General features: G+C 34.5%; 10 protein-coding genes and 1 non-coding gene across 17 annotated transcripts in view; 9 read left to right on the plus strand and 2 right to left on the minus strand.

Moving 5' to 3' along the window:
* The first annotated feature begins 4,659 nt into the window (after positions 1–4,659).
* On the plus strand, positions 4,660–28,320 carry LOC131926955 (zinc finger protein 436-like). Its single transcript, XM_059282567.1, has 7 exons — positions 4,660–4,770; positions 4,930–5,285; positions 5,895–6,015; positions 26,866–27,000; positions 27,160–27,438; positions 27,805–28,032; positions 28,252–28,320. The coding sequence occupies exons 1-7, from the start codon at positions 4,660–4,662 to the stop codon at positions 28,318–28,320; spliced, it is 1,299 nt and encodes a 432-aa protein (XP_059138550.1).
* Positions 28,321–39,100: 10,780 nt separating this feature from the next.
* LOC131927072 (zinc finger protein OZF-like) lies at positions 39,101–44,337 on the plus strand. Its single transcript, XM_059282733.1, has 3 exons — positions 39,101–39,175; positions 41,589–41,617; positions 42,667–44,337. Exon 3 carries the CDS (start codon positions 42,691–42,693, stop codon positions 44,335–44,337), a length of 1,647 nt encoding a protein of 548 aa, XP_059138716.1. The 5' UTR covers positions 39,101–39,175; positions 41,589–41,617; positions 42,667–42,690.
* A 7,090-nt stretch (positions 44,338–51,427) lies between these two features.
* Positions 51,428–65,850, plus strand: LOC131927264 (zinc finger protein 883). 3 transcript variants are annotated; one of them, XR_009383614.1, is made up of 3 exons: positions 51,428–51,702; positions 57,039–63,174; positions 65,689–65,850. XR_009383614.1 is itself a non-coding variant. In XM_059283036.1 (2 exons), exon 2 carries the CDS (start codon positions 57,063–57,065, stop codon positions 59,076–59,078), a length of 2,016 nt encoding a protein of 671 aa, XP_059139019.1. In that variant the 5' UTR covers positions 51,428–51,702; positions 57,039–57,062; the 3' UTR covers positions 59,079–63,336. The 3 variants fall into 3 exon arrangements, 1 of the variants encoding a protein (XP_059139019.1); XR_009383615.1 differs by lacking the exon at positions 51,428–51,702 and adding an exon at positions 51,990–52,054; XM_059283036.1 differs by lacking the exon at positions 65,689–65,850 and having other exon boundaries at positions 57,039–63,336.
* Positions 65,851–71,869: 6,019 nt separating this feature from the next.
* Positions 71,870–71,970, plus strand: LOC131927500 (U6 spliceosomal RNA). Its single transcript, XR_009383653.1, has one exon. It is a non-coding gene; the product is annotated as a U6 spliceosomal RNA (small nuclear RNA).
* Positions 71,971–76,641: 4,671 nt separating this feature from the next.
* Positions 76,642–91,198, plus strand: LOC131927083 (zinc finger protein 892). Its single transcript, XM_059282745.1, has 3 exons — positions 76,642–76,670; positions 89,904–91,082; positions 91,193–91,198. Exons 2-3 carry the CDS (start codon positions 89,928–89,930, stop codon positions 91,196–91,198), a joined length of 1,161 nt encoding a protein of 386 aa, XP_059138728.1. The 5' UTR covers positions 76,642–76,670; positions 89,904–89,927.
* A 6,898-nt stretch (positions 91,199–98,096) lies between these two features.
* Positions 98,097–102,773, plus strand: LOC131927094 (zinc finger protein 883). The gene is made up of 2 exons (XM_059282756.1): positions 98,097–98,163; positions 100,439–102,773. Exon 2 carries the CDS (start codon positions 100,466–100,468, stop codon positions 102,371–102,373), a length of 1,908 nt encoding a protein of 635 aa, XP_059138739.1. The 5' UTR covers positions 98,097–98,163; positions 100,439–100,465; the 3' UTR covers positions 102,374–102,773.
* A 3,143-nt stretch (positions 102,774–105,916) lies between these two features.
* On the plus strand, positions 105,917–213,822 carry LOC131927282 (zinc finger protein 62-like). 5 transcript variants are annotated; one of them, XM_059283078.1, is made up of 2 exons: positions 105,917–105,990; positions 195,471–197,497. In XM_059283078.1, the coding sequence occupies exon 2, from the start codon at positions 195,495–195,497 to the stop codon at positions 197,136–197,138; it is 1,644 nt and encodes a 547-aa protein (XP_059139061.1). In that variant the 5' UTR covers positions 105,917–105,990; positions 195,471–195,494; the 3' UTR covers positions 197,139–197,497. The 5 variants fall into 5 exon arrangements, with proteins under 5 accessions (XP_059139061.1, XP_059139033.1, XP_059139043.1 ...); XM_059283050.1 differs by lacking the exon at positions 105,917–105,990 and adding an exon at positions 187,223–187,249; XM_059283060.1 differs by lacking the exon at positions 105,917–105,990 and adding an exon at positions 187,241–187,356.
* On the plus strand, positions 114,102–136,869 carry LOC131927103 (uncharacterized). Its single transcript, XM_059282769.1, has 34 exons — positions 114,102–114,122; positions 114,320–114,428; positions 114,589–114,761; positions 114,847–115,283; positions 115,427–115,590; positions 115,812–115,954; positions 116,099–116,420; positions 116,810–116,950; positions 117,200–117,306; positions 117,670–117,836; positions 118,105–118,206; positions 118,357–118,500; positions 118,617–118,749; positions 118,888–119,115; positions 119,291–119,461; positions 119,557–119,817; positions 120,030–120,174; positions 120,302–120,415; positions 120,615–120,768; positions 121,096–121,177; positions 121,351–121,507; positions 121,628–121,791; positions 121,883–123,128; positions 123,850–123,975; positions 124,351–124,468; positions 124,672–124,865; positions 125,096–125,229; positions 125,460–125,564; positions 125,741–125,917; positions 126,208–126,393; positions 134,631–134,851; positions 135,079–135,162; positions 135,456–135,620; positions 136,652–136,869. The coding sequence occupies exons 1-34, from the start codon at positions 114,102–114,104 to the stop codon at positions 136,854–136,856; spliced, it is 6,600 nt and encodes a 2,199-aa protein (XP_059138752.1). The 3' UTR covers positions 136,857–136,869.
* On the minus strand, positions 154,956–159,339 carry LOC131927111 (ankyrin-3-like). The gene is made up of 5 exons (XM_059282779.1): positions 159,104–159,339; positions 158,705–158,986; positions 157,288–158,634; positions 155,593–155,974; positions 154,956–155,183 (listed from the first exon to the last, which is right to left on the minus strand). The coding sequence occupies exons 1-5, from the start codon at positions 159,337–159,339 to the stop codon at positions 154,956–154,958; spliced, it is 2,475 nt and encodes an 824-aa protein (XP_059138762.1).
* Positions 160,889–162,436, minus strand: LOC131927121 (partitioning defective 6 homolog beta-like; the record flags this gene model as incomplete). The annotated part of the gene is made up of 2 exons (XM_059282791.1): positions 160,889–161,181; positions 162,313–162,436. Coding segments are annotated over 2 exons (417 nt in total), but the record flags the coding sequence as incomplete, so codon positions are not given.
* A 9,422-nt stretch (positions 213,823–223,244) lies between the features above and the next one.
* The window catches only part of LOC131927131 (zinc finger protein 62 homolog), an 11,889-nt gene continuing 7,633 nt past the window's right edge, over positions 223,245–227,500 (plus strand). The window contains exons 1-2 of the mRNA XM_059282802.1: positions 223,245–223,380; positions 225,790–227,500. The exon at positions 225,790–227,500 is cut by the window's right edge and continues 845 nt beyond it. Of these exons, the coding sequence (XP_059138785.1) occupies positions 225,814–227,500 (1,687 nt within the window). The 5' untranslated portion in view covers positions 223,245–223,380; positions 225,790–225,813. The remainder of the gene's footprint in view (positions 223,381–225,789) is intronic.

The following is a 227,500-nucleotide window of genomic DNA, read 5'->3' on the forward strand; positions in this document are numbered from 1 at the left end:
TCTTTAAAAAAGGGGTGTTAGGTTACTGGTAGTTAACTAAATACACACATGGCTGGCTAATGTCAAATGCTAACTAACCCTATCCCTAACCCAAACCCTGGTCCAACCATACGCCTAACCCTAATTTCTAACCCTAGTTTCTTCCAGGCATCTCTACGGGGGGGCTAAGCCCCCCCGAAAATTTGTTACCGCCCCCCGAACGAAATTTATATAATTTATATAGAAAATATATACTTTTAACAGTGTCCGCCCCCCTGAAGAAAGTTTTACCGCGCCCCCCCCCCCCCACCCCCCCGAAGATTTCAAGTGCCCCCCCCCCCCCCCCCCCCCCCCCCGGAGAAAAAAGTCTGGAAGAAACACTGGCTATATCATGATTTTACCAGGCCTACTACTAGATTTAGATGTAGAAAAGAAAGATTTCTATTTCTAGGCCTACTAATTAGTATTACTCACTAACTTGGAGGACCGGTTGCTAACAACAATATGGCATCTTTATCGGACGCATGACTTTCTACCATGTTTTAGTCCAAATTCCAGTGACCCTCTATAAATTACTTGCAAAAATGTTTACCACGAGCAAAATGGCGGGGTTTTCATGTTTTAACAACAAACTATACATAGGTGGCAGGGCTATATATTAGTTTGAATTAATGAAATTTTAAAATCAAATATTATTTCACTTAAACCATGATAAGCCATGCCCTTTAGTAGCTAGTCTAATAAAAAAATTAATTCTTTAGATTAACTCAAGAGTAGCATACCAGTACAGATCTAGTAGTATTAGTAGTCCTATTCGTTACTAAACCGGAAGTCACTACCTGACTCTGAAACGTTACGCTCCGTTGTTTTTTTTTTAAATTTTTTTGTGGTCTTATCTACGACAAATTAAAAAAAAAACTTCTAATCTCGCAAAATCTCATTATTATTTAAATGCGAGATGCTAAGATGTGACTTGACTTAGTCCTCTTTGCTCCTTATGGAACGTAGGGCCGCAACCATTTCCTTCCATTTCATCCGATCTCCGGCTATTAATTTTGCTGTCTCCCAAGACATCCATGTTGGCTTCCGTTCTTCAAGAAGACTCCCCTTCCAGGAAAAAGTGAACTGTAACGAAAAAAAGAACTGACCACTGGGCAAAAGTGGTAGACAGTTCCAAGATTAATATATATTTCAGATATTTAGCCTATCATGATTAATTACATTAAATCTGTTTACTTTTTCCAAAATCCAATTCCCGCATGAGGTACCATGTGACAATTTTCTCTGCTATTTTTAGTAACATTACACAAATGTTACACTAGTTGTCAGATAGAAACAACTCCATTCCAGAAATTTTAAGATTGTGGAGGATGTCATATTTATACCATGATTCTGTGTGTGCCAAGGGGGATATTATCCAACCTTCCGCCAGTGAATCTCTCACATCTTTTGTATTGTTAAAAATGCGTTGCTTTGATCCGCACGGCTCCAACAGGTGGATGACCTATATCTAAGTTGTTGTCGGTGCCCGTTCTTTGATCAAATACAACCGTGGTCACTCCTTGACTTTCTAATAGCATGCTTATATGTAGAAACACATTTGTTAGTCGTTTAAAAATTACATTAATTTAATTAAATTTAGTTGTTATTGTTTCAGAACATCGTTATTATTTCCTTATATAAACCTCAATTAAGCGTTTTTGTCCAGGGAGTTCATGTTGCGGGGGGGGGGGGGGGTTCAGGGAGACGTGCATCTTGCGTTTGAAAGTCTAAATTTTATACCAACATATAATAATTAATGAATTAACAGTTAATTATTCTGTTATGTGAACTGTGCAAAAGATCACTGCTCAATAATGCCATTTTGTTATTACCTTTATTAATTTTATTATTTTATTACATACTTTATGAAAACAAAATGTTTGCAAAGCCCAAAATTCAATAATATATTACTTTTTAATGTTATCTCCTTACACCTCCAAACTGAATGTATTAGACCTAAGTTTTCCTCATCAGTTATCATTTTTTATATTTTTAAACTGAATGCATTAATTATAAATTAGATAGAAGTAACTAGGTTTAATTATCTTATAAAAAATAAAGCCTACGTTAAATTGTAATTTTTTGTAACAAAGCTTACAGCTTCTTATTAGCCTATTTATTTGAATCAGTAACAAGGTGCCCTAAATGCAGATACAATATTTAGGGTAAAGCAGGGTACTAAAAGCAGTGTGTTAATAAACCCAGTTAGCATCGCACCCCCACAAAACCCCAAAACTATTAATCTACTTCTGAGGTAACAGCCACCACTGTTCTTTGATAACAGAGAAGGTGGGGATTTTTCTTGTGTCATTTATAACCTGCTTGGTCCAGTAGGGAGAAGATAAAATATGATTTAATCCCTCTGCTTTTTCTGTAAAATTTTCACCTCCATTAAACAATTTTGTGAACTTTTTTTCCAAGTAGACATAACAGGAAACTTCACTTTGAAGAAAAAAATGTCAGACAATTGTCTTGTTTTACCATGCTGTAAAGTTTTGATCATTCTCAGAGTAAAACTTGACTATCTTATTAATAGTTTTATTTGTTAGAAAATAACTAAATCTACATGAGTACATTAATTTTGTCCACTAGCTTGCAATTTTTTTAGGCCAACTTCTATAGGCATAACGAAGGTATCTTAACTATATTAATAATATTCTACAAATAACCCAATATTATGCGAAAAGTCTCGAGTTCGAACCCTCTGGCAGATGAGGCTCGTTAGCTGGGGACAGCCACTCTTCTTCAAAAGACAACTCCAAAATCAAACAACTGCTGCCTTGTAGATTGTTCTTGGTTGGACAAAAGGCTATGGAAGCAAATCCAAAAAGAAAAGCAGGCTGAAATCGGAGTCAACGGCCTCAACGGCGCATAACCAGTTGACACGTATCCTTAATTGTGATGGAGGTGTGGGCGAGTTGGCTTAAGCTAATGGTTGATAAATTCGAAAAACTCTCGAGTTCAAACCCTCTGGCAGTTAAGGCTCGATCCCTTCCAACACTAAAAATTAAGAACGAAGAAGAAGATGTGACCATACAAGTATAAAAGTCTAGATTTAAATAGAGCCTTTTATCAATTTATTATTAAATTATTATTAACAATAACAGTAATTGTTCAATAAAACACTAATAAAATAATTTATAAAATAGTTATTGGTCAACACGTTATGTGCATTACCACTAGTTGAATGATATTAGTGACAAAGCAAAGGAATGGCCAAATAGCTAAAAATCGGACACATTTAAAATAACATAGGCCACTAATACCTATTAGGAAAATTAAAACCAAATTATATACTTTTTTAGTCAACACAACACCATATTAAATGCACACACTAATTAAGAGACTTAAATGATTCTTTAAAAACCTGGCTTTTCAATGGTCATTTTGTTATTTTTTAAATGTGATTTGTATTAATTTGACAGAGAAAATTGTACACATATCAGAGTGTACATCTTGATAAGTCTAATTGTAAACAAATAATAAATCCATATACTTACGCCATAAAACCTTTATGCATGCACATATATTTGTTCACAGCCATACGAGTAAAATAGCGTTGGAACTTTTTACAATTGTTGCATTATGGGTACTTTAGATGATTTTAAAATCTTGCAAATTTTTTTTTTGTTATCAATAATAATCCCGTTCACATTAATTGATTTAGTTCGGATTTTTTTTCTCTCTCCCTGGCTAATTAGACTTGAATTTAAGTGAGAGAGAACAAGAACTCACAAGTCCTCTAGTGTTTAAATATTGTCACTAAACTAAAAAACATTAAGTGCAAATTAGTGCCAAGCTACCTGAAGAGAACAAGTGTTTATTCAGCTCTTTGTCACAGTTTTTAATTATAAACTAACAACAGCAAATCAAGTTTTCATTTTTGTTATTATTGATATCTTTTTACTTTCTCGTATACACGTAGTATAGAGAAAGTATTGTAATCGTGCAAAAAAAAAATCGAGATTTTACACCTCACTGATACGGAAAAACATAATTTTGCAATCTTGTCCATATGTCTGTGTGTGTGTGTGTGCGTGTGTAAACACGATAACTTGAGTACCGTTACAGCTAGGTTGATGAAATTTCATATATAAGTATTTTATCAAAATCGTAGATCCGTATCAACTTTTGAGCAATTTCCGATAACCGGAAGTGGTACTTTTTCTACTTTGAATTTTTCAAAAGCCTATAACTTGAGTACTATTTCAGATAGATAAATGAAATTTCACATGTAAGTAAAAGATCTTACTCTCTACCTTCTGTTAAATTTTGAGTAATTTCCGTTGACGGGAAGTACTAATTTACGCTATTTCCAATTTCTCAAAAAACAAATGTAAATTTTTAAAGTACTAATATTATTGCGCACCATTATACACTTTTTTATTTGGCGTTCACTTGATGTGCAATTAATTTGTCTACGAGATTTTATTCTATTTTAAAGACTTTAAGAATTTAAAATGGATTAAAAATCATAACTATATCCCGAGTTCCCATCCCTTGTTGTTTTATATAAGAATATTCAATGTGTTGCAAATATTGCCATGTTATTAGTTATATGTTGTTTTGGCTATATAATCACCAGTTTAACTTTTACTTTTTTTAAATCATCAGTTCATTTTGAGAAAGCTGTACAGAATGGAGTTGGAAACAGATGTGTTAGCTGCAGTTTCATCTACTGTAGATATACAGTCAAATGAACTAACAGAATTTTCATCTTCTGAAGATTTGAAACCAGATATATCAACTGTATTATTATCATCTCCTGAATTATCAACATTTTTAAATTTCCAGGATATAAAACCTGACATGACATTTAAAACGCCTCAAGATGTTAAACCTGATTTTACAACAGAATTTTCTTATTCTGATGACATAAAACCAGAATTATCATTTTTTGATTTCCAGGATATAAAACCAAACAAGTCATTTAATACTTCTCAAAATTTTAAACCTGATGTTACAACAGAATGTTCTTCTTCTGAAGACATAAAAGCAGAATTCTCAACATTGTTTTTTTCCCAAGATATTAAACCTGACATTACAGACAAAACTTCTCAAGTTGTTAAACCTGATATTACAATTGAAAAAAGTAATAAGAAACCTGCTGCAACAGCAGTATTTTCAACATCAGAAAATTTAAAACCAGAATTTTCAACTCCTGAAAATTTAAGACAAGATTTCACAACAGGATTTTTATTTTTTGAGGATAAGCAACTTGGACTTGAACAAAATCTACAACTGTCTAGGGACGAACCCAACAAGTTAGTTTATTATCATCAAGCATTTTCTAAAAGTTCTAATATTAAGATGCATAAAAAAGTTCATTCAGGAGATAAACCACATGAATGTGATGTTTGTCATAAAAGGTTTTCTCGAAGTTATATATTAAGAAAACATAAAAAGGTTCATTCAGGAGAAAAGCCATATGAATGTGATGTTTGTCATAAAAGGTTTTCTCAAAATTATAATTTAATAACACATAAAAAGATTCATTCAGGAGATAAACCACATGAATGTGGTGTTTGTCATAAAAGGTTTTCTCGAAGTTCTAGCTTAACAAAACATATAAAGGTTCATTCAGGAGAAGGGCCATATGAGTGTGATGTTTGTCATAAAAGGTTTTCTCACAGTTCTATATTAACACAACATAAAGAGGTTCATTCAGGAGAAAGGCCACATCAATGTGATGTTTGTCATAAAAGGTTTTCTCAAAGTTCTATGTTAACACAACATAAAGAGGTTCATTCAGGAGAAAGGCCACATGAATGTGATGTTTGTCATAAAAGGTTTTCTCAAAGTTCTAACTTAACACAACATAAAAATGTTCATTCAGGAGAAAGGCCATATGAATGTGATATTTGTCATAAAAGGTTTTCTCGCATTTCTGGTTTAGCACAACATAAAAAGGTTCATTCCGGAGAAAGGTCACATGAATGTGATGTTTGTCATACAAGGTTTTCTCGCAGTTCTGGTTTAGCACAACATAAAAAGGTTCATTCAGGAGAAAGGCCACATGAATGTGATGTTTGTCATAAAAGGTTTTCTCAAAGTTCTAAGTTAACACAACATAAAAAGGTTCATTCAGGAGAAAGGCCACATGAATGTGATGTTTGTCATAAAAGGTTTTCTCACAGTTCTAGTTTAACACAACATAAAAAGGCTCATTCAGGAGAAAGGCCACATGAATGTGATGTTTGTCATACAAGGTTTTCTTACAGTTCTAAGTTAATACGACATAAAAAGGTTCATTCAGGAGAAAGGCCACATGAATGTGATGTTTGTCATAAAAGGTTTTCTCAAAGTTCTAATTTAACACAACATAAAAAGGTTCATTCAGGAGAAAGGCCACATGAATGTGATGTTTGTCATAAAAGGTTTTCTCAAAGTACTTATTTAAGAAAACATAAAAAGCTTCATTCCGGAGAAAGGCCATATGAACCTGACGTTCGTCATAAAAACTTGATGGAGAAGAAAGATTTATAACGAAGTAAAGTTATTCATTCTGGAGATAAGCCATTTGAATCTGATGTCTGCCTTAAAAGATTCCCATATAGTTCTTATGTTCTTATCTAGAAGAACATAAAAAATTTTATTCAGGAGAATACCCATATGAATGTGATGCTCGTCATAAAAGGTTTTCACAAAGTTCTAATTTAAGAAAAAAAAAATATTCATTCAGGAGAAAGGCCACAATATTGTGGCTTTTGTCATAAAACCTTTGTGGTAAAGAAAGATCTATAACTACATAAAATTACTCATTCTGGCAAGATTCCCACACAGCCGGGAAAAAACTGGGAATTTTAAAATTTAATTTACTTGCCGGAAATTTTAATGAATAGCCAGGAAATATCTAAAAAACAAAAACAGGAAATATTGCTTCCCGGCCTTTTTTTCCCGGTCTATCCAATTGCTAGTCTCGCTGCGTCTCGTGATCTAGCTCTGGCGCCTAAAATTACTCTTACCAATTCTCATGGTGCCTTTTACCATTAATAAAAAAATTGTAACAACTGGAGTAAATAGGGCTTTCATAAACTCACTGTGACCCCAAGTAGGCCCATGCGATCATACAGGCATTTTGTTTTTTTTTTTTGGGGGGGGGGGGGGGGATGATACACTGCCTTCATCAGCTGTCTTAAATAGCTATTTATGTTAGAACCTATTCTATATTGTTGTTTGTTTTTTTTTTCAAGTTTTTATTTTGTTTTAAAATATGATTTATTTGAAATTTTTAAAAATAGGCCCTAGGATCTAATTTCAGTTGTTCTGGTTGATCTCATTGTATATCAAACTAAAATGCTAAACTTAATGTAAGGTATTAATTAGTACAAAAATAGCATGAGGGATATTTTTCAAAGGTCTTGTCTTTAAGCAAATTACTTGCTGTTTTCAGTTTGTTGTTTGTATGAATAACTGCACACTTTTGGCTGACTACACACATTATTGAACTTGACCTCAATATATGAAATGCTAAAATTAAAGCAAATTATTTGCTGTTTTCATTTTTGGTTTGTTCTTTGCGTGAATAACTACACACTTTTGGTTTACTACACACATTATTGAACTCAATATATGAAATGCTAAAATTAAATACTTAGATATGTTACAAACTGCAGTGTACATATCTACACCTTTTTATATTTGGTTTCAAAGTGTTTCTACTAACAGCTTAACTCACGATATTCATATTAATTGTATTAACAAACAGTTGTTTTGTATTGGGGGATGTTCTAGAAATGGAATATTACATTATTGGATCTAGATGGGTTTATTATTTTAAACTATTTTTGTTAAATGCTTAAAAAATGTCGGATGCGACATCAAGTTTCAGGGTTTAAAAATTTCAGTTTTGGGATTGAATTTTAGGATATGATTCACTTAAAAAATAAGTGGCACCCCTAAAAATGTCTGCTATTCGTGCTTTAATTAAATTTAATTCAGCCGGTTTATGTTCAATAAAAATGCGCTAGCTGGGAATTTCTTTAAATAGCATTAAATTTATACTTGAAAAATTTGTGAATTTCTTGGAATAGCAGTGTATTTTCTGGTCAAAAAATTGTGGGAATACTTTTCTGGATAAAAACAGTCAATCAGGAGAAAAGGCACATAAATGTGATGGTTGTTGCAAAAACTTTGTGAAGAAGAAGGGTCTATTATAAGAAAAAAATGTTCATTCTGGAGGTAAGCCATATGAATGTGATGTTTTTCATAAAAGGTTTGCTGGGAAGTGTGATTTATAAAGACATAATTTTGTTCATTTAGGAAATAATCCACATGAATGTAATGTTTGTCCTAAATAATTTACTCAGAATAGTAGTTTAACTTCACATAATAAACTTCATACAAGATCTAAACTACATGAACGTGATGTTTGCCAAGAAAGGTTTACTCACAGTTTTTATTTAACTATACATAAAGAAGCTCATACAGGAGACAATCTACATAATCATTTGAATGTGATATTTGTCACAAAGTTTTCTCAATATAAATGAATAATTTATTACGACCTATAAGTGTTCATACAGGTTATAAGCCATATGTATGTGTTGTTGGACTTGGACATAAAAGATTATCTTAAAAATCTTATTTAAGTACACATGAAAAAGTTAATTTAGGAGAGAAGCTACATGAATCTGGTATATGTCACAAAAGATTTTCTCAAAGTCTTAGTCTAAATGTACATTAGAAAATTCAGTCAGGAGAGAAGTAACATGAATGTTATATTTATCACAAAAGATCTTCTCAAATATCTAATTTTAATACTCATAAATAATTCATTCTTGAGGTAATCCAGGAAATTCATCATGACTTAAAATCAAGTTAATGTAATTTTTAACAAAATTAATATAATTCTAGAGCAAATTATTATTATTGAATATTTTGTTACAATTTTTTTTTCTCTTCAGAAAACGTTAACTAGTGGCCATCCAATAGTGGTCCATAGTTTATTAATTTTAATATTTGTATTATGAAAAGGTTGCTTTGTCAAAGAGCATACCACATCAATTATTATACATACTCTATAAAGAAATTGTATTCTGACTGTAAAAGGAAATAGCATTCTATTATGTCAGCTGCATGTGTACAATTTTTTCTTTATGTAGCCTACTTCTTTTTGTGTTATTTGTAAATATGTATGATAGAAGAAGTAAGCTATAACTTTAGAAACCCAGGGTTTTCTTTTTATACCTGCATGGTTTTGTTCAGGTCACACAGTTAATTTGCCTGCTCTTTTCAAATTATATAAAACGAGAAAAAAGGATACAACGGGCGCTAGGTTGATAGTGCTGTCTATTTTCTCTAAACTAAAACCAAAACCAAAATCACCACCTTAATTCAATTTAACCGAAAACAATAAAAATGATATTGAAAACGGATTTTTAATCAGAATCGGTACTTTAATTTATACAAAATATAGTCATAGGCATATCCCTAAACCATGCACCTAATCTCATTCATGACAAAAGTCGTATTTAGAGTTTCTTTCAGGCAACTCTACTTGGGAGGAGGGGGCTCCACGCACCCCCCCCCCCCCAAACATGTCTACCATCCCATTCAACGAAATATAATTATATACTTATTGACAATTCACATTCATTGGGGCAAGGGAGTTTACCAATTCTGGTAAAACCAATTACACATTAACAATAACAGAAGCTAACTAAAATAAAACACAAAGTTCGAGTTCAATGCATTTATTTGCATTTACAATATAAGTACTGTAACACAATTCACATTTATAACTTTACACATTTACACTACTCACAAACAGCTCAGTCAGACATACAGAAACATGACAGATTATCAGGTTGACAGTTAATACTACCTCCATTAGACAAGTACAATGACATCAGGCCGGCAGTACAGTGACATCAAAACTTCTGAGCAGACATTTTTTTTTGTAAAAACGTTTTCATCATTTGTGAATTGACCTTAATCATTATATTGAAGTATAAAATCTTAAATCATATGATCAGATTATACTGGCTGCAATGTAAAACTCAAACTGTGAAAACTGGCTGCCATGAAAAAATTAAAAAAATTTTCTAATATTTGTCCTTGAGATGTATTTATTGTCTTCACTAATGCAGATATAATTGTAAATTAAATTTAGATTGAATTTAAAATGGTAATTTAGTACCTGGATAAGTTTAAATTCTACTAGGAACCAAGTTCTTTATGGTGTGCAGATCCTGTTAAAATTTTACAATCAATAGCATAAAGGCTATAAACAAGGTGCCCATTATTGTTCCATGTACTTGATTGACTAAATTTAACTTGTATCTGTTGTGATCAGTAAAATGATGCAATTTACTTTCTATGTAAACTTATGCTGTGAAAATTAAACTTCTACTTTCATTGTTTGACATTCTTTTATTCATCCTATTTCGGAACCCTTCCTCCCCCTCCCCCTATTTACATGTCTTATGGAATTAGCCTCAAGTTTCAAGTTAGTCCCAATCATTGTTAAGGCTTATGGTTACTTCCTAACTTTTGCTAGATGAATGTTTTTTATTTTATAAAATTAAATGCATGTGTTACATGTTATATGTAGATTTTATCTTTCTACACTTCTTCTCAAATACCTGCTAAATCTCAGACCTCTCTTTATGCAATGTGTTAAAAAATAATTTTCTTCAGATATTCATATAGGTATAGAATTTAGAGATTAACACATTTAGAGATTAAACATTTATTTTAAAAAAACAACATAAAAATTATAAATTTGAATAAAAGAATGACTAAGGCTGCAACTGTTACATTTCTGGATGTTAGTTTAAACGTAATGTTATTTTTGGTTAGTTGTTATTTAATTTTGTATTCTTTACTATTAAAAAAAAACCCATTGAAATGTAAATTATATTGTAGTGAATCATTAGAAATTGTATCATTAAAATGTTATAAAATAAAATGGCTAACGTGTATGTCAATTTTTTATTGTTATTGTTTTTATAACTAAACTTTCTGTATGTTTAGGGTTGCCAGTTGTCCAGTTTTGAACTGGACAGTCCAGTATTTGAGCAGACTGTGCAGGATAAAATAAATATAAATACTGGACAAGTATATGAATAATACTCTGTTACCCCCCCCCCCCCCTCCCCCCTTCTTCGGCTTTGCGGCATACCTGAGAATGGAAGGATGGAAAGGTGTCCAGTATTTTCGGAAAAGGTATCTGGCAAGCCTAGTATGTTAACAAAATTTCCAACGAGGTCTTCTTTCTTCTTCTTCGTTCTTAATTGTAGTGTTGAAAGGGATCCCCCCCCCAACACAATTTAGTATATGGTTCAACTGCTTATGCGCATGACATTGACTCTGATTGGATTTGCTTCCATAGCCTTTGTCCAACCAAGAGTTGTTTGATTTTGGAGTTGTCTCTCATAGAAGAGTGGCTGTCCCCAGCTAACGAGCCTCATCTGCCCTTCAGCGTTTAACTTAGTGTTACTTAGGAAAAGTAGTTGAGACCAGAGGCGTAGCGGGGGGACGGGGACATATGTCCCCGGGCGCCGACCTCAGGGGGCGCCAAAATGGGTTGGAGATACAAATTGAAAGTTTGAGGGGGGGGGGGGGGTGCAAATCAAAAGTTCGAGGTGGGGTGCAAATTGAAAGTTTGTCCCCGGGCGCCGGGAAGGGTCGCTACGCCTCTGGTTGAGACCATCCCAATTTCGGATAGAAGAGCACATCGGCTTTTTTTTCCCTTTAAGTTCCTTTCTCAGATCAATTAATAAATCACGTCATGTAGGGGTGAGGGTCTGACCTTTTGTGAGTCGTCAAAAAAGCATGACGTCATTTATGGATGTCCCTTAAATCAGAAGGGTTTCCTCAGCGTGAGCTGGGCACATACAGCTGTACATGTGATTATGTGTCTGTCTTTTATGCATTACTACACCCTTCATGCTATCGCAATGAAAATGTGGGAAACTTTTAAATACACTCCCGCAAGGGTTTCTGTCATAGGCAGTAGCGTAGCGAAGGGGGGGGGGGGACATATGTCCCCGGGCGCCGACCTCAGAGGGCGCCAAAATGGTTTGGAAAAATAAATTGAAAGGTTGAGGGGGGTGCAAATCGAAAGTTTGAGGGGGGATGCAAATGGAAATCTCGAAGGGGGAAGGGTGCAAATCGAAAGTTTGAGGGGGGGGTGCAAATTGAAATCTCGAGGGGTGGGGGTGCAAATCGAAAGTTTGAGGGAGGGGTGCAAATCAAAATCTTGAGGGGGGGGGGGGGTGCATAGGTTATAGGTCTAACATTTGTTTGAAAATATTGAATATTGCAAATATTTTGTTTTGATTAGTTAGAATTCTGGTAGTGTAGGTAATCAGCCTTTGGGTTAAGCTATCGAAAATTCAATTTTCAAACTGGAAAAATGCAACAGACAAGTTTAATGAGCACCAGCAATGTAAGTATCATAAAAGAGCAATATTACTTTGCCAAAATCGTTAAGGGGTGATGGAGAAAAAAATTGAACCTATTGACATCCTTCTTGAACTCATCATTAAGTCAACAAACTCTAGAAAATCGTTTAAGATTAGCGCCCATAATAGAAACTATAATTTTTTGCTAAAATTTTGAAAATTTAAGTTGGAGGATCCTGATGAAAATGATGGAAATTTTCGAACTCTTTTGGGATACAGAGCCATGGGAGGGGACAAAACACTTATAACATCATCTAGAACAATATGAAACAAACCGGGAGTGATCTCCCCTAAACTTTCTCGAATATTCTTATATAAAACAACAGGGGATGGTAACTGGGGATATAGTTATGATTTTTAATCCATTTTAAATACTTAAACTTTTAAAAAATAGAATAGAATCTCATAAAAAAGGATTGCGCACCAAGCGAACGCCGAATAAAGATGTGTATAATAGTGCGCAATATTATTAGTACTTTATAAATTTACATGCGTTTTTTGAAAATCAGAAATAGCGTAAATTAGTACTTCCGTTCAACGGAAATTACTCAAAATTTGATAAAAGGTAGAGAATTAGATCTTTTACTTACATGTGAAATTTCTTTTATCTATCTGAAATAGTACTCAAGTTATAGGCTTTTGAAAAATTCAAAGTAGAAAAAGTACCACTTCCAGTTATCGGAAATCGCTCAAAAGTTGATACGGATCTACGATTTTGATAAAATACTTATATATGAAATTTCATCAACTTAGCTGTAACGGTACTCAAGTTATCGTGTTTACATACAGACAGACAGACAGACACACACACAGACATACGGACAAGATTGCAAAATTATGTTTTTCCGTATCAGTGAGGTGTAAAACGTCGAGATTTGCAAAAATCTCGATTTTTTTTTTGCACGATTACAAGACTTTCTCTATACTTCGTATATACGAGAAAGTAAAAATTGCAAGATACGTAATTCCGATAGTTCAGAACGAAGTGATAAGTGTGTGCAATAAATTAATTGTTCAAAAGATTGTCACGAAAATTACCCCTGTCAAATTGTTTTCTGTCATAGCCGCTGAAAACTAGTGATGTAGTTGGTATGGAGCAATTTTCGTTATGGGTTCGCTACTGTGATAAAGACATACAGAAAATAAGGGCGGATTTCCTACAATTTTTAGGTGTAACTGATCTAACAAGCATAAGACATGCACATGTTTAATGGACACTCTAGCAAATTTACACAGACGCTGATTTTATGATTGGTCAAGGATATGATGGAGCTGCTGCAGTGAGTGGTCGACAACATGGGGCGCAACAATATGTTGCTGAGAAATTTCATTTGGCGATTTACGTTCATTGCGCTTCTCAGTCTAAATCTGGGTGTGGGGAAATTGCGAGACGCGAAAAGCGAAATGGCGAGGCGGGAAAATGCGAGAAGGTAATGCGAGACATACCTGCGGAATTAAGGGTAAATAGCGAGACACTTTTTGCGAAAAAAGTTTATTTCTTTTTTTTCCATCTTTATTTATTTAAATTATTTTTTTTTGTTTTAAAATAAACAAGCATTTAGCCATACCCTTTAACACGAGTTGTTGTATGTTGTTATTTTTACAAGCTTTTATTTAACTCACTTCCTCGTCAGTCTGTCGTCAGTCTGTCGTCAGTCTGTCTAGACGGAAACGCAGGAGTGAAAATTCGGACAGTTCTACTTGACCGACACGATTCACAGTTGGCACGTGGGTCAAGACATGAAGACAATGCAATCTGAAACTAAATTTGACTTAATTGGATGCCTAATTGATTTTTTATGAATTAATTAAAATTTGGACCGAATTAGTAGGCATGTCTAGCCAACCACACCACACGCGTCATCAATAGCTGCGCCATCACGACCACTGAACGTGATATTCAGTAGGCGCGCAATGGTTTTTAGTCATGTAACTCTATTGTAGATAAAACATGTAAAGTACTGAAAAAAAAATTCATAAAAAACGTTTTAATAACAAGCTTTTATGTAATGATGCACTAAAAAGTAGAAAATAAATTATAGACTACTATTTAAATAACTATAAAGAAAAGCGTGGGTGTCTTCCTTAACATTAGTAAAGGTATCCAATAGATACTAAAGTGACCCACGCTTTTCTTTATAGTTATTTAAATAGTAGTCTATAATTTATTTTCTACTTTTTAGTGCATCATTACATAAAAGCTTGTTATTAAAACGTTTTTTATGAATTTTTTTATCTAGATACTAAGCAGATAGATCTAGATCTATATCTATATCTATATCTATCGCTCTTGTTAGCGAGAGGAAAATCCCGTCTCAGTCGGCATCAATTTAAAAATCTCATGTTTATACAAACGTGAGCTGTGTCATTGTGAATTGGTATAATCTTGTCAGCAGGAGAGATATTTTGCAACATATATTTATGGATTTTTGTACTTGCAAAAAGTGTAAAAGTATAAACAATTCTAAAAAGTGCAATTTACTCTTTTATTAAGCAATTTTAATTACAAACAAAATTTACAAACAAAATCTTCTGAAACAGTCCTCAAACACACTTCGTGACACCATCTTTCACACATAGTACACCCAACCCAGTTCATTAGACTCCCATTTATACATTTTTCTTTTGCTACTTCTTCCAATCCACATTCACAACATTTCACATTCTCAACACAGTTGACCTCCTCGTTCATCCCACAAACAACACTGGCACCCATGTTCTCATCATCATCATCCGCACGCTCAACATCTGTTTTCCGTTTTTTATAATTTGTATTTTTTTATCATTTCTGTAATCTTGGCACAATGTCTTGCTCATTGTTGTCACCAGCAGTTGAGTTTTTTTTAAAACATCGATATTTTCCCAAAATCTTGTCTAATTTCGGTCAAAATAGAGTATTTTAATCAATTCCTATTACAATGTATTAAAACAGTTTTCTAAAACGCGAAAAAACGTCTAAAATTCTTTTTCTAAAATTGCTTTATTATAGTGTGACTTCACATCTACCCCCCCCCCCCTCTTCCCCTCAACACACATCGTCATAAAATTACAGACCCCCCCCCCCCCCCCCCCCCCCCCCGCCGCTACGAGTGTGACGTCATTTATGGAAGACCCCAAATAACACCACCACCAAAACCAAAAAATTCAGATAAGTTCAACTTGGTTTTAAAAATATTTGAAGTAGGCCCATAGCTTACGATATAGCACGAGCAACTGATAATATCGGTGACGTCACTTTATTTTGTTGTATCCAAATGATGTAGGCATTTCCTTGTGCTTAGATTTATATGGTAAAAAAAGCTAGAAAAAAAATCGTAGGCGGCGGCTATAATACAAAATTTCTAAGCAACAATAGAAAATAAGTTTGCGGCGGCAGCGGATCCGGGCACGGCGATCTTCAAAGACGGTAAATCAGGCGGCCTCGGCGTTCCACACAAAAGACAGAAGTTGATCTATCGTCGGCGGTATTTCCGTCGGTTTCGAACAAGGTGGTATTCTAAGTCGACACAAAAGATGGGGGGAGTTGACAAATCATCAGTATGTCTAGCGACGGAAAAATCGTAAGTTTTAACAATGTAAACGAAACGTCTTTGAAGTCTGGACCAAATACCACTGAAAATCGGGTGCGGTAAATTTTTCGCAGAAATCTTCGCATTTCAACACCACCCAGCGTAAGTATCGGCTTGTGGTAAAATGCGAGACAAAAAAGTCACGTGACCGACCGTTTTCGCGCCCTTCTCGCATTTTCCCGCCTCGCCATTTCGCTTTTCGCGTCTCGCAATTTCCCCACACCCTCTAAATCTAGCACTTTATTATGCCTACGAACTATAAGCTGTGAGAAACTGTATGGGAATCCTTAATAGCACATAGAACTACAACTTTTTTAAAACACCAAAACGACAATTCTTGCTTGCAAATTCAATAGAGAAAGTAACACCTAAAGCATCAGCATCTCGACTAATACGGTTGTGCACAACAAGATGGATTGAACGTCAAGAGTCCGTCTACGTTTGTGTACAACTTCAAAAAGCAACTGTTGATACATTGGAAATTATGTCATCATGGCACAATCAGAGGCGTAGCGATGGGGGCGGGGGGGGGGGGGGGTACATCTGTCCCCGGGCGCCGACCTTAGGGGGCGCCGAAATGGGTCTGAAAAACAAATTAAAATGTAATTTTAGCTGCATTTTTGCAGAATACTCCAAACAGAAGCTTCAAGTAGCTTCTAGTGAATATGCGGAAGGATGCTGAATCAGAATTTACTACCGTATTAAATGAAGTCAAAGACATTTGTGAGGAGTTTGACATAGATATTCTTATTCCACGTCGAGCTGGAAAACAAATTCAACGCTGCAATCTGATGACAAATACCCCTGAAAAGTATTACAGAATAGCTGTATTAATGCCTTTCCTTGATTCCGTCAAAAAGGAGACACATTGCTGAAACATAAATCTATGCGTCTTTTGTCCAATCACTCGGGTTTCAACAAAGAACAAGAAAAGAATGCCATAACGACTTATGCAAAAATATGAACGTTTGATTAACAGCAGTGTCATCGGTGGAAGAATTGGGGAACTGAAACTGTGGTGGCGCCACATTATTACAAGTGGAAATGTACCGCAGAATGCTCATCAAACTTTTTAATGTGCGAGGTAAAAATATGTCCAACAATGCACAAACTACTACAAATATTTGTACCATTGCCTGTAACAACTGCTGTTCTGACCCTTTTGGTTCATCCATAAGGTCGGTGCACGGGCCGCCCCCCTCCCCACTAGCTACGTCTCTGGACTTACGGACAGCTTGGAAAAGTTTAACTCCAAATTCTTTATTATGCCTAGTAATAAATGTTATCGAAAATATCAAAGCCCTATATTACATTATCAGTTAACGTGCACATGGTATGTAAATGAATTAGTATCTTTATAGCATGTTTTGAGAGGTCTACTAAGTTTTTATTGACGTCCACAATGGGGGGGGGGGGGGTCGTCGAAAGTGGACGAGGGAGGGGAGTGGGAGGAGGGGGGTTAAAATTCCACAATTTTGTGGACGCCATAAATGGATGACCCCGAGTCTAGTCAAGTCTAGTATACATGTCATAAGTACTGTAAACTCTTCTAGGCTAACACTACCCCTGTCCCTAATCCTAACGCACCTATTAAGGTCACTGCGCATGCTCAGAACTTTTGAATTTAGTTTTTAAAAAAACAACAACAAAGGGCAAAGGGACAAAGTGACGCTGATCGCCGATTGTTCCAGGCAATTTTAATTCATTTAGGACGCTATCTAAAAACAGGTATCAAGAAAATTGTTCAGTACCCTATTCATATATATAAGGGGACTAATAATCTATTATAAATCAATTCGGATCCAGTAGAGCCCTAGGCTAGATCTAGGTTTACATCCTTCTAAATCTAGTCTAGATCTACATGCTGTAAATTGTAAACACTACTAACTTACTAGATCTAGATTCTAGGATCTAGATCTAATCTAATCTAGATCTCTAGATCTATACAAAGAATGTGGGGCATCATGAATCATGATCATACCCTGCCCTAGCGGTAGCGGTAGAGCACTAGTGCACTTATCCTTCCTAGATCTAGATCTAGATCTACCTCCACTTCTCCAGTCTTCTTAAGCACAGTTCGACCTCAGATAACAGAATAGGGCCTAGAATTCTATATATAATATATATATATAGATCTATGTGCATCTTGTCTTTAAAAAAACTCTTAATTTTATACCAACATATCAAATGAATTAACAGTTAGACCTAATTATTCTTTTATTTTATGTGACCTGTGCAAAAGATCACCGCTCAATAATAATAAGTGTCTATTCACAGTCGACTGTGAATAGCTGTATTGGGGCTATTCACAGTCGTGACCGTTTTTGATAGATTTATTGTTAAAAATACCCAATGAAGATGGGTGGTCGAGCGGTCATGGGGAGAGGCTGTCATGCCAGAAGGTGTGGGTTCAAATCCATCAGAAGCCAATTGGTCTGTGTAATAGATTGAGATAATTGTGAGGTCAAGGGAACTCACTCTTCTGTATTAGTATTATATTTATATTGTTATCTTGAGTGATGTCCCTTGTGGATTGTACTTCCTTCCTCTCTCTCTTTGCATCATGGCTGTCTGTAAATAAAAGGCTGTTAACACCAATGTGGCTCCTCGTCAATCTATCACATTTTGGCGACGAAGGATAAACATCTACTAGAAAGAGCACCTACTTACGCAAAAAAGAGGTTTGCTAGAGCTTATTAGCTAATTATTTCTAGAATAATGGCGCTGTATGGCCAAATAAAGCAATTTGATTCGAATGATGAAATCATTCAGGATTACCTAGAGAGGTTAAGCTTTTACCTTGAAGCTAACGACGTGACGATAGAAGCCAAAAAGAGAGCTGTTTTGTTAACAGTCATAGGGCCTCAACAATTTAGGCTACTAAAAGACTTATGCGCACCAGCTAGTCTAACTACCAAGAGCTTTAACGAGCTGAGCAAATTGCTAACAGACCACCATGCGCCTACCCCATCAAAGTTTCTATGTCGAGCTAGATTTGACAGTAGGACTCGTCAACCAAACGAGTCAATATCAGAATATGTTGCTGCTTTACGTCATTTAAGTAGATTTTGTGAATTTGGAGACACGCTGTCTGACAGATTATGTGAAAAGTTTGTGACAGGTGTAAACAGCCCTGATATTCAAAGAAAGTTGCTGCTCGAGTCAGATCTAAAATTGGAAAAAGCAATACAACTTGCAATGTCATTCCAGCAGTCATCAGATGCGGCGAGATCTTTAGCACCTTCAGAGATCCATGCAGTAAACAGCAGGTTAGTCAATAAACATCAACCCCATCAGAGCATTCCAACTTATGCTAAACAGCCTGCTCGTTCAAAGCCTACATCTAAATCTAGTAATAATTATCAAAAATGTCATCGATGCAAGGGTCCCCATGCATCTCATCGGTGCAAGTTCAAGTTAGCAACTTGTTATAAGTGCGGTAAGCAAGGTCACATTGCTAAGGCCTGCTTCGCAAAGTCTTCGTCTGTTGCTAAATCTAGCCAGTCAAGACAGTACCGCAACCAAAGGCAGCACTATGTTAACTCTCACCAAGACTACCTAACTCAACCAATGAACCACTCTACCTGTGAAAATGCTCAAACTGATTCGCAGCCGGATTTCAACCTGTTCTCTGTGAAATCAATAAGTCATGCTCCCATCAATGTACTAGTTAATATCAACGGTAAGAGCATCAGCTTCCAACTTGACACTGGAGCATCTCTAACAGTCATAACAAAGAAAGATTTTGACGCTGTCACAGGAGGATCAGTGCCTCTACAGCCATGTCACAAGTGTCTAACAACATACACTGGTGACAATGTTCCGGTAATAGGAGAGTGTATAGTTCATGTAAGTTATAATGGTCAAAGTGTTAAACTTCCTCTTCTTGTGGTTGAAGGAAATGGACCGCCATTACTAGGTAGGAACTGGTTAAGTGATCTTAAGTTAAATTGGGAGAGTATTTGTTCATTGAAGAATGTAAAAGAATCTAGTCTTACTTCACTAGATAAAGTTATATCTGAAAATAAATGTGTTTTTGGTAATCCAGGATTACTAAATGATAGAACAGTGAAGATAAGCATTAAAGACACAAATCCAAGATACTGCAAAGCTAGAGTTCCACCTTATGCAATGAGGAATAAAATTGAAAATGAGCTAAGTAGATTGGAATCTAATGGCATCATAAAGAAGGTAGACTATTCCGATTGGGCGTCGCCCATTGTGCCAGTGTTAAAGAAGGATGGTTCTATAAGAATTTGTGGAGATTATAAAACTACACTGAATAAGCAAATAGAGCTAAATAGGTACCCTATACCTAACATTGAGGAAATCTCTTTGAATTTGGCAGGAGGAGACAAATTCACTGATTTAGACTTTAGTCATGCTTACACTCAACTAGAACTGCATCCAGATTCAAAAGTCTATACGACAATAAACACACATAAAGGACTCTACCAATATGAAAGACTATGTTTTAGCATATCATCTAGCCCTGGAATTTTCCAAGCTGTCATGGACAGTATTTTTAAGGACATTCCAAATGTTTGTGTGTACTTTGACAATGTGTACATAACTGGTAAGAATGACACTGAACATCTTAAAACACTTGATAAAGTATTGAAAATTGTTGGTGAAAAAGGTTTAAAGATAAACAAAGATAAATGTCAATTCATGCTGACAGAAATTAGTTTTCTTGGTTATATATTGAGCAAACAAGGCATCAGACCTCAACCTGAGAAAACAAAAGCCATTAAAGAAGCACCCAAACCTGAAAATACCCAACAACTAAGAGCTTTTTTGGGCTTGATAAATTACTATGCAAAGTTCATAGGGAATCTGTCTGGTAAACTATCACCACTGTACAAGCTGCTACAGAAAAATGCAACTTGGCACTGGGGTAAACAACAAGATACTACTTTTAATACAGCAAAAGAGGCTTTGTTTTCTGACACCTTACTAACTCACTATGACCCAGGGAAAAGACTTGTATTGACATGTGATGCTTCACCAGATGGTGTAGGAGCAGTCTTGTCCCACATGGATGAGAAGGGTGACAGACCCATTGCTTTTGCCAATAGATCTTTGAACCAGGCTGAGAAAAATTATTCTCAGTTAGATAGGGAAGGCTTAGGCATCATTTTTGGTGTTAAGAAATTTCATAAGTTTCTGTTTGGTAGGAAGTTCACCATCTTTACAGATCATAAACCATTGCTAGGTTTATTTGGAGAAAACAAAACCCTACCTGAGCATGCCTCACCAAGAATTCAAAGATGGGCTATCACACTAACTGCATACAATTATGAATTGAAATACAAACCTGGATCTGAGAATAGTGCAGATAGTCTTAGTAGATTACCTTTAAAAAACCAAAGCCTGAGCTATGTACCAGAAGATGTATTTGTTCTATTCACTATCATGGATAACTCCAATATAAATGTGAATGATATTAAGAGAGAAACACAAAAAGATGAGTGCTTAATAAAAGTATATGAGTACTGTAAGAATGGTTGGCCTGAAGAGTCTGTGAATGATGACTTAAGGCCATATAAAATAAGAAATTAAAACCCTTTGTGAAGATAATATAAAAGATGGAGAAGATGCAGTCCATTATCAGTCAGAGTTGCCTAAACAAAGTATTTGTAACTTAATAAATGATTATGGTGATATGGCAATTTCAAATGTTTTAAAGAAAATACATTAGTAAGAAGGAATGTGATCATCAAACAACTTTGCTAACATCATTAGCACTTACAGAAACTAAAAGAAACTAAAAGGGTAACATCAAAAGTAAATACCAAACAGAAGAAGCTAAAGGTGACAATGAAAGAGTAAACAGGTTATTAGCCAAATACCGCACAACTCCTCATATAACAACAGATGTTGCAACATGTGAATTGTTATGTGGTAGGAAAATTAAAACTCATCTTGACCTACTACATCCAACTGTTCAAAGGTCTGTTTCCCAACATCAACATACACAAAAAGTAAATCATGGCAAATCATCCATTGAAAGAGAATTTGCAGTTAATGATAATGTGTATCTAAGGAATTATGGGAGAAAGGAAAAATGGATACCAGGTCAAATTGTTCAATGTACAGGACCTGTGCCTTATAAAGTTAAAAATAACTTGTGCAGATAATAAGTGCTAATCTGTCAATCCCACCAAGTCTGAACAGTTCACACCAACTCAGTTTGTTCCACAACCAAGTTCTGTTGATATGAGTGAATCAAGTTGTCTGGAGTCAGAAAATGTAAATTCTGGAGTTAATGATTTAAATCCTAGACCTCCTGAGATAGAGAATCCAAATGGTCAGAATATTGAGTCACCAAATCAAAAGCCACCGAGAAGGTCAAGCAGGACAATCAAAGTCCCAAATAAGTTAGACCTATGATTTTAAAGGTCAAAAGGACTTTGACATCATTGTTTTGTATCTTGATTATGTTGTAGCATATTGTGCATTGTTTGTAAGGATGTAATCTACCATAGTGTTCATGTTACAATATAATTGGTGATTTTTAGGATACTATCAATTGTTCTATTGAGAGATGTGTTATTGTGTTCTAAGGGTAAAGGGATGTAATAGATTGAGATAATTGTGAGGTCAAGGGAACTCACTCTTCTGTATTAGTATTATATTTATATTGTTATCTTGAGTGATGTCCCTTGTGGATTGTACTTCCTTCCTCTCTCTCTTTGCATCATGGCTGTCTGTAAATAAAAGGCTGTTAACACCAATGTGGCTCCTCGTCAATCTATCACAGTCTGACCCTTAATGTATGCCTCATAATTTTATTAACAAAGTATTTTTTCACAATTAGATCTAGATCTAGATTCTACTTGAGTTACGCGTGGAAGGGTTATTTTTGTTATTTTTTTTTTTCGTTTGTGACGTAATTGTTGGCATATCAGCACAAAAAAAAAAAAAGACCTGTCCCGTAGATTTTTGCTAAGAAAAAAACAAAAGTGTGATGGAAAATGTGAATCAATAATAGCTGATGAAAAAGGACATCCTATTTCACCTGATATTTATTCTAGATCTATGTGATAATGTGAATTTTTAATGGTAATTGATAGTTGAGTAGCAATGTGAACAACCAACTAAACTGATGCTTAATTAGTATTATTAATTTAAAAAATACTAGATCTATTATTCTAGTGTATAGATTTAGAGTGCATAATTGATCATCTATGACCTAAGTAGACGTAGCCTGTAGCAGATATGTCTGATGTGAGCCTAAAAGTTAAACTAAACTTTAACGGTATTAACTTTTTTATAAAAATTTAACAAAATAAAAATAACACTGCTCTCTTATTAATCTATACCTCACTCCCCAGTCACAATAAATGCTTTTATTGTTTTAAGATATTATTCACAGTCGAATTTAGCATGAAATGACAGCCGACTGTGAATAGCCGAATTGGGGCTATTTACAGTCGGCTGGGAATAGCCCCAATACGGCTATTCCCAACCGGCTGGGAATAGCCTTGGCCATAATATATAGAATAGATCTAGAGGCCTACGTGATGAAAACAAAATGTATGCCACACCCAAAATCCAATAATTTATGACTTTTTTAATGTATGTCATTTCATGGCATGTACATCGCAACTGAATGTATTAGACTATTAGACTGAAGTTTTCCTCATCGATTATCATTTTTTATATTTCTAAACTGAATATATTAGACCCTACCTAATTAATAATTAGTAGGCCTAATTATAAGTTAGGTAGAAGTAACTAGGTTTGATTATGTTATGTCAGTTAAAAAAACATTAAATTGTAATTAGGAAAGGCTTTCATTGTTATTTTGGAGTAATAGAAACCTCTTTTATTTAAGATATTAGCTATATTAAACTATGAATTGTTACAATAATGGTGTAAGACTGCTTTAATTGCAGAAAAAAGAACAGATTAACTTAAGTGCTTAATCAACTTAATGTAATTGTGGCCATACAATAAAGATTTCTTAATTTTTTAAAAATGTTCTGGAATTTATTTAAAACTGGAAAACTCATGGAATTTATTTTTAGTCTTGGAGCATGAACCCTGAATAGACCTACTTGTATTGTGTAATGAGCCACTGAAACTTACCAACTTATAGATAACTTATACTTTCACTTTCAAAGTATTTTTAACTTAGCGCTACAAGCAAATTTAAAGCAGCACTTTGGCTATATATTATATATATATACATATATATATATATATATATATATATATATATATATATATATATATATTTATATGACTATTATCATTATGTAAAGTAAAGTAAAGTTTCCCTATCTAACCTGACGGTCTTTGGGGCAAGTGAAGTAGAGTTCACTTGTTTCTGTCAGCACTATGCCCAGCCACCTTTACTTTCCCTAACGTGAGTTAGGTACCTATCAGAGTTGGGTGGACTCAGGGACGGTCTACTGACTTGAACCCGGATTCGAACTCGAGACTTACGGGTTAGCAGTCCAGCTCTCTACCGCTAGACCACTCCGTCCCATATTATCATTATAGAATACAGGATATTATGAACAGGAATATAGGTATATATTCATTCATATATATGATTATAATATGTCAGCTACCTTTTTCCCACGTTTTCTTTAACTTGCTTTCTCTGTGTGTTTATTTATTTATTTATTTGTTTGTCTTTCCAATCCAATCTTGCGATCGAAATTTCTGGCACTTCCCAGTTAGCTAGCGCGCTGAAATTTTCAGGGAAGCTTTCTTTTGGATGACCATTGAATATTCAATTGTTATTATTACTAAATTGATCAATGGAAACATTTTATTGAGCATTTTAGACCGCTATATAATCTATATATATAATTCTCCTCTGCTAGCCTTTAGAAAAAAAACCAGCGACGCGTACCTCGCGCGCAGTGAAGCGAACGATCACATGTCGCCACAGGCTTAGGGGCAGAGAATTTAGCTTGAACCGAGTTTAAACTTACAGGAGGTAGGACAGTTTGGGGGAGACGATATGGTCGAGTGGTTGGGCACACGATTGCTATCCCACTCGACACGGGTTCAAATCTATGTGTACTAGTCAGTAACGTATTCAAACAACGTGTTTTTTACGAGTTGTCTTTTTACGAGTTGTCTTTTTACGAGTTGTCTTTTTACGAGTTGTCTTCGTTTACCCAAAAAAAGTGAAAAGATAAAATCGATAGCAAGATTTTAATGCAAACAAACAGACAAAGACTAAAAAGTAGAAAATAATAATCATTAAAAAAGTTTTAAAAAACCCACGTTTTCTGATTGAACTAAAAAGTAGAAAATAAATGCTATAGGCCCTACATCACAATAATGCAAGCGATCACTCTACTATAAGCGAGCAAAAACGTGGGGCGCCGTGATTTTCTTACAGTTTCTAATACTGTTGACTCTCTACAAGCTCCCTAATAAAAGTCAATAGTATTATCTAATCAATAGTAATATAACTTTTACTTCGGCGCCCCACGTTTTTCATCGCTTATAGTAGAGTGATCGCTTGCATTATTGTGATGTAGGGCCTATAGCATTTATTTTCTACTTTTTAGTTCAATCAGAAAACGTGGGTTTTTTTAAAACTTTTTTAATGATTATTATTGTATGTTGCAGCCTGAATGATCTCTCTGTAACCTTTCTACCATTTCTTGTTTGGGAGTTAAGGGGTTAAGAGATACTGGTTACAAATCGTAAAAGAAGTCTACTACTACTATTAGGCTAAAAGCATACATATCGATGTGGCTTGGTTATTATCAACGTGGTATTTATTTGGCTTCACTGTTTTTTTTCAAGTAATTCCAAAACACTGTTTAAAATATTTTGTAGACCCCTTCTAACTTATAAGCTTATCAGGTCTAGGTCTATAACATTTTCCATCACATGAACTTGTATTTTCAGGCTTAGTATAAAAAAATAATTGATACTATAGGCCTATATATTTTTAACATTTTACACTACAATTACGTCTTGATAAGTAGATATATAGGTCTAAATCAAATTTGAATGAAATAGTTCATTTCTTCATTTTGTAAAATTAGAAGATGAGACCCTTAGTGTTGTGTTCTTTCCGTAGTTTAAAACTGTTAAATCCAGTTCAGTAAAGTAACGGTAATGTCCCCTAGCCTACCTTGTATTAATTATAAACAAACTAATAAATCCATATGCTTACAGCCACAAAACTTATATGCATACTCATATTTTTGTTTCCAGCCATACAAATAAAATAGCATTGAAAGTTTTTACAATTGTTGCATTATGGGAGCTGTTGATGATTTTTAAATCTTGAGGCTGCCATGTTTTTTGTTATCAATATAAATCCTGTTCACAACAATTGATTTAGTTCAATTTTTTTTATCTCTCCCTGGCTAACAGGACTTGAATTTAAGTGGGAGAGAACAAGAACTTACAAGTTCTATTATTTACAAAATATTGTCACAAAACTAAAAAACTTTAAATGCAAATTAGTGCCAAACTACCTGAAGAAAACAAGTGTTTATTAAGTTGTATATTACAATTTACAACTAATTATTTAATTTAAATTAATTTTCAAACTTTTATTACATATTTGGATATGATTATGCACTTATTATTTACAGTTATAAACTAACAACAGCAATTCAAGTTTTGATTTTTTGTTATTGTTAATATCATAGTATTTCTATTTTTAAAAATATTTTTAAAAAACTGGTATTAATCTGCAGTCCTGATGAATTTGTATTACTGGTTATCTATTTTCATATCAAATGTCAGTAAGTAATCATTAGTAATCAGATTGAAAAAAGTCTGGCACGTGTTAAAAATATTACCATGTTATTAGTTATAAGTTGCTTTGGCTAACATTTACATTGATTTAACATTTACATTTTTTTAATCATCAGTTCATTTCTGAGAAGCTGTCCAGCATGGAGGTGGAAACAGATGTGTTAGCTGCAGTTTCATCTACTGTAGATATACAGTCAAATGAACTAACAGAATTTTCATCTTCTGAAGATTTGAAACCAGATATATCAACTGTATTATTATCATCTCCTGAATTATCAACATTTTTAAATTTCCAGGATATAAAACCTGACATGACATTTAAAACGCCTCAAGATGTTAAACCTGATTTTACAACAGAATTTTCTTATTCTGATGACATAAAACCAGAATTATCATTTTTTGATTTCCAGGATATAAAACCAAACAAGTCATTTAATACTTCTCAAAATTTTAAACCTGATGTTGCAACAGAATGTTCTTCTTCTGAAGACATAAAAGCAGAATTATCATTTTTTAATTTCCAGGATATAAAACCTGACTTGACATTTAAAACTCTTCAAGATGTTAAACCTGATGTTACACCAGAATTTTCTACTTCTGAAGACATAAAACCAGAATTATCAGTTTTTAATTTCCAGGATATAAAACCCAACCAGTCATATAAAACTTCTCAAGATGTTAAACCTGATGTTACATTTTCAATTGAAAAAATTAATAAGAAACCTTCTGCATCGGCAGTATGTTCAACATCTGAAAACTTAAAACAAGATTTATCAACAGAATTTTTATTTTTTGAGGACAAACAAGAAAATGGACTTGAAGAAAATCTACATTTGTCTAGGGACAACGAAAATAAGATTGTTTGTTATAACCAAACGTTTTCTCAAAGTTCTAATATTATTATGTATAAAAAGGTTGATATAGGAGATAATCCATATAAATGTGATGTTTGTTTTAAAAGGTTTCCTTTTAGTTATAATTTAAATGTACATAAAAAAGTTCATTTAGGGGATAAACCACTTGAATGTGATGTTTGCCATGAAACATTTACCCAGATGATTAATTTATTAAAACATAAAAGTTTTCATCCTAGAGAAAAGCCACATGAATGTGCTGTTTGCCATAAAAGGTTTTCTCGAAGTTCTAATTTAAGACAACATGAAAAGGTTCATTCAGGAGAAAGACCACATGTATGTGATGTTTGTCATAAAAGGTTTTCTCGAAGTTCATATTTAAGAACACATAAAAAGGTTCATTTAGGAGAAAGTCCACATGAATGTGATGTTTGTCATAAAAGGTTTTCTCAAAGTTATAGTTTAAGTAAACATAAAATAGTTCATTCAGGAGAAAGACCACATGAATGTGATGTTTGTCATAAAAAGTTTTCTCGAAGTTCTAATTTAAGACAACATGAAAAGGTTCATTCAGGAGAAAGACCACATGAATGTGATGTTTGTCATAAAAGGTTTTCTCAAATTTCAAATTTAATAAAACATAAAAAGCTTCATTCCAGAGAAAGGCCATATGAATGTGATGTTAGTCATAAAAACTTGGAGAAGAAAGATCTATAATGAAGTAAAGTTATTCATTCTGTAGATCAGCCATTTTGAATCTGATGTTTGTCTTAAAAGATTCCCATATAGTTCTTATTATCTAGGACAGGGGTCTCCAAACTTTTCAGTCCGAGGGCCGTATTAACTATTAATTTTCAGTTCGGGGGCCAGTTTCTTCTAGGCATGTCGTGATTTTTCTGAGCAAAGTTCCTCAGCCATCACAAATAAACGTTTTTTCCGTGGACAAAGATCTCCGCGGGCCGGATGAGAGGACCTCGCGGGCCGCATCCGGCCCGCGGGCCGTAGTTTGGAGACCCCTGATCTAGGAGAACATAAAAAGTTTATTCAGGAGATTACCCATATGAATGTGATGCTTGTCATAAAAGGTTTTCACAAAGTTCTAATTTAAGAAAAAAAAAGATTCATTCAGGAGAAAGGCCACAATATTGTGGCTTTTGTCATAAAAACTTTTTGGTAAAGAAAGATCTATTACTACATAAAATTACTCATTCTGGCAGGGTTCTCAAACAGCCGGGAAAAAACTGGGAATTTTAAAATTTAATTTACTTGCCGGAAATTTTAATGAATAGCCGGGAAATATCTAAAAAAAAAAACAGGAAATATTGCTTCCCGGTCTATCCAATTGCTAGTCTCGCTGCGTCTTGTGATCTAGCTCTGGCGCCCAAAATTACTCTTACCAATTCTCATGATGCCTTTTACCATTAATCAAAAAATTGTAACAACTGGAGTAAATAGGGCATTCTTAAAATCACTGTGACCTCAAGTAGGCCCATGCGATCATACAGGCATTCTTTTTTTTTGGGGGGGGGGGGGGATGATACACTGCCTTCATCAGCTGTCTTAAATAGCTATTTATGTTATAACCTATGCTATATTGTTGTTTTTTTTTCAAGTTTTTATTTTGTTTTAAAATATGATTTATTTGAAATTTAAAAAAATAGGCCCTAGGATCTAATTTCAGTTGTTCTGGTTGATCTCATTGTCTATCAAACTAAAATGCTAAACTTAATGTAAGGTATTAATTAGTACAAAAATAGCATGAGGGATATTTTTCAAAGGTCTTGTCTTTAAGCAAATTACTTGTTGTTTTCAGTTTGTTGTTTGTATGAATAACTGCACACTTTTGGCTGACTACACACATTATTGAACTTGAACTCAATATATGAAATGCTAAAATTAAATACTTTGATATGTTACAAACTGCAGTGTACATTTCTACATGTTTTTTTATATTTGGTTTTAAAGTGTTACTGCTATCAGCTAAACTCACGATATTCATATTAATTGTATTAACAAACAGTTGTTTTGTATTGGGGGAGGTTCTAGAAATGGAATATTACATTATTGGATCAAGATGGGTTTATTATTTTAAACTATTTTTGTTAAATGCCTAAAAAATTTCGGATGCGACATCAAGTTTCATGGTTTAAAAATTTCAGTTTTGGGATTGAATTTTAGGATATGATTCACTTAAAAAATAAGTGGCACCCCTAAAAATGTCTGCTTTTTGTGCTTTAATTAAATTTAATTCAGCCGGTTTATGTTCAATAAAAATGCGCTAGCTGGGAATTTCTTTGAATATCAGGGAATTTATACTTGAAATAGTTGGGAATTTCTTGGAATAGCAGTATATTTTCTGGTCAAAAAATTGTGGGAACACTTTTCTGGATAAAAACAGTCATTCAGGAGAAAAGGCACATAAATGTGATGGTTGTCGCAAAAACTTTGCGAAGAAAAAGGGTCTATTATGACAAAAAAAAATGTTCATTCTGGAGGTAAGCCTTGTAAATGTGATGTTTTTCATAAAAGGTTTGCTGGGAAGTGTGATTTATAAAAACATAATTTTGTTCATTTGGGAAAAAATCCACATGAATGTAATGTTTGTCCTAAATAATTTACTCAGAATAGTAGTTTAACTTCATATAATAAACTTCATACAAGATCTAAACTACATGAACATGATGTTTGCCAAGAAAGGTTTACTCACAGTTTTTATTTAACTATACATAAAGAAGCTCATACAGGAGACAATCCACATAATCATTTGAATGTGATATTTGTCACAAAAAGTTTTCTTAATATAGATGAATTATTTATTATGTCCTATAAGTGTTCATACAGGTTATAAGCCATATGTTTGTGTTGTTGGACTTAGACGTAAAAGATTTTCTTAAATATCTTATTTAAGAACACATGTAAAAGTTAATTTAGGAGAGAAGCTTCATGAATCTGGTATATGTCACAAAAGATTTTCTCAAAGTCTTAGTCTAAATGCACATTAGAAAATTCAGTCAGGAGAGAAGTCACATGAATGTTATATTTAACACAAAAGTTTTTCTCAAATATCTAATTTTAATACTCATAAACAATTCATTCTTGAGGTAAGCCAGGCAATTCATCATGACTTAAAATAAAGTTAATGTAATTTTTTAACAAAAATAACATAATTCTAGAGCAAATTATTATTATTGAATATCTTGTTATAATTTTTTCCTTCACGTAACTTTAACTAGAGGTCATCCAATAGTGGGCCATAGTTTATTAATTTTAATATTTGTATTATGAAAAGGTTCTTTTGTCAAAGAGTATACTATGTCAATTATTATACATACTCTTAAAAGAAATTATATTCTGACTGTAAAAGGAAATAGCATTCTATTATGTCAGCTGCATGTGTACAATTTTTTTCTTTATGTAGCCTACTTTTTATGGGTGTTATCTGTAAATGTGTATGATAGAAGAAGTAAGCTATAACTTTAGGGACCCAGGGTTTTCTTTTTATACCAGCATGGTTTTGTTCAGGTCACACAGTTAATTTGCCTGTTCTTTTCAAATTATATAAAATTGACAATTCACATTCATTGGGACATGGGAGTTTACCAATTCTGATGAAACCAATTACACATTAACAATAACAGAAGCTAACTAAAATAAAACACAAAGTTCGAGTACAGTGCATTTATTTGCATTTACTAGATGTTTACAATATAAGCACTGTAACACAATTCACATTTATAACTTTACACATTTACACTACTCACAAACAGCTCAGTCAGACATACAGCAACATGACAGAATATCAGGTTGACAGTTAATACTACCTCCATTAGACCAGTACATAGACATCAAAACTTCTGAGCAGACATTTTTTTTTTGTAAAAACGTTTTCATCATTTGCGAAATGACCTTAATCATTATATTGAGAAGTATAAAATCTTAAATCATATGATCAGATTATACTGGCCGCAATGTATAACTCAAACTAAAAACTGGCTGCCATGAAAAAATTCAATTTTTTTCTAATATTTGTCCTTGAGATGTATTTATTGTCATCACTAATGCAGATATAATTGTAAATTAAATTGAGATTGAATTTAAAATGGTAATTTAGTACCTGGATAAGTTAAATTTCTACTAGGAACCAAGTTCTTTATAGTGTGCAGATCCTGTTAAAATTTTACAATCAATAGCATAAAGGTGTATAAACAAGGTGCCCATTATTGTTCCATTTACTTGATTGACTAAATTTAACTTGTATCTGTTGTGATCAGTAAAATGATGCAATTTACTTTCTATGTAAACTTATGCTGTGAAAATTAAACTTTTACTTTCATTGTTTGACATTATTTTATTCATCCCATTTAGGAACCCTTCCTCCCCCTCCCCCTATTTACATGTCTTATGGAATTAGCCTCAAGTTTCAAGTTAGTCCCAATCATTGTTAAGACGTATGGTTATTTCCTAACTTTTGCTAGATGAATGTTTTTTATTTTATAAAATTAAATGCATTTGTTACATGTTATATGTAGATTTTATCTTTCTACACTTCTTCTCAAATATCTGCTAAATCTCAGACCTCTCTTTATGCAATGTGTTAAAAATAATTTTCTTCAGATATTCATATAGGTATAGAATTTAGAGATTAACACATTTAGAGATTAAACATTTATTTTAAAAAAACAACATAAAAATTATAAATTTGAATAAAAGAATGACTAAGGCTGCAACTGTTACATTTCTGGATGTTAGTTTAAACATAATGTTATTTTTGGTTAGTTGTTATTTAATTTTGTATTCTTTACTATTAAAAAAACCCATTGAAATGTAAATTATATTGTAGTGAATCATTAGAAATTGTATCATTAAAATGTTATAAAATAAAATGGCTAACGTGTATGTCAATTTTTTATTGTTATTGTTTTTATAACTAAACTTTCTGTATGTTTAGGGTTGCCAGTTGTCCAGTTTTGAACTGGACAGTCCAGTATTTGAGCAGACTGTCCAGGATAAAATAAATATAAATACTGGACAAGTATATGAATAATACTCTGTTACCCCCCCCCCCCCCCCTTCTTCGGCTTTGCGGCATACCTGAGAATGGAAGGATGGAAAGGTGTCCAGTATTTTCGGAAAAGGTATCTGGCAAGCCTAGTATGTTAACAAAATTTCCAACGAGGTCTTCTTTCTTCTTCTTCGTTCTTAATTGTAGTGTTGAAAGGGATCCCCCCCCCCCCCCCCCCCAACACAATTTAGTATATGGTTCAACTGCTTATGCGCATGACATTGACTCTGATTTCAGCATGCTTTTCTTTTTGGATTTGCTTCCATAGCCTTTGTCCAACCAAGAGTTGTTTGATTTTGGAGTTGTCTCTCATAGAAGAGTGGCTGTCCCCAGCTAACGAGCCTCATCTGCCCTTCAGCGTTTAACTTAGTGTTACTTAGGAAAAGTAGTTGAGACCAGAGGCGTAGCGGGGGGGGGGGGGGGACATATGTCCCCGGGCGCCGACCTTAGGGGGCGCCAAAATGGGTTGGAGATACAAATTGAAAGTTTGAGGGGGGGGGGGGTGTGCAAATCAAAAGTTCGAGGTGGGCTGGAAATCAAAAGTTCGAGGTGGGGTGCAAATTGAAAGTTTGTCCCCGGGCGCCGGGAAGGGTCGCTACGCCTCTGGTTGAGACCATCCCAATTTCGGATAGAAGAGCACATCGGCTTTATTTTCCCTTTAAGTTCCTTTCTCAGATCAATTAATAAATGACATCATGTAAGGGTGAGGGTCTGGCCTTTTGTAAGTCGTCAAAAAAACATGACGTCATTTATGGATGTCCCTTATTAAATCAGAAGGGTTTTCTCAGCGTGTGCTGGGCACATACAGCTGTACATGTGATTATGTGTCTGTCTTTTATGCATTACTACACCCTTCGTGCTATCGCAATGAAAATGTGGGAAACTTTAAAATACACTCCCGCAAGGGTTTCTGTCATCATAGGCAGTAGCGTAGCGAGGGGGGGGGGGGACATATGTCCCCGGGCGCCGACCTCAGGGGGCGCCAAAATGGTTTGGAAAAATAAATTGAAAGGTTGAGGGGGGTGCAAATCGAAAGTTTAAGGGGGGATGCAAATGGAAATCTCGAACGGGGGGTGCAAATCGAAAGTTTGAGGGGGGGTGCAAATTGAAATCTCGAGGGGTGGGGGTGCAAATCGAAAGTTTGAGGGAGGGGTGCAAATCAAAATCTTGAGGGGGGGGGGGGGTGCATAGGTTATAGGTCTAACATTTGTTTGAAAATATTGAATATTGCAAATATTTTGTTTTGATTAGTTAGAATTCTGGTAGTGTGGGTAATCAGCCTTTGGGTTAAGCTATCGAAAATTCAATTTTCAAACTGGAAAAATGCAACAGACAAGTTTAATGAGCACCAGCAATGTAAGTATGATAAAAGAGCAATAATACTTTGCCAAAATCGTTAATCGGTGATGGAGAAAAAAATTGAACCTATTGACATCCTTCTTGAACTTATCATCAAGTCAACAAACTCTACAAAATCGTTTAAGATTAGCGCCCATAATAGAAACTAGATCTATAATTTTTTGCGAAAATTTTGAAAATTTCAGTTGGAGGATCCTGATAAAAATGATGGAAATTTTCGAGCTCTTTTGAGATACAGAGCCATGGGAGGGGACAAAACACTTAAACATCATCTAGAACAATATTAAATAAACCGGGAGTGATCTCCCCTAAACTTTCTCGAATATTCTTATATAAAACAACAGGGGATGGTAACTTGGGATATAGTTATGATTTTTAATCCATTTTAAATACTTAAACTTTTAAAAATGGAATAGAAACTCATAAAAAAAGAATTGCGCACCAAGCGAACGCCGAATAAAGATGTGTATAATAGTGCGCAATATTATTAGTACTTTATAAATTTACATGCATTTTTGAAAAATCGGAAATAGCGTAAATTAGTACTTCCGGTCAACGGAAATTACTCAAAATTTGATAGAAGGTAGAGAATTAGATCTTTTACTTACATGTGAAATTTCTTTTATCTATCTGAAATAGTACTCAAGTTATAGGCTTTTGAAAAATTCAAAGTAGAAAAAGTACCACTTCCGGTTATCGGAAATCGCTCAAAAGTTGATACGGATCTGCGATTTTGATAAAATACTTATATATGAAATTTCATCAACCTAGCTGTAACGATACTCAAGTTATCGTGTTTACATACAGACAGACAGACAGGCAGAAAGACACACACACACACAGACATACGGACAAGATTGCAAAATTATGTTTTTCCGTATCAGTGAGGTGTAAAACGTCGAGATTCCGATAGTTCAGAACGAAGTGATAAATGTGTGCAATAAATTAATTGTTCAAAAGATTGTCACGAAAATTACCCCTGTCAAATTGTTTTCTGTCATAGCCGCTGAAAACTAGTGATGTAGTTGGTATGGAGCAATTTTCGTTGTGTTCGTTACTATGATAAAGACATACAGAAAATAAGGGAGGATTTCCTACAATTTTTTAGGTGTAACTGATCTAACAAGCATAGGACATGCACATGTTTAATGGACACTCTAGCAAATTTACACAGACGCTGATTTTATGATTGGTCAAGGATATGATGCAGTGAGTGGTCGACAACATGGGGCGCAACAATATGTTACTGAGAAATTTCATTTGGCGATTTACGTGCATTGCGCATCTCAGTCTAAATCTAGCAATTTTTTTTGCCTACGAACTACCAGCTGTGAGAAACTGTATGGGAATCCTTAATAGCACATAGAACTACAACTTTTTTAAAACACCAAAAACGACAATTCTTGCTTGCAAATTCAATAGAGAAAGTAACACCTAAAGCATCAGCATCTCGACTAATACGGTTGTGCACAACAAGATGGATTGAACGTCAAGAGTCCGTCTACGTTTGTGTACAACTTCAAAAAGCAACTGTTGATACATTGGAAATTATATCATCATGGCACGATCAGAGGCGTAACGATGGGGGGTACATATGTCCCCGGGCGCCGACCTTAGGGGGCGCCAAAATGGGTTGGAAAAACAAATTAAAATGTCATTTTAGCTGCATTTCAGCCTTATAAACAGTTTGAGGGGGGGGGTGTGCAAATCAAAAGTTTGGGGGGGGGGGTGCAAATCGAAAGTTTGAGGGGGGTGTGAATTAAAAATTTGCTCCTCAGGGGGGGGGGGGGCGGCGCCAAATTGAAAGTTTGTCCCCGGGCGCCGGGAAGGGTCGCAACGCCTCTGGGCACAATACAACTTCTTCAACAGTGGTTCAACTTTTAAGAGCAATTAGGAGTCTTGAGGTTTAAGTTTCTCTTATAGCTATCTAACAAATCTTTGCAATAACACTTCTGGTAAGCAGAATAAACAGAAGCTTCAAGTAGCTTCTAGTGAATATGCGGAAGGACGCTGAATCAGAATTTACTACCGTATTAACCCTTTCCCCGGCAACATATTTGGTACCCTGTCCCCGGCAACTGGGTGGATCATACCCGGACACTTTTTATAGTGGGAAATACTATTTCTTCTGATTCCCGGCAACTGGGTGGATTGTACCCAAAGACTTTCTTATAGTAATTTTTTTTTCTTTCTTCATTGTGGGGTGGGTAACAATACTGACACAGTTAAGGTATTCAGGGCATTGTGGCCATGGGGAACACAAGACATGTTGTTGTCAATGGGAGAGCTGTAATATGATAATACAGGTTGATGGGATTCTCAAGCAAGAGTTAACCTGTGGGTGGACACATGTAATGATTTATACTCTTTGCCGGAGCTCTGACTTGCAGTTACTGACAGAACTGTAGTTTAGAGTTACAATAGGTTAATGAAATGCAGGGGTAAGATTTCCTGTGGGAGGACATATATAGTGATTTGTACTCTTTTAGGGAGCTCTGGAACGTAGATAAAGACAGTCCAGCAGTTTAAAGTAACTTGACATTAACCTCATTAGGAGTACGAATTGGGACAAAAAAGCAAAACAACTTTGTAATGCTGCTTGAAAGCTGATACTGGGCAATGAATTGATCAAACTGCGAGTGAGGTGGGTGTTCTAAAGGTTGTGACCCTGAGAGTAAGGTTTATAAATAGTTATAAACGTTATTGAGAACACAACAGAAACAAGTCTTTACTCTAAACTCAAGGGCTAATGATAAAGGAATATATTTGCCAGTTTTAGTATAGCAGGTGAAAATGACCAACAAGTTTTGAGTCTGAACTATCAGTAAGAGGTAGAAGATGAAGAATGGCAGCCATCAGTATCAGAGGTAGAAGATAAAGAATGGCAGCCATCAGTATCAGAGGTAGAAGATGAAGAATGGCAGCCATCAGTATCAGAGCTAGAAGATAATCCTGGTTCAGTTTCAAGCAGCTCTGATGAAGAGGTCTACCCAATATACTGCATTTCAACTATCAATAATGTGTCAACAGTTGGCACTCAGTATGAAATGAAACTGATGGTGCAAAGTGAAGAAAAAGAAATATTTTCAGGAAAGACAAAGTAACAATACACTAGACCACTGCCAGAAGTGCTAATCCCAGGAAAAATATAAACAGCCTGACTCAAAATATTTCTTCTGTACATGAATACAAAAAATAATACAACAAATATTTGACTGCATTAGCAGGGATGGAGAGAAAGCAAGAGGAGACACTATCACTCTGCAGAATAATAATTTAGTTGTATGTCAATTCAGTTCTGCTTATGGAAGTTTTTGAAGGCAGAATTTTCTATGAAGAGAATCAGCAACCTTCTGGGTCATATTCACTTTCACAACAATAACACTAACAGTCCATCAGGCTCATGGTATATTTGCTTCCATTGTGGTAGATATTCCATACAAATTTAGCAGGGTGTTATGTTTCTGGAGAGATCATTACTAATTGGGCAACTGGTTGATTTTAGAGGTGGGAGTAGATTTATCCAATACATACCAAGCAATTCCGATAAGTATGGAATTAAAATATTTTGGGCATGTGACTCATGTAACACCACTAAAGGGTGCTCATATTTTGTCAAAGAAAACTAAAGTTCCCTGCCAGCAAAAGGAAATGCCCAGTTACTTTAATTTTATCTAACAACTGTGCTCTCTGAGGTGCAAATTATTAGAACGTGTTAATGTTCTATTATTTTATTACTAAAGGTGATTACTTCAATCCTGTTTGATATTTTTGTTACTCAAATACCTTCAGATTGTTAATTTTTAGTTAAACTTTGAAAATGTAACACAATGGCTTAACCCACAATGAGTAAAAACAAATATTTAGAAGCCAGTTTATAAGTTATAAATATTTTTTCCATTCAAAATTGTGTACGGGTTGCCATGGACCGTATAAAAAAACTTTCAAACCCTCATAAAAATTTTTTTTACACAGATTTTTAAAATGTACAACCTCCAATGTGTTCATCCCAACCACCTTATAGATGGGAATGAGGCCCAGAAAAAACTTTAAAACGAGACTCGAGATATGAGCAAAAATACAGCGACTTCGGGTCGATTACACCCAGTCGCCGGGGAAAGGGTTGTTAAATGAAGTCAAAGACATTTGTGAGGAGTTTGACAAAGATATACTTATTCCACGTCGAGCTGGAAAACAAATTCAACGCTGCAATCTGATGACAAATACCCCTGAAAAGTATTACAGAATAGCTGTATTAATGCCTTTCCTTGATTCCGTTATATGTCAAAAAAGGAGACACGTTGCTGAAACATAAATCTGTTTTGGGAGTTTTTATGCGTCTTTTGTCCAATCACTCGGGTTCCAACAAAGAACACGAAAAGAATGCCATAACACGTATGCAAAAATATCAACGTTTAATTAACAGCAGTGTCATCGATGAAAGAATTGGGGAACTGAAACTGAGGTGGCGCCACATTATTACAAGTGGAAATGTAACGCAAAATGCTCATCAAACTTTTTAATGTGCGAGGTAAAAATATATCCAACAATCCACAAACTACTACAAATATTTGTAACATTGCCGGTAACAACTGCCGTTCTGACCCTTTTGGTGCATCCTTAAGGTCGGTGCACGCGGCGCCCCAACCCCCCCCCCCCCTCTAGCTCCGCCTCTGGACTTACGGACATCTTGGAAAAGTTTAACTCCAAATTCTTATTTAGGCCTAGTAATAGATGTTATCGAAAATATCAAATCCCTATATTACATTATCAGTTAACGTACACATGGTGTGTAAATGAATTAGTAAATTAATTAGTATCTTTATATTTATAGCATGTTTTGAGAGGTCTACTAATTTTTTTTTGACGTCCACATTGGGGGGGGGGGGGGGGTAGTCGGAAGTGGACGAGGGAGGGAAGTGGGAGGAGGGGGGTTAAAATTCCACATTTTTGTGGACGTCATAAATGGATGACCCCGAGTCTAGTCAAGTCTAGTATACATGTCATAAGTACTGTAAACACTTACGCAGCTATTAAGGTCACTGCGCATGCGCAGAACTTTTGAATTTACTAAAAACAAAAAACAACAAAGTGACTAAGTGAAGCTGGTCCAGGAAGTTTTAATTCATTTAGGACGCTATCTAAAAACAGGTATCAGGAAAATTATTCGGTAAAACCTTAGTTTAGCGTCGGTTATTATTCCGGAATCGTATAGCAGTAAAAAACAGTAAAACAATGCTAAAGTCTGTCACACACTTCCGGAATTCACCGGAAGTACTGTAAACCATACATTATTTGGCGTCATCTTTTATTTTTAATACAGAACGCTTAAAATTTGGATAGATTTATTTTAATTGCGTGTTAAATATTGCTTTATTACTCATTTTGTATAACTAGTTATTTTTAAGTGTTTCAGCTAGATTTCTAAATATTTCTGCTACTAAACATTGTTTAACAGGGTTCGTACACAGTCTGGAAAAAGTCGACTTTAAAAAGTCTGGACGGGTCTACAGACTGTGGTATGACATTTTTCGCTGGGTATCGCAGATGAAACCTGATTTCTCAGTTACTACGTCGTTGGGGGAGGGGGGGGGAAGAGTGTAAGACCTGTCTTTTTTGTTGTTGTTGCTTGACTGACCGTGAAAAAGTTTGAACTCACGGTGACCCCAAGTACGTAGACGGTGGTGTTTGGCTAGGTGAGGGAGGAGGGGGGAATAGAAGTTACTGTACAGTTCATGATATAACCTATTAGACAGGGCTACTGTGACCTCACAGTGAGCCCTCCACCGTCTCTTCTTGTTGGGGGGGGGGGGGCGTTCTGACCGGGATTCAAAGGGACGACTCGAAATATCATCCAAGTTTCTCAGCTATAACTATAAGCACAAATAATGGTGTGGTTACAAAGGTCTTGTTTCATTTTCAAAATAGTGTACGAACCCTGTTTCCAGTCACTCTTACTCTTTTTGTAATCATTTTTACATCTTTGTAATAATTTTTACTAGTTTCGTAATCTAGATTTTTTTACTTGGCCTAGCAGCTAGCTAGATCTAATTAATTAATGGTCGCAAATCCGCTGCAAGCCAAAAACATTAAATTATTACATTTGACTTCATTATTTATATTAATATATGTTTTTTAATTTATAGATGTACTAAATAAAATCTAATATTATATTTATTCTTGTTTCCATTTGTCGATTAAACTTAAAAAATTAAAACATTAATTAACTACAATCAACTTTCAATTTATTTATATTTCAATGGTCAAATAAACCATGGTTTACCGTAACTCTAGTTACCGAAACTCAACAAACATTACCCGATAATTTCCGACGCTAAACTAAGGTTTTACCAATTATTCAGTACCCTATTCATATATAAGGGGACTAATAATCTTTTATAAATCAATTCGGATCCAGTAGAGCCCTAGGTTAACATAGGATAGTAGTGCTCTACCGCTAGTACTCTAGTACTACTAGTAGAGTATGATCATGATGCCCCACAATCCACAATCACATTGAACGACATTCTTTGTGTTTACAATGAATTTACAATTTACATGTTTTTTTGTTCGTTTTTTTTTGTAGATCTAGAGTCTAGCTAGATCTACCTCTAGTCTTAAGCACAGTTGACCTCAGATAACAGCACAGGGCCTAGACCTCTCTAATGATACTCTAATCTCTATATAATAAATAATATATATGAGAATGTGCATCTTGTCTTTAAAAGTCTTAATTTGATAGTTTTTACCAACATATCACTATCACTATTATTATTTTAATGAATTAATTATTAACAGTTAGGCCTTTATTTTATTTGACCTGTGCAAAAGATCACCACTCAATAAATGAATAATAATATATAGATCTAGACTAGTAGATCTCAAGATCTAGATTTTCTAGAGGCCTACTTGATGAAAACAAAATGTATGCCACACCCAAAATCCAATAATTTATGACTTTTTAAATGTCATTTCATGGCATGTACCTCACAACTGAATGTATTAGACTGAAGTTTTCCTCATTGATAATCATTTTTTATATTTCTAAACTGAATATATTACCAAATTAATAATTATAAGTTAGATAGAAGTAACTAGGTTTGATTATATTTTGTCAGTTAAAATTTTTTTAATTGTAATTAGAAAAGGCTTTCATTGTTATTTTGGAGTAACAGAATCTTCTTTTATTTAAGATATTAGCTATATTAAAGTATAATATAAATTGTTACAATAATGGTGTAAGACCGCTTAATTGCAGAAAAAAGAACAGATTAACTTGAGCGCTTAATCAACTTAATGTAATTGTGGCCATACAATAGAGATTTCTTAATTTTTTTTAAATGAAAAATTTATTTAAAACTGGAAAACTCATGGAATTTATTTTTAGTCTTGGAGCATGAACCCTGGATAGTAGACCTACTTGTATTGTGTAATGAGCCACTGAAACTTACCAACTTATAGATAACTTATACTTTCACTTTCAAAGAATTTTTAACTTAGCCCTACAAGCAAATTTAAAGCAGCACTTTGGCAATATATATATGTATGACTCTTATCATTATAGAATACAGGATATTATGAACAAGAATATAGGTATATATTTATTCATATATATCATTATAATATGTCTGCTACCTTTTTGTTTGCTGCAGCCTGTTGATTCTACAACTCTAACTACTAAATGAACTCACTGTAACCTTTCTACCATTTATTGTTTGGGAGTTAGGGGGTTGAGAGATACTGGCGACAAATCGTAAAAGCAGTCTACTACTACTATTAGGCTAAAAGCATGCATATGGATATGGCTTGGTTATTATCAAGGTGGTGATTTTTGGCTCCAATGTTTTTTTAAATTAATTCCCAAACACAGTTTATAACATTTAGTAGACCCCTTCTAATTTATAAGCTTATCGGTCTAGGTCTATAACATTTTCCATCACATTAACTAAAATTTTCAGGTATAGTGTGCAAATTAGTGCCAAGTTACCTGAAGATCGCAAGTGTTTATTTAGCTGTTTATCACAATTTACAGCTGTAATTAAAATTAATTTACAAACTTTTATTACATATTTGGATAAGATTAAGCACTGATTATTTACAATTAAAAACTAACAACATCCAATCAAGTTTTGAATTTTGTTATTGTTAATATCTTAGTATTTCTATTTTTAAAAATAATTTAAAAAAACTGGTAGCTCAAGATATTAATCTGCAGTCCTGATGGATTTGTGTTACTGGTTATATATTTTTTCATATCAAGTCTTAGTAAGTAAACATCTGTAATCAGATTAACAAAAGTCTGGTATGTGTTGCAAATATTGCCATGTTATTAGTAATATGTTGTTTTGGCTAACATAAACTAACAACAGCAAATCAAGTTTTTATTTTTGTTATTATTGATATCTTAGTATTTCAATTTTTTAAAATAAATTTAAGAAACGGGTAGCTCAAAATATAAATCTGCCTTCCTGATAGCTTTGCATTACTGGTTTTCTATTTTTATATCACATCTGACCAAGTAATCATTAGTAATCAGATTGACAAAAGTCTGGCATGTGTTGCAAATATTGCCATGTTATTAGTTATATGTTGTTTTGGCTATATAATCATCAGTTTAACATTTACATTTTTTAAATCATCAGTTCATATCTAAGAAGCTATCCAGCATGGAGGTGGAAACAGATGTGTTAGCTGCAGTTTCATCTACTGTAGATATACAGTCAAATGAATTAACAGAATTTTCATCTTCTGAAGATTTGAAACCAGATCTATCATCCATAGTATTATCATCTTCTGAAGACATAAAAACAGAATTAACAACATTTTTTGATTTCCAGGATATTAAACCTGACATGACATTTAAAACCCCTCAAGATGTTAAACCTGATGTTACACCAGAATTTTCTTCTTCTGATGACATAAAACCAGAATTATCATTTTTTAATTCCCAGGATATAAAACCTATCAAGTCATTTAATACTTCTCAAAATTTTAAACCTGATGTTACAACAGAATGTTCTTCTTCTGAAGACATAAAAGCAGAATTCTCAACATTGTTTCTTTCCCAGGATATTAAACCTGACATTACAGACAAAACTTCTCAAGTTGTTAAACCTGATATTACAATTTCAATTGAAAAAAGTAATAAGAAACCTGTTGCAACAGCAGTATTTTCAACATCAGAAAATTTAAAACCAGAATTTTCAACTCCTGAAAATTTAAGACAAGATTTCACAACAGGATTTTTATTTTTTGAGGATAAGCAACTTGGACTTGAAGAAAATCTACAATTGTCTAGGGACGAAGGCAACAAGTTAGTTTATTATCATCAAGAATTTTCTAAAAGTTCTAATATTAATATGCATAAAAAAGCTCAATCAGGAGATGAACAACATGAATGTGATGTTTGCCATAAAAGGTTTTCTCAACGTTTTAATTTAAGAAGACATAAAAAGATTCATTCAGGAGTAAAAGCATATGAATGTGATGTTTGTCATAAAAACTTTGTGGAAAAGAGTAATCTATTACGACATAAAAACGCTCATTCAGGAGATCAACCACATGAATGTGATGTTTGTCATAAAAGGTTTTCTCAAAGATATAATTTAATAACACATAAAACGGTTCATTCAGGAGAAAGGCCACATGAATGTGATGTTTGTCATAAAAAATTCACAGAAAAGAAAAGTCTGATACGACATAAAAAAGTTCATTCAGGAGATAAACCACATGAATGTGATGTTTGTCATATAAGGTTTTCTCAAAGTTATAATTTAAGTGCACATGAAAAAATTCATTCAGGAGACAAGCCACATGAATGTGGTATTTGTCATAAAAGATTTTCTCGAAGTCGTAGTCTAAGTGCGCATGAAAAAATTCATTCAGGAGACAAGCCACATGAATGTGATATTTGTCACAAAAAGTTTACTCAGAAGAATAATTTATTACGACATATAAGTGTTCACACAGGTTATAAGCCATATGTATGTGCTGTTTGCCCTAAAAGGTTTTCTCAAAGTTCTTATTTAAGTAAACATGAAAAAATTCATTCAGGAGACAAGCCACATGAATGTGGTATTTGTCATAAAAGATTTTCTCGAAGTCTTAGTCTAAGTGCACATGAAAAAATTCATTCAGGAGACAAGCCATATGAATGTGATGTTTGTCATAAAAGATTTTGTCAAATAGCTAATTTAAATACTCATAAAAAAATCCATTCTAGAAATAAGCCAGATGTAGGTAAAGAAATGAGTTCTTCTAAGATTACTCCATCTAGTTATAATGAAATCCATCCTGACATAAAACCATTTTGATGTGATTTTTTCAACATAAATCATTAATTATAGAGCAAAACACAACACTTGAATTTCTTTTTTTTTCTCATAACTTTAACTAGTGGTCATAGAGTAGTTGGCCATAGTTTAGTAATTTTTATATTTGTACATCACATCCATACCTTTACACATGTACTACTTTACACATTTACACTACTCACACGCAGCTCAGTCAGACATACAGGAACATGACAGAATATCATGTTGAAAGGTAAAACAACCTCAATTAGACAAGTACAATGACATCAGACCGGCAGTCACAGTGGCATCTGGCCAACAGGTACAGTGACATCAAAACTTATGAGCAGACAATCTTTTTTTAATAAACACTTTTTCATCTTTTACTAAATGTCCTTAATGATTATGTTGAGAGATATAGAATCTCAAATCATATGATCAAACTCTACTGGCTGCAATGTATAACTCACACAGACCATATGTGAAAACTGGCTGCCCCAAAAAAAAATTTTTTTTCCTGTTTGTCCTTCAAATGTATTTATTGTCACCATCACTAATGCAGATATAAAATATTTGGAAATTGAATTCAAATTGAATTTTAAATGGTAATTTAGTACCTGGATAAAGTAAATTTCAACTAGGAACTAAGTTCTGTTATGTGGCTTCTGTTAAAATTGTACAATCAATAGCATTAAGATGCATAAACAAGTTGCCAATTATTGTTCCATTGACTAATGCTTAATTTGTATGTAAGTAAAACAATGCAATTAACTTTCTATACAAATTCATGTGGTGAAAATTAAACTTCTACTTTCATTGTTTGACATTATTTTATTCATCCCATTTAGGAACCTCCCTCCCCCTGTTTACATGTCTTATTGAACTAACCAAGATTCATGTTGCTCCAACCATTGCTAAGGCTTATGGTCACTTCCTAACTGTTGCTAAATGTATGTTTTCTATTTTATTTAATTAAATGCAATTCTACCATGTTATATATATATATATATATATATATATATATATATATATATATATATATATATATATATATATATATATATATATATATATATATATATATATATATATTAGATAGATAGATAGCTAGATAGATAGATAGATAGATAGATAGATAGATAGATAGATAGATAGATAGATAGATAGATAGATAGATAGATAGATAGATAGATAGATAGATAGATAGATAGATAGATAGATAGATAGATAGATAGATAGATAGATAGATAGATAGATAGATAGATAGATAGATAGATAGATAGATAGATAGATAGATAGATAGAAAGATAGATAGATAGATAGATAGATAGATAGATAGATAGATAGATAGATAGATAGATAGATAGATAGATAGATAGATAGATAGATAGATAGATAGATAGATACATACATACATACATACATACATAGATACATAGATACATAGATACATAGATAGATACATAGATAGATACATAGATAGATAGATACATAGATACATAGATAGATAGATACATAGATACATAGATAGATTTTTATCTTTCTGCACTCCTACTCAATATGAACTTTATACCAAATCTCAGACACCTCTCTACCTGCTATGTGTTTAAAAATAACACACAGTAATTTTCTTCACATATTCATATAGGATTTAGAGATTAACCACATATAACAAATACATAAATAAATCTTTTTTTTTTTTTAAACAGCACAAACAAATAGAATTATCAATTTGAAGAAAAGAAAGACTAAAGCTGCTATTGTTACATTTTGGTATCTTAGTTTCAACATAATGTAATGTTTTGTTTTTTGACAATATTTACCTCCCTTCTGTCACACCTCATCACAAAAAGCCTGATACCCCACCTAAAATGATGTCACTACTCAGCCTACAAGCCACCATCAATAAAAATGTAGTTTTTTTTTTCTTAAAATATCGACAATTTTCCAAAATCTTGTCTTTTATGGACGACCCCAAATTAAAAAAACAACATTGCAATGAAAATTTAATAATGTGAATCATTGATAATTGTAACAAGAAAATTGTATGAAATAAAATGGCTAACGTGTATATCCATTGTTATTGTTTTTCTAACAACACTTTCTGTATGTTAACATAAATTCCAATGTGTTTTGAATGCTGGGGTGTATTTTACTCTCTTGTGACGCTCCAAAGCCTGTACCTGCCAGGTAGGTGAAGGTCAGTGTCTGACTACTTATGTTTGTTTTAAAATTATTAACTTAAGGATGTTCATTTGGCAAAAAAATGTGATGGTTTGATCATACATTTCTATAGCGAGACTGCACAATACGTGCTCAATCCAAGCTATTACTTTTATAAAAGCTTATAGAGTAAGTTTTAAGGGAGCTAAATGTGTATGGAATTAGTTTTTTAGAATCATAAGGTGACCGATAGTATCAAGGGCTTTTTGAAACCTATGAACAAAGTGTCACAATGTAGGCTTGAGTTGAGTATTTCTGAGCCAGTTTTTATTATTTCTATTAAAACTGAGTGATAAAAATGAAACTTTCTAAACCTTAGTATGGAAAAGATAATGCTGTTCTATGCAGCTTACCATATATTTGTTTGTATGCATTTCTAATGGTTTGGAAAATTGGCCTGTAGCTATATGGATGCCGGATGTTACTTTTTTCTATGATGGTATGTGCTAAAAAAACAGTGGCGTGTATAGGGTGGGGAAGCATTTTAGGACACTTGCGCCCTTTTCGGGAAATAAAAAAATAATTATATTAAGCAACTATACATCAAGTCGGTGATGAATGACTAAACTAATGAAAATAAAATAGATACTAAACTAATGAAAATAAAATAGACGAGCCGGCCCGCGGCATAACATACGCCGCTATTTAGTTGTTTCTAATTTTCAATACTTCATAATTTGTGAATTCGACAGTACCAACGCTGACACTGAAAATATTTCTTTAAAACACTATAAGTAGCTCGTTAAGGACCATAACGCCCCCCCCTTCCTTCCCCCCCCCCCTCCTCCTCCCCCCCCCCCCCCACGTTTAAAATCGTTGGCTCTGCTTGTAAACATTTAGAGTGAACACAGCTCACTAAAACCATGTAGGGGTGGGGAGGTAGGGAGAGCGTTTGCAGCTTGTTTTCTAACGGCTCGAAGAAGAGAATTATATATATAGATACGCCTATCTTGTGTTCAGCGTTTGTCAGAATAAAGAGGAAGTATTATGATCGTACTGAATAATTAACAGATATTTTGACCGTCTTCACCTTTTTTTCACCTCTCTAATTTATCCTGAGGCGGGGAGAGGGGTGCGGACTGCACCGAGTGACACTCTTTGGGGGGTGAGGGTTGACACTAAGGCAAAAAATTGTTAATTGTACAGAATATAGATAAACTCGTTACTATGAAGTCTGCAGTGATTAAAGCTTATACACATACATGTACACGTATGTGGCATATATTTAAATTATAGGCTTATGCAGGACAACACACACACATATATATACTTTGTTTCTTGAAGGGGAGGGTGCCGCCCCGGGTGACACACGACCTAGGGACGCTACTAAATTTATCATATACGGAACATAAAGGATAACTGTAATCATGCAAAAAAAAGTCGAATTAGAAATTTTGACTAACATCAAAGTATATTTCGCGAGAGTCCGCTAGATATTAAGATGACTTTTGCTTCTTTAGTGGCCCACAATTCATTGTGATTTTAAAATGTAAAATATATGTTTGTTGTATTGGTAAAACTTATTCTGTACTAGTCTGTATTCTACAAATAGTTAAAAAGAATATAATAACAATAATTTTGGATTTATGTAGGCCTACGTTTACTTCTTTTTGTTTTATAAAAATGTGATATTACACGTGTATAATTTTAATTCTCTCACTTCAGTGTTTTACAATAGGCTTTAGGAAAATTAGAGACCATCCCAAATTTGGTACTGATTGATAGAAGCATATCGGCGCTTTTTGGTCCCTTTTAATTTTAAGGTTCTTTCTCAGATTAATTAATAAATGACGTCATTTAGGGATGAGGGTATGGCCTTTTGTGAGTCGTCAAAAAAGCATGACGTCATTTGTGGATGTCACTTAAATCAGAAAGCTTTCCACCGCGTGAGCTGGGTACACACAGCTGTACATGTGAACATTGTGTGATGTCTTTTATGCATTACTACACCCTTCATGCTATCGCAATGAAAATAGGGAAGTTTTTGAGTACACTCCTGCAAAAGTTTTAACATTAATTGGTTAAAAAATACTGAAGTAACGACTTCCTACAAAAATCTGCTGTGGAGCGCCCCGAGATCCCCAGTGGCTATATTAGAATTAGGTGGCCGCTAATTGAGTGTCCTGTACTACTTGAATCATCAGTCTCATTGCATTAAGGGTCTCCGCCGCGGGACGTGTCACAAGAGAGCCACGACCCCAGAGGTTCGGTGAGTGAGTCTCAGGGATTCGTCGGAGGTAAACACTCACATGAGTTACGATCGGATTTTGTCAGTGTGGACAATGGAGCTATTAAGAAAGGTTTCAGTGAACTGCTTTAGTAGCAGAGTTTCTTCCAGGCATCGCTTCCGCCCCCCCCCCCCCCCGAACGAAATGGAATTTATATAGAAAATATATACTTTTGACAGTGTCCGCCCCCCCCTCCGGAAATTGGTGTCCCCCCCCTAAATTTCAAGTGCACCCTCGGAGAAAAAAGTCTGGAAGAAACACTGTTTAGTAGAGTGTGGTTTGTAAAAGGTGAAAGCTTATTTGGTCTATTTTTGGTCGTGTGTTTAGAACAATTTCGATACTAGTATAACACTGTTTCAAATTATCACTTAGGTTGAACAAAGTAACAAAGCAGTAACAATCTTCGTATTATACCAATTTGCCTTAGTAAAATTGCAGTATTAGAAATTGTTATGAAACAAGAAATTTTAAAAAAAACTGATCTATTCGGTACACTATGCACATTTTCTAGTAAACGTATGCTATTTTACTGATTATATAACGACACGAGAATCCTTGGTATTTATTTCTCTTTAAAACGGTGGATCCAGGCAAGATGTAATACAATCCAGTAAAAGTATCCGATCTCTCACGTTGAAGTTGAGAGAATCCTAAGAATCGTACAAAGAACTTATAGTCGCGTCATTTAACAAAACAGGCTAATCAAATCGTACGTTACATTTCAATACAAATCGTTTCTATTTTAACTGTTAAACGATTTATCTACTCACCTTTCCGTTGTAAATTCGTCCTATTTACCTTGACAAAAAAGGTTTAGATTTTCTTAACCTTGATAAAAAAAAGTGCCTCCCCCCCCCCCCCATATTTTTCTTCTTATTTTATTGTTACGCAATACGCTTTGATACAAATGATTTGCTATCTAAGTCTTAAAAGGGTGATCTACTCACCAATCAAGTACAAATCCTTGAGAATTTTGTTGGGGAAAAAGCCCCCCCCCCCCCCCCATCATCTTGGACAATGTTGGTAAAGTGGGTTTCAGCGGCGGTACTAGAAAAAAATGGTCACCCCGCAAAATTTTTTTAGCCCCCCCCCCATATATATACATATATATATACATATATATATATATATATATATATATATATATATATATATATATATATATATATATATATATATATATATATATATATATATATATACACAAAATACGAACAGAGCATATGATACTCATTGCAGGCCTGTTCGGGTTTTGAAAAAAAATGTTTTTTTTTTTCAATTAAAACAAATTACTACTTCATATCATGTGTGTAAGTGCATTAGTGTGATTTGAGAAAATCAATTTCATTTTATCTGCTATGGGTTCTCTTAACATCTAGGCCTATCTGGCCAAAAGAATATAAAACATGAAATCTTTGGAGAAGTAATGGTGTCTCGTGTTATGATGATTATTATTATTTTTTTGTATTATTAAAATTAAATTATTAATTTTAAATACATTTCCTTTTTATACAAGGTCAATCTTTAGTAAGTACTTTATGAAAAAATATTTAGTAAGAGAAGTAATTGCTTTTTAATTTGTTTAGTACAAATCTATTAAAATTAAAAGGAGCTTATGAGCACCCCAATTTGACTATTTAAAAAATGGAAATAAGTCATGGAAGTGGTTTGAACGTTTGCTTATCTTTGTTATGTTTAATTGTAGAAGAGAGAGGACCTGGCTTTCACAGTGGTTTTAATAAAAAAGGGGGGGGGGAATATACAACAGCGTGGGGAGGGTGTCTATAGAATAAAGATAATCAAACCGCAGCTATGGTAATCGTTTTATAAAACAAACATTAAGTCAAAAATTGCAAGAAAATTAGATTTTTTAAACTATAATAAAAACTATTAGGTTCGACCGTGGGCTACTAAATGCCCCCCCCCCCCGCATTGCGGGGTCTGGCGGCACTGTAGTTCCGCCCCTGGTGGGTTTTATTTTCAGTAACATTTTTTGTTACGTTTACACAATGTACAATACGCTTTTATACTATTGGTTTATTTTATAAGTGATAAAGGTTATCTACTCACCAATCTAGTGTAAATTCTTCCGATTCTATTCAGCAAACAAGCGTCCGCCCCCCTCCCCCGGTCGAGAAAAAAAATCGAAAGCGGTTTTTGCCGATCGTTGTTTTTTTAAGGGTATTTGTTTTACTCAATCAAGGTAGAAAACAGTTAAACCAGTATGTAAAGGCTTGTAGCCATTAAATTTCTTAACTTTAACTTTTTATAATTAAAAACTACAATTGAAAATGAGCTTTAAAAAAAATTCTACCCCTTTTGGCGCCCCCCCCCCCCTATGGTCGGCAGCCGGGGCGGCTGCCCCCCCCCCCCCCCGCTACGCCTCTGGGAGGGGGGGGGGTTAAATTCCAAAGTTTTGTGGACGTCATTAATGGATGATCCCCAATTACAAAAAAATAATATAAATTTAAATTTCTGAAAGATCTTCGTTATTTTCTTCTTAAATACTTTGAATTAATTTCATTTTTTCAAAGCTGACTTTCCCCATTGTTTTCTTTTTGTATTGTTGACAACAGGCCCGTTTCTTTGTTTATGACCTACTTCTATAGGACGCCATCTACCGGCGCTTACTGATAAATACGGCCCATTATTACGTGGCATGTCATTGCAACTTGTAGAGTGTAGTGTAGAGGGGACGGAAGCAGGCGTTGTTACTGAAATAGCAATATTATTGGCGTTGAAATATCACTTTCTGTTAATATTGCTATGACGTGACATGTCGGATGCTGTTGAAATTATGAATGAAATACTTCTTCGCTACACTCAGTTTAGACCTTGATGTGATCTAGATCTAGAATTTAGGGCATTCTAGGCCAATCTAGAATCTAATCATCTAGGGCTATACTTTTGTGATCTGCCGCTTGCTCAGTTGCTGGTAATTTTTAATATTTATGAATTTATTAGATATACGGTAAAATCCCATAGCGTCCTTTATTATTCCGGAATTGTACAGCGGTAAAAAAAACAGTAAAACCATGGCGTAGTTTGCTGAGCCGTTCCGGCATTTATTTGCCGCCATATTAGCTAGCTAGGCCAACAGTTCTGCGGTTTTAAACACACGCATGCGCAGTACCATCGAAAACAACGCCGCTATGGCGTCGTAGTTTCTCTCCATTGCGCATGCGCATCTTATTCCGGCTGGCATTGGCCTTTTATTAAAAGTTTTAAATAAATAGGCCTACTGTTTTGCTAGGCCTACTTATTTTGTATTTCTAATTATTTTAAGTGTATGTGCTAATTATTGCTGCTACTAAACATTGTTCGGGAGAATGTTTACACCTGTGTCTGATAATGGAATCTTCTTTAAAAAAAGGGGTGTTAGGTTACTGGTAGTTAACTAAATACACACATGGCTGGCTAATGTCAAATGCTAACCCTGTCCCTAACCCAAACCCTGGTCCAACCATACGCCTAACCCTAATTTCTAACCATAAAATGAGTCGAGATTACAATACTACTAACAACCCAACACCCCTATTTTAAAGATGATTCCATTATCGGACACTGGTATCTATAATCATCCCATTGTTATTCTTAGTACTCTAACTTTAGTTAGGCCTAAATCTAATCGTCTTACCAAATTTAACTAGAATCTAGATCTAGTTGTCGCAAATCTTCTGCAAGTTTTTTTTTCTGGGTTTCTTAAAAAAAACATTAATTAGGCTACTACACTCAACTTTATTAATAATATTTAGATTTACTAGGCCTAATTGTAATTGCTGCTAATTTTCTGTCAATTAAACTTAAAATTTAGTTAAAACATTACATTAAGCCTAGGCCTAATGCACTTGACTTTATTTTTAATTCAACTGCCAAATAAAATATGTTTTATGGTAACGAATGTTAACGAAACTCAACAAACATCACCGGATAATTTATGACGCTATATCCAGAGTTTCTTCCAGGGAGCCCCCCCGAAAATTTGTTACCGCCCCCCCCCCCCCCCCAAGAAAAAAGTCTGGAAGAAACACTGGCTATATCATGATTTTACCAGGCCTACTTCTAGATTTAGATGTAGAAAAGAAAGATTTCTATTTCTAGGCCTACTAATTAGTATTACTCACTAACTTGGAGGACCGGTTGCTAACAACAATATGGCATCCTTATCGGACGCATTACTTTCTACCATGTTTTAGTCCGAATTCCAGTGACCCTCTATAAATTACTTGCAAAAATGTTTACCACGAGCAAAATGGCGGGGTTTTCATGTTTTAACAACAAACTATACATAGGTGGCAGGGCTATATATTAGTTTCAATTAATGAAATTTTAAAATCAAATATTATTTCACTTAAACCATGATAAGCCATGCCCTTTAGTAGCTAGTCTAATAAAAAAATTAATTCTTTAGATTAACTCAAGAGTAGCATACCAGTACAAATCTAGTAGTATTAGTAGTCCTATTCGTTACTAAACCGGAAGTCACTACCTGACTCTGAAACGTTACGCTCCGTTGTTTTTTTTTTTAATTTTTTTGTGGTCTTATCTACGACAAATTAAAAAAAAACTTCTAATCTCGCAAAATCTCATTATTATTTAAATGCGAGATGCTAAGATGTGACTTGACTTAGTCCTCTTTGTTCCTTATGGAACGTAGGGCCGCAACCATTTCCTTCCATTTCATCCGATCTCCGGCTATTAATTTTGCTGTCTCCCAAGACATCCATGTTGGCTTCCGTTCTTCAAGAAGACTCCGCCTCCAGAAAAAAGTGTACTGTAACGAAAAAAGAACTGACCACTGGGCAAAAGTGGTAGACAGTTCCAAGATTAATATATATTTAAGATATTTAGCCTATCATGATTAATTACATTAAATCTGTTTACTTTTTCCAAAATCCAATTGCCGCATGAGGTACCATGGGACAATTTTCTCTGCTATTTTTAGTAACATTACATAAATGTTACACTAGTTGTCAGATAGAAACAACTCCATTCCAGAAATTTTTAGATTTGTGGAGGAAAAAATTTGATGTCATATTTATACCATGATTCTGTGTGTGCCAAGGGGGATATGAACCAACCTTCCGCCAGTGAATCTCTCACATCTTTTGTATTGTTAGAAATGCGTTGCTTTGATCTGCACGGCTCCAACAGGTGGATGACCTATATCTAAGTTGTTGTCGGTGCCCGTTCTTTGATCAAATACAACCGTGGTCACTCCTTGACTTTCTAATAGCATGCTTATATGTAGAAACACTTTTGTTAGTCGTTTAAAAATTACATTAATTTAATTAAATTTAGTTTTTCTTGTTTCAGAACATCATTATTATTTCCTTATATAAACCTCAATTAAGCGTTTTTGTCCAGGGAGTTCATGTTGCGGGGGGGGGGGGGGGGTTCAGGGAGACGTGCATCTTGCGTTTGAAAGTCTAAATTTTATACCAACATATAATAATTAATGAATTAACAGTTAATTATTCTGTTATGTGAACTGTGCAAAAGATCACTGCTCAATAATGCCATTTTGTTATTACCTTTATTAATTTTATTATTTTATTACATACTTTATGAAAACAAAATGTATGCAAAGCCCAAAATTCAATAATATATTACTTTTTAATGTTATCTCCTTACACCTCCAAACTGAATGTATTAGACCTAAGTTTTCCTCATCAGTTATCATTTTTTATATTTTTAAACTGAATGCATTAATTATAAATTAGATAGAAGTAACTAGGTTTAATTATCTTATAAAAAATAAAGCCTACGTTAAATTGTAATTTTTTGTAACAAAGCTTCCAGCTTCTTATTAGCCTATTTATTTGAATCAGTAACAAGGTGCCCTAAATGCAGATACAATATTTAGGGTAAAGCAGGGTACTAAAAGCAGTGTGTTAATAAACCCAGTTAGCATCGCACCCCCACAAAACCCCAAAACTATTAATCTACTTCTGAGGTAACAGCCACCACTGTTCTTTGATAACAGAGAAGGTGGGGATTTTTCTTGTGTCATTTATAACCTGCTTGGTCCGGTAGGGAGAAGATAAAATATGATTTAATCCCTCTGCTTTTTCTGTAAAATTTTCTGTAAAAAATGTCAGACAATTGTCTTGTTTTACCATGCTGTAAAGTTTTGATCATTCTCAGAGTAAAACTTGACTATCTTATTAATGGTTTTATTTGTTAGAAAATAACTAAAACTTCATGAGTACATTAATTTTGTCCACTAGCTTGCAGTTTTTTTAGGCCAACTTCTATAGGCATAACAAAGGTATCTTAACTATATTAATAATATTCTACAAATAACCCAATATTATGTGAAAAATCTCGAGTTCGAACCCTCTGGCAGATGAGGCTCGTTAGCTGGGGACAGCCACTCTTCTTTGAAAGACAACTCCAAAATCAAACAACTGCTGCCTTGTAGATTGTTCTTGGTTGGACAAAGGCTATGGAAGCAAATCCAAAAAAGAAAAGCAGGCTGAAATCGGAGTCAACAGCCTCAACGGCGCATAACCAGTTGACACGTATCCTTAATTGTGATGGAGGTGTGGGCGAGTTGGCTTAAGCTAATGGTTGATAAATTCGAAAAATTCTCGAGTTCAAACCCTCTGGCAGTAAAGGCTCGATCCCTTCCAACGCTAAAAATTAAGAACGAAGAAGAAGATGTGACCATACAAGTATAAAAGTGTAGATTTAAATAGAGCCTTTTATCAATTTATTATTAAATTATTATTAACAATAACAGTAATTGTTCAATAAAACTCTAATAAAATAATTTATAAAATAGTTATTGGTCAAAACGGTATGTGCATTACCACTACTTGAATGATATTAGTGACAAAGCAAAGAAATGGCCAAATAGCTAAAAGTTGGACACATTTAAAATAACATAGGCCACTAATACCTATTAGAAAAATTAAAACCAAATTATATACTTTTTTAGTCAACACAACACCATATTAAATGCACACACTAATTAAGAGACTTAAATGATTCTTTAAAAACCTGGCTTTTCAATGGTCATTTTGTTATTTTTTAAATGTGATTTGTATTAATTTGACAGAGAAAATTGTACACATATCAGAGTGTACATCTTGATAAGTCTAATTCAATTGTAAACAAATAATAAATCCATATACTTACGCCATAAAACCTTTATGCATGCACATATATTTGTTCACAGCCATACGAGTAAAATAGCGTTGGAACTTTTTACAATTGTTGCATTATGGGTACTTTAGATGATTTTAAAATCTTGCAAATTTTTTTTTTGTTATCAATAATAATCCCGTTCACATTAATTGATGTAGTTCGGATTTTTTTTCTCTCTCCCTGGCTAACTAGACTTGAATTTAAGTGAGAGAGAACAAGAACTCACAAGTCCTCTAGTGTTTAAATATTGTCACTAAACTAAAAAACATTAAGTGCAAATTAGTGCCAAGCTACCTGAAGAGAACAAGTGTTTATTCAGCTCTTTGTCACAGTTTTTAATTATAAACTAACAACAGCAAATCAAGTTTTCATTTTTGTTATTATTGATATCTTTTTACTTTCTCGTATATACGTAGTATAGAGAAAGTATTGTAATCGTGCAAAAAAAATCGAGATTTTACACCTCACTGATACGGAAAAACATAATTTTGCAATCTTGTCCATATGTCTGTGTGTGTGTGTCTGTGTGTGTGTGTGTGTGCGTGTGTAAACACGATAACTTGAGTACCGTTACAGCTAGGTTGATGAAATTTCATATATAAGTATTTTATCAAAATCGTAGATCCGTATCAACTTTTGAGCAATTTCCGATAACCGGAAGTGGTACTTTTTCTACTTTGAATTTTTCAAAAGCCTATAACTTGAGTACTATTTCAGATAGATAAATGAAATTTCACATGTAAGTAAAAGATCTTACTCTCTACCTTCTGTTAAATTTTGAGTAATTTCCGTTGACTGGAAGTACTAATTTACGCTATTTCCAATTTCTCAAAAAACAAATGTAAATTTTTAAAGTACTAATAATATTGCGCACCATTATACACTTTTTTATTTGGCGTTCACTTGATGTGCAATTAATTTGTCTACGAGATTTTATTCTATTTTAAAGACTTTAAGTATTTAAAATGGATTAAAAATCATAACTATATCCCGAGTTCCCATCCCTTGTTGTTTTATATAAGAATATTCAATGTGTTGCAAATATTGCCATGTTATTAGTTATATGTTGTTTTGGCTATATAATCACCAGTTTAACTTTTACTTTTTTTAAATCATCAGTTCATTTTGAGAAAGCTGTACAGAATGGAGTTGGAAACAGATGTGTTAGCTGCAGTTTCATCTACTGTAGATATACAGTCAAATGAACTAACAGAATTTTCATCTTCTGAAGATTTGAAACCAGATATATCAACTGTATTATTATCATCTCCTGAATTATCAACATTTTTAAATTTCCAGGATATAAAACCTGACATGACATTTAAAACGCCTCAAGATGTTAAACCTGATTTTACAACAGAATTTTCTTATTCTGATGACATAAAACCAGAATTATCATTTTTTGATTTCCAGGATATAAAACCAAACAAGTCATTTAATACTTCTCAAAATGTTAAACCTGATGTTGCAACAGAATGTTCTTCTTCTGAAGACATAAAAGCAGAATTCTCAACATTGTTTTTTTCCCAAGATATTAAACCTGACATTACAGACAAAACTTCTCAAGTTGTTAAACCTGATATTACAATTGAAAAAAGTAATAAGAAACCTGCTGCAACAGCAGTATTTTCAACATCAGAAAATTTAAAACCAGAATTTTCAACTCCTGAAAATTTAAGACAAGATTTCACAACAGGATTTTTATTTTTTGAGGATAAGCAACTTGGACTTGAACAAAATCTACAACTGTCTAGGGACGAACCCAACAAGCTAGTTTATTATCATCAAGCATTTTCTAGAAGTTCTAATATTAAGATGCATAAAAAAGTTCATTCAGGAGATAAACCACATGAATGTGATGTTTGTCATAAAAGGTTTTCTCGAAGTTATATATTAAGAAAACATAAAAAGGTTCATTCAGGAGAAAAGCCATATGAATGTGATGTTTGTCATAAAAGGTTTTCTCAAAGATATGTTTTAGGAAGACATAAAACTGTTCATTCAGGAGGAAGGCCATATGAGTGTGATGTTTGTTATAAAAGGTTTTCTCAAAATTATAATTTAATAACACATAAAAAGATTCATTCAGGAGATAAACCACATGAATGTGGTGTTTGTCATAAAAGGTTTTCTCAAAAATCTAACTTAACAAAACATAAAAAGGTTCATTCAGGAGAAAGGCCATATGAGTTTGATGTTTGTCATAAAAGGTTTTCTCACAGTTCTATGTTAACACAACATAAAGAGGTTCATTCAGGAGAAAGGCCACATCAATGTGATGTTTGTCATAAAAGGTTTTCTCAAAGTTCTATGTTAACACAACATAAAAAGGTTCATTCAGGAGAAAGGCCACATGAATGTGATGTTTGTCATAAAAGGTTTTCTCAAAGTTCTAACTTAACACAACATAAAAATGTTCATTCAGGAGAAAGGCCATATGAATGTGATATTTGTCATAAAAGGTTTTCTCGCAGTTCTACTTTAGCACAACATAAAAAGGTTCATTCAGGAGAAAGGTCACATGAATGTGATGTTTGTCATACAAGGTTTTCTCGCAGTTCTGGTTTAGCACAACATAAAAAGGTTCATTCAGGAGAAGGGTCACATGAATGTGATGTTTGTCATACAAGGTTTTCTCGCAGTTCTTGTTTAGCACAACATAAAAAGGTTCATTCAGGAGAAGGGCCACATGAATGTGATGTTTGTCATAAAAGGTTTTCTCAAAGTTCTAACTTAACACAACATAAAAATGTTCATTCAGGAGAAAGGCCATATGAATGTGATGTTTGTCATAAAAGGTTTTCTCAAAGTTCTACTTTAGCACAACATAAAAAGGTTCATTCAGGAGAAAGGTCACATGAATGTGATGTTTGTCATACAAGGTTTTCTCGCAGTTCTGGTTTAGCACAACATAAAAAGGTTCATTCAGGAGAAGGGTCACATGAATGTGATGTTTGTCATAAAAGGTTTTCTCCCAGTTCTAGTTTAACACGACATAAAAAGGTTCATTCAGGAGAAAGGCCACATGAATGTGATGTTTGTCATAAAAGGTTTTCTCAAAGTTCTAATTTAAGAAAACATAAAAAGCTTCATTCCGGAGAAAGGCCATATGAACCTGACGATCGTCATAAAAACTTGATGGAGAAGAAAGATTTATAACGAAGTAAAGTTATTCATTCTGGAGATAAGCCATTTGAATCTGATGTCTGCCTTAAAAGATTCCCATATAGTTCTTATGTTCTTATCTAGAAGAACATAAAAAATTTTATTCAGGAGAATACCCATATGAATGTGATGCTTGTCATAAAAGGTTTTCACAAAGTTCTAATTTAAGAAAAAAAAAATATTCATTCAGGAGAAAGGCCACAATATTGTGGCTTTTGTCATAAAACCTTTGTGGTAAAGAAAGATCTATAACTACATAAAATTACTCATTCTGGCAAGGTTCCCACACAGCCGGGGAAAAACTGGGAATTTTAAAATTTAATTTACTTGCCGGAAATTTTAATGAATAGCCAGGAAATATCTAAAAAAAAAAAAACAGGAAATATTGCTTCCCGGCCTTTTTTTCCCGGTCTATCCAATTGCTAGTCTCGCTGCGTCTCGTGATCTAGCTCTGGGGCCTAAAATTACTCTTACCAATTCTCATGTTGCCTTTTACCATTAATCAAAAAATTGTAACAACTGGAGTAAATAGGGCTTTCATAAACTCACTGTGACCCCAAGTAGGCCCATGCGATCATACAGGCATTTTGTTTTTTTTTGGGGGGGGGGGGGGATGATACACTGCCTTCATCAGCTGTCTTAAATAGCTATTTATGTTAGAACCTATTCTATATTGTTGTTTTTTGTTTTTTTTTTCAAGTTTTTATTTTGTTTTAAAATATGATTTATTTGAAATTTTTAAAAATAGGCCCTAGGATCTAATTTCAGTTGTTCTGGTTGATCTCATTGTATATCAAACTAAAATGCTAAACTTAATGTAAGGTATTAATTAGTACAAAAATAGCATGAGGGATATTTTTCAAAGGTCTTGTCTTTAAGCAAATTACTTGCTGTTTTCAGTTTGTTGTTTGTATGAATAACTGCACACTTTTGGCTGACTACACACATTATTGAACTTGACCTCAATATATGAAATGCTAAAATTAAGCAAATTATTTGCTGTTTTCATTTTTGGGTTGTTCTTTGCGTGAATAACTACACACTTTTGGTTTACTACACACATTATTGAACTCAATATATGAAATGCTAAAATTAAATACTTAGATATGTTACAAACTGCAGTGTACATATCTACACCTTTTTATATTTGGTTTCAAAGTGTTTATACTAACAGCTTAACTCACGATATTCATATTAATTGTATTAACAAACAGTTGTTTTGTATTGGGGGATGTTCTAGAAATGGAATATTACATTATTGGATCTAGATGGGTTTATTATTTTAAACTATTTTTGTTAAATGCTTAAAAAATTTCGGATGCGACATCAAGTTTCAGGGTTTAAAAATTTCAGTTTTGGGATTGAATTTTAGGATATGATTCACTTAAAAAATAAGTGGCACCCCTAAAAATGTCTGCTATTTGTGCTTTAATTAAATTTAATTCAGCCGGTTTATGTTCAATAAAAATGCGCTAGTTGGGAATTTCTTTAAATAGCATTGAATTTATACTTGAAAAATTTGTGAATTTCTTGGAATAGCAGTGTATTTTCTGGTCAAAAAATTGTGGGAATACTTTTCTGGATAAAAACAGTCAATCAGGAGAAAAGGCACATAAATGTGATGGTTGTTGCAAAAACTTTGCGAAGAAGAAGGGTCTATTATGAGAAAAAAATGTTCATTCTGGAAGTAAGCCATATGAATGTGATGTTTTTCATAAAAGGTTTGCTGGGAAGTGTGATTTATGAAGACATAATTTTGTTCATTTGGGAAATAATCCACATGAATGTAATGTTTGTCCTAAATGATTCACTCAGAATAGTAGTATTAGTAGTTTAACTACACATAATAAACTTCATACAAGATCTAAACTACATGAACATGATGTTTGCCAAGAAAGGTTTACTCACAGTTTTTATTTAACTATACATAAAGAAGCTCATACAGGAGACAAGCTACATAATCATTTGAATGTGATATTTGGCACAAAGTTTTCTCAATATAAATGAATAATTTATTACGACCTATAAGTGTTCATACAGGTTATAAGCCATATGTATGTGTTGTTGGACTTGGACATAAAAGATTATCTTAAAAATCTTATTTAAGTACACATGAAAAAGTTAATTTAGGAGAGAAGCTACATGAATCTGGTATATATCACAAAAGATTTTCTCAAAGTCTTAGTCTAAATGTACATTAGAAAATTCAGTCAGGAGAGAAGTAACATGAATGTTATATTTATCACAAAAGATCTTCTCAAATATCTAATTTTAATACTCATAAATAATTCATTCTTGAGGTAATCCAGGAAATTCATCATGACTTAAAATCAAGTTAATGTAATTTTTTAACAAAATTAATATAATTCTAGAGCAAATTATTATTATTGAATATCTTGTTACAATTTTTTTTCTCTTCAGAAAACTTTAACTAGTGGCCATCCAATAGTGGTCCATAGTTTATTAATTTTAATATTTGTATTATGAAAAGGTTGCTTTGTCAAAGAGCATACCACATCAATTATTATACATACTCTATAAAGAAATTGTATTCTGACTGTAAAAGGAAATAGCATTCTATTATGTCAGCTGCATGTGTACAATTTTTTCTTTATGTGGCCTACTTCTTTTTGTGTTTTTTGTAAATATGTATGATAGAAGAAGTAAGCTATAACTTTAGAAACCCAGGGTTTTCTTTTTATACCTGCATGGTTTTGTTCAGGTCACACAGTTAATTTGCCTGCTCTTTTCAAATTATATAAAACGAGAAAAAAGGATACAACGGGCGCTAGGTTGATAGTGCCTTCTATTTTCTCTAAACTAAAACCAAAACCAAAATCACCACCTTAATTTAATTTAACCGAAAACGAAAAACGATATTGAAAACGGATTTTTAATCAGAATCGGTACTTTAATTTATACAAAATATAGTCATAGGCATATCCCTAAATCATGCACCTAATCTCATTCATGACAAAAGTCGCATTTAGAGTTTCTTTCAGGCAACTCTACTTGGGAGGAGGAGGCTCCACCCACCCCCCCCCCACCCCCCCCCCCCCAAACATGTCTACCATCCCATTCAACGAAATATAATTATATACTTATTATTGACAATTCACATTCATTGGGGCAAGGGAGTTTACCAATTCTGTACTGTAACACAATTCACATTTATAACTTTACACATTTACACTACTCACAAACAGCTCAGTCAGACATACAGAAACATGACAGAATATCAGGTTGACAGTTAATACTACCTCCATTAGACAAGTACAATGACATCAGGCCGGCAGTACAGTGACATCAAAACTTCTGAGCAGACATTTTTTTTTGTAAAAACGTTTTCATCATTTGCGAATTGACCTTAATCATTATATTGAGAAGTATAAAATCTTAAATCATATGATCAGATTATACTGGCTGCAATGTAAAACTCAAACTGTGAAAACTGGCTGCCATGAAAAAATTAAAAAATTTTTCTAATATTTGTCCTTGAGATGTATTTATTGTCTTCACTAATGCAGATATAATTGTAAATTAAATTTAGATTGAATTTAAAATGGTAATTTAGTACCTGGATAAGTTTAAATTCTACTAGGAACCAAGTTCTTTATGGTGTGCAGATCCTGTTAAAATTTTACAATCAATAGCATAAAGGTGTATAAACAAGGTGCCCATTATTGTTCCATTTACTTGATTGACTAAATTTAACTTGTATCTGTTGTGATCAGTAAAATGATGCAATTTACTTTCTATGTAAACTTATGCTGTGAAAATTAAACTTCTACTTTCATTGTTTGACATTATTTTATTCATCCCATTTAGGAACCCTTCCTCCCCCTCCCCCTATTTACATGTCTTATGGAATTAGCCTCAAGTTTCAAGTTAGTCCCAATCATTGTTAAGGCTTATGGTTACTTCCTAACTTTTGCTAGATGAATGTTTTTTATTTTATAAAATTAAATGCATTTGTTACATGTTATATGTAGATTTTATCTTTCTACACTTCTTGTCAAATATCTGCTAAATCTCAGACCTCTCTTTATGCAATGTGTTAAAAAATAATTTTCTTCAGATATTCATATAGGTAGGTAGTCCAAACTGGCGAAAAAGTGCGTTTTATGGTCAGTTTTTGCGGTTTAAAAAAAAAAAATTTCACTACTTCTAGTTGTCCTATAAGAATAAAAATTATATGTCAATAAAGTTTAAGTCTTTATCTGTCGTAATCTGGTATCGTTATATCTGTAACACATGTTTGAATGTGTTTTATATTTGTTTGAAAAGTATCAGTTACGTCAACAAATTTCACCGTTTTGCGCGTACCGATCGACCCCACACTGTTTCATTTGGTTGCGGCTTCGCGACGAAGCATCGTAGAAGCATAATCTTAATGTCCCTTTAAAGAGCGAATTCTAGTCTATCGTTTAATGTATAAATTGAAAAAAATAACTTGCTTATTTCATTTTAAAAAATCAGTTTTTAAAACTTAAATGCTATTATATACACGAAAACAAACTAATTCTGTTTCAATTTTTACACCGATGTAAAGCTCACTTTTATAACTACTTTGTGTTGTAAATTCAAGTATTTCTGATTTACGGTCGCGAAGCCGCGTCTCAATAAGCATGTAACCCTCGAGTCAACTTTTAGCCTCGGGTGAGTTGCTCGCCGAAAGGTTTTAAAGCTTGACGACCGATGATGCTAAACGGATTTTACCCTTGCTAGAGCCTTCAAACAAGTTGCAAGTATCATTTTTAAAGTTTTATTTTCATTTTAATAAATGAATTTTAAGTTTGAATGTCAGTTTGGTTTAATTAGTACACGTTATTAATGTAAATTTGAACGCTACTAGTCCACGGTTTTGGCGTGTGAACTACGCTTGTACACAGGGTGTGTTTAGACGTGAAGCTATTTAATTCAGGACATTCGAGGGACTTGAAATATGGATGCACTTAACTATTAGATGCTAGTGTTTACTAATTCTGTAAAATCTATCGACTGGGATCAATGATAGGGTCGTATTACTACAGTTTATCTGGACTATCACGTCAAAATTATGAATCGACAAATTCAAAATGGCCACCAGACAATCCTGGTTTCTATGTGGACGAACTCAATTATTTACGGGGAACGAAGGTTAAATACTTATAAAATATTAATGCAACACAAAAGAAATTTATAATTATAATAACCATACATTTTTATCAATTTATTTAAAACAAAAGACACTAAATTTTAAGGACTAATGTGATTAATTTTTTTTATTTTCTGTTGTGCACTCTGATTCTGATTCCATTGCTGAATAATGTGAAATGGTCTGCGCCAGTCTCCTTAATAAAATGTACCAGATCAATTTTTAGATGGTGGTGCAATTTATTAAGATTGTACATGTTGTGACTTAGTTTTAAATGTTATATTAGTTGTAAGTGTAAGCAGTACTAGTAGTATTTCTCATTATTTATTTATTTTATATGCATATAGTAACAATGAAGGACAGTTAAGTTGTCCTATAGGATGTTGAGAACCACAGTATGGCACCTTCATCATTGGATATCTCAACCATTGTGGCACAAGCAACGAATATTTCATTCAATAGAATTAATATTAAAAATATACTATCAAGTATAAATTACTTTTAACAAAAAGGTGTTTTCAGGCTTTTTCATATGTTTCCAGCTACAGTCATAGGACAAATAGTAGGCCTACACAATAGGCTAGTAGTAAGTTTAATTATATTTTATTAATCACTAAATAAATTATTTATTCCATAGCTGGAGACACTTATGGTGGCTTATCCAGAACTTTCCTTACAAGGGAAGGGAAGAAGGCCAAGCCCCTCCCCCCTCCCCTACAGTTCCCAAAACATATCACTTACTCTTGATGCTCCACAAGATCAAGGTTGAGGGAAACAAGACATACAAAGATGTGGAGTTGTCGTTTTAAAAACTGTTCCCCCAAAGCAGTTATCAACCCGATAGGTTTGAATGTAGCATCAACTGCTGCATCACTTGTAGGCATCACGTCTTTATTAGATTACATTACATTACTCCACTAAATTTTGATTCTGTTTCTCCTGCACTATATAACTGTGGCATTTTTTTAAAATAATATTTTAACTAATGTGATTTTTGAAAATAATGAACACATTCTTCCTGTTAATGTTACCAACACAATAGTTTTAGAGTTATTCTATGTCCAAAGCAAAAAAAAAAAAAAATTAGAATTTTTTTTTTTTGTATGAAAATAAAAGTGACCAAAACGCATTTTTGTCATTTTCAATTATTTTTTTACCTTAGAAAGACTCATTTTAGATGACTGAAAAAAATTGGGCATATATATTACAAACTTTGCAGTAACTTTACCAATTTCTACACTTCTATGTTATCTAGTTTAGATAATATGGGTTCTCAAAAATGGCTCTTTTTGAAAATCAGTTTTTTACCAAATTTAACTTTTTTAAAAATCGCATAACTTTTTTATTTATTGGGATATTTTTATAAAATTTGTGGCATAGAGCTTACAATTAAAAGTTCTTTCATGACATACTCACTCCAGAAGTCTACAATCAATAGTTAATTTCAGTTTGGACTACCTAATATAGGTATAGAATTTAGAGATTAACACATTTAGAGATTAAACATTTATTTAAAAAAAACAAACATAAAAATTATAAATTTGAATAAAAGAATGACTAAGGCTGCAACTGTTACATTTCTGGATGTTAGTTTAAACGTAATGTTATTTTTGGTTAGTTGTTATTTAATTTTGTATTCTTAAAACCCATTGAAATGTAAATTATATTGTAGTGAATCATTAGAAATTGTATCATTAAAATGTTATACAATAAAATGGCTAACGTGTATGTCAATTTTTTATTGTTATTGTTTTTATAACTAAACTTTATGTATGTTTAGGGTTGCCAGTTGAACTGGACAGTCCAGTATTTGAGCAGACTGTCCAGGATAAAATAAATATAAATACTGGACAAGTATATGAATAATACTGTTACCCCCCCCCCCCCCCTTCTTCGGCTTTGCGGCATACCTGAGAAGGGAAGGATGGAAAGGTGTCCAGTATTTTCGGAAAAGGTATCTGGCAACCCTAGTATGTTAACAAAATTTCCAACGAGGTCTTCTTTCTTCTTCTTCGTTCTTAATTGTAGTGTCGAAAGGGATCCCCCCCCCCCAACACAATTTAGTATATGGTTCAACTGCTTATGCGCATGACATTGACTCTGATTTCAGCATGCTTTTCTTTTTGGATTTGCTTCCATAGCCTTTGTCCAACCAAGAGTTGTTTGATTTTGGAGTTGTCTCTCATAGAAGAGTGGTTGTCCCCAGCTAACGAGCCTCATCTGCCCTTCAGCGTTTAACTTAGTGTTACTTAGGAAAAGTAGTTGAGACCAGAGGCGTACCGGGGGGGGGGGGGCCTTATGTCCCCGGGCGCCGACCTTAGGGGTCGCCAAAATGGGTTGGAGATACAAATTGAAAGTTTGAGGGGGGGGGGGTGCAAATCAAAAGTTCGAGGTGGGCTGGAAATCAAAAGTTCGAGGTGGGGTGCAAATTGAAAGTTTGTCCCCGGGAGCCGTGAAGGGTCGCTACGCCTCTGGTTGAGACCATCCCAATTTCGGATAGAAGAGCACATCGGCTTTTTTTTTTCTTTCTCAGATCAATTAATAAATGACGTCATGTAGGGGTGAGGGTTTGGCCTTTTATAAGTCGTCAAAAAAGCATGACGTCATTTATGGATGTCCCTTAAATCAGAAGGGTTTCCCCCGCGTGAGCTGGGCACATACAGCTATACATGTGATTATGTGTCTTGTCTTTTATGCATTACTACACCCTTCGTGCTATCGCAATGAAAATGAGGGAAACTTTTAAATACACTCCCGTAAGGGTTTCTGTCATAGGCAGTAGCGTAGCGAGGGGGGGGGGGACATATGTCCCCGGGCGCCGACCTCAGAGGGCGCCAACATGGTTTGGAAAAATAAATTGAAAGGTTGAGGGGGGTGCAAATCGAAAGTTTGAGGGGGGATGCAAATGGAAATCTCAAAGGGGGGGGGGGGGGGTGCAAATCGAAAGTTTGAGGGGATGGGTGCAAATTGAAATCTCGAGGGATGGGGGTGCAAACAGGGGCGGAACTACAGTGCCGCCAGACCCCGCATTGCGGGGGGGCCCACGTCATTTAGGGGCCCACTGCCGACCATAATAAATTTTTATAGTTAACTTTTTTAATTTTATTTTCTTGCATTTTTGACTTGATGGTTGTTTTGTAAAAAGATTACCGTAGCTGCGGTTGGATTATCTTTATTTTATAGACACCACCCCACAACATTGTATATTCTTTTTCCCTTTGTTCTTAAACCATTGTGAAAATCGAGTCCTCTTTCTCCTACAATCAAACTTATGAAAGATAAACAAACGTTCAAACCAATTCCATGACTTATTTCCCTTCTTTAAATTGTCAAATAGAGGTGCTCATAAGCACCTTTTAATATATTTATACTAAACAAAATAAAAAGCAATTACCTCTCTTAATTATTATTTTTTATAAAATACTTACAAAAGAATGACATTGTATAAAAAGGAAAAATATTTAAAATTAATAATATAAATACAAAAAAACATAAAAATAAACATAGCACGAGACACCATTACTAATACAAAGTTTTCTGTTTTATATTCTTTTGACCGACTCAAAACTAAAACATCTTCCGGCAGGGATAAAATAAAACTGATTTTCTAAATAGAATAATACACACAAATGACATGTTGTAATTTGTTTTAATTTAAAACAAAACATTATTTTTTCAAAACCTGATCGGGCCAGCATTGAGTATCATATATATATATATATATATATATATATATATATATATATATATATATATATATATATAAGGGGGCCATAAAAAAAAAATTTGCGGGGTGGCCCTTTTTTACTAGTTCCGCCACTGGGTGCAAATCGAAAGTTTGAGGGAGGGGTGCAAATCAAAATCTTGAGGGGGGGGGGTGGGGTGCATAGGTCATAGGTCTAACATTTGTTTGAAAATATTGAGTATTGCAAATATTTTGTTTTGATTAGTTAGAATTCTGGTAGTGTAGGTAATCAGCCTTTGGGTTAAGCTTTCGAAAATTAAATTTTCAAACTGGAAAAATGCAACAGACAAGTTTAATGAGCACCAGCAATGTAAGTATCATAAAAGAGCAATATTACTTTGCCAAAATCGTTAATCGGTGATGGAGAAAAAAAATTGAACCTATTGACATCCTTCTTGAACTCATCATCAAGTCAACAAACTCTAGAAAATCGTTTAAGATTAGCGCCCATAATAGAAACTATAATTTTTTGCGAAAATTTTGAAAATTTCAATTGGAGGATCCTGATAAAAATGATGGAAATTTTCGAGCTCTTTTGAGATACAGAGCCATGGGAGGGGACAAAACAATTATAACATCATCTAGAACTATATTAAATAAACCGGGAGTGATCTCCCCTAAACTTTCTCGAATATTCTTATATAAAACAACAGGGGATGGTAACTGGGGATATAGTTATGATTTTTACAAGCTTTTATTTAACTCGCTTCCTCTGTCGTCAGTCGTCAGTCTGTCTAGATCGAAATGCTGGAGTGAAAATTCGGACACTTCTACTTGACCGACACGATTCACATTTGGCACGTAAGTCAAGACATAAAGACAATGCAATCTGAAATTAAATTTTACTTAATTGGATGCCTAATTAATTTTTTATGAATTAATTAAAATTTGGACCGAATCAATAGGCTTTCAACAAAGAACAAGAAAAGAATGCCATAACACTTATGCAAAAATATGAACGTTTGATTAACAGCAGTGTCATCGATGGAAGAATTGGGGAACTGAAACTGTGGTGGCGCTACATTATTACAAGTGGAAATGTGCCGCAAAATGCTCATCAAACTTTTTAATGTGCGAGGTAAAAATATGTCCAACAATACACAAACTACTACAAATATTTGTAACATTGCCTGTAACAACTGCTGTTCTGACCCTTTTGGTGCATCCATAAGGACGGAGAACAGGGTGCCCCCCTCCCCACTAGCTACGCCTCTGGACTTACGGACAGCTTGGAAAAGTTTAACTCCAAATTCTTTATTATGCCTAGTAATAAATGTTATCGAAAATATCAAAGCCCTATATTACACTATCAGTTAACGTGCACATGGTATGTAAATGAATTAGTATCTTTATAGCATGTTTTGAGGGGTCTACTAAGTTTTTATTGACGTCCACTATGGGGGGGGGGGGGGTCGTCGAAGGTGGACGAGGGAGGGAAGTGGGAGGAGGGGGGTTAAAATTCCACATTTTTGTGGACGTCATAAATGGATGACCCCGAGTCTAGTCAAGTCTATTATACATGTCATAAGTACTGTAAACTCTAGGCTAACACTACCCCTGTCCCTAATCCTAACGCACCTATTAGGGTCACTGCGAATGTATAACTTTTTTTAGTTTTATCATAATAATGAGGATAGTGTTACCTGACATCGGAACACTTACATGATATGAAGGGTGACTGCTTTATAATATTGAACAAAATTAGTATTCTACTTAAATTGATCCTTTAAAAAGAAGGCTATAAAAGCAAGTCGCCTCTTGAAATATCAATTATCAGTTATTATTATAGAATTTTAAATGGGTAAATTTCCTTACTTACTTGAAAATTGTGTAGAATAAATTTTAAAGGATTTTTTCTATTATCTACATGTTATTATCGTAATATTTGTTTGTAATCGAATAGCTGGGGGAAAATGCCCTTGATGTAGGTACAACTGAGAGGTAAAACTTGTAAATTATAATAATTGTTTAATGTTTAAATTCCTGAGACTGTTACGTCCCTTTAATAATTAAAATTGAGGAGTAAAAGCGTTTAATTAATTACCCCTTAACACCAGACCAATAACTATTAACAACTTTAAAATAGTAAAAACTAAAATTATCCATTTTATACTTCACATTGCATAAAATTTAAGTTGACCTTAACTTCTCTATTTGAAATGCTAATGATGTTAGTTCTTTGCATGTTTTCCCAATGTGACACAGGCATCAATTAGAGCTGAGTAGGCACAACAGTGTCAACTGAACTCTGAAATATCAAAAGAAATTGCTAAAACCTGTAATCTCAATGAATTTGTTTTTGTTCTAACAAAACTTTTAGTATTCAATTAATTCAGTGAGACCAACTGTATCGAATGCTGAAGTAATGGGTAGGCGTGGTTGAATCGGTAAAGCTCATGGTTGCTAAACCGAAAAGTCTCGAGTTTGAACCCTCTGGCAGATGAGGCTCGTTAGCTGGGGACAGCAACTCTGCTGTCTTGTAGTTTGTTCTTGGTTAGACAAAGGCTATGTAAGCAAATCCAAAAAGAAAAGCAGGCTGAAATCGGAGCCTCAATGGCACATAACCTGTTGACACGTAACCTTAATTGTGATGGAGGCGTGGTCGAGTCAGCTAAAGCTGAAGGTTGATAAATTCAAAATAGATGAGTTCAAACCCTCTGGCAGATAAGGCTTGATCCCTTCCAACACTAAAAATTAAGAACAAAGAAGAAGAATGCTGGAGTGTATTTTAATCCGATCCCTTTGTGATATACTAATTATTTAACATAACAGGTAGTTTAAGGTCAACATCAGACAACATGGGCATGTTGTCTTGAAATGCTGGGTGTCTTGAAAACACAAGTCTCGACAGAAATCCAAACTCAAAAACTTGCGATCCAAAATTTAGAACTTGGAGTTTATGGTGAAGCACTTGACCATGTACGTCATCTGTAATTAATACCGTACACTATTTGTAATAACTTGAATGAGCATATTCAATAGAAAATTTAGCCTTCCTTGGTTACACCCTAAAAATACCATAACTCAATCAACTTATACTAAGTTTTTAAAATTCTTACTAATATTACATCATAACATGCAGATATATAACAGAACAACAAACAATTAGGACATTTTTACCTTTCTTCCCCCTATATAACAAATTTCAAAGTATTATCAAACATAAGATTGTTCCAATGGAAGCATTCTCAAAGGAGGTGGGAGGAGGGTAGGGTTGCCAGGTGTCCAGTTTTGAACTGGACAGTCCAGTATTTGAGCAGACTGTCCAGGATAAAATAAATATAAATACTGGACAAGTATATGTCCAGGGGCGGAACTACAGTGCCGCCAGACCCCGCAATGCGGTGGGGCCCACGCCGTTTAGGGGCCCTAGGCCGACCATAATCTATTTTATTTTACTTAAAAAACTTAATTTTCTTTCATTTTTGACTTGATGGTTGTTTTGTTAAAAGAAAACTGTAGCTGCGGTTGGATTATCTTTATTCTATAGACACCATCCCACGCTCTAATATATTTTTTTCTATTTGTTTTTAAACCATTGGGAAAGAAAGGCAAACGTTTAAATCACCTTCATGACTTATTTCCCTTTATTAAATAGTCAAATAGGGGTGCTCATAAGCACCTTTTCCTAGATTTGTACTAAACGATTAAAAAGAGCAATTACTTCTCTTAAATATTTAAAAAAATATACATACTAAAGAATGACATAGCAAAAAAAAGGAAATTTATTTCAAATTAATAATATAAATACAAAAATACCTAAAAATAAACATAACAAGAGAAACCATTACATTAAAAAAGCCTTGATATTTCATATTCTTTTGACCGACTAAATGTTAAATAATATTACGTCCAACTTTTAAAAAAACAGATTTTCAAAACACACTTATATACACTCACACTGTTCACGCAGTACATATAATAAAATTGGAACGATACAGAGAAGATTAGCATGGCCCTCGCGCAGAGGTGACACGCAGAATCGTGAAGCGTTTCCAAATATACACTCACACCCATGAGACGTTTAATTTATATTATGTGAAAAAAAAAGAATTTTTTTTTTCAAAACCCTATCAGGCCAGAAATGAGTATCCTATGTTCATATTTTTTGGTATATATATATATATATATATATATATATATATATATATATATATATATATATATATATATATATATATATATATATATATATATATATATATATATATATATATATATATATAACGTAAGGGGGGCCAAAAAAATTTTTTGCGGGGTGGCCCTTTTTTTCTAGTTCCGCCACTGTATATGTCCAGTTAATCTGTTACCCCCCTTCTTCTGCTTTGCGGCATACCTGAGAAGGGAAGGATGGAAAGGTGTCCAGTATTTTCGGAAAAGGTATCTGGCAACTCTAGAGGAGGGGGCAAGAGGAAGATGCTGTACTGTACAATCAACTGTACATATATTTGTGTATAACCAATTGTGTGATTATTTCTTGTGTTGTGTTGTGTTTCTGCCCTGCCCACACTGCCAATTGTGACGGACGTGTAATGTTCTGTTTTGAGTTATGTTCAATTTCTTCTCACAGCACCAAAATGTGACAGAGCTTACCATTACCACTGAGCTGCTCGGCTGGGCACACCACATTTTGGACTGGGTTACCCAGTTCATAAAAGATCCATGTTTTGACTGCAGGTTCATGATAACAACACTTTATTTCTTGATATATAATGACTGTTCTAAGAATATCACAAGCATAAGAAGCATAAGAAAATTTATATAAATGTTCATAGATATATGAAATAAGTGTTATGTGTAAACCATAACAACTAGGCCTACACACACAAAAAAAATATTAATCATAAAGAAGTAAATTTAAAATTAGAAAGGCTTAACTCACATAGATCTACATAAGATGTGGAACTACTTCCAAATTCTTTAGAAGCTGGAAACTGAATTTAAGTAAATTAAGTAGTTTAAGCCTTTGCTTCACGGTTGGTGAACAGATATTTTAATTTTTAAAAAATCTTTTTAGCTAGATCTAGATCTAGGCCTATTCAACGATGACCGAAACAACTAGAGCCCTTAAAAGAAAATTAAGATTTTTAAGTTTTCTTTTAGCTCGTCCTTACTTACTCTCAATGTCTCAAATTGTCAACAAAAAAAAGTACCCCCTCCCACCGAAAAAAGACGTTTCACACGTCAACCTTGATTTATCACTTGCCTAGGCATACTTACTTAGGCCTAGGTTTTCAAAAAAACTGTTGAGAATTTGAATGATTTATTTATTGGTGATTGGCTGTTATGTGGAATGCTAAGGGCCTAAGTTTAAACAGTTAAAGTAATTTCATGTCTTACAAGCATTGGTGTATTCGCCTACTTATTACTCGCAAGTTTTGAAGAACTGCAAAAAATATTATATAATATTCACTTTTGCAATTAATAGTCACAATTTTAGTACAATGCATAACTTAAATTATAACGAAATATGTATTTAAACGAATGCTATAGGCCTACTTTGTGAATTTTGTTTTTTCTTTTAAAATATATAAAAATATTTAACAATTATTATTTAAAAAGCTACCCCCCCCCCCCCCTGTACATAGACCAAAAGACGTAGTCTTTGTTTACTTTTTCACAAAAAATTGTTTATATAAGAAAATACGGCATCTGACAAATCTAACGACCCTAAAGGGTTTTCCCGGCGGGAATAAAGTTTCTTTGTTACCCTGCAGGGTTGGTGTACGACCTCACAAAATATTAGGGGGATCGTTCGTCAATGTATATATACATACATACACATATATATATATATATATATATATATATATATATATATATATATATATATATATATATATATATATATATATATATATATATATAATCTCATGTAATGAGAATTTCACTCGCGGTCACTTTTTTAGAACTCGTCGAAGGCTTTGAGTCTGACCAATTGATTTTCCATAAAGTCTAATCATCTATAGAGGTGCATGCAAAAAATTAGCCAGATATACAGAGGTTAAGTACCCTATACTTTGTGTTGAAATTACCCTATTTTCCCCATAAGATACAAAGATTATATAGGGAAATGCATCTGGTCAGTTTTTTACCCATTTCCAGATTTTTTTTCCAGATATGGCGAGTCTTTTCTGACACCCCTAGGCATTCTTCTACCACCTGGCAAAATATCATGGGGGGTCGTCGGCCAATATTTTTTTCGTAATATAGCTCATATAAAGAGAATTTCACTCGCTGTCACTTTTTAGCCCTCTTTGATGGCTTTGTGTCAAACTGACACTTTCCCATACTAAACGACCATGTATCTATGAGCATGCAAAAAATTAGCCTAATGTACAGAGGGTACGCAATATAGCCCATAGAAGGCGCCGGTCAGTTTTGACCCCTCTCCGTGGACTTTTCGGCCGACCGGCACCGGCCTTCGTGTTCTGACGCCCCAAGGCAGACTCATTCCAAATTTGAAGCGCCTGCGGCGCCAGAAGTGCCATATCGGGCACCTGACCACTTTGCTTTATGTATATGTTACGGTCAAAGCCCAAAGTCGGCCAATGCTAGGATTGGCCGGCCAATCCTAGCATTGGCCAATATCGCCTCCCATAGGTCGGTCAAAGTCCGAAACTTTGCTTGATTTCGGCCTTTGGCCATGGTGGACCGGCCAAAGTCTGAAATAGCTCTTGATTTCGGCCTTTGGTGGACCGGCCAAAGTCTTAAGGGGGAAGGCTCCGGTAAAAAAAAAAAAACTTTTTTAATACTCGTTAGAAAACAGTTATTTCTTTACTGCTTTATTAAGATACATCCGCATATGCTTTTCCACTATAAAAATTTTTTGAAAAAATCTTGGAAACTATGACAACACTAGTTTTAATGCCCCAAAATTCCCAAAAGTTAAATGTTTTGAACGGACACAAATTTATAAAATTCATAAAAAATTAGTTTGAAGATATGCACTTAAAGTTTTTAGCTGATTGCCCCAAAATATGGAAGAAGATTATGAATTGATTGTTTATTGGGCTTAAAATGTAATATTTTATGAATGGTGGAAAACCTACGAAGGGGTTAATTTTTCAAGATGGCCGCCATTGTCATAGTTACCAAGATTTTTCCACCAATTTTTTTTAGTGGAAATGCATATGCGGATGTATCTTAATAAAGCAGTAAAGAAATAACTGTTTTCTAACGAGTATTAAAAAAGTTTTTTTTTTACCGGAGCCTTCCCCCTTAATTAGAAGATCATCTGGCTAGGGACGACCGGCCAAAGTCCGAATTAGAAAATCATGAGCAGATTTTGGGTTTTTTTAATGCCGTAAGGATCATGAAATTGAGTCTTTATTTATTATTAATTAAAGTAAATGACAGAAACATTCAAATTTTTTATTGTACTATAGTCTCAATCAATCAATATTATCATTTGTTACAACAAGTTGAACTTTTATGGCATTTAGAATTACATAGCAGCTTGTTATTTTTACACTTGCAGCGATTTGTTGTGTACTTGGTTGTGCAATTGTAGCGAGTGTAGCCTTGGCCCCCAGTCAATGATTGTGAAGATGCGATGGTTCGTAGTGATTTTTCCTCAGTGCCAACTGACGACAATAAGAGCAGTTTTTTCGTGAAGAATTGAAAACTCACTTCTAGCATACAGTTGTTTTAGAACACCATGTTCCGTTCCTAATTTGTAGAAAACGCCCTCGACGCTCATGACAACTGCAATCACGCTTCGGGGATCACCGCGACCTCTGTCAACATCTGGAACACGGATGCGTACATTGTCACCCATTTTACCATCTTTAAATTTTGTATTTGATGTTTTAAGCATCTTAGCACCTTGATTTTGCAAGCCAGTATGAGCTGCTGACCTGTGTTCCATGATGTCTTGTTTGTTGTGACACAATCTGCAGGTAATGTTCCCTCCGTACCCTTCGTCTGCTTCATTTGGGTATTCCACAAATAGCATGGACATCGTTGCCACAGGATCCACAAGAATGAGCTGCACTACAATGTTTTTCACAAACTATATAGAATCTGTTGGCCACATTATTGTCACGCAACTGGTCTGGGCGTTCCGCCATGGCAGCAGATGTGTTAGCTGAGGATGTCGTTGCATTTATGGCAACCTCCATTTCTTGTTCAATGTTCTTAAGATCTTCCTCAGTAACTATTTTATCGAGAGCCCATATATGAAAACTAACATGGATTTACATTTTTTTCTTTTGATAGCCATCTGCTATGTCTGTCTCATGGTCTGACGGCCCTTTTGATCCATGTTGCCTTGCATATAGAATGCTATACAAACAAGAGCTAAACAATACGTTACTCTCAATGAAAACGCACCCAGAATAAGGAAAATGCGATCACAACTTAGTCTAGATAGAACATTGGCCAGGACATACCGGTCCGTGCGCGCATTGGCCGGCCAATGTACAAAATACGCTGTCAAGTTTAAGCACTTCGGACTTTGGCCAGTACGTCCCGGCCAGTGCGCGCATTGGCCGGCCAATGTACGAAAGACGATCATAGATCTAAGTTCTTCGGGCTTTGGCCAAGAGAGCCGGCCAATCCGCGGGTTTGGCCGCACTTCGGGCTTTGACCGTAACATATATAGATTTAAAACTAAGGGAAGCAATTCAGTTTGAATCTAGATTTCTAGATTCTAATTTTAAAATAAAGATGGCAGCTGATCTTCAGATGATGTTGAGATTGTGTAATTCAGAAATACTTCTCCACTAAGTTTGTTTATAATCTTTTAGATCTACTATCTGTCGCTTGCATGGTAATAATATTCATTCAATTGGAACTGAATTTACTATAATCTAGATCTAGATATTATAATAATTAATATAATTTAATGGACTTGTACTTCCACATCACATGGCACATACATGATCATGGCACATGGTTCAACTTATGCCTCAGCAGCGGAGTCAGTGTTTGTGTAGATCTAACTCTAACATGTAACATTAAACATAGGGACAAGGATAAAAAATTTATTTTAAAAAATTGAAAAATGTAATAGCACCATCTTATAGTCTTATAGAGCTCATTTAGTCAGGAAGAAAGATATTTTAATTTTAGCTCAAACAGTTTCAAAGTTCAAAGTTATGAATTTTTAACGTATTTAATTTTTTTTTGGATGTTAACTTTTATTTAATTTTTATTTAAATTTTATTTTTTAATAAAAATTCACTAGGATCAAGCTCATCATATCAGTAAAAAGTAAAAAGGGTAAGATACAAATAATTTCAGTGGATGTGAAAAATGGTTAAAAGCAATGTAAATATAGATGCTCACTAAATTGTAGGCCTAAAACTTATTATATTTCCATTTAAACATTACCAATGAAAAATATAGATCAATAGGCCTATCTAATATATTAAACACTTTATTTGATGGTACTAGCTCATTTGGAGCTTAATTAATTAATTAAATTTATTTGCCACCCACGGCAGTTCAGGAAAAAATTTTCTGTTTCAACCTCAGATCAGTCTGAAGATGCGAACTGTACAACTCGACAAGGCAGCCTATTTGATTTTAAACATAATGTGCAGCACATTTGATTTCGTTACCCCATTTCTATTATTTGGCCTACCCCAAATTAATATTTATTTAACGGAGTAGGCCTATAACATATTTTGTTGATTTGATAGATTTTTATTTTTAAAAATGTCATTGCATTAAAGTTAATCACCCCAGAGCGTGAAAAATGCATTCTAGACGTCGTCACGGGCCACTCGCAGCAGACGGCTTGCTCACTCGCGCTGTTTTGTCAGCAAGCGTAGCATCCCCCGCCACAGCACTTGCATGTACTATTGATCTATTCCATGTACTTATTTACTAATTAGTAATGTAAGCCTAGGCCAAAGGCTAAAAACATAGTGAAATTAACAAAAATTAATTAGGCTATGTGAAATTTAAAAGCACGATACATAATTAAATAAGAAAATATAGTAGCCTAATTAATAAGCCTGCTAAGTCTAGTTTAGTACGCCAACTTTCACTGATTTCCAAAATTGTGGTATGGGGGCTTTTATTGTCAAAACAAATATCTATTATCCCATTGCCTAGTTAAAAGACCGATAATTAAGATTAATTAGCCTAATTGCGTGAAAAAATAGACAAATAAGAAGTACCCATTAAAATTAAAAAAAACAATAGCCTAGCAAGAAGCGTACCAGCCTCTTTCTCAAAGGCGATGACTTCATGTCTAAATATACATGCTTTTGGTGACTTTCTTATGGTTCAAATTATACCATCAAAAACTTCCATTTTGTTTTCATAGAAAGTTCAATCTAATAATGGCGCACACACTAGGCACAATTTAGTTGAGTCTAAAATTTGAAGGTGATTTTGTACTTTAAATACACATTGTTGTAAGTTGATTAAAAATATATTTCATTTCATGAAAATGGGTTTGAAGCAAGGGTACCCTCATTTAAAGTTATTTTGTAACTAAAATTTTGCTATAGGCAACCTTGGAATATTAAGCTGAAAATTGGCCTTTTTGTTGATACATTGTATACATTTCATCCATCGTATGTTTATACATCATCATAAACATCTGGTATTAAATTTTTAATGTAGGATGCACAATAAACATCTGCCTGCAATTAGAAATACATGTCAAATTAAAATACATCTTTTACGTTTAAATGGTGTAGATAATGTATTAGCTGACTGTGCATGGGGCAAAGAAGTAAAGTTTGCTGTATTAGAAGGGATAGTGTGGTGAGCACTATGCCCAGCTGCCTTAACATTCCCTGAAGGGAGTCAGGTACCCATCATAGCTGGGTGGACTCAGGGACGCTCTACAAACTTGAACTCAGCATTCAAACTCGAGACTGTTAATCTGTGGAAATGGCTATTCTGGCTGTGAATTTTACCAGGCCTAACCATGCACAATCCTGAGGAAGTGGCTACTCCAGCAGTGAAGGCTGTGACTTCAATTCAGCTGAACTTCAAAACCTGTTTAGAATAGATTTACAATTACATTTACGTTTTTATCTTTACATCTTTTGTGGCTCTTTATTTTTAGTTATTTTATTACAGAAGATCTGTGTTAACACAGACAGATATAGATCTAGTTAAAACTTACAGAAATGTGACATGATTTTTGGACAACAGCATCAATAGCAAAGTTAGATTCTATATCTATTAGGATATAGTATTTATGTTAAAAGTATTCCAGATTTAAGTTTATTGTTATTCAAAATATAATAATAGTTCAATTTATACATGAAAAAGTTACAAATGGGCTCGATATTAACCCATATTATCCCAAGGTCTCAAATTTTTATAATTTTTTTATATGGTTTAGCTTTTGGGCACTGGATGAAGGAATGACTATGGATTTTTTTTTTAAATCAAAACTTTTTTAAAATATCGATTTTTTAAAAAACGTCCCATAAATGGGACGCTAGCAAGGAACGGCCCCATGTACATTTATTGAAAAATAAAATCATTTATCACGAAATATGGCTAATCACGCAAAAATTAAGCTGTATACTGATTTATCTGAAATCTCTCAAAAGTTGATACGGATCTACGATTTTGATAAAATACTTATATATGAAATTTCATCAACCTATCTGTAACGGTACTCAAGTTATCGTGTTTATACACAGACATACTGACAAGATTGCAAAATTATGTTTTTCCGTATCAGTGAGGTGTCGAGATTTGTGAATCTGTAAATTTGTAGATTTTTTTTTTGCACGATTACAAGACATTCTCTAGCTTCATATATACAAGAAAGTAAAAAAAAGAGAAATTATCATAATAACTAGCCAATATTAAAAAAAGAGAAATTATCATAATAACTAGCCAATATTAACAACGCAACTTCAAAGAAACTTATGCAGGAAGCTTAACTCCTGTAAAATACTTCATATTAAATAAATACGTAATAACTGTAACATAAGCAAAGAATCAATGCTTTATCAATATCAGTCAATAAAAAGCAAAAGGAGATGATGGATGGCTCTGATTGTAAAATCAGCTCTAATTTTTTTGCTTAAGCGTCATTGACAATATTTGGGAAGTTTAGATTTTTACTAACTTCCGGTTTTAGTTTCATTATTTAAATCACTATTATTATAAACATCTGGTTTGTTGAAATCAGAGATGCTTTCTTGGTCTTAAAAATTTTGTTGGGTCCGATTGTCGCTAAGAAATTTTAATATTCATATAGAAAAATTGTTGTTCTATTTGTGCCTTTAAACTTATTACTGTGCCATAAAATGCTATATCTGAAAAATTTGCTCAAACTTACCTTATTTTCAATGAAAAACTCCATAAAATAATAATCCATTGGAACAAACAACAACTTGTAACTAAAAGCGATATCCATTTCTAGCTGAAATTTTTTTTAAACCATGATAAAATCGCTTGGGTTGTGGGCGAACATTTTCGTTTTCAAAACTGCCCATCGCAAAAAACATCGTTGCACAAAATCACGATATCAGCAAACAACTCTCCTCACCCGCAGCAAAGTGCATTATATCCATGTCCTTAATGTAACATGTTAACAACTGTAAACATGGCTGATGCTCGCCATCTCCCCATTGTTACATCTCCAATATTTTCAATAATTTATTAACACTGCACCAGTATAAAAGACTTAGATCTAGATCTGCACACAAATCATGATAAAAAGAAAACAATTTATTTATTATGGTTTTTATAAGTTGCAGATGTTGCTTGAAAGACTCACTGATTAGTGAAACTGATACTGACTGATAGTGCTGATAGTGATAGCTTTTTCAACATCGTTTCCTATTTTGCCCATTCACATTGGGCTGCCACAGAAAGCTCCCTCCTCAACATTGTATTAAAGTTTTAGCGATGCTCACTAACTTGAAAGCGTCCTTGGTTTCTAACAAGAACATAGCTACCAAGCCATGGCATACGATTGGGCAATTTTTTCTGCTTTGTTCGAGAGACCACCATAATATTAATTTTAAAAATAATTATCAAGCGAAAAATGGTGTTTTTTTTTATGATTTTAAGCTATCTGAAGATGACAAAGCTATTTTTGCCAGAAAAAAAATTAATATTTGCTTCCGACAATCTAGGTCAAATGTAAACATTGGTAAAGTTTAAGTTGCTTAAAACCTTAAAATATCGGTTTCTAAGGTTCCAAAATTGCTCGCTAAGGTAGGTTATTATTAGATTGATCTGTTTCTGATTTAAAATTGTAAATTCACTGTACTCATTTTGAGAAAACGGAATCGCAAACATGTCACTTAAACAATATATTTTTTTTGTGAGTGACGTCATTTTTATTGATACAGAAGCTGTATCCTCTGTTGTTATATAATTGTTTTCTTTTCGCTTGACACTCTTTTTCGGCCTAGTTTGCTAGCGTTATTAGGCTAATTAAGCCTAATTATGGATATTTCACCTGGCTTTTGGATTGTACTATGACTCTATGAGTCTCAAAGCCCTTAAATCACAACGATCTGTTATTTATTTTTTTTTATTTTTTTTTGTTGATCCCTGGAATTAGTAGTTAGCGTTGGTCTTTGTGTGCTTATTTAGGCCTAATCATTTATTGTTAACAAATTATTTATAGCTTAATTAATTTGTCTTAATTCTTATTGATTTCATAAATTTTAATTAGACTAATTATAATATTATTTTCACTGCTCTTTGATGTTTGTAATTTGCATATTTCTTCGCTCACAGGCAATCATTTTAATGCGTTTGGCCTCTTTTTATTTTATAGGCCTGATAAATTGTATTTGATAGGCAACTTTTCTGGTTGACAAAACTACATGAGCGAGATGTCTATCACGCGCACTGCCCGTGACGCTGTTTAGATTGCATTTCTTGCTATCATGATCAATTTTAATGCTATCGCAGTTTAAAAAAATAAATAAATCAAATACTTACAAATCTTAACAATATTTTAAACTGAGCATCGACAAAACTTTGTGAATAACACACCTGTCCAAGTCCAGTGGGAGAGGAGGGTTAGATTCATTTTACAGTGACATCTCTATATTTTATAAATTGCCCTGATTAAGCATTGCTAAAACACTTACACTAGTTAATAAAACATGCATGGAATTGAATTTTTAAAAGTTTAGATCTATAATATATATTCTTAACCCTTTGAGCCCTGGCCTCCCTGACCTAATTTCTCCCATTTCCTGAGCCCCCAGGGCCAAACCAATTTTCACTTATCTGCTTCTAACTTTGCCTATAACTTTTGAAACGTTTGAGATAATCAGACCAAATTTGGTATCCAGACTCAGGATCAAACATCAAAACAGAAGCATTCTGAAATTCTTTATTTGTTTACAATGTATGAACTGAACAATGTATATAAAACGAACACGTAATTATTGTTTTGATAGAACATAGAAGAAACCAATTTACATTTAGTAATTGTTTTGTTATTATTGATACCTGGCCATACTAGTTCATCGCCAGAAGTCCACTTTTGTGTGATAACTTTCAAAACAGTTATCACTGCCGGACCCAATGCAAAGAAAAACTTCGCATGTTTTGCACCAGTAAACAGTTTTTTGTTTTGTTTCTGCAAGCCTTTGTCCTTGGCACCACATGCATCATAACGTTTTTGAACAGTTTCATTGTCAATTTCAATGTCACTGAGTTCAGCCTCAAATTCAACGTCACTATCATCATAATATAGACCAGGAATATTATCTTCTTCATCAGAATCAATATGTAGTTGTATTGCCTGAGATGAAGTCATTCTACTTCTTTTGTTGATATTTCGGTCTTTTGATTCATCTTTTGCACCAACTTTATGTGCTGAAGTCGATGACTGTGGCTCAGCTTTTCGTTTTGGCGGCATTGCTACGAAATGTAAACACTTTCATTTTCCTAAATCTTTATTTTTTAATCATAATCACACACTAAAAAGACATATGCGCAGTTTTAGTCAGTCTTCCGCTAATTATATTTAATTAGATGGTATATCGGATGCTAGGAATATGACGCTAGATCATCGGACCGGTTTAGCGGCCTGGCGGGCTGAAAGAGTTAAACATGTTTTATTTACATATATTTGTCATCAAATTCATTAATTTGGGTTTAGTTTTCCTTTTTAAACACACTTCCATTAAAAAATAAAATAAAATCAAGTATTTAAAAATATAGATCTAGATCTAACTCCATCTTGTGATTTTTATTTTGACGAAGACAGTGTCCATACGAATAGAAATGTGGTAATAAAATCAAATGTACTGTGCATATTCTGCTAAAATCTTCTCTCCAGATTGGCAAATGGCTGTCACGGATTTTTTTGTCTTGCAATGCTGGGAGTGATCAATTAATAAAAATCAGTAATTAAGCTCCAAATGAGTTTATTATCAACAAATTAAGTATTTGATAGATTTCAGATTGATCTCTAGTTTTCATTGGTAATGTTTAAATAGAAAAATAATGAATTTTAAAAGTTAGTGAGCATCGCTAACTAAAGCTATATACCTAAGTAAATAAAAAGGCTAGGGTTGGTATAGATTGAATATTTTAATGTTGATCTAGTCTATTTACTATTCAAAGTGCCCATTTCCAGTCAACCATTGAACTGGAAATAGCCGTAGTAGGTATAATAGATTGACGACAGAAGCCTGTGGTTGTATATAACACATTTATTGGTCTAACTACATCACGATGGTAATACACAGAGAGGACGGAAGGAAGTACACAAGGGACATCACTCAAGATAACAATACTATAAATATAACTAATACAGAGAGTGAGTTCCCTTGACCTCACAATTAACTCAATCTATTACATCCCTTTACCCTTAGAACACAATAACACATCTCTCAATAGAACAATTGATAGTATCCTAAAATCACCAATTATATTGTAACATGAACACTATGGTAGATTACATCCTTACAAACAATGCACAATATGCTACAACATAATCAAAATACAAAACAATAATGTCAAAGTCCTTTTGACCTTTAGAATCATAGGTCTAACTTATTTGGGACTTTGATTGTCCTGCTTGACCTTCTCAGTGGCTTCTGATTTGGTGACTCAAGATTCTGACCATCTGGATTCTCTATCTCAGGAGGTCTAGGATTTAAATCATTAACTCCAGAATTTACATTTTCTGACTCCAGACAACTTGGTTCACTCATATCAACAGAACTTGGTTGTGGAACAACTGAGTTGGTGTGAACTGTTCAGATTTGGTGGGATTGACAGATTCACACTTATTATCTGCACAAGTTATTTTTAACTTTATAAGACACAGGTCCTGTACATTGAACAATTTGACCTGGTATCCATTTTTCCTTTCTCCCATAACTTCTTAGATACACATTCTCATTAACACCAAATTCTCTTTCAATGAATGTTTTGTCATGATTTAATGGAACTATTTTTGAATTGGCATCTGAAAGTATTATGCTATTATTCAGATCCTTAATTGACATAGATTTCTTTGATTGATCAATTTTCTCAGGTAATCTGATAGTGCTTTCCTGGTAACCAAAAATACTGTTTATGAGTAATATTCTGGACCATATCACTTTGCAACTGTGATCCAGTATTTGAAGTGGGTGTATTAAATGGCAAAAATCTTTTTCTTCTTTTGATGTTACCCTTTTAGTTTCTGTCAGTGCTAATGATGTTAGCAAAGTTGTTTGATGATCACATTCCTTCTTACTAATGTATTTTCTTTAAAACATTTGAAATTGCCATATCACCATAATCATTTATTAAGTTACAAATACTTTGTTTAGGCAACTCTGACTGATAATGGACTGCATCTTCTCCATCTTTTATATTATCTTCACAAAGGGTTTTAATTTCTTATTTTATATGGCTTTAAGTCATCATTCACAGACTTTTCAGGCCAACCATTCTTACAGTACTCATATACTTTTATTAAGCACTCATCTTTTTTTGTTTCTCTTTAATATCATTCACATTTATATTGGAGTTATCCATGATAGTGAAGAGAACAAATACATCTTCTGGTACATAGCTCAGGCTTTGGTTTTTTAAAGGTAATCTACTAAGACTATCTGCACTATTCTCAGATCCAGGTTTGTATTTCAATTCATAATTGTATGCAGTTAGTGTGATAGCCCATCTTTGAATTCTTGGTGAGGCATGCTCAGGTAGGGTTTTGTTTTCTCCAAATAAACCTAGCAATGGTTTATGATCTGTAAAGATGGTGAACTTCCTACCAAACAGAAACTTATGAAATTTCTTAACACCAAAAATGATGCCTAAGCCTTCCCTATCTAACTGAGAATAATTTTTCTCAGCCTGGTTCAAAGATCTACTGGCAAAAGCAATGGGTCTGTCACCCTTCTCATCCATGTGGGACAAGACTGCTCCTACACCATCTGGTGAAGCATCACATGTTAATATAAGTCTTTTCCCTGGGTCATAGTGAGTTAGTAAGGTGTCAGCAGACAAAGCCTCTTTTGCTGTATTAAAAGCAGCTTCTTGTTGTTTACCCCAGTGCCAAGTTGCATTTTTCTGTAGCAGCTTGTACAGTGGTGATAGTTTACCAGACAGATTTCCTTTGAACTTTGCATAGTAATTTATCAAGCCCAAAAAAGCTCTTAGTTGTTGGGTATTTTCAGGTTTGGGTGCTTCTTTAATGGCTTTTGTTTTCTCAGGTTGAGGTCTGATGCCTTGTTTGCTCAATATATAACCAAGAAAACTAATTTCTGTCAACATGAATTGACATTTATCTTTGTTTATCTTTAAACCTTTTTCACCAACAATTTCCAAGACTTTATCAAGTGTTTTAAGATGTTCAGTGTCATTCTTACCAGTTATGTACACATTGTCAAAGTACACACAAACATTTGGAATATCCTTAAAAATACTGTCCATGACAGCTTGGAAAATTCCAGGGCTAGATGATATGCCAAAACATAGTCTTTCATATTGGTAGAGTCCTTTATGTGTGTTTATTGTCGTATAGACTTTTGAATCTGGATGCAGTTCTAGTTGAGTGTAAGCATGACTAAAGTCTAATTCAGTGAATTTGTCTCCTCCTGCCAAATTCAAAGAAATTTCCTCAATGTTAGGAATAGGGTACCTATTTAGCTCTATTTGCTTATTCAGTGTAGTTTTATAATCTCCACAAATTCTTATAGAACCATCCTTCTTTAACACTGGCACAATGGGTGACGCCCAATCGGAATAGTCTACCTTCTTTATGATGCCATTAGATTCCAATCTACTTAGCTCATTTTCAATTTTATTCCTCATTGCATAAGGTGGAACTCTAGCTTTGCAGTATCTTGGATTTGTGTCTTTAATGCTTAACTTCACTGTTCTATCATTTAGTAATCCATGATTACCAAAAACACATTTATTTTCAGATATTACTTTATCTAGTGAAGTAAGACTAGATTCTTTTACATTCTTCAATGAACAAATACTCTCCCAATTTAACTTAAGATCACTTAACCAGTTCCTACCTAGTAATGGCGGTCCATTTCCTTCAACCACAAGAAGAGGAAGTTTAACACTTTGACCATTATAACTTACATGAACCATACACTCTCCTATTACCGGAACATTGTCACCAGTGTATGTTGTTAGACACTTGTGACACGGCTGTAGAGACACTGATCCTTCTGTGACAGCGTCAAAATCTTTCTTTGTTATGACTGTTAGAGATGCTCCAGTGTCAAGTTGGAAGCTGATGCTCTTACCGTTGATATTAACTTGTACATTGATGGGAGCATGACTTATTGATTTAACAGAGAACAGGTTGAAATCCGGCTGCAAATCAATTTGAGCATTTTCACAGGTAGAGTGGTTCATTGGTTGGGTTAGGTAGTCTTGGTGAGAGTTAACATAGTGCTGCTTTTGGTTGCGGTACTGTCTTGACTGGCTAGATTTAGCAACAGACGAAGACTTTGCAAAGCAGGCCTTGGCAATGTGACCTTGCTTACCGCACTTATAACAAGTTGCTAACTTGAACTTGCACCGATGAGATGCATGGGGACCTTTGCATCGATGACATTTTTGATAATTATTACTAGATTTAGATCTAGGATTTGAACGAGCAGGCTGTTTAGCATAAGTTGGAATGCTCTGATGGGGTTGATGTTTATTGACTAACCTGCTGTTTACTGCATGGATCTCTGAAGGTGCTAAAGATCTCGCCGCATCTGATGACTGCTGGAATGACATTGCAAGTTGTATTGCTTTTTCCAATTTTAGATCTGACTCGAGCAGCAACTTTCTTTGAATATCAGGGCTGTTTACACCTGTCACAAACTTTTCACACAGTCTGTCAGACAGCGTTTCTCCAAATTCACAAAATTCACTTAAATGACGTAAAGCAGCAACATATTCTGATATTGACTCGTTTGGTTGACGAGTCCTACTGTCAAATCTAGCTCTACATAAAAACTTTGATGGGGTAGGCGCATGGTGGTCTGTTAGCAATTTGCTCAGCTCGTTAAAGCTCTTGGTATCTGGACTAGCTGGTGCGCATAAGTCCTTTAGTAGCCTGAATTGTTGAGGCCCTATGACTGTTAACAAAATAGCTCTCTTTTTGGCTTCTATCGTCACGTCGTTAGCTTCTAGGTAAAAGCTTAACCTCTCTAGGTAATCTTGAATGATTTCATCATTCGCATCAAATTCTTTTATTTGGCCATACAGCGCCATAATTCTAGAAATAATTAGCTAATAAGCTCTAGCAAACCTCTTTTTTGCGTAAGTAGGTGCTCTTTCTAGTAGATGTTTATCCTTCGTCGCCAGTTATAATAGATTGACGACAGAAGCCTGTGGTTGTATATAACACATTTATTGGTCTAACTACATCACGATGGTAATACACAGAGAGGACGGAAGGAAGTACACAAGGGACATCACTCAAGATAACAATACTATAAATATAACTAATACAGAGAGTGAGTTCCCTTGACCTCACAATTAACTCAATCTATTACATCAGGGCTATTCCTAGTCGTGACTGTTTTGTTTGATACATATATAATGTTAAAAATTCCCAACTGTTCAACAAGCTGTGTGGTCCAGTGGACATGTGGTTGGTTACTGTGCCAGATAGTGTGGGTTTGAACCCAACAAATACTTTTTCAATGATGGCATGTGATGTAGACCACCTGTTGTCCAAATCATATTTTTTTGCAATCGTTAATGAAGGGGTTATTATTTTCAATTATTTTTTTTTCTGTTTGTGACATGATTGCTGACATATTTGCAGATAGAAATCCCTGATTGATTAGTATAGATTTAGTTAGAGTGTATAATTGATTAATGAGACTAAGACCTAAGTACTACATACTAGATATGAACCAAAGGCTAAACTAATAATTTTTTTATAAAACTAAAACACAATAAAAATTGCACTGCTCTCAAAATTTATACTTCACTCCCCAGTCACAATAAATATTTTTGTTATTGTATAATATTAGGCCTATTCCCAGTCATATATATAATAATAAATACATAAAAACATTTATAATTACAAGCTTTTAAAAATGCAGTAAATAGAAGAAAATAATACAATTTTTATTTAATAGAAAATAATTTTTAAAAATATAATAAATCTGCTGTTACTTTAAACATAAAAAAATTACTTTCTTTAAATACATTAATGCACTACTATTTATATCACTATAAATAAAAGCATGGGCCACTTGTTTAAATACTTATTTTTATAGCAGCCCTCGCTTTTATTTAAAGTGATATAAATAGTAGTGCATTAATTTTTTTAAAGAAAGTAATTCTTTTTTATATTTAAAGTAACCGCAGATTTATTATATTTTTAAAAATTATTTTTTATTTAATAAAAATTTTCTTCTTACTAGATCTACTTACTAGCCCTATAGTTGAATGTAAATAGTTAAATTTCAGAATCATTTTTTTTGCAAACATGTTCCAAGCTTACAATGACATTGGAAAAGTCACTAAATGTAGACAATATTTTGTGGCAGCAACATTTTTTTGATAACTTATAGGCCTAGAAGAATCATCTATGGTCGTTAAAATGGGGAACTAATGAGAAAATACATTTAATTTTCTTGATATGGAAATACTTATAGCCACCAACAATAGAGAAAATGCATCATTCTTATATCCTCTCACATCTTCTGGATATATTTAGCTTCTATTTGTAGGCTTACATATTTTTAGAATTTTTGAATGGAAGTGTTGGCCTATATTTTAAAATTTCAAGAGATGTTTGTTTAATTTAATATATTATTAATTTTTACTAATTATTTCGAGCACTGCATGGTAGAATCTCTAGTGTGAAGTAATATCAAGTATGGGTTTTGCACTTGAAACCTGTTTTGAGTTGTTTTTTTATTAGTGCTCATGACATTAATATTATATTTCTTAAATGCATTCTATCTTACTTGAGTTAGGGTCAAGGATTAGGATGAGGGTTAAAAGGCTAGGTTAAAAGGTCAGGGCTAGAATTAGTCTAAGACAATAATATTAATAAAAAGAATTTCAATACAAATACAAAGAATTTTAGCAGAATTAACTAAATAAGTATCTTTTGACATATAAAATGTGTCATTGTTTTTATCTGCCAATTAAGTTTTATGGTAGAAGAAATATGCAATATCTTCTCAAATCCTTTTAAAGAAATAAACACTGTTCTTATTTCCTGTCAACCAAGTGACAATATATATATAAAACCTCGACTGGATGTGAGAGGATCTAAGCACATTTGGTAATTCCTCAATCGTTAGCCAAAATAAGTAGTACTGGATTACAAATTTGTGTTTTTTAAGAATATCTAAAGAATATTAATATGCTGTCCTAATCTAATGATAGTCTTGGCATTATTGGCAATCTATTTTTAGATCACATCAGACTGAGAGAAAAGATTAACAGACCTTCTGCCATTAATTTTCCCATTTTAATAATAATACTTTATTCTGACTTTATAATCACCACTTTTTACTTTAACATTTATTACATTTTCAATCATCAGCTGATTTATAAAAAGCAATCAAGAATGGAAGAGGAAACAGAACATTTAGCTGCAATTTTATCTATTGTAGATGAACAGTCATACAAATTAACAGAATTTTTAAACTCTGAAGATTTGAAACCAGATCTATCCACAATATTTTCATCTTCTCAAGACATAAAAACAGAATTTACAACATTTTCATCTATTGTTGATGCAAAACCCAACATGACATTCACAGCTTCTCAAGATGATAAACCCTATACTACAACAGAATTTTCATCTTCTAAAGACACAGAAACAGAATTTTCAAATTTTTCATCTTTTGATGAATTTACACACAACAAAACAATTATAAGCTTGCAAGATGTTAAACCTGATGTTACAACTGAGTTTTTAATTTGTAAAGATAAAAAGCCTGCTGTATCAACATTATCAGCAGCTGAAGATAATAAATCAGAAGTCACAACTTTATCAAGTAGTAAAGATTCAAAACCAGAATTATTGACAGGATTTTTATTTTTTGAGGATAAACAACAAAAAGGGCTTGAACTTCAAGTTAAAGAAAATCTCCAGTTTTCTAGAGACAAAAGATATCAGATTGTTTCTAGTGTCAAACACAAAAGGTTTTCTCAAAGTTCTAACTTAATAAAAGATAAAACAGCTCAAGAAGGAAATGAGCAAGTTGAATATGATGGTGACCATGAGAATCTTTCTCAAAGTTGTAATTTCAGTAAAAATAAAAAAGTGTACTCAAGAGATAATCCATATATATGTGATGTTTGTAATAAAAGGTTCTCTTATCGATGTAGATTATATACACATATAAAAGAGCACTCAGGAGATAAGTCATATGAATGTGATGTTTGTCATAAAAGGTTTACACATAGTTCTAGTTTACATACACACAAAAATATTCATTCAGGAGAAAAGCCACATGAATGTGATGTTTGTCATAACAGGTTTTCTCATAGTTCTCATTTAAAAAGACATAAAAAGCTTCATTCAGGTGAAAAGGCATATGAATGTGATGTATGTCATAAAAGGTTTACACACAGTTCTAATTTACATACACACAAAAATATTCATTCAGGAGAAAAGCCATATGAATGTGATGTTTGTCATAACAGGTTTTCTCAAAGTTCCACTTTAAGAAGACATGAAAAAATTCATTCTGGAGAAAAGGCATATGAATGTGATGTATGTCATAAAAACTTTGCGATAAAGAATTATCTATTGCAACATAAAAATGTTCATTCAGGAGATAAGCCATATAAATGTAATGTTTGTCTTAAAAGATTTACTTACAGTTTTAGTTTAAGAAGACATAAAAAAATTCATTCAGGAGAAAAGGCACATGAATGTGATGTATGTCATAAAAAATTTACGGAAAAGAATAGTCTATTGCAACATAAAAATGTTCATTTAGGAGATAAGCCATATAAATGTAATGTTTGTCTTAAAAGATTTCTATATAGTTCTAGTTTAAGAAATCATAAAATGATTCATTCAGGAGAAAGGCCACATGAATGTGATGTTTGTCATAAAAACTTTGTAGTAAAGGATGTTCTGTTACGACATAAAAAATCTCATTCAGGAGAAAAGCCACATGAATGTGATGTTTGTCATAAAAGGTTTTCTCAAAGTTGGCATTTAAGAAGGCATAAAAAGATTCATTCAGGAGAAAAAGCCACATGAATGTGATGTTTGTCATAAAAGGTTTTCTCAAAGTTGGTATGTAAGAAAGCATAAAAAGATTCATTCAGGAGAAAGGCCACATGAATGCGATGTATGTCATAAAAGCTTTGTGGAAAAGAAAGTTCTATCACAACATAAAAATGTTCATTTAGGAGAAAAGCCATATTAATGTGATGTTTGTCATAAAGAATGGTCCCCTTACGATAAAAAAAAATCTTATTCAGGAGAAAAGGTAAATGAATGTGATGTATTTCATAAACACTTTGAGGAAAAGAAGACTATTAGAACATAAAAATGTTCATTTAGGAGATTAGCCATATAAGTGTAATGTTTGTCTTAAAAGATTTCAATATAGTACTGGTTTAAGAAAACATAAAAAGGTTCATTCAAGGAAAAAAGAATAATTTATTACAACATATAAGTGTTCATACAAGTTATAAGCCATATGCATGTGTTGTTGGCCATACAAGATTTTCTCAAAGTTTTTAAGTGCTCATGAAAAAATTCATTAAGTAGACAAGCTACATAATATAAATGCAGTATTTGTTATAAGAGATTTTCTCGAAGTCATAGTCTTCATGATGTTTGTAACAAAAGATTTTCTCAAATATCTAATTTAAATTCTCAAAATAATATTCCCTTTATAGTTTTATAGCCAGAGGAATGTGATGTCGGTAAGGAAATGTTTTCTTTTAAGTTTACATTATTATAGTCCTAAAGAAATTCATCATGACTTAAAACCAATTTAATGTAAATTTTTAACATAATTAATTCTACAGCTAATTATTATTATTATTGAATTTCTTGTTATAATTTGTTCTCTTCACATAACTTTAACTAGTGGTCATCCAATAGTGGTCCATAGTTTATTAATTTTAATATTTGTATTATGAAAAGGTTCTTTTGTCAAATTTATACTTTGACAATTATTATACATACTGCAAAAAGAAATTGTATTCTATTGTGTCAGCTGCATGTGTACAATTGTTACTTCGAAGTATAGAGAAAGTATTGTAATCATGAAAAAAAATCGAGATTTTGATGTTTTACGCCTTCCTGAGTCTGAAAAACATAATTTTACAAACTTTTCCGTATGTCTGTGTATGTGTGTCTGTGAACACGATAACTTGAGTACTGTTACAGCTAGGTTGATGAAATTTCATAAATAAGTATTATATCAAATTTGTAGTTCTGTATCAACGTTTCAGCGATTTCCGGTAAACACTTTGTGGCAATTAATCTACTTTCAATTTTTCAAAAGCCTATAACTTGAGTACTATTTCAGATAGATAAATGAAAGTTCACCTAAGTAAAAGATCTATTTCTCTGCCTTCTATCAAAATTTGAGTAATTTCCATTGACAGGAAGTAGTAACTTACGCTATTTCCAATTTCTCAAAAAACACAGGTGAATTCTTTAAGAACTAATAATATTCCGGACAATTATTTTAATTATACACAGATTTTTGGGCATTCACTTGGTACGCAATTCTTTTTTCTGCTAGATTTTATTCTATTTTAAAAAGTTTAAGTATTTAAAATATTGTCTAGGCCCTATATCACGAGTTGTTCTCCCCCGTAGTGTTATAAAACAATATCCGAGAAAGTTTAGGGGAGATCACTCCCTGTTTTTTTCTTTATGTAGCTTGCTTCATTTTGTGTTATTTGTAAATATGTGTGATAGGAGAAGTAAGCTATAACTTTAGAAAACCAGGGTTTTATTTTGGGAGTGACTATAGGTACTTTACTACCAATAGCTCTCAGAAGGCTATTTGTACTTCACTTTTTTCAGCCAACCAGTCATATTTATTTTTAAATTTGACTTTTTAACCTTATATTGGAACTGTTTGGGTGATCGAAGTGGTTATACATCGGCCATTTTCAAGGCGTGTGTTTATTTTCCTTTTGGCTCAAAGATTGTTTTTTTTATTTTTTTTATTTTACTTAAAGTATAGGGTTGGGCATTAAGGATGAGGATTAGGGTAGGGTTAGAGTTGGGTTCAGGGTTAGTGATGACGTTAGATCAAAATTAGTTCTACATAGCAAGAATAAGGGAATTTAAGAATAACAGAAATATGCCTCACACTGATTGGTTGAGTACGAATAGCCCTCATAGGGCTATTTGTAGTGAAGTACAATAGCCGCAGCCTTTGATTTTTTACTTTCTCATATACAAAGTATAGAGAAAGTATTGTAATCGTGCAAAAAAAAATCTCGATTTTTTTAAATTTTAATGTTTTACAACTGTGTGTGTGTGTAAGCACAACTTGAGTACCGTTACAGCTAGGTTGATGAAACTTCAAATATAAGTATTGTATCAAATTTCAACGATTTCCGATAACCGGAAATGGAACTTTTTCTACTTTCAATTTTTTAAAAGCCTATAACTTAAGTGCTATTTCAGATGGATAAATGAAGAACCTGGGGTGTTATATAAGAATATTTGAGAAAGTTTAGGGGAGATAACTGCTGGTTTATTTATTTTTATACCCCCATGGTTTTGCTCAGGCCACACAGTTAATTTGTCTATTTTTTTTCAAATTTCATAAAATTGACAATGTATATTTGTTCGGACAAGGAAGTTTAACAATTCTGATCAACATCTGGCTTCTAGCCAACAGGTTCAGTAACATCAAAACTTCTGCGCAGACATTATTTTTTTTTAACTTTTTCATCATTTGCTGAATGTCATTAATAATTATGTTGAGAAATATAAAATCTCAAATCATATGATTAAACTCTACAGGCTGCAATGTATAACTCAAACAGACCATATGTAAAAACTTCCTCTCCCTCCCCACTATTTACATGTCTTATGGAACTAACCCCAAGTTTCATGTTGTTCCAACCATTGCTAAGGCTTATGGTCACTTCCTTACTTTTGCTAGATGTATGTTTTTTAAATTGTATTAAATTAAACGCATTTGTAACATGTTATATATATATATATATATATATATATATATATATATATATATATATATATATATATATATATATTTTTATCTTTCTGCAGTCCTTCTCAATATGAACTTCATGCCAAATATCAGACACCTCTCTACATGCAATGTGTTTTAAAATAGTTTTTTTCACATATTCATATAGGCTTTAGAATTTACAGATTAAACACACATCTCAATGTCATAAATTAATATTTAATTTTTACAAAAACAGCATAAAAATTATAAATTTGAAGAAAAGAAAGACTAAAGCTGCAATTGTTACATTTTGGTATATTAGTTTCAACATGTGAATTTTCATTGTGTTTTAATTTTATATTCCTTACTATTAAAAAAAAAGCCTTATAATGTAAATTATAATGTAGTGAATCATTGGTAATTGTAACTTGAAAATTTTAAGAAATAAAATGGCTAAAGTGTAAATAAATTTTTATTATTATTGTTTTTCTAACAACACTTCTTGTATGTTAACATAAATTCCAATGAGGCCAATGTGTTTTGAATGCTGGGGTGTATTTTACTCTCTTGTATTGCTCCAAAGCCTGTACCTGCCTGGTAGGTGAAGGTCAGTGTCAGACAACTTATGCTTGTTAGGACTCTCATTACAAAGGAAACATTTCAAATGCTTATTTTATTTTTTTACCAACTATAAGTAAATTAAAATTAAAAAAAAAAAAGATTGACTTAGGGATGTCATGCAGTCTTGAGCCAGTTTTCTAAAAAAAATTGATGGTTTTGTCATAAATTTCTATTGCCAGACTACACAAAAAGTGCACAATCCAAACTGTTACTATTATATAAATTTATACAAGTATGTTTAAAGGAACTAAATGTGTATGGAGTTATTTTTTAGAAGTATAGTGTGACCAATAGAATCAAAGGCTTTATGAAATCTATGAACAAAGTGCCACAAGGTAGGTTTGAGCGTAGGCCCTAATCAATTCGGCTGCATTAGTAATGTGCGGGAGAGTTAACTGATGAATATATTTGTTTAAATAAGTATATTTTAGTCAAATTTTACAAAATATAACAGATAATTGATTTAAAATAAGAATCAGTGATCAAAACAATTTAAAATATCAAGTTTGCCCAAAAGAAAGTTTTACTACTACACAAACTATTCATTCTGAAGATAAGCCATTTGAATGTACTATTTGTTGTAAAATGTTTACACACATTTCTAGTTTACATACACACAAAAGGATTTATTCAGGAGAAAAGCCATATGAATGTGATGTCATAAAAGGTTTGCTCAAATTCATTATGTAAAAGACCATAAAAAAGTTCATTCAGGAGAGAAGCCACATAAATGTGAGGTTTGTCACATAAAGTTTGTTCAAAGGAAAGATTTATTGCTTCACAAAAATAATCATTCTGGAGATAAGCCATTTGAGTGTGCTATTTGTGATAAAAAGTTTGCACACAGTTCTAGTTTTTGTATACACAAAAGGGCTCATTCAGGAGAAAAGCCATATGAATGTGATGTTTGTCATAAAATTATTAAAATGTTTGCTAAAAGTTCTACCCTAACTACACATAAAAAAGTTCATTCAGGTGCTCAACCACATGAATGTGATGTTTGTCATAACATTTTTTTCACAAAGGTAGTTTAACCAGACATAAAAAAATTCATTTAGGAATTAAAACATGAACTGATATTTGTTTCAATATAAAAGGTTATTCACTTGACGGGCTACATTTTATGCTTCCTTTTTATTTTTGTATTCTTCACTCTTAAAAACATTGTAATGTAAATTCAAATGTATTGAATAGTTAAGGAATTGTAAAATGAAAACAATTAGAATTACTGAAAACTTAAACAGTTTGTATGTTTTTGTTCTACCGACATCACTATATGTATTTTAACATTAATTTAAATGAGAGCAATTTGTGTTGAATGCTGGGGTGTATTTTATCCTTTGGTGTTGTTCTAACATGCCAGGTTGTTAATGGTCAATGTCAAGACAACAAAATCATGTTTGGTCTGTGGAGACAAAGTTAACATTTGGACTCCAAATTGGAGTTTTAAACTTGTACTTATAATATTTTTCTGCTAATTATAAAATAAGACATGATGTTCTGTTCAATCCCTACTCACAGCGCCAAAATGCTTATCACTAGTCTATGTTTTTTGTTCCAGCATAGGAACTGAGCCGCTAGGCTATGCACACCTGATTTGGGACTGGCTTTTCCAGTTCATAAACGATCCATATTTTGTCTGCAGGTTCGGGATTACAACACTTTATTTTTTTTATAAATAATTACAGTTCCTAGAATAGCACACAAATCTTCAAACCTCTAACACCACAATTCGGTGGTTGCCAAGCTAAAATTAAATTTGGCATGACTTAAAACTTAAACGAAAGAGAAACCCAGATTAGATATAGAGAAACTTTTGAAACACATACAAAAAATAAAGAATTTTTAAAAATTTCCACCCACCTCTGGATGCCCCCCCCCCCCAGTGGTGGATGCCCGGGGCCTGTGCCCAGCCCCCCCCCCCCTTCTCACCCCTCTGCACGTCACTGATTAAAAGTTAGATCAAGTAAAGAAAAGTGAATGCAAGAGCTAAGCATTAAAAGTGAGTAAATGAACGAAGTGAAACCCTGTCCTATCTCCTCCACCAAACTGGGCTTACACCGCCACCACCACCAGCCAGAGTTTCTTCCAGGCATCTTTCAGGGGGCTCTGCCCCCCCCCCCTCCCCGAAGAAAGTCTACCGCCCCCCCCCCCCCCTCCGAACGAAATGAAATTAATATATAAAATATATACTTTTAACAGTGTCCACCCCTCCCTCCAGAAGAAAGTCTACCGCCCCCTTCCCCCGAAAATATCTAGTGCCCCGCCCCCCACCATAGGCCTGTATATTACTGTATAAGGGGTCATCCATAAATGACGTCACACTTGTAGGGGGGAGGGGGGGGGGGTCAGTAATTTTGTGACGATGTGTGCTGAGGGGGGGGGGTTCAGATGGTGCGACGTCACACTTTTGCATTATAAAAAGCAATGTTAGAAAACGAATTCTAGACGTTATTTCGAGTTTTAGATAACTGTTTTAATACATTGTAATAGTTTAGACAAGATTATAGAAAAATATTGATGTTGTAAAAAATTCGACTGCAATTTTGAGGGGGGGGGGTTGTAGGTTGATGTGTGACGTCATTTTAGGGGGGGGGTCTGGCTTTTTGAGACGACGTGTGATGGAGGGGAGGGGAGGTAAAAATCGTCCAAAAAGCGTGACGTCATTTATGGATGACCCCCCAATAAATATTACAATTATTAATAAACATTTGTTGTGTATAATATTTATGCTTTCCATAAAAAACGGGGGCTGGAGCGGATTAATCTTAATAGTATTTAAGTAATTTCAATAAAGAAAATAGCTTTGCATTATATAATTAATATTGATCTACGAACAGTTTGACATAGATCTAGGAGCATTGTCACAGTTTAGAAAGTTTTAAGGGAGGTCGTTGCCGTTTTATTTTACTCTTCCTCTTTTTAGGCCCACTCTTTATTTGGGAAAGTAAAAAAACTTTAAAATTATATAATTTGTATGAAAATGGAGCACGATGGCGTCTGAATGAACCTCATCATTAGCTGTGCACTAATCTCAATTTATAAGTAGGTAATCTATCGTTTTGGGTACGTAAAATCGCCCGCGGCTATTTGTACGAAAAAGTTACCTCAAGATGCTAATAAAATGGATAATAAATATGCCAGAAAAAAATCGCAAGAATTGTGGTTGTAAATAATCATTAATAAGATTAATAATGGGAGGATTTCTAGTGGAGCACTCTTCGTAAAAACTGAACCGCGGCCAAAAACGGCACGTATACCGCTAAATTAATTTATAATTGAGATATTTAGGCCTAGGCCTAACATGTATATTTACAGTATTATTGTTTCTGGTTTCCAAAATCTTATTCATAAATGAGGTACCCACACGGACATTTCTATCTGCTATTTTAGTATCATGACGTCATTGTTACGCTAGTTGCCTGAAAGAAACAACTAGTGTTTTTTTTTACGGAATGAACTGTTAAGTCTAGTATTTTAATTATAATTCAATTGTTGTAGCATGTGCGGAAAAAGTAAAATTATGGACATTATTATTGTATTAGTAATTTTATTAGTTTATTGATTTTTTCTTCACTGTGGGCCGACAGATGCTGCATTCGTGACCAGTGGTTAACCACGTCAACGTCTATAATTTTTTGGTGCTATAATTTGTTTACGGGCATTTTTAGCGTAATTTTTTTTTATAGCTAGGCCTAGATTCAGTTAAAAAAAATTTTTTTACACGAGCATCATTTTCAACTGGTTGATAATAAAACTAGATCTAGTTATTTATTAAATTGGTGAAGGAAAATATACATTACAAATTCTACTCTACGTGTTATTCATACCATTTTATGAAATAATGAACACTTGCATACATCAAATGACCATAGTTAATATTTTTATTTCAAATTCTAATTTTAAATATGCTTAAAATAATATGATAGTCTATAAATACAAATACATTTTACACTCAATTCACATTATATTGAGTCAACAGTGTGGAAGCTGAATTTCATAGACGTGGAGCTCCGAGGCTTTTTTTACATTTCATTTTTTTTTACATATTGAAAACATGACGTGTGATTTTTTTAAAAATAAAATCTCCAAATATCGCCACTGGCGTGATTGCTTGCTTACGTTTACTATCCCTGGAGAAAAATCCTAACATGATCAAAGGTTTATCGTGAGTTTAGCAGGCCTATAGCATTTGTCTTAGCATGAACGATTGCTGTTAGAGATCCTCTTTGGTCACTCCCCCCCCCCCCACCCCCCCCCCCACCCCCCCCCCCCCCCACCATAAACCAAGCAAATTGTAATATTTCAAAATGTAAAACAAAATGTGCATATTAGTGCGCAATATTATTAGTACTTTATAAATTTACATGAGTTTTTTGAGAAATCGGAAATAGAGTAAATTAGTACTTCCGGTCAACGGAAATTACTAAAAATTTGACAGAAGGTAGAGAATTAGATCTTTTACTTACATATGAAATTTCATTTATCTATCTGAAATAGTACTCAAGTTATAGGATTTTGAAAAATTCAAAGTAGAAAAAGTACTACTTCCGGTTATCGGAAATCGTTCAAAAGTTGATATGGATCTACGATTTTTATAAAATACTTATTTAAGAAATTTCATCAACCTAGCTGTAATGGTACTCAAGTTATCGTGTTTACACACAGACACACACAGACATACGGACAAGATTGCAAAATTATGTTTTTCCGTATCAGTGATTTTTTTTTTGCATGATTACAAGACTTTCTCAATACTTCGTATATACAAGAAAGTAAAAATGCTCACCTACATCACAAGCTGGTCACTTCACTTCACATACTGATCAATTGTTTACAATGTAAATATAGACCTATTGATTCTCTTTTTAAAAATTTGACCCCCACCCCTCCCCATAAAATAATAGTTAATTTTTAGATTATTGACATCATATGTACTATATTTATTCTGTATCATACATTTGTGTACTAACCAATTCAAAAATCATTTGGTTCTTTTATTATTTAAATAATGCACACTAAACAATGAAATATTTTAACAATAATTTAATTCATAATAAATAATATAAATACACCATCATATATTATTATTATAATGAATTATGTATTACATTTTTTTAAAGTATATTTAAAAATTGACAGCTCCTGGTCTGTTTATAGCTTTGGAAATTCTCAATATTTATTTTTAAATCACATCTTACTAAGTAAACAGATTAATAGAACTTCTGGTATCTGCCAAAATTTCTGTTATTTTACTATTAACATGTTGTTTTAGCTATATAATCACAACTTTAACATTTTAAATTGTTTTTTAAATCAGTAGTTCAATTATAAGTAGCAGAGCAGCATGGAGAAGGAAACAGATGATTTAGCTGCCATTTCAACTGTAGTAGATAGCAGTTCAAATGAATCAACAGAATTTTCAACTTCTGAAGATTTGAAACAAGATCTATTAAAATTAATTTCATCTTCTGATGGCATAAAAACAGAATTAACATTTTTGACTTCCCATGATATAAAACCCAACATGCCTTTTTTAACTTATCAAGCGGTTACACATGATGTCATTCCAGAATTTTCAGCTTCTAAAGACACAAAAACAGAATTTACATTTTCATCTTTTGATGAAGTTAAACCCAACATGACATTTATAACTTCTCAAGATGTTAAACCTGATGTTATGCCTGAATTTTCATATACAGATATCATTAAAACAGAATTATCAACCTTTTCATCTTTTGATGATGTGAAAAACATTACATTTACATCTTCTCAAGATGTTAAACCTGATGTTATGCCAGATACTTTATCTTTTAAAGACACAAAAACAGAATTAACATTTTCATATTTTGATGATGTTAAACCCAACATGACACTTATAACTTCTCAAGATGTTAAACCTGATGTTATGCCTGAATTTTCATATACAGATACCATTAAAACAGAATTATCAACCTTTTCATCTTTTGATGATGTAAAAAACATTACATTTACAACTCCTCAAGATGTTAAACCTGATGTTACACCTGAATTTTCATATACAGATACCATTAAAACAGAATTATCAACCTTTTCATCTTTTGATGATGTAAAAAACATTACATTTACAACTTCTCAAGATGTAAAACCTGGTGTTACAACAGCATTTTCAACTGGTGAATCAGTATTTTCCACTTCTAAAGATACAGAACTAGAATTAGCAACTAGCAGAACTTTAAAACCAGATTTATCGACGAAAAAAGTTAACTTGGTATTAGACAAGCAATATGAATGTGGTATTTGTCATAAAAGGTATGCACACAGATCTGGTTTAAGTATACATAAAAAAGCTCATACAGGGGAAAAGCCTCATGAATGTGATGTTTGTCACAAAAGATTTTCTAGAGGCTGTAATTTAAGTAATCATAAAAAAGTTCATTCAGGAGAAAAACCACATAAATGTGATGTTTGTCATAAAAAGTTTAGTCAGAAGATAAATTTATTACTTCACAAAAATATTCATTCAGGAGATAAGCCATATTCATGTTATGTTTGTCATAAAAGGTATACTAAAAGTTCTACTTTAAGTAAACACAAAAGAATTCATACAGGAGAAAGGCAATATGAATGTGATGTTTGTCAGAAAACATTCTCACACAACTCTCATTTTAGTAGACACAAAAGAATTCATTCAGGAGAAAAGCCACATAAATGTGATGTTTGCCATAAAGCATTTTCTCGCAATTATAGTTTAAGTAAACATAAAAGAATTCATTCATATGTAAGAAAGAATACAAATTATCATCCAGGAGATAAGCCATATGAATGTGATGTTTGTCAGAAAACATTCTCACTCAAGTCTCATTTTAGTAGACACAAAAGAATTCATTCAGGAGAAAAGCCACATAAATGTGATGTTTGCCATAAAGCATTTTTTCGCAATGATACTTTAAGTAAACATAAAAGAATTCATTCATATGTAAGAGAGAATATAAATTTTCATCCAGGAGATAAGCCATATGAATGTGAAGTATGTCATAAAAAGTTTGCACACAGCTGTAGTTTACATAAACACAAAAGGGTTCATTCAGGAGAAAAGCCATATGAATCTGATGTTTGTCATAAAAGGTTTTCTCAAAATTCTAATTTAAGTTCACACAGAAGAGTTCATACAGGAGAAAAGCCTTATGAATGTGAACTTTGTCATAATAGATTTTCTCAAAAATCTAGTTTGAATAAACATAAAATAGTTCATGCAGAAAAAAAAGCCTTATGAATGTAATGTTTGTCATAAAATACTTTTTCAGAAAAATATTTCAACTAGTCATTATAAAATCCAGTCAGGAGATTTACCATGAATCCTTAACACTCACAACTTTCAGTTTCTAATGCTTGAAAATTAGCCAAACAGTTATACAGCATACACATTTTAAATTTGAAGGTAAGAAAGACTAAAGCTGCTGCAATTGGTTATAGTTTTCTTGTCTTGTTAGTTATTATTGTTATGTCCCTTGTGTTACATGTATGTTAATGATGTATCTTGAATGTCTTATTTCTGTATGGTGTTGTCTTGTTGTTGATGCAGTGAGTTTTCTATGAATGGAGTCTTAAGAGAAGACAAATAGGCCTACTACTTATAGTGTTGAAGCTAACATGATGGTTTTCTACTGTTATATAAGTGCTAAGTAAAATAAGAAATATAAGTTACAATAGTTATAGTTTAAAATGTTATATCTTATTTTAGAATGATGTATGCTTAGTCGTATTTAAATTTTGTGTTAATTAATATATGTGTGAGCGGCTGGAGTGTATTTTTATTATTTGTAACTTAGAAGGCGAATGTATCGTTTCTGTATCGTTTCGTTTCATGTTGTAAATTGTTCGTCGTTTTAGTTGTGTTGTCCCGTATTATGGCGCCGCTGTCTCACTGTTTATGTCCCTGGTTATAGCTAGTTTATATATATTTCCTTTATATTGTTGTCATTGTTTATATTAAGTGTCTTTTTATAATATTCTGTTGCATGTTTCGTCGTGTTTGGTGCAACCGTGGTAGCACCCACAGTGGTTAAACCTAACCTTAGTCTAAATAATAAGCTACTAAAATAAAACAAAAACTTTTACAGTTAATAAAATTTATTTATCAAGAATGACTAATATAGATTTATTCAACAAAATATGGAACCAAAAGTTATAAAAAAAGAATCGATAAAACTGACACAAAACAGAACCAAACAAAACAAACTTTTTACATCAAACAAAACACCCAATTTCGGACTTCGTCCTAGAAAAAGGAAAACAAATAAATTAATTACTTTACAAAGACAAGTTATAAACAAAGCATTAACCACAGGCTGGCTGGATTACATCCCCACCGCCTGCAGGTAGTTCACACAGAACATACTTTAACAATTAACTGGAACACTACCAGGACACTGAGCTCAAACTACTAGCTCAACACAGTTACCAGCCTAACACAAGGCTAAGTAAAATAAAATCTATTACAACAAGTGTACCTTCACAGTGACTAGAACGAACCGAACACTCTCCTGGGGATCAACATGATCACCACAGGAAGCGAAAGGTCACTATAAAGATAACAATATTATAACCAAACCCGACAGTCCGGAACGAACCGTGACTGTGGGTCAGGTAACAACAACTCTACTACTTAACCCAACAGCCAGGAGTAAACCATAGCTGCGGGTCAAGTCTAAAATTACCTCTATCCCTGGCTTAACACCAGCCCAAGGGATACAATCAATAGAATACGTATACCACTTAACCCAACAGCCAGGAGTAAACCATAACTGTGGGCCAAGTATAAATAAGCAGTATCCTTGGCTTCACACAAGCCCAAGAGATACAACAAAGTAATAAAATGACCATAAAAACTCAGAATCTGAGTCCACATGGCCTGACCACAATGGCGGTCAGGAAACAATCACAAAAATCTTATGGCCAGTAACCAAAATAAACAGCATAGCAAAAAAATAAACATAGCAAAGAAATAAACTTATATCTAACTTACCAGGACTACGACGAACACAAACACAAAATAAATAAGGCTGGATGGTGCGAATTTGCTATTCTTTTCACTGGATGACCAGAGAGACTGCCTGCTCTCTTCACCGCGGCCTTCCACACAAAAGACAGAGTTGAACAAGCCGGAAACCGACTTCCACACACTACTCGTAAACAAATAGTCCCTAATTCACGGGTAACAAACCAAACACGACGAAACATGCAACAGAATATTATAAAAAGACACTTAATATAAACAATGACAACAATATAAAGGAAATATATATAAACTAGCTATAACCAGGGACATAAACAGTGAGACAGCGGCGCCATAATACGGGACAACACAACTAAAACGACGAACAATTTACGACATGAAACGAAACGATACATTCGCCTTCTAAGTTACAAATAATAAAAATACACTCCAGCCGCTCACACATAGATGTGCCGACCAAAAATATTTTTTTAACAAAAATCATTGTTTAAAACTTTGAGTATAAAAAGTTTCCAAAAAGGCTCCACTTTGCTGAAAATGGCCAGAGGGGGAGCGGCCGCTCCTCCTGCCCCCTCCCCCCCCCCTGCGTACGATACTGACCCCGACCACATTAGCAATTTTTACTTTCTCGTATATACGAAGTATAGAGAAAGTCTTGTAATCGTGCAAAAAAAAAAAATCGAGATTTTTACAAATCTCGACGTTTTACACCTCACTGTTACGGAAAAACATAATTTTGCAATCTTGTCCGTATGTCTGTGTGTCTGTCTGTGTGTCTGTCTGTCTGTCCGTGTGTAAACACGATAACTTGAGTACCGTTACAGCTAGGTTGATGAAATTTCATATATAAGTATTTTATCAAAATCGTAGATCCGTATCAACTTTTGAGCGATTTCCGATAACCGGAAGTGGTACTTTTCCTACTTTGAATTTTTCAAAAGCCTATAACTTGAGTACTATTTCAGATAGATAAATGAAATTTCACATGTAAGTAAAAGATCTAATTCTCTACCTTCTGTTATATATTGAGTAATTTCCGTTGACTGGAAGTAGTACTTTACGCTACTTCCGATTTCTCAAAAAACTAATGTAAATTTTAAAAGTACTAATAATATTGCGCACTATTATGCGCTTTTTTATTTTACGTTCACTTGGTGTGCAATTAATTTGTCTACGAGATTTTATTCTATTTTTTAAAACTTTAAGTATTTAAAATGGATTAAAAATCATGTCTATAGCCCGAGTTCCCATCCCCTGTTATTTTATATTAGAACGAGCCGGCCCGCGGCATAACATACGCCGCTATTTAGTTGTTTCTAATTTTCAATAATTCATAATTTGTGAATTCGGCAGTACCAACGCTGACACTGAAAATATTTCTTTAAAACACTATAAGTAGCTCGTTAAAGATCATAACCCCCCCCCCCTTTTCCTTCCCCCCTCCCCCCCCCTACCTTTAAAATCGTTGGCTCTGCTTGTAAACAATTAGAGTGAACACAGCTCACTAAAACCATGTAGGGGTGGGGAGGTAGGGAGAGCGTTTGCAGCTTGTTTTCTAACGGCTCCCAGAATTGAATTATATATATAGATATTCGAGAAAGTTTAGGGGAGATCACTCCCGGTTTTTTTTTAATGCGATTGCGAAGAAGAGAGAGGGCTATATAGGCTTTACGCGTCTCGCAATTTCCCAACACCCGTAAAATAGAGTGGCTTCCCCTGAATCTCTGAGCCTGAAAAATCTCAAACAAGATGGCTGCTAAAGAGAAAGTTAATGAGCATTGTTGCATCTTATGAAAACATCGCTAGTCTTTATTACTGAAAAGTTTTAATACAATTGTTTAAAAACAGGCACATGAATGAAACTTTGAAACATTGTAAGGTAATCCCTTAGTTTAGCGTCGGAAATTATCGGGTAATGTTTGTTGAGTCTCGGTAACTAGAGTTACAGTAAACCATGGTTTATTTGACCATTGAAATATAAATAAATTGAAAGTCGATTGTAGTAAATTAATGTTTTAATTTTTTAAGTTTAATCGACAAAAGGAAACAAGAATAAATATAATAGTAGATTTAAATTAGTAGATCTAAAAATAAAAAAAACATATACCTATTAATATAAATAATGAAGTCAAATGTAGGCTAATATAAATAATTTAATGTTTTTTTGCTTGCAGCGGATTTGCTACCATTAATTAATTAGATCTAGATCTAGCTAGATATCTAGCTGCTAGGCCAAGTAAAAAAATCTAGATTACGAAAATAGTAAAAATGATTACAAAATGTAAAAATGATTACAAAAATAAATCTATCCAAATTTTAAACATTCTGTATAAAAATAAAAGATGACGCCAAATAAAGTATGGTTTACAGTACTTCCGGTGAATTCCAGAAGTGTGTGACAGACTTGGCATTGTTTTACTGTTTTTTACTGCTGTACGATTCCGGAATAATAACCGACGCTAAACTAAGGGATTACCTTAGGCTTAAGTTTTTTTTTTTTTTTTTTTTTTTTTACGGTCTAAATCTAAAAAGCACGTTTTTATTCCATGTCAACAACACTATGGAAGGAATCTCGTCAACTCGCTTGTCTCCATTGAATACCTCCGAAATTCTGCAGCAAACTGAAAAATAGAATCATAGAAATATTTTCATAAATACACTAGATCTAAGTGATGGGCAATAACTTTTTAAAAATTTCCCTAAATACAAAGATATAAAATGATAAAGACTAGAGAGTCATGCCGAAAGGAGAAATTGCATACAATCACTTCACAGATTGCAAATCTATTTCAATGGATACCAATTACCATTCTACTTTTATTTAGGCCATGTAGGTTAATGTCCTTTTAAATTGATTATAGGACCTAATACAATAAATTAAAAGAGAGTGTCTATTTGAAGTTAACTGTAAATAGCCTTCAAACTTAACCTTTTTGGAGGTACCCAACCAAGCCAATTTCATACACCCATTCACTAAATCTTTCACTTCCTGAATATAGTTCTACCATCAGCACTGACAAATCCGACCACGAACAGGGTGTGCATTGACCACAACCAAACCCCTAAGTGGCCTAGTTAAGACTAAGAGGCTAAGCTATGCGCCTAAGACTAACTCACCAAACCCTTGGGGTTCAATTGAACCCAGGTTAAGAATCTAGGTCTAGCCTAACTGCCTAAGAAAGATTCTAAACTTCGGTAAAACTAGATCATAGATCTAGATTCTAGACTCAAACTTAAGTAAAATTCTAAGACCCCTCTACCACTAGTTACTAGAGTCTCTATAGACTCTAGATCTATAGATCTAGATCGAAAATCCAGAAATTGATAAGTCATTTTGAGCCTTTGGGTCATATTAAATATTTGTTGTGAATTGTCTGATCTAGAAATAGAATCTAGATGATAATATTAATTCAATTGATATTTGTCAAATATCAATTGAATTATCATCTAGATCTAGATTCTAGATCAGACAAATCACAACAAATTATTTGATAGGCCCCTATACTCTATAGCCTACTTAACTATACTATACTATAAATCAGGGGTTCCCAACCCCGTGCCCGCGGGCGCCCGCCGAACGATTGGTAGGTGCCCGCCTCTCACTATTCGACAGAGACAGAATTTTTTTTCATAAACATTATCGAAGTGTCTATTCACAGCCGACTGTGAATAGCCGTATTGGGGCTATTCACAGTCGTGACAGTTTTTGATGGATTTATTGTTAAAAATTCCCAAAGGGGTATGATGATATGTGGTCGAGCGGTCATGGCGAGTGGCTGTCGTGTCAGAAGGTGTGGGTTCAAATCCATCAGATGTCATATTGCTATGACTCTAACTAAGTGTATAAATATTTTTTCACAGTTATTTACTTGTTTTAGTTACTCATGGAAGGGTTATTTTTGTTATTTTTGTGTCTTTTGTGTGACGTAATTGTTAGCATATCAGCAAAAAAAAAAAAAAAAAAAAAAAGACCTGTCCCGTACATTTTTGTTAAGAGAAAAAACACAAAAGTGTGATGGAAACTGTGAACTATAGCTGATGAAAAAGGACATCCTATTTTACCTGAAATTTATTCTGTGATAATTTGAATTTTTAATGGTAATTGATAGTTGAATAGCAATGTGAACAACCAACTAAACTGATGCTGAATTAATAATTAGTATTAGTATTAATAAGTATTATTTATTTAAAAATTACTAGAATCTAGATCTATTATTGCCTTGTCAACAAATTTAGTATTTAGTTTCTGATGGTACACGACATTCAGATCAATATATTAATTAACAAACTAACTGAATTCCAACATTCTATCACTATAATCCCAAAATGAAACAGAATTTGAAGCACAATAATGATCTAACGAATAATTAAATCCCACTCTAAGTATTAAGTGTCGAAGCTTTAATCCTGGATACAACCGTAGTGTGTAGTCGTGTTGTGAGTAAACTTGCACGAGATAAAACACCGACCTAGACCTTCCTGAAGTTGTGTATGGCCCCAACGTTAAATGCTGGGAGTAGGGGAGGGGAATTTAACACCAGAATAATTTTTTTTTCAATAGTTAGGTCATCAGTAGTTCACGCATCCTAACGGGGTTGAAAGTGTAACTTTATATTCAACTAGGCAATATGTGGAGGGGTGGGGTCATTTAAACGACGGAACTATATTTCTAGTCGAAGAATACGGGGAAGCCGGAATTTTAAGCCGGCATTTCAATATTGTCATTGCTAATGAGTACAACCCTTTATTCTAGTTTAATGCACAAGGCATCTCATTACAAAATCTATAAAATCTCGTTGTGCTACCATGCAAAAGTAGCCTAATATTTCTACTGAATGGGGTAGGTATTTGACTTTGTTTATTAAAATGCAGAGCCCATAAGCCTAAACATATTTGGGTGCACATTTTTGTTAAATCGTAAGGATTAATTTTATAATACAATGCATATATTCTGGCAGTCCTTCAAGTATTAGTAGTTATCGGACTATCCATAACTTGTATTTCAAAGAGCGGGATGCACTCGATGTTTTAAGTGCTACATTCGGTAGCTGTGCATGACAGCATCCCAATAGTTTACTGTTAATAATGTAAACTGAGCTTGACGAGACTCCCATCGCCAAGCAATCGTATGATAGACCCAGCAAGCATCACTCGTTAAATTCGACATCATGGCTATACCAGTCTTTGATTTTCATTACTGCCTCGAAACGCCTAGTTCTTGGTTTTAAAAAAAAAAACGTCCCCCCCCCCCTTCACGCTTGCGCCGACGTCATCATAGACCAATACCACGGTGCATTTTTTTTTCAATGAGTATAACACACCCCCCTCTCCCCCTCACAGCAAGTGCCAACAACGGTCACCCAAGGCCCAAGGCCAATAACACGCACCACGGTGGATTTTTTTTTTTACCCTACCCACCAGCCGCCTTACAGCATACCGCTAGTCTTTACAAACGGGGTTCAAAGTTTAACTTCGAGTTCAAGAAGGGGAGCGGGTGGTGTTGAAACAACGATGTTCTTTAATATGTTTAATAGTACAAATACATAGTAAAAAATTATACTTACCTACTTCTATAGCATCGTACATAATTTTATAATTAGCAAATTAATTAATTAATTAGGTCTAATGATAATGAAGGGGGATAGTTTATTTTGGTTAAGGCACGACACACAACACTATGCGTGCGTGGTATGTGGCCTGACCGACCGAAAGGAGATTGTTTATATTATTGTTTTGAGTTTATATTTAACTCAATGCAACGAGCCCGCCGGTTGGTTGAGGCCACGCTGGGGGACGATCTGTCCGGGATTCAAAGGGTCGATTCTAAATATCATCCCACGGCGCCCTCAGGCCGTTGTTTCAGCATGCCCTACTAGTCAAATATAGACAACTTTAGAATCAATACATAAGGCCAATACACCGATTTTTATTTAATAATCTTCAAAAGCCATTCCTCTAGGGTCGTTATTTTCACGAAATTGTCGTTTTCCATTTTGTTGTCAAGAAACTGGTATTTAGTTCACGAGAACGTATGACAACCACTCATGCGTGACCGAAATCGTCGATTGGGTGCCTTCACGTGGTTTGACACGTGCTGACCTAGGCCGTTGTTTACATCCAAAAATCACCCAAAACGGCATTTTTTCGAAAAAATTGTTTGAAAAAATGGTTAAGTCCAATTTTAAAAAGTGTCATTTTCGGGCCCATTTTAAAAAACGTAAAAAAATCCGAACTACACGTAAAAAAAATGGCTTTTTCGGCCCTTTTTAGCTCCAAAAACGCGTCGCGTGACGTCATCGTGACGTCAGCCAGAACTTCAATGCTGAGCTGATTTTAGTTTACTAAAATTGTATCTAAATGTTGTCATTATTCATGATATTTCATCCATGTTATGTGTATGTTATCATAGAATTGATATAATTTAATTTACAATTATTGTTGAACAAATAATTTAATAATTGAAATGATTTTTTATTGGTGGAGTAAAGATCACCATTTAATGTTTAATAAAGGAAAGTTTTATAATTAAAAGTATCAACCTATAATTAGAAACATGTGTCATATATTTAAGTGATATCTCATGCTGTGTGGATAGCATGTTTAAGTCTATTAGCTTGTGTCACTTGTTTACTTTAATAGCCTAAATAACACCATCAATTATTTAAAAATGAAATCTGATTTAAAATCTACTGAAGCTGTTTCTCCCCTGGCTGATAGCTTTTAGAACTGTAGTAAAAACCAGCAACATCCATTCTTCAGTGGACGTATTTCTCCTTCATTGAAGTTGCTTAAAATTATAAGTAGACCCACATCTTTTGATTCTCTATCCCCTTGCTGAACTGGTGCGTTTTATCTATAGGGCCAAGACTAGTAAAGCTCCAACTGAAAAATATACAATAGCAAAAATACCAAGTATACTGGAGGTAGGAAGGTACATTCTCCCCACACATTGAGTTGGAACGTTACATTACTATTTAAATCACAGCATAAAAGAAAGTGAATGCCCCTGATCGGCTTCAAAAACAAATATTTTTAGTCTTACCCTATGCGATGTTAACTTCTTCTCTGGGGGGGGGGGGGACACTTGAAATTTTCGGGTGGGGGGGGGGGGGTATCGGACTAAAATTTCCTGGGGACGGACACCGGTATAATAAAAGTATATATTTTCTATATAAATTCTATTTCGTTCGGGGAGTACACATTCTTCTAGTGCATTTAAAAGCTTATTATTATAAAGGTTGTTTATATTTTATATAGGTTGTTTATGTTTTATTTTTAAGTTTGTTTTTTGTTTTGTTTAAAAATAATATTTGATAAGACACAATCGTTTGGCCAAAAATTTTGTATTTGTTCTCGTTTCCAATCTGGCAAATTGGATTTACTTCTGGTAACAGCGGCAATTTCAATTGTTTTATAAAATGTCCGACAAGTCTTGTCAGTGTTTGGCTATCGCTTATTCATTTATTTAGAGTCACTGGTTCTTATAAATTACTTTAATTAATTGATCTAGATCTAATCTATACAAGTAAATATGGTGAATAAAAAACCATACCTCGATTCACTTGAAGTAAGTATTTAGTAAAGTATTTAGATCTAGTTCTAGATCTAGACTCTAGATCTAGATCTAGCTCAATCTGGTAGAGTTTCACAATCACAGGACTTCTCAGTAAAGTAATTCAGTTCCATTCTTCTCAAATCTCAGCATTCTCAGTCCACCTGACGTTTCGTTCGCAGATCTAGATCTATATCTGTGTCAGATGTTTTATCCTGTTATGTACCTATAAAAATTAGGGTAAAACTCTATTTTAGCGTATTTTATTCTCTGCTTGTCGTTTACCTCCAGTTGAGCGTATTTTATTATATTTTATTATACCTCGACAAAACTAAGCGAGCGAGATATCTGTCACGCGCACTGCCCGTGACGCTGGTTAGAATGCATTTCTCGCTAACTTGATCAATTTTAATGCTATTGCATTTTTTTTTAAAATAAATCAAATACTTACAAATCTTAACACATTAAACTGAGCAACGACAAAATTTTGTAAATAACACACCTGTCCCAGGTCAAGTGAGAGAGGAGGGTTAGATTCCTTTTACAATGATACGCTATATTTTATGAATTGCCCTAATAAATTAAGCATTGCTAAAACACTTACACTAGTTAATAAAACATGCACGGGATTGAATATCTTTAAAAAGACTAGATCTAGATCTATACTATATATTCTTAAACATGTTTTTCATTACTTTGTTTTAGTTTTCCTTTTTAAACACCCTTCCATTTTAAAAAAAATTAAATCAAATAGGGCCTATTTAAAAATTCTAGATCTAGATCTAATTCCATCATGTGATTTTATTCTGACGAAGACAGTGTCCATACGAATAGAAATATGGTAATAAAATCAAATGTACTGTGCATATTCTGCTAAAATCAAATCAGCTGCAAGGTCTACCCTGATGAGTTCTCCTCTTCAGATAGGCATATGGTTGTCACGGATTGTTTGGCTTGCAATGCTGGGAGTGGCCAATTAATGAAAATCAGTAATTAAGCTCCAAATGAGTTTATTATCAAAAAATCGAAAAATAACGAAATTTAAAAATAGTGAGTATTGCTAATTTATGACGTCCACTAAAATTTATCGAAGTGACTACTCATCACTACTCGGAAGATTTTTCTCCCCACGGCAAAAGATAGCTCTGCGCATGCACAATGACCTATAGATCTAGCTAGGGTTAGGGATATGATTATCATTAGAGCTAGGGTTAGTTAGGGTTGGTATTACTGTTAGTTAGGGCTAGGGTTCTGCGGTTGTAAACACACGCATGCGCAATACCACAGAAAACATCGCCGCGATGGCAAGTCGTAGGTTCTCTCCATTGCACATGCGTATCTTTTTCCGGCTAGCATCTGCCAAAATTTTTATTATTATGCGCAGGGTGGGGGTTAAATGTGAAGAAGACTGCTAAAATTATCTAGATAGGGTAAAACACCATTATTTAAGCATATTTTATACCCCGCCTCACGTTCACCTCCGGTTTAGCGTATCTGACCACACACACACGTTAGAAAATCTCTAGGCTAATTTCTATAGGGGGCTTATGAATTTTAGTTTCTGATAATATAATTTTGTCAAAACTTGAGAGGAATCCCAATTTGGGATATTGAATGTGCGCTATTTTTGTTTTTACTTTTGAAAATATGTTCTTGTCAGTTAAGAATTTTATGGCAATTGGTAAAATAGAAACTCATGATTGCAAGGCAGTTAAGTTTGTATTGTTAAAAGTATCTCACAAACTTATTTGAACTCACAATGACCCTAAGCTATGACATATGCTGATAATTAAAGTGAATGTGAACTCACAGTGAACCCTTGATCATGTAGGGATTTTTCTCTTGCCGAATATCACACGCTATTTAATTGGACCTGTAATGCTTATTTATAATGTTTTTTTTTTTTTGGGGAATAAATACGCTAAAATGGAGTTTTACCTTGATTAGATCTGCCCTGATTTACATTTTACAATGAACTTTCTTGCAGACTGTAAATGTAAAGGTTTTTCAATTTGTTGTTTTAAATTCCTATTTATCCGTCGATAGACGTGTTCATGATTTATTATTATAATTATGATTTTTTATTACCCATAGATCTAGGCCTAATTCAAATAGTTGTCGTTATAAAACAGGGTATTAGGCCTGTAAGCTTATGTGAGAATTCCCATTGATCCAAAGTACTTTTCTGGTTTGGGGAAAAATAAAGGTGTCATCAGTGCCACTGACAAAAAAAAAACGTGAGTGGGCAATCATGATGGCGACAATGTTTAGAGTTGGCAAAGAGCTTGAATCTTTTAATATAGAATCGATTTCCCAAGCTATTAGTAATAGTAATCATATATATTACAATTAAGAATTTTTCCCCAGCATTTCTCAGTAAAATATCAGATACAAATTCACCAACAATTATTTTTTTAGTTGATTAAAGTCAGTATGAGCAATGAAAAGCAATTGGTTTGAAGTGTTACACTAGACCTAGGCATGTCATTGTCACTTCAGTTATCATAGCAGTTTGTTTTATGTATGAGTTCTATTTACTTTGTACATCTATTTTTTATGGTTTGGAAGCTCATTCAATTCATATTCTGGTGAATGTTTAACATATCGAAATAATAAATGTGATTGTTACGACTTTAATTAAATGTATGCAGGCTGTAACAGATGAGCTTAAGCTTCTGTCTGAAAACTCTGAGTCGCCCATTGTTTCTCTCAAGTTTCAAAAGTTTTTGAATGAAAGCATCAACTTTTTGAACACACAAGGTAGGGAGCCACTCATTCCTATACATTTAATAGTTAGTGCAGTTTTAAAATGGTAGTTTTCTGCTTTAGGTTTTGATCTGTTTATCTCATGTTAATCTTTTTGACTATAGTGCAGTGCTTACATTTTTAACATATTGTTATTGTCTGTATTTTGGTAAAGGTGGTAGCAACTGTACAACAAATAAAGAACTACTTGAATGGTACGAGGTGCTGGAACAGGTTCTGCATACACTGATACTGAGACAAAATGATCTGGACCCAAAACGCCTCAGCCTTCAGAAGATTATAACTTACCTCGGCCACTGCACTTTTCATTTGCTCAAAGTAGAAGAGGTTAGTGATATTTAAGTCATAGGTGTGAAAAAATGTGTTGGTATTTGATTAAATAGAACCTCACATTTTTATATTTTTCTTTAAGGTTCCACTAGGATGGTATAAATCTTTGGCCATAGTTGTGCTTGAGTATTTGGCTGATTTCATCCAAAGTTCAGGGTCACAGCCTAGTTTTGTTGCCAGTGTCGCCACCAACTTTTTTGGGTGCTTCTGCAAAGCTGGACAGAAATTTGAGAAAGAGATAAAGTCCAAGACAGGTCTAAGTGTGGTCCCAGCATATGAGCTGTATCTTCTTGCCTCTGCCATTCAAAGTCTAGACTCAACAAATAAGACGCGGGATGGACTGAAGGTGGCTAAAGAATTTTTAATTAGTTATACACAGCTGGTTAAAGGATCTGACCAGGTGCTTGATGCTGGGGCGGCTCTGTCAGATTTGTTTGAGGCTGCTGTGAAAGTTTACACACTACAGAGCAGAGATGTTGCTGATGATAGCAGTTTGTCTTTTTTTGTTGAGCTATTCAGGTTAGTATGTTTTTTTTACTGCTAGTTCTGTGTATGTGGCGTCAAAGTTTGCTCAGACATTGTGGACTCCCACAAAATAGTTGTTAATACTGAAGTGTGTATCACCAAAAGATTGTTTGACTGCAGCTGTTACTGTGTTTTAGACTGGTACAGAGGGATGCTGGGATGTGTGAGAGGCTGCTTGCCTGTGATGGTAACTTGTACAAGCTGGAAACAGCTGACTGCAGCCATGACTTCCCTGTTGAAGCCTCTTGTCGTCTGATAAAAAAAAACAAGTTGGCTGTCAGCAGTCAGGTGGAAAACAGAAGTACGTGCTCTATTTATTGATGGGGGGTTGCTGTTTTCTTTTGTATACAGATCCTATTCACATATTACTAGGGTATTTCTTTCAATGCAAACAGGTTCTGATTTTTACATTAACTAAATTCCTTTTGAGCAAAACTTTGTTAAACTCTGCCTACCAGACACTAATTTCCAGTGTTTTACTTCTTAAATAACTTGCAAGTTTAACTCTTGTCATTTTTACAGTTCAGGAGATTGTGATTTCTTTATTGAAGTTTACTTGTAGCCTGAATGATGCTGCACCATGGGATCCTACACAAAGTGGGCACTCTAAAAATAACAAAAAACCATCAAAAAAGGACAACTTAGAGATGGATGATAGTTCACAAGTAAGTATATATATGTAACTTTTGCATTTTTTTTCTTGTCATTGTTAAATATTTAAGCTATGATTAAATATATTTTGAAGTCAGTAGTTGTTGAAAGTTAATCCATGATGAACACAATATGAAAGTTTAATATCTGATCTCCAGATGGAATCCCAGTTGAGCCCTACCATCTCACACATCCAAGCACTGTTGTCTGAGTCTCAGAAACCTGTCAGCCTGGCCATAGGAGACAGTCTGTCAGCACTTGTCAGCACCAGCATAGACCCCAGGCAGACAGCGACCTGCACGCTGATGCTGCTCTACAGGCTGCTGTCTCTGGCCATTGAGATCTTCCTGCGTGAGATTCTGGCCAGGGCTGGGAAGGAGAGCTATCTGAACTTTGTGTCCGCCAGGGTATACTCGTTGGCTCTTGCAAACAAAACCAGGCTCAATACATTACAGGCTCTGCTGTCTAGGGACGAGTCTGGTAATATCAAGTTTTTTTTTATCTACTGTTGTTAATGCTCTAACAGTTGTTAATGTACAGGAACAGTTTGATAACTAACAGCAAGCCAATCACTAAACCAACAGAATTATGATAAAATTATGATAAAAGTTGTAATTTCATTAGTTTGAGTATTCTACTACTCAATATTAATTTTTTTTTTAATCTTAAACATTTAAGTTTACTTATAAAATGACTGGCAGTAAATATATCATTTTTTTTGTTGGGCAGATATAATCATAGCCCAGAGAATTCTTAATGTAATGCTATATCGTCCTGCTAACCGTTTCAGATTTCACTATATAAGGAATCAATATTGTAGGAAATATGATATCTTTAAACTGATCTTAGTTAATTAAAATGTTTCCTAGACAAGTTGGTTGAGTTGTCCACTCTCCAGAAGGGCACACTGAACTCTCTGTGTAGACTGAGTCAAGCTGTGAGCAAGAAAAACATCCTCTCTGCCCTACCTAATGCTGCCAGTCAGGTCCTCAAGTGCCTGGAGAGTGCCAGTAAGAAAATTAATTTTAGTCTAATTATGAGGGCTCTTTAACACATGTAGAATCGTATGGTGTCTTTGTTTGCTGTGTAAAAAAGTTATATATATTTATTTATAAACCTATGTACTGATGAAAAAGAGCATTAGAATACATTAACATTGACATATTTTTAAATATATCAGCATAGTTTGTGTGTAAATGTGGTTTGTGTTTACTTATTTTAAAATGTTCACAACTGAATGTTCTACTTGTTTCTTCTAGCCGTAGCTCTGGGCTCTATAGGCCGACAGTTGAGGCGACAAGAGAAACATGCACAAGTTGTACGGGTCCTGGCTCCAGTCTGGCCTGTCCCCAAACTGGCAGAGCTGGTCAGTGCACATTGTTAATTCCCTCAAATTTGATCCAATATTTTTAAAAATGTTAAGATAATTGTTTAGCTTGTTACCAACTGGCGCCTCATCTCAATGTGGGGTGGTAGAGCGCTCAGCTACTAGCTTGAAGGTCTCAGGTTCCAATCATCGTTTGAATGTGTGACTGTCAGATGTCCCTGAGTCCACCTATTTCTGATTGGCACCTGACCTATGTTGGGGAAGTTAGAGGCGACTGGGCATAATGCTGACGACTCTATCCCTTCATATACAGAGGTCAAAAAACATGCATCATCTCATCTTCCCAATGGATCCCTAGGTCTAAAGAGGAACTTTACTTACTTACTCTATCTTACTCTCCAGCTAGCACACGTCAGATACCACGAGTCCCTGGCTGAGAGCTACAGAAGCCTGGGCCAGAAGGAAAAGGCATGTTGTGTGATCGTGGAGGCAGCTAGACTTGACACCAAGCTCATCACTGAACCTCTCATAAAGACAATCTGGGAAATGGCAAAACAAGATCCTTCATTGTGAGTGGTTGTTTCTCCTTTGTGATTTAGTTTTTTTTGGTAGTTTAAAAGGTTTGTAAACAGTTTATTTTGACATACAAGTAAATAAAAAATGGTCACGTTTTGATTGTCCGGCTTTTTTGTAAGGGTAAAAAAAAATGTTTTGATTGGATTGTCAGGTCTGTGGAAAAGTAAAAAAAAAATGTTTTGATAGTCAGGCCTGTGGTAAAGTAAAATATGTTTTGGTAGTCAGGCCTGTGGTAAAGTAAAAAATTATTTTGATTGTCAGGCCTGTGGTGAAGATGTTTGAACCTCTGCTACATGAAGAAGAACAACAACACGCTCAGCTGATGGAGATGGTGTGTAGGTGGATACTGTCCTTCAATCAAAGGTGGGTTCTACAAAATGCTTTCTACCTCACCCCTTAGTTGTTCCAAGCCCTTTATGCTGCAAATTTTCTCTTTATCTGATAGGCATAATTTATTTACCTTTGTAAAGTTGTCACTGATATTTTACTATGTACTTCTGTAACTTGCTTTAGCCCGTCTTTGAGCCGAGCTATTGCTGACATCCTAGAATGTTTGTCTGCCCACCCCGCCCTCTCATCTTGTGAGAAAGCTGTGTACTCACTCCTGCTGGTAGAAAATAAAGCCTTCTCTAATGATGACAACCACAAGATTTCAAGGTACTTAGTCTTGGTGCTTTGCTCAACTTTAAAAGCACAGTTAAATGTTTTTTAATCTATAGTTATGTCACCTCTACATAATGTGTTTGAGTTCTCCTTATTTATTGTCTCACCAGTCAGATGCTTCAGACAACAAGAGCCTCAATCTCTGTGCTAGGGGATGACTCCAGTCACAGTTTCGATGACTTTCTGTCACAGATGACTTTCTTATACTGGGAGATGTGTCACCGGCTCACATGTTTAGACAAGGTACCCACACGTTAAATGTTGAAATACAGTGTGCAAAGTTTCTTGTGCCATGCAACCTCAGCTTATGAATTGTGAGTATCTTACAGGGTAAAATGTTGGCCTAAGCTTGTATTTCTTCTGTTTTTGTTTGAATCGCAGGCCAATGCAGAGCATGAGTTTCCTGAAGTACCTACCACTCCACCACCCATAATGCAGTCAACCCAAACAGTCAAGCCCCCCACTAAGCCTTGCCTGTTGGAGCCACAGACCCCGATGGATCAGGCCCCGACCCCCAAATTGAAGCTTTCATTTCAGACGCCAGTGAGACCCAGGAAACAGGTCCTCAAGAGTAAAGGAAAAAACTTGGCCAGTCAACCTCTTTGCCAGGTAAGATGTTTTATCAAATTATGTTCTATTTTTGTTTGTTTTATTTTTTTACTGCTTTGCACTGAGGAATTACATAAAAAATGTAAACATAGTCTATGCTTTACGGTGTTGCTATCATATTTTCAAACTATTTCTACTAAGTTTGATATCTGAATTCTTGTTTTGTTTTCTCCAGGTAGACAGTGATACCCTTATGACCAAAGCATCTGTTTGTCTGACTGTGTGGACTGAATGGTTCAACTGCCACAAAAGTCTCTTGATGACCATGGAGGATGGGAGGTTTAGGGCGGAGCGGAGTCTCACTTTCTTGCAGAGGGTTGCAGAGTTGGCGCTGGCTAACCATCAGGTAATCATCAGGAGGTTTAGGCCTGAACTCTTGGAATTGTGTAGGAAACATGTCAGCGTTCATGTGATGTGTACTGTATGGTATTTTGTTTGCAGACCACCACAGCTTTACAGGCATTCTGTCTGGCAAAAAATCTGGCCACCCTAGCCGAGAAAACAGATGTGGTCAAGCGTGTGACTGGCCAGCTGATTGCGCTGGTGGCACAGGTGGGCTTGAAGTGTGATGATGGCAGCAGTGACAAAGATCTGTTTGAGGACAGCCCTGATGATGTCTTCATGTCCAGTCTTGGCCTGGGGGAGGATGGACACATCCTGGACCTGGTCTCCATTGCAGCACACCATCTGAGGACAGGGGAGGTAAGTCTTGTCATCAGGGGAGATAAATATTAATTGGTTTTAAATAATTCCTGCTTCTAACTTATTTTTAATTTAAATTATAATCTGAAAGATGGAAAATATTTCATTATTTTTATTAGGACTTTGGAAATTAAATACTCCCTAATTAGTTATAAAGTTTTAAATTTGTTTCTATATCCTGCTTCTAAGACTTATTGTTTTGAACCATTCAGCTTATGCACTTTGTGAAGGTTCGTAATCTTGTGAATGAGACTTGTGACAAAGCGGTCATGTACCCCAGCACTGTAATAGCCCTGTCATTCATCAAGAGACTTTCTGCTGAATTTGCTGCACTGTTTCCAGAGATAAGTGACTATGGTATGTTGTTGAATTAGAGAAGGGTCAGAGATTAGTTGTGTATTTTATCTTAGTGCCAATGCAATGAATATATGAGTTGTGTATTTAGTCTTAGTACCCAATGAATTATATGAGTATTGTATTTCAGGGTCTGAGTCACATGACACATATCCCCTGTTGCTTGCTGGTGATGCCCTCAAGTACAGCTCTAGTATTGCCATGTTTTACTTGGGGAAAGACTACAAGAGCATTGAGAACAAAGGTTTGTTCATGTTTAAGCTTGTGCCTTCCATTATTACAGACCAAAAATTAAATGCATAATTTTTTTTTTAATTAGAGATTGTCTTTTGTAAAGATTGTGTAGCTTATTTTATAAAGATTGAGTAGCTAACAGTTAATATATTAATAATATAGCTTTTTGGTAACATTCATTGCATGAAAAGTGTTGTTTTATTTTTCAGGGCCCTCTATAGACACTTGGCAAATAGTTCACAATTATTTGACAACTCTAAAGCTGAATGGGGAATTGTTCATGCACATTGGAAACATCAAATATGCCAGGACTTACTTTACAGAGGGACTCAAGATGTCCGAGTCCTATCTACTGGTCACTTGGTCAGTTCATATAGCCCTAAGTTTTGATACATCTTCCCTATGTGAGAACTTATCTCACAGACTGGTCAGTTGATATAGCCCTAAGTTCTGATACATCTTCCCTATGTGAGAAGTTATCTCACTCACAGCTCATCAACTTTATACTTTGCAGCTGTTTCCATTTTATTTGCATGCTACAGATTTTTAAACCTGTTTTTTTTAATAAGCAATGATTCACCCTCCAATACTATGAGAAAAACCTTTATCTTTTAATTCCACATTGCCTGTAGCTATCCACACTTATAACATGTTTGATTTGATTAACTCTGTCTATATTTTCCTCATCAGGAGTGCCATATTTCTGTGTAAACTTGTGGAAGTGGCTCTGTGCTACTATGATACAACTAAAGAGGCTCAAGGGTACCTGAAGGTAGGACAACTACATTTAGTGCTACATTCCCACTTTTATCCTCGTTATATTGGCCCCAAGTTGATTTCTTTTATTTTAAGATTCAACTTTTTAAAATTACATTTTATTTTCTCATCTCTCTTAACATGCTATTGTTAAGTTTGTTGTTCAATTATTTGAAACTTTTTCACCAGAGAGCACTAAGAATAGTTGGTAAACAAAGCTTGTCATCCCAGGAAGTTGAAGCTGCAAGCTGTACACACAACCCTCTGGACCAGTTTCACTGCCATTTTCATACAGACAGAAAACAGAATCAGTGCATCTGTTCAAACAGGCCAAGTCAAGTTGATGGTAAATCTCTAGTGGTTGTAGCTTCAGCACATCTTTTAAATCATCACGATCTATTGAGTTACAGTTAATACTCTAGTCAACTACTAGGTGGGTACTCATTACACAACTGTTGTGTTCCAGAGCTAGACGTCAGGGAACTTTTGTTTGAGGCTGTGGATAACGAAGAAGTCTTGGAGGATGAAGGGCCAGATGTGAAGTTTCTCTGTCATGCTGTGTCATGTAGCCATTGCTACAACCCTAATGTAGCACATCTTTGCACCCAACTCATGTGGTACCAAGCCGAGGTATGTGTTATGTATCTTTTGTTTTCATATTACCAGTAAAAAATGTGAATGTTTATTTCAGGTTGCCATTTAAAAATGTGAATGTTTTCAGATTGCCAGTAAAAACGGCCAACATTCTGCTGTGATTGAGTCCCTCAATGCCGCAGGGTGCACATCGCAAGCTTTCTCAGAAAAGACTTATCAACGCAAAGTTTTGGATGTTTTAGCGGAATACAGATTCAACTTTTCTGTTGGGGAACATGGTGCTCTAGAAACTATCAATCCGCTGTTAGAAACCAAATTTCGTCTGGCTTCCTATCTGTATCACTGTCTGTATAACATGCCAGAGCACGAAGGTTGTGAGGTCCGTGTGGAAGACTTAAAGTGTTGTTTGGACAGTGTGGTCAACAACAGCACAGAGGTGTGTTCCTTGAACAACTCTGTTGTGTTGGCGTCTACTCATTTACTCAAGAGCCACATGAAACACCTGCCTGAGCTGCTCACACACAGTCAGATGGTGGGCGAGGAAGCTCGTGAGTGGACAGAGCAGAGGGGGACTGACCTCACCGATGAAGAAATCATCGCCCTAGGTGTCAGTGAGTTACAGGCCTTCAACACTTTTTGGAACTCACAAAAAGTTCTAGACTTTAAATCTGTGAATCTGGTCACCGCCTCAGACAGTGTCCAGCCAGACACCCACTTGAGAACTCCAACTGCTCCTTTCAGAATCACCACAAGTGTGTCCCCAACATCCGCCATATCCACCAAAGTATCCGCCACATCCACCAAAGTATCCACCTCATCCAGCATTAAATCAGGCGCTAAGACTAGCAAGAAGCTCTCACTTAGAAAAGATAAAGTCATCCAGATCTTTGATGACTCTGTGGTAACGCCCTGTGTGAAAAAACCTGTCAAAACTCTGCGAGAACACAACCCACCCATGGAGGAGCCAGCTGGTGTGGAGGCTCCCTCAAGGTCCTCTCGGCCTGAGAGCACCAAACCTGTCAAGAGGATCACAAGGCAGAGGCAGGTCAAGAAGGAAATGCCACCCAAAGAAAATGTGGCACCAAAGAGAAGTTCCAGAAAGAAAAAAGTTGAGTCCCCTGAGACTGGGAGACAGGAACCTCTGCTGGCGCCGTTTGTTGTAGAGAACTTGGATGTGTCCTACATCATCATGGCAAGCCCAGTCAGGGGAGACGACAGCTGTTTGATGACCACATCAACCTGGTTAGACTCACCTGAGGTACCCAGGGGGCGGGGTAAAAAGAAACAGGAAACGGAAAAAACAACAGGCACCAAGAGATTGGAGAAAACTGAGCTCATGCCAGACATCTCTGACTTGCAGATACCTGTCTCAGGTAAGTGTTACCTTGATACAGATTACCTGTTCATTATGTATACCTTGTTATGAAATTTGGTTTAGCCTCTTTAATATGATGGAGGATGAATACCAGTTACTGTCTGACAATTTTAACCTTGACTACAGCAGAAGAGAAACTTGTTTGTCAATAGCAACCACCAGCCCTAACACACCTTACAACCCACATCACATCTACATCCTCACATGGCTAACAACTCCCCAATTAAATCTCTCATCCTCACCCTAAGTAACCCCGCCCCTGCCTGACCTCATCAATCCCACTAGAAGCCGGGCTCATAACCTATGCCTACATTACATCTAACCTGCACTATCTGGACAACTATGATACACTGGAACATTCTTAATGTATTCAAATTATACTAAGTTATGGGACTTAAATTAAACACCTTAGGGCCATTCCTGTCACAACTACTATGACCTATCTAACCTACAATTACACAATATGATAGTATGGACTTTACCTACAATTATGCACATCCCAGTTATAACATACCTGTTACGTACTTTTGTTTCATTTTGTTGTTTTTTAACCTGTTTATACTACAGTATTAAATAATGCAGGTGTTCTATCTAATTACATATATTTCTAGCCTAAAAATTATAATGGGACTTTTTCGGACAATATCATAGTATAGGGATTTTGTGTATGATATTCTTCGTGTAAATGGAACTTGTAGATGTTTTCTGTCTGGCACCAGGCTCAGCAGAATCTGACCAACTCAGAGACGCGTTACAGAGGATGAAGCATTTTCCTCACTCATTTCTCTACAGTCAGATATCTCGGGCCCTGGCCCTGAATGAATGGTCCCAGGAAACTTTGGATGGTAAATACAGATTTTAAACATCATGTTGTCATTTTCTGTGTGATGGGTGCTCGGTAAATTGTTTGATAAATGCCCAGTTTAATTCTTTAATTCACTTTTTGAATAATTACAATATATTATTTTTAATGTAGTCCATAAAATGTTATTTTACTTTAAATTTTTCTAAATGTTGATCTAAGCCAAATATTTTTTTAACCGTTGATACTAGCCAAATATGTTTTTGATCCCAGCCAAATATTTGTTTAAATGTTGTTCCCAGCCAAATATTTGTTTAAATGTTGATCCCAGCCAAATATTTGTTTAAATGTTCATCCCAGCCAAATATTTGTTTAAATGTTGACCCCAGCCAAATATTTGTTTAAATGTTCATCCCAGCCAAATCCCGAGGAAATGGTGACCAAGGTGACCATAAGAAAATCGCAGCCTACCTGACAGACTCTATGCACTTGACCTTCCGTCATCTCATGACAAGAAACCTGCAATCAAAACTTAGGTAAGGTGTTTTAGCCTGATGAAGCTGGTAGCTCATTGGTTGAGTTGCAATTAACTTCCATGTCTACAATCTTCTGTGGGTATACTTTTCTTTTTAATGTTTTTATGATATTTTATTTTTAAATTATTTTTATTATATACACTGGCATGAAAATGTATTGTCTGAACTATGTAAATAAAATATTTACCTGTTTTCTGATTCAGAAAATGTAAAGATTCCATGTCTAGGAAGCTGCAGCCTGATGACAGTGATGCCAACATGTACCTGAGTGACTGGTGTCAGCTGACAGGTGAGGATCTGACCCATGAGGTCACGGCCATGTCTGAGGCCCTGAGTCGCCTACAGCCAGGGGGGGAAGTGGAGCTTCTAGACAAGAGATTGGCTGCCTTGCCTGCAGGTACGTCATCTCTACTGTCTTTTTTGGTTGCTCAACGGTTAAATAATTTTTGTAAAGTGTGACTTCATTTCTTAGACTTCTTAGTGTTATTTAAACCCTACCTATAAGTTCATGCAAAATATTAAAGCCATTTTTTATTGTCATAGTTTACCATGTATTTATTCATCTTTTCTTAGCATAAATTACTCTAATCTTAGCGTAAAAGCTAATGAGCTCATATGTCCCCACAGATTGGACTGTTGTCCAGTTGACTGTGGTCAACTACAACCCATTGAACCCTGGCACTGGCCAGGTGTTCATAACAAGATTGACCCCTGACCTTGAACCTGTAACTGTTGAACTTCCACACAAAAGATGGCTCTATGTAAGTCAAGTCTAGATTTGTGTAATCACTTGATAATCACACTCATCAAAATTGTATTTGAAAAGTAATAGGCAAACAAATCATTTATTTCAAAAGTAATATCATCCCACTACATTTTTTTCCCCCAAGCTTTGACCCAACCTTTGAACCTACACAAATGTTTTCTTTAGGCTGTTTCTGTCTTGTAGTTATGCAAGTAGTGAGTACCAATGTCTTGATTGTGTCCTCAGCTAACCAGAGCCAGTAGAGTGTATGAAACAGCCATCAAATATGACAACAACCTGTCACCAGTGGACTACTGGAACCACAGGTTTAGGAAGGACAAGGATATCAAAGTCAGTTGCTCTCACATTGATTCAACTCTTATCTATTTACTGTCTTCAGTTCCTCTCACATTGATTCAACTCTTATCTATTTAATACTGTCTTCGGTTGCTCTCATATTGGATCAACTCTTATCTATTTACTAATGTCTTCAGTTAAACTAAACTTTCTGCCTCCCGCTCCCCCAGAATGTTGTCCAGTACCTACAAGAAATGTTCCTGAGCTCCCACAAGTGGCTGTTGAGAGGACGGGTAGATCTGGTTGGTCAGCCAAAGGTCAGCCAGCTGTTAGAGACTGCAGCACAGAACGCTGTGGACACAGTCTTACATCAGCTCAAATATCAGCTCAATTATAACACAGTTCGGGTGAGAAGCAGTATTTTATAAACTTGTTGTTGGCATATTTTGTTTTAATGTTTAACATCAATTTTACTGTGACTACTGGTGATTATGTTACAGTGGTGCTGGATGGTTTGGCTGATAGTCATTAAGTTATACAGTTGTTGCAAAATGTGAAAAATAGTCTGTCTCTTCAGGTCCTGTTGGAAGCTGTATACAGTTGTTGCAAAATGTGAAAAAAATAGTCTGTCTCTTCAGGTCCTATTGGAAGCTGTATACAGTTGTTACAAAATGTGAAATGTAGTCTGTCTCTTCAGGTCCTGTTGGAAGCTGTACTGTGTGCCCATGAGCAGGACGTCACCTCACTGTTTGCCTGTGTCTGGCCACAGGATGTGTCCAGTCTGGTCTCACAGATCTGTCTACAGCTGCAGGGGGAGGTGGCTCAAGCCTATGGGGAGGAGTGTCTGGTCACCAGGGGTCCAGTGGTTCTCATCTTAGACAAGGTATGGGTCTGGTCACCAGTGGTTCTCATCTTAGACAAGGTATGGGTCTGGTCACTAGGGGTCCAGTGGTTCTCATCTTAGACCAGGTATGGGTCTGGTCACCAGGGGTTCTCATCTTAGACAGGTATGGGTCTGGTCACCAGTGGTTCTCATCTTAGACAAGGTATGGGTCTGGTCACTAGGGGTTCTCATCTTAGACAAGGTATGGGTCTGGTCACCAGTGGTTCTCATCTTAGACAAGGTATGGGTCTGGTCACCAGTGGTTCTCATCTTAGACAAAGTATGGGTCTGGTCACCAGTGGTTCTCATCTTAGACAAGGTATGGGTCTGGTCACTAGTGGTTCTCATCTTAGACAAGGTATGGGTCTGGTCACTAGTGGTTCTCATCTTAGACAAGGTATGGGTCTGGTCACCAGTGGTTCTCATCTTAGACAAGGTATGGGTCTGGTCACCAGGGGTTCTCATCTTAGACAAAGTATGGGTCTGGTCACCAGTGGTTCTCATCTTAGACAAGGTATGGGTCTGGTCACCAGTGGTTCTCATCTTAGACAAAGTATGGGTCTAGTCACCAGTGGTTCTCATCTTAGACAAAGTATGGGTCTAGTCACCAGTGGTTCTCATCTTAGACAAAGTATGGGTCTGGTCACCAGTAGTTCTCATCTTAGACAAGGTATGGGTCCGGTCACCAGGGGTTCTCATCTTAGACAAGGTATGGGTCTGGTCACCAGAGGTTCTCATCTTAGACAAGGTATGGGTCTGGTCACCAGTGGTTCTCATCTTAGACAAGGTATGGGTCTGGTCACCAGTGGTTCTCATCTTAGACAAAGTATGGGTAGGGTCACCAGTGGTTCTCATCTTAGACAAAGTATGGGTCTGGTCACCAGTGGTTCTCATCTTAGACAAGGTATGGGTCTGGTCACCAGTGGTTCTCATCTTAGACAAAGTATGGGTCTAGTCACCAGTGGTTCTCATCTTAGACAAGGTATGGGTCTGGTCACCAGGGGTTCTAATCTTAGACAAGGTATGGGTCTGGTCACCAGGGGTCCAGTGGTTCTCATCTTAGACAAGGTATGGGTCTGGTCACCAGAGGTTCTCATCTTAGACAAGGTATGGGTCTGGTCACCAGTGGTTCTCATCTTAGACCAGGTATGGGTCTGGTCATTAGGGGTCCAGTGGTTCTCATCTTAGACAAGGTATGGGTCTGGTCACTAGGGGTTCTCATCTTAGACAAGGTATGGGTCTGGTCACCAGTGGTTCTCATCTTAGACCAGGTATGGGTCTGGTCACTAGTGGTTCTCATCATAGACAAGGTATGGGTCTGGTCACTAGGGGTTCTCATCTTAGACAAGGTATGGGTCTGGTCACCAGGGGTCCAGTGGTTCTCATCTTAGATAAGGTATGGGTCTGGTCACTAGGGGTTCTCATCTTAGACAAGGTATGGGTCTGGTCACCAGTGGTTCTCATCTTAGACAAGGTATGGGTCTGGTCACCAGGGGTCCAGTGGTTCTCATCTTAGACCAGGTATGGGTCTGGTCACCAGGGGTCCAGTGGTTCTCATCTTAGATAAGGTATGGATCTGGTCACTAGGGGTACTCATCTTAGACAAGGTATGGGTCTGGTCACCAGTGGTTCTCATCTTAGACAAGGTATGGGTCTGGTCACCAGTGGTTTTATCTTAGACAAAGTATGGGTCTGGTCACCAGTGGTTCTCATCTTAGACAAGGTATGGGTCTGGTCACCAGTGGTTCTCATCTTAGACCAGGTATGGGTCTGGTCACCAGGGGTCCAGTGGTTCTCATCTTAGACAAGGTATGGGTCTGGTCACCAGTGGTTCTCATCTTAGACAAGGTATGGGTCTGGTCACCAGTGGTTCTCATCTTAGACAAGGTATGGGTCTGGTCACCAGTGGTTCTCATCTTAGACAAGGTATGGGTCTGGTCACCAGTGGTTCTCATCTTAGACCAGGTATGGGTCTGGTCATTAGGGGTCCAGTGGTTCTCATCTTAGACAAGGTATGGGTCTGGTCACCAGTGATTCTCATCTTAGACAAGGTATGGGTCTGGTCACCAGTGGTTCTCATCTTAGACAAGGTATGGGTCTGGTCACTAGGGGTTCTCATCTTAGACAAGGTATGGGTCTGGTCACCAGTGGTTCTCATCTTAGACAAGGTATGGGTCTGGTCACCAGTGGTTCTCATCTTAGACAAAGTATGGGTCTGGTCACCAGTGGTTCTCATCTTAGACAAGGTATGGGTCTGGTCACCAGTGGTTCTCATCTTAGACAAGGTATGGGTCTGGTCACTAGGGGTCCAGTGGTTCTCATCTTAGACCAGGTATGGGTCTGGTCACCAGGGGTTCTCATCTTAGACAGGTATGGGTCTGGTCACCAGTGGTTCTCATCTTAGACAAGGTATGGGTCTGGTCACTAGGGGTTCTCATCTTAGACAAGGTATGGGTCTGGTCACCAGTGGTTCTCATCTTAGACAAGGTATGGGTCTGGTCACCAGTGGTTCTCATCTTAGACAAAGTATGGGTCTGGTCACCAGTGGTTCTCATCTTAGACAAGGTATGGGTCTGGTCACTAGTGGTTCTCATCTTAGACAAGGTATGGGTCTGGTCACTAGTGGTTCTCATCTTAGACAAGGTATGGGTCTGGTCACCAGTGGTTCTCATCTTAGACAAGGTATGGGTCTGGTCACCAGGGGTTCTCATCTTAGACAAAGTATGGGTCTGGTCACCAGTGGTTCTCATCTTAGACAAGGTATGGGTCTGGTCACCAGTGGTTCTCATCTTAGACAAAGTATGGGTCTAGTCACCAGTGGTTCTCATCTTAGACAAAGTATGGGTCTAGTCACCAGTGGCTCTCATCTTAGACAAAGTATGGGTCTGGTCACCAGTAGTTCTCATCTTAGACAAGGTATGGGTCTGGTCACCAGGGGTTCTCATCTTAGACAAGGTATGGGTCTGGTCACCAGTGGTTCTCATCTTAGACAAGGTATGGGTCTGGTCACCAGAGGTTCTCATCTTAGACAAGGTATGGGTCTGGTCACCAGTGGTTCTCATCTTAGACAAGGTATGGGTCTGGTCACCAGTGGTTCTCATCTTAGACAAAGTATGGGTAGGGTCACCAGTGGTTCTCATCTTAGACAAAGTATGGGTCTGGTCACCAGTGGTTCTCATCTTAGACAAGGTATGGGTCTGGTCACCAGTGGTTCTCATCTTAGACAAAGTATGGGTCTAGTCACCAGTGGTTCTCATCTTAGACAAGGTATGGGTCTGGTCACCAGGGGTTCTCATCTTAGACAAGGTATGGGTCTGGTCACCAGGGGTCCAGTGGTTCTCATCTTAGACAAGGTATGGGTCTGGTCACCAGTGGTTCTCATCTTAGACAAAGTATGGGTAGGGTCACCAGTGGTTCTCATCTTAGACAAAGTATGGGTCTGGTCACCAGTGGTTCTCATCTTAGACAAGGTATGGGTCTGGTCACCAGTGGTTCTCATCTTAGACAAAGTATGGGTCTAGTCACCAGTGGTTCTCATCTTAGACAAAGTATGGGTCTGGTCACCAGTGGTTCTCATCTTAGACAAGGTATGGGTCTGGTCACCAGTGGTTCTCATCTTAGACAAGGTATGGGTCTGGTCACCAGTGGTTCTCATCTTAGACAAGGTATGGGTCTGGTCACCAGTGGTTCTCATCTTAGACAAGGTATGGGTCTGGTCACCAGTGGTTCTCATCTTAGACCAGGTATGGGTCTGGTCACTAGGGGTCCAGTGGTTCTCATCTTAGACAAGGTATGGGTCTGGTCACCAGTGATTCTCATCTTAGACAAGGTATGGGTCTGGTCACCAGGGGTCCAGTGGTTCTCATCTTAGACCAGGTATGGGTCTGGTCACTAGGGGTTCTTATCTTAGACAAGGTATGGGTCTGGTCACCAGTGGTTCTCATCTTAGACCAGGTATGGGTCTGGTCACTAGTGGTTCTCATCTTAGACAAGGTATGGGTCTGGTCACTAGGGGTTCTCATCTTAGACAAGGTATGGGTCTGGTCACCAGGGGTCCAGTGGTTCTCATCTTAGATAAGGTATGGGTCTGGTCACTAGGGGTTCTCATCTTAGACAAGGTATGGGTCTGGTCACCAGTGGTTCTCATCTTAGACAAGGTATGGGTCTGGTCACCAGGGGTCCAGTGGTTCTCATCTTAGACCAGGTATGGGTCTGGTCACCAGGGGTCCAGTGGTTCTCATCTTAGATAAGGTATGGATCTGGTCACTAGGGGTACTCATCTTAGACAAGGTATGGGTCTGGTCACCAGTGGTTCTCATCTTAGACAAGGTATGGGTCTGGTCACCAGTGGTTTTATCTTAGACAAAGTATGGGTCTGGTCACCAGTGGTTCTCATCTTAGACAAGGTATGGGTCTGGTCACCAGTGGTTCTCATCTTAGACCAGGTATGGGTCTGGTCACCAGGGGTCCAGTGGTTCTCATCTTAGACAAGGTATGGGTCTGGTCACCAGGGGTCCCGTGGTTCTCATCTTAGACAAGGTATGGGTCTGGTCACCAGGGGTCCAGTTGTTCTCATCTTAGACCAGGTATGGGTCTGGTCACCAGGGGTCCAGTGGTTCTCATCTTAGACAAGGTATGGGTCTGGTCACCAGTGGTTCTCATCTTAGACAAGGTATGGGTCTGGTCACCAGTGGTTCTCATCTTAGACAAGGTATGGGTCTGGTCACCAGTGGTTCTCATCTTAGACCAGGTATGGGTCTGGTCATTAGGGGTCCAGTGGTTCTCATCTTAGACAAGGTATGGGTCTGGTCACCAGTGATTCTCATCTTAGACAAGGTATGGGTCTGGTCACCAGGGGTCCAGTGGTTCTCATCTTAGACCAGGTATGGGTCTGGTCACTAGTGGTTCTCATCTTAGACAAGGTATGGGTCTGGTCACTAGGGGTTCTCATCTTAGACAAGGTATGGGTCTGGTCACCAGTGGTTCTCATCTTAGACCAGGTATGGGTCTGGTCACTAGTGGTTCTCATCTTAGACAAGGTATGGGTCTGGTCACTAGGGGTTCTCATCTTAGACAAGGTATGGGTCTGGTCACCAGGGGTCCAGTGGTTCTCATCTTAGATAAGGTATGGGTCTGGTCACTAGGGGTTCTCATCTTAGACAAGGTATGGGTCTGGTCACCAGTGGTTCTCATCTTAGACAAGGTATGGGTCTGGTCACCAGGGGTCCAGTGGTTCTCATCTTAGACCAGGTATGGGTCTGGTCACCAGGGGTCCAGTGGTTCTCATCTTAGATAAGGTATGGATCTGGTCACTAGGGGTACTCATCTTAGACAAGGTATGGGTCTGGTCACCAGTGGTTCTCATCTTAGACAAGGTATGGGTCTGGTCACCAGTGGTTTTATCTTAGACAAAGTATGGGTCTGGTCACCAGTGGTTCTCATCTTAGACAAGGTATGGGTCTGGTCACCAGGGGTCCAGTGGTTCTCATCTTAGACAAGGTATGGGTCTGGTCACCAGGGGTCCAGTGGTTCTCATCTTAGACAAGGTATGGGTCTAGTCACCAGGGGTCCAGTTGTTCTCATCTTAGACCAGGTATGGGTCTGGTCACCAGGGGTCCAGTGGTTCTCATCTTAGACAAGGTATGGGTCTGGTCACCAGTGGTTCTCATCTTAGACAAGGTATGGGTCTGGTCACCAGTGGTTCTCATCTTAGACAAGGTATGGGTCTGGTCACCAGGGGTCCAGTGGTTCTCATCTTAGACAAGGTATGGGTCTGGTCACCAGTGGTTCTCATCTTAGACAAGGTATGGGTCTGGTCACCAGGGGTCCAGTGGTTCTCATCTTAGACAAGGTATGGGTCTGGTCACCAGTGGTTCTCATCTTAGACAAGGTATGGGTCTGGTCACCAGTGGTTCTCATCTTAGACAAGGTATGGGTCTGGTCACCAGGGGTCCAGTGGTTCTCATCTTAGACAAGGTATGGGTCTGGTCACCAGTGGTTCTCATCTTAGACCAGGTATGGGTCTGGTCACCAGGGGTCCAGTGGTTCTCATCTTAGATAAGGTATGGGTCTGGTCACTAGTGGTTCTCATCTTAGACAGGGTATGGGTCTGGTCACCAGTGGTTCTCATCTTAGACAGGGTATGGGTCTGGTCACCAGTGGTTCTCATCTTAGACAAGGTATGGGTCTGGTCACCAGTGGTTCTCATTTTAGACAAGGTATGGGTCTGGTCACCAGTGGTTCTCATCTTAGACCAGGTATGGGTCTGGTCACCAGGGGTCCAGTGGTTCTCATCTTAGACAAGGTATGGGTCTGGTCACTAGGGGTTCAGTGGTTCTCATCTTAGACAAGGTATGGGTCTGGTCACCAGGGGTCGAGTGGTTCTCATCTTAGACAAAGTATGGGTCTGGTCACCAGGGGTTCTCATCTTAGACAAGGTATGGGTCTGGTCACCAGTGGTTCTCATCTTAGACAAGGTATGGGTCTGGTCACCAGTGGTTCTCATCTTACACAAGGTATGGGTCTGGTCACCAGGGGTCCAGTGGTTCTCATCTTAGACAAGGTATGGGTCTGGTCACCAGTGGTTCTCATCTTAGACAAGGTATGGGTCTGGTCACCAGGGGTCCAGTGGTTCTCATCTTAGACAAGGTATGGGTCTGGTCACCAGTGGTTCTCATCTTAGACAAGGTATGGGTCTGGTCACCAGTGGTTCTCATCTTAGACAAGGTATGGGTCTGGTCACCAGGGGTCCAGTGGTTCTCATCTTAGACAAGGTATGGGTCTGGTCACCAGTGGTTCTCATCTTAGACCAGGTATGGGTCTGGTCACCAGGGGTCCAGTGGTTCTCATCTTAGATAAGGTATGGGTCTGGTCACTAGTGGTTCTCATCTTAGACAAGGTATGGGTCTGGTCACCAGTGGTTCTCATCTTAGACCAGGTATGGGTCTGGTCACCAGGGGTCCAGGGGTTCTCATCTTAGACAAGGTATGGGTCTGGTCACCAGTGGTTCTCATCTTAGACAGGGTATGGGTCTGGTCACCAGTGGTTCTCATCTTAGACAAGGTATGGGTCTGATCACCAGGGGTCCAGTGGTTCTCATCTTAGACAAAGTATGGGTCTGGTCACCAGTGGTTCTCATCTTAGACAAAGTATGGGTCTGGTCACCAGTGGTTCTCATCTTAGACAAGGTATGGGTCTGGTCACCAGTGGTTTTTCATCTTAGACAGGGTATGGGTCTGGTCACTAGGGGTCCAGTGGTTCTCATCTTAGACAAGGTATGGGTCTGGTCACCAGTGGTTCTCATCTTACACAAGGTATGGGTCTGGTCACCAGGGGTCCAGTGGTTCTCATCTTAGACAAGGTATGGGTCTGGTCACCAGGGGTCCAGTGGTTCTCATCTTAGACAAAGTATGGGTCTGGTCACCAGTGGTTCTCATCTTAGACAGGGTATGGGTCTGGTCACCAGTGGTTCTCATCTTAGACAGGGTATGGGTCTGGTCACCAGTGGTTCTCATCTTAGACAAGGTATGGGTCTGGTCACCAGTGGTTCTCATTTTAGACAAGGTATGGGTCTGGTCACCAGTGGTTCTCATCTTAGACCAGGTATGGGTCTGGTCACCAGGGGTCCAGTGGTTCTCATCTTAGACAAGGTATGGGTCTGGTCACTAGGGGTTCAGTGGTTCTCATCTTAGACAAGGTATGGGTCTGGTCACCAGGGGTCGAGTGGTTCTCATCTTAGACAAAGTATGGGTCTGGTCACCAGGGGTTCTCATCTTAGACAAGGTATGGGTCTGGTCACCAGTGGTTCTCATCTTAGACAAGGTATGGGTCTGGTCACCAGTGGTTCTCATCATAGACAAAGTATGGGTCTGGTCCCAGTGGTTCTCATCTTAGACAAGGTATGGGTCTGGTCACCAGTGGTCCAGTGGTTCTCATCTTAGACAAGGTATGGGTCTGGTCACCAGGGGTCCAGTGGTTCTCATCTTAGACAAGGTATGGGTCTGGTCACCAGGGGTCCAGTGGTTCTCATCTTAGATAAGGTATAGGTCTGGTCAGCAGGGGTTCTCATCTTAGACAAGGTATGGGTGTCATCACTAAAATCATAAACCTTTGAGTCTGAATACAACTGTTGTAAATATGCTTTAAACTACTTTGAAAAAAGTTTCTAAAATTAAAGTCAGTCGTAAACTTAATTGTCTAGATGTTGTTATTATGAAAAGCTTTTATTACTATTTCAGACCCTAAACAAATTGCCATGGGAAAGCATGCCAGATTTTTTAACAGAGATGGTGACCAGAGTTCCATCCCTTGTAACCCTAGATGCCCTGCTGGCATTACACCAGAACAAACTGGTTTCCTCCTACAGGAGAGGTGTAGATCGCGACAGTGCTGTAGCAGTTATAGACCCAGAGACCAACCTGTTGAATGCTGTCAATGTTCTGCTGCCCCAGTTTCAACAGTAAGTTCAACATGGCCAGCACAGTTTTTCATTCAACCTGAGCTCTAGGATACAACTGCAGAATTGAGATGTTACTTTTTTTAAAAATTTTCTCGTACTTAAATTATTTATTAGTGGTGTGCCATGTATTGAACAATTTATCAATTTAATATACATAATTTTTTTCAATTAAAGTTTTCTGATATTTTGATGTAATGAATTGAACAACAATTTTTACCACAATGTAGATACGACGGCTGGAACTGTCTGTCACAGAAAGCACCAACTGTCTTAGATCTGAAAGATTTTCTTTCAAATAACGCCCTATATCTGTAGGTGGCCACTTTTTTAACAATTTTATATCATTAATTTTTGCTTCACATTCAACAATCTTTCTGTAAATATAGCACATTTATTTAAAAAAAATATATCTTTTACTCAAGTTGCACAAATGCTTTGAATCAAAAACTACCTTTTGCTGTGGAAGTTAAGAATTAGTTTATCAACTTAATTATGTTAGATGAAAACTTGATTATATCAAATGTAGTTGATGGACCTGCCTTGATCAACTTGATTATATCAAATGTAGTTGGTGAACCTGCCTTAATAAACTTTGGTGTTTCAGGTACTGTGGTCACGGATGGGGCAGCCAGTTTGTTGGTGGGGATGACCTTCAGATGTTGAATGCCAAGGCTGTTGCCGTTCTCATGGGCTGTGACAGTGGAAAGTTGGACTACAAGCCTCGTCTGGATGGTGACGGAGGGCCTTTGTACTTTCTCCTGGCAGGATGGTCAGTCTCACACTTTTATACTTTCTCCTGGCAGGATGGTCAGTCTCACATTTTAAAACTTTCTCCTAGCAGGATTGTCAGTCTCACATTTTCTTGTTGTACTTTCTCCTGGCAGGATGGTCAGTCTCACATTTTCTTCTTATACTTTCTCCTAGCAGGATGGTCAGTCTCACATTTTTAAACTTTCTCCTAGCAGGATGGTCAGTCTCACATTTTTAAACTTTCTCCTAGCAGGATGGTCAGTCTCACATTTTCTTGTTATACTTTCTCCTAGCAGGATGGTCAGTCTCACATTTTTAAACTTTCTCCTAGCAGGATGGTCAGTCTCACATTTTCTTGTTATACTTTCTCCTAGCAGGATGGTCAGTCTCACATTTTCTTGTTATTTCCTCTTTAAATCTACATGACACATTACTTATAATTGATATTTGAATGCCACAACAATTACATGTTCTACTTGTAAGAAAGCTGAATTTTAGCCCATTTTTGTTCTAGTGTAGTTATCCTAATCCTGACAGAAAAATAGCCCAATCAGAAACTTTAGTATAACTTTGTAGCTTTTTATGCTAGTTTTTTCACTTTGTATGGAAATCATCAATTATTTTATTTCACGATGTGCTGCCAGCTTTTTAATACATATGTCAAAAGTTTGTGAATAGTTTGTGATTGTGATTTTCTAACTGGGATGTTGTTTGTTGTATAGTCCAACATGTGATTGTGATTTTCTAACTAGAATGTTGTTTGTTGTATAGTCCAACATGTGATTGTGATTTTCTAACTGGGATGTTGTTTGTTGTATAGTCCAACATGTGATTGTGATTTTCTAACTAGAATGTTTGTTGTATAGTCCAACATGTGATTGTGATTTTCTAACTGGTATGTTGTTTGTTGTGTAGTCCAACATGTGATTGTGATTTTGTAACTGGTATGTTGTTTGTTGTATAGCTCAACATGTGATTTTCTAACTGGGATGTTGTTTGTTGTATAGTCCAACATGTGATTTTCTAACAAGAATGTTGTTTGTTGTATAGTCCAACAGTTGTGGGCAACCTGTGGGTGGTGACTGACAAGGACATTAACCTGCTGACCTCCAGCCTGATGACAGAATGGATGTCACAGAAGAAGCCGGTGCCACTGAGTCACGTCTTGACGGCCGCCAGAAAGGTCTGCAGGTTGACTGGTTTGAATGGTTTTGCTCCGGTTGTCTACGGTCTGCCTGTTCTGCTCAACTGCTAGGTCAGGGAACACAGGGAACAGATGGGTCAGGGGTCAGGGAACACATGGGTCAGGGAACACATGGGTCAGGGGTCAGGGAACACATGGGTCAGATTTTTTAACATGTTTTTCTTAACTCAGCTTTGCGTTTGTTTGTTTGTTTGGTTGTTTGGATGTTTGTTGTTAAAATTGACATCGAAAATTAGCCCACTTCTGATTGCTCTAGAGATCTGAAATTTGGCAGGCAGGCTACTTTCTCCTAACAATTTCAGATGCAATCATAAAAACTAGCAATTAGAGACCGTAATTAGCTTAATTTAATTACGCCCGAAGGACCATAAAATTGAGGACATGATTTCTAAAGGTACCGACAAGACTGGAGGCCTATTGACACAGTTACTTCGGCCCCAATCGATGTGAGCGCGCTGGCTGTGATTGTATAGTGGTTAGTACTTCGCGTTGTTGCCCTGTCAACCCAGGTTCGAATCCTGGTCGCTCAAGATTTTTAGTCCGTGTATTTATAAACACTTAGTCAAGTCATACTTAATCAAGTCATTAGATAAAGTAGAAAATAAACTATATAAAAAACTTTTTTAAAAAACATGTTTTTCATGTGTAGCAACGGACTAAAAAGGAGAAAATAAAATACTTAAAAAAAACTTTTTAAAAAACCACGTTTTTCTTGTGGACTAAAAAGTAGGAAATAAATTTTTCTTTTGTGCTTCCTCGAGCTGTGCAGATTTTTGTGATGACTGACAAAAAATGTGGGTCGGGCAGATGGGTCGGGAAATTTGATGGTGAACGTAGGTGTGCAAATAGCTGATAAGATGAAATAGACATTATGTACTTATCATAAAATAATATTCTGGATTTTTGTCTTGTTGCTGGACTTTTGTGTAGGTTAATTTTTTAACAATATCCAGATACCTCATAAATAATCTAATGCACAATGTGTTTTTAGACATTTTATAATTGTGTATGCATAATTTATATTGTATAAACGAATGATGAGAAAGCATGAGCATTTTTATCTCTGATAAAGTCATATTCTGAGTCTGGGTGGTTGTGTTGGACTAGTTTTAAAGTGTGTACCCTATTTATTTCATGAGTAACTGTTTCCTAGGGTGGAGTTCAGTGTTTGGATTATTGACCTTTGTTAAACATTTTTTTGGTTCAATAATTTTTTAATACATACGGATGAGTAAATAAACATTAATATTGGTGAAATAAAGTGGTCAAATCATTACTTGAGTTGTCTCTGTTGGTGTGGCTGTTGTCCCATCTGTCTTGGTTACTGCACAGTGTAAGTTGTAAGTGAGGACTGTCTCAAACACAATGTTATCGGCTCTCATACCATTGTGTCACATCTCTAGTCAGATTCTCTTGCTATATCTGGCATGAGCAACAAACAAATTTAGGGGCAGTAACTCTATGATAATGCAATACTTTAGCACGTGCTTCATATAAGTGCAGGGGGAAATCAAATGCATCCATGAGAACTGAAATTTCATTGATTAGATCCTCGTTTTAAAGACAATATCACGTATTCACACTTGAAGTGGTTTTAGTTTTTTATTTAATGACTTTAAATATTATAAGCGGTTCTTCGATTATGTGCATGAGCGCTTGGTTGAATACCCACCTCTTCCATTTCTCTTGACCTATATTTACTCTAGCCGACCAAGAACGGCGGGCATAGAATAAACAAAGCCTTTCTGTCACTACTAACATCTTTAAATAATATCGAATTCGCCGGCAGAGGCGTAGCGACCCTTCCCGGCGCCCGGGGCGAACTTTCAATTTGGCGCCCCCCCCCCCGCTTATATATATATATATATATATATATATATATACATGTGTGTGTGTGTATAATTATGTGTGTGTGATAGTGTGTTTATATATAAGCTTGTGTGTGGGTAAGAGTGTATTTGTGTGTGTAAGCGTGTGTGTAAGGGTGTATGCTACAGTCCGGACAAGGTTTAATAATTACATTGTATGATTTTCATTCCTTAAAACTTTACGACAATTTAATTCCCATTAAGATGCTTTTAATTTTTTTTGCTAAAGATTAGTAATGTCAGTAAAAAACAATAAGCCTGATCTGTGTTAGAGGGTAGTTTGTAGCTAACGCTAATATGTTTAGACCAGCCTTTTATGTTCTAGTTTTGGAACGATCTCTGTTGTGATATGGTACATAGTTGGATTCGAAGTTTGTTAGAGTAAGGACACACAAGTGACATACAAGAAGAAGTTATCAGAAATATTTATTGTTCACATTGGAATACGACATGGGTATTTCGTTGATTGGTTGATGGTATGACAAAACAAGCTAGAGAAAACAAACTGAATCCAACGGATGTTAACAGCTCGTAGTCTTGGATTTCGCAGATTTGCCCTGCCTTATCGCACACAGAGTTTCTTCCAGGCATCTCTTCGGGGGGGGGGGGGGGGGGGGCGAAGCCCCCCGAAAAAATTTTACCGCCCCCCTTCTCGAACGAAATGAAATTTATATAATTTATATATAGAAAATATATACGTTTAACAGTGTCCGCCGTCCGCCCCCCGAAGAAAGTCTACCGCCCCCCCCCCCTCGAAAATTTCAAGTGCCCCCCGGAGAAAAAAGTCTGGAAGAAACACTGCTCGCACAACGTCAACAACAAATGCAGAACTAATTGTATTGATTGAAGAAGCAGTAACAATCAATTTAATGATAGCCCATGACGTTCTGATTATAATCAGCAGCAATAAAACGCGTTTTAACACTCTAAGAAAATGTAGAATTCAAATGCATTGTCAAAAAAATTCAATCAGGATCTATAACTAAATGTGGTCTCTTTTACTGTATAGCTTGGAGCTAGATTACAGACAGTGGAGAATGAAATAAGAGCATGGAAAAAAAGTGGTGGTTAGTGGCTTAGGGATTCAAGAATCCGTGATATTTAGTTCTCTTTAATATAGTTCAGTGATCCAGGTAAGATGTAATGCAATCAATCAAAAGTATCTGATCTCTCACGTTGAAGTTGAGAGAATCGTAAAAATCTTACAAAGAACTAGTCGCGTCTTTTTTTAAAACAAAACTAGCTATTGAAATTTTACATTACGCGTTAATACACTTGGTTTCTTTACTAAGTGTTAAGAGAGTTATCTACTCACCAATCCAGTACAAATACTTGCGATTTTTGTTAGCGAAAAAAGCGCCCCCCACACACACTCATCACAACCATCTTGGACAAAGTTTGTAGAGTGGTTTTTAACGTAACTGACTTTTTTTAAAAATGTTACACAATTATACAATGCACAGTACAATTCGTTTCTTTCTGAGAGCTAAAGGTTGTTTACTCAGAATCCTGTGTAATTTTGCTATTTTATTTAGCCTAAAAGCGCCCCCTGCACCATCTTGATAAAAGTCACTGACGGATTTTACAGTTCAACAATCGTACAATACGTTTTAATACAATTGGTTTCTTTTAATAGCGGTAACGTTTATCGACTCAACAATCTAGTGTAAATTCTTCCGTTTTAAGTCTCGAAAAAGCGCCCCCCCCCCCCCCCCCCATCTAGGAAAAGCTTCAAAGCGGTTTTGCCGGTCACTGTTTCTTAAGAGTATATGTTTTACAGTTAGTAGTCGAGGTAGAAAACAGTTAAATCAGTATGTAAAGGCTTGTAGCCATTACATTTCTTAACTTAGACAGTTTATAATTCAAAACTGCAGCATAAAATCAGCTTTAAAATTTTTTTCCCACCCCTTTTGGCGCCCCCATAGGGTCGGCGCCCGGGGCGGCCCCCCCCGCCCCCCCCTAGCTACGCCTCTGTTCGCCGGCCCCATGAGATCCCCCCTTCCCCTGTACTCCCATACAAAGATTGCCAGCACACGGCTAAGCTGCCGGCTTGCTATCTATTGCAGTGGCGTAGGAAGGGGGGGGGGGGTCATAACCCCCCCCCCCCCCCCATAGACCCCTCGGTATATATAAAAAAGTATGAGTGGGGGTGCAAATCGAAAGTTTGAGGGGGGGTGCAAATCAAAAGTTTGAGGGGGGGTGCAATTTTTTTTTAGTTACAGAATATCCAGATCTAGTTATTTGGATTAAAACTCCTTAGATTAATATCTTAGTTGCCCATCAGGACCTAGTGAGCAAAGGGAATATTGAGTTCACATATTTAGTTGTTCTCAGAAAATGAGACATTCTGGTCAATTCTAGATTTATGCCTAGCTTCCTTTAGTAGTTTTAAATATTGAGATTGATCTAGGTACCCATCTGTGTTTGGTGTTCTTGGATATGAACCTGGGTTTAGAGCTCAGGACTTTTGGGTCAGGAGTCGTGCGTTCTACGCCCTATTGTAAACTCGAAACTTTTAATTTTAAAAAAAATCAAAATATGCCACAGTTAGGCCTAATTAATTAGCTTGTTATTTCGTTGGCGTCAAGACAGATTTATCGTAAGAATATAAGAAATCATCAACTTATGTATCTAAAACTTTAGACAATTGTGGAAAGTGCGAACGGCGTATAGGTGGAGGTGGGGAGGGCTATGTAGACATCACAATCATTGAATTATACTCTGTATTGTTTATAACAAAAACAAAACTGCATAAACAATGTAGGCCTAAAAACAAATACGGCAGTACCCGTGTTATTTTAACCCAACTCAATGGGCAGTTATGTCGCGGTAAACCTATTTAGGCCCTATAATAAGGTAACCGACATTTAGGCCTAAACTAGGCCTAGATAGAAACAGGCCAGGGATGGCGTTCTTTAAAGGGCGACTGTAAATTCAACTTTCTTGTATGCTTTAAAATGGATGACACCTAAGATGTTGGAGGTATGGTTTTTTGACGCTTATGTTGTGCTTACTAGTTTTATTTGGGCCTAGTTTAACCTCTGTATGTTATTAATAATTTCTTACATAGAGTGGTTTGAAATTCTCTTTTTTCTTTTCGCGTCTGCAAGCAAACAAGTGCCAACAGTCTTTATCGTCCGTTCTATAACGACATTATAATATTCTCATGGATATTTACATTTGTACAATGTTAGTGTGCATTTCCAGCTTTCTCACGCCTAATATAAATTCGTGAATGACTGTTCACTAACTATTGTGACACGGATATGCCGGTTGAGTTTCACTCCCATTAGCCAGGGAGGTCAATTCCAACAAACTGGCAAATAGTGGACTGAATCAGTCTCACGAAGGTGCTGGTTTGAAACACTACATGTTGGTCGCTTATTCATCCGTAGGCTCTATCCAGGCTCTACTTCCCTCACCACCAGCCGCGGGACGTCGTCCTCTTCAAGACTTTTCTCTCCGGGGGTGCACTAGGGGGGGGGGGGGGGGCGGACACTGTCAAAAGTATATATTTTCTATATAAATTCCATTTCGTTCGGGGGGCGGTAGACTTTCTTCGGGGGGGGGGGCGATGCAATATATATATATATATATATATATATATATATATATATATATATATATATATATATATATATATATATATATATCAGGGGCGCCTAAACATTTTAAGCCTGAGGCCCCGCCCAAGCTTAATCCGCCCCTGCTTGAATGCCAAGAACTTTAGTTTGGTATAACATGTCACAGCATGTGCCTACACAATCATGAGATCATGTGACCCATATATCATGAGATCACATAACCCACACATCATGAGATCATGTGACCTACACCAAATGACATCAACTATGCTGACTAATGCCATTACTGGGCCCATCAGTCTCAGCTTGTCAGTTAATGACATTAGATCTAGACTATAGATCTAAATTTAGATCTAATGCAATAAAAACATTGACCTCGCCCATTAACACCTGCTGCTCCAGACCATCAAATTCAGGTACAGGATCCCCCCCCCCCCCCATCAAATACAGGTACATGATTCCCATCCCCCCCCCCCCCCCATCAAATACAGGTACAAGATTCCCACACCCATCCCATCAAATACAGGTACAGGATCACCCCCCCCCCCCCATCAATTACAGGTACAGGATTCCCACACCCATCCCATCAAATACAGGTACAGGATCCCCCCATCAAATACAGGTACAGGATCCCTCCATCAAATACAGGTACAGGATCCCCCCCCCCATCAAATACAGGTACAGGATTCCCCCCCCCCCATCAAATAAAGGTACAGGATTCCCACCCCCATCCCATCAAATACAGGTACAGGATTTCCATCCCCATCCCATCAAATACAGGTACAGGATTCCCACCCCCATCCCATCAAATACAGGTACAGGATCCCCCCCCCCATCAAATACAGGTACAGGATCCCCCCCCCCCATCAAATACAGGTACAGGATTCCCCCCCCCCCATCAATTACAGGTACAGGATCCCCCCTATCAAATACAGGTACAGGATTCCCACACCCATCCCATCAAATACAGGTACAGGATCCCCCCCCCCTATCAAATACAGGTACAGGATTCCCACACCCATTCCATCAAATACAGGCACAGGATCCCCCCCCCCCATCAAATACAGGTACAGGATCCCCCCATCAAATACAGGTACAGGATCCCCCCCCCCATCAAATACAGGTACAGGATCCCCCCCCCCAGTGGCGGATTAAGGGGGGTGCTGAAAGGGCTGCAGCCAGGGGCCCCCGATTTTTAGGGGCCCCCAAATTTACCGCCTAATTGTTGGTTTTCATTATAAAAACTAAAGTTTCAATGTTTGCACCACAATCTTCAATTATTTTTTTTCAAAATTTCTAACACTTGCACACACTTGCGGATAAATAATAAATAACACCAGTCAATCATCACCTACTACCCAGACATCTATAATAAATGCTGAGTGTGTCAAGTCCTTCCTTCTCCCTTCCTTTCATCATCACTACAGATTTTAGAACTGTAAAAATACACACCTCATGTGCTTTTTACTTTCATTGCATTTACTTGTTGTTAAAAAACGGATGGATTTGTTTATATAACAATAAAAATTACAGTAGGATAAAAAAAAACTAAATTAAAATCTTGTAGAATTTTGCCAGGGGATGTAATTTTAAAAGAAATTCAACTCATGCTAATAAAAAATGTGAATTCCATTTTTACAGACGTGTTTAGGACATTATTGTAAGAATATTATAATTTTTAATTAGCATGGATTGGTAAAATGCACTGTAGGTAAAACACGAATTTTTAAAATACTGCCTTTTGTTTATTTTATGGATAGGTTGTGGTATTGTAATAACAAATTTAGAATTGTTTATTTTTCACATGTTTTTCGCATGTTTCGCCTATATCCAAGCTTCAGTGACTTAGATAATACTGAGAGAGCCACCTAATACAAAGGCTAACGTGTATAAATTCTTTTGCTAAATTCCCATCAGTTGATTTTTTTTGTCCTGTCTGTATTTTCATTAGCATTTGTTTACTTATTGTTTTTCCTTTCATTTCACACACACAGACATACACACACTACACACACACACAAACACACACACATATATATGGTGACAGGACAAATGATCTCAGGACAAATGATCTCAGGACAAATGATCTCAAGACAAATGATCTCAAGGACAAATGATCTCACGGACAAAAGATACCAGGACAAAATATATCAGGACAAATGATACCACGGACAATTGATCTCAGACAAAATATCTCAGACAAAATATCTCACACCTAAATTTTAATAGTGTATTGGGTGACTTTAGTTGATCTGAACAATTTTTATTAGCTGTTGTATGGTTTTGTTTAATATGTTTAATATTGTTTATAGGCCCATATGATAATTGTAAGAAATGTTTGCCGTATAAATGTATCATATTGCACTTTTAAAATTAGGATTATTACTATAGAAGATTAAAGAAATTGTTCGATAGACAGCGTAGGCGGGCTTGCCAAACATGAGACAATCCAACCATGTCAGGTGGACGAAACTAGATCAAAGAGGATGAAATAACAAAAGAGAAACACCTTCGTATCAAGGTGGCAGCCCGCTTTGATGGTAGAGACATGCCTTAAGGGAAAGACATCCGCCCTCCATGAACAATACAACTATTAGCTAAAGTCAATAGTTATGCGTCGTTCACACCTTAGTGATCAGGTGACAAATGCTTATTTAAGACAAACAGCGGTCATCGCGGAGTTAGAAAATGTCGAGCAAGAGTTCACAAAATACATGATCACCTAGTATTGGAGAGGTGTGATCATAACGATGTACTGTCAGCAAAGAAACGTAAACGTTATGTTTGTGTTGATCATGCAATAAAAACAATAATTTTACGTTACGAACCTAGAGATCCATTAACATTTTTGAAAGATATTTCGCATGTTTTAAACATTATTGTTGTATAGCTACCGTTACTTTGTTTTATACATTATCATTTATCATACCTTTCAGGCTAAAGGAGAAAGTTTGTTTTAATTTTTATCTTTTCAAATCAAAGGCCATTACAAAGATTAAGTTAAATAAAATAAATCTTTTGATGGTTTGTTAAGTTTAACAAATTCATTTTATTCACAATTATTATGCATAAAGAAAGTAAATAAAACCATATTGATAGTCAATTTAAAAAAAAGTTCAAATGAACTAAAATCATTGTACATACTATCAACATTTTGCTGTGAAATATTTTGTCTGAGATATTTTGTCTGAGATCATTTGTCCATGATATCATTTGTCCTGATATATTTTGTCCTGGTATCTTTTGTCCTTGAGATCATTTGTCCTTGAGATCATTTGTCATGAGATCATTTGTCCTGAGATCATTTGTCCGTGAGATATTTTGTCTGAGATAATTTGTCCTGAGATCATTTGTCATGGAACCCATATATATATATATATATATATATATATATATATATATATATATATATATATATATATATATATATATATATATATATATAATATATATATATATATATATATATATATATATATATATATATATATATATATATATATATATATATATATATATATAGACATGGGGCCCCCAAGAAATTTCAGCCGGGGGCCCCGCCTAGCCTTAATCCGCCCCTGCCCCCCCCCCCCCCCCATCAAATACAGGTACAGGATCCCTGTTAGACATGCCGTGGTGTGTGGAGTCAGACAAGCAGTGGTGTGTGGAGTCAGATAGTGGTGTGTGGAGTCAGAAAATCAGTGGTGTGTGGAGTTAGACATGCAGTGGTGTGTGGAGTCAGACAAGCAGTGGTGTGTGGAGTCAGACAGTGGTGTATGGAGTCAGAAAATCAGTGGTGTGTGGAGTCAGACAGTGGTGTGTGGAGTAAGACAAGAAGTGGTGTGTGGAGTCAGACAATAAGTGGTGTGTGGCGTCAGACAGTGGTGTGCGGAGTCAGACAGTAAGTCAGACAGTGGTGTGTGGAGTCAAACAGTGGTGTGTGGAGTCAGACAAGAAGTGGTGGGTGGAGTCAGACAAGAAGTGGTGTGTCGCAAATATTTTCAGTGGCAGCATTGGTACTGTCGAATTCACAAATTATGAATTACTGAAATGTAGGAAATGAAACAACTAAATAGAGGCATATGATACGCCGCGGGTCGGCTCGTAAACAATAAATTACTTCGTAAAACAGAAAAAATATATCTAGATCTAACCGTTGAAAAGTATTTTAGCTATTGATAAACACTCAGTTTTAATAATTTTATCTATAGTTTATTATTCTCTACACTTCCTTTGGTAATTAATGTCTTTTAGAAGTACACATTAAAATTTTATTCTATATAAATTTAATAATAAATGCTCTTTAGTCTTTAGGAGTCATCCATTACGACGATTTTTTACACCCCCCCCCCCCCTCCTGTGACAGATCGTCACAAAATACCAGACCCCCACCTACTAAAATGACGTCAGACCTCATCCCACAAACCCTTTCAAAATTGCGTATTTTTTTAAAACATCGATTTCTTTCTAAAATATTGACTGAGCTTAGTCAACAGAGCATATTAATCAATGTACAATTTACATAAAATGTCTCCAAAAAATGTGAAATAACTGTTACAATTCAGTTTCCAGCATCACTTTTAAATACAAAAGTGTGACTTCACACTACTTGAATCCCCCCCCCCCCTTATAAATGTGACGTCATTTATCATGGTAATTCAGTGATTACAGGATAAACGGAATATGTTATAACTTACAATGCAAGTCTATCGCTCCCCTAACGGAATATGTTGTAACTTACAAGTCTATTTATCGCTCCCCTAACGCAGCGATGCCCTGGGAAAAAGTCTACATAGAAATGGATTTCCTACAGGCAATCACATAAAACGAGTTATATGTTGCTTCTAGTTTGTCGTTATGACCCACCCTGGTCAGGAATCTCACACCATCCAACTTTTCTACGCTTGTCTTTGACGTCATCATCTTGTCCATTGGTCAGGACATGTTATTTCACAGGAAAATTTGGATAAGTCTACACATCAGTGAGATTATCATGTGTAGTGTTTCTTTCAGCCCCCCCCCCCCCCCCCCCCCCGCGCAGTAAATAAGAGTTGCTAAGACAAATCATAAAAATGAATTATCTTTTATCACCCCCGGACTAACAATTTTCTTTACGTTACACAAAGCGGGCACTTTTCAATGCCAAACGATCCTCTATTAAACTATCCCCAGCTACAACTGTACACACTAATGTAGCTAAAACTTAATCATGCACACACTCTAAGCCAAAATTAAATGGTTGCTGCTGTACGTGTATAAGAAACAAAAACAATGGATTTATTTATGAAGGCCTGGAGAAGAGAATTGGAAAAAAAAAACAATGGCATTTCATGACTATGTAGGCATGTCCTGCCGAGTCAGAACAGAAATGTAAGGTTAGTTAGTCTAACAATAATAACAGGAATGTGTAGGAAACCCGATGATTGTTTGCACACAAATCATTGGGCCTAGGGAGAGTTACTGGACCTGACAGGTAACTGAAGGTTCAGTTCTTCTACTGGCCATTGATAGAAAACCAACATTGGTAATCACTCATTTATTCATAAACTACAGCTTACTATATTTAACAATCCAGTCAAAGGTATTGTTAAGTAGGCTTTCACCACTAGAAATAGGTATCAGAATATTGATATTTATAATTTCATCTGAACAATAAGCAACTCCTTAAAGCTTAACCATTCTCACACAAAAATAAAATTGAGAACAATGTTGAAAAATGCATTTATTTACAAACGAGTGTGATTATTTAACGTAAGTTTAGTAACATTGCTTTTATTGAGATAATGTAACAGAAAAAAAAATGTAGTCATTAACAAAATAAAGAAAGCAAATAAAAAAAATGGGTATCACGTAATAAGTGGTCAAAAACTACTACAGAGAAAAGAGAAAATTACTGAGTTTCAATTTGTTTAAAGTCTATGCAGAAGATGACTGTTATGATGCATTTGGCTGAGGAAATCGGTGCGCAGGATTGATGGTGCGGCCGTATATTGAACGAGTGAATGTGTGACGAGATACGAAAGATAGTGACGTTTAAGGTTAGAGAGTTGGTTGCTATGAGCTTGTGGGTGAGCAGTTGAATCCTTATCGTCGGTGTGGAAGGACGTGTGTTGTTGTAGATACGAGATTAAAAGATTTAGATATATATACGAATTACTTGGTTCATCTTATCTCTGAACGTCGTATCGTAGATTCGTTTGAATGTGACATAACCTAGTGGTTCTCAAGGTATAATACTCTCTCCCTGGTATTGGAGAGGAGTGAAATGGTAGCTGGCTGAATTAAATAAATAAACACTCTCACTGTACTGCAACATAACCGTAACATGGTGAATCCAGTTATAACATGGTGGAGTTAGCCAAACAACGATATATATTATATAGCCAACGACCGTCCTATGAAGACTCTGGAAATCCGACTGGAAAGAAGAATCTATTCTGAAGTTACCCGTGTTGTGAGAACCGGTGGAAATATATAGGAACAAGATAACCATCGATATAGATCTACGTCGTTTCAGTACAACACAATTTAACTACGGACATTTCTGATTGTTCACCGTTAGCTGAATACTCCGATGACCTAGTCAGCTGTGTCAGCGCAACCTTGACCGTGAACCGTTTAAAACATGGCGGCGGCAGGAAGAAACTAAAGTGATGTGTGTATAAACATTTAGACCTATTCTGTATCAAGTATCAACGTGGATTACTTCATTTGTGGAAGACAACGAGAAGAACCTGTGTGTCTGGATGTATTGAACAAATCAAGGGGATCTGTGTTGTGTGCCGGGACGTATTGGACAAGTCAAAGTCAAGACTCAAGGTCAAGAGGATCTGTGTTTCAAGACGTGTTGTTGTACAAGCAAAGCTGCTGCAAGGGGATCTGTGTGAATTCGTTTTTTAAGATAAGTGCCACCAGTTTTTAACTATTTAGAGTACATCTGTGGGGTGTTTTACCACATTGTTGTTTCAGCTATCATATAGATTATTTATATATTAGTTGTATAATTGTATACGTTAGGAATTGGATCTAGATCTAGATCTAGAATCTAGATCTGGATTCTGTGGTCAGTTAATGAACTTAATCATTTTAATGGTGATCTAGCTAATAGATCTAAATATTCTAAATTGAAGGGTCATATATTGTGTCATATAAATATTAAATAAGAGTACTGCTGTGAGTAAGAAGGTGATTGGTCACTTCTTAAACAGGTGAATCTAGGGCTCAGATCTAGATTGATTTGGATCTATTGGTGGATACATTTTGTTGGATCTAGAATGGACACAGAAGAAATTAGGAAAATGTATAAGTTAGGACAGAGTCTGGAATATAAGGGTGAAGATTTAGAGAACTGGGTAACTAGGCAAATGAAACTAGTAGAGGAGACAGCTAGTAGGGCCTATAAATGTGAAATAGCTAAACAGGAATTAGATATAGAGAAAGTTAGGGTTGAAGCTAATGAGCAAGCTAGAATAGTAATAGAGATTGAAAAAGTAAGGTTGGATTATGAAGCGAAATTGGAACAGGCTAAATTAGATAATGTGGGCAAGCAAGTAACTAAGGAGGTTAGAAATTATGAAAGTAACATTTTAGGGAAGATCCCAAAATTTGACGAGTGCAAGGATAACCTTGACTCGTACATAAGGAGATTTGAAACGATAGCAAGAACTACCAATGTTCAGGAGTCACAGTGGGGGACACAGTTATTGGTATTGATAGGAGGTAAGGGATTGGATGCATGCCAGGGTTTAACAGAAGCTGAGATGAAAGACTATAGAATTCTCAAAAAGACTTTGTTAGAATATTACCACCTAACAGAAGAAGCTTACAGAGTAAAATTTCAGGAATTATTACCAGAAAACACAGAGGATTTCAAAATCTTTTCAAATAATATTAGATATCTAGTACAAGTTTTGACAAATGGTATGATGCTTCAGGATTAGAGTTAACAGTAGAAAATTTGAAGGAATTTATTCTAGTAAACAAGGTTTTGACCTCAGTCCATAAAGATTTATTTGGTTATCTCCAAGAAAGGAAACCCAGAACCTTAGCTGCATGTACTGACCTATGTCAAAAATATCAGGCTGCCCATCCACATAAAACCATTAGGAAAGAGACAGAATTTGGTCATATGTTTTTAGCTCAGGGAGTAGAAAGGAATTGTAGTAAAATGATAGACAACAAGAATATCAGAAGGAATAATGCAAGTCCAAATGTAGTTTCCCAGGGAGCATATAAAACCATTCATTGCTATAATTGTCAAAAGACAGGTCATTTAGGGAGGAATTGTCCTGATAGGGTTAGAGTTAGGGGTGAGGTAGGAACTAGACCACAAGTTAGATGTTTTGGTTGTAATGGGTCTGGGCATATGAGGAAAGATTGCAGAGAATTTCAAGAGTCAGGGAGAAATAGTTATAATCAAGACCAGGATAGTGTATACATAGCAGTGTTAAATAAAAATTGTCAGGGGATGAACACTTTCAAAGCTTCTGTGAATAGGATGAACGCAGTGACAATTAGGGATACTGGTGCCTCCATTATTGCTGTTAGAGATAAATTTGTTAAACCCCATCAGTACACTAATAAAAGGAAGCGTGTAAATGTGTGTGGAGGTAGAAGCTATAGTTGGCCTGTGGCTAGAGTTTTTGTCAGATCAAAACCGATTACCGGATATGTAGATGCTGTGGTTTTTAGGAAAGGCCCGTATGGCTTGACAATAGGAAATGTTCCTGGGGTAAGAGGTTATAGTGAAAGTAGTAAAGTCCAGAACTTAGAAAACAAAATCAGCATCCTTGAAAAGGAAATAGGAAAACTTGTTAGTAAAGTACATGAGTTGACCAGTCTGATAAAGTATGATGGCTCTGACAAGGTAGATAGTACTAAGGTAAATATAGGAGATAGGAATCAGAATAGAAATAGAAACAGAAAATGGAGTAAGAAAGATGATACAGAACAAAGTAAGGCACAATGTTTTATGGCTAGAGATGGAGATGGGGAATTGAATGATTTACAGTGTGCTCTGGTGACTTCTGCTGATGGAACTGAGACTATAAAGATTAATGATCCAAAGTGTGTTTGGGCTGACATATTTAGAGCAAATTTGCCTGATGCTAGTGATTGAATTTTTTTTTACTGAGGTAATCGTCAAGGAAAAGACTCTGTAAGATATGATATATATACATGTAGACATGTTGATATGTTGATGTGCTTGGTTGAAAGTACTCTGAGTTTTGTTGATTAATATATGACGATGTGGGTTGATGAAGCTTTGACATAAAAGTTGTTATGATAATGATAAGTAATAATATGATAAGTTCTTTTTGTTGATGCATGATGATTACATTAATGTTATGAACTTATGATGTCTATAGTCACTTTGATGGGGTTTGATTGCTTCTGATATAATAAGTGTTGATGTGACTATGTTTACTTCTCTAGGTTGATGAGAATCTTAAGGTTACCTGATCCATGATGTGGAAATATTTTGTTGTACTATAATGATTTACTGAATTGATTATTTTTCTAGGTTGAGAAGTCTTTATGCTGAGTTGATATGGTTATATCATGTGTTAATAGGACTTTATTACAGGAGCTGGGGGATCCAGTGCCATGTTGATTAAGATGTATTAGTGATATTGTATGTAAAGATGGGAACAACCACAGATGTCCACTAAATGGTGGCACTGGGGGCTCTGTTTGCCATCACAAGTTGTGTTGGTCTAAACTAATGGGGTGTTGGGTATAATTTTTCTTTTATAGCTACTGGTGTCAAGAGATGGACATTGCAGAGTAGAGTGATGAGAAGTGTGTGAAAACCCAAGAATACTTATCTGAGGGAGAAATTCAAGAGAAACTATTAATTGAATGCGAGTGATTAAAAGAAAATTGTGTGGGAGTAAAATTACAATGTAATGTAGTTATAAGAATTGGGAAATAGAATGAATGTTCATGTATAGCACCTAGTTGATATTGTTAGGTTAAAAGTATGTTGAAGATGATATGTTGGTAGACATAGTTGGACTTGGTGAAAATGTTCGAAGCTAATGGGACTAGCTTAAATGGGGAGGGGGGTAATGTTATGATATATGTTTTATAGGTATTGAATTGAGTACAGGTTGGTGCGCACACATAGTGAACACATGGGTATGATGACGCGGTACGAAAGATAGTGACGTTTTAGGTTAGAGAGTTGGTTGCTATGAGTTGATGTGTGAGCAGTTGAATCCTTATCGTCGGTGTGGAAGGACGTGTGTGGTTGTAGATACGAGATTAAAAGATTTATATACGAATTACTTGATTCCTTTTATTCCTGATTGTTCGTCGTGGATCTATTTGAATGTGACATAACCTAGGGGTTCTCAAGGTGTAATACTCTCTCCCTGGTATTGGAGAGGAGTCAAATGGTAGTGGCTGAGTCAAGTAAAGTAAACCCTCTCACTGCATAACTGTTGTACACATAGAGAACTCAGCAGTTATAACAAGTAGCATCATGAACAGCTATTTCCACCCTCTTTTTTCCTACAAAGACTGTCTTTGGACACCTCTTCCAAATTAAATTGTGAAAAGATTCATTCACATTCTGTGTACCGCTGTGCAAACACTTCTCTAATAATGCATTGGATGAGAGGAACTCAAATACTGCTTTCATTTCATCTGTTACAAATTTGGCAGCTTATTCTTATTTGCTTTATCTCATGTCCTTTTTTCCAGTACACCACTGTTCACAATCATCATGTACACCTGTTTTATGTTTCCAAAATTTTAAAGCCTTAGTTTTAAGAAAGTAAAAAAGATTTGTTAAAGGGAATTAATGCTAAAATTTGTGTTTATCACTGTAATTTTTAAAATATCTTTTTACTGACGGTTGTTGAACGTGTCGCTAGTGTGTATTGTGTTTCAAAGCCAGAAAAGAAAAAACAGTTTAAAAGATTAGCAACACCAGGCAATCAATCTAGCCACATAGACTTTAAACACTAAATGATAAATGTATAGGTAACATTAAAATGATCACTAAAATTTTAAAACCTTAGCTTATAACTTAACAAAGTTTTGTTAAAGATAAAGGGAAGTAATACTAAAATATTTGTTTATAACTCAAATTTTATTGTAACCTTTTACTGACGTTTGCAGCAAAACCTAAGAATTTTTTGGATGTTCTTTTTATATTCTTGGTGGCTTATGTGTGTAAAGATTAGTGACGTAATGCCACAAAATTAACCACATACGATTTTCATTTTAGCCACACAAGCATATAATATTGATACATTTGTAATTCAACTTTAATCACTAACAGTGAAATCTATTTATTGGTAACACAAAATAATGTCCAAAATTTTAAAGCCTTAGCTTTAAGAACGTTTTCTTAATTATTATTTCTTTTTTAAAAATACATACTAAAGAATCACAGCATTAAAAAATAAACCGGTAGTGATCTCCCCTAAACTTTCTCGAATATTCTTATATAAAACAACAGGGGATGGTAACTGGGGATATAGTTATGATTTTTAATCCATTTTAAATACTTAAACTTTTAAAAATAGAATATAATCTCATAAAAAAAACATTGCGCACCAAGCAAACGCCGAATAAAAACGCGTATAATAGTGCGCAATATTATTAGTACTTTAAAAATTTACATTAGTTTTTTGAGAAATCGGAAGTAGCGTAAATTACTACTTCCAGTCAACGGAAATTACTCAAAATTTAACAGAAGGTAGAGAATTAGATCTTTTACTTACATGTGAAATTTCATTTATCTATCTGAAATAGTACTCAAGTTATAGGCTTTTAAAAAATTCAAAGTAGGAAAAGTACCACTTCCGGTTATCGGAAATCGCTCAAAAGTTGATACGGATCTACGATTTTGATAAAATACTTATATATGAAATTTCATCAACCTAGCTGTAACGGTACTCAAGTTATCGTGTTTACACACGGACAGACACACACACAGACACACACACAGACATACGGACAGAATTGCAAAGTCCAGTTTTTCAGACTGGATTACGCATAAAACCTCTTAATTTTGATAAATCTGGATTGATAATTTTTGCCCGATTAAAATAAGTCCTCTATACTACGGATGTGATGAAGGACTGAGGTGTAATACGGTGAAAATTGTTAAAATTTCAAATGATTTTTGTGCACGATTACAATACTTTCTCTATAGCCTACTTCGTATATACGAGAAAGTAAAAATAGAAATATATTTAAAACAAATAATATAAATCCAAAAAAAAATAAACTTAGCAAGAGTAACCATACACATACAGAGCTTTCACGTTTTATATTCTTTTGACCGGCTATAAGCTAGAGGGTAGGCAGCATAATGCAGCATTAGAGCAAACATTAAATTAACTAGTTCTAAATCTTAAAAAATAAATAAATTCAAAACAAACTAGTGCACTAATACACATGACACGTTATTTGTTGAAAATTTAAAAAAAATAAAAACTTTTTTTCTTTCAAAACCCGATCAGGCTAGAACGATTATATATATATATCGGGGCCACAGGAAATACACCATGGAATCTGATGTTGGACAGGTCAGTTTTTTAATGGCCATTCTAACAGGTCCAGGTAAATGGGGCATGTGGCCATTTAGCAAATAAAGTAATCTATGGCATCATGTCAAACCTCCAGAGGTGGGTGTCAATGTACCCATACCTGTACCTCTTCCAATGTTCTCCTTTACTGGCTTACGAGGATCCTTCAGGGGAGATCAAAACTTCTATGGGAAACAGGTGAGTACTCGATTGTTTGGCTAGCCTTATGTTGATTGGCTGGCTGGCCAAGTGTACTCTAGCCTTATGTTGATTGGCTGGCTGGCCAAGTGTAGCCACTTGTTGAATGGCTGGCTGGCCAAGTGTAGCCTCTAGCCTTATGTTGATTTGCTGGCTGGCCAAGTAACACTTGCAAATTGTATACTTCACATGTAAACGATTCCGTTTACAATTATCATCCATATGGATGTCTCTTGAAATCGCCTCTCGCATTTACTATCTAGTCTGAACTCACTTTCTCACTTGAGTCACACATCATTATACTAAGACAATCAAGATAAGAACATAACTCACACCCAACCCACAGCAACCAGTTTCTACACCTCCATAAGCTCCAGCACTTCCAGGACATGTACATTTTGTGTACCAGTATCTGATGTACGTGGTGAAAATGCCATCCCTTTCTTGTTTGTGTGTCCATTGTCCTAGCGAATCTTGAAATGTCAGACTGGGTTAAGAACCAAATCTCGTTTAAAAACCTAGCAATGTTAATGAAACCACAGCACAAAGAAGCAATGAGCGGCGAACCTTTCGCTAAACCACGTACACCAACGCAGGCTAGATCAACATCTTTTGGCCCTAAGCCAAGGGATATAATTAGTTTTAAGCAACCATCTTTCTTGTACAAAATTAATTGATGAATAATATCAGGACTTAAACATGAGCTGTCGGCTCCTTTTTCTATTAGGTAAAGAACATGTTCTGTATCGAGCACTTTAATGAGACCTTTGCTTATAAGTGCAGATAGAGCAGTTTCATTTTTCTTTTCATTGACTAAATTGACTTCAGCACCTGCCTCACATAATACTTTTATTGTTTTGATGTCTTGTTGTTTGGCAACTAACATCAGAGGTGTGTAGCCTTCACTGTTTTGACAGTTGACACTAGCTCCTGCTTTTATTAGAAGTCTCACGACTTCACTGCGATTGTTGCATCTTGAAGAACATACAAATGTGAGCGGGTGAATGGATTATTTTGTATTATTTTATTTGTTGCGAATCTGGGAGTGCATGGTGGTCCAATGGGGAACGGCCACGGGGTCCCCTTCCGCTCGAAGCGGTCAGTATAAATTGGCCGCTCGGACGATTTTCTTCCTTTTTTGACCCGCGGCGAGATGTAGGTCGGGTCAGGTTTCTGTGTGGGCGCGTGGCGCACCTCACGCGTGGAGGTATTTGTTTTTTTATACTTTATCTTTAAGTGATTTGTATGAATGTTTCTCGTTTTCTTTCATTTTCGTCTAAAACGAGATAGTGAGCATCGGCATGTCTGGTATGCACGTGGTGTGTTATTTTGTTAAAATGTATTTGTAATGTTTTCTAAACCCGTGGTGTGTGTTTCGGACCACGTGGTTTAGGCCAGTGTGTTTAGGAGTGTTTCCTAAACTAGTGTGAATGCGTGTGTGCATTTACTTGATTGTTTTATGATGTGTTATTGACTAGGATTGGCTTAGTCAATAGTCAGTTGTTTTAGACAGTAATTAGATTAGTATATTTTAGTTGCCTCGAGTTTTAGGTTGTTTAAAATTAATGTGTGCTGTTTCGTGCAACGTCATGTTGAGTATCGCTTGCTTTGTGTCTGCCTTCATTGGGGCCTTAGCGGAGTGTGTTAACTTAATGTTATCAATATAGATGTTGTTTATGTAAACCAATGGCTTCGGGCTTCCTTGTGTAGGAAAGATTGGTTCTACGATGTATTTGTTTACACGTTATTTTTAAGTTGCTAGTTTCTTGGTTAGACAGTGGTTAGTTGTGTTTTTGAGAATTGCTTTAGAATTGTAATAGTAGGGATTAGTTTTACTCGAGGCTTTAGCTAGATAGAAGTAGTAGGTAGTATTTTGAACTTGTGTATATATTTATGTATATATCTGCCATTACCATGCATTTTTCTTATGTTTCCCTTTTCTTTTTCTCTTCCCCCCCCCCCTTCCAGTGAGGTTGCTTGGGCAACTTGGCTGGGTGTTTTGTTATATATGAATTGTTTTGTTTGATGTAAAAAGTTTGTTTCGTTTGGTTCTGTTTTGTGTCAGTTTTTATCTATTCTTTTTTTATAACTTTTGGTTCCTTATTTTGTTAAATAAATTTTATATTATTGTTAAAGTTTTTTTGTTTTCATTATTTAGACTAAGGTTAGGTTATTAACCAGTCTGGGTTTAGCCGGGCTTGCACTGACCGGACGGTAGTAATAGATAAGCCTAGGGAAGGGTAAGATAGATTTTAAGGTATCCCCCCCTAGCAGGGCTTACACATACAGCAAAGGAGTGTCGCCTTGGGTATCAGCATCATTTACATTCGCTTTATTTTCTAGCATAAACTCTATCATTTGCATATATGATCTTGGCAACAAACTGAATAAAGGTGTCTGTCCTGTGTTGTTTTTTAAATTGATATCTGCCTTAAACTCCAACAGAACTTTAGCACTTTCGATAGACTCACCATTTGTAGCGAAATGTAATGCACTATCACCGTTGTTATTTCGTTTATTAGTATCCGCCCCAGCTTGTAGCAGAGCACGCATTACCTCTTTTTTGTCTAATCTTTTTGAAGCTACCATTAATGGAGTGTTGCCTGCTTTGTCTTCCACATTCACATTAGCTTCATTTTGAAGGAGGATGTTTATTCTTTCTAGCAGAATATCATTATTACATACCATTTCACTGTCGTTCACTATAGAAGTTAGATTTGAGTATGATGTTCCATATGTTTCAAAAGTGACATTCACGTCGGCGCCTAATTTGATCAACAGTTCCATAACATTAGGATCTGTAGCTGACATTAAAGGTGATTTATAATCATGACTTGCATTAACATTGGCGCCTTCTTGCATTAGTAGTCTTATTATCTCCTTATACCCCTTTTCTGCAGCAATGTTTAATAATTGGGTTCCTTTTAGCCTTATCTGAGAACTAACATCTGACTTAAATTGTTCAATTACAAACACAAGCGATTCAATCTTATTTCCTCCGACAATAGATGTCAGTACCGCAGAAGCATCTATTTTAGCACCACGTTTTATCAGAAATTCTGCACAATCTAATTGCTCATGCACAATCGCAGACTGCAGTGCTGGGCATGATTCTTTACTGATCGTTGCTCCATGGTCAAGCAGCAAGTCTATAATGTCACATCTTCCAATCTCAGCAGCTACTTCCAAGGGATATTGATTGTTTACATCTGCGATGTGACGACAAATCATTTCTACTAAATCATAGCAGCCCGTCCTTATGCTTAAATTTAATACGCTTTCTGAACCATTGTAATAGTAGTTAGATTTTAGAGGAGCTCCAGCCTTAAGAAGAATCTGAACTATATCCAAATCGTCTTCTGTTATTTCTTGTTTACTGTCTAGTATTGAATCTAAAAATTCAAAAACAATATTATTAACTTCTCCATAGCTATCACTGAAGACAACGACACGACAAGCTAATAAAAGTTTGATAAAGTATTTGTCTTTCATTGAAACTGCATTTTGTAAAGCTGTTTTCCTATTTTGTGTCTGTTGGTCGAAAATAAATAGTAAGGATTTAAGCCCTAAGCTTTCAGCTAGTTGACAAGCACTGTTTGACACAGAAACATCGGGACAAGCTTTTACATCAGTTTGTTTTTTTTATTATGGTGTTTATCAATGGCAAGTTCAAAACTCCAATGGCTTTCATCAAAGCATCACACCCATTTTTATTTTTATGATTTATTTTTAAATCGCGTTTGTCATTGTCAAGAAGTCTTCGAACCAGCTCAGAGGACCCGGATGCTTGAATAGAAAGTAAAAGTGCCGTGTCACCGTCTTTGTTGTAACTGTTGATATCAGCGCCTTTATCAACCAGTAACAGAGCTATGTCAGTGAAACCTTTCTCAGCACATTTCAAAAGTGGTGTGTTGTCATCTTCGTCTCTCGTCTCTATATTAGCGCCACAAAATATCAGAATCTTTACCAAAAACTCTCTACCATACCTACAAGACAAAATCTGACCTTGGTCCTAACTTTCTTGGTTAACGTTGTTGTCTGTGTGTATCAGTTGATTAAAACATTCAATCATTTCTTTAGGTGAGCCAGATTGGGCAGCTTGCTCTATCAAGTGTAGGATATCACTACCAGAAGCTGAAGCATTTACACCGCTGTGTTTTGTCCCATCTCTAGTTAACTCTGGGCAGAAATGTGATGGGGACCCTAATACAAGCGATGTGCTGTTTGGCTGGCAACCTGGAGGCTCTGAAGGTAGATGCCTTCTTTTAGAGCTCTGACACAATGTTGGATTGGATTGATGTCCGTTTTTTCTTTTGTTTCTGGCATTCTTTCTAGGCATGTTAGGACCACATTTACCTGAAAAATGTTATTAAAAATTAGAACAGAATACGTATGTGTAATACACTTTTTAAATGTGATATTATATAACAAAATTATATACAAAAACTTTTAAAATTTATTTAAAACTTGTGTTCAAATATTGAAAGTGAAAAACAAATCCTTAAAAAACGTTTTCATACAACCCATATAATTCCTAACTTGTGTTTCTGTTTGAGAATTCAATATGTGTGTCTCGGTAACTAACTATAAAATTTATATTTACTGGATATTACCCAAAACTAATTTAATTAGATAATTTGTTTAAATCAAATATATTTTCAAAAATATAAACATCAACTGGTTAAATGTTGCATAAAGTCTTATTGATTTCTTATTAAATAAGTTTTTCTGATTTTACAATGATCATTAAAGACAAAGAACACAAATTATAATATTTCTACTACTAAATACATTAATAAACGTTTTACAACTTTTTACTTTCTCGTATATACGAAGTATAGAGAAAGTCTTGTAATCGTGCAAAAAAAAAAATCGAGATTTTTGCAAATCTCGACGTTTTACATCTCACTGATACGGAAAAACATAATTTTGCAATCTTGTCCGTATGTCTGTGTGTCCGTGTGTGTGTGTGTGTGTGTGTGTGTGTGTGTGTGTGTGTGTGTGTGTCCGTGTGTAAACACCATAACTTGAGTACCGTTACAGCTAGGTTGATGAAATTTCATATATAAGTATTTTATCAAAATCGTAGATCCGTATCAACTTTTGAGCGATTTCCGATAACCGGAAGTGGTACTTTTCCTACTTTGAATTTTTCAAAAGCCTATAACTTGAGTACTATTTCAGATAGATAAATGAAATTTCACATGTAAGTAAAAGATCTAATTCTCTACCTTCTGTTAAATTTTGAGTAATTTCCGTTGACTGGAAGTAGTAATTTACGCTACTTCCGATTTCTCAAAAAACTAATGTAAATGTTAAAAGTACTAATAATATTGCGCACCATTATGCGCTTTTTTATTTGGTGTTCACTTGGTGTGCAATTAATTTGTCTACGAGATTTTATTCTATGTTTAAAAGTTAAAGTATTTAAAATGGATTAAAAATCATGTCTACAGCCCGAGTTCCCATCCCCTGTTATTTTATATAAGAATATTCGAGAAAGTTTAGGGGAGATCACTCCCGGTTTATTGGTACATAGCTGCTGGACATAATATTTTATGAGGAACTGCATAATTTAGAAGGAAATAGCTGTGATCTTCAATTTAAAAAAGAATTGTGTAGACTTGTGAATAGCACCAAAGATAGAAATTGCTTAGCTATTACCATATGACAAAGACTTTCTTTGATTAACTAAAAGCAATTAAAAAAATACATTTTTTATTATCACTGCCCCTTTCTCTTTTGGTAAAAAAAAATTGATGTAACAGTTATTAAAGAATGTTTTTAATAGCCCACCCATTTACTATTTTAAAGAGTTTTATAACACTAGGGGAGCAAGAAATGAACAATGATTAAGGAGTTCAAGAAATGAACAATGATTAAGGAGTTCAAGAAAAAATCAAAACCTTCTCTAGACCATGAGGTGTGACTCTGACACTAGTCCCATCTCTTATGTAAAATCCCAAAGGTTTATCTGATCCATTCTTCATCAACTTGACTCTCCTGTGTGTCTCAGGCACTATGTCCACGTCAATAATGGCTGAAACACGCCTGAAATCTTCCAGGAGACTAATCTGTATGCGGGGACGTGGGGAAGTCTCTGAACTTATCAGCTTGGATATGGGATTTCTTTTCCTTACTGGCTGAGATCCATAGCCATTTAGCTCTCCATAGCATTCACCTAGAGGAATTAAATAGTAAATACATTTTGATAAATGAGAAACAAAGCTTAAATTAAATAATGTGTACCTATCTAAGAAGCAGAAAACAACTAAAGAAAATTAAATGTTTAATATACCATAACAAAAATTTTAATTTCAGGCTGGATAATAATAGCATGTAGAGCAGAATATGACCAAAGCAATATCCATTCTCTGTAACAATTCGCTAACTTGTACCAGTATTGTTTACAGTTTTTGTACATTTACTTGCCAAAAGCAAAGGCAACCCACTATTAACCCCCCCCCCCCCCCCAAACATCATATTATTTTCAGACTAAAAAATTACTTTTATTTAAATAAATAATTTTTTTTCATTGTGTAAGTTAAGTAATTATTATATTGTAATTTAAATATCAAGCAAATCAATGAGTGGGCTTGACCACTCCCCCAAATGACCATTGTCTATCACATGAATGTTAAGCTAGACCTATTGCCACTGTCGTGCTCATGGCATTTCCAATCTTTGTTGCTTCAAAATTTTAAATAAAATGGACAAATAAATTAGGGGAAAACATTTTACAAAATCCTGCAACTTCTTCTTTCTTCTTCTTCGTTCTTAATTATTAGTGTTGAAGGGGATCGAGATTTATCTGCAAGTGGGTTTGAAATTGAGACTTTTCGAATTTATCAACCATGAACTTTTTGCCGACTCGACCACGCCTCCTACACAATTAAGCGTTACATGTCAACTGGTTATGCGCCATTGAGGCCATTGACTCCGATTTCAGCCTGCTTTTCTTTTTGGATTTGCTTCCATAGCCTTTGTCCAACCAAGAACAAACTACAAGGCAGCAGTTGTTTAATTTTTGGAGTTGTCTCTCCTAGAAGAGTGGCTGTCCCCAGCTAACGAGCCTCATCTGCCCGAGGGTTCGAACTCGAGACTTTTCGGTTTAGCAACCATGAGCTTTACCGACTCGACCACGTCGACCCCTTATCCTGCAACTGAAACCGATAATAAAAATTTACCCCATAAATCATGAAATGAACAATTTTATCCCTTAAAAATCTTGGAATTAGGCAATACATTTCTACTTTAAGTTAGGGGTACCCAAACAAAAGCTTAAAATAGCTAAAATAAAACTAAAGTTTACCTTTGCGCTGAATCAAAATTTTCAAACTTGGTCTAGCTGTAGAAAGGGCTCTATTGTAGTTTTCATTATTGTTGATGGGCAATAAATCCATATGAGGAACTATGTAAGTTATTATAAAAGGTATATGTAATAGATTGAAATAATTGTGAGGTCAAGGGAACTCACTCTTCTGTATTAGTTATATTTATAATATTGTTATCTTGAGTGATGTCCCTTGTGTACTTCCTCTCGTCCTCTCGGTGTATTACCATCATGAGGTAGTTAGACCCATTAAATGTGTTATATACAACCACAGGCTTCTGTCGTCAATCTATTATAACTGGCGACGAAGGATAAACATCTACTAGAAAGAGCACCTACTTACGCAAAAAAGAGGTTTGCTAGAGCTTATTAGCTAATTATTTCTAGAATTATGGCGCTCTATGGCCAAATAAAAGAATTTGATGCGAATGATGAAATCATTCAAGATTACCTAGAGAGGTTAAGCTTTTACCTAGAAGCTAACGACGTGACGATAGAAGCCAAAAAGAGAGCTGTTTTGTTAACAGTCATAGGGCCTCAACAATTCAGGCTACTAAAGGACTTATGCGCACCAGCTAGTCCAGATACCAAGAGCTTTAACGAGCTGAGCAAATTGCTAACAGACCACCATGCGCCTACCCCATCAAAGTTTCTATGTAGAGCTAGATTTGACAGTAGGACTCGTCAACCAAACGAGTCAATATCAGAATATGTTGCTGCTTTACGTCATTTAAGTAGATTTTGTGAATTCGGCGATAAGCTGTCTGACAGACTATGTGAAAAGTTTGTGACAGGTGTAAACAGCCCTGATATTCAAAGAAAGTTGCTGCTCGAGTCAGATCTAAAATTGGAAAAAGCAATACAACTTGCAACTTCATACCAGCAGTCATCAGATGCGGCGAAATCTCTAACGCCTTCAGGGATCCATGCAGTAAACAGCAGGTTAGTCAATAAACACCAACCCCATCAGAGCATTCCAATTTATGCTAAACAGCCTGCTCGTTCAAATCCTAGATCTAAATCTAGTAATAATTATCAAAAATGTCATCGATGCAAAGGTCCCCATGCATCTCATCGGTGCAAGTTCAAGTTAGCAACTTGTTATAAGTGCGGTAAGCAAGGTCACATTGCCAAGGCCTGCTTTGCAAAGTCTTCGTCTGTTGCTAAATCTAGCCAGTCAAGACAGTACCGCAACCAAAGGCAGCACTATGTTAACTCTCACCAAGACTACCTAACCCAACCAATGAACCACTCTACCTGTGAAAATGCTCAAACTGATTCGCAACCGGATTTCAACCTGTTCTCTGTGAAATCAATAAGTCATGCTCCCATCAATGTACCAATTTATATCAACGGTAAGAGCATCAGCTTCCAACTTGACACTGGAGCATCTCTAACAGTCATAACAAAGAAAGATTTTGACGCTGTCACAGGAGGATCAGTGCCTCTACAGCCGTGTCACAAGTGTCTAACAACATACACTGGTGACAATGTTCCGGTAATAGGAGAGTGTATGGTTCATGTAAGTTATAATGGTCAAAGTGTTAAACTTCCTCTTCTTGTGGTTGAAGGAAATGGACCGCCATTACTAGGTAGGAACTGGTTAAGTGATCTTAAGTTAAATTGGGAGAGTATTTGTTCATTGAAGAATGTAAAAGAATCTAGTCTTACTTCACTAGATAAAGTAATATCTGAAAATAAATGTGTTTTTGGTAATCATGGATTACTAAATGATAGAACAGTGAAGTTAAGCATTAAAGATACAAATCCAAGATACTGCAAAGCTAGAGTTCCACCTTATGCAATGAGGAATAAAATTGAAAATGAGCTAAGTAGATTGGAATCTAATGGCATTATAAAGAAGGTAGACTATTCCGATTGGGCGACACCCATTGTGCCAGTGTTAAAGAAGGATGGTTCTATAAGAATTTGTGGAGATTATAAAACTACACTGAATAAGCAAATAGAGCTAAATAGGTACCCTATACCTAACATTGAGGAAATTTCTTTGAATTTGGCAGGAGGAGACAAATTCACTGAATTAGACTTTAGTCATGCTTACACTCAACTAGAACTGCATCCAAATTCAAAAGTCTATACGACAATAAACACACATAAAGGACTCTACCAATATGAAAGACTATGTTTTGGCATATCATCTAGCCCTGGAATTTTCCAAGCTGTCATGGACAGTATTTTTAAGGACATTCCAAATGTTTGTGTGTATTTTGACAATGTGTACATAACTGGTAAGAATGACACTGAACATCTTAAAACACTTGATAAAGTATTAAAAATTGTTGGTGAAAAAGGTTTAAAGATAAACAAAGATAAATGTCAATTCATGCTGACAGAAATTAGTTTTCTTGGTTATATATTAAGCAAGCAAGGTATCAGACCTCAACCTGAGAAAACAAAAGCCATTAAAGAAGCACCCAAACCTGAAAATACCCAACAACTAAGAGCTTTTTTGGGCTTGATAAATTACTATGCAAAGTTCATAGGAAATCTGTCTGGTAAATTATCACCACTGTACAAGCTGCTACAGAAAAATGCAACTTGGCACTGGGGTAAACAACAAGAAGCTGCTTTTAATACAGCAAAAGAGGCTTTGTCTTCTGACACCTTACTAACTCACTATGACCCAGGGAAAAGACTTATATTAACATGTGATGCTTCACCAGATGGTGTAGGAGCAGTCTTGTCCCACATGGATGAGAAGGGTGACAGACCCATTGCTTTTGCCAGTAGATCTTTGAATCAGGCTGAGAAAAATTATTCTCAGTTAGATAGGGAAGGCTTAGGCATCATTTTTGGTGTTAAGAAATTTCATAAGTTTCTGTTTGGTAGGAAGTTCACCATCTTTACAGATCATAAACCATTGCTAGGTTTATTTGGAGAAAACAAAACCCTACCTGAGCATGCCTCACCAAGAATTCAAAGATGGGCTATCACACTAACTGCATACAATTATGAATTGAAATACAAACCTGGATCTGAGAATAGTGCAGATAGTCTTAGTAGATTACCTTCAAAAACCAAAGCCTGAGCTATGTACCAGAAGATGTTTTTGTTCTCTTCACTATCATGGATAACTCCAATATAAATGTGAATGATATTAAGAGAGAAACACAAAAAGATGAGTGCTTAATAAAAGTATATGAGTACTGTAAGAATGGTTGGCCTGAAGAGTCAGTGAATGAGGACTTAAAGCCATATAAAATAAGAAAAACAGAGTTAAGTCTAGAAGATGGATGTATACTATGGGGGTCAAGAGTAATTATCCCCAAAATGTTACAAAAAGAAGTTTTAAGAACTTTACATGATACTCATCTTGGTTCTTCCAAAATGAAGAGTCTAGCAAGATCATGGTTCTGGTGGCCACATATGGATGCTGATATTGAAAAATATGTAAAACTTTGTTCAAGCTGTGCACAACATTCAAACCAACCAGCTACAGCACCTTTGCAAAACTGGGACTGGCCAATTGAACCATGGAAACGTATACATATAGATTTCGCAGGACCTTTCATGAACAAAATGTTCTTAATTGTTATTGATTCACATTCTAAATGGTTAGAAGTTAAAATCATGAACACAATCACTGCAAATGATACCATTATAGAACTTAAGGAAATATTTTCAACTCATGGATTACCAGATCAAATTGTTTCAGATAATGGGCCTAGTTTCACAGCTCATGAGTTTAAACTGTTTTGTGTGGCAAATGGTATTGAGCATATAACCACATCCCCCTATCATCCTGCTGGGAATGGTTTGGCTGAAAGAGCGGTAGGCATATTCAAAACCGCTATGGTAAAAATGAATACCGGTAACAAGTTTTCTCTTAGAGAAAGAGTAAACAGGTTCTTAACCAAATACCGCACAACTCCTCATATAACAACAGGTGTTGCACCATGTGAATTGCTATGTGGTAGGAAAATTAAAACTCATCTTGACCTACTACATCCAACTGTTCAAAGGTCTGTTTCCCAACATCAACATACACAAAAAGTAAATCATGACAAATCATCCATTGAAAGAGAATTTGCAGTTAATGATAATGTGTATCTGAGAAATTATGGGAGAAAGGAAAAATGGATACCAGGTCAAATTGTTCAATGTACAGGACCTGTGTCTTATAAAGTAAAAACAAATGATGGACTTATTGTCCGTAGACATGCAGACCAGTTAAAAATAACTTGTGCAGATAATAAGTGTGAATCTGTCAATCCCACCAAGTCTGATCAGTTCACACCAACTCAGTTTGTTCTACAACCAAGTTCTGTTGATATGAGTGAACCAAGTTGTCTGGAGTCAGAAAATGTAAATTCTGGAGTTAATGATTTAAATCCTAGACCTCCTGAGATAGAGAATCCAGATGGTCAGAATCTTGAGTCACCAAATCAGAAGCCACTGAGAAGGTCAAACAGGACAATCAAAGTCCCAAATAAGTTAGACCTATGATTCTAAAGGTCAAAAGGACTTTGACATCATTGTTTTGTATTTTGATTATGTTGTAGCATATTGTGCATTGTTTGTAAAGATGTAATCTACCATAGTGTTCATGTTACAATATAATTGGTGATTTTAGGATACTATCAATTGTTCTATTGAGAGATGTGTTATTGTGTTCTAAGGGTAAAGGGATGTAATAGATTGAAATAATTGTGAGGTCAAGGGAACTCACTCTTCTGTATTAGTTATATTTATAATATTGTTATCTTGAGTGATGTCCCTTGTGTACTTCCTCTCGTCCTCTCGGTGTATTACCATCATGAGGTAGTTAGACCCATTAAATGTGTTATATACAACCACAGGCTTCTGTCGTCAATCTATTATAGTATATCCATCAGGTGGTGTAAGTCCTCTAAGAGAAGGTAGAAGTCATCAAACTGTCTCATTTTTGTTTTATCAATGGACACAAGCGAGAAAAGCCTCAAAGGTATTTGAGAGGTGCATAAATTAATTTAAAAATCTTGCACGGCGTAGTTACAATTAATATGGTTATAAAATCCTGTCTGTCTGGTTTTTTTCGGACTTTACTAAAGATTGGACGTATTTGATGTTTTTAATATTTTCGGTAACTAAATAAAAATTTAAAAAAAAGCAAAAACAATTTGGTTTTCACGTGTAATGGCGACATAAACAATGGCATCCGACATAAATTTTATTGTACACATTGTAAGCTAAAAATAGAAAACTAGGTCATGGGGTTTTAAATTTGCATTGTTATTTAAAAACTTGATCTGCAAAATTTTGTAAACAAATAGTTATCGATCACTAAGTTACTGTACAGCCAATCAATATTTGTCTTACGAAAGTGAAACATCCGGTTATAACTTAGGCTTGATAAAAATAAATAGAGATGTAGCCTTAAACTCAACAAATTATTTTCAAGTTCTCTGGATTTGCAACTTTTATAGCATTTATTCTAAAAATATAAAATTTCTAAATTAATTTTAGGCTTGGTAATCCCTTAGTTTAGCGTCGGAAATTATCGGGTAATGTTTGTTGAGTCTCGGTAACTAGAGTTACAGTAAACCATGGTTTATTTGACCATTGAAATATAAATAAATTGAAAGTCGATTGTAGTAAATTAATGTTTTAATTTTTTAAGTTTAATCGACAAAAGGAAACAAGAATAAATATAATAGTAGATTTAAATTAGTAGATCTAAAAATAAAAAAAACATATACCTATTAATATAAATAATGAAGTCAAATGTAGGCTAATATAAATAATTTAATGTTTTTTTGCTTGCAGCGGATTTGCTACCATTAATTAATTAGATCTAGATCTAGCTAGATATCTAGCTGCTAGGCCAAGTAAAAAAATCTAGATTACGAAAATAGTAAAAATGATTACAAAATGTAAAAATGATTACAAAAATAAATCTATCCAAATTTTAAACATTCTGTATAAAAATAAAAGATGACGCCAAATAAAGTATGGTTTACAGTACTTCCGGTGAATTCCAGAAGTGTGTGACAGACTTGGCATTGTTTTACTGTTTTTTACTGCTGTACGATTCCGGAATAATAACCGACGCTAAACTAAGGGATTACCCATTGTAAATTTTAGTAATGTAAATTTTAAAACATAAATCCTCCTAAAAATACTAAAAATGTTTGGGCCTAAACTAGATCTAGAATTCTAGATCTAACTAACTATTACTAGGTCTAGTATTACTATTACTATTACTAAAAAATTAGGATTAGGGCCTACTAAAAATTTTAGTTTAGGCTAAGCCTTAAGCCATCTAGAATCTAGATCTAGATAGGCTTTTTGATGAGAATTACTGAATGATTTTTTAAATTAAAAATGTATCAATAATAGCTAGAACACTAGTAAACTAAGCTAATTTAGCATATTTTAACTTTCTGTGTAAAGTCATTATTGCTGAAAAAAATTCCAAAGTCAGGTCAGTCTGTGGCACCCTCCACTGAACTTGACAGAAGGAAAAAAAACTTGACCCGTGACCTTCATTAAAACAGAATTTGCTTTTGTCTTTTTTTTATTTTTAGTAGGCCCTAAACATGTGCTCAATCTTACCCAATGCCAATAAGTGATAAAAATTTGAAAATTAATCTTAATTACTGTTTTAAAGTGAGATAAACAGCTTAATAAACATGTGTTTTCTTGAGGGGGTGTGGCACATCACAATTATAACATAATAATGTTTCTGTGTTTTATGACTATATTAGTATATTTGTACACAATCAGGATGCTATGCTTTTAAAATTGATAAATGGTAAGTATACCAAGTTACAAAACCTGCAATCTAACTAATAATTCATACTTTCAGTTTAAAAAATAAAATACTTTAAAAAAACTTTTTAAAAAACCACGTTTTTCTTGTGGACTAAAAAGTAGAAAATAAATTTTCATACATTTGATGACAAAAAACGTGGGTACGTTCACCATCAAAGTTCCCGACCCATCTGCCCGACCCACGTTTTTTGTCATCAAATGTATGAAAATTTATTTTCTACTTTTTAGTCCACAAGAAAAACGTGGTTTTTTAAAAAGTTTTTTTTAAGTATTTTATTTTCTCCTTTTTAGTCCGTTGCTACACATGAAAAACGTGGTTTTTAAAAAAGTTTTTTATATAGTTTATTTTCTACTTTATCTAATGACTTCATTAAGTATGACTTGACTAAGTGTTTATAAATACACGGACTAAAAATCTTGAGCGACCAGGATTCGAACCTGGGTTGTCGCGGCCACAACGCGAAGTACTAACCACTATACGATCACGGCCAGCGCGCTCACATCGATCGGGGCCGAAGTAACTGTGTCAATAGGCCTCCTGTCTTGTCGGTATCTTTAGAAATCATGTCCTCAATTTTATGGTCCTTGGGGCGTAATTAAACTAAGCTAATTACGGTCTCTAATTGCTAGTTTTTATGATTGCATCTGAAATTGTTAGGCGAAAGTAGCCTACATGCCAAATTTCAGATCTCTAGAGCAATCAGAAGTGGGCTAATTTTCGATGTCAATTTTAACAACAAACATCCAAACAAACAAACAAACGCGAAGCTGAGTTAAGAAAAACGTGTTAATAATAAAAACGATCATCAATGAAGAAAACGTAAACATTCTATTTTTAGGTGTGACATAAAAAAACAGTCATAAATCTAGCCAAATGATTGGATTCTTGCGCAGCACACATTTTCCCGCGCCTCGTTTTCACTAAACAAGATTATAATAAAATGCTATTATTGGGGGGGTGATCGTTTACCCACGCACATATCTCATTAACACAATAAATTATTACCAGTTAATTGTAATGTGTGTAAAATTAATACTTTAGAGTTTCCATCTGACATAAGCTGGTTTGCGCCGTGAAGCGATATGTAAGAGTTATTTGATATAAAAGACAAGAATTTATAGAGCTATTTTCAATTACGCGTCGCTTGCGAGACAAACAAAGAAATTAGGTCAAAAGTACATCTGGGAATTCTTAAATAACAGACTGTAATAGAAACGGATAGTTCAGATGTCTAAAATTAACGATGGCCTTGTAATTATTAGTTTTATCCCTCTACCGTTTAGTGACAGCGAAACTGGTCACCATTTTTAGTAAGCGCATGAGCCGTGAGATGCCACGAAAATGACAAACCCGGAAGCGTTTAACCGAACGGCCTAATCTAGATCTACTTCTAAAATGGATGCGGCTATTTGATGAGAATCATTACATAATGTTGTTGACATGGAATAAAAACATACTTTTTTAGTTTTAGTTTTAGGACCGTAAAAATTAAAAAAAACTAGGCCCTACGCCTAAAATTAATTAAGAAATTTTATATTTTTAGAAATAGAATCATTCAATGCTTTAATTTGTTTAAAGTTGCAAATCCAGAGAACTTGAAAATAATTTGTTGAGTTTAAAGTAGTACATTTCTATTTATTTTCATCAAGCCTAAGTTATAACTGGATGTTTTACTTTTGTAAGACAAATATTGATTGGTGTTACAGGAACTCCATGATCGATAACTATTTGTTTACAAAACTTTGCAGATAAAGTTTTTAAATAACAATGCAAACTAAAACCCCATGACCTAGTTTTCCTTTTATTTCGCTTACAATGTGTACAATAAAATTTATCGAATAGCAGGTTGCCATTGTTTATGTCGCCATTACACGTGAAAACCAAATAATTTTTGCTTTTTACATTTTTATTTAGTTACCCAAAATATTAAAAACATCAAATACATCCAATCTTTAGTAAAGTCTGAAAAAAAAATCTTAACTATGTCGTGTATGATTTAAAAAAATATTTAATGGACCTCTCGAATACCTACAGGCTCGCGTCCATTGAATTAAAGAAAAATAGTAGGCCTATTTATTTACTATTTTGTATTATTCTGAAATAGTAGCCTATAGACAACTATAGAGTATAGCTGTTTAAAAACAAGGTATCATTTTAAAGAACTTTACGATGGTATTTTTTAAAATTTCATATAGGCTTATAAATGTAATAAATTCTATGGAACTAGCTGTGCGTGAATAATAAGTATTATGCCTACTACTATTACAAGTGGTTTTTAGTTAAAAAAAAACAAAGTGACGCTGATCGTTCCTAGCATTTTTTTATTCCGTAGGACGCATTCTAAAAGCAGGTATCGGCAAAATCATTCCGTAGCCTATTCATATATTGGGGGACTAATAATCTCTTATAAATACATTCGGATCCAGTAGGCCCCTAAGTTAGCATGGTAGTGCTCTACCGCTAGGGTATGATACCCCACATTCTTTGTGTTTACATCATGTACTTCTTAAGCACAGTTGACCTTAGATACCAGCATATGTGCATCTTGTCTTTAAAAGTCTTAATTTTATACTTTTATACCAACATATCACAATTAATGAATTAACCTTTAATTATTCTTTTATGTGACCTGTGCAAAAGATCACCGCTCAATAATGCCGTTTTGTTATTACCTTTATTAATTTTATAATTTTATTATATACTTGATGAAAACAAAATGTATGCCACGCCCAAAATCCAATAATTTAAGACTTTTTAAATGTCATTTCATGTCATATACCTCCCAACTGAATGTATTATACCGAAGTTTTCCTCATCGATTATCATTTTTTATATTTCTAAACTGAATGTATTAATTATAAGTTAAATAGAAGTAACTTGGTTTAATTATTTTATGTCAGTTACAAAAACATAGCAAGCTAATAGGACTTGTAAATTTTATAAAGATGTGTACCAAGTTCTCGTTTTGATACTTGCCAGCTTGCGTTTTTTTTTTTCAAACCAAATTGAATATTCTAATTAATTGGAATAAATAGAATGGTTGCTTCTGGTAAATCTACTGTTATTTTAAATCGTAAACACTGATAATGATAGACTACTAGATGTAAGGTAGCTTGAATAAAAATAAAGCCTACGTTAAATTGCAATTTTTTTTAAAGAAGCTTACTGCATGTTATTAGCCTATTTATTTGAATCTGTAAAAAGTTGCCCTAAATGCAGTTACAATATTTATGGTAAAGCAGGATACTAAGACTAAGAGCCATGTGGTATTAAACCCAGTAAGCTTCGCACCCCCACAAAACCCAAAACAAAGGTATAAATCTTTTTACGAGGTATTAACCACTGTTGTTCTTTGATAACAGAGAAGCTGGGGATTCTTCTTGTGTCATTTATGACCCACTTGGTCCAGTAGGGAGAAGATGAAACATGAATTAATCCCACTTCTCTCTCTTCAAAATTTCTCACCTGGTTAAAACCATATTGTGAACTTTTTCTCCAAGTAGGAATAACTTAGGAAACTTAACTTTGTAATAAGTCTTCAAGCATTGGTTGCCGTTTATTTTAACACCGTTTTTATAACAATAGTTAAAATAGTTTTATTTTGGTGTTTTTTTTGTGCAGTGATTCTTTATGCCATAGCAAAATGGCAGACATGTGCCATATTTTAACATGCTTTTAAGTTTTAATCATTCTCATAGTAAATCATGAGTGATCTATATCATAATGGTTTTGTTTGTTAGATAATAACTAAATCTGCATGAATACATTAATTTTGTCCACTAGCTTGCAATTTATATAGGCCAAGTTCTATAGGGTAAACAAAGGTATCTTATCTTTACTAATACAATAATACAAATAACCCAACATTCTGTAATCATCTATTATAAAATGTCTATTTATTTATTATTTTAATTTTCATGTAACCTTTAGTTTAAAATAGGCTATTATTATCCTAATAAAAAATAAATACTAACTATTAAGTATTAAAGTATGTAAGTCAAGTTTTAAAAACAGCCTTTTATTAATTTATTATTAAATTATTATAAACAATCACAGTAATAGATTAATAATAATAGCACTAACTAATAATTATTTCATGAATTGAAAGTAGTATTATGTACAATTCTAGTAATAGTCAGGCCTCTTAAATTTTCAGGTCCTGAAAAACTTATGAAATTTAAAAAATTTAAAAGCCTCGAATTCTCATGAAATTTTAAAAAATTGTAAAAACATTCTCGTTGAATTTTTAAAAAATGTCTGGCAACTGCTGTTTTTGTTTTTGTTAAGTTATAGATTAAGGGCGTGCTTAAGCAATAATTATAAAAAAAAACATGTGTTCTTGATCTAAAATGAAAGTTTTAAAAATAACGAATCAAGAAATATGCAAATTTCAAACATCGTCATCACCAGTATGATCACATGATCGCACCCCTCTTTTTCTTGTTAAAAAAATCTTGACAAGTGGAGGGTTCACTGTGAGTACAGTTTTATCAGCAGCCCTAGAGGAAACATCATAGGATGGACAATGGCTATTTGCGATGACGTCACAGCCAATCTTAAACAGCGTTTTGCACCTGCTTTGACATGTGCTCTAGGCTTATTATATTCATACCTGCAATGAACTCACTGTGATCTTTCTACCGTTTTTTGTTTGGGAGGGAGGGGGAGAGATACAGGCGACTATTAATATTAGGCAAAAAGCATTAATATCAATGTGGCTTGGTTATTATCAAGGTGGTGATTTTTGGCTCCAATGTTTTTTTAAGTAATTCCAAAACACTGTTTAAAATATTTTGTAGACCCCTTATAATTTATAAGCTTATCGGGTCAGGTCTATAACATTTTCCATCACATGAACTTGTATTTTCAGGCGTAGTGTCAAAAAATAATTGATATTATGTCCATCATTAGGAAGCTAAGACATTATCTTTAGATTGATAACCTAGTGGGCAACTCAATCATTACATTTACATTAGCTAAATGTTAAAAAAAATTCCCTTTAATATATCAGCTACCTTTTTGTTTGCTGTATCTTTTTGATTATATTACACTAACCATGGGAACGCGTTTCACTAGAATTATATGCCTATATATTTTTACTGTTATACTTATTTCGAAAAAATAAATCAATAAATCCATATACTAACCGCCACAAAATTTATATGCATGCACATATCTTTGTTCCCTGCCATACAAATAAAAAAGCGTTGAAAATTATTGCAAATGTTGCTTTTGGCAACTTTTTATGATTTTTAAATCTTGAAGCCACCATGTTTTTTGTTATCAATAGGAGTTCCGTTCACAACAATTGATTTGGTTCAAATTTTTCTCTCTCCCTGGCTAACAGGACTTGAATTTAAGTGAGAGAGAACAAAAACTTACATGTCCTATTCTGTCACACTAAAATAAAACATTTAGTGCAAATTAGTGCCAAGCTACCTGAAGAGAGCAAGTGGTTATTAAGCTGTTTATCACAATTTACAAATTTAATTAAATTTAATTTTAAAACTTTTATTACATATTTGGATAAGATTAAGCACTTATTATTTACAATCAAGGGGGTCTGTGTGGTGGAGTCGGTAAAGCTAATGGTTGCTAAACCGAAAAAACTTGAGTTCGAACCCTCAGGCAGATGAGGCTCGTTAGCTGAGGACAGCCACTCTTCTAAGAGACAACTCCAAAATCAAACAACTGCTTCCTTGTACTTTGTTCTTGGTTGGACAAAGGCAATGGAAGCAAATCCAAAAAGAAAAGCAGACTGAAATCGGAGTCAATGGCCTCAATGGCGCATAACCAGTTGACACGTATCCTTAATTGTGATGGAGGCATGGTGGAGTCGGCAAAAGCACATGGTTGTTAAATTTGAAAAAAGTCTGGCAGATAAGGCTCGATCCCTTCCAACACTAAAAATTAAGAACGAAGAAGAAGAAGATGATTTACTATTAAAAACTAACAACAGCAAATCAAGTTTTGTTTTTTATTATTGTTAATATCTTAGTATTTCTATTTTTAAAAATAATTTTAAAAAACTCGTAGCTCAAGATATTATTCTGCAGTCCTTATGGATTTGCATTATTGGTTATCTATTTTCAAATCAAATCTTAGTAAGTAATCAGATTAACAAAAGTCTGGTATGTGTTGCAAATATTGCCATGTTATTAGTTATAAGTTGTTTTGGCTAACATTTACATTGGCTTAACATTTACATTTTTTTTAATCATCAGTTCATTTCTGAGGAGCTGTCCAGCATGGAGATGGAAACAGATGTGTTAGCTGCAGTTTCATCTATTGTAAAAATACATTCAGATAAATTAACAGAATTTTCATCTTCTGAAGATTTGAAACCAGATCTATCAACCATCGTATTATCATCTTCTGAAGACATAAAAACAGAATTATCAACATTTTTAAATTCCCAGGATATAAAACCCGACATGACATTTAAAACCCCTCAAGATGTTAAACCTAATTTTACAACAGAATTTTCTTCTTCTGAAAACATAAAAGCAGAATTATCAACATTGTTTCATTTCCAGGATATAAAACCTGACATTACATTTAAAACCCCTGAAAATGTTAAACCTGATGTTACACCAGAAATTTCTTCTTCTAATGACATAAAACCAGAATTATCATTTTTTAATTTCCAGGATATAAAACCTAACAAGTCATTTAATACTTCTCAAAATTTTAATCCTGATAATACTTTTTCAAATGAAAAAATTAATAAGAAACCTGTTGCAACAGCAATGTTTTCAACATCTGAAAATTTAAAACCAGAATTGTCAACTACTGAAAATTTAAAACAAGATTTAGCTACAAAATTTTTATTTTTTGAGGACAAACAACAAAATGGACTTGAAGAAAATCTACAAATGTCTAGGGACAAAAATAAGGTTGTTCATTGTCATCAAATGTTTTCTCAAAGTTCTAATATTAATATGCATAAAAATGTTCATTCAGGAGATAAGCCATATGAATGTGATGTTTGTCATAAAAGGTTTTCTAAAAGTTCTAATTTAAGACAACATAAAAAAGTTCATTCAGGAGAAAGGCCACATGAATGTGATGTTTGTCATAAAAAATTTAGTTATAAGAATGTTCTATTACGACATAAATTTATTCATTCTGGAGATAAACCACATGAATGTGATGTTTGTCATAAAAGGTTTTCTCAAAGTTGTGATTTAAGAAAACATAAAAATGTTCATTCAGGAGTAAGGTCACATGAATGTGATGTTTGTCATAAAAGGTTTTCTCAAAGTTGTAATTTAAGAAAACATAAAAAGGTTCATACAGGAGAAAAGCCACATGAATGTGATGTTTGTCATACAAAATTTAGGGATAAGAATGTTCTATTACAACATAAAAATGTTCATTCAGGAGAAAGGCCATATGAATGTGATGTTTGTCATAAAAGGTTTTTTCAAAGTAATAATTTAAGAACACATAAAAAGATTCATTCGGGATATATGGCATATGAATGTGATGTTTGTCATAAAAGGTTTTCTCAAAGTTCTAGTTTAAGAACACATAAAAAGATTCATTCAGGAGTAAGGCCACATGAATGTGATGTTTGTCATAAAAACTTTTTGCGGAAGCAAGGTCTGTTACTACATAAAAAGGTTCATACAGGAGAAAAGCCACTTGAATGTGATGTTTGTCATACAAAATTTAGGGATAAGAATGTTTTATTACAACATAAAAATGTTCATTCAGGAGAAAGGCCATATGAATGTGATGTTTGTCATAAAAGGTTTTTTCAAAGTAATTATTTAAGAACACATAAAAAGGTTCATTCAGGATATATGGCATATGAATGTGATGTTTGTCATAAAAGGTTTTCTAAAAGTTCAAATTTATTAAGACATAAAAAGTTTCATTCAGGATAAAGGCCACAAGAATGTAATGTTTGACATCCAAGGTTTTCTCAAATTACTTCACTAAAAACAAAATTCATAAAATAGAGAAGCCACATGAATGTGATATTTATCACAAAAAGTTGTCTCAGAAGAATAATTTGTTTTGATATATGTTTTTACAGGTTATGAGCCATATGTATGTATAAAAGATTTTCTCAAAGTTCTTATTTAAGTGCACTTGAAAAAACCATTCAAGAGACAAGCCCCATTAATCTGGTATTTGTCATAAAAGATTTTTTTAAAGTCTTAATCTAAATGCACATGAGAAAAATCAATCAGGAAGAGAGGCCACATGAATGTGCTGTTTGTTACAAAAGATTTTCTCAAATTTCTAATTTTAATACTCATAAATAATTCATTCTTGTGGTAAGTTAGGAAATTCATCATGACTTAACACCAATTTAATTCATTTTTTAACTAAAATAATTAATTCTAGAGCAAATTATTATTATTAAGTATCCTTTTATTATTTTTTCTCTTCACGTAACTTTAACTAGGGGTCATCCAATAGTGTGCCATAGTTTATTAACTTTTATATTTGTATTATGAATAGGTTCTTTTGTGGAAGAGTATGCTACAGGTCTCTGCTTGTGTTGAGCTGCATGCAGCTATTTTGATATCAAGATGTGTCTCTTGTCTTGAGTTCCATACACCATGTAATTTCATTTTCAAAACTCTTAACAACTATTATACTTTAAAAAAAAACAACTTTAAACTGGATAAAACACTCAGAGAACAATGATAGTAGGTGTGGTAGAAAATTTATGGACAGCTGACAGCCGCTTGGGCACCCAGCCCCACAGCCATGCTGTAGCCAGCCCAGTGATGACAATTCCATGCTTGCCACTGCCCCCGACGTTTTCAAATAACTTTCAATAGTGAATGTTATTTTATTAATGATGCATTTCTCAATCTGTCAGTATGCATTAATTAGACCTGAGTGACATTGTTTTTAGTTATTAGCTTCCTATGGTTGATTCGGGTACTGGACGGTGGGGTACAAGTAGGGTGGAAGGTAAGTCAGATGTGAACCGAAAGACAGAAGTGACAGATTCGGTAATCAAACCGATATCCAAGCCAGTTAGTGCGAGTTTCTCGTGTTGAGGCCTGCCTGGCTAATAGGAGACACATCTTGAGCTAGTGATGTCCATAAAGACAAAAAATGTATTAGCTTCTAAAATGGTTTCTTCTAAAATAGTTATATTATTTGATTACTAATCTTATCAGAACAGAGCAAGCTAAAATACACTAATGTTTTACTCGAGACATTTGTATGATTCTATATTAATAAATATTTTATTTATAAAGTTATTTATTTTAAATAAAAAATGACATTTATTCACCTAATCCTGATTAAATGCCATAATAATGAAATAAAAATGCTAGTGGCTCTTTAATAAAAAGGTTGCTGACCCCTGGTATACCACATCAATTACTGTATTGTCTGTATTATGACTATAAAAAGAAATTGTATTCTATTATGTCGGCTGCATGTCTACAGTTTTTTCTTCTTTTTGTATTTGTAAAATATGTATGATAGGAGAAGTAAGCTATAACTTTAGAAACCCAGGGTTTTCTTTTTATACCTTCATGGTTTTGCTCAGGCCACACAGTTAATTTGCCTATTCTTTTCAAATTATATAAAATTGACAATGCACATTCATTGGGACAAGGAAGTTAACTAAATCTGCCCTAACCAGTTACACACATTAACAATAACAGAAGCTAACTAAAATAAAACACAAAGTTTGAGTTCAGTGCATTTATTTACATTTACTAAATGTTTACAATATATGTGCGGTAACACATCACATCCATAACTTTACACATGTACTACTTTACACATTTACACTACTCACAAGCAGCTCAGTCAGACATACAGCAACATGACAGAATATCAGGTTGAGAGGTAAAACAACCTCCATTAGACAAGTACAATGACATCAGGCCAGCAGTCACAGTGGCATCTGACCAACAAGTAGGCCTAGGGTTTCTTCCAGGCATCACTGCTCACACTACAAACATACTTTTACCAGTGTCTGCGCCATCCCCCCCCCCCCCCCCCCAGAGAAAAAAGTCTGGAAGAAACACTGTCCTACAGTGACATCAAAACTTTTGAGCAGACAATATTTTTTTGTAAAAACTTTTTCATCTTTTGCAATATGTCCTTAATAATTCTGTTGATAGGTAAAGAATCTTAAATCTTATGATCAAACACTACTGGCTGCTATGTATAACTCACACAGACCGTATGTAAAAACTGGCTGCCCCAGAGAAATTCTAATCTTTGAGATGTATATATTGTCATCACTAATGAAGATATTATAGTTAAATTGAATTGAGATTGAATTTTAAATGGTAATTTAGTACCTGGATAAATTACATTTGTACTAGGAACTCAGTTCTTTATGGTGTGCAGATCCAGTTAAAATTTTACAATCAATGTCATTAAGATGTATAAATAGATGCTCAATATTGTTCCATTGACTAATGCTTACTTTGTACTTAACTTTCTGTTCTGATCAGTAAAATGATGCAATTAACTTTCTATAGCTGACAAACTTATTTGATGAAAAATAAATTTAAAACTTCATGTTCATTTTTTTGACATTATTTTATTAATCCCATTTTGGAATCTCCCCTCCCCTTATTCACATGTCTTATGAAACTAACCTCAAGTTTCAACTTGGTCCAACCATTGTTAAGGCTTATGTTCACTTCCTTACTTTTGCTAACTGTATGGTTTTTTTTTAAATTTAATTAAATGCTTTTGTAACATGTTATATATTGATTTTATCTTTCTGCACCCCACAAGTTTGACGTCCTTTATGGACGACTCCTAATAAAAAAACAACATTGCAATGAAAATTCTAATAAGTGAATCATTGGTAATTGTAACATGAAAATTGTATGAAATAAAATGACTAACATGTATGTCAATTTTTATTATGTTTTTTTTCTAACAACACTTTCTGTATGTTAACATAAATTCCAATGAGGCCAATGTGTTTTAAATTCTCCTGTGTGTTTTACTCTTGTGTGATGCTCCAAAGCCTGTACCTTTCTCACTTTCACTTTTGTCATCACAAGATAACCTATTTTTATCATCAGCCGTTGAATTGGCTGTTAGATTAGTTTGAGCTGGCTGTTAGATTTGATATTGATTTACAAAGCTTTTTTTTGTAACAAAATGAGCTAGTGCACGGCACACAGTCGACTTTTATATCCAATGACGAGTTAACTTGTGATGTACGGTTAAGCCAAGGATTTCATATGACCAGTTTACTCATGACACGCGGTAAAGGGGTTAATAGTTTGTTCAGCATAAAATTTGGAGATTATCTTTCAAGATTAACCATACATATAAAAACGGAAACACACATTAATTTTGAAAACAAAAATCATAAATTAAAAATTAGCAAAAGTAAAAATAACTCTTAGTTATGGTAACAACAAACAGTGATAATTATTAGATTAAATCTTTCTAAGAAAGAAACTTCTCAAGATGTTAAACCAGTTGTTACACCAGAATTTTCATATACAGATACCATTAAAACAGAATTATCAACCTTTTCATCTTTTGATGATGTAAAAAATATTACATTTACAACTTCTCAAGATGTTGAACCTGGTGTTACAACAGCATTTTCAACTGGTGAATTAGTATTTTCCACATCTAAAGATATAGATTTAGAATTAGCAACTTTATCAACTAGCCGAACTTTAAAACCAGATTTATTGAAGAAAAAAGTTCATTTGGCATTAGACAAGCAATATGAATGTGTTATTTGTCATAAAACGTATGCACACAGATCTGGTTAAAGTATACATAAAAAGGTGAATACAGGGGAAAAAGCCTCATGAATGTGATGTTTGTCACAAAAGATTTTCTAGAGGCTGTAATTTAAATGTACATAAAAAAGTTCATTCAGGAGAAAAACCACATGAATGTGATGTTTGTCATAAAAAGTTTAGTCAGAAGATAAATTTATTACATCACAAAAATATTCATTCAGAAGATAAGCCATATGCATGTAATGTTTGTCATAAAAGGTATACTAAAAGTTCTACTTTAAGTAAACACAAAAGAATTCATACAGGAGAAATGCAATATGAATGTGATGTTTGTCAGAAAACATTCTCACACAACTCTCATTTTAGTAGACACAAAAGAATTCATTCAGGAGAAAAGCCACATAAATGTGATGTTTGCCATAAAGCATTTTTTCGCAATGATATTTTAAGTAAACATAAAAGAATTCATTCATATGTAAGAGAGAATATAAATTTTCATCCAGGAGATAAGCCATATGAATGTGATGTATGTCATAAAAAGTTTGGACACAGTTGTAGTTTACGTAAACACAAAAGGGTTCATTCAGGAGAAAAGCCATATGAATGTTATGTTTGTCATAAAAGGTTTTCTCAAAATTCTAATTTAAGTTTACACAGAAGAGTTCATACAGGAGAACAGCCTTACGAATGTGAACTTTGTCATAATAGATTTTCTCAAAAATCTAGTTTGAATAAACATAAAATAGTTCATGCAGAAAAAAAAGCCTTATGAATGTAATGTTTGTCATAAATACTTTTTCAGAAAAATATTTCAACTAGTCGTTATAAAATCCAGTCAGGAGATTTACCATGAATCCTTAACACTCACAACTTTCAGTTTCTAATGCTTGAAAATTTGCCAAACAGTTATACAGCATACACATTTTAAATTTGAAGGAAAGAAAGACTAAAGCTGCTGCAATTGGTTATTGTTTTTTTGTCTTGTTAGTTATTATTGTTATGTCCCTTGTGTTACATGTATGTTAATGATGTATCTTGAATGTCTTATTTCTGTGTGGTGTTGTCTTGTTGTTGATGCAGTGAGTTTTCTATGAATGGAGTCTTGAGAGAAGACAAATAGGCCTACTACTTAAAATGTTGGAAGCTAACATGATAGTTTTCTACTGTTATATAAGTGCTAAGTAAAATAAGAAATATAAGTTACAACAGTTATAGTTTAAAATTTTATATCTTTTTTTAGAATGATGTATGCTTAGTCGTATTTAAATTTTGTGTTAAATAATATATGTGAAAAGTCAATGGACTATAACTTTAAATCAATCAAAATTGCTAAAACTAGTAAAACGTATGTCATTATGTACGTACATTTATTTTTTATTTCTACTAAAGTGGAATGTCAATGTTGATTGTAACTTTAAATCGATTAAAATTACTAAAACCTATGTCATTATTGTCATGTCAATATCTATATATAATTATATATATATATATATATATATATATATATATATATATATATATATATATATATATATATATATATATATATATATATATATATTTTAAAATGTTCTATCTACAACACTATCTGTATCTAATATATAAAGCTCAATTCTGTATGTAAAAATACGTATGTTTGTCGTTGACATGCTTCGATGGATTAAAGTGTTAGACTATTATCGCGCGCATTTGTCTAAATTTATGAGTTAAAAAATTACTATTGAAAGTGTTGGGAAATAATTTTCATTTTTCAAACTGATAGTAATAATTGTCGGCATGCTCATTAAACACAATTTAAAAAAAAATAACAAAAATTCTAATTATGTCTGAAAATTATTTATATTTAGCCCTTTAGAACTTACTTCCCTTTGATAAATTAGGAAAACACTATTACTTCCCTTTATAAAACATTGCATTAGTGGAAAAGAATTTACTTTTTATTACTTTGTTTTGGTGTTGGGGAAAAAAATAATTACATAATTAGCGGGGATTGATCAAGTGCAAATGTTGTAGGTATTTTACGAATAAGCTTGGAGTATTATAATAGTTCGTTTGGTTTGGCACCTACGTTCGTTTAAAGTGCAAAAAGACTATGAATAAGTCGGGGTACTATAGTCGATTATTCAGCTTTTTTCGTTTTCATTTGTGTTTTTTTCTTTGGGTTTGTATTTGTGTTTGTGGTTGGTTTTGCGTTTGGATTTGGTTTGTTTTCGTTTGCTTTTTCGTTTGTTTTTTTCTTTGTGTTCTTATGGTGTTTGTGGTTGTGTTTGTTGTTAGGTTTTTGTTTTCGTTTGCTTTTTTGTTTGTTTTTTCTTTGTGTTTGTATTGGTATTTGTGATTGTGGTTGGGTTTGTTGTTAGGATTTTGTTTTCGTTTGTATTTGTAATTGTATTAGCGTTATGTTTGCGTTTTGTTGTTTTGGTTGGTTGTGGTTTGGGTGGGCAATGCCGGCTTTATGATGATTACTAAACACACAGGTAATGGTCTTTAACAGAAAGGTTTTTCACAGAAGCCAGAGCAGGGCCTGGCCGGGACGGCTAGTTAAAATGTAAAATAGAGCAATTGTTGAAATTATTACAAAACTATTTCAAATAGAAAATGAGGTGCGGCGTCAAAACGACCCCGACAAATCGGCCCGACTTATGAGCCCCGTCAAAAGGGCCAGTGACATATGGGCCCCGTCATATAGGCTACAGACAAATAAGCTCCCGTCATTACGACTCCCGGCAAATAGGCTCCGTCATTTAGTTTCTCCACAAAGCGTCACCCGTCATTAAGACACCCGACAAAAGGCTCCCGTTCTTTTGGCTCCCGACAAATAGGCTCCTGTCAATTTATGCTCCCGTCTAAAGGACCACTGACAATCTGGTTTCTGTAGAGACTAAGTCTTGCGACAAAACGGTCTCGTTGAATATAACACCTGCCAGTGGGACCCCTTCATCAATATTCTGTAGAGTTAGCTTATCCAGCACTCTTAAGTAATACAACGTATGCATCTCTTGTTCAGCAGGCCTTATTTTTTAAATAGTTTATCTATTATAAGAAACAGTATCTATGACTTCCATAAATGAGTCCGTTATAGGCTGTTCCAACTTAGTGAGTGGGGAGACGGGTCCACGCTGTACATTCCTACCGACAGTATGCTTGTAGGTTATCAAAACAAAATGCCGTTATCCTGTAAACATCATGTATATCATACATTTGGGACGGAGTGGTCTAGCGGTACTGCTAACCCTAAAGTCTTGAGTTAGAATCCGGGTTCAAGTTAGTAAACCGTCCTTGAGTCCACCCAACTCTGATGGGTACCTAACTCACGTTAGGGAAAGTAAAGGCGGCTGGACATAGTGCTGACCACACTATCTCTTCATATGCCGAGGTCACAGAAACAAGTGAACTCTACTTCACTTGCCCTTTAGACCGTCAGGTTTGAAAGGGAAACTTTACTTATATCACATATTTACGCTTTTGTGCTCGCTTTTAAGCAACAGATCTTTACTGTTGTAAATTAAACATTATCAACACTTAAGCACTTCATTTTGGACTGGGTTATCTAGTTCATAAAAAGATCCATATTTTGACTGCAGGTTCACGATTAAAACACTCTATTTCTTGATAAATAATCACAGTTATAAATTTCCTGTATAATTTATTTTTACTATTACAGAAGCAGCTGCATTGTTTAATTACCACCCGCTCTCTTTTTTTAATCAAACGTTACACTTTTGACCCCGACCAGAGGCGTATCCAGGTTTTCGTAGTAGGGGGCAGCGAAAAGAGCAAAAAAGGCGCCGAATTTTTGACACGTTCTACATACCTGTATTATATATATATATATAAAATTACTAGCTGTATGTCATTACTATGCATTGATGTAAAATAAATTGAAAGTAGCACTCTGAAAAAATAAGAAAAAACACACAATGTAGGCCGAAAAATCAAAAAATGTATCACTCTAAACAAAAAAAAAAATATACACACACTACAACAAAAAATAATGAACGCAACACGATCTGTTTTGTAATTCTTGTAAAAAAATTACATAATCCTTCCTGGGGCCTTAATTAAGACAAGCGAAATAGGGGAAATAATCACTCTCTTAATATAAATATGTATATATCTACACATTTAATTATAAATATCAAAACAAATCAATAATTACTTTAGAATGTAATAAAGTAGTTTAACACTATTCGTGTTTACACATATTTTTTGTCTATAATAATCAGAATTAAATATGTCGTCACCATAAATGCTAAAGAATTACAGCATAATGAAAGTTTTTCAAATCAGAGTTGGAATAAAAACACGCTTTTCTAATTGGTAGAAAAATATTCGTAATAATAGCCTACATTTAACTAATATATTGGTTTTGCAGTTCAGATCATACATTTTTTAATTAGCTACTGCTTTTTGTGTTCTTTAAAGATCATTTTTGAACATAATGATAAGGTATGTATTGCTCACACACCTTTTTATTGGTAATTGCAAAAACAATATTCACAGAGTTTTTCAAAAGCTATGTTTCTGGCGGTATGGTACTTTGGTACATCATTACGCGTTTTCCCAAATGTACTTAACAGATCAGTTCGGTGTGGGTTGGGGGGGGGGGGGTTCGACTTCATTCACCACTGTCCGGTCACTTTAGGTCAATTATCCAACCCAGTGTATACCTAGGTGTTACATTAATGTCGCTCTACACATAGTGGTGGTGAGGTGATGGGGGGGGGGGGTGGTAATAACCAACCCAGAGTGAACATAGCGTCAGTTTTTAGATGGCTGTTCTAAACATACATATTCAATTATACATGTATACTGATTCAGAAATAGATTTAAATAAGTAGCAGTAGTATTATGACAATACTTTTTTTCCAGAGGGATCCATGGGTGGGGAGGGGTTATAACCCCCTACCCCCCCCCCCCCCCCCGCCTTTGCCACTGGTTGATGCTGTTTCATATAATTTGTAGTCGTAATCACTATCGCCCAAACTGTCATAATACTACTACTTAATCGTGATGACGTTGTTGGCTTTGTCAAAATTTCCCCACCGCTACGCAGTTTGCCCATAAGTAAATTTAAATAGAGGTACCACATCAGTTGTATTTGTTTCTGTATTTCTGTAATTTTTTAAAAATTAATCACACGATTCAAACTGTATATATAAAGTAATTATGTGTGAAGTTTTATGTATAACATTTTCTAATTCAATTATTCGTAAGCAAATACATTATACCGTGGATTCAAACTTAACACCCCTCTTGTCAAGTGGTACCAACCGTAAATGTTTTTTAAACATCGCATTGCATCGTAATTGTTATTTTTAGAATGGCGAAATGATGCAGCTGTTAATACTTGTTGTGTAAACGTAGACACTACTAGACTAGTACAATAATGCTTAATTGCTGCATGAAAAGAAATCTTGTGATTTACATAGATGTGCCGACCAAAAATATTTTTTTAACAAAAATCATTGTTTAAAACTTTGAGTTTAAAAAGTTTCCAAAAAGGCTCCACTTTGCTGAAAATGGCCAGAGGGGGAGCGGCCGCTCCTCCTGCCCCCCCCCCCCCCCCCCCGCGTACGATACTGACCCCGACCACATTAGCAATTTTTACTTTCTCGTATAAACGAAGTATAGAGAAAGTCTTGTAATCGTGCAAAAAATAAAATCGAGATTTTTACAAATCTCGACGTTTCACACCTCACTGATACGGAAAAACATAATTTTGCAATCTTGTCCGTATGTCTGTGTGTCTGTCTGTGTGTCTGTCTGTCTGTCCGTGTGTAAACACGATAACTTGAGTACCGTTACAGCTAGGTTGATGAAATTTCATATATAAGTAATTTATCAAAATCGTAGATCCGTATCAACTTTTGAGCGATTTCCGATAACCGGAAGTGGTACTTTTCCTACTTTGAATTTTTCAAAAGCCTATAACTTGAGTACTATTTCAGATAGGTAAATGAAATTTCATATGTAAGTAAAAGATCTAATTCTCTACCTTCTATTAAATTTTGAGTCATTTCCGTTGACTGGAAGTAGTACTTTACGCTACTTCCGATTTCTCAAAAAACTAATGTAAATTTTAAAAGTAATAATAATATTGCGCACTATTATGCGCTTTTTTATTTGGCGTTCACTTGGTGTGCAATTAATTTGTCTACGAGATTTTATTCTATTTTTAAAACTTTAAGTATTTAAAATGGATTAAAAATCATGTCCGAGTTCCCATCCCCTGTTATTTTATATAAGAATATTCGAGAAAGTTTAGGGGAGATCACTCCCGGTTTATTTTTTAATGCGATTGCGAAGAAGAGAGAGGGCTATAAAGGCTTTTCGCGTCTCGCAATTTCCCAACACCCGTAAAATAGAGTGGCTTCCCCTGAATCTCTGAGCCTGAAAAATCTCAAACAAGATGGCTGCTAAAGTAAATGAGCATTGTTGCATCTGATGAAAACATCGCTAGTCTTTATTACTGAAAAGTTTTAATACAATTGTTTAAAAACAGGTACATGAATGAAACTTTGAAACATTGTAAATTTTAGTAATGTAAATTTTAAAACATAAAGCCTCCTAAAAATACTAAAAATGTTTGGGCCTCTAAACTTATAAATAAACTAGATCTAGAATTCTAGATCTAGATCTAGAAACTATTACTAGAATCTAGATCTAGTCTTGTAAAATTAAAATTAGGATTAGGGCCTACTAAAAATTTTGGATGATATTTAGAATCGACCCTTTGAATCCCGGACAGATCGTCCCCCCGGCGTGGCCTCAACCAACCGGCGGGCTCGTTGCATTGAGTTAAATATAAACTCAAAACAATAATATAAACAATCTCCTTTCGGTCGGTCAGGCCACATACCACGCACGCATAGTGTTGTGTGTCGTGCCTTAACCAAAATAAACTATCTCCCTTCATTATCATTAGATATATTTAATTAATTAATTAATTAATTTGCTAATTATAAAATTATGTATGATGCTATAGAAGTAGGTAAGTATAATTTTTTACTATGTATTTGTACTATTAAACATATTAAAGAACATCGTTGTTTCAATACCACCCTGTCCCCTTCTTGAACTCAAAGTTAAACTTTTAACCCCGTTTGTAAAGACTAGCGGTATGCTGTAAGGCGGAGGGTGTGTACGGTATATACTCATTGAAAAAAAACCCACCGTGGTAAGTGATATTGGCCGTGGGCCTTGGGTGACCGTTGTTGGCGCTTGCTGTGAGGGGGAGAGAGGTGTGTGTTATACTCGGTGAAAAAAAAAATGCACCGTGGTATTGGCCTATGATGACGTCGGCGCAAGCAGGAAGGGATGGGGGGGGGGGAGTTTGTTTTTTTTAAACCAAGAACTACGCGTTTCAAGGCAGTAATGAAAATCAAAGACTGGTATAGCCATGATGTCTAATTTAACGAGTGATGCTTGCTGGGTCTATCATACGATTGCTTGGCGATGGGAATCTCGTCAAGCTCAGTTTACATTATTAACAATTAACAGTGAACTATTGGGATGCTGTCATACACAAAGTAACAGCTACCGAATGTAGCACTTAAAACATCGAGTGCATCCCACTCATTATAAATCTTTGAAATACAAGTTATGAATAGTCCAATAGGCAATAACTATTAATACTTGAAGGACTGCCAGAATATATGCATTGTATTATAAAATTAATCCTTACGATATAACTAAAATGTGCATCCAAATATGTTTAGGCTAATGGTATCTGCATTTAAAAAAAACAAAGTCAAATACCTACCCCATTCAGTAGAAATATTAGGCTACTTTTGCATGGTAGCACAACTACATTTTTTAGATTTCGTAATGAGTAGCCTAGTCGTGCATTAAACTAGAATAAAGGGTTGTACTCAATAGCAATGACAATAATCAAATGCCGGCTTCAAATGCCGGCTTCCCCGTATTCTTCTACTAGAAAGACACCACCCTCCACCGTTTGCCTAGTTGAATATAAAGTTACACTTTCAACCCCGTTAGGATGCGTGAACTACTGGTGACGTAACTACTGAAAAAAAAAATATTCTGGTGTTAAATTCCCCTCCCCTACTCCCAGCATTTCACTTTGGGGCCATACACAACATCAGGAAGGTCTAGGTCGGTGTTTTATCTCGTGCAAGTTTACTCACAACACGACTACACACTACGGTTGTATCCAGGATTAAAGCTGCGACACTTAGAGTGGGATTTATTCGTTAGATCATTGTGCTTCAAATTCTGTTTCATTTTAGGATTAGAGTGATAGTATGTTGGAATTCAGTTAGTTTGTTAATTAATATATTGATCTAAATGTCGTGTACCGTCAGAAACTAAATTTATTGGCAAGGCACGTGTGTAGGCTAAAGAATGACCTCTAGATCGAGCCAAAGATGGCTGGTTAAGGTTGACATACTGTGGTTTTCAAATTTCATGGTTATGCTTTTCTAACGGATTTTATTTTGTGCTTTCTTTGGGATTATTTTGTGTGATGTGAATATTCAAAAGTAATTTGTAAGTAGTATGCTTTTCACATTCAACCAATTTAACAGTTTGCGGTCGATCTGCGGCCGGACTGAATAATTTACATTTAGCGAAACTACACACTACACGGCGCCCTAAGGCCGTTGTTTCAGCATGCCCTACTAGTCAATTATAGACAACTTTAGAATCAACACATGTAGCCAATACATCGATTTTTATTTAATAATCTTCAAAAGCCATTCCTCTAGGGTCGTTATTTTCACGAAATTGTCGTTTTCCAATTTGTTGTCAAGAAACTGGTATTTAGTTCACGAGAACGTACGAAAACCACTCATGCGTGACCGAAATCGTCGATCGGGTGCCTTCACGTGGTTTGACACGTGTTGACATGGGCCTTTGTTTACATCGAAACATAGCTCAAAACAGCCCTTTTTTTAATTAATTCTTCGAAAAAATGGCTATGTCCATTTCTAAAAAGGGTCATTTTCGGGCCCATTTTAAAAAACGTAAAAAAATCCGAACTACACGTAGAAAAAATGGCTTTTTCGGCCCTTTTTAGCTCCAAAAACGCCGTGTTTACGGGTCGCGTGACGTCATCGTGACGTCAGCCGCCAACCAAAACGCGTTGAAAGCGCGCGCTTGATTGGTTGGCGGCGGATACTATGAAATATCAAGGGTTTTCTCTAAATTTTTACCCTAAAATGGATGCGGGCTATTTGATGAGAATCATTACATAATAGTATTACTCGCTAACTTGGAGGCGTGGTCGGTTGCTAACAACAATATGGCGCCCGGACCGGACGCTTGACTTCCGACGATTTTTCGGCCAAATTCCAGAGACCTTCTACTAATTAGTTTTTAAAATGTTTACCACGCGCAAAATGGCGGGATTTCACGTTATAACAACAAGCTATAGGTGGCAGGGCTATATATGCCAGAAAAGCATTTTAAAATTTGCATTGGAGAATGAAGGCTAAATTTAAAAGTTGGTTTCATCAAAAATACTAGAACTTTTTAAATATCGATTTCCATATTACAAAATTGATTTCCATACTAAAGCATTATTAGTTTTATCAGTCTATGAAAAAATAAATCAAATATCGTCAACCATTTTTTTTATGAGACCAGCCGAAAAAATGACAACCAAATTTTTTTTGAAAAAAAAACCACGTGACCACTATTTGGTGATCACTAGTGAGGAACTCTTGTGCATGGCCACTTAAAAAGTCTAACTTGATTTGTGGTTTTCTTTAGCTTCAAGCTTAAGAAGAGTTGTCATGGAGAGATGTGTTGGACATGGCAGCGATTGACAATAAATATTAAATTAAGTAATTTAGTTTAAAACGAACTAAAAACTCCAAAGTTAGTGCCTAATGGATTAAATATGGATGTCTTTTATTCAGTGGTCATGTTTAAATTGATAATTGCGTAAATTCTAGATTTAGTGAGAAAAACTATTACATAATGTCATTAATGTTGTTGACATGGAATAAAAACATACTTTTTTAGTTTTAGGACCGTAAAAATTAAAATAAACTAGGCCCTAAGCCTAAAATTAATTAAGAAATTTTATATTTTTAGAAATAGAATCATTCAATGCTTTAATTTGTTTAAAGTTGCAAATCCAGAGAACTTGAAAATAATTTGTTGAGTTTAAAGTAGTACATTTCTATTTATTTTCATCAAGCCTAAGTTATAACTGGATGTTTTACTTTCGTAAGACAAATATTGATTGGCTGTACAGGAACTCCATGATCGATAACTATTTGTTTACAAAACTTTGCAGATAAAGTTTTTAAATAACAATGCAAACTTAAACCCCATGATCTAGTTTTCCTTTTATTTCGCTTACAATGTGTACAATAAAATTTATCGAATAGCGGGTTGCCATTGTTAATGTCGCCATTACACGTGAAAACCAAATAATATTTGCTTTTTACATTTTTATTTAGTTACCCAAAATATTAAAAACATCAAATACATCCAATCTTTAGTAAAGTCTGAAAAAACCCAGACAGGATTTTATAACCATATTAATCTTAACTATGTCGTGTATGATTTTAAAAAATATTTAATGGACCTCTCGAATACCTACAGGCTCGTGTCCATTGAATTAAAGAAAAATAGTAGGCCTATTTATTTACTATTTTGTATTATTCTGAAATAGTAGCCTATAGACAACTCTAGAGTATAGCTGTTTAAAAACAAGGTATCATTTTAAAGAACTTAACGATGGTATTTTTATAAATTTCATATAGGCTTATAAATGTAATAAATTCTATGGAACTAGCTGTGCGTGAATAATAAGTATTATGCCTACTACTATTACAAGGGGTTTTTAGTTAAAAAAAAACAAAGTGACGCTGATCGTTCCTAACATTTTTTAATTCCGTAGGACGCATTCTAAAAGCAGGTATCGGCAAAATCATTCCGTAGCCTATTCATATATTTTGGGGGACTAATAATCTCTTATAAATACATTCGGATCCAGTAGGCCCCTAAGTTAGCATGGTAGTGCTCTACCGCTAGGGTATGATACCCCACATTCTTTGTGTTTACATCATGTACTTCTTAAGCACAGTTGACCTTAGATACCAGCATATGTGCATCTTGTCTTTAAAAGTCTTAATTTTATACTTTTATACCAACATATCACAATTAATGAATTAACCTTTAATTATTCTTTTATGTGACCTGTGCAAAAGATCACCGCTCAATAATGCCGTTTTGTTATTACCTTTATTAATTTTATAATTTTATTATATACTTGATGAAAACAAAATGTATGCCACGCCCAAAATCCAATAATTTAAGACTTTTTAAATGTCATTTCATGTCATATACCTCCCAACTGAATGTATTATACCGAAGTTTTCCTCATCGATTATCATTTTTTATATTTCTAAACTGAATGTATTAATTATAAGTTAAATAGAAGTAACTTGGTTTAATTATTTTATGTCAGTTACAAAAACATAGCAAGCTAATAGGACTTGTAAATTTTATAAAGATGTGTACCAAGTTCTCGTTTTGATACTTGCCAGCTTGCGTTTTTTTTTTTCAAACCAAATTGAATATTCTAATTAATTGGAATAAATAGAATGGTTGCTTCTGGTAAATCTACTGTTATTTTAAATCGTAAACACTGATAATGATAGACTACTAGATGTAAGGTAGCTTGAATAAAAATAAAGCCTACGTTAAATTGCAATTTTTTTTAAAGAAGCTTACTGCATGTTATTAGCCTATTTATTTGAATCTGTAAAAAGTTGCCCTAAATGCAGTTACAATATTTATGGTAAAGCAGGATACTAAGACTAAGAGCCATGTGGTATTAAACCCAGTAAGCTTCGCACCCCCACAAAACCCAAAACAAAGGTATAAATCTTTTTACGAGGTATTAACCACTGTTGTTCTTTGATAACAGAGAAGCTGGGGATTCTTCTTGTGTCATTTATGACCCACTTGGTCCAGTAGGGAGAAGATGATACATGAATTAATCCCACTTCTCTCTCTTCAAAATTTCTCACCTGGTTAAAACCATATTGTGAACTTTTTCTCCAAGTAGGAATAACTTAGGAAACTTAACTTTGTAATAAGTCTTCAAGCATTGGTTGCTGTTTATTTTAACACCGTTTTTATAACTATAGTTAGAATAGTTTTATTTTGGTGAATTTTTTTGTGCAGTGATTCTTGATGCCATAGCAAAATGGCAGGCATGTGCCATATTTTAGCCATGCTTTAAAGTTTTAATCATTCTCATAGTAAATCATGAGTGATCTATATCATAATGGTTTTATTTGTTAGATAATTACTAAATCTCTATGAATACATTAATTTTGTCCACTAGCTTGCAATTTATATAGGCCAAGTTCTATAGGGTAAACAAAGGTATCTTATCCTTACTGATACAATACTACAAATAACCCAACATTCTGTAATCATCTATTATAAAATGTCAATTTATTTATTATTTTAATTTTCACGTAAACTTTAGTTTAAAATAGGCTATTATTATCCTAATAAATAATAAATACTAACTATTAAGTATTAAAGTATGTAAGTCAAGTTTTAAAAAAAGCCTTTTATTAATGTATTATTAAATTATTATTAACAATTACAGTAATAGATTAATAAAACACTAACTAATAATTATTTCATAAATTGAAATTAGTATTCTGTACAATTCTAGTAATAGTCAGGCCTCCTGAAATTCCAGGAGGTCCTGGAAAACTTATGAAATTAAAAAAATTTAAAAGCCTTGAATTCTCATGAAATTTTAAAAAGTTGAAAAAACCTCCTGGAATTGTCATGAATTTTTTTTAAATGTCTGGAAACTGCTGTTTTTGTTTTTGTTAAGTTGTAGACTAAAGGCAAGCTAAGGCGATAATTATAAAAAAAACATGTGTTCTTGATCTAAAATGAAAGTTTTAAAATAACGAATCAAGAAATATGCAAATTTCAAACATCGTCAACACCAGCATGATCGCACCCCTCTTTTTCTTGTTTAAAAAAATCTTGACAAGTGGAGGGTTCACTGTGAGTTCAGTTTTATCAGCAGCCCTAGAGCAAACATCATAGCTTGCACAATTGCTATTCGCGATGATGTCACAGCCAATCTTAAATAGCGTTTTTGTACCTGCTTTGACATGCGCTCTAGGCTTATTATATTCATACCTGCAATGAACTCACTGTGATCTTTCTACTGTTTTTTGTTTGGGAGGTAGTGGGAGAGATACAGGTGACAAATCGTAATAACAGTCTACTACTACTATTAGGCAAAAAGCATTAATATTGATGTGGCTTGGTTATTATCAAGGTGGTGATTTTTGGCTCCAATGTTTTTTTTAAGTAATTCCAAAACACTGTTTAAAATATGTTGTAGACCCCTTCTAATTTATAAGCTTATCAGGTCTAGGTCTATAACATTTTCCATCACATGAACTTGTATTTTCAGGCATAGTGTCAAAAAATAATTGATACTATGTCCATCTTTAGGAAGCTAAGACATTATCATTAGATTGATAACCTAGTGGGCAACTCAATCATTACATTTACATTAGCTAAATGTTAAAAAAAATTCCCTTTAATATATCAGCTACCTTTTTGTTTGCTGTATCTTTTTGATTATATTACACTAACCATTGGAACGCGTTTCACTAGAATTATATGCCTATATATTTTTACTGTTATACTTATTTCGAAAAAATAAATCAATAAATCCATATACTAACTGCCACAAAATTTTTATGCATGCACATATCTTTGTTCCCTGCCATACAAATAAAAAAGCGTTGAAAATTATTGCAAATGTTGCTTTTGGCAACTTTTTATGATTTTTAAATCTTGAAGCCACCATGTTTTTTTGTCATAAATAGGAGTCCCGTTCACAACAATTGATTTGGTTCAAATTTTTCTCTCTCCCCGGCTAACAGGACTTGAATTTAAGTGAGAGAGAACAAGAACTTACAAGTCCTATTCTGTCACACTAAAAAACATTTAGTGCAAATTAGTGCCAAGCTACCTGAAGAGAGCAAGTGTTTATTAAGCTGTTTATCACAAAATACAAATTTAATTAAATTTAATTTTAAAACTTTTATTACATATTTGGATAAGATTAAGCACTTATTATTTACAATTAACGGGGCCTGCGTGGTGGAGTCGGTAAAGCTCATGGTTGCTAAACCGAAAAATCTCAATGGTGCATAACCAGTTGACACGTATCCTTAATTGTGATGGAGGCGTGGTCGAGTCGGCAAAAGCACATGGTTGATAAATTTAAAAAAAAGTCTCGAGTTCAAACCCTCTTGCAGATAAGGCTCGATCCTTTCCAACACTAAAAATTAAGAACGAAGAAGAAGAAGATGATTTACAATTAAAAACTAACAACAGCAAATCAAGTTTTGATTTTTGTTATTGTTAATATCTTTGTATTTCTGTTGTTAAAAATAATTTTAAAAAACTGGTAGCTCAAGATATTATTCTGCAGTCCTTATGGATTTGCATTATTGGTTATCTATTTTCATATCAAATCTTAGTAAGTAATCATTAGTAATCAGATTTACAAAAGTCTGGTATGTGTTGCAAATATTGCCATGTTATTAGTTATAAGTTTTGGCTAACATTTACATTGGTTTAACATTTACATTTTTTTAAATCATCAGTTCATTTCTGAGAAGCTGTCCAGCATGGAGGTGGAAACAGATGTGTTAGCTGCAGTTTCATCTACTGTAGATATACTGTCAAATGAATCGACAGAGTTTTCATCTACTGAAGATTTGAAACCAGATCTATCAACCATCGTATTATCATCTTCTGAAGACATAAAAACAGAATTATCAACATTTTTAAATTCCCAGGATATAAAACCCGACATGACATTTAAAACCCCTCAAGATGTTAAACCTGATTTTACAACAGAATTTTCTTCTTCTGAAAACATAAAAGCAGAATTATCAACATTGTTTCATTTCCAGGATATAAAACCTGACATTACATTTAAAACCCCTGAAAATGTTAAACCTGATGTTACACCAGAAATTTCTTCTTCTAATGACATAAAACCAGAATTATCATTTTTTAATTTCCAGGATATAAAACCTAACAAGTCATTTAATACTTCTCAAAATTTTAATCCTGATAATACATTTTCAATTGAAAAAATTAATAAGAAACCTGTTGCAACAGCAGTATTTTCAACAGCTGAAAATTTAAAACCAGAATTGTCAACTACTGAAAATTTAAAACAAGATTTAGCTACAGAATTTTTATTTTTTGAGGACAAACAACAAAATGGACTTGAAGAAAATCTACAAATGTCTAGGGACAAAAATAAGGTTGTTCATTGTCATCAAATGTTTTCTCAAAGTTCTAATATTAATATGCATAAAAATGTTCATTCAGGAGATAAGCCATATGAATGTGATGTTTGTCATAAAAGGTTTTCTAAAAGTTCTAATTTAAGAGAACATAAAAAAGTTCATTCAGGAGAAAGGCCACATGAATGTGATGTTTGTCATAAAAAATTTAGTTATAAGAATGTTCTATTACGACATAAATTTATTCATTCTGGAGATAAACCACATGAATGTGATGTTTGTCATAAAAGGTTTTCTCAAAGTTGTGATTTAAGAAAACATAAAAATGTTCATTCAGGAGTAAGGTCACATGAATGTGATGTTTGTCATAAAAGGTTTTCTCAAAGTTGTGATTTAAGAAAACATAAAATTGTTCATACAGGAGAAAAGCCACATGAATGTGATGTTTGTCATACAAAATTTAGGGATAAGAATGTTCTTTTACAACATAAAAATGTTCATTCAGGAGAAAGGCCATATGAATGTGATGTTTGTCATAAAAGGTTTTTTCAAAGTAATAATTTAAGAACACATAAACAGGTTCATTCAGGATATATGGCATATGAATGTGATGTTTGTCATAAAAGGTTTTCTCAAAGTTCTAGTTTAAGAACACATAAAAAGATTCATTCAGGAGTAAGGCCACATGAATGTGATGTTTGTCATAAAAACTTTTTGCAGAAGCAAGGTCTGTTACTACATAAAAAGGTTCATACAGGAGAAAAGCCACATGAATGTGATGTTTGTCATATAAAATTTAGGGATAAGAATGTTTTATTACAACATAAAAATGTTCATTCAGGAGAAAGGCCATATGAATGTGATGTTTGTCATAAAAGGTTTTTTCAAAGTAATTATTTAAGAACACATAAAAAGGTTCATTCTGGATATACAGCATATGAATGTGATGTTTGTCATAAAAGGTTTTCTACAAGTTATAATTTATTAAGACATAAAAAGGTTCATTCAGGATAAAGGACACAAGAATGTAATGTATGACATCCAAGGTTTTCTCAAATTACTTCACTAAAATAAAGATTCATAGAAGAGAGAAGCCACATGAATGTGATATTTATCACAAAAAGTTGTCTCAGAAGAATAATTTGTTATGATATATGTTTTTACAGGTTATGAGCTATATGTATGTATAAAAGATTTTCTCAAAGTTCTTATTTAAGTGCACTTGAAAAAACCATTCAAGAGACAAGCCCCATTAATCTGGTATTTGTCATAAAAGATTTTCTTAAAGTCTTAATCTAAATGCACAATTCCATGCTTGCCACTGCCCCCGACGTTTTCAAATAACTTTCAATAGTGAATGTTATTTTATTAATGATGCATTTCTCAATCTGTCAGTATGCATTAATTAGACCTGAGTGACATTGTTTTTAGTTATTAGCTTCCTATGGTTGATTCGGGTACTGAACGGTGGGGTACAAGTAGGGTGGAAGGTAAGTCAGATGTGACAGATTCGGTAATCAAACCGATATCCAAGCCAGTTAGTGCGAGTTTCTCGTGTTGAGGCCTGCCTGGCTAATAGGAGACACATCTTGAGCTAGTGATGTCCATAAAGACAAAAAATGTATTAGCTTCTAAAATGGTTTCTTCTAAAATAGTTATATTATTTGATTACTAATCTTATCAGAACACTAATGTTTTACTCGAGACATTTGTATGATTCTATATTAATAAATATTTTATTTATAAAGTTATTTATTTTAAATAAAAAATGACATTTATTCACCTAATCCTGATTAAATGCCATAATAATGAAATAAAAATGCTAGTGGCTCTTTAATAAAAAGGTTGCTGACCCCTGGTATACCACATCAATTACTGTATTGTCTGTATTATGACTATAAAAAGAAATTGTATTCTATTATGTCGGCTGCATGTCTACAGCTTTTTCTTCTTTTTGTATTTGTAAAATATGTATGATAGGAGAAGTAAGCTATAACTTTAGAAACCCAGGGTTTTCTTTTTATACCTTCATGGTTTTGCTCAGGCCACACAGTTAATTTGCCTATTCTTTTCAAATTATATAAAATTGACAATGCACATTCATTGGGACAAGGAAGTTAACTAAATCTGCCCTAACCAGTTACACACATTAACAATAACAGAAGCTAACTAAAATAAAACACAAAGTTTGAGTTCAGTGCATTTATTTACATTTACTAAATGTTTACAATATATGTGCGGTAACACATCACATCCATAACTTTACACATGTACTACTTTACACATTTACACTACTCACAAGCAGCTCAGTCAGACATACAGCAACATGACAGAATATCAGGTTGAGAGGTAAAACAACCTCCATTAGACAAGTACAATGACATCAGGCCAGCAGTCACAGTGGCATCTGACCAACAAGTAGGCCTAGGGTTTCTTCCAGACATCACTGCTCACACTAAAAACATACTTTTACCAGTGTCTGCACCATCCCCCCCCCCCCCCCCCCCATAGAAAAAAGTCTGGAAGAAACACTGTCCTACAGTGACATCAAAACTTTTGAGCAGACAATATTTTTTTGTTAAAAACTTTTTCATCTTTTGCAATATGTCCTTAATAATTCTGTTGATAGGTAAAGAATCTTAAATCTTATGATCAAACACTACTGGCTGCTATGTATAACTCACACAGACCTTATGTAAAAACTGGCTGCCCCAGAGAAATTCTAATCTTTGAGATGTATATATTGTCATCACTTATGAAGATATTATAGTTAAATTGAATTGAGATTGAATTTTAAATGGTAATTTAGTACCTGGATAAATTACATTTGTACTAGGAACTCAGTTCTTTATGGTGTGCAGATCCAGTTAAAATTTTACAATCAATGTCATTAAGATGTATAAATAGATGCTCAATATTGTTCCATTGACTAATGCTTACTTTGTACTTAACTTTCTGTTCTGATCAGTAAAATGATGCAATTAACTTTCTATAGCCGACAAACTTATTTGATGAAAAATAAATTTAAAACTTCATGTTCATTTTTTTGACATTATTTTATTAATCCCATTTTGGAATCTCCCCTCCCCTCATTTACATGTCTTATGAAACTAACCTCAAGTTTCAACTTGGTCCAACCATTGTTAAGGCTTATGTTCACTTCCTTACTTTTGCTAACTGTATGGTTTTTTTTTAAATTTAATTAAATGCTTTTGTAACATGTTATATATTGATTTTATCTTTCTGCACCCCACAAGTTTGACGTCCTTTATGGACGACTCCTAATAAAAAAACAACATTGCAATGAAAATTCTAATAAGTGAATCATTAGTAATTGTAACATGAAAATTGTATGAAATAAAATGACTAACATGTATGTCAATTTTTATTATGTTTTTTTTCTAACAACACTTTCTGTATGTTAACATAAATTCCAATGAGGCCAATGTGTTTTAAATTCTCCTGTGTGTTTTACTCTTGTGTGATGCTCCAAAGCCTGTACCTTTCTCACTTTCACTTTTGTCATCACAAGATAACCTATTTTTATCATCAGCCGTTGAATTGGCTGTTAGATTAGTTTGAGCTGGCTGTTAGATTTGATATTGATTTACAAAGCTTTTTTTTGTAACAAAATGAGCTAGTGCACGGCACACAGTCGACTTTTATATCCAATGACGAGTTAACTTGTGATGTACGGTTAAGCCAAGGATTTCATATGACCAGTTTACTCATGACACGCGGTAAAGGGGTTAATAGTTTGTTCAGCATAAAATTTGGAGATTATCTTTCAAGATTAACCATACATATAAAAACGGAAACACACATTAATTTTGAAAACAAAAATCATAAATTAAAAATTAGCAAAAGTAAAAATAACTCTTAGTGATGGTAACAACAAACAGTGATAATTATTAGATTAAATCTTTCTAAGAAAGAAACTTCTCAAGATGTTAAACCAGTTGTTACACCAGAATTTTCATATACAGATACCATTAAAACAGAATTATCAACCTTTTCATCTTTTGATGATGTAAAAAACATTACATTTACAACTTCTCAAGATGTTGAACCTGGTGTTACAACAGCATTTTCAACTGGTGAATTTTCCACATCTAAAGATATAGATTTAGAATTAGCAACTTTATCAACTAGCCGAACTTTAAAACCAGATTTATTGAAGAAAAAAGTTCATTTGGTATTAGACAAGCAATATGAATGTGTTATTTGTCATAAAACGTATGCACACAGATCTGGTTAAAGTATACATAAAAAAGTGAATACAGGGGAAAAAGCCTCATGAATGTGATGTTTGTCACAAAAGATTTTCTAGAGGCTGTAATTTAAATGTACATAAAAAAGTTCATTCAGGAGAAAAACCACATGAATGTGATGTTTGTCATAAAAAGTTTAGTCAGAAGATAAATTTATTACATCACAAAAATATTCATTCAGAAGATAAGCCATATGCATGTAATGTTTGTCATAAAAGGTATACTAAAAGTTCTACTTTAAGTAAACACAAAAGAATTCATACAGGAGAAATGCAATATGAATGTGATGTTTGTCAGAAAACATTATCACACAACTCTCATTTTAGTAGACACAAAAGAATTCATTCAGGAGAAAAGCCACATAAATGTGATGTTTGCCATAAAGCATTTTTTCGCAATGATATTTTAAGTAAACATAAAAGAATTCATTCATATGTAAGAGGGAATATAAATTTTCATCCAGGAGATAAGCCATATGAATGTGATGTATGTCATAAAAAGTTTGAATACAGTTGTAGTTTACGTAAACACAAAAGGGTTCATTCAGGAGAAAAGCCATATGAATGTTATGTTTGTCATAAAAGGTTTTCTCAAAATTCTAATTTAAGTTTACACAGAAGAGTTCATACAGGAGAACAGCCTTACGAATGTGAACTTTGTCATAATAGATTTTCTCAAAAATCTAGTTTGAATAAACATAAAATAGTTCATGCAGAAAAAAAAGCCTTATGAATGTAATGTTTGTCATAAATACTTTTTCAGAAAAATATTTCAACTAGTCGTTATAAAATCCAGTCAGGAGATTTACCATGAATCCTTAACACTCACAACTTTCAGTTTCTAATGCTTGAAAATTTGCCAAACAGTTATACAGCATACACATTTTAAATTTGAAGGAAAGAAAGACTAAAGCTGCTGCAATTGGTTATTGTTTTTTTGTCTTGTTAGTTATTATTGTTATGTCCCTTGCAGTGGCGGAACTAGAAAAAACGGGCCGCCCCGCAAATACTTTTTTGGGCCCCCCATATATGTATATATATATATATATATATATATATATATATATATATATATATATATATATATATAAACACACAATACGAACATAGGATACTCAATACTAGCCTGACTGGGTTTTGAAATTAAAAAAATTCTATTACAACTAATCACAACAACATGTCATGTGTGTGATAGCATTGGTCTGTTTTGAAAAATCTGTTTTATTTTATGATCGACTAAATACTTTAGACACTCAAGTCGGTCAAAAGTATATAAATAATGAAAGCTTTGTATGAGTAATGGTGTCTCGTGTTTTGTTTATTTTTATGTGTTTTTTTTTTTTGTATTTATATTATTAATTTTAACTACATTTCATTTTTGTACCATGCCATTCTTTAGTGCTTATTTTTCTTAAAATAATTATTTAGATAAGTAATTGCTGTTTAATTTGATTAGTACAAACCTATTAAAAGTAGCTTATGAGCAGCCCTATTTGACTATTTAAAAAAGGGAAATAATTTATGGAAGTGGATTGAACGTTTGCCTATCTTTCACACTACAGCTCATGTGTATATTTTTTTTTTACGCAACAGCATCTCTTAGCTACTATATAACATCACTACTGTATTAGATCAGTTTGTTATTTACAAAACCACTATCAAGGTGCCAGTGGCGAAACTAATATTATATATATATATATATATATATATATATATATATATATATATATAACACGTTTTAATCGTGTATTTATTTTAGACGTTTGCCTTGTTTTCTAGAACAATGGTTATTAAACGTAAACAATGTCAGCACTTTATTTCTTGGCTCTTAGTTGTTGGGGCGCTAGTTTGTCCACACCATCACCGATACGAGCCAGCTTAGTTGTTGAGGCGCTATCTATTCGCTTCTTGTAAGGCTAAGAGCGGGAGGGGAGGTTTGGCAAAGGAACTTAAAAGGGCCAACAAAGCGCCGATGTACTTTTATCCATCAGGACCGAATGTGGGATGGTTCAAAAAGTAGTCTTAATATCTAGCGGCCTCTCGCGCAATTGACGTTTTTTCAAAAGAATTTTGCCGACAACAGCGTGTGTTTGATTGTAGGAAAAAGAATATACAAGAGCGTGGGATGGTGTCAATAGAATAAAGATCATCCAACTGCAGCTATGGTATTCTTTTTTTCAAAATAACCATCAGGTCAAAAATGCAAGAAATTAATTTTTTTAACTATAAAAAAAATGATTATGGGCGGCTGTGGGCCCCCTAAACGGCGTGCCCCCCCCCCGCATTGCGGGGTCTGGCGGCACTGTTGTTCCGCCCCTGGTCCCTTGTGTTACATGTATGTTAATGATGTATCTTGAATGTCTTATTTCTGTGTGGTGTTGTCTTGTTGTTGATGCAGTGAGTTTTCTATGAATGGAGTCTTGAGAGAAGACAAATAGGCCTACTACTTAAAATGTTGAAGCTAACATGATAGTTTTCTACTGTTATATAAGTGCTAAGTAAAATAAGAAATATAAGTTACAATAGTTATAGTTTAAAATTTTATATCTTTTTTTAGAATGATGTATGCTTAGTCGTATTTAAATTTTGTGTTAAATAATATATGTGAAATGTCAATGGACTATAACTTTAAATCAATCAAAATTGCTAAAACTAGTAAAACGTATGTCATTATGTATGTACATTTATTTTTTATTTCTACTAAAGTGGAATGTCAATGTTGATTGTAACTTTAAATCGATTAAAATTACTAAAACCTATGTCATTATTGTCATGTCAATATCTATATATAATTATATATATATATATATATATATATATATATATATATATATATATATATATATATATATATATATATATATATTAAAATGTTCTATCTACAACACTATCTGTATCTAATATATAAAGCTCAATTCTGTATGTAAAAATACGTATGTTTGTCGTTGACATACTTCTATGGATTAAAGTGTTAGACTATTATCGCGCGCATTTGTCTAAATTTATGAGTTAAAAAATTACTATTGAAAGTGTTGGGAAATAATTTTTATTTTTCAAACTGATAGTAATAATTGTCGGCATGCTCATTAAATACAATTTAAAAAAATAACAAAAATTCTAATTATGTCTGAAAATTATTTATATTTAGTCCTTTAGAACTTACTTCCCTTTGATAAATTAGGAAAACACTATTACTTCCCTTTATAAAACATTGCATTAGTGGAAAAGAATTTACTTTTTATTACTTTGTTTTGGTGTTGGGGAAAAAAATAATTACATAATTAGCGGGGATTGATCAAGTGCAAATGTTGTAGGTATTTTACGAATAAGCTTGGAGTATTATAATTGTTCGTTTGGTTTGGCACCTACGTTCGTTTAAGTGAGTGCAAAAAGACTATGAATAAGTTGGGGTACTATAGTCGATTATTCAGCTTTTTTCGTTTTCATTTGTGTTTTTTTCTTTGGGTTTGTATTTGTGTTTGTGGTTGGTTTTGCGTTTGGATTTGGTTTGTTTTCGTTTGCTTTTTCGTTTGTTTTTTTCTTTGTGTTCTTATGGTGTTTGTGGTTGTGTTTGTCGTTAGGTTTTTGTTTTCGTTTGCTTTTTTGTTTGTTTTTTCTTTGTGTTTGTATTGGTATTTGTGATTGTGGTTGGGTTTGTTGTTAGGATTTTGTTTTCGTTTGTATTTGTAATTGTATTAGCGTTATGTTTGCGTTTTGTTGTTTTGGTTGGTTGTGGTTTGGGTGGGCAATGCCGGCTTTATGATGATTACTAAACACACAGGTAATGGTCTTTAACAGAAAGGTTTTTCACAGAAGCCAGAGCAGGGCCTGGCCGGGACGGCTAGTTAAAATGTAAAATAGAGCAATTGTTGAAATTATTACAAAACTATTTCAAATAGAAAATGAGGTGCGGCGTCAAAACGACCCCGACAAATCGGCCCGACATATGAGCCCCGTCAAAAGGGCCAGTGACATATGGGCCCCGTCATATAGGCTACAGACAAATAAGCTCCCGTCATTTAGGCTCCCGACATATAGGCTTCCGTTATTTTGTTTCTCGACAAAACGGCCCCCGTCATTACGACTCCCGGCAAATAGGCTCCGTCATTTAGTTTCTCCACAAAGCGTCACCCGTCATTAAGACACCCGACAAAAGGCTCCCGTTCTTTTGGCTCCCGACAAATAGGCTCCTGTCAATTTATGCTCCCGTCTAAAAGACCACTGACAATCTGGTTTCTGTAGAGACTAAGTCTTCCGACAAAACGGTCTCGTTGAATATAACACCTGCCAGTGGGACCCCTTCATCAATTTTCTGTAGAGTTAGCTTATCCAGCACTCTAAAGTAATACAACGTATGCATCTCTTGTTCAGCAGGCCTTATTTTTTAAATAGTTTATCTATTATAAGAAACAGTATCTATGACTTCCATAAATGAGTCCGTTATAGGCTGTTCCAACTTAGTGAGTGGGGAGACGGGTCCACGCTGTACATTCCTACCGACAGTATGCTTGTAGGTTATCAAAACAAAATGCCGTTATCCTGTAAACATCATGTATATCATACATTTGGGACGGAGTGGTCTAGCGGTACTGCTAACCCTTAAGTCTTGAGTTAGAATCCGGGTTCAAGTCAGTAAACCGTCCTTGAGTCCACCCAACTCTGATGGGTACCTAACTCACGTTAGGGAAAGTAAAGGCGGCTGGACATAGTGCTGACCACACTATCTCTTCATATGCCGAGGTCACAGAAACAAGTGAACTCTACTTCACTTGCCCTTTAGACCGTCAGGTTTGAAAGGGAAACTTTACTTATATCACATATTTACGCTTTTGTGCTCGCTTTTAAGCAACAGATCTTTACTGTTGTAAATTAAACATTATCAACACTTAAGCACTTCATTTTGGACTGGGTTATCTAGTTCATAAAAAGATCCATATTTTGACTGCAGGTTCACGATTAAAACACTCTATTTCTTGATAAATAATCACAGTTATAAATTTCCTGTATAATTTATTTTTACTATTACAGAAGCAGCTGCATTGTTTAATTACCACCCGCTCTCTTTTTTTAATCAAACGTTACACTTTTGACCCCGACCAGAGGCGTATCCAGGTTTTCGTAGTAGGGGGCAGCGAAAAGAGCAAAAAAGGCGCCGAATTTTTGACACGTTCTACATACCTGTATTATATATATATATATAAAATTACTAGCTGTATGTCATTACTATGCATTGATGTAAAATAAATTGAAAGTAGCACTCTGAAAAAATAAGAAAAAACACACAATGTAGGCCGAAAAATCAAAAAATGTATCACTCTAAACAAAAAAAAAAAATATACACACACTACAACAAAAAATAATGAACGCAACACGATCTGTTTTGTAATTCTTGTAAAAAAAAATTACATAATCCTTCCTGGGGCCTTAATTAAGACAAGCGAAATAGGGGAAATAATCACTCTCTTAATATAAATATGTATATATCTACACATTTAATTATAAATATCAAAACAAATCAATAATTACTTTAGAATGTAATAAAGTAGTTTAACACTATTCGTGTTTACACATATTTTTTGTCTATAATAATCAGAATTAAATATGTCGTCACCATAAATGCTAAAGAATTACAGCATAATGAAAGTTTTTCAAATCAGAGTTGGTATAAAAACACGCTTTTCTAATTGGTAGAAAAATATTCGTAATAATAGCCTACATTTAACTAATATATTGGTTTTGCCGTTCAGATCATACATTTTTTAATTAGCTACTGCTTTTTGTGTTCTTTAAAGATCATTTTTTAACATAATGATAAGGTATGTATTGCTCACACACCTTTTCATTGGTAATTGCAAAAACAATATTCACAGAGTTTTTCAAAAGCTATGTTTCTGGCGGTATGGTACTTTGGTACATCATTACGCGTTTTCCCAAATGTACTTAACAGATCAGTTCGGTGTGGGTTGGGGGGGGGGGGGGTCGACTTCATTCACCACTGTCCGGTCACTTTAGGTCAATTATCCAACCCAGTGTATACCTAGGTGTTACATTAATGTCGCTCTACACATAGTGGTGGTGAGGTGATGGGGGGGGGGGTGGTAATAACCAACCCAGAGTGAACATAGCGTCAGTTTTTAGATGGCTGTTCTAAACATACATATTCAATTATACATGTATACTGATTCAGAAATAGATTTAAATAAGTAGCAGTAGTATTATGACAATACTTTTTTTCCAGAGGGATCCATGGGTGGGGAGGGGTTATAACCCCCTACCCCCCCCCCCCCCGCCTATGCCACTGGTTGATGCTGATTCATATAATTTGTAGTCGTAATCACTTTCGCCCAAACTGTCATAATACTACTTCTTAATCGTGATGACGTTGTTGGCTTTGTCAAAATTTCCCCACCGCTACGCAGTTTGCCCATAAGTAAATTTAAATAGAGGTACCACATCAGTTGTATTTGTTTCTGTATTTCTGTAATTTTTTAAAAATTAATCACACGATTCAAACTGTATATATAAAGTAATTATGTGTGAAGTTTTATGTATAACATTTTCTAATTCAATTATTCGTAAGCAAATACATTATACCGTGGATTCAAACTTAACACCCCTCTTATCAAGTGGTACCAACCGTAAATGTTTTTTAAACATCGCATTGCATCGTAATTGTTATTTTTACTTTCTCGTATATACGAAGTATAGAGAAAGTATTGTAATCGTGCACAAAAATCACTTGAAATTTTAACAATTTTCACCGTATTACACCTCAGTCCTTCATCACATCCGAAGTATAGAGGACTTATTTTAATCGGGCAAAAATTATCAATCCAGATGTATCAAAATTAAGAGGTTTTGTGTGTAATCCAGTCTGAAAAACTGGGCTTTGCAACTCTGTCCGTATGTCTGTGTGTGTGTGTGTCTGTGTGTCTGTCCGTGTGTAAACACGATTACTTGAGTACCGTTACAGCTAGGTTGATGAAATTTCATATATAAGTAGTTTATCAAAATCGTAGATCCGTATCAACTTTTGAGCGATTTCCGAGAACCGGAAGTGGTACTTTTTCTACTTTGAATTTTTAAAAAGCCTATAACTTGAGTATTATTTCACATAGATAAATGAAATTTCACACATAAGTTAAAGATCTAATTCTCTACCTTCTGTTAAATTTTGAGTAATTTCCATTGACCGGAAGTAGTAATTTACGCTACTTCCGATTTCTCAAAAAACTAATGTAAATTTTTAAAGTACTAATAATATTGCGCACTATTAAACACTCTTTTATTTAGCGTTCACTTGGTGTGCAATTCATTTGTCTACGAGATTTTATTCTATTTTTAAAACTTTAAGTATTTAAAATTGATTAAAAATCATGTCTATAGCCCGAGTTCCCATCCCCTGTTGTTTTTTATAAGAATATTCGAGAAAGTTTAGAGGAGATCACTCCCGGTTTATTAGAATGGCGAAATGATGCAGCTGTTAATACTTGTTGTGTAAACGTAGACACTACTAGACTAGTACAATAATGCTTAATTGCTGCATGAAAAGAAATCTTGTGATTTACATAGATGTGCCGACCAAAAATATTTTTTTTAACAAAAATCATTGTTTAAAACTTTGAGTTTTAAAAGTTTCCAAAAAGGCTCCACTTTGCTGAAAATGGCCAGAGGGGGAGCGGCCGCTCCTCCTGCCCCCCCCCCCCCCCGCGTACGATACTGACCCCGACCACATTAGCAATTTTTACTTTCTCGTATAAACGAAGTATAGAGAAAGTCTTGTAATCGTGCAAAAAATAAAATCGAGATTTTTACAAATCTCGACGTTTCACACCTCACTGATACGGAAAAACATAATTTTGCAATCTTGAACCGTATGTCTGTGTGTCTGTCTGTGTGTCTGTCTGTCTGTCCGTGTGTAAACACGATAACTTGAGTACCGTTACAGCTAGGTTGATGAAATTTCATATATAAGTAATTTATCAAAATCGTAGATCCGTATCAACTTTTGAGCGATTTCCGATAACCGGAAGTGGTACTTTTCCTACTTTGAATTTTTCAAAAGCCTATAACTTGAGTACTATTTCAGATAGGTAAATGAAATTTCATATTTAAGTAAAAGATCTAATTCTCTACCTTCTATTAAATTTTGAGTCATTTCCGTTGACTGGAAGTAGTACTTTACGCTATTTCCGATTTCTCAAAAAACTAATGTAAATTTTAAAAGTAATAATAATATTGCGCACTATTATGCGCTTTTTTATTTGGCGTTCACTTGGTGTGCAATTAATTTGTCTACGAGATTTTATTCTATTTTTAAAACTTTAAGTATTTAAAATGGATTAAAAATCATGTCCGAGTTCCCATCCCCTGTTATTTTATATAAGAATATTCGAGAAAGTTTAGGGGAGATCACTCCCGGTTTATTTTTTAATGCGATTGCGAAGAAGAGAGAGGGCTATAAAGGCTTTTCGCGTCTCGCAATTTCCCAACACCCGTAAAATAGAGTGGCTTCCCCTGAATCTCTGAGCCTGAAAAATCTCAAACAAGATGGCTGCTAAAGTAAATGAGCATTTTTGCATTAAGAAATTTTATATTTTTAGAAATAGAATCATTCAATGCTTTAATTTGTTTAAAGTTGCAAATCCAGAGAACTTGAAAATAATTTGTTGAGTTTAAAGTAGTACATTTCTATTTATTTTCATCAAGCCTAAGTTATAACTGGATGTTTTACTTTCGTAAGACAAATATTGATTGGCTGTACAGGAACTCCATGATCGATAACTATTTGTTTACAAAACTTTGCAGATAAAGTTTTTAAATAACAATGCAAACTTAAACCCCATGACCTAGTTTTCCTTTTATTTCGCTTACAATGTGTACAATAAAATTTATCGAATAGCGGGTTGCCATTGTTTATGTCGCCATTACACGTGAAAACCAAATAATATTTGCTTTTTACATTTTTATTTAGTTACCCAAAATATTAAAAACATCAAATACATCCAATCTTTAGTAAAGTCTGAAAAAACCCAGACAGGATTTTATAACCATATTAATCTTAACTATGTCGTGTATGATTTTAAAAAATATTTAATGGACCTCTCGAATACCTACAGGCTCGCGTCCATTGAATTAAAGAAAAATAGTAGGCCTATTTATTTACTATTTTGTATTATTCTGAAATAGTAGCCTATAGACAACTATAGAGTATAGCTGTTTAAAAACAAGGTATCATTTTAAAGAACTTTACAATGGTATTTTTAAAAATTTCATATAGGCTTATAAATGTAATAAATTCTATGGAACTAGCTGTGCGTGAATAATAAGTATTATGCCTACTACTATTACAAGGGGTTTTTAGTTAAAAAAAAACAAAGTGACGCTGATCGTTCCTAGCATTTTTTAATTCCGTAGGACGCATTCTAAAAGCAGGTATCGGCAAAATCATTCCGTAGCCTATTCATATATTGGGGGACTAATAATCTCTTATAAATACATTCGGATCCAGTAGGCCCCTAAGTTAGCATGGTAGTGCTCTACCGCTAGGGTATGATACCCCACATTCTTTGTGTTTACATCATGTACTTCTTAAGCACAGTTGACCTTAGATACCAGCATATGTGCATCTTGTCTTTAAAAGTCTTAATTTTATACTTTTATACCAACATATCACAATTAATGAATTAACCTTTAATTATTCTTTTATGTGACCTGTGCAAAAGATCACCGCTCAATAATGCCGTTTTGTTATTACCTTTATTAATTTTATAATTTTATTATATACTCGATGAAAACAAAATGTATGCCACGCCCGAAATCCAATAATTTAAGACTTTTTAAATGTCATTTCATGTCATATACCTCGCAACTGAATGTATTACACCGAAGTTTTCCTCATCGATTATCATTTTTTATATTTCTAAACTGAATGTATTAATTATAAGTTAAATAGAAGTAACTTGGTTTAATTATTTTATGTCAGTTACAAAAACATTGCAAGCTAATAGGACTTGTAAATTTTATAAAGATGTGTACCAAGTTCTCGTTTTGATACTTGCCAGCTTGCGTTTTTTTTTTTCAAACCAAATTGAATATTCTAATTAATTGGAATTAATAGAATGGTTGCTTCTGGTAAATCTACTGTTATTTTAAATCGTAAACACTGATAATGATAGACTACTAGATGTAAGGTAGCTTGAATAAAAATAAAGCCTATGTTAAATTGCAATTTTTTTTAAAGAAGCTTACTGCATGTTAAAAAAAATTCCCTTTAATATATCAGCTACCTTTTTGTTTGCTGTATCTTTTTGATTATATTACACTAACCATTGGAACGCGTTTCACTAGAATTATATGCCTATATATTTTTACTGTTATACTTATTTCGAAAAAATAAATCAATAAATCCATATACTAACCGCCACAAAATTTTTATGCATGCACATATCTTTGTTCCCTGCCATACAAATAAAAAAGCGTTGAAAATTATTGCAAATGTTGCTTTTGGCAACTTTTTATGATTTTTAAATCTTGAAGCCACCATGTTTTTTGTCATAAATAGGAGTCCCGTTCACAACAATTGATTTGGTTCAAATTTTTCTCTCTCCCCGGCTAACAGGACTTGAATTTAAGTGAGAGAGAACAAGAACTTACAAGTCCTATTCTGTCACACTAAAAAACATTTAGTGCAAATTAGTGCCAAGCTACCTGAAGAGAGCAAGTGTTTATTAAGCTGTTTATCACAAAATACAAATTTAATTAAATTTAATTTTAAAACTTTTATTACATATTTGGATAAGATTAAGCACTTATTATTTACAATTAACGGGGTTTGCGTGGTGGAGTCGGTAAAGCTCATGGTTGCTAAACCGAAAAATCTCAATGGTGCATAACCAGTTGACACGTATCCTTAATTGTGATGGAGGCATGGTCGAGTCGGCAAAAGCACATGGTTGATTCAAAAAAAAGTCTCGAGTTCAAACCCTCTTGCAGATAAGGCTCGATCCTTTCCAACACTAAAAATTAAGAACGAAGAAGAAGAAGATGATTTACAATTAAAAACTAACAACAGCAAATCAAGTTTTGATTTTTGTTATTGTTAATATCTTTGTATTTCTGTTTTTAAAAATAATTTTAAAAAACTGGTAGCTCAAGATATTATTCTGCAGTCCTTATGGATTTGCATTATTGGTTATCTATTTTCATATCAAATCTTAGTAAGTAATCATTAGTAATCAGATTTACAAAAGTCTGGTATGTGTTGCAAATATTGCCATGTTATTAGTTATAAGTTGTTTTGGCTAACATTTACATTGGTTTAACATTTACATTTTTTTTAATCATCAGTTCATTTCTGAGGAGCTGTCCAGCATGGAGATGGAAACAGATGTGTTAGCTGCAGTTTCATCTATTGTAGAAATACATTCAGATAAATTAACAGAATTTTCATCTTCTGAAGATTTGAAACCAGATCTATCAACCATCGTATTATCATCTTCTGAAGGCATAAAAACAGAATTATCAACATTTTTAAATTCCCAGGATATAAAACCCGACATGACATTTAAAACCCCTCAAGATGTTAAACCTAATTTTACAACAGAATTTTCTTCTTCTGAAAACATAAAAGCAGAATTATCAACATTGTTTCATTTCCAGGATATAAAACCTGACATGACATTTAAAACCCCTGAAAATGTTAAACCTGATGTTACACCAGAAATTTCTTCTTCTAATGACATAAAACCAGAATTATCATTTTTTAATTTCCAGGATATAAAACCTAACAAGTCATTTAATACTTCTCAAAATTTTAATCCTGATAATACATTTTCAATTGAAAAAATTAATAAGAAACCTGTTGCAACAGCAGTATTTTCAACAGCTGAAAATTTAAAACCAGAATTGTCAACTACTGAAAATTTAAAACAAGATTTAGCTACAGAATTTTTATTTTTTGAGGACAAACAACAAAATGGACTTGAAGAAAATCTACAATTGTCTAGGGACAAAAATAAGATTGTTCATTGTCATCAAATATTTTCTCAAAGTTCTAGTATTAATATGCAGAAAAATGTTCATTCAGGAGATAAGCCATATGAATGTGATGTTTGTCATAAAAGGTTTTCTCAAAGTTCTTATTTAAGAAAACATAAAAATGTTCATTCAGGAGTAAGGCCACATGAATGTGATGTTTGTCATAAAAGGTTTTCTCAAAGATCTAACTATGATATACATAAAAATATTCATTCAGGAGATAAGCCATATGAATGTGATGTTTGTCATAAAAGGTTTTCTCAAAGTTCTTATTTAAGAAAACATAAAAATGTTCATTCAGGAGATAAGCCATATGAATGTGATGTTTGTCATAAAAACTTTTTGCGGAAGCAAGGTCTGTTACTACATAAAAAGGTTCATTCAGGAGAAAGGCCACATGAATGTGATGTTTGTCATACAAAATTTAGGGATAAGAATGTTCTATTACAACATAAAATTGTTCATTTAGGAGAGAGGCCTCATATATGTGATGTTTGTCATAAAATCTTTGTGGATGTAAAGGATCTATTATGTCATAAAAAAGTTCATTCTGAAGATAAGCAATATGAATGTGATATTTGTCTTAAAAGATTTTTTCAAAGTTCTAATTTAAGACAACATAAAAAAGTTCATTCAGGAAATAAACCGCATGAATGTGATGTTTGTCATAAAAGGTTTTCTAAAAATTCTTATTTAAGAGCACATAAAAATGTTCATTCAGGAGAAAGGCCACATGAATGTGATATTTGTCATAAAAGGTTTTCTCAAATTTCTAATTTAAGAACTCATAAAAAGGTTCATTCAGGAGATATGGCATATGAATGTGATGTTTGTCATAAAAGGTTTTCTAAAAGTTCTAATTTATTAAGACATAAAAAGGTTCATTCAGGATAAAGGCCACAAGAATGTAATGTTTGATATCCAAGGTTTTCTCAAATTACTTTACTAAAAAAAAATTCATAAAAGAGAGAAGCCACATGAATGTGATATTTGTCACAAAAAGTTGACTCAGAAGAATAATTTGTTATGATATATGTTTTTACAGGTTATAAGCCATATGTATGTATAAAAGATTTTCTCAAAGTTCTTATTTAAGTGCACTTGAAAAAGTCATTCAAGAGACAAGCCACATTAATCTGGTATTTGTCATAAAAGATTTTCTTAAAGTCTTAATCTAAATGCACATTAGAAAAATCAATCAGGAAGAGAGGCCACATGAATGTGATGTTTGTTACAAAAGATTTTCTCATATTTCTAATTTTAATACTCATAAATAATTCATTCTTGTGGTAAGTTAGGAAATTCATCATGACTTAACACCCATTTAAATAATTTTTCAACAAAAATAATTAATTCTAGAGCAAATTATTATTATTAAGTATCCTTTTATTATTTTTTCTCTTCACATAACTTTAACTAGGGTCATCCAATAGTGGGCCATAGTTTATTAATTTTTATATTTGTATTATGAAAAGGTTCTTTTGTGGAAGAGTATGCTACAGGGCTCGGCTTGCGTTGAGCTGCATGCAGCTATTTTGGTATCAAGATGTGGCTCTTGTCTTGAGTTCCATACACCATGTTATTTCATTTTCAAAACTGTTAACAACTATTATACTGTAAAAAAAACAACAACTTTAAACGGGATAAAAACACTCAGAGAACAATGATAGTAGGTGTGGTAGAAAATTTACGGACAGCTGACAGCCGCTTGGGCACCCAGCCCCACAGCCGTGCTGTAGCCAGCCCAGTGATGACAATTCCATGCTTGCCACTGCCCCCGACGTTTTCAAATAACTTTCAATAGTGAATGTTATTTTATTAATGATGCATTTCTCTATCTTTCAGTATGCATTAATTAGACCTGAGTGACATTGTTTTTAGTTATTAGCTTCCTATGGTTGATTCGGGTACTGGACGGTGGGGTACAAGTAGGGTGGAAGGTAAGTCAGATGTGAACCGAAAGACAGAAGTGACAGATTCGGTAATCAAACTAATATCCAAGCCAGTTAGCGAGTTTCTCGTGTTGAGGCCTGCCTGGCTAATAGGAGACACCTCTTGAGCTAGTGATGTCCATAAAGACAAAAAATGTATTAGCTTCTAAAATGGTTTCTTCTAAAATAGTTATATTATTTGATTACTAATCTTATCAGAACAGAGCTAGCTAAAATACTTTAATGTTTTACTCGAGACATTTGTATGATTCTATATTAATATCATTTTATTTATTAAGTTATTTATTTTAAATAAAAATTACATTTATTAACCTAATCCTGATTAAATGCCATAATAATGAAATAAAAATGCTAGTGGCTCTTTAAAAAAAAGGTTGCTGACCCCTGGTATACCACATCAATTACTGTATTATGACTATAAAAAGAAATTGTATTCTATTATGTCAGCTGCATGTCTACAATTTTTTCTTCTTTTTGTATTTGTAAATATGTATGGTAGGAGAAGTAAGCTATAACTTTAGAAACCCAGGGTTTTCTTTTTATACCCGAATGGTTTTGCTCAGGCCACACAGTTAATTGCCTATTTTTTTTCAAATTATATCAAATTGTCAATGCACATTCATTGGGACAAGGAAGTTAACTAAATCTGCACTAACCAGTTACACACATTAACAATAACAGAAGCTAACTAAAATAAAACACAAAGTTTGAGTTCAGTGCATTTATTTACATTTACTAAATGTTTACAATATAAGTGCTGTAACACAATAACATTCATAACTTTACACATTTACAGCTTAACACATTTACACTACTCACAAACAGCTCAGTCAGACATACAGCAACATGACAGAATATCAGGTTGAGAGGTAAAACAACCTGCATTAGACAAGTACAATGACATCAGGCCGGCAGTTACAGTGGCATCTGGCCAACAGGTAGGCCTACAGCAGAGTTTCTTCCAGGCATCAGTGCGCACACTAAAAACATACTTTTACCAGTGTCTGCCATCCCTCCCCCCCCCCCCTCCCAGAGAAAAAAGTCTGGAAGAAACACTGTCCTACAGAGACATCAAAACTTTTGAGCTGACAATATTCTTTTGTAAAAACTTTTTCATCTTTTGCAATATGTCCTTAATACTTTAATCATTCTGTTGATAGGTAAAGAATCTTAAATCTTATTATCAAACTCTACTGGCTGCTATGTATAACTCACACAGACCTTATGTAAAAACTGGCTGCCCCAGAGAAATTCTAATCTTTGAGATGTATATATTGTCATCACTAATGCAGATATTATAGTAAATTGAATTGAGATTGAATTTTAAGTGGTAAATTAGTACCTGGATAAATTACATTTGTACTAGGAACTAAGTTCTTTATGGTGTGCAGATCCAGTTAAAATGTATAAGATGTTAAGATGTATAAAAAGATGCTTATTATTGTTCCATTGACTGATGCTTACTTTGTACTTAAGTTTCTGTTCTGATCAGTAAAATGATGCAATTAAGTTTCTATAGCCAACAAACTTATTTGGTGAAAAATAAATTAAAAACTTCTATGTTCATTGTTTGACATTATTTTATTAATCCCATTTTGGAATCTCCCCTCCCCTATTTACATGTCTTATGGAAATAACCTCAAGTTTCAATTTGGTCCAACCATTGTTAAGGCTCATGTTCACTTCCTTACTTTTGCTAGATAAAAGTTTTTTTTTTAAATTTAATTAAATGCTTTTGTAACATGTTATATATCAATTTTATCTTTCTGCACTCCTACTCAATATGAACTTTATGCCAAATCTCAGACACATCTCTACATGCTAGCTGTTTAAAAATAATTCACAGTAATTTTCTTCACATATTTATATAGGATTTAGAGATTAACCACACATAACAATTACATAAATAAATATTTAATTTAAAACAGCACAAATAAATAAAAATTATCAATTTGAAGAAAAGAGAGACTAAAGCTGCAATTGTTACATTTTGGTATCTTTAATTTTTGGTTTAGTTGTTATTTAATTTTGTATTCATCCATAAATGACGTCATGCTTTTTTGGCCCATATTTACCTCCCCCTCTCGCCTCCGCCACACCTCGTCACAAAAAGCCAGACCACCACCCCCCACACCCCCCCCCCCCCCTAAAATGTAGTCACTCCTCAGCCTACAAACGCCCTCAAAATTGTAGTTGTTTTTCTTAAAACGTCGACATTTTTGAAAAATCTTGTCTGAACTCTGTCAACATAGAGTATATTAATCGATTACTGGTACAATTTATTAAAACAGTTTTTTAAAATGCGAAATAATGGCTAAAACTCGCTTTATAACATTGCTTTTTATGATGCAAAAGTGTGACATCACACAAGCTGAACCCCCCCCCCCCCCTCCCCGCTCATTCCACATCATCAAAATATTACGGACCCCCCTCCATGAGTTTGACGTCCTTTATGGACGCCTCCTAATAAAAAAAAACATTGCAATGAAAATTCTAATATGTGAATTATTGGTAATTGTAACATGAAAATTGTATGAAATAAAATGACTAACGTGTTTGTCAATTTTTATTGTTATGTTTTTTCTAACAACACTTTCTGTATGTTAACATTTATTCCAATGAGGCCAATGTGTTTTAAATTCTCCTGTGTGTTTTACTCTCTTGTGATGCCCCAAAGCCTGTACCTTTCTCACTTTCACTTTTGATATCACAAGATAACCTATTTTTATCATCAGCCGTTGAACTGGCTGTTAGATTAGTTTGAGCTGGCTGTTAGATTAGATATTGATTTACAAAGCTTTTTTTTTGTAACAAAATGAGCTAGTGCACGGCATACAGTCGACTTTTATAACCAATGACCAGTTAACTTGTGATGTATGGTTAAGCCAAGGATTTCATATGACCAGTTTACTCGTGACACACGGTAAAGGAGTTAATAGTTTGTTCAGCATAGAATTTTGAGATAATCTTTCAAGATTAACCATATATATGTAAACTAAAATACACATTAATTTAAAGAAAACAAAAATCATAAATTAAAAATTAGCGAAAGTAAAAATAACTCTTAGTGATGGTAACAACAAACAGTGATAATTAGATGAAATCTTTCTAAGAAAGAAACAGTAATTTCGCATACAGCTCTCTACCGCTAGACCACTCCGTCCCCAGTAATTAATTTAAGAGTGGTGTTAAACCTGACTTAGTTTTATCAATTTTATAAGAATTTGTAGAAACAAGTAAAGTAAAAGTAGAAAAATTACAAAGCTGAAAATGTAATTTGTAATGGCTGTTTCATTGTCTGTAGAGAAATATTCTTTATATGAAAATACATAATGAATTAATGAAGATTGAAACAAATTAAACACATTTGGTTTGCTGGTATTTTTTGTACAATTATACATACATATTGTTTTAAAGCAAATAGACCATAGACTGGATATTTATGTCAGTTAATTGTTCTATTTATTCATAATCAATAGGCATGTATATGTGCATTTATATGTGTGTATATACTAGCCATGCCATCTAGAATATACTAGCTGTGCTGGCCAGGCCCTGCATTGGCATTTGAGGTTAATGTTAATTGTAAATGGTTGTGACCTATGTGCTCATTAAGCATCATATACTATTACCTGGGCTGACTGGTGTTTGAGAATGTATACAAATACAATTTTCCATAAAATGTATTCTTAATGTATAATTTTTTAAATTTTATCATAATAATGGGGCAATAATTAAACCTAACATTGGAACATTTACATGTTTTGAAGGGTGACTGCTTTAATGTATACCCTTTTGAACAAAATTAGTATTCTACTTAAATTAACCCTTTAAAAAAGACTATAAAATCAACTTATTTTTTTTAAGTGGGCTTATCAGGTTTTGCAAGTAGTCTCTGCAAATATCAGTTATTATAGATGGTTTAGTTTTCTCAGCTACTTGAAATTTGTGTATTGAACAATTTTTAAAGGATTTTTCTTTTATCTACATTTTATGATCGTTTATATTTGTGTGTGCTCGAATAGCTGGAGAAATTAAATTGATACGGGAACAATTGAGAGGTAAAACTTTGTGACCTACCCAGGTCTTCTTTTTTAAATTGTTTGATTTTATGAATATTTAAATGGCCTTGAGTGGTCCGTGGTTTAAACAAGAAATTTTCCATCACGCTCATGTGATAGATCTAGTAATTATTAGTATTCACCACTGAGTTCGTGTGACTCGTGCTGTGGCTCCTTCCCCCCAATAGAACTTACCATTAAGGTCGGCATCCCATAATTTCAGAGTGGTATATAAATTAATGACGAATTTTCCTCGAACAAATGCCCACTGACACCCATAGAGAGAGATAGAGCCACGCGTTGACGACAAAATAGGACTAATGATAATAATAAAAAAATCTAGGCCCTATCGTTTTAGAATTTTACATTTAGATCTAGAAACTAGGTGCGTAGAAATGTAAAGAAAAGTTGCCCCATTGTTAATGCTTTAATACTTCTATTAAATTAATAGAAGTAGGCCTATATGGGGCGGAACTACCATACCGCCAGACCCCGCAGTGCGGGGGGGGGGGGGGGGGCAGGACGTTTAGGGGCCCATTTCCAACCAAAAAACAATGAATTTTTTTTTCAAAAATTATGTTTTCCATGCATCTTAAAAGTGGTTTTGTAAAAAAAAACAAAAAAAAACAGGTCTACTATAGCAGAGATTGTTACGTAGAAGAATATTTTAAAATCTCCAAGGGCTATAGTCTGAAAGGTAGGCAAACATTCACACAACTTCCATGACTTACTGCCCTTCTTTAAAATAGGGATGCCCACGAATCTCATTTACATAGTTTTGTACTATGTATAGTAAAAAGCAATTGATTCTCTGAATTGTTATTTAAATAAGACGTACTAAACAATGGTATAGATATAAAAATCAATGTTTTCAAAATTGATATTATAAAAGCCAAAAATGAAAAAAATAAACATAACGCGAGAAACCATTCACGAATTAAGCTTACGTCTTTATATATTTTTGACCAGTTAAAAATGAAAGAAAAAAGAACAAAACAAAAATGTGTCTAGTTTGTTCTCTCAGAATGGTTATATATTGCAATGAAGTAGACTAAATTACTCTGTTTAGATACAGATTATATATATATATATATATATATATATATATATATATATATATATATATATATATATATATATATATATATATATATTAGTTTCGTCACTGGCAACTTGATAGTGGTTTTGTAAGTAACAAACAGAATACAGATCTAATACAGTAGTGATGTTATATAGTAGCTAAGACATGCTGTTGCGTAAAAAAATAAAAAAATAATAAACACAGCTGTAGTGTGAAAGATAGGCAAACGTTCAAACCATTTCCATAAATTATTTCCCTTTTTCAAATAGTCAAATAGGGGTGCTCAAAAGCTCTTTTTAATAGATTTTTAATAATCAAATTAAAAAGCAATTACTTATCTTAATTATAATTTTTAAAAAAATAAGTACTAAAGAATGGTATAGTATAAAAATGAAACGTAGTTAAAGTTAATAATATAAATACAAAAAAATAACATAAAAATAAACATAACACGAGACACCATTACTTATACAAAGCTTCATATACTTTTAACCGACTTAATGATTAGAAGTATTAATCATAAATGAAAACAGAGATTTTCAAAACAGACCAATGCACTCATACACATGACATGCTGTTGCGATTAGATTTAATTGAATTTTTTTTTCAAAACCCGATCAGGCTAGAAAGGAGTATCCTATATTCGTATTGTGTTTGTATGTGTGTGTATGTATATATATATACTAGCCGTCCCGGCCAGGCCCTGCTCTGGCTTCTGTGAAAAACCTTTCTGTTAAAGACCATTACCTGTGTGTTTAGTAATCATCATAAACCCGGCATTGCCCACCCAAACCACAACCAACCAAAATAACAAAACGCAAACATAACGCTAACACAATTACAAATAAAAACGAAAACAAAAACCTAACAACAAACCCAACCACAACCACAAACACCAATACAAACACAAAGAAAAAACAAACAAAAAAGCAAACGAAAACAAAAACCTAACAACAAACCCAACCACAAACACCAATACCAACAAAAAAAAAAAAAAACAACGAAAAAGCAAACGAAAACAAACCAAATCCAAACGCAAAACCAACCAAAAACACAAATACAAACCCAAACAAAAAAACACAAACAAAAACGAAAAAAGAAAGAACAAAAACGAACCAAATCAAAACGCAACCACTAACGCAAACCCACCTAAACACAAAGAAAACACTAACGCGAACATAAACGCCCGGGGCGGAATCACCTGTTTTAGCTTAATGAACGACTATAGTACCCCAACTTATTCATAGTCTTTTGCACTCACTTAAACGAACGCGCCTGTTTCAATTTGATGAACAATTTTAATACTCCAAGCTTATCCGTAAAATACCTACAACATTTGCACTTGATCAATCCCCGCTAATTATGTAATTATTTTTTTTCCCAACACCAAAACAAAGTAATTAAAAAGTAAATTATTTTCGACTAATGCAATGGTTTTATAAAGGGAAGTAATTTTGTTTTCCTAATTTATCAAAGGGAAGTAAGTGCTATAGGACTAAATAAAGACATAATTAGAATTTTTGTAAAAGATGATATTTTTTTTAAACTTGTGTTTAATGAACATGCCGACAATTATTACTGTACTTTGAAAAATGAAAATGATTTCCCAACACTTTCAATGGTAATTTTTTAGCTCATAAATTTAGACAAATGCGCACGATAATTTTCTAACACTTAAATTCATACAATTACAACGACATACAAATGCATTACATACAGAACTGAGCTTTATATATTAGATATATATACATACATATATACATATATATATATATATATATATATATATATATATATATATATATATATATATATATATATATATATATACATATATGGGGGGCCCAAAAAAATTTTTTTCGAGGTGGCCCATTTTTTCTAGTTCCGCCACTGCCTATATTGTAATATATTTGTGTCAAATATTATAGATTACTGAATAATAAACCAAAATCAATGGCTAAATACTAGGTAAAACCTTAGTTTAGCGTCGGAAATTATCGCTAAGGTTTTACCAAATACTAAATAGATCAATATAGGCCAGACATCTATATACTACTAAAACTCAACTTTGTTTACATGTTTGAATATTTATTTGTTTGCCTGATCGACTATTGTGATATGTTCGACTCTATCTGGAAAGCTGTAAAATAGTATGCAGGTAGAGAATAATTTTTTAATGCAGACAGACTGTTGATCACAAATTTATTTAAAGACGTTAATTAATTTATTGATTTATTCATAGTTAAATTAACCGTATTTTTTTAAAAATGTTAATACTTTGAATAAACTTTGTGGGGATAGTGACGTCCCTTGATGTGTTTACATTTTTGGTACAATAAAAATGGCGGACCCCATCATAGACTTTGTGGCCCATTCAAAAGTTTAACGCGTTACAAAGCTAATTTTCTGCCGGCTATAACTTAAACAATACGTCCTTTTGCTGTATTTATTACGTTCCAACACTTATATCAATTTTCAACTGTCTTTTTCATTTAGTTTTACGATAAATTTCTCTAGATCTAAAGATCAGCTATCAAAGGAAATTTATGAATCTAGCCTAGATCTAGATTCTAGATCTAGATCTAGCCTAGATGTAGGTCACTAGATTCAATGTAAATTCTACATCTAGAATCTATTTCAGGCCTTAATTATTTTATATAAATCTTTGTTTGGCTTATTTAAGATAAAATTTAATTTGAAAGTTAGTACTACTAGACTTATTTTTAGATCTAGATCTAGAATTTATACGCGTAAATCAAGTTGCATAAGGAGACACATAGTATAGTATAAAAATTCACTTGTGACGTCACGAGTAAATAGCTAAAATGGTAGCGTAGTCAGCTCTCATGCAGGAGGCACGGGTTCTAGACCAATATGTCAATGAAATTTTTTTTTTCATTTTTTTTTTTAGATGTGAATGATAACGTTGCCTATCTGAACTTGGCAAGATACAGGGCAGGTGAAGTAGAGTTCATCTGTTTCTTTGTCCTAAGCATATGAAAGGATAGTGTGGTCAGATACATGCTCGGCTGGAATTGTTTTTTAAACGATAAAAACATGTTGTCTGAGACTTGGCAGGACACTGGGCAGGTGAAGTAGAGTTGAGTAGGTCACCTGTGACGTCAGTTTATGAAGGGATAGTCCGAAATCGGTGTTTTCGGTGTTTTTAAAAGATAAAAAACATATATTTGAATGTGGGGTCTGTTTTTTGTGACGATAAGTGACACTGCAGTAGCGTACCGAGGAGGGGGGGGGACGGACGGTAGGGGAGGGGAGGCGGGGGGTGGGGAGGGGAGGCGGGGGGGGGGGGGGGGAAGGGGAGGCGGGGGTGGGGAGGTGGAGGGGGAAGGGGGGGGGGGACATATGTTGGGGCGCCAAAATGGTTTGGAAAAATAAATTGATAGGTTGAGGGGGGTTCAAATCGAAAGTTTGAGTGGGGGGGGGGGGGGGGGAATTGCACATCAAAAGTTTGAGGGGGGGGGGGTTCAAATCGAAAACTTTGTCCCCGGGCGCCGGGAAGGGTCGCTATGCCTCTGAGTGACAGACGTGATGTTTTTTGATGGATGACCCCCGAAACCCACAGTTATCCAACGGATGACGGGTATTCTAGTTAACTTTAAACAGCAGTGTTTGCGAGCAGCATTTGCTACGTTAATTAGAAATTAACAGCAGCAATCTGTAAAATAGAGTGGTTTCCCCTGAATCTCTAAGCATAAAAAAATCTTAAACAAGATGGCTGCTAAAGTAAATAGTAAAAATGTCAGTAAATGAGCATGGTTACATGTGATGAAAACATCGCTAGTCTACTTTAATCATTACACAGAAAAGTTTTAATACAGTTTTTTGAAAACAGGTAAATCTAGATTCTAGAATACTAGATCTAGATCTACATGGAGGATGCAACTTTGAAACAATTGAAACATTTCATTATCATTATTGATTAGGCCTAGGCCTACAAATTATATTTTATTTTATATAGGCCTAGGCCTAATTATAATTATTATAATAATACGAGCCGACCCGCTGCGTATCATACGCCGCTATTTAGTTTTTTTTTTCTACTTTTCAGTAATTTATAATTTGTTAATTCGACAGTACCAATGCTGCCACTGAAAATATTTGCTTAAAAACACTAAACCCCCTTCCCCCCCCCCCCCCCCCCGCGAAAGCAGCCTCCTCTTAGTTAACTCCTCTAAGTTTAAAATCGTTTCAAACTAAATTATCTGCCCCTAATAGCCGTCACCTAACCCGTCTCTATAATTGTAAAAAGTAAACAGCGTGAACCACAACTCACCAAACCATGTGAGGGGGTGGGGGGTGGTAGCTTGCAGCTTGTTTTCTAACGGCTCCCAGAAGAGAATTATATATATTATAATAATATAATATAGATCTATATGATTAGGCCTATTGTAAATTTTAAAACATAAATGATAGAGCTAAATAATAAATAAATCCTCCTAAAAATGCTAAAAATTAAAAATGTTTTTGTTAGGCCTAAAAACTAAAAAGTCCTAAAGAAATAGAGTTAGGCCTAATAAATAATAATAGTAATAGTATAACAGTCAGTAATAGACTTAATAGAGAGAGGCCATTACTAAAATTTAAGTTAAGCCAGTTAAGGAGTCACTCTAAGTTACACTTCTAGATCTAAGACACTAGTCTAGATTCTCTAGATCTAGATCTATTAAAGTTTTATAACTCAGAAGTTTCACTTTTGTAAGACAAATCTTGATTGGCTGTATGGGTCTCTGAGATCGATACTGTCAAAATTACACTTAATAAAAATGTTATAGTTATAGAATCTAGTATTTAATTTGTACTCAAAACTTTGTCAATTATTTAAGTCAATACAATTTTTAGGGGCCTAAATAAAAAATGTTTTCAACCATAGAACTTAGTGCAGCCATGTTTGTTGTCATTTTCAGTGATTAAATGTACACCAACAAATTGTTTCAGTTTTTTTTTTGTTTAGTTTTTGTAAATGCTAAAAGCTTCAAATAGGCCCTACATCCAATCTTTAGTAAAATCCAACAAAAATCAGTCACATTTTGTTATAACTCTATTTATTTTTGTAACATTGTGCCTACAAATACATGATTTTAAAACAAATTAAAATAATTGATGGGCCTTTCTAGACTATTCTCGGTTTGGTCCATTAAATTTGTTTTAATATGTATTTATAGTGGACTTAAGCAATTTTTCTTATGGGTCACATGATCATGCCTCAGTTTAAAACACAGCAGATGCTCGCTATCCATTGTTAAAGCTCCAATATTTTTTCTACGATTTTCCTATATTTTTATTTACACTGCACTATAAACACTTAGATTTAGATCTAGATCTGCATACTAATCACAATTTAAAAAAAAAATTATTTATAGTTCTTGATGGACTATCACACCACCTACATGCGTAAACAGTCACATGTGTCATTTGACATTTTTGCATAACTTCAGCCAAAAAGATAATTGTCTGAAATATTTAGGGTAAATTTTCTAATTTTATTATTAGAAATAAAACCCACACACTTTTAATCATTAATTCAATTTCTGTTCTTTTCTTATAACCTTACCTATTATTTGCTACATTATCTTTATTCTTTAACAAACCTGTTTTCATTTAAAATAAGGAACCTATAGTTTTGTGATTTAAATGTTAGTGTTAGGACAGATTTAGAATCAAGTCCTTATGTACTAGACACTTACCCATAGGTTAAATTGTAGGTCTACACTATTCTCAGAACTATGCCATAATATATTTTTATATAGGCTAGAAGTCTATAAAATTAAATTAATGAAACAAGTTTTTATCAATTTTATGGCATAGAAAATCTACTTTTTATGTAGAATTGTCATTGTTTTAATTAAGTTTTATGGAAGAGAAAATATGCAAATTGCTTACATCTTCTCAAATCCTTTCAAGGAAATAAACACTCTTCTTATTTCCTGTCAACCAATTGACAATATATATAACCTTGACTGGATATCTAAGCACATTGGGTAATTTATCGTTTGCTAAAATAATCAATACTGTAAAATTTGCGTATTTGAAGTAAATATAAAGAATATTAATTTGTAATCCTGAACAATTGATAGCTTTGGCAATACTGGTAATGTATTTTTAGATCACATCAAATTGAGTGAAAAGTGAGTGAAAAGATCAACACACCTTATGCCATTAATTCTGCCATTATATTAATAGTACTTTGTTTTGACTATAAAATCACCACTTTTATAACATTTATAACAATTTTATTCATCAGTTGATTTATAAAAAGCAGAGAAGCATGGAAGAGGAAACAGAATATTTAGCTGTAATGTTATCTATTGTAGATGAACAGTCAAACAAATTAACAGAATTTTTAAACTCTGAAGATTTGAAACCAGATCTATCAACAATATTTTCATCTTCTAAAGACGTAAAAACAGAATTTACAGCATTTTCATCTATTGTTGATGCAAAACCCAACATGACATTCACAGCTTCACAAGATGTTAAACCATATACTACAACAGAATTTTCATCTTCTAAAGACACAGAAACAGAATTTTCAAGTTTTTCATCTCTTGATGAATTTACACACAACAAAACATTTATTAACTTGCAAGATGTTAAACCTGATGTTATAACTGAGTTTTTAATTTGTAAAGATAAAAAGCCTGCTGTATCAACATTATCAACATCTGAAGATAACAAATCAGAAGTCACAACTTTATCAAGTAGTAAAGATTCAAAACCAGAATTATTGACAGGATTTTTATTTTTTGAGGATAAACAACAAAAAGGGCTTGAACTTCAAGTTGAAGAAAATCTCCAGTTTTCTAGAGACAAAAGATATCAGATTGTTTCTAGTGTCAAACACAAAAGGTTTTCTCAAAGTTCTAACTTAAAAAAACATAAAACAACTCAAGAAGGAAATGAGCAAGTTGATTATGATGGTGACCATGAGAATCTTTCTCAAAGTTGTAATTTCAGTAAAAATAAAAAAGTGCACTCAAGAGATAAGCCATATATATGTGATGTTTGTAATAAAAGGTTCTCTTATCGATGTAGATTATATACACATATAAAAGAGCACTCAGGTGATAAGCCACATACATGTGATGTTTGTCATAAAAAGTTTTCTCAAAATTCTAGTTTAAATTCACATAAAATAATGCATTCAGGAGATAAGCCACATGAATGTGGTGTTTGCCTTAAACAGTTTGCATATAAAGCTAATTTAAATGCACATAAAAAAGTTCATTCAGGAGATAAGCCACATGAATGTGATATTTGTCAAAAAAAATTTAGGAAAAAGGTAAATTTATCACATCACAAAAATATTCATTCAGGAGATAAGCCATATGAATGTGATGTTTGTCATAAAAAGTTTTCTCAAAATTCTAGTTTAACTACACATAAAATATTACATTCAGGACATAAGCCATATGAATGTAATGTTTGTCACAAAAAGTTTTCTCAAAATTCTAATTTATATACACATAAAAAAGTGCATTCAGGACATATGCCACATGAATGTGATGTTTGTCATAGAAAGTTTAGGCGGAAGGAAAATTTATTACATCACAAATATGTTCATTCAGAAGATAAACCATACAAATGTGATGTTTGTCAAAAAAGGTTTGCTCAAAACTATACTTTAAGTTCACACAAAAGAATTCATTTAGGAGAAAAGCCATATGAATGTGATGTTTGTCATAAAAAGTTCTCATACAAATATTATATTAGTAAACACAAAAGAATTCATACTGGAGAAAAGCCACATAAATGTGAAGTTTGTCATGAAACATTTATTCACTATTGTAGTTTAAGTAGACACAAAAGTGTTCATTCTTATGTTAAACCCAACATGACATTTATAACTTCTGATGTTACGCAGGATTTTTTATCTTCTAAAGACACACAAACAGATTTAACATTTTCATCTTTTGATGACATTAAACCCAACATGACATTTATAACTTCTCAAG

The sequence above is a fragment of the Physella acuta genome, unplaced genomic scaffold (genome assembly GCF_028476545.2).
Source record: "Physella acuta isolate Inbredline_101_S28 unplaced genomic scaffold, ASM2847654v3 ptg000087l, whole genome shotgun sequence".
In the NCBI taxonomy this organism is placed as follows: domain Eukaryota; kingdom Metazoa; phylum Mollusca; class Gastropoda; family Physidae; genus Physella; species Physella acuta.

Bases quoted from the DNA above. Each gene is read 5' to 3' on its own strand.
- LOC131926955 (XM_059282567.1), top strand. From the start codon at position 4,660: ATGGAGTTGGAAACAGATGTGTTAGCTGCAGTTTCATCTACTGTAGAT. The intron at 6,016-26,865 runs GTTCATTCAGGA...TTTAATCATCAG, and splicing joins GTTTAGCACAACATAAAAAG to TTCATTTCTGAGAAGCTGTC. The intron at 28,033-28,251 runs GTTTGTCATAAA...AAACATAAAAAG, and splicing joins AAAGTCCACATGAATGTGAT to CTTCATTCCAGAGAAAGGCC.
- LOC131927072 (XM_059282733.1), top strand. From the start codon at position 42,691: ATGGAGGTGGAAACAGATGTGTTAGCTGCAGTTTCATCTACTGTAGAT.
- LOC131927264 (XM_059283036.1), top strand. From the start codon at position 57,063: ATGGAGTTGGAAACAGATGTGTTAGCTGCAGTTTCATCTACTGTAGAT.
- LOC131927083 (XM_059282745.1), top strand. From the start codon at position 89,928: ATGGAAGAGGAAACAGAACATTTAGCTGCAATTTTATCTATTGTAGAT.
- LOC131927094 (XM_059282756.1), top strand. From the start codon at position 100,466: ATGGAGAAGGAAACAGATGATTTAGCTGCCATTTCAACTGTAGTAGAT.
- LOC131927103 (XM_059282769.1), top strand. From the start codon at position 114,102: ATGAGCAATGAAAAGCAATTG. The intron at 121,508-121,627 runs GTAAATCTCTAG...GTTGTGTTCCAG, and splicing joins CAGGCCAAGTCAAGTTGATG to AGCTAGACGTCAGGGAACTT. The intron at 125,230-125,459 runs GTAAGTCAAGTC...TTGTGTCCTCAG, and splicing joins CACACAAAAGATGGCTCTAT to CTAACCAGAGCCAGTAGAGT.
- LOC131927111 (XM_059282779.1), bottom strand. From the start codon at position 159,339: ATGCCTAGAAAGAATGCCAGAAACAAAAGAAAAAACGGACATCAATCC. The intron at 158,987-159,103 runs GCAAGCTGCCCA...TTTGTCTTGTAG, and splicing joins GATATCCTACACTTGATAGA to GTATGGTAGAGAGTTTTTGG. The intron at 158,635-158,704 runs GTGTGATGCTTT...ATAAAAAAAACA, and splicing joins AATCATAAAAATAAAAATGG to AACTGATGTAAAAGCTTGTC.